This window comes from Sminthopsis crassicaudata, chromosome 1 (assembly GCF_048593235.1).
Source record: "Sminthopsis crassicaudata isolate SCR6 chromosome 1, ASM4859323v1, whole genome shotgun sequence".
In the NCBI taxonomy this organism is placed as follows: Eukaryota; Metazoa; Chordata; class Mammalia; order Dasyuromorphia; family Dasyuridae; genus Sminthopsis; species Sminthopsis crassicaudata.
In genome coordinates this window covers 191,273,405-191,561,762 of record NC_133617.1, presented here as the reverse complement: position 1 = coordinate 191,561,762, position 288,358 = coordinate 191,273,405, and the positions used below count along the sequence as shown (strand labels likewise).

General features: G+C 33.8%; 1 protein-coding gene and 1 pseudogene across 4 annotated transcripts; one reads left to right on the top strand and one right to left on the bottom strand.

Moving 5' to 3' along the window:
- The first annotated feature begins 131,474 nt into the window (after positions 1-131,474).
- CTDP1 (CTD phosphatase subunit 1) lies at positions 131,475-272,727 on the top strand. 4 transcript variants are annotated; one of them, XM_074273432.1, is made up of 13 exons: positions 131,478-132,486; positions 150,899-150,982; positions 153,266-153,359; positions 155,215-155,343; positions 157,732-157,882; positions 160,526-160,616; positions 164,276-164,442; positions 165,520-166,575; positions 177,069-177,210; positions 179,392-179,622; positions 206,687-206,852; positions 225,917-226,092; positions 271,661-272,727. In XM_074273432.1, the coding sequence occupies exons 1-13, from the start codon at positions 131,996-131,998 to the stop codon at positions 271,800-271,802; spliced, it is 3,120 nt and encodes a 1,039-aa protein (XP_074129533.1). In that variant the 5' UTR covers positions 131,478-131,995; the 3' UTR covers positions 271,803-272,727. The 4 variants fall into 4 exon arrangements, with proteins under 4 accessions (XP_074129542.1, XP_074129533.1, XP_074129525.1 ...); XM_074273424.1 differs by having other exon boundaries at positions 131,485-132,486; positions 165,499-166,575; XM_074273448.1 differs by lacking the exon at positions 131,478-132,486 and adding an exon at positions 132,834-132,956 and having other exon boundaries at positions 165,499-166,575.
- Positions 185,748-186,822, bottom strand: LOC141553512 (14-3-3 protein zeta/delta pseudogene; annotated as a pseudogene).
- Positions 272,728-288,358: the final 15,631 nt, after the last annotated feature.

Genomic DNA, 288,358 nt, shown 5'->3' with positions numbered 1-288,358 from the left:
CTTCTTATATCTCCTTTGTATCTTCCCTAGTATTTAGAGGACAATGTGGGTTAGTGGAAAATATGTTAACCTAGAAATCAGGAGACCTCAATTCTTATCCAAATTGTATTATTAACCAGCCATGAGAACCTGGGCAAGTCAACTCTGAGTTTCAATTTCCTCATTTATAAAATAGAGAAGTAAAGATTATTAGGGAATTCTAATCAATTGAGTCCCTCTTCCCTCCCCCCCCCCCAATTCATTTGATCAAATTTTTGGACTTTTGGACTTTGGAGTGATCAAGTTTGTAGGATGTCAGAAACAGGTAACAAACTTCAGATTGTTACTGACCCCATTTGCAATTGATAAAGGTGTTAACAAAAGACACACACATAAACTTTTAGATGTTGAACTGCCAATTTGCATATGAAAAGTTTAGAAAAGTGGCTGAGCATTTGACTGAGAACTTAGCTATATACATAACCAAATACCAGAGCCAGAGTGATATGACCAAAAGAGACTAGAAGAGAATCAGAAAGACATCTCAAGAAGATATTCAGGAGTATAGCACAGGAAGTAGAAGTCGTCCTTGTGTGTTCACTATATGTAAACTTATGTATATTGATATAATGATCATAACACTGTCTTTGAGTTTAAATTTCAGTTCTGATACCACCTGTATAACCTTGAAAAATCCACTTAATGTTTTTATTAATAATTATATAGTTTCCTCATCTGTAAAATAACACTAGATGTCTTTTCAGGTGCCTACAATTCTAGATCTTCAATCTCATAAATATTCCTTGATGATAGTGACTTTCTTGATTTTATATTTATACCCCCAGCACTTGACTCATGGTGCTTGACTCAGAATGAACAACTTAAAAATGAATTTACTAAAAGCATTAATAGATGTTTCTCATTCATTCATTGGTCCACTTATTCATTCATTCCTCTGAATGTCTGTTCAAAATAAACATATTTGTTGGAGAATATAAGCTATAGATATGAGTACAGATCCACTTAATTTCTTGAACCTGGGTAACAAACCCTTGAAGACTATAAGCTGAGAGAGAAAATGGAAGTAACCCAAAAGGATGACTAAATTCTGAGGGTTCCAGAAGAATCCCAGGTTTCACATTATGAGGTCTACGAGGCACTTTTCAGACATATCAAACTAGAAGTCCAGTAGATATTTTAATCTCAATATGTCTAAAACAGAACTATCTTTCCCCCTAAATCCTCCCCATCTCCTACCTTTCCTTTTATACTAGAGGGAAACACCATCTCCTAATCTCTCAGGCTTATAATGCAGGAGCAAGTCATCTTGGATTCATCATCTTGGATTCATCACTGTCTATCACCTTCCCCATGTCCTCACATATCAAAGTTGTTCCAAGGCCTGCTAATTTCAACTTTGCAACATCTTTCAAATATGTCCTTTTCTCTTCTCTGACATTGCCACCACTGTAAGTGAAGGCTCTTATGTTTTGATTGTAACAATAGTTAGTTGGTAGGTCTGTCTGCCTCAAGTCTCTTCCCACTACAGTCCACCCTTCATTCATTCACTAAAGTGATTTTCCTATAGCATAGCTCCAATCATGTCACCCTCTTACTTCAGTGGCCTCCTATTGCCTAAGAAATCAAATATAAAATACTCTGTTTGGCATTCTAAGCATTTTATAACAGTCCCTTCTCACCCTTCTGATCTTATTATATCTTATTCTCCACTATATTATACTCTTCAACCCAATGACACTAGGCTCCGGGCTGTCCCATGGACAAGACATTCCATCTCTCACTTCTAGGAATTTTGTCTGGTTGTCCCCTATACCAGACTTCCTTTAAATTCCAATTAAAATCCTATCATCTACAAGAAGCTTCTTAATTACACTGCTTTTCTGCCTTTTATTTCCCATGTATCCTATACATAGCTATATATTTGTATGTACTTATTTATATACTGTCTCACACATTAGACTATAAATTTCTCCCAGGTAGGAACTATATTTTGCCTCTTTTTATATCCATAGTGCTTAGTGCTATGCCTGGCACATAGTAGAGATTTGATAAACATTTGATTTTAATTGAATAAATGATCATTTATTACATAGAAAGCAAAGATAGCCTCTACAAGGAACTTATATACTAACAGAGAAGGGAACAAATATGGTATAATAATTTCCAAAGAAGGCCATTTTGGTTGGAAAAGTTATACAGATGGTGAGCGATTGGTTCTGATGGGCACAAACCCTTCCAATTTGGGGATTCTGTGGAATTCATGTTTATATTGCAATTACCTAATGCTGGCCTTGCAATGGATGGTAATAATGTAGAGGAGGGCTTGTTTATGTACAACAAACACTTCATCCAGAAGTCCAAGAATTCCATAGCCATTTTTGTCTTGTATCTTCAGCATTAATATACATAGGCATTTAGTGAGTGCTTTTTGAATTAAATTGAATTGAATAGGTTACATGTTCCTTTCATTATATTACCAGATGACTATGCGAGTTGCCTACTGAGTTCTCTAGTGCCTTAAGTCAGGTAGCATTGTCATTATTGATATCTTTTGATCCAAATAAGGAAGTCTGGGTAGGAAAAATAATGGAAAACACATACAATTTCAATATTAGGTACGATGGAAAAGTTGGGAAAGCAATTGCTATTTTGTTATTTAAAAAAAAAGGAAATAATCTAATGGCAAGCAAAGGTGTACATTACAATTTGGCTCTTTTTTTCTGCCCAGCATTTTCTCTTCCTAGTGCTTAGGGAGGCTCGAAAGCAAATCAAAGATACTTTCTCAGCACTAACGCCCTCCTTTTAAAGTGTGCCAATGGCTTCTTAATTGGCTGGAATGTTTGGCTCTCTTGCCACAATGTAATCATACTTCCTCCTGGTTAGAATCTGAATCAAGTTATAGAAACTTTCTGGAAATTTTGACAACTCATAATTTAGTTTTCTGTTACACCTCATTCATTGAGCCTAGGCAAGCTGGACATCACTCAATTTAGATTGGGACTTCTTTAAATGGTGTTTAAATGTGTCTTTATGAAAGGTACCTTTAAATTTTGACTTCAAGTATTTTACCCCTTCATTTGCCAAAATGTTAACATGTCCAATGACTATTGTTAAAGAAAAATAGGGGATAAGGAGAGAGAGGCAAAACAAGGAAAGAGTAGAGAAAGGGACAAGTAATAAAAAGAAGTGTCAAGAAATCTTACACCATTTATAGAACTCTTTTGAGCAACCTTCAATTTATAAGGAGCAAAAACTATGCTTATTATTAGGTTTAAGGTCTTTGAGGATTTACGTGAAATGTAAATGCAGGAGCCTCCATCAATATTATTAAACCGTTTTAGAGATTTTTCTTTCTTATCCAAGACATTATGAGGCCAATTGGGAAGAAGATGAACTTTGCAAACCAAGGACTGAAATAGAAAATGATAACTTACTTTATTGATTGATTGACTGATAGTAAACTTGCCTCATCATAGCAGCATGATTTCCAGGTGATCACATTGGTGTTTTTTGCTTTTTTTTTGTTTTTTGCAGGGTTGTTGTTTTTTCTGTAGACTTTTGAGGATTTAGGGAGTTCTTTAAAAGTATAAAAATAACCCCATAATCCACACACACATATATATATTTATACATATATGTAAATATGTGTGTATATATAATGAGGGAAAGGAAAGGGGGAACCCCATTTCTCGGCACATAGATAGTAAGATAATCCCATGAGGCGCAGTGTCCTGTGAATTTATAGGCCCGAAAACCTATATTGATAAATAAAAAGTTTATTGTAGAAATTTGGAAGTAAAGCTCAGTTAGAAAGACACCAAGGCCAGAGGTGGCCTCTGGGAGGGCAAGAACCCTTACATGGTCAGAAGAATACCATGTGTTGTTGGGAGGGCTCCTGCAAAGAGGGAGTTCTGGCTCACCTCTTTTATACCCAGAAGATGGGAGGTGACCCTAAGTTCTTGGCGGGCTTTTCAGTTAGCTCAGATCAGGTGAGGACTGGAGGAAGCTGAGCTGAGAGTGGGGGCTGGGCCCAGATATTCAAAGAGTGCCTTTGACCAGGATTTGTGAATCCAATCAAGGGAATATAAAGAAATTTAAATAGGTATGATCTCAGTTTCTTAAAAGATATAATATAGAATGACTTCAAAAGTGAATCAAAATAATACTAGTGACTTCTTGGTAAAGATCCTTTGTATGGTAAACAACATGTATTAAAGGGCTATTATTTCAATGACAAAGTTAGCATAACACAAGAACTCAATATATACTTTCATAGGATTTAGAATTAGAATAATTCTTTAAGATTATTTCTTCATATTCAGTTAATTTAACTAGCCCTTTCCTAAGACAACAAATTCATTCAGTTACCAAGGCTCTACCTGAAACCTTTCCAGCATGATAGGACCTGCCCACATCAGTATTCTTTTTTACTATTGTCTCTACAAATCAAGGGTAACCATCACCTCACAGTAAGATGTCACAGAAATTCTTTTGTGGAGAAAAAGACATTATTGTTGGGAAGAATTGGAAATATGTATCGTCAAATGGATACTGAAATTAACTAAATCTTGAACTTTGACTATAGATTAACTTCACCATCTGTCATGTTAAAGCCACCCTTAAAGTGAAGAGACAGATGGAAATATAGACAAAAACTATAACTAATACACTCTGACAACTCCATTAAATCTTAAAATATTTCATAATCTTCCTTATTAAAATAAAGCAAGTAAAACACTATAACCTAAATTTATTCATTATTATATTTATTTTTAAAAAGCATAGATGTCACTTTCAATAACTCCCAGTCTCATTTAATTATCCCCTCTAATGAAAAAATTACCAGGAGAACTAAGTATCAGAGACAAGTGCTATTGAGACAACCCAGAGTATCAAGGACCAACCACTACTGAAAATCTAATTGGTTGGTAAGATGGACAAGAAGACATCCTTCTCAGGCCATGACTGCCTTGCATTCTTTTGTGTAGTACCTGATCATAAATGGGGTCCCAGACACCCAATGCCTTCCATAATACATACCTCAACTTTCCAGAGTAAGTTGTTTGGGATTATTCCTCATGTACTAAGATCTGGGAGAATAAAGGGGAGACATTTCAGAAGCTGATTGAAGAAGGGCACTGTGGAATATATTCCATTTCATTTTTGCTATGTTCAATAAGTGAAATAGTCATGATATATTAAGTAGCTGAGTCTTGGGAACATCCTGAAAGAGAACTATAGTATTTACATTTTTAATACTTTAAACAATATTCCATAATATTCTCTCCCTAAAAATCCAAGCTCAACCATCATTGGTTTTAAACTACTCAATGTGTTTCCGTGAGAGGAGGAGTAACACATCATTCTTAGGCTGAGCATACTCTGGTGGCCAATAGTTACACTGCACTTACTGAGGAGGCTGAACCACATTCACATCAAATTGAGCTGTCTACTGAGCTCTTGGCTTAAGAAGTGAGCCACCCAGTGGACACCTCAGACATTGGCAAAATAATTTATACACAAACATTGCATTTCTGTAAACTTAAAAAAGGTACCAAATTAGCTACTTTGGACTACTGCCATTACTACAATGCTCCAAGTGTCTCAAATTGTACAAATAAAACATCATTGACAGCCTGCAAGTGTCAAAACAGTATACCACAGTTTCTCCTTATTAGGTGGCCAACATTCTAGACTCTATTCTGACCACCAAGGACAAACTAGTCAAATAGAAATTATGAGAACTTTAGGTGGAATTGGGCCTTCCATCTTAGACTTCATGTTAAAGATAGAAAGGAATACTGGGTCTAACAAGCAATTTAGATTTTAGGGAATTAGATTTCAAAGTGTTAAGAAAATTGATCTCATGCCCTAAAAAATCTTTTTAGAGAAGTCATCCCTGGTGGAATGGGAGATTACCAAGAATTAAATTCTAAAGAAATAAGCAATTTTGATGGGAAGAGGAGAGAAAAGGAGTTGTCAAAAGAGATATGTGGATGCATAGGTAATTCACTGAGCAACATTTTAAGCAGATGTATAGAGAAGATTCCATAGAGTCCTATTCTGATGACCCATCGTGACATGAAACTTCTTGAATATTACTCTACTAGTGCAAAGCTCTCTGAAGTTTTATTGTACTAGAAAGGCTATATACTGAGGATAGCCTATTTGAGACTAGAGATCACCAAGTGTCTGACCAACTGGAAATGAATTATTTGGTTATGATAATTAATAAAAAACAAAAAAAGAAAAAGAAAAAGACAAAGACAAAATGGTCCTTAGACGTGTGTAGCCTTCTTTTGCTTCTGTGGAATGGAGGGGAGGAGTACATGGAGTGGGGGGAGAGGTACACAGGGCTAATTTTATTCAATAATATTAAGTATTTACTCTCTGCTAGGCACTGGAATTCAAAGACAAAAATGAAACATTACCAGCCCTCACTGGCCTTACATTCTATTAGGGGAAGCATCAGGGGTATAGAAAATTAAAAACTAAATATATGCCTACTAAGTTCTAAGATGAGGGCAAAGGTTTTACTTTAAGGGCAGTTTATTATCAATATAATAAAAAGTCAAGGATAGACTGGGAGAACAACTGCGGGACAGAAATAATCTGTGTGGATATAAGTATGAAAGTAAAGATATAAATATATAAACAAATGAATAACAACCAAACCTTTCTCCCTCCCAAAATGTACACACAAACTTCTAAATTTAATTTACATTATTAACAAAGTTTCTTTGTACAATCTACAAAATAATAAATTGGATCGTGATTTTTAGTTATGCCAATTTTTTATGTATAAATAATCACACTGAAAATTTAGCAATCTTCTCTAACGAGGGATTTAGAGTTGCCTCCAGGGTATTAAAAAGAAGGAGAGCAGGCTAAGGAAGGAAATTTGAGAGAAATGTGAGTGAATCAATTAAGCACACTGAGGTAACATTATCTATTCCTGAGCAAAATCTCAAAAGCAGAAAGGAGAATGGAAGAAAATGACAAGTTCCTGGCTCTGTCTGGTGGTTAGAAGAGTGATGGGCATTAGTCATTATAGAATGATATGTTTGATGTATTCAACATCCGATCCTTAATAAGATCAGTTTTGTCCCAAGACTCAAACCAATATTGAGCAGGTTTATCTTCTCCAGGGTTGGGAAAAGAATAAGAAAGTTCTGAAGAGCTTTTGGATTCAACTGGTGGCTAAGAATTACACAATTCTTAAGTGTATCTATAAACACCTGTTTACCTGTTCTATTCTAAGTATGAAAACTTGATTGGATAACCAAGAGAAGATGCAGTTAGAAGAACTGAATCTTGTTTAATTTCACAGTCTTACTGTAAATGAAAGTGAAAGAAAAAAAGAAATTGCATCTGATTGGAAGCTAATTGATGTACAGTTCTCTTTGGAGATAAATGAAATGTCTGAGTTGCTTTTTCTCAGGAATCTGAGCACATAAAGAGAAAACCATTTCCTGAGATGTCATCTCATATTGCAATCAATCAATCAATAAACATTTATTAAGCGCTTTCTATGTATCAGGCACTGTGCTAAGCATTAGGGATATAAAGAAACAAAAGACATCAAAAGCTCCTTGCCCTCAAGGAATGTACAATCTAATGAGGAGAAAACATGCAGACAAATAAATCTGAAGTGAAAAGGGAATGATTAATAAAGGGAAAGCACCGGAATAAGGATTGGGAAAAGCTTCCTATAAAAGGTAAAATTTTGATTAGGACTTAAAGGAAGCTAATAATCACAATAGAGTAAGGATAGCACTCTTGGCATGAGGGATAGCCAGAGAGAATGTCTCAAGCTGAGAGATTGCAATGATGATTTTAAGTATTTATCATGAAAATAATTATAACTTACCCACTTCAGAGAGGGCAGAAAAATCCTATGAAGTCAATAAGTTTTTCCAAATTTAATCAACATATACTTTAATGTTCAGTGACTGCAATAAAAAGATTCAGAAATTCATAGAATTATCCACCTAAAGCTGAAAGGGAGTTCAGAGGTTATTTAGCCCAAAACAGATTTTATTTTACAGATAAGGAAATTAAATTTCACATAATTCAATTTATTTGTTTTAGGTCAAACAGGTAGTAAGAATCAGAAGTAAGATTTTAACTCAAGTATTTCAGCTCCAAAGACATTGCTGTTTCTACTGCCAACAAAGATAGAATGGTAAAATGTAATGACAAAAATACCTTAGGATTCCTAAGGATTATAGATGACACAAAATCTTGTACCTATAAATGATAAACACTCTGAGAAATTAGGAAGAATAAATACTATCACAAAAGATAAAGCTAATTATATTCTAAAAGACAAGAAATGATTGGTTATAGACATGAAATTTATTTTTGTTTCAACTCCCTGTACAATGAGACCATTGACTTGAGAGAGCAAAAGTAAAAATCAATTGTAGTATAATGGAAAACAAGATGAATTGGGAGTCAGAAGCACTGAATGCAAATCCATACAAGTTGTGATCTTAGGAAAATTACTAATTTCTCTTCTGTGGCTTTCAATTCTCTCATCTGCAATGAGAGAATAGCTTCAAAGATCTCTTCTACTTCTAAATCTGTGATCCTATAATTCTAAATGTATGGATTGCAATCTAAGAGAAAACTAGCCTACTCAAATCTACTTATCAGTATGTTTAAACTCTTAAGATTGGAAATCGATTTAAAAAAAAAAAAAGACACCATTATAAATCACAACCATTGCTTAAGCAAATTTAAGTGAAATAAATTAATCACTATGAAAAAAAGATTAAAAAACTAGTTCTAATCAAGGTAGTAGTAGTCAAGAGAACTATGTTCAATTCCTACTTCTTACTATCACTGTGATCTCGGCCAAATCACTTAATTTCTCTGGACTGTTTCCTCTTCTGTAAAAAGAAGGCTTTGGACTACACACCTCTCAATTTGGCTGAGATCACAGGAAAAGATAATGACAAATGTTGGAGGGAATATCAGAAAACTGGGACACCAATACATTCTTGGTGAAATTGTGAATGGATCCAACCATTCTGGAGAGCAATTTAGAATTATTCCCAAAGAGTTATCAAACTGCGCATACTCTTTGATCCAACATGTTTCTACTGGGCTTATATCCCAAAGAGATCTTAAAGGAGGGAAAGGGACCCACATATACAAAAATGTTTGCAGAAGCTCTTTTGTAGTAGCATGAAACTGGAAACTGAATAGATGGCCATCAGTTGGAGAATGGCTGAATAAGTTATGGTATATGGATATTATGGAATATTATTGTTCTGTAAAAAACGATCAGCAAGAGCAAATAAGAATAGGAGGGAGAGGAATAAGATCAATATTTTATTACAATTATAAGAGTGAAACAGAAAGAAATATAACACAACCAAAACTGTTAAAAGAACATTTCTTCTTATTTTCTTTCTTCTGAATATCCACCATCTATAAACTTGATCAATTTTGACTAAGTCTTTTAACTACAATTTTTCTATATTGATTGATGCCATCTATTATAATACTTAAATTGACTGTGGTTCCTTCATATAAGCTTCTGCATTTTTCAACTTCTCTCCACTTTATCAAGTTTTAAAAAACAAATATGCTTATGTATGTGAACTAAAGTTTCTATACTCTGAGCCCTGGGCTATGGTATCAATAGCTTCCCACAGTGAAAAAAGGAAATAGTTCCAAAGAAGTCAAATATCACTATGATTAAGCTGCCAATTATGTAGACTTTAGTTGCTATAATAAAAACCACTGCTATACAGATGGATTGAATCAATTTAAAGATTGCAAAAGCTGGTATAATATCTCCTGAAGAAAGAAAACCCAAAATGCTAATTAGTTGAGTGTTAGAACAGCTGTCTGTGAGACCCACTAGAAAAATACAAAATATGGCAAACTCTTTTCTAGAACTCACATAACCATTGCTATAAGTTATTTCAATAAGATTAATTTGCAAAATCTTACAAAGAAGGATAGTAGATGGTTTCAAGCTGTATAGCCTCATAAAATATCAAGAAACAGTAGAAGGAAAATCTAGTTTACAGAGAGTTTGGCTAGACATCCAACTAGCTAAATCAACCTGGGGGTATTTAAGGATGGAATTGGAAGGAGTTCAATGAACAGATAAAAATGGAAAAAATCTGTAAAATTTCTATAACAAATTCTTTTCTCCATTAATAATAGTGGAGCCAACATATTTGGACTCTAACGTCACAATTCCTAATGTATTGTACTAGGAAGCAGAAATAGCACCAAAGAAAACACAGATATGAAGAACAACTGGACTATTTTTTTTTAATTACAGAGGAGGTCTATTTTGAAAGTAGCACAATTTTGAGAGTACTGAAAGATTGGTTCTCAACATATCCAAAAGAAGAGAAGATAACAACTGCTTAGAAAAATCATAACTCTATTATTATTACTAGCCACAGAAGGCTATTGAGAGAATATTAATAATTTTCAACCACTAGTGCCTATTTTCTACTCTAAGATATTTAGTATAGTGTTTATATCTAAATCAGGAAGAGCAAAAAACAAAGAAAAATATAGACCAACTTCTCTTATGAATATTGATGTAAAAAAATAAATCTAGAAAGGAGATTATAGCAATATATCACAAAGGTCATATATTATGACCAGGTAGAATTTATGAATTCAAGACTTGTTCAATATTAGGAAAACTATCAGCATAATTGACCATATCAAAAACAAAACCAACAAAACTTATGTGATTATCTCAATAGATGCAGAAAAACTTTTTGAAAAGATATAATATCCATTCCTATTAAAAACACTAGAGAACAGAGAAGTTCTCTCTAAAGTTCTATCTTTAAAATAATAAGTAGTACCTGTCTAAAATCATCAGCAAGCATTTCTGTAATGGGGAAGACTTTAAACCCTTCCCAGTAAGATCAGGGATGAAGCAAGATGCCCATTATAATAACCACTAGAATTCAATATTGTACTAGAAATGTTAGCTATAGAAAGAAAAGAAGAAAAAAACATTAAAGGAATTAGAATAGGCAATGAGGAAGGAAAATGATTACTCTTTGCAGGTGATATGATAGTATGTGTAGAGAATCAGCTGAAAAACTGGTTGAAGTCATTAACAATTTCAGAAAAGTTGCAGGATATAAAATAAACCCACTTAAATGATCAATATGCCTATATATAACAACAAAAATCCAATAGGAAGAGATAGAAAGGAAAATTCCATTCAAAAATCATTGTGGACAATATAAACTACTTGAAAGTCTACCTGCCTAAAATGAGAGGTTATATGAACACAATTACAAAACATTTTTCATACAAATAAAGTCAGATTTAAACAATTGGAGAAACTAATTTCTCATAGGTAAGCCAAGCCAATGTAATAAAAATGACAATTCTACCTAAATTAATTTACTTTTGAATGCCATATCATTCAATTTATCAAAAAATTATAGAGATAGAAAAATAATAATAATTTATCTGAAAAAACAAAAGGTCAAGAATTACCAAGGGAATCAATGAAAAAATGTAAAGAAATATGGCTTAGCAGTATCAGATCTCAAATTGTATTATAAAGTAGTGATCATCAGAACAATCTGGTATTGGCTAAGAAACAGAAGGGTGGATAAGTAGAATGGATTAGATACATAATGCACAACAGAAAATGTTCATAATAATCTAGTGTTTGATAATAACAATTAATAATTTAGTGTTGACAAAAATCCAAGATTTAGGGAGAAGAAATTGCTGTTTCACAAAAATTGCTGAAAAAACTAGAAAGCAGTTTGGTAGAAATTAATTATAGACCAACATCTTACGTGGTTTATCTCAAAAATGTCAAAATAGGTACATGATTCAGACACAGATGATATCAAAAGAAAATTAAGGGAACATGGAATTAATAAATATTATAATAAAATTAATGGATAAAGAACATTACAAGATATAAAATGGATAAGTTTGATTACATTAAATTAAAAAGAGTTTGCATACACACACAGAGTGCAGACAAGACTAGAGGAAAAGCAGAAAACCCACTACTAGAGAAATATAAATTGAACAATTCTGAGGTACTATCTTATGCCTATCAGATCAACTATTATGACAGAAAAGGGAAATGATAAATATTGGAAGGGATGTAAAAAAATTAGGGCACTAAAATCAGGCGAAGTTGTGAAGTGATTCAAGATTCTGGAGAGTAATTTAGAACTGTTCTGGAGAGTAACTTAGAACTAAAGTGTAATAAAATTGTGTGATAACCCAGTAATACTACTGCTGGATCTGAGGGGATAAAAAAAAAAAAGGAAAAAGACCTATGTGTACAAAAATGTTTATGGCAACTTTTTTTATGGTGACAAAGGATTGGAAATTGAAGGGATGTCCATTAATTGGAGAATGGCTGAAGGAGGTATGGTATATGAACGTGATGGGATATTATTGTGCTTTAAAAAATGATGAGCAGCAAAAAGTTATCAAGATGTGCATATCCTTCGATCCAGCAGTCTTACTACTGGGCTTATATCCCAAAGAGATGATAAAGAAGGGAAAGGGACCTGTATGTGCAAGAATGTTTGTGGCAGCCCTTTTCACAGTGGATAGAAAATGGAAATTGAATGGATACCCATCAATTGGAGAATGATTGGATAAATTGTGGTATATGAATATTATAGAATATTATTGTTCTGTAAGAAATGACCAGCAGGATGAATACAGAGAGTCTTGGAGAGACTTACATAAACTGATGCTAAGTGAAATGAGCAGGTGAGCAGGACCAGGAGATCATTATACACTTCAACAATGACACTGTATGAGGATCAGTTCTGATGGAAGTGGCTATCTTTGGCAATGAGAAGATCCAATTCAGTTCCAATGGATCAGTGATGAACAGAACTAGCTACATCCAGAGAAAGAACACTGGGAAATGAATGTGGACTGTTTGCATTTTTGTTTTTCTTTCCAGGTTATTTTTACCTTTCTAAATCTGATTTTTCTTGTGCAACAAGAGAACTGTATAATTATGTATACATATATTGTATTAAGATATACTTTAACATGTTTAACATGTATGAGACTGCCTGCCATCTAGGGAAGAGGGTGGAGGGAAGGAAGGAAAAAGTTGGAACAGAAGTGATTGCAAGGGACAATATTGAAAAATTACCCATGCATATATTCTGTCATACTATTTTTATAATATAATATAAGTTTTATAAGCTATAATAAAAAAAGAAATGATGAGCAGGATATTTTCAGAAAAAGCTGAGAAGAATTACATGAAATGATGCAAAGCAAAGTGAACAGAATAAAGAAAACATTGAGCATAGTCATAGCAATGTTGTACAATGATCAACTGTGAATAACTTAGTTATTTTCAATAACATAATGATCCAAGAAAATTGCAAAAGGCTTATGATGAAAAATGCTATTTACCTCTAGAGAAGGAACTAACGGAAGCTGAATGCAAATTGAAGCATACATTTTTTTCTTTCTTTTTATTGTGGAGTGGGGGCTTTGGTCTGTGTTTTCTTCTGCAACATAAAATGCTTTGCATAACTGCACATATATAATTTATATTAAATTGCTCACTTTCTCAATGAGAGGAGAGGGGAAGGAGGGAGGGAGAGAATTTGTAACTCAAAATGTTTTAAAAATTTATTTACATGTAATTGAGAAAAATAAAATAAAAATTAATTGACTTTAAAAAGATATTTAAGAGAATTTTATATTTGTGCATATATAATGTGTATTATATATACACACACACATATATATATATACATGTTTATGTGTGTATATATACATTATATACTTGACAAAAATGTGAAGGGAAGAATCAGGGTTTCACAAATAATATTTTAGCAAATTACTTCTTTAAAATCATATAGTTTTTAGTCTTTACCTAACAATAATTTCTAAGGGAGCTCATATTCCATCATGATCATTTTTCATTGATTATTAAAAACACATTTAATCTAGTAGGGCAAAATTCCATTTTAAGTACTCTCCTTCAATAAGATATTTTGAAATGTTATATATGAGAATATTTTAAAACATATGTCAAAAATCACATAAGATTCCTTGAAAGTTGTAACAATGGAAAAATTATTTGATAGGCCTATAATTACTAATATCAAAAAAACACAAAACCAAGAAATATTACTTATCAAAAAATTTTACTGCTGTTATGGAGAATGTCCAATGCAAAGTTCAAATGAAAAGATTCCCTGTAAATTATGAGAGCCTGCTTATAAGTGAGAATGAACTGATTCTATCAAAAAGGCCAAAACATTACAGAGGCTCTTAAATAAATTCTATAATGCCCCACTATCCACTCAGGAAAAATGAAGTATAACAGAAATGTCTAATTTCAGGACCATAATGTATAGTTGAATGAGTAATTCATAGAACTGGGTGATCAGTACACATATCCAGAACAGAATAAATGTAAGGACATTTATTAAGTGATCGCTATATTAAAAACACTACAATCAAGTCCCAGAATACAAATAGAAAACCAAAACAGGCCCCTTTCTGCCATATACATTCTCTACGTTCCTTTACCTACTTCTGAAGCACATATGATCTATTACCTTATTACCCTTATCATGCCTCTCTCCATTACTCTTTGGATCATCCATAAAGGTTCACAGCTTTGCAACGTTTCCAGGAAAACATACATATCTATGTTGAAAAGACCAGTTTTCACAAAAGAAGGGCTTGGAATCAATAAAAGCATTGTGAAATTTCCCAAATACACTCTAATTTCTTTTCCCCCGGCTTCAACTCATCATCCATTTGCAATACTAGACTCAAATACATAGCCACTAAGTAACATTCTTTGGCCAAGGCAACCCATAAAGCAAAGAAAAACACAAAATGATCCTCAAGCCTGGACTTCCACCACAGGGAATAGAAAGAAATGTGAGGTGCTTAGACTAATGGGACTTTTTACAATGACTGGAATGACCCAGAGGCTGTGGTTTCATTGGTAAGGGGAATTCTTTGTTGGCCCTTTCTCTGCAACTTATAAGAGTTGCCTGGAGAGCTCAGTAAGTAAATTTCCAAGGGTGAGAAAGACAGAGTAGGTATCAGAAATAGAACTTAAATCCAAGTCTCCATAAATCTAATATAGATAACCAAATATATATCTGAGAACTAGGTTTGCATCCCAGCCCCAACATTTCTTGTATTTCATTAATCCCTCTCATACCATATTCATTTATCTGTTTACATGTTAAATTCTTTTAATAATGTAAACTCCCTGAGAGAAGGGTATTGGTTAGTTGGTGTTGCTTTTTGGCAATATCTTACATACATTAGGTGCTTAATAAATGCTTATGGAATTGAGATAGGAATTTCTACTTCCAAGCAACATTGTGAAGAAGGTGCTTTGTAAATCTTTAATTGCTATAAGCATGAGTTATCATTTAGGCAGAGCAGGATGCCAGGCAGGGAGGAAAGACAAACCAAGTAAGGTTAGTCCTAAGCCAGTAAGATGCAATTCCATTTAGAAAACATTTTTTAAATTGCTAACAGTGGGCAAACCACCATGTTGGCAGCAAAAGAGATATAATGCTTATTTATATAACTAGCCATCATCTTGAAATCATATTTTGTCTACATAACAGTTCCACTGATATTGACTGTGTTATCTATCTCAGATAACAAAAACAAAAATAATAAATAGCTAACAATCACATAATGCTATATTCCAGATATTATGCTAAACACTATAATTATTATCTCATTTGAGAAGTAGTTGTTATTATTATAATACCCATTTTACAGATGAAGAAACTAAGGCAAGCAACATTAAGTGACTAAGTGCGAGGATCATTTAGCTAGTAAGTGTTTCAGGTTAAATTTAATTCAAGTCTTCTTCTGGTCAGGACAGGGGTTCTATCCCCTGCAACATTTACCTACTCCAAAGCTTTGCATAAACAAAGAAGACATTTCAAGTCATCTTTAATGAATCCTTGCATAATCCCTGTTTTTCTTTAATCGACATTTTTGGTTTGTATGTCACTTTTTTTCTCCCAGTAATGACCTTCCCTCTGGACTTTATGCTGGGAAATCTATAGGAATTAGGGTTGGAAACAACCTTAAAGATCATCTAATACAACCTCAACATTTTGCAGATCAGGAAACTGAAGTTCAAGGAGTTTAAGCATTGTCTATTGATCCACAAAGTTGAAACTTGAACCCAAGTCTTCTGATGTCAAATCCAAATTTCACTCTACTGATTTGTTCCAAACTTAGCACACACAGAACTCATTATATATATTATTATCTATGATATCTATAGTTATCTATGCTAATTGTGTTATCCCTATTAAATTATAAATTTTTGAGGTCAGGAATGTTATTAATATAAACTAAGTATTTTAATAACTAACTTGTTTGTATAAAATTCAATTTTTTTGCTGCCTCTATTTTAATTAACAAATCTCATTCATTTTTATCTTTTAAAAGTATAGTGTTTCTACAAAGCACTGCAGTGTAGATCAGGCTTGCTAAAAATGCTATTGTGAGCAAATATAAATGCATTCTAGCTAGATTCCAAGAAGATGGCCTTTCTAATTTAAGACTCAATACCCTTCCATCTCTCATTTCAGGGATGCTATAATAACCTTCACCCACCTAGCATGCTTTAGGCTGCCTATTAAGCTTATTGATGAAAATCCCTAAAGCTCTTTTTGCTTTGCTTGGTTTAGGTAACAAAGTTCAGTGCCAGGTTTCATGTGCTAATTGCTAGTTGATGTTCTCCTTGGGTATATAATAAAACATGAGGCAAATGGAGTTTGTTCAGTATGCTCAGGAGCCATGGTCCTGAGTGCCTGAATGTACCTTACTTAAATGGTAAATGGAACCATTTAAGCGAGTGATGCTAGAATGTTTCTGAAATATTATGCCAAATAAAATATTTTGAATTACCAATAGAGACCATAAAAGGGATTTTTCCCTGTGTGTGCTATTGCATAACTAGCCAGGTGTTCTAGGGTGGGGGTGGATGGGATAACTTTTCAAATATCAAGAATGGGCTGAGGTTGGGACTGAGCCTGAAGACAGTGTATTAAACAACTAGGCAATAAGTTACTATAATAAAATTAAATACCTCTAAGTATGTGGACCAATTATTCATAGGAGGAACTCATTTTTTTTCATACTTGGTAGAAAATGCTTGTGTTAGAACTGAGCACTTTATTCTTTTGGGGTCCAGACACTCCTAAACACAAGAAAAAATAAACAAACATAAATGGAGTATATTAATAAAGCACACTTGTATGCATACAAGTGAATTGGACCTGGAATTTTCATCACATAAGGAATTCTATATGAGAAAAGTACCTCTACAAATGTATGTTGGCAATCATTCTTTAATTTACAGTCTCAGAGAATTGTCTGAGAATTGAAGGGTTAGGTAATTTGCCCCATGGTCTCAAAGTCAGTATATGTTAAATCTTCATGACTCAAAGGCTAATTTTTTTTATCAATGCTAATTAGTCTTTTTCTACCTGTATAATATATAATTTAACATAAATATAGTATCAGGACAATTTCTGGATGATAGACTACAAACAATATATAGAGAACCATCCTAGTACTAGAAGAAATATTTGAAAACAGTTTATTCAACACCAATCTATGAAGCACCTACTATGTGCAAGGTACTATGTTCTAGATTGTTTTAGATAATCAAGCCTTTCAACCCTGAGTCAGATGCTCATTCTATTACACTATGTTGCCTCATTTTTTTTCTTTTAGTTGTTAAACTTTTTTTAGGCTTTTAATTTTCAAAACATATGCACAGATAATTTTTCAACATTGATCCTTGTGTTTCAGATTTTCCCCTTCTTTCCCCCATTCCCTCCCCTAGATGGCAAGCAATGTTAAAAATATATGTTAAATCCGATATGTGTAAAAAATATTTATACAATTCTTTTGCTGCACAAGAAAAGTCAGATCAAAAAGGAAAGAAAATGAGTAAGAAAGAAAATTCAAGCAAACAATATCAAATAGAGTGAGGATATAATGTTGTGATCCACATTCAGTTCCCACAGTCCTCTCTCTGGGTGTAGATGGCTCTCTTCATCACAAAATCATTGGAACTGGTATCAATCATCTCATTGTTTTACCTCATTTTTTTTAACTCAGTCTCAGAGTCCTACTGTGTCTCTTCAATTTCATTTACTTCAATTCAGTTCATTAAAGTGCACTGTTATATGCAAACCACTTTCTCCCATCTCTAGCCCAAGCTCTCTTCCAAACTGCTATGGAAACTCCCAGATAGAGTGTAAAGGCTTCTTCTGGATCCAACAACAGGCTTAGTAAATCAATAAATCAACAAGTATTTGTTGAAGACCTATTATGTGCCAGGCACTGTGCTAAGGTTGGGGAAACAAAATATAAAATTGAAATAGTCCCTGCCCTATGCTATCAAAGGAGTCAAATTGGGATAGATAGATGGATCAATAGATAAAGAAATAAATAGAAAGATAGATAGATGTGTGTATAACAACTATATATATGCATGTGTATAGAAATATACATATATATTTTTGTTCAGTTTTTTTTTCAGTCATGTCTATTTGTGACCCCATTTGTGGTTTTCTTGGCAAAGATACCAGAATAATTTACCGTTTCTTTCTCCAATTCATTTTATAGATGAAGAAATTGAAATCAACAGAGTTAATTGACTTGACTAAGATCATACAGTTAGTAAGGGTCTGAGGCTAAATTTGAACTAGTCTTCCTGAATTCCAGACTCAGTGCTTTACTCACTGTCACCTAAATGATGTATGTATATGTGGATTTATATATATATATATATATATATATATATATATATATATATATATATGCACATATATGTATATATTTGTACATCTATTATAGGAACATTTATACAATACTTAACTACATGCCAGCACAATTCTTTTTTACCATTATTATCTCAACTGATCTCTGCAATTCTGAGAGGGAGGTGCTATTATTCTCTCCATTTTACAGATAAGAAAACTGAGGCAAATAGAGATTAAATGATTTGGCAACTTTCACCCAACTAGTAAATATATGAGGCTAGATCTAGACCAGACACTCCATTCACTGTACCATTTATTTGCTTTTATTTCCATATATTGTAGTAAAGATTTTAGAGGGTGACATCTCATATGTAGCTTAGGTGGGGTTGATCACCTTCTTACTATGTACTATTAACACATTTTTTTCTTATTCCTTATTATTCTAGGCTATAAGGCAAACAAGAAACATGTTTTGATATTTTCTTATTAATTGCTCAAATTACATCACCTCTCTCATTTAATTAACTAATTGGCTCTGAGCCCTTGCCCTAGATTATGTTTTCCCATAAGCTCACCCCTCTCTAAATCAAATTCTCTGATCTTGTAGATTTAAATAAGCATCAAGGTTACTAATTACATTATTAATTAACAGTTTTTCCTCTTCATTATATCCTGTACAAAGCTTGCTTGTGTGTGGGACAGCGACCTTTACCCAAATTAAAATCAGAGACCCTTAAGGTAAAAAACAAAAAGGATTTATTATGGTTTTGCAAGAAAAGGCAGCTCCCAACAGACAAGGTATCCTTAGTAGAAGAGTACAAAGTACAAGCTGCAAAAACTGGATTATATAGACCCTAATTCAGAAGCCCCCACCCCCTTCTGACCTTTTTTGCCCATTAGCTGAAATCCAGCTTTATATCCTAATGCTAGAGACTAAAAATGTACCCCACAAACAAAGAATACAAGTCAATGACACACTTTTTTTTTTACTATATTAGGAACTTAATGCTATTGAAAAGGTGAGGGGTAGGGGACACAGGAGGGGAATGTAAATTTATCTAAGATAATTGAATATCTGAAGCTTTTAGCTATAGCTTAACTTGTTATTGCAAAGTCTCAAGTCACAATTAGGATATGGGTTTATCCCATTCATTAAAAAAAAAAGATTATAGCTGTATTAACCTTTAAATATTACTAGCACTGTTAATTTCCAAATTCTATAAATAGAATTCCACTATTCATTTATCTTAAAATACAACAGTCTTTTCTCAAGAATTCTCTCATGTTTCTTCTCATGGTGCCAATTGAACCTAATTCTCTCAGTAAGTAAGTTTGTTTCATCCCTTTTCTCTGTCCTCTTTTCAGCCATCACAATTAACGGCCCCTCCAAAATTCTCAGTCTCCTCACAGATTCCTCAAAGAAACATAGTTACATGGTAAATCAAAGACTTGATCACCCCTTAAAGATATCCTAATAATGGCAATAGTCTGTGGCGGAGGTTATTGATGCTGGTGTTACATTATAAAAATAAATGCAAAGGTAATTTTGGCAGAGAAAAGGAATTGAGAATCAGTCAGGAAAGCCTTCATGTAGAAGGTAGGACTTGAGCTGAACTTCAAACAAAATTAGGGATTCCAAGAGATGTGAGGTAGAAATGCATTTCAGGCATGAGGGACAGACAGTGCAAAAGTCCGGATGTAGGAGAAAGAATGTAGTGTATGAAGAACACTAAACATGTGGCTAGTGTTGGTAAACAGAAATTCACTGTAGACTTCATGGTTATGACTGTTCTCTCTTTAGAGCAGGAAGTTTCATCTCACTGTAACATTCGGGAAGTTATACCCACTAAAGCTCAACCAATCAAATCCAAGGAGGGAAAGAATGAGCTAATTATATAATTACACTTAAATTTCTCTTTTTTCTTAACTAGTCTGAGTACATTGAAGGAAGGAGATTGTTTTCACTTTTTTTTAGGATCTCTAGTGCTTAGCACAATGTTTAATACATATTGTGTGGTTAAATGCCTTTTAAAAATTAGATTATCATTATAATGTTTTAGTTTTAATAAAAATTATACTTGAACCATTCTACAGCAGTAGATCCTTTATTTCAGAAGAAAAGTGACCTTTCAGATGGTCTTAAGGGATCTCCAAATGCTCTGGTTCAGTTTTACTCTGGAATATAACTTCTCATCATGGGACAAGAAAAAAAAAATGAGAGAAAGAAAGATTGTTCTAGCACTTGACTTCATATAACCTTGGGTATTTAATTTGTCAACCAAATTTAATGGGCAAACACCATCAGCCAAGTCTGGTACTAAGTCCAATTTATGGCAATTTCAAGGCTATAGAGAGACAATACTTCTAGTTTGGGTTTAGGCAAATCTTTATAGGTGGGGATTTACACACCTCCAAATAGCAGAATAATTGAGCCCTAGTGCTAATCTATAACCTAGAGAATCATGGGTGCACCTGCTACCCAAATTAATCACAGTAGTATTTAGGGACCCATGAAAGATATTATCCATAAATCCTCCCCTCCCTAAACAGTCTTTTAAAAAATAAATTGGGGGAAAGAATTCTAGGAAAATGGCAGAGTAGGTCAGAAAATTCCAAGCTCTCCAGATTTCCACCACAAAGAAAACAAAATAGCATTTCAGTGCAAACATAAGAGTGATTAAGAATAAATAAGAGTTGGGGGACAATTGTGGTCCTTCTGGCTCAACAGGAGAAGATCAGAAGAAAGATACCAGATTGTAAATTTGCCCGGAGTTAAGTGTAAACACCCCCAGGCTAGCTCCACTGAAACAGGAAGCAGTAAGTTTGGGGCTAGTTAAGCTGAAGATAGCCTCTGTCCCAGCCACAGGAATTTTCACCTCCTGGAACTGACATCTGAGTGAGGAAAAATTGAAGGGACCTCTGTTTGATAAGGGATGTTAAGCCCTGCCTTGCAACTGAGATGCAGCCCTGGGTGAGAAGGAACCAGCACATGCCTGGTGAGTGTAAAATCAGTGGGAGTTGGTATGCTGCTGGCTATGGGCACTTACAGGAAGGCAGAGTTCTTGGTTTTGGTTCTGATCTAGAAGGACGAAATGAAGGAGAACCTGAGGTCAGAGGTACCATCCCCCATATCTCAAGTCTAGGGGTGATTACAATAACTAGTTGCTATAATTTCTTTTTTTAAATGATCAGGCAAAGGAGAAAGAACCCAATCATAGAAAGTGACTTTGGGACTAGAAAAAAGTAAGGTTCTTCCTCAGAAGAGGGTCCTGAAAGAACAACAGCAAAAAAAGTCTCTCTTATACCAAAGGGTAATGTCAACTGGTCACCTGCCCAAAAAGAATTCAAAGAAAAACTTTTTAAAAAGACTTTAAAATTCAAATGAAAGAGATTGAGGAAATTTTTTAAAATAAAAAAACAATGCAAATAAAACAAGATTATGAAAAGAAAGTCAATTAATACAAAACGAGAGTCAGAATCTTAAGGAAGAAAATGCCTTCTTGAAAATTAGTTTTGGGAAGGGAAAGCCGGCAAAGTTAAAAGAGACCAAGAAACAATAAAACAAAATATAAAAATGAAAAAACAGAAGAGAATGGGAAACAGATCATAAGAAAAATAACTGATCTGGAGAACAGATCAAGAAGAGAAAACCTAAGATTTATTTAGATTACCTAAAAGCTATGATTAAAAAAAATAATCTTAATATAAGAATTCAAAAAATAATTAAAGAAAATTATCCTGAAGTGTTAGAATAAGGGGGAAATAGAAATAGATAAAAATCCACCTATCACCACCTGAAGGAGATCCTATAAAGAAAACAGGAATAACATAGTCAAATTAAGAACCCCTCCTCCCAGCTCAAGAAGAAAATGTTATGAACAACAAGAAAAAAGCAATTCAAATACAGTGACACCTCAATTAGAATTGCATAAGATCTAGCAGCAACTAAACTGAGAGAACATAAGTCTTGGAACACTATATATTGAAGAGCAGAAGACTGAGGTTTTGGCTTAAAAATATCATCAGTAAAGTGAAGCATAATTCTAAACAGAAAAAAAGGGATATTCAATGATTTTCAGGATTTTCTTGCAAAAAGACCTGAACTTAATAGAAAATTTGCATACAAGATTCAATAGAAATAAAAGGTAAACATCAAAGACTAATTACAAGATATTCTTATTAAATACCATTTTATACTTGGAAATGTAAACAGTAAGCTTATCATTAGCAATTAAGAAGTTTGAAAAAAAGAATGGGGTAAAATGAGTACAATGTGATTCTAAAAAAGTAAAACCATGTAGAAAAAAGTAAAGAGTAATTAACTTATACAAATGTGGTGTGAGATGAAGCACTGATCTAGAGGAATTAGATGGAGGAAGGAGGAGTAAGTAGTTCTAGAATCTTGCTTTCATTGAGAATGGGTTAACAGGGAACAATATACACACATATGTATATTTTTATATATATTTGTATATATATCTAGAAGGGTATAAAAGTTTTCTAAATTCAGAAAGAAATAAGAGGCTAAGGGGATAGGGAGGAGGAGAGAAAAAAAAAGGATTTTGAAAGAGGATACTACTCATATCAGATGCAGGTTAAAGAGAGTACAACATATATTTAGAAGGGAATAAAAGTCTTCTAAATTTATAAAGAAATAAGAAAGTGAGGGAATATAAAAGGTGGGGGTATAGTAAGGTGTAGATTAATGGGAATGGGATAAAGAGTGAACCCGACATATATTTGAAAATCTATAAAAGATTTATAAATTCAAATAGAAACAAGAGGGCAAGGGAAAGGATGGAGGAAAGGAAGGAGGGATCCTTTGTAGGGTGGTGGTGGTAGGCTAAGTAATAGGAGAACAAATTAGAGGGTAGAAGTAAAGCAGAGACTACTGTGCTTATATCCCAAAGAAATACTAAAGAAGGGAAAGGGACTTGTATGTGTCAAAATGTTTGTGGCAGTCCTTTTTGTGGTGGCTGGAAACTGGAAAATGAACGGATGCCCATCAGTTGGAGAATGGGTGGGTAAATTATGGCATATGAATGTTATGGAATATTATTGCTCTGTAAGAAATGACCAGCAGGATGAATGCAAAGAACTGATGGCTGAGTGAAATGAGCAGAACCAGGAGATTATTATACACTTCAACAACAATACTGTATGAGGATATATTCTGATAGAATTGGATATTTTCGACAAAGAGAAGATCTAATTCAGTTCCAATTGATCAATGATGGACAGAATCAGCTACACCCAGAAAAGGAACACTGGAAATGAGTGTAAACTCTTTGCATTTTTGTTTTTCTTCCCAAATTATTTTTACCTTCTGAATCCAATTCTTCCTGTGAAACAAAAAATTTGGTTCTGCACACATATATTGCATCTAGGATATACTACAACATATTTAACATGTATGGGATTGCCTGCCATCTAGGGGAGGGGGTGGAGGGAAGGAAGGGAAAATTTGGAACAGAAGTGAGTGCAAGGGATAATGTTGTAAAAAATTACCCATGCATATATACTGTCAAAAAAATGTTATAATTATAAAATTAATTTTTAAAATTTTTTAAAAAGAAGTAAAGCAGAGGAGTCAGGGGAGATAGGGAATAAGAGTTACACACAAACAAAATAAAGATTAGGAGTAGAATTTATTAGATTAAAAAAAGCAGGGGTGATAATCATGATTTCAAAGTTAAAGGTAAAATAGATTTAGTCAAAAGAGAAAAATAGTGAAACTACACTAAATGTCAGCCATATTAATTAATATTGTAACATAACTAAATAGTTTAAGATTGGAATATTGGTAGATTTAGAAAAACATGGAAAAAATTGGACTTATCCACTGTCAGAGAAGCAAAGGAAAAACAAGTATAGTATAGTCTTACACCGATGCATATGAATGCAAATGTGTATATATGTATGTGATTATAGATGCCTATGTATATGTATAGATGCCTATGTATTGTGTATGTTTGACAGAGAACAAAAGAAAACTTACAAGAAGACAAAAATGGACAGTTCTGAACAAAATGTATAGTATTTATTATATTGCCTTTCTTGAAATGAAAATCTATTGCTTTATATCTTGAATTCTCTCATGTTCTGCTATGTACATGGTAATTTTTTTTCTTTTGCTATTTTGTATTTAAGTTTAAAGGAAGAAATAAAAAAAAGAAAATGAAAGAAAGATTGTGACAATTTCTAAACAAAATTGTACAAAAGTACTAACGGGTTAGATTGCTCCCTTTCTTAAGACTTCCTCAAAGTGATAGGAGTGAGCACTATTCATAGGTCCCCCTTAAGCTATCAAAAAAATCCAGTTATCTAATGTTAAATTATTGTCATTCTAAATTACTCTCGACTTTGTTTCTTTAAATTATTTAATTCTTCAGAAGTATGTTGCCTGTTGAATTGAAAACAAAGATGATACCAAAAGAAGAAATCTATTATTATTATTGGGAGCATTATTAGAAATTATCTAATCTAAATTCCCTCATTTTATAGAGAAGGAAACGGGTATGGAGGGGTGGGAAATAAGTGGATTTCCTAAGATCTTATGTGTGGTGAAATTACAGAAATGTATTATTATTCATAGAATTAGAGAATCACAAAATTGGAAGGAAATTAAGTCTATTTCTTGTCTGAAACATAATTATCCTCCATAGAATCTCTAATAAATGGCCACTCTGCCTATATTTGACATAGGCAGCTCAACCCAATCTTTGACAATTCTGAAAAGAGGTTCATTCTTTTGTAGCTGAGACTGAATTGGCTTATAGAGGGGTCAAGATTTCAATCTTGCTCACATCTTCTCTACTTGCTTTCAGTTAGTCATATGGGAGTCTAGGGGCCAGCTTTCAGCCATATGTTACGTAGTATACTTTGAAATGATGTCCTAGTACCTGCTAATGAGGAAGAGTTAATGACTCAGGCGATCCACTTAAAAGAAAGTACCCCCACCTTAGACTCGCATCCTTGCCAAATTTCAATCTTTCATTATGCCTTATAACCCCTCATGCTGTTCTTTTTTTCCTTCATTACCACCATTTCCTCCATCTCTCATTTCTTTCTTAAGCCTAGTGAGCATGACATGGCCAAAAAAAATCAGCAGAGGAAACTGAGAAAAATGTAAGAGACCTGGGAGAGAGTTGTGTCATAAAAACCTAGAGAATAGAGAGAGCAGTGTCAAATGCTGCATAGAGATCAAAGAGGATTAGTATTGAGAAGGAGGAAAACAATAAAGCATTGATATAGTTATGTTCCAGGGAGATTATGAGGTGTGCAAGGAGGATTAGTACCTGTGATAGCCCTTTTCAGAGTTACTTATACACATTTGGTACTCCTAATTATCACCCAACTCTCACTTGTGGCACCAAGAAGCTGTAGCAGGAAGAGCTGCCATGTTCTTGGAGAAACCATCTCAGCAGTCATGCTAAACCAGGTTAAGGGTAAGCAACATACCTCAAACTGATTAGTGATTCAAGGGGATGTCTACTGAAAGCATTTGAAGATTTCTCTCAATGGAATGGGCAGATAAAACAATTTATTCCAACAGCCATTAAGTCAGTTGAAACAGGCATTATAAAGCGCTAAGAGCTTATGAAGGCATCAAAAATGCCAAGGTCATCTCTTGTACTCCCATTGCCATCTTGACATTTGTCCTTCCACTGGACTTCAAATGATTCTGGAAGCGCCAGTGAAATTGCTGGTTTTGCTCAATTCTGCTGTACTTAAATCCCATTCATGTGCAAGTCAAGACATTGCCCCATGTCATAGGTTCTCTTCAAAAACAAAGGACAAACAATAACTACCATGTATCAGGCACTACGTGCTAAGCATTTTATAAATATCTCATATGGTAAAAAGAACATTTGATTTGTCAGTTTAAAGATGATTAGTGATTTTGGAGAGAACAGTTTCAGTTGAATGAGGTCATAAACCAGATTGCAAAAGGTTTTGAAAGGAAAAGAGAGGAAGTAACATACCAATTATAATTGGCTTTCTCAAGGAATTCAGCCAAAAGGGGGGGGGGAGATGTTGATGGGAAGCAGGGGTGGTCAGATCAAATGAGGGGAGTTTTTGTTTGTTTTTTAATGGGGGAGAAATTAGACATGCATCAAGGAAGGAGTCAATAGATAAGAAGTTTATGATAAAAAAAGGGTAAGGATCATAGAGATGGCAAATTGCTGGATAAATTGGGAAGGAAGAAGATCAAAGATACACATAGAGAGGTTTGCTACTTCTTGATCTAAAATGTGAATAAAGGAAGAGAGAATGAAGGAGGAAATATGGGTGACAGGAGATCAGGATTTTGAAAAATGAGAGGGAACTCATCAAATAGTATCAATTGTTTTGATGCTATATAAAATGGGGTCCTCAACTGAGAAGGTTGTAGAGAGATGCTGGTATAAGGGAAAGCTTGAAGACAAGAATATTTAGCACAATCTTTATGGAAAATGGGATAATGAATCAATTAGAGAAGCATATGTTTGCTGTAATGTAGTAAAAAATGAGGTGAGATTAAAAAGCACATTTAGAGCAGGCCTTTATTCAGGATGATTTTTGAATAGGAGTAATCCAAGGTTGGATTTTGGCAGTCTTTGATTGTGAGTGGAGGTGAGGGTAGGTTTGAGTTAGTTAACAAAGGAATTAAAATTAGAAAGTAATGAAAGTATAACCAGTTCAAGCTTACTCTTTCTTTTTTTTCAAATACTCTATGATCCAGAGATACAGTCCTCCTTATTCTTCCTCATACAAGATACTTCATTTCCCAGTTCCATGCCTTATCACTGAGTATCCCCCCCATCTCTCTCATCTATATCTCCTGGATATCTTCCTTGCCTTCCTTGAAATCCCTGCTAAAATACCATTTTCTAAAAAAGACTTTTCGCAATTCTGATAGACTTGTGATGGAAAGTGCCATCCACATCCAGAGAGAGAACTATGGAAACTGCATAGGATTTTCACCTTTCTTGTTGTTTGTTTGCTTGGTTTTTTTTTTTCTTTATGTTTTTTTTTCCCCTCTTTTGTTTTGATTTTTCTTATGCAGTATGATGAAGATGGAAATATGTTTAGAAAAAATGCAGCTGTTGATGCTCTCAGGAAAAAAAAATACCTGGAAAGTCCTCCATGAACAAAGTGAAATGTACTATATATAAAACAATAGCAATGATCTGGGATGACTAGCTGTAAATGACGGTTATTTTCAGAATTATCCACAACTATTCTGAAAGAGTTATGATGAAAAACTCCTATCCATACCTAGAGAAGGAACTGATTTTCTGTGTGTGTGTGTGTGTGTGTGTGTGTGTGTGTGTGTATCTTTATTTTTAACTTAATTAATAAAAGAGTTTTTATTTTCATTAGGGTGGGGAAATCTATGTTTTCTGTCACAACTTGACTTTTATGGAAATGTTTTACATAACTTCACATGTAATTTCTTAATTGTGGATGGGGATAAGAAAGAGAAACTAGAACTCAAAAATCTTAAAAACAGATGTAAAAAAAAATGTGAATGTGACTGGGCAACAAATTAAATAAATAAATGATTTTAAAAATGTTTCATCATTTAACCTATTTCAGATTGCTTGCTGTCTTAGGGAAGGGGAAGGGGGGAGAAGAAAGATGTGGAACACAAGATTTTGCAAAGGTGAATGTTGAAAACTATTTTTGCATGTGTTTGGAAAAATAAAATACCATTAAAAATAAAAATAAATAAAAAGAAGCTTTTTAAATGTCCTTTGATTCTAGTGTCCTTCCTCTAGTGATAATTTCCAAATTATTCTGTTTGTAGCTAAAGCTTATACATAATGTTTGCATGTTGTCTTCCCCATTAGAGTGTGGATTCTTAGAGAGCATGAATGTTCTTTTCTCTTTCTTTTTATTTTGACCATTTAACACAATGTTTAATGAATACTTGTTGACTGACTAACTATAGGATCTTTGTTTTAGTGTTTCTTAGATCTCAGTATTAATTTCAAGTCTTTCTGCAGAGCTGCAGTTGTCTCTCAAATTGTATCTCCAACAAACTGGATGTCCACTAGACAATTCCAACATGCAACCAGAATAGAACTCATTTACATTTCCCTCTTGTCCCTTCCCCCCCCATCCTTTCACTCTTCTGAATTTTACTATTACTATTAAGAATTCCACTATCCTTCTAATCATCAAGGTTCATACCCTCAGTGTCACCCAGGCCCATAACTTTAATGTCATCCCTGATTCCTCAATCTCACTCTCCCCATATCAACAGCCAAATCTTATTTCTATGCCATCCACATCCACATTTCACCTTTTTTGTTTGCTTTTTTTTCCTGATGGTTTTATCCTTCTGTTCTGATTTTTTTCACAACATGATTAATATGGAAATATGATTAAAATGATTGTACATGTATAACCTATATCAGATTGCTTGCTATCTTGGGGAGGAGAGAGAAGGAGAAAAAAAATTTGGAATTCAAAATCTTACAAAAATAAATGTCAAAAATTATCATCACATGTAATTGAAAAAATAAAATGCTACTGAAATTTTTAAAATTAACAATTAAAATTAAAAAATAAATCTAATAAAATATGTAAAATAAAAATTTTAAATAAACCTTTATAATACCTCTCTTATATAGATTCCCTTCTTTCCATTCACAAGCCACAACCCTAATTCAGATATCATGACCTGTCACATGAATTATTGCAATGGTCTTCTGATTGGTCTCCTTGCCTCAAGTATATCCCCTCTCCAATATATCCCCCACTGAGCTGCTAAGGCCTTATCTCCCCTGCTCAGTAAGCTCCAGTGATTCCTTATAACTTCCAGGATCAAAGATAAAGTCCTCTGGCATTTAAAGCCTTTTATAACTGGGCCTCTTCTTATCTCTTCAGCTTTCTAATATCTTACTCTCCTGCTCTCATTACAATCCAGATACATCAACCTACTGGTAGTTCCTCAAATGTTACATCTTCTATATACATACTTTTACCCTCTTGTTTCTCTATCTGGAATTCTCAGCTCTCTCATCTCTGCCTCTTAGTTTTCCTGGTTTCCTTCAAGACTCAGTTCAAATTCCTTCTCCTGCAGAAGGCCTTTCCTAGTCTTCCCCTCCCCCTAATTGCTAAAAGACTTCCTCTTTCAGATTCCCTTTTGGAACTCTGTACATATCCTAAGAAAGGGGAGCCTAATGGGGGGAAGAGTGGGGAAGGGATCAGTGTGCAATAGTTGATGCAAATCCCTCCTATGGAAGAGTCCAGGAAACCTGTTTCTCAAAAGGTATGATGACATATAATGGAATTGCTTTGGAGAAAATATGAGCAAACATTCTGTAACTGGTTCCAATTTTTTGTCCATAACAGAGGAAACCCCTTTGAGGAACTGCCTTTGATTGACTATGGAGCTGGCTTTCAATAAGACATTAATCTCTTAGTGAGGGTTTTTCCCCAAACTTGCTGGCCTTGGAAAAGGAGAATGATCTGTTTTGAGCGGAGGGAACAGTATGAGAGGAAAGGTCACAGGTCTTCTATATTTTGAAGCAAGCATAAAACTGATCATTCATAGCCTTCCTGTTGCTTCTGTTGTCTGTTCTGTCCTTCTTCCCCCAAGTCTGCTTCTCCCCATGCTTCTTTCTCCTACAGAATCATGAAAGTCCAGAAACAAGTTAAAGTCAAATTGTTAATGGCCTAGAATGCCTCTAAAAGAGACACTGGAGAGAGGAATATGATCCTGGAAACTTTGATAGTTCAGTTCACTCTCTGGGAATATAGTCCATTACTGGTTTTCCAACTACTTAAGCCAATATTGAAGAAAATCTACAACCCAACCCAGCATTAGCTGAGACTCACATCAAGAAGCATTTAAGTTTGCTATTAAATGTTAGAGATATAAAGAAGGGAACAGAAATACCTTCTCTCAAATTCACTCTCTCAAGGACTAAGTGTGTCCCTAGTTGTTGGGGTAAATGTTCAATTCTTGCTATATCATCAAAATAACTTCTTTTGTAAATATAAATCAATGTTAATTGATTAAATGCAATTATGGAGTTAATCACCTCCAGTCAACCACACTGGAATGGAAGCTCAAACCAACCATATTAGAGAAAGATACCATAACCTCTAGGGAGAACCCCTAGAATCTTAAGAGGGAAATATGGCCAACCAGAATCATTCAATGTACTTTAATGTACCTAGTTACTTACTTAATACTTAGTTACAAATATTTAAAAGGAGAGAGTCTTGAGGGTGGGGTGACAGGAAAAAGTAAGTCTGAAGCTCTCACTTGGTCCACAGAAATACAGTCAATTCTGCTTTAATATTTATTCACCAAAAGCACTTGTGCAAAATTACACAATGAAAACCACAGAACTTTGAAGTTAGGAGTCAAAAACTTGATTAGACAGATGGAGATAGATAGAAACCTAATAAAAAAACTGTAGCACAATTCTTATACAAGTTAAATGCTTAAGAAATTTTAGTTTGCCACCTCAAGCTGCTTGACCTGTGTTCAGCTACAGGAGAAAGTTGGACAGGTCAGAAACCCCTGACTTCCTTAATAGAAAGAGAAGAGTTTCCTCTAGTCACAGCTCTTGATGCATAATTGTCTAAGATAACTCTTACTAAATAGCATCTCTAAGAATATATTCAGAAAGCATGATACTTTATAAAAGACCTGAAATTTCTGGTGAAAGTGAGCGTCAGATAAGTGAAATGAGCAAAATCAGATCATTGTACATGGCAACAACAAGATTATATGATGATCAATTCTGATGCATATGGCTCTTTTCAACAATGAAATGATTCATGGCAGTTCCAATGATCTACACCCAGAGAGCCATCTACACCCAGAGAGAGTACTGTAGGAACTGAGGGTGGATCACAACATAGTATTTTCACTTTTTTGTTGTTGTTTGTTTGCATTTTATTTTCTTTCTCATTTTTTTCCTTTTTTATTTGATTTTTTTTGGCAGCAAGATAATTGTATAAATATGTATGCATATATTAGATTTAACGTATCTTTTAACACATTTAGCATGTATTGGATTACTTGCCATCTAAGGGAGGGGGTGGGGAGAAGAAGGGGGAAATTGGGGACCCAAAGTTTTGCAAGGGTCAATGTTGAAAAATTGCATATATTTTGAAAATAAAAAGCTAAAGCTTTTAAAACAAAGTGAGCATCAGAACAGTTGCAACTTGTGAATTATTGCAAAGTAGCATAATTTTCTATATTCTTGGGGAAGGAATTTCACAGAAATAAACTCAAAGTTGTAGTTATGTTTTTTTAATGTCCCTAATATATTAATCACATTGAAACAAATACATACTTTTGAAAAACTTACTTTTTGAAAGAACTGACTGTAGGTAGAGAAATTCTGCACATCTTCTCTGATATTTCTCCTAAAGATCTCTTCTATCCTGCCCCAACTTCTGTTGAGCAGAAATCCTTCTCCCTTTATAATTTCTTTTAGTTGCTGTGCATTCGACTCTCTGTATCCACACACTTATTTTAACAGACTATAATTCAATCTTATCAGATAGGGAGTTAAATCAGCACAAAAAATGAGATGACTTCATTGTCTTCCATTCAATATCAATCTTATAACTTCTGGGGGGAAACTATGGGCCTAAAGGTCTCCAATACTATCTGGTAAAAAAAAAATTAATAATCTTAGGAAATGACCTTCTTTGGCACAAGTGTTTATTTTCATCAGGGCTTAGCTGCTTAAAAAGGAGCTTTTGACCATTTTAGCTGAGTACCAAGACATTCTTCTATTCTGTTGCTATATTACCTCTATGTTACTTTGAGGTATGTATCTTACAGGGTGTTTACTACCGACACTTATTTTGGATGTATAGATTGCCCTACCTGTCTCCTGTAATTTTAATGTTTTTCTGTATGGTAAAGCCTGTCCTTTGTTGTCAAGGAAATAGATCACTGACCAGATCTGCAAACAGTAAAGTTAAAAAAAAAAAAGAAAGAAAGAAAGAAAGAAAGAAAGAAAGAAAGAAAGAAAGAAAGAAAGAAAGAAAGAAAGAAAGAAAGAAAGAAAAAAGAAAAAGAAAAGAAAAGAAAGAAACTCAAAAAATAAAGAGGAAAAGGGTAGAAAAGGGGAGAGAGTTGATGAGTGAAGGCTTGTATTTTATGCAGAAAAGAGACTGCTTTTTTGCAATAAGTTAAGCATCTCTCTGTTGTCCTGCTTGTAAATTGGACTCCAGCTACAACAAATGATCACTTATCGGTTGGCACTAACTAAACTCAGCTAAAGTGCGAGCAGGGCCCCTAGTGGTCATTTGATGGAAATAGATTGGTCACAAAGTATTTTAGAGCAGATCCTGCTGAGAATGAACTTATATCTTAGAAATGCAAAGATATTTAGATAGTGTCTCAGGGCAGGGAGAAGTGGGAAGAAGGGGAGAGAAAGAGTGGAGGGTAGGGGGAAAGGAAGACATCTTGTCCATACACTTGCCTTCAGGAAATAACTGAAAAAACTTGTTTCTGGACCTGGACGTGTTTTTTAAAACATTTTAAACATATTGACATTTCTGTCCAAGATGATTTAAACACCTTCAAAGAACAGTACCAAAAAAAAAAATGTGTTACATATGGAATCTCAGTCTTCGGCCCTGGTTCCAAGGTCTTGTATGACCTCAGACAAGGCAATAAATCTAGGAACCTCAATTTCCTTCTATGTAAAATGGGGGAAGGAGGGTGAGATAATTTCTACTATTCCTTTTAGTTCTAAATCTATAATCCTGAAATTCTTTAATTTATAAGTTGTTTTTGGGTGGTTTTTCCCCCCAGTTATTCTTGCCTTTAAAGAAAAGTGACTAAAAAAAAACAACAGCAAATTATGATTTGCTATTTGGTTCTCTTTGGGCAGAACTCTTTAGCTCTACATTGTTAAAGAGAATGATCATATACGTATAGAATGGGTTGGTAATTTATGTTTTCTAGTATGCTGGCTGCTGGGTGATACAGTGAATAGAATGATGGGCCTGGAGTCAGGAAGGCTCCTCTTACTGAGTTAAAATCCCATCTCAGACATTTACTAGCTGTGTGAACTTGAGCAAATCACTTAACTCTGTTTGCCTCAGTTTCCTCCAAATTAAAGTAAGTTGAGAAGGAAATGACAAACCACTCCATTATCTGTCAAGAAAACCCCAAATAGGATCATGAAGAGACTGCATCAACTGAACAACAACATCAAAACAGATGAATAACAGAAAGAAGTCTGGAAAGTCAGAAAACTTACATTAGAATTTCAGCTATGGTACACTTTGAGCAAGGCACTTTCCTTCTCTGATTCTGTTTTCTCAGATCCTATAAATAAAGGGTTAAAAAAAAAAGTTTGCAAATCTTTTAGGGTGTTGGAAGCATAAGATCATAATGTGCCCAGAGTACAATGTCTGTCAGTCTAATATAAGCTTATATTTCTTTTATAATATCTAGCACATAATAGATACTTAATAAATGCTGATTATTACACAATTATTAAGTAGAACAGAAATTTCACAGTTTGATCTTTTTATAAACATACAAATAAATTCAAAAGCTTTGCTGAAATACATGTGTATTCTCATATATTTAATATTTAAATATATGTATATTCACATATACATGTTTTCTCATTTATTCATTTTATTTTCACATATATTCAAAGAAAAAGAAGAGATGGGCAATACTGTCAAGATCACCATGAAAAGTGACAAGTCTGAAGCTGAGAACTAAAGACCTTCACTTAGCATTTTTCTTAGAAATTCTTCATAATTACAGCGGAAGCACATCTTATATGGGGGTTAGGTTCTGGAGTCAATATCTATGGCAAAAATCCCATATAGTTAAAATTGAAAATCCCTTAAATTGTCCACAAAATACAATGTAATATTTTTGAGCAATTGTAGCTATAAAAGATCTAGGGTCTCTTTAAAGGAAGACTTTTTGTATTAGACACCATTTGGATCTGAGATTGTTATGATGAAACAATTGAATGTAAATTTTATTCTTAATTAAGAATGGCTAGTCAACATCTAAATGGAGGTCTTGAACCAAAGTTTTAAAAATCTCTTTCTCAGAAAAAAAATTTTCACCAATCTTTTTTACCTTTTGTCAAACCTGCTAGAGACATAGATGAAATATATCTGGTGCTTTTGTCATGGAAGGACTGAATGAAGGGAAATGAGTTTTCAGCAAAGCAAGAAAAAAGAAAGATTCAAAGAACATCCTGACTTGGGTAGTTATATCCTGTAATGAATGAGATAAGGGCAGCTAAGACTACAGTTCTAGATACAAACCACCCCTTTGGGGGCTTTGGGCTTAAAGAAAATCTGAAAGTTATTTATTCCATTAATTCATCTTGCAGAAGAGGATCTTAGAAGCCCAAAGAAATTAAGAAATTGTTGAAGTTAATAAAGCTAGTAAGTGAAGTAAGTGGGACTTGAACCTCGATCTTTTGGGTTCCAACAATAGTTTCTTTCCATTCTATCACATTGTGTCCCCACCCTTACTGAATGGCTAGAGCTTCATGACCCTGAATAAAGTCACGAGAGAGTTCTGAGAGGTCACAGGAAAGACCAGAGCTGGGTGTGGTTCTTAACATAACACTCTCCCTGTCCCCTACTGAGTCTATACTTATCAGTACTGTCCCCCTTCCTTCCTTCCTTCACTATGCCCAACCCTGTTATCATTCCATCCTACCTAGTCATATGGTTCCCTCCTAATATTGTAGGATTTCCCATGATTCCTCCTCTGATCTCCTGCCCAGTTTCTTATTCTGTCCTGCTTTAAAAAAGACTTGAAAAAAAAAAAAGCCAAAAGAATACTAAACAAAAACAAACCCCAAAACCTATCCCCAAGCACAAACAGAAAGAACCATAGAGAAAACTCTAAAAGAAATTTACTCATCTAAGTTGTCAACAACCAAATTATATGTTGGATACTGTCTTTACAAATGAACAATATTATGTACAATAGGAGCTCAATTTTTAAAAATGGAAATAAATTTTATTGTGTTAATGAAAGCTTGATTCCTTCCAGTACTCTGCCCTCACAATTCCTTGATCTCTAATGACCTTCATCTGCACTCTATTTCAGTTACCCACAAGGATGGCCACACCCTAGACCTCTCATTGCTCAGAATGATTTTATATCCAAGACTTATAACTCAGATTCCTACTAAAGTAGAAACCTCCTTCAGACTTTGACAGGAGAAGGTTGGGTTGAAAAAAGCAAGAGAATGATTCAAGTTGGAGAAGAAGGAATTGCACAGGAGTTTGGGGGATTATGAAAAAGACCAGAGGCTGAATTTGGGGAAGAAAAATTTGAGAGGAGTTGAAATAATTTGGGGGAAAATACCTAAGCAGAAGGATCAGAGAACTCAAGCTGAAGGAGACAAAGGAAGAAGAGGACTCAAGCCAGAGGAGGAAGAGAAAGCAGAAAAGGAGAAGGAAGTGGACTTCAAATAAAGAAAAAGAAATTAGTCATACAAACTAAGACAAGATAAAAAGTTTAGTGAAGCAAAGAAAAAAAAAAATGGTCAAGACTGTCAAGACCAACATGAAAAGTGACAAGTCTGAAACTGAGAACTAAAGACCTCCACTTAGCATTTTTCTTAGAAATTTTTCACAATGAATGTGTGGAGGCACATCTTATATAGGGGTTAGGTTTTAGAATCAATGCCTATGGCAAAAATCCCATATAGTTAAAATTACTTTTGAAAATCGCTAAAGTTGTCCATAAAACACAATGTAATGTTTTTGAGCAACTGTAGCTATAAAAGAGCTAGGGTCTCTTTAAAGAAAGACTTTTTATATTAGAAACCATATGGATCTGAGATGGTTGTTATGGAAATAATTGAATATAAATTTTATTCTTCATTAAACACAAGTAAATAATTTTTCAGAAGACATATTTGTAATTAAATAGAAGAAAATAAGGCTGGACAAGACAGGGGAAAATGGCAATTATAGGGAAAATATTCTTGAAATAATTAAGTGAATGAATGAATGAATCACAAGTAAATTTGATTATGTTGTAGGGTGATATCACCTCATAATTTTTTCTTAGTTCTATTTCATCATGATAAGAGAGAAGACAGTGCCTTCTAACTGACTAGAAATGCTAAAAATTTGAATTAAGAATCTCTCTCATTGTCTCTATCAATCTAAGCAGAAAGACTAGACTGTGAGTATAATGAAGAAGAGTGCCTAGAACCATATTTATTCACACTTGCCATGCAAAAAACAAACAGGAACTGAATTTTATTGAAGGAACAGCAGACTCATATCTCTCATCTCCTGCTCTGTGATATATGTGTAACATTCCATAACTGCCCTATCTATGCCTGTCTGTGTCTACTTTGATATTTATGTTTATGTGTTGTTGTTGTTGATCATCTGTAAGTTAAATTCAGGTGTGATATGACACCCTAGTACTAGGAAAAATGGCAAAAACAGATCATCTCACTTCCAGCAAAAATAAAGATTAGGGGTAATTTTGTAGAGATAGGAATAAAGTATTAATTGTTTGTATGTAGTCAGGTGACTTAACTATGCTCATCCTTTCTCTTCAAAAAGTACATAGGCTTTCATTGAGAAGGAAGAAGGAAAAAAAGAAGGGAAAGAGGAAGGAAGGAAAGAAAGAAGGAAGAGAGGGAGGGAGGGAAGGAAGGAAGAAGGGAGGAAGGGAAGAAAAAAGGAAGGGAGGGAAAGAAGAAGGAAAGAAAGGAGGGAAGGAGAGAGGAAGGAAGAAAGGAGAGATGAAGGAAGGAAGAAAAGGAAGGAGGGAGGGAGAGAGGAAAGAGGGGAAGGAGGGAAAGAAGAAGAAGAAAGGCATCAAACTGGCAAAGTTGATAGAGGGCAGAAACAGCCAGGAGTGTCCTTAAAGCTAGCTTACATTGACTCCCCAGAGTCAACATGAGTATTTATACCTTGGAAACTGGCAAATGCTGCAAACCAGAGATTTATTTATTGTTTTGTCTAGACTTGAGAAAGTGATAGAATAAATGTCAATAATGCAAATTAAATTTAAAAGTGTACTATGGGAACATTTTTTTTGGACATCCAGTTGTTAAATATTTACCATCATTTCACTGGAAAGAACCAAATTTGGAGGGACTATGGGAAATCAAATACAAAAATATGTTATTAGTGTGACTGTGAATTTATACATTTTGGAAACATTTAGCATTATGTGAAAAAAGTGAATGTAAATTGTTCACAGACTGACCTGACAACAGTATAACTTGGCCATTGTCCAAGGAGACAAATGACAAGAAGATGCCAAAATATTGAGCATTACTATCTTTATTAGAAAAACAAAAACAGAAAACTGGAAACAAAATGGGAGCCCATCAACTGTTGAACAAATTGTGATAGGTGAATATAGTGTGAAATTATTGTGGCTTAAGAAATAAAAAATAAGGAATTTAGACAAACATGGAAAGATTTTTATGAACTGATACATTTAATGAACAGATCCAAGAATACAATATACACAATTACTTCAATAAGATAAATTAAGATTACACTTAAATGCATTTTAATTCTGATTGTAATACAATGTTTAATCTTGATTCTAGAGAACTGATGTTGAAACACATTTGCTTCCCAGTAAAGAAGTGATGAATTATGGATAAGGATTGTCACATATACTATTAGTTATACCTTCTTTATGATTATTGGGTTTTGTTTAATGATTTTTGCTATAAAGGAATGTTTGATGGGGAGTAGTTATTGAGAAGTATTTTTAGAGCAGTGGTGGGAAACATCTGCTCCATGGGTCTTGTAAGGCCAGAGAAATCATTTGTTAAGGTGATGATGAACTGAAAGGTAGTACAACAAACTCCCATTGCTTGCGTTCTATAAGTTGATAATTTTGTATGGTTCTGCAAGTAATATTATAAACATCCAAATGATTGTTGGCAGGAAAAAAGGTTCCCCATTAACACCAACAAAAAAAACAACAAAAAACAATCTTTTTTAATGAAGATCATGGATCCTTCAATAAAAACTTAGAGGTATAAATGGTATTTTCATCATTGCAGAATATTAAAGGCATAAAAAACCATTAAAGGACTTCAGAAAAGAAAGGCATATTTAAAAAATAGTTTGTTTCTGAGAATGATATTTGGATTTGGGTACCACAATTTAATATATAGGAATGATAGGATCATGTCTCTGGCATCCAGGTGCTCAGTTGGTAAGAGTGTTCAAATCTGACCTAACATTGAAGAGAATGTTCAAGGCATTAAACCACTGTTTGCCTCAGTTTTCTCATTTGTCAAATGGTGATAATAATACCATCTACCTTCCAGGACTATTATGAGGATGATATCAGATATTTGCAAAGTGTTTAGAACAGTGACTGGCACATGGCAGGCATATATAAATACTATTATTGTTGTTGAATGGAATATAACAAGAACTAAAAATCTTTCAGGAGTCTTACAAATCTAATCAAAAGAGTTTTAAACTCAAACAGAAAGGAGGGGGAAGAAAATTTCTATATAGAGAGTAGCTATTGTGTAGAGAAGAAAATAAGTAGAGATGCCCAGAAATTCACAAAATCCAAGAAAGGAGCCAGCAGTATGGCCTCAGTGTAGAGAAAGAAGTCTTACAGATGCAAAGCCCTGGATATCACCTACATTATAAGGACAGAAGACAGACAATGAGTCAGCAAAAGAATCTGAAAGGAAATAATAAGACAAGATTGAGGGAAATTTGGAAAGAATCATGGAAGGAGAATGATATAGGAAGAAAGGGGATGGATGATATCCAAAGTTGCAGAGAAGTTAAGGAGAACAAGGACCAAGAAGAAACCATCAAATTTACCTTGTGAAGGGGGGAGGGGGAATAGTTTCAGTTGAGTGATAGTGTCAGAAGCCAAATTGTAAAATACAAAGTACATTTTTGAGGAAGACCAGGAATGAGAGAAAGAAGTAAATTAAGAGCATTTAAGTGAAGATTAACAGAAGAAACAGAAGTGATATTATCATCAGAGTATAATTCAGACCACCCAGACAGGAGAAAATAAAAAGAGAATCTAGAAAACAAATCATAAAACCTGGCATAAAGGTGATATGCTAGTGATGTGTGACTTCAATTTATCTGAACATATGCTGCCCCAAACAGAGAAGCTTATGTATTTTTTGGTTTGCAATAATTAATATTCTTTTTAAATGCAGAGCAACTAATAAGGAGAATATTTATATCTGATCTGTTTCTCACTAACAAGGAGAAACAAATTCCTGGGGGAATAAATTACAATTTTATCTTAGAAATTGATAATAAAGAAGAGAATATATTCTGATGTAAACCTTAGATTTTTAGAAAGCAGATTTCAAAGAGTTTTGACTATAAAAATATTTGTTGATTTAAAAAATCATTTCATTTATTAGAGCAAAATATCATCTTAAAGGTTCTATTATAAAATTTATCATCCATTCATATGTTAAAATCTTATGAGATTCCTCAAAATATATATAGCAAATAGAATTAAATTTATTCACCAACTCTCTGATTATTCATATAGAAGGAGGCATCTAATAAAGAGATGTACACATAACAAAAGCATTTGACCTTGCCATGGAGAATGTTCAAGACAGAGCCAACTGAAAGTGAGATTCCCCAGAAATGATACATTGAGATGCATGCATTATTCCTTAGAACACTTAAGTGCCTTCTAAAGAAATTCCAGTCACTCAAAAGAATGCAGCTTAAGGGTTCCCAACCACAAAGGAAAAAAAATAAGTGGGTGAAGAAAATTTGCTATCCAAAAGTATGATATTCTATTGAATGAAAAATGTATAGAGCTAGTCCATCAGAACACATGTCTTCTATTGACACTGTGGCTGGAAAATAAACTGGGCTCAGGATTGAAATGGAAGAGAACAGTAGGCTGGATTGCATTTTGCAAATTGCACAGTGCTTTTCATGGCCTAGATCTTCTCCCTGAATCAAAGGCCCATATTTTAAACATCAGTATTCTCTAAATGATGTTGTATGGCTGTGAACCATTAAATGGAGTCTATGAAATATTAGAGTGGCAATTCATCCAAAGGTCAATGGAAAAGCATATGGCAGACATGAGAAGGTTTTAAAGTATTACCATCAAAGCATTACTCAGAAGAATCCCTATACAATATATTATCAGAAATGAATAGACTAGGTACTAAGTGATATAGCAAGAGCAGGAGATAACTGATGGAGAGTCCACAGGCACCACTGGTAAGCAGTTCAATATCAAATGATTGAAAGGAAAGAAACTTTCCCTTCCCAACTCCTATCCCTCACTAGCATGATGATCAGGCTTTCTGCAAAGGATTTACAGAATGATATAGACAAGAAACACAAAGATAACCTGGCATGGAAACATTGCAATATACATCGTGAGAAATTGTATCCACACCAATAAGATTATATATCAATCAAAGTATCAGAGAAATTTCCACTTTCACTGCAACCATTTTACTTCAAGTTGCAAAAACAGTTTCTTCACACTGCTGCCAGATTAGTTTTCCGATCTTCAATCTTATAACTACTGAGAAGCCTCCAATTCATCCTGATTGCCTACAGAATGAAGTCAAAACCAATGAGTCTGCTATTTAAGACCATTATGATCTGGCTTTAATCTATCTTCAAAGTCTTATCCCATTATTCTCCTACTCTCTATCCAAATTAGAAAATATCCAGGTTATTTTCTGCCTCTGTTTCCTTTGTTCATTAATGCTACTCCAAAACTACATATTCTCCAAATACCTGTTCAAATGCTAACTTTTTCATTAAACTTTCCATAATTCTTCTGGAGAAGGGGGAGAAAGTTATCTCCTGCTTCTAAATTTCCATAAAGCCTGCTTTTCCTCTTATGGCACATCATATTTTACTTATAATCATTTGTGTTCCTATCTTAATTACTCACTTCTAGACCATAAGTTTTTTGAAGACAAGAGACTTTCTTATATTCATTCTTAAGTCAATACCTCCTACCGCCCTATAAGTACTTTCGCAAAAAAAGATTCCATAAATATTTATTGAATAAACTAATAAATGTTTTAAACAGGTCAAAAGAAGGAAAAAAATTACTTTTGAATCCCCTTCTTCAACCTAAGGAAATCTTATTAGGAGATGATTTTTGGTCTTGGAGGTCAAGGATAGTTTAGGAGAAAATGGGAGGTAAAAACCTACAAGGGACTCATTCATAAAATAAAAATGTATAAGATTCCTTGCGAATCAACCAAGTCCATAAGTGTGCAGGACTCAAAACTGAATAAATGAATATACAGATTATATGTACCTAATGGTTCACTTAGGGTTATTTATTGAGGCAAAGAATATATGAGCAGAACATTAATAATTGCTATTCTAAGGTCTGAGGACTTCTGAATTCTTGGATATGTGGCAGCCCAGGTAGAGATTTTATGAACAGAAAGATATCTAGAAATTGTATGAGATAGGGTTTTTTTTGTTTAATTCATTTATTTCACAAAAGCAGGGATAGTAGAAGGGGGGAACAGTTGACTTTGAAATCAGAGTTAAATCTGTCTCTTTGACATATGAGGTGCTTGATCATGGATAAGTCACCTTCCATCTCAGTTCCCCAGACACCTCAAAAATTCTTGTTGTTTGTTTTTCATTTCTGAAGAGGACCAATAATATTATAGGTGACGTATATCCTATGTGAATTGGATTTAAGTGAGACAGAGGTACACAAAGTTGTCAGCTTCACTTTCTCTTCCAGAGAAATGTCTATGTTATGGAGTGCTCCATAACACCTGCTTCAGTTGCCTTTATTATTGTTGAACAAATTCTTATCCATCCATTTTGCTGTGCTTGAGATAGACATCTCCCTGACTCACAGATAGGTTTGAGTCCTGTCTGCAACCTTCAACCTGGTTTAGCCCATCTTCCAGATGGTTTGGGGTATGATTGCTAGGTATGCTGCAGCTTCTTGGAAACACAGATGATAGTTGAGTGATAAGTAGACATCAAAGGTGGATAAGCAGCCCTGAAAAGGGCTCAGCAAGCCTTCACACAAGAGGTGTAAGTCCTCTTAAATACCTCCTATATCTCCCAAAAAATCTCTTAAGTCACAGATGAGGGATAAGTCTCAATCAGTGATGGGAGTTTCAAATGGGCAGTTTTCTATAATAAAAGCTAACATTAATATATGTTATTAATCCTTACAAAACACTTTACATTTACCTGTTCCTCAGATACTATCACATTTATTTTATAGATAAGGGGATGGAGGTAAATGGTTTTCCCAAGGTCACATTATTAGGAGGTATCTGGGGCAGGATTTGAATTAAAATTTTCCTAAGTTGGAGGGTAGTATTTTGTTTTCTATGGCTTCTAGCAGATCCAGATCACACTCCATCACACTTACCCCCCAAAAAAATCAGTTATCAAACCCAAAAATGTTCTCAACAGGAATCAAGTGGTTAAATATATTTAACCCCTATCTGACTATCTGTGACAAATTAATAAATGTTTATTAAGTACTTATTATGTGCCTAGAAGTATGTTAAGCACTGGAGTTACAAAGAAAATTTAAAAAAAAAATGCTGTCTTGAAGGAACATATATTTTAATGGAGGAGATAGCATGTAAATAACTAACTATATATAATATATAAACAGACTAAATGGAATATAATTTGATTAGTGAAGGCATTAGTAACTAGTGGACTAAGAAAGACCTCCTACTGAAAATATTATTTGAACTGAGTCTTTAAAAAGCTCAGCATTCTACCTACTATACCATAAGGAGAAATAGAAACATAGGCATCTCTCAAGGAGTTTAGCCACAAAAAGGGGGAAAAAGGTGGAGAATGATAACTAGCAAGGATGTGAGAATCAAGTAAGTGTTGTTTATTTGCTTGCTTTTAAGGATCATGTATTCTCTAGTTAATGTAATTATAAAGAAAACATATGGTAAGACAAGGCACATAATAATTCATAGCTACAAAATGACAACCACACCAGAAAAATGCATCTTCAAGATTTCTGGGGTCTGTACTATGCTCTCTAGACCACCACATGACGACTTAGATACAAGCTGTGCTATTTGGAAATAACAGGATGAACTTATCATATAACTCCTGAAGATGCCTTTGATTCCATGTAACTGCTGCCTTAAAGAAAGGGTCAAATGATGTAGTTTTGAGAAGACTGTCCTCTGTTAGTATGATAATTGTAAAAGACTTTGCATCAAAAAGTAAGGAATATAGTGAGGAAAGGCCAGTGATTAGCACTCTGCCTCCATAACCATCTGTAATGGACAGGAAGCTGGCTGCCTGACACGCATTTTGTATCGGTTGTACCTAATGTGGAAAATCTAATTTAGATCAATATTGCAAAGTATGATGGGCATCAACATTGGCTAAATAACTGCTGTCAAGATGTTTTTTTGATGGTATAGCAACTGACAGGACCTGTTTGGATGATGAGCCTACTTATTTTTAAAAATATGTCAGTGCTGTGCTCTAACCCTGAAAAATATATTAGGTTAAATTGTGCAGATGCCATCATATTTAGCAGTGATACATAAGGCAAAAAAAGAAGTTTGCTTTTTAATAAACTTGTCTGGGTATAATAAAAAAAATCCCCACATATAAAACTTAAGAATTTTCTTCATGCTAACCTGACAAATACTAGAAAATACAAAACTAATTTCAGGCCAGAAAAATTATGAACCTTAATCACTATTTAATTTTAATTTTATTATTTAGACATTGAAGATTAAATTACTATTTAGAATAATAATAATTATTATTAGACTTTTTTAAAAAGTCTCAAAAATCCACTTCATGCAAGATACAAATCAAAGGAAAATTTACTGCATTTCACAGGATCTTTACCCTTACAAGGAAATTCACCACAGGGCTACTCTTACCAGAAAGTTCCATGGCTTTAAAAAACAAGATTCATTTTCCAAAAATTAAATTTACATGCAATTTTTCCCAAAAAACAAAGCCATTATATAGAAACAAATACAATTATTTTAAACATTATTAGAGCACTCTTTTAAGCGTTCCTTTTTATTATATCCTCCTTTTATTTATTAAAATAGAAAACCACAGAATCTCTATTTCAATATCCAAAAAGTACACTAAAGAGAGACAATGATATCCAAGAATATAGTTCTTAAGGGAATGTTGAATTGTCTGAATTTTTATACACGTTTTTCAAGCCAGTGCCCAGTCAGGTTCTAAAGTGTCATTAAAAAATATGCATATGCTATGTCATGCCAAACTTTAGCTGGACGTCCAATTTCTTGTCTTTTTTTTCATGATCATTTTGTACTGATAGAAAATACCACTTTGTACTGGAAAAGATCAGCCTCTATTTTGTTTCATATTCTCTTTTTTATTTGTTTTAAGAACCAATCATTAAATGTACCTTGTTTAAGATTCCTTTGAAAAGTTTGGGATTTGGCAAACTCAGTAAGAAGGGAACATCCAGAGAAACAGCCAGTTGATGATAATATTTGACAGTTTGGGGAGGAACCTCTGAGACAGGAGAATAAAGAAGAGAAATAAACATGAAAAACAAAAGGAAGAACAATATTTTGGAGGGAAGAATAAAGTCAGAAAGACCCAGAGGAATGATACTTCCACATCTTTGAGTCATGAAAAATGAAAGGGACTACAATAGAAATCAGCTGCACTGCCTTATGCTATGGACAGTTTCCAATCCTTGTTCCATAGGACCTAAAAGATAGGTGTGGATTATTTGTGAGGAAACTTGCTGTAATTCAACTGTTGGATTTTGTTTGCCTGCCTAGAGTTTGGCGCTATCACTGTGGGAGACCTAGGGAGTTATTTGAGAACATTTAAATAAAAGTCAACAAAAAAATAGGGCTTCATTCTTATTCTTTTTATAGCCAAAAGAGCCTTGAAGCATTAATCTACCCCTGAGATTTTTTTTTTTACAACGAGATAGAGGACAACAAGGGGAAGGAAAAACAAACAAACAAGCATATTTCCACAATGAGGGACAAGGAGAGGGCAGGGGGAGTGATCCACAGTTGCCTGTTTTTATTTTCCCAAAAATCTTGAGCACTTTATCTGAATCTACCATGGGAGATTTGGAAATGCAATTCAATTCAATTCAATATACATTTACTCTGTGTTTTATATGTATAAGATACATTATAGCTTGATCCTTAGGATATAAGGATGACAAACAGTGCCTATTCTCAAAGATCTTAATAGTCTAATGGAGTGATATGAATGAATACAAATAATTGGGCAAGATACAATGTGAAATGTGAATGTGAAAGAGTAAAGAACCAAAGTGGTTAGAGAAAAGAATAAAGCAAGATCATTTTCTGCTATAAGGAGAAGAGAATAGGAATCAAAGATGTTCATGGAGGATATGACAACTGAATTAGACCTTCAAGAAGAAAAATTCCATCAGGAAGAAGTATGTTCCAGACACAAGATCATGGGATCATACATATATGGCTAATGGGATATTGGAGGCCAATGATATCATTTTTACAGTTGAGGAGAAAGGTTAAGTGACTTGACCAGGATGATAAATGGAGTAAATATTAAAAGAAATATTTGAAGCTTACTTTGCTGGCTGTGTATCCAACACTCTTTCCATTGTATTATAGTGGGAGGAGAATATCAAAGTCAGGAAATAGCAAATTAGTTCAGATTGAGTGGACGTTAGGGTAAACAATAGTTATTAATAATAGGTAGCATTTATATGGTACTTTTTTCTTTTGGTTGATTCTCATAATAGCTGATTTTTTTTTAATTTTTATTCTATTTTCCATTCCAAATTCTCTCCCTTTCTCAATCTCTTCCCACACACATTGGGAAAACGAGAAAAACAATACCCATTATACACATGAAGTCATGTAAAACACATTTCTGCATTAGCCAAGTTCCGAGCAGGTGAGGTTGGGAGGAGAGCAACAAGAAAAAAGAGAGGGGAAAAATATGCTTCAATCTGTACTCTTAAGTCCATCAGTTCTCTATCTAGTGGTGGATAGCATATTTAAAATCATGAATCCTTTGGAATTGACATGGATTATTGTATCAATCAAAACTACAAAATCTTTCACAGTAGATTATTTTTACAATATTACTGCTACTATGGAAATTGTTCCCCTAATTCTATAAGGTAAAAAAAAAGTCACTTTACTTTGCATCAGTTCACATAAATCTTCCCAGATTTTTTTGAAACTATTCTCTTCATTATTTCTCATAGAATGATAGTATTCTATTGTATCCAAATACCACATTTTGTTTAGTCATTCTTCAAATGTTCTCAACTTTCAGCTCTTTACCAAGATAAAAAAGCTGCCATAAATATTTTATTTATATATTTATATTCTATGTATTTAATATCTATATATACTTAAATATTTATATAATGGGTCCTTTTTTTAAAAAAAAATTGTCTTTTTCAGATATAGACCTAGTAGTGGTATTATAGAATCAATGGATGGGCACAATTTTATAGCTTTTGGGGTCATACTTCCAAATAGCTCTCCATAATGATTGGACTCTACCAACAGTACATTAGTGTCCCTATATCCCCACATACCCTCTAACATTTATCATTTTTATATACTACTTTAAGGTTTGCAATTACTTTATAAAGATCATCTCCTTTTATCCTGGGAGATAGGTGTTATTAGTATCCTCATTTTACAGATGAGGAAACTAAGGCAGAGAGCATTTAATTGAGTTGCCCAGGGTCACACATATACTAAGCTTCAGAGTCCAAATCTGAACTTTGGTCTTTCTGATTCTAGGTGTAGGGCTCTCTGCAAGGCACCACTTAGCTGCTGAGATATGTGTGGAAGGAAGTAGAGTGACACAGAAGTGAAGGGTATGTTGGATTTCAAAGATCTTTAAATGTTGCGGATAAAGCTTATATTTTACCCTCAAAATGATGGAAAACTACTTTTTTTAGTAGGGGTAGAAAAAGTTCATATTAGGAAGACTATTTTGGCAGCTATGTGAAGTATAGATTATAGAATGAAGACACTGAAGGAAGGAAGGACAGTTAGGAGACTGTAGCTAGGTAAAAAGTGGTATGGGTCTGAATTAGGATACTAGCAGTGTGAGTGGATAAAGGAGACAATTAATGGTCATATCTAATCTGGTCATGCCTGAAAGCTCCCAATTAGAGCATGTGTCAACAAGAAGGGAGCTTTTAGAGCATCTCCTGGCAGAAAATGTGATCCCAATTAACGCTATCAACTTCTTCCTTCCATAGGCACAAAAAATGACTAGGAAATATCCTGCCACTTACCAGACAGGATTCCCTTAGCCTAACCTGCACCAGTACATTTTCCATTACTGCCTGGCATGCTCAATTTCTAATTCCCAGCACCAAGCTGGGGTCAATTACACAATTCATTTACTGTACATGAGTCACACAGATGCTTGAGCATTTGGCCATTTCTAGTGCCCAAAAGAACACAATAAATTATTACTGGACTTAAGCATTCATTGGCTTTAACCTCCTTTTTTTTTCCACCAGTCTGTTCCAGAGCAGCTTCTCGATGAATGTTCCTCATATCCAGTTGATTCAATATAGTTATTAATCATCAATCATAGTTATCAGGTTTTCCTTTGACTGTTTTATTAGATAAACTGGCGGTATCTCCAATTATTGTTGGTTATTTCCAGTCTTTATCTTTAGCACATTTAATTTTGCCCCTCTCACCTTTATTAAGCCTTTAGCTTTTCAGGGTTTTTTGTTTAAACCTGTGGTTTCATCCATGAAGGGAGTTTGGGTAGAACTATCAACACAGACTGGCACATTATCTGCATTGGAGAATTGCCTGAATTACTGAAGAGTTTAGTGACTTATTGAGAGTCAGCCACATAGTTAATATATGCCAGAGTCAGGTTGCAAATCCAGGTCTACTTGGTTCTAAGCTTAGATCTTTACCCAATACACCATTTTGCCTCCTTACCTCCTATGTATTTTATATGATGTAATGGAATCACATAATTTAGAGTTTAAAAACTAGCTGGAAAATGATCTCTCATTTTATCAAAGAGGAAACTGAGAGCCAAATGAATAAAATTATTTGCTCAAAGTCATACAGTCTCAAAAAATCAATCTTTCAAAAAATATCACCTGGGAAATTAAGATTTGAGTGTAGTGGCATATTATTCTTCCATAAGAAATGTCAAGTAAAAAGAAAACAATAAAATATATGAAACTGATATGACATGTTACAGGCTGAGAAGAGTAGACAAAACAACAATATATATTTTTACAGCTATTATAGATAACAAACAACAAATCCAGAAAAATGAACAAAGAAAAAAGTATAAGCAGAAAAAATTCCTCTCAAAATAACTGTAAAATGCATAGAGCATATGAAATTTAATCTATCAAATCATGTTAAGGATTCACATCAATAATAACCACAAAATATTCTTTGCAGAAATGAATGAAGACAAATAATTAAAGAGAGATGAAGTGATAATGGTTGAGTAATGACAATATAATAAAAATGATAACACTAAATGAATTTTCTGATTAAGAGCTATACCAATGAATCTATGAAGTTTATATTTCCTAGTGCTACATGAAATAATAACAAAATTCATTTGAATGATGAAAGGTCTAAAATCTCAAAAGAAATAACAGAAAATAAGCCATTAAGGAAGCACAGCATTACCAGATTTCAAACTGTATTGTAAAGCAGTAATCATTTTTCGTTGTGGTTAAAAGAGAGAAAAGTAGCTCACGGAACAGATTAAATAAGCAAGAACCAGAAACAATAAAAAATGATAGACTAGCATTTGGTAAACCCAAGAACCTAAATTAAAAGGGGGAATACTTCCTATTAAATAAGAATTGCTGGGAAAACTGGAAAGCAGTTTTTAGTAGAAATTAAGTTCAGACCAGCATCTTAAACTATATACCATAGAAAGTTCCAAATGTATATGTAACTGAGTATAAAAAATTTCATTGCGAAATACATTTTAAAATATAAGTAATCAAGATGATTATTCTGAATTTTGTTTTTTATCTGTTTAAACCCATAACAATTTTATTTACTAAACTAAAAAATTAGAAGGCCATCCATTTTTATTTTAATTCCCTAAGTCTATCATGACTTGGGGTCAGTGGACATTTCCCTCCCATGGTGTATTCTTGCACAATTGTCTAGCTATCTGATGGAGGTTTAATGCCTGCCTCTAAAGCATCTGGAATTGGTCAGTGTCAGAGGCAGAAAGATATTGGAATAGATGGAGCATTGGGATATTCTGGCATGGTGCTTTCCATGGTCCTTGGGGTATCCTAAAGATAAAACACTTCTTTTTGATTTAATAGGCCCTGTGCTAAGTAATGGGTATGTTTGAGGGGCCAGTTGGACTAGAGATCTGTGTTTTTAAAATCATTTTTTATACATACCATGTATTTTAGCTATACTTCAGGAAGCTGCAGATTGTTAGGCCCCCAAGATAAATTGGTATTAAGTCATCTAAGAAACATAGCAAACAATATTTAGTATTTCCAAAGCTGGTTGCAATAATCCACCAATCCTGACCAGTATGGATACATAAGCCTTTCTCTTTGTATTAATTCAGTGACCAGTGAAGTGTACAATGATTTTGGTTGATTCATTCCATCCCCAAGTTGACTAGTAGGGTTATCATAAAGAGAAATTGTGTAAGCCCGCAGTTTCAACTCATCAAATCCAACATTTAAAAAAAGGTATTCACTTTTTTCCATTCCTTTTTTGGGGTCAGCTATATCCAGAGAGTTAGGGTGAAGAAAATGAAATATGTATCTTGCACAAATGTATATTCAAAACAACTGAATAGTGAAAGCACTTTAGTCTGAGTATGATATCATCACCATATGTATTGTTCCTCATGGCATCCAAAAGGCAATTTTCATTTTAATTGCAAAAGACAATTTGGTGCATCATATGAAAATCCATAACAAATTACCATGTCTACTGAGAGTAGAAAGGGGGTGGATATCTTTTGCTAGAATCTATAAATATGGAAAGATTTTCAATAAATTCTGTCTAAACTGTCTAAACTGGACTTGTGCCTCTTATTTGTGCAAATGGTGTTAAAATACTCATAGCATACAGGTCTCTAATAACCCTTATGTGCCCAGAATATATGATCTCCATCTCTGGATGGAGATCTCAGGATCACCTGTTAGAATCCAGAATAATAGTAGCCAAGAATTTCTGTCTCATCTATCCAGAGCTCCATAGGGTCTCTTAGGAATGTGATCTGTGGTCCCTCTGGGTCTCAGGGGCATCCTGTTCATAAATTTAAGGGCCAGAGCAACTCCATGGTAACCTATGGAGTTTATTAATAATATTTCTATTATTCTCCTGGATTTATATCCAGTCTTTTTTCCAAAGAATTCAAAATGCATTCATATATATTATCTCATGGATCCTCATGGATTTTTTTTTAAATAAAAATTTCCACAGCAGCTTCGTGAAACATCATAAATAATATATGCATATCTATGTATATATATTTATGTAATTTCAACATTACATTTCACAACTTTAATATACATTGCCTACCCACTCATTTTTTTAAATCATATCAATCAACAACTTTAAAAATCATATCAATCAACAACTTTTTTAAAGAGCTTACTATGTGTCAGTCATTCATCTAGATACTGGAAGAAAAAAAAGTAAAACAAAATCTACTATTAATAAGAAAACTAATAATAAGAAAAAAATTAGTGTTTTTTAACCAACAAATTTATTCCTTATTCATAGAATATTCCCCAAATCGAGTCATCTCATTTTTAAGAAGAGGAACATAAAAGTCAGATTAGGGTAGTGGTTTACTCAACAAATTAAGTGGTGACAAAGTCAGAATGGACAAGCTAGTGTTCTTAGGACAGCATATTTCCAGCAAAAGTGGTCTCTGTTCAACTTTTGCTCTTTTCTAATCTATTCTAGGACTCATAGCTATCATTTTTCACTATTACTACTTCTAGAATCAAAATTTAATCCAATCTCTGTTCACCAAAAATTTGCAGTCTCAAGCCACAGTCAACATAAATGACAAAAACAAGTCCCTGAGGGGGTGAAATGTAGACATATTACATTTATATTGAAATTATTCTTTCCTGAATTTTTGTCCACTGCTTCAGAACTATTCCGGGAATGCATATCTCTTACCTTTATTGGACAACTGCTATCATGGTAGTAGAACTGGCTCTTTTCTTTCTATTCTCTCTTCTTTATCATTCTCACTCAACCAAATCGATAAGTACTTATTAAGCACCTACTAAGTGTCACAAATTATGAGGAATATAGATACAAAAAAAATTAAACCATCCCTACCCCCAAGGAACTTTTAAAGCACATTCTGGGTCTCATTTTTCTCTTCTATAATATGAAGAGGTTAAAACTAGATCCCTAAGGTTCCTCCCTTCTTTAAATCCTTCTCCAAGGAACAAAACCTCATTGTATATGTCCCTCTGAGAGGGACACAGGTGCTTTTAAGGAATTAAGGATAATACATGTATTATCATTGCATATGCCCAAGATGCCAGGAAATGGTTCCTGTTTCTTAGCAGAAACAGATCACACTAGATAATCAATGTGCCATAGTGGATAGAGTACTGGCCCTGAAGTCAGAAAGAATCCTCTTCTTGAGTTCAAATCCTGCCTGAACCACTTATTAACTATATGACCCTGGGCAAGTCACTTAACTTTATTTACTTCAATTTCCTTATCTATAACATAAGCTACAGAAGGAAATGGCAAACCACTCCAGTATCTTTGCCAAGAAAACCTAGATGGGGTCATGGAGACTAGAACATAACTAAAAAGCAACAAAACCACACAAATGTTAAGCTATTATTGTTGTCAAACTAAGGCCTTCTGAATAAAGAAATAACTATAATGAAAGTTTCAAATGCTTTCTTAAGCAAATGGAAGATGAGGGTTTGTTTGGGGTTTTTTGTTTTGTTTTTTGGGAAGTTTGTGGGCTCTTCTCATATCTTTATTCAGAGAATAAAGGCCCTACATTTAGAATAGACAGAAAGGAAGGAAGAAAGGAAGGAAGGAAAGGAAGGAAGGAAGGAAGGAAGGAAGGAAGGAAGGAAGGAAGGAAGGAAGGAAGGAAGGAAGGAAGGAAGGAAGGAAGGAAGGGAAGAAGGAAGGATAGGAGAGGAGAGAGGGAAGAAAAAAAGAAAGAAAAACATAAAAACTGTATATATATTATAATTATATATGTAATATATTATAATATATAATATAATATAATGTGACACTAGGCAAAAAAATCTCTTTTGATTTTTTTTTAAAGCCAAAAAGTTATTCATGATTCTGATAAGCTACAAACTATCTGCCTTAGTACACTGAAGTCATCCTCTGAACAAATCTTCTGTGGACAGTTCTTTTTCACTGAACCTAATTTTATGGAAAATCCATCAGAAGTTCCATTCAGACTTTGAGTAATGATGAGCCAGAGGGTGAGCAAATACACACAACCTGAATACAGTGGAAAGAAGAGACTTCTTGGCCCCCTCCCAGATTCTGCCCCAAAACAAGTCTAATGTCTGTCTCCAGGGCAGAATTGCTGAACCACTTCTGGCCAACGATCAGAGAATTATAGCAGTTATAGATCTTTGAGACATCCATTTTGCTCTTTTATTTTAAAGTTGGGAAAATTGGGGTCCAGGGAGGGGAAGTGCTTAACCTTAATAATCCAAGTGACTGTCCAAAGAGTATATGTTTCAATCCTATCTGTAACCCACAGGTTGCAGCATGGATTAGCTATTGTGAAAATCTCCTTTAATATAATATAAACCTACATTTTGATAAAATGTTATCTCAGACCAGGATATGGCATGGCACAGTAAATAGAGAACATAAAATAGAGAACTACTCCAGAGACTGGAAGACATGTTCATTCAACTATCTCCTCTGCCATGCACTTTCTGGGTGATCCTGAGAAAGTCATTGAGTCTCCGTGTTCTGAACAAGTGCTTGAAATTATAAATTACAGAGTACCAATCTGTATAGGAGGAGGAAGTTTTCCCAAATGGGAGTTCCTGTATTAATTAAATTAATTAAATCACCAGAAACAGACTGGTTACCATAAACATAAACCATAAACAGGTAGCATAGTTCAGCTCCAAATCCAAACAATTATTAGCTATGTTACCTTATGTACGTCTCTTAACTTCTGTTTTGCCTTAATTTCTTTATCAGTAAAATAGAAATGATAATAGCATCTACCTCCCAGGGTTGTTGTGAGAATCAAATGAGATATTTGCAAAGTGCTTAGCGCAGTATTTGGCACAGAGTAGGCACTGTATAAATGCTAGCTGCTGCTGCGGCTGCTGCTACTACTACTACTACTTTAAATATGCTATAACTATGTGACACTAGGCAAGTCATTCAATCTCTGGCTCAATTTCCTCAACTATAAGATGAGAATAATAATAGCACCCTACAGGATTATTGTGAGGATAAAATGAAATAATATTTATAAAAAGAACTTAGCATAATATTGTGGCACATAGGAAGTATTGTATATGTGTTTATTCCCTTCCTTTCCCCTTCCATATATAAAATGGACTAATTAAGCTAGTTAGTTATACAACCATCTTTATAGCAGTAGAAAGTAAAAATTCCAAGGTTGAATCTAACTTTCTGGCAGACCCATTAAAAATTCTACCACGAAGCAATCACCTATGAACATTGTAAAGTTACTTGGTCAAATAGATTAGGACAAGCTCTGGGGCATTTAAGCTTTATAAACATATGTATGGAAATGCCATCCAGGTACAAACATTTCCATTCTCCTTCTTTAAGATCCAGCACAGTGTTACCAAGAAAAAAATGTTAAAAACCTTGCTGATGACAGAGTGCTCAGTTCTAGCTGCCACAGAGCTAGCCAGCCAAAGGAGATGTCTATTAAGTGTCTCAATATATTTGAATTCATTCCAGCTTCCATTGACCCATTTTCCAACAGCTTTGTCACTGTGCTCAGTGAGCCATCAGATTTTAAATTTTCACATTTGCTGAAGTCCTCTTTATCTTGGGGAGTTTCTATGATGGGATGTTTATGCCTTTCCTAATATTCTAGAATAATGGCATATCCCATGTTCTTAAACATGGACCGGAAAAGCCAGGAGTTAAGTCTAGTGATAAATGTAGTCAGAGTAGTGAGGGTTTTAAAAATGGATGTAAAGGCTTATTCTGGTCCTTAAGTTGCTCAACTGGAAACATCTTAAAATGTTTCTAGCCCAGCTTCTACAATGGGAGCTAAGTGCTAGGCATGGTAAAGTACCATGAGAACTCAGGATTACAGTCCTGAAAGAGAAATCACCAGATATCCAGATGAGTGGCTATCATTAAGGAAGCTAAGAGCTGAAAATCCAACATGCCATGACCATTGGTCTCCTTCACAAGAGGTCTTGATGCAAATGTACATTTAACAGGAATCCTGGAAATGTTTCCCCTGCTATATTCCATGATAAGGAACATCTAACTATATATTCCATGATAAGGAACATCTAACTAGGGTTTTTATCTGCTGAGGCCAGATTTAGATTTGATTCATCACTTCCTCCCAAAACTTAACTTCCCAAGAAAGATGATTATTTCTCTCATATTAATAACCAATTATTAATTGAGATTTTTTTAACTTTCTATTTTCTCATCCAGAAATAAGCCTCTGTAGGTTAATTCAGCTAGTCTCTGAAGAACAGTACTAATCTTGCCCAAAAGTTTACCCACCTAGAACATCTTATTTAATTGGAATTGTTACCCCATCTAGCTAAAAAAAAAAAACCTTATAAAAAAATCTAATCTAGATAAATTTCAGCACCTCCAAACAGAGCATAACTAAGGGAAGGGGGAGGAATTGGGACTTTGACTCGGGGTATTGAAATTAGAAGGGATGCTGATACATTTTTGAATGTGTTTGAAGGTATCAAATTATAATAGTGGTCTAATCACTAGGTACTCAGTTGAGACAATTTACCCCCTTGGTAATTTCAAAGCCTTTCCCTGAGGTTTCAGGGGGAAAAAAGGCCTTTTATTAATATTTTAGTCAATTAAATTTCTACCTCTAAGCTAAGAATTCTTAGCCTTTTTCATCTCCTAGAACTCTTTGAAAGGCTGTTCAAGTCTATAGACCCTTCTCAGAATAAGGTATTTAAATGAATTAATTAAAACATATAGGATTACAAAGGGAAAAATAACTGGTAAGAGGATATAAAGTATTGCCTCTTTCCTAGACAAATGATTTGGTGATAGAAAAGAATAGAAAAAGAATATTGATTTTAATAAAAACTACTATAAATTCATGTAGAAATAAGCATGAGATGGGAAAAGTTTGGGGTAGAAAATTAACTGTGGCATAAATATGTGTTTAAATCATTTTGTAAGGGATATAGGTAAAACTTCTTTTATATGTGAACAGATTAATGGTTTGAAGAAAAAACAAAAACTTATTTATTAAAAAAAAACACTGATATAATATTTATATAAAGAAACATAGTTAGGAGTAACTAGATTGTGCAATGGTTAGAGTACTGACCCTGAAGTCAGGAGGACCTAAGTTGAGATTTAGCTTTAGACATTACTTATTAGCTTAGACATTTCTAGGGACTCTGGGCAAGTCACTTAATTCCCAATAATCTGCAAAAAAAGAAAAATAGTTATCAGAAATACAGATAGAGTATAGATCCATTAGAGTAACTAGAGTGGCAAGAAAGCATCATTACCATTAGTTTTATGCATATTAACTCTTTTAAGACTTTGAAAGGATAAAAATCCACAAAATGAAACATTATATATCTGGAAACTAAAGGATAATTAAATAGGGACTGCTGACTTCAAAGAAAGAGTTTTGGAGATTTTTTGCTTCATAAGTCTGTTGGTGAGTCTCTTAATATTAGGAGATTCTGATTTATACCACTGAAAATAGTGAAGAGTTAATAATGGAGGTTGAAGAAGACTGGCTGGTCTGGAGCAGAAAAAAAAGAAAATATAGTAGAAGGTAGAAAACTCAACTCTCTCAGAGCTGCTAACTGAAGAAACCAGCAGCAGGAATAACCAGGCCATAGGAAGATTTTTAGGGGCTAGTTCCTGACTGTCTGAATAAAAACTTCAGCTCATTCTTCACCATCATGTACAATTTGATAGAGGGTGCTCTCTGTTGCCCTCCCTAGTTTGAGAGGGAAATAAATAAAAATGGATAATTTTTTTTAAGTTGCTTTCCTGTATAGAAGAAATTCTGAGATCCAATTTAATGTCATAAAATCCTTGTAATTAGTGGAGAGCTGGCTGTATTTCTCTGCATTGCCTAAATAGAGCCAACTTAATGAGCTCGGCAGTTTTTTGGCTTAAAGGCTTACTAATTAATTAGCATATTATATTGCCAGCCAATATAATAGAGTACCAGATTCCAGCACCTTCTTCACATGGTTACTACTTATATTCTTTAGTTGTTCTTTACAAGCAATGGAAAATAAAAATTCCATGGTCGGATCTAACTTTATGATGAATCCAATTAGGTATTTCAACAAAAAGTATAAGGAGTTGTTCAAAGTCATAAGATTTTTTCAAAGTTGTTATTCAGGAGAACTAGACTTATTCTGCTTGACCACCAAGATCTTTGGGAGTTCAGAATACACTAGAGCCAAAGAATATAAGTTATAGAGAGGCATATTTCACCTTGATATTGGTGGTGGTAGTGGTGATTTCTTAATAATTCAAACTGTTTAAAAGGCAAATAGCCAATCTCAAGAGGTAGTAAATACTGCATCAATGGAAAACTTCAAGTGAAATCTAAAACACCAGCTGTCAAGGACATCATACATAATTCAGGTGAGTCTAAGAGATGTTGCTTTCAACTCTAAGATTCCAAGATTCATATAAAGTTGGGTTGGTACAGATCATAAGTTAGAGCACCAGTGTCTTATCTTATTACTTATTACTAAGAAGCAGAGTCTATATGAAGGAAGGGATGAGGAAAGCAAGAAAGTATACTTTATGAGAAGATTTGCTTTGTTAATACTGGCTTATCTGTTAGCAGCCAATCCTATCTTTCATTCAGGTAGCATTTATTAAGTACCTCCTATATGCAAGGCAATGGACCAAGCTCTGGGGATTTGAGGATTTCAAATTCCTCAGTGGTTAAGTCTCTCATATGTAACCTAATTTTTAAGATTGACTTCTCCAACCATGCTTTCCTTTACTTCTTCACCATCTTTTCAATATTCACCTTGACACTTCATAAGTACTATCTCTCTACACCCCACTCTGCCTTATAGGGTTGGAATATGCTATGGTCCATTCTAAAGTTCTAAATTTTACGTTAAAATTGGTATTGCAAGATTGTTAATTACTTTAAATGTTTTCTTCCCATTGAATGAAGATACTCAATCTCTCCTAAGAAACTCACAAATAACATATTTTTATTAATATTTACTATGTCACATTAGACAACTGATTATTTCAAAATGTCTGAATATTGGAATGGTTGATGTCAAGAATGCCAATAAATCTCAATATATTCAAACATAGCTTTCTCCTTGGTATCTTTTGTTCAATATGGCTTATCTAGAGCTTAGCCCAGTACCTAGATATAGTAAGCATTTAATATGTGTTTGTTGACTAAATGACCTAGAGGACACAAAGTTATTTGTAGCTATAATTTTCCACCAGTTGTACTCCTTGTATTTGCTTCCACCATCACCATGCTCCCAGGAAACCTCTTTACCAATAAACTCATCATCCTTTGATGCTGCATCAGCTTTGGTACTCATACCTCTCAGTACTCTCAGTCTCCTATGCCTTTCTAATTACAGAGCAGAGTAAAGAACTCCTTCCAAAGCCTCCATTTAAAAAGGGCCTACAGACCAGCAACTCTTCAATTCCCCCCAGTTTCACAGCTGGGACTGGATTCCACAATGCCCAAGGAGTATCTTTTTTCCCAGCCTCATTCCCACTCCTTTTCAGTTTTCTTTTGTGTCCTGTTGTGTCCATCAGACTGTCTTCCTTTTCTTTATTTGTATCCCCAGCACTTAACATAGTACTTGACAAATAGTAGGTACTTAATAAATATTCATAGACTAATTATAAATAGATTGCATCATCTTCATCCATGAGTAGATATAAACTCAAAGCCTTATTTTTTATCTTTTCTTGGTATGATTTAAGACTTTTATATTTATCAAATGTAATGCATTATTATCTCACTATCTTATTTTTGGACAAAGTTCAGAGTGAAATTATCATTGTTATGTTATGTACTTACTGAGATGCTTATAAGAAAAAAAAACTGTAAGACTTCAAAAAAAAATTGTTTAGAATTGAAGAGGGACTTTCCTAGTCTGACTGTACAATATATATCACCATCATGTTTCATCAACACATAACTATTTCTGGGGAAAAGGAGAAACAATAAGCTTTGCTCTGACTTAAAATAACCACGATTGATCCAAACTTCCCCTTTTGAAAAAAATTCGGAAGTCTCTCCTTCCCATATTCTTATGGAAATGTTCACATGTGCATAGTACATGAGGTCCAAATGTCTCTGAATGGACACCTCACTCTTGAACCACTCAGCAGTGACCTATCCTTCCTGTTTATTCATCAAGACTGAACTCTTGCTAATAATTAGTTTTCCAGAATGAAATTTGTGCCACTTACATATTTATATAGTTCAAAGATCCTGAATACTTACAACTGATTTGTGGCCATTTGAAAATAAGTGCCTGTACGTGTTAAAAAGGTTGAAATAAACTGAGGAAAGAAAAAAATATGAAAAATAAATATTGCCTTAATAGAAAAACATGTTCATAGTGGGTACTATTTTAAAAATGAAAAATATTGAAAATATCATCAAATTCATAAATTTAAAGAAAGAATGTGCACATCATGAAGAATGAATTTTTGGTTTTAGTTGATGATTTCCATCTCTATGTTCTGTTCCTCTGATGAAAACCACAGCGGCAGGAAGTGTCATCTAATAATTATAACAATAAGACTGACACTTAGATTTTCTTTGGAACATGGTGTGCTGAAAGAGATTTGGTGTGTGACAATGGCCAGCACATAAATTATTTCTTTCTTTTTATCTCTCAGTTAAGGACATAACACTTTAAGGGTATTGTAGCCTTTTGGGCCTGCCTTGAAAATCCCACATGGAAGACACTAACTATACCTACACAACTCCAAAACATGAAGATGAATGGTGAAAAACTTGGTCATCAGAATATTTTAACTTGTGTAATTCCAACTACCCAGATGTTTTATAAATCCAGATGTGGATGAAATTAATTTTAAATGGTGTTTGCAAGTTCCTTAGAAAACTTTTTGTAGGTTTCTGGGAAACATATGAAACAAAAAGGAGGAATCAGCCACTTAAGTTATCTATTATGCTACAATGCACTCTTCACCTCTTCTCCAGCACTGAATTCCTAACTTCATTTGAGACTTGGCTAAAGGACTACTACAGCACTGACCTTAATAAATAATAGTTTATTGGCTAAAGATTTTCCTAAGGGATTATCCTTACCTTGTATGTATCTCTATCTATCTATCTATCTATCTATCTATCTATCTATCTATATCTGTTTTTCACAATAGAAAGTAAACTCTGACAACAGACTATTTCATGTTTTGATTTTATATCCAAATCTTAGCCCAATGTCTAGCATATAATAAGCAAACTCTTCATAAAAGTTTGTTGATTGATTGATTGACAAAATGACTTAAAGCTGATTACTATAATGATATCTTGAAATCAGGAAATAACAGCAACTTCACCAAGTTTTCAGTTGATCCCTAAAATAACACAATAAAATATAACTACCTCTATCCATTCTAACCTACTGGAATTTGATCCAAAGAAAATTGATTAAATGTTTATTATATGCAAAGCTCTGTACTAGGTTCTGGGGATATGAAATTGTCCCTTCCCCCAAGGAACTTGAGCTATCCTTCCACAGGGGAGAGCCGTTGAGGACTGCAGTCAATGTTTTCCCAAGAATATTCATAGCAAGAAGACACTTTATTTGTCTTTCTTTGTCACTTGACTTTCTATTAGATTGTTGTTACCTACAGAAACCACCTCAGGACTACTTATTATCTGCATTCATACGATAGATCACCACAAGTCAGATGGATTCCAGAATTGTTTAATTAAGAAATTGTTTCTGCAAGAGACAGTGCATTCTTCTTCCTAATCCTAGCTCCAATCAGAAGCAGTGATACCCTGTCTTCACTTTATTATCTCTATATGGAAGAACCTATCTTTAAATGGTTTGCCTCAAGAGTCAGTAATAATATGCTACATTTTAATTTCAGTTAATTGTCTGCATGATTACCCACAATCAATAGAGTATTTTACTTTGCAATGGTGCATATTGTTTTGTATTTTTTTATCCCTGATCAGAAATTTGAAGTATGGGATCATCCCAACTGCCTGAGGGCCATCATCTTAACCCTCTTTGATTGGACTCATTTTAGGAAGTGGAGAAAAGAATATTTGAAACATAAAAATCTCTTCCATAACAGCCAAACTGAATGAGAGGTTCCCAGGCAGGTTGCTGATAACCCAGGGTTAGGGAAAGTAGGGAGAATAATATCAAAAATTTATACATCATCATTTTAGGAATACTTGACACAATACTAGAACAGATTCAATTTCTTAAATATTTCTTGAGTTCTTATTATGTACCATTGCACATTGGACTGGGCTCTAGGGGACATCCAAATTGAGATGTCATAGTCCCTGTCCTCAAAGGACTTGGATATTTGGTACATATGTTTTATATATAAATTGAATTTTTGTGAGGCAGTATTTCACGGAGTCTTTGACCTCATGCTGTTTTCCAGAATCGTTGGTGTCCCATGGCAAAACAAATGTCAAAGCAATTGGTGATAGCCCAGGATGAAGTGGATGATCTTGGCATCTTCAATGTCTGACTAAGCTCTAAGCACTCCATAGTACCTACTTCAGCTGCTTTTATGGCCATTGGAACAAATTATTCTCATCTGTCCATTCCCCAGGGGAAGTCTTCACATGCTTGGTATAGACACTCCCACCCAACTCACCAATTAGTTTGAGACCCCTTGATAACCTTCAACCTTGTTTAGCTGTTCTGCTGAGAGCTGGGGTGTGGCCGTACACAAATACAGTTTATTGGAGTCACAGATACAAGTTGGGTAAATCAAGTAGATACAAAGGTGGAAAGCAGCCCTGAAAAAGGCTCAGCATCCCTCACACCAGAGATACTAGTGTTCCTTGAACACCCTACATCCCACAAAGGACTTAGAGTCTAGTGAAGACTGTGATAGTGTCACTGTAATACAAAATAATCCATGATAAACATATTGAAGAGGTTGAAAACACCAAACAATTTGCAGTTAAATAAGGAGATATAAGATATAAAATAATCAATTTTGTTTTGTGAATCACAAAATGTACAGACTAGACAATATGACATGGATTAGCAAGTGTAGGTGACCAATCCTGAATTTGGCAACAGACTTGTGTTCGAGCTCTGGCCTAGCAGTTTCCTATTTGTGTAATTAGGGGCAAGCCTCTCTGGACCAATTTCTACATCTGTAAAATAAACATAATAATGCCTGCACAAAGAAAATGCTTTTTAAACAATAAAAGGCTATATAAAATTGGTCTACTTTTTCATTGTATTAGAGAAGCAGCTCACTTAGATAAGACCAAAGCATAGATGTCATTGACCTTAATTTCAGAAAGCTTTTTGATTTCATTCTGCTTGACATTTCATTAACAGGAGGAACATGGTCTTTTAGATGGAATGAAGACCTAGGCTGAAGGGAATGGATCTGAGTTGAAGGCCTCAGTCTCCTGAATCTTCTTATGAGTATTTTCTTTTCCCATTTTCTCGGGCAACTTTCTCCACCTGGTTCACTTTACTCTCAGATCTCTCGATTTAGCTATATCCTCTAACCCCATTCATAAAGTATAACTGTCCTCTCCAAGAAGTCATCTGCCCTGACCTATTAGTTTTTCTTTATTCCGGAATGGAGAGGAATAGAGAACTAGAGAAAAGATTTATTTCCTCCCCTTACAGAATCACAGGACTTAGAGATGAGACCATTGAGTCCAGGGCCTTTTCATTTTAGGCACACAAAAATTATATGGCTTGCTCGGGATTACATAATTATCTAATGAGTGTTTGAGGCAGGCAGCATGTGCTGGGGAAAATTTAACCATCAACTATCTTAAAAACACTGTATTTATAACATATTTTAAACTTTAATTTACATTATCAATATTTTCTCCATCACTTTCTTAAGGCTAGAAATGCAATAAAAGAACAAATAAAAACCCTAAGTTTTATGAAGCCTTTACCATTTGGGGATTAAAGCACCACACCCATTGAAAATGTAACAATTGGAAGTAATCACAGCTGGCTATGACTTGCTGAAGACAGGTTTTTCAAATACAAATATAAAAAAGGAACACCTAGAATGTCTTATACCATCAACCACCTTAATTGTACAATATAACCCCATACCAAACCTGATTTAAACTCCAGGGATGAAGAAATAGAAGCAGGGTTGCATTGTCAGATGCAATTTTTAAGTTAAGGCAATGACAAATCATATTACTTATGAGAGACAGTGTAGTGTGATGGGGAAAATGCTCCTTCTTGAATCAGAGGTTTTGTGTTGGAATTTTGTTTCTGGCACTTGCTATCTTAGTGATCCTGAATGGGTCACTGACCTCCCCAACCCTCATTTTCCTCACTGGCAAAAGGAGCAGGCTGGATTAGATAATAAGTAAAGTCCTTTCCATTTTTAAATCTATTGTCCCATGATGAGAGTTGAACTTTGCTGAAATAATTCTTTGGCACAGAACCAAGGCCAAGGTCAGGTAATTGGAACTTTGCCTGTGGGTGCTTAATTTAGAGAATGCTGACCTTTAGCCACAGAGAAACACTAGATATTAGCATCTAGTTTGTAAAATGAATTGGTTAAAGTAGGAAGCTAGAAGGTGATGGGTAGAGGGTAAAACTCTGCTCAGATTGGCCTTCTTCCATCACCCACCAGCAAGCTATTCTGCTTGCTAAAAGAACAATTTGAATATTTGTACTTGCCTGAAATTATGAAACTTCCTTGTTCAAAGAATCAGAGATTTATAACTGAAAGGGACCTCAAATCATCTAATCCCACCTTATCTACTTGCAGATGAGGAAACTGTGGCTCAATAATATTGAATGATCCTAGCAAGGACAAAAGGAAAGGCAAAAAGGAATCTGAACCTTTTAAATACTTCTTATTTATTCTGTACATTGCTTAACTTTGAATGTATTTTTTACATGTTGTCTTTCCCATTAGATTAAAAGCACCTAGAAGACAGGGACAGTCTTTTGCATCTTTTTGTATTTCCATTCACTTAGCATAGTGCCTGATGGTAGTAGGCACTTAGTAAATGTTTATTGAATTGAATTGCTTCTTTCCTTCCTTCATTTGTTCTTTCCAGAGGAGTTTCCTTCCTTAGTTACTTATCAAAGCTAAGCATAGGACCAAAAGTATAGATCATTATTATCTAGGCCAATATACTTACTTTGGCAAGAACAGAAGTTTAGAGTCAACAGCTGGTACCTATCAATGCCCACGCTGGGTAGTACCCCCCTCTTTTAGGAGGGAGCTGTCATCTTAGTGCTAAGTATAACAGCATCACGTTCTGTGACCACAGTGATCAGGAAACCACTAGGGTACTCCACCCACGTTAAGAATCTGTCTTAGAGAGAACAACTGTGTTTAAAGAGCTTCTAACAGATAGATTGCAGCATAGATGACCACCATGGGCATTGGGAGCCTGCTTTGCCACTTTTAAATGTAAACAACTTGACACACTCAGTGGATCCACACATTAATCCATCCAGCTGTATAAAGACCCAAACTCTTGAGAATTAGTGAAGGCAGTCTATTTGCTAGGCAACCCATGAAGTGACAACCCAGTTAAGATGTCCCTTTGTAACGTACAAATAAGCAGATGTCATTTATTTCCTTTTTTTAATTCAAGTCTGAGACCAATAAGAGCTGGAGACACTTTTAGACTTCTTTTCGGGCTTTGAAAGGTAACAACCATGGAATGAATCAGTCTGGTGCTGAAAAAAGGAGGAAAGTGGGGGAGGTAGGCAAGGTGTGGACTGATTTACGCCTACTCCAAAGACAGATTATCCAATGAAAGGAAAGGGAATTAAACTATTAGTGAATTGTCAAAGAGAAGGGAATACTGGAGAAAATTTCAAGGAAGCAGAGGGACAATAAACACTAAAGTTGTGTTTACTGATAAGCCAGTGAGACACAGAAAAGTCCAAATCCGCAGATAGGAACCTTCTATCTCAAGGTCTCAAGTAATGTTAAGACTCCATAAGGTCATGTAAATTGCATTGTATCTTTAATGCTTTGTAAGAAATCTCAGAATTAAACACATGGATGAAAAATACCAATATCCAGTGTTGTTTATCATATGGGAGCTTCTCATTTAATATTAAAAAAGGATAATTGCATCTTCATAGAAAGCCCCAAATTCATGATTAGCTTGTTGGACACTATAGTTCTGCACATCTTTGTTGTGAGACCAGAAAAACTCAACAAATCAATCCATTAACAAGACAATTGCCATCCTGGGTCTCTGTCCTCTTCTTAACAAGGATCTCAATGAATAAAATGAAAGATTTTATTCCATTCCATTCCCTCCCCCATCTTTATATCTCTCCTTTTTCCATCTCTTTTCCTAGACCATGCTGTATTTTTTCTTTTTTTAAAATCATCTCTAACTACAAAGCATGAAGAGAAATATGTATAAAATAATGGAGTCCAGCCTCTCAGCTAAAGTTCATCCCATTTTAAAATGCCAGTGCCTTCTTTTTATTGATTATCTCCAGTTTATCCTGTATATACCTTATTTGTACATGTTGGTTTGCATATTTTCTCCTCCATTACACTGTGAACTCCTCTAGAATGGGGACTATCTTTCTATGTATCCCTAGTAGTTAGCACAGTGCTTGACATATAACAGGTACTTAATAATGCTTATTGATTGACTGACATGTACAAATCACTCAGAAGCATTACTTGAAGATTTCAAAAAGCTTCTATTTAATGAAAAGTAATATGGTATTATTTAGCAATTTTTATTGTGCTGGAGTGTTTTACATAGATTATGGCTGATATAAAAACTGTAGGAAACAAATCATTCCATATTTTAACTCTCCTGGGGCCAGGCATAGTTGAAGAGCTCAAACTGGAGACAACAAAGTGTGCTGTTTATGAAAGACAGGTAAAGAAAAAAAATTCTTCATTTAGACATTTTTATGTTAAGGTCTAATCTGATGGAACATCAGTGAACACCTTAGAAATAAAATTTGTCCATTATTTGAAATACCATCCCTAGAAGTGGTTAATCTATCCCATTGTTGTTATTCCTGAAGGAAAGAAAAGATGATGGATTAGTAGGAAATTAATTGTAGTGGGAATTGTTCAGATTATGTTATTCCTCTCAGTCAAACTGCAGATGCTGATACACACAAACTTTCTTGGACTACAGTTTTTACAGGTTCCTTTCAGTTTCTATGTCTCCTGTGAGCCATCTTTTCTATATGTTACTGAGTCTAGAGGCTTAGGGACAAGTGGGCTTTATGATAGCATAAAGCATTTAAAAACCATTTGTTAAATGAGGGAGTACTTTTTTATGGTCTTCTATTTCACATATTAAATCTCTACATGCAACACCAAATTAATGACTACTTACAACTTAATATAATATTGTATGTATTATAATAAATCCATGCAGGAAATATATGGTTAAAATTGAACTCTCTTTAATGGACTCTAGACCACCCTACCTTTGAGGAACAGTAAACACTAATAGAAAATCAACTAAGCCAAACTCATATACAACTAAAGTCACATTGATATATCATGGAATATAGAAGTGCCTGGACCCCATCTTTCCCACTAGCCTATTCTTATGTGACCCACTATTCTTTGGGATATCCTATTAGTATAAGATTCCTACATGGTATCTTAGAAGTAGAGATGTTGACTTCTAATCCCAAAGTCAAATGATTCAAAGAACATTTGATAATTTTAATTTTTAATGGCTCAGTTTTCCTACATGTAAAATGAAAACAAATGATTTAGTTTGACTAGAAGGAAAGTGCTATAGAAATATAAAATCATATTCTTAACGATATGATCAAAGCTTTAGCCAGTCTTAGTTATTTTATGGACATCGTAATATGAATTTACCTTGATTTTTATCAATCTGTTGCATAATAAAAATAGTTATTATTTACTATTAGAAATACTGTAGCCTCTACCAATAGTATAACATAACCAGGCAATGACAAAAAAATATCAGGCACAAGAACAAGACACATTTCTACTTTTGCAGTCTTCTTCTGCCTTACTCTAGACCAGGTACTCTGTGAGTACATGAATATTTTGTCTAATTGAATGTCATATTGTGATTTATTGGGAAGATTCTATTTAAAAAAAACCAGCTGGCAAAAAGGGGTAGTATTAGAGAGGACAAGTAGTATCCTTTTCAAGGGTAGGGGCAAGCCACTTCAGGTAGCTATACTCTGTGTGTTTTAAAACAACTCTTATCCACAGACAACAAAAGCAAAATTCAATTCATTTCCCTAGGCCATCAGTCCAAGACCAGGGCTAGAGTCACAGCTGCATGAGACAAAAAGAGTGCTCATTTGCTCTAATGACTATTATTCCCCACTATGGTTATTGAATAGACTGAGCATCCACTTGATATCTGTTATTTTGGGTTTGCTATTCAGCTGGGAATTGGGGTTAGTTGGGCGAGACCTGGCAAATGCCACTGACAGTACTGTCTACTGCAGAAGACATGTCTAATGAAGAGTAAAACAAGTGCTTTCTATGTTGGTGCCAGGTCAAGGGAAAATGGCCAACACCTTGGGATCATTTTATTCCAATTGGTTTGTTTATAGGACTTGATTTTTAAGTGTCCCAGAAATGATATCAGTGATTACCTAGTACATGTATACTTTCCCCTAAGATGGGTGAATTGAATGAGAAAAAAAGAATGGTTCTAAGTCTGAGAATTAACTGAGGGGAGAAAAAAAATCTATTGTGCCTTTACAATAGGTTTATTTCTTCTCCCTACCTCTTCCCTAACTTAAGAACTATGTTAATTTGTATCCTCTACTTACTAATGTAATAGGAATTAAATACAGCAAGTATGTATTAAACAACTACTATGTTTGAGGAACTGTATTAGGTACTAGGTTTACAAAGGCAAAACAAAACAAAACATATATAATATTATGATATATATGTATATAAAATATGATATGTATGCATATAGAGAAATGATAGATTAGATAGGTAGACAGACATATAGGTAGATGGATGGATAGATATATGTGAGAATTACTCAGTGTAGAGTGCTACCTCCTAATTGTGCCAGCAGAAGCCTAAACACTTGAGGGGGGGGAGGAGTTGGGGAGGGGGAAGAATATATATGTACAGATGGAGGATAGAAACCACCATTCCAATTCTTATAAAACCTAGAAGGCACAGACCATTAGAGTTGCTCAATCAATAAAAGGGGTAAATTGCATGTAAAGAAGTCCTTAATAAATGTGAGAGGAGTAAAGTACTTGGCTCATTAGATGAAATCAGATGACATCACAGAGGAAAGTATTAGGATTGCTTGAAATAAGCCGCATCTCTGAACTTATGATTATTATAGCAAGTCAATTTCAACTGGGAATTCCATCAAAAGTGAGTCAAGTGGGGGGGGGGGGCGGGGGGCAGAGCCAAGATGGCAGAGAAGATACACAGACATTCTAAGCTCCCTCCTATCTCGCTACTAATTACCAAATTCAGCCTCAGAAATAGTGCTTGACTGGTAAAATCCACAAATATTGGGAGCACAACAAATTACCAGCCGAAAATAACCTGGAAGATCACCAGAAAAGGTTTGTCCTGATTGGTGGGAGCAGGCTAGCACAAGCAGAGAGGTAGAACCAGAGGCTAGCACACCAGAGTGGACCTGAGGCAAGGGTTGGTTTCCACATGAGTGGAGAATTTGCAGGGAAGACTCTACCACAGGTTGGCTGTTCTGCTTTGGTTGCAAATCAGTAGATCAGCAGAGAAATTACATAAGCACTAAAGATAGAGTGTACTCCAAAAAATGCCAGAATCTAACAGGATCTGGCTACACCCACCCAGCATTGGAAGTGACTCAGCATGGACCACAGCACAGCTGTGTAGCCGCATTCTGCTGCATAGGGCTTTTGCCCAGGGCAGCCATCAATCTGCAGGGGGAGAGGGAGCAGCCACAAATCTGCACAGCAAGAGGGATTTGCCTGGGGCAATAGTACTTCCACAGCTTGGCTGCTTCCCAGGGCAAAAACACTTCAGGTGCAGCTCTTACTAGGGCAGCCACTGATCCACACAGCAGGGTTCTGTCTGGGGCAGTGACATTTTCGCTGCTCAGCTGCTAGTCCCAGGGCAGCTGCTAATCCTCACATTGGGGACCTTCCCAGGGCATTTCCGCAGCTCCACCACTCTTAGCAACCCATTTGCAGGACAGCTACTGTCCATAAACCTATCCCTGCTCTGCAGAGGAAGCTAACCTCCTTGCCCTGAAGGCAGATCCTAAGGGCTTTTTTAAAAAAAATGAGTAAAAAAAGCCAAGCCTACACTAACCATCAATTGCTTCTATACAGAAAGAAAGCAGGTTTTCAACCCCAGGAGAGTACTAGCAGACAGTCTCCAGACAAAACTACAAAGGGAGATGTAACCTGGTCCCCATCACACAAGACTCTCCTAGAAGAAATTATAAAAAATCTTAAAAGAGAGCTAGAAGAAAAATGAGGAAAGGAAAGAGAAGCTCTGCAAGAGAGTACAGAAAAGGACTGTAGCTCACTTAAAGAAAAATTTGATAAAGTGGAAAAAGAAAACAACTTCCTGAAATGTGAATTGGAAAAGGTAAAGAACTCCCAAGGAAACAGAATTTGTGAATTGGAAAAGCCAAATGTTATTATTTTTACCTTTGGACTGTCTCTTTCATATGTCCCCTTTTCTCCTCTGATATGGTTACAAAGTTTGTATAGGCTCTCATCACCTCACACTCCAATCCATCCTCCATTCATCTGTCAAACTGGCAGTCCTAAAGCACAAATCCAACCATTTTGCCCCCTATTCAATCAATTCTAATGATTCCCTTTTGCTTCCAGGATCAATCATAAAATTTTTTATTTGATCTATAAAACTCTCCTTTAGTTATCTGACTCCTACATTTCCAGTCTTCTTTACAACTTCTAATTATTACCACCATCCACACCCTCACGACCCCCATGAAATCTTTGATCTAGTTTCTTAATTATTTTTTTCTTATATAGCTTTTTATTTACAAGCTATATGCATAGGTAGTTTTTCAGCATTGACAGCTGCAAAAACTTTTGTTCCAATTTTTCTCTTCCTTCTCCCCCCCACCATGGCAAGTAGACCAATACATGTTAAATAGGTTAAAGTATATGTTAAATACTATATATATATATATATATACACATACATACATATATATACACAATTATTTTGCTGTACAAGAAGAATTGGACTTTGAAATAATGTACAATTAACCTGTGAAGGAAATAAAAAATGCAAGTGGACAAAAACAGAGGGATTGGAAATGCTATGTAGTGGTTCACACTCAATTCCCAGAATTCTTTCACTGGGTGTACCTGCTTCTATTCATTATTGAACAAATGGAACTGATTTGGTTCATTTCATTGTTGAAGAGAGCCACGTCCATCAGAATTGATCCTCATGTAGCATTGTTGCTGAAGTATATAATGATCTCTTTCACTCAGCATCAGTTCATGTAAGTCTCTCCAGGCCTTTCTGAAATCATCCTGCTGGTCATTTCTTACAGAACAATAATATTTTGATCTAGTTTCTTTTCTGGACCTTAAACAAAATTCCTAACCTCTGGATTTTTTAGTTTTATTTCATTGGCTAGCTTCCATATCTAGAATGTTCTCCCTCTTCAGGTCTACATCCTAATTTCCCTGATCTTCTTCAAATTTTAGCCAGAGTCTCACCTTATGCAAGAACTCTTTCCCAATTGTCATTAATTATAGTGCCTTCTTTTTATTAGTGTTCTCCAATTTATCATATATATTCTGCATATATGTGTGTATCATATATTCATATATATAAGTAAAATATGTGCATATATACATACACACATATATACTGATTTTTTTTACAGTTACAGTTTTACAGTTTTTTTACATGTTGTCTCCCTTATGAGACTTATAAGTTCCTTGAGAGCCTTCTGTCTTTCTTTGCATCCTCAGTGAAAACCAAAAGAGGGAAAGTCAGCTAACCACTTCCCAGCTAAAAGCCTGCTATAAGCCCATGGTAATCTAAGGGCCAGAGTGTGGGTGCACTAGGTGGGAGGAGGGGGTGTGTGAAACTTCAAGTGTTGATATAAATGCCTAGGACATGGATGATTTATAGCTGTTCTCAGGGCTAATGACTAGAACAAAAGGAAAGATGTTGAGACTTGAATAACCATGAAAGAGCAACATTGGAAAGAAGTGAAATAGGGGAAATTTGGGTGGTAATGGATGATGGGGTAAGCTGGAATTGTTTTGAAGATAAGACCAACTCACATTTGTCCATAATGGGAAGTATGGGATACAACTAATTTTTTCCCAATTAGTTATCCCCCCTGTTGTTATCCCTAGTCAAGGGCTTTCTCTTTTAAGACCCCTTCCTTAGGAGGAGATTTCTGAGTCCTTTCTGCACTTATTTATTAGTTAAACTGTATTTCATCTATGAACCTGAATGTTTTGTAAGAGAAGCTGGCAGCTACTCTTGTGTTAGGGGCAAGGAGGAAAAGGATGGTGTGATAGATATTGACATTCCTGAATTCTACTTGGATAAGGACAGTTTGCTAAAGAAGCAAAAGATGGCCAAAGTGTTCCTGAGCTGTACATAAGATTATGGAGTTGGAAGGAATCTAATAGACCATCCCTTTCCTTTTTACCAATAAGGTCATAAGAATTTCTGTGACTTGCACAATAACATACACGTAAATTCAGAATTCAAATTTCCATCCCATGATTCTCATATCAGGAGGAAACCTTTGCCACAAATCAGTGATGCCTCCAAAGCAATCTCCAAAGCATTCTTTATTCTGCTGAGAGGAAATGGATGCTGATATTTGGTTTAAGGAAAAAGTAAGAAAAGGTATTAATTCCTTTCTGTTTTCATCTGCCTAGTGAATGCTGATTATGGAAGTTCAGGTTCATATCAGTAATCTTAGAATGCTAGTTAGGTTGCTAAACAATAGCAGAGTTTCTCATAATAGTTAACTTCTACCTACAACCAGCATTCATTCTGTTTGCCAGTGAAGCAAATGAAGTGCTAATTAGTGCACTTAATGTTGAGAGATTGACCAAGCCCTTAAAAGCCTCATGAAAATTGGATATGGGAAAGACCTATTGGGTTATTTCATGCATTCCTGCCAATTTAGGATAGTTCTCCACAAAATAGCTACTAGTGCTTTGGTCAGTTTGGTTATAAATGTATTAATTGTATTTCTGCAGTCCTCCTGGGAAATTATTTTTCTGTCTAATTGGTCTCACAGTCAGGATGTTTTTCCGGATCAAATAAGTTTAATCTTTTTCCTTTTCTTGATTTCATTCCATTACTCTAGCTTACTTTGTCTTGTTCTCTGGTAAATAAGTTCCCTGCATCTTTTATATTAACATTCCTTGGATATTTGTTCTGCAAATAGTTATTACATGACCTCTCCTTCTAAGAATAGTCAAACCATACATATTTAATTTTTTTAACTTTCTCTCATAAATCAATGGCTCTAACACTTTAATCATTTATGCTGATCTTCCTTTCTTGTAATGGGTCTTAGGAAATAGAATATAGTATACTGAGATTTTGGTTAACTAGAATATGAGAACTGAGTATATCTTACCTCATTATGCAACACCTTGTAAGGACAGGTATTAATTATTTGTGATTAGAGATGTCTTAGGTGGAAAAACACCCTTATCCTATTTTTTATACTCATTTGCAAACAAGTAGCAGTCATCTCCGAATTCCATTTTATCCTATCATTTACAAAAAAGAATGCAAACCAAATAAAGGGTCTAAATTTTAATTTTGGATTTTTCAAGAGTTTAGAGATGAAAGAGAAAATGGGAGGCAAAAAGAGAACATAAGGAACTGGTATTAGAAAGAATGGTATAAGAAAACTTTCTGTCTTTGGCAAGGATTCAACAAGCAGCCATTAACAATTAATAAATGTGCTGGGCAAGAACTACTCCAATCTGATCCCATCCCACACTTGGGGCCTTTATCTCCCAATGCAGACATTGTGCTATAGACAATATGAGAATCAACCCAATGAAATAAAGTGAAAAGACTGCTAGAATGTGAATGACTCAAAGAAGAAATAGTTATGAGAAAAAATTTCCCATAAAAAATTCAGGTTTGTGCTGTATAGCCTGCCCACTATATATAAATGCAGAGACACACCTGTCCCATCACTCCCCTCACATATATGATCCCAACAAATGTTAAGACAGAAGTGCATCAATACCCATGTTTCTCTTACTTTAATACTAGACCAGAGTTACTGATAGTATTTTACATTTGTACTTTTCTTTTATTAATATAAATTAAGATAGTTTTATTACTATCAGTCAAGATATTTCCTTGTTTCTGATATGTGGGAGTATATTTCATTGAGCTGATGGATTTTGTATATAGAATAGACTATTAATGATATAGTAATGAAATCTACAGAAGAATCTGTAAAGTATTGCAAACATCAGGATACTCAGCCAAATAAAATAAATCATTTGTAAATTAATTAGAAGTATAGATAAGAGAGAGAAACTGAGAATTCACAGGGGAAAATATAAATTAATGAATATAAAAGAAAATAATTGAGAACCCAGATATAGGTTGAATCCCATTTCAATAGATACTATTAGAATTTCTATCTCTGTATAGCAAGGATATTTTCAATTTTGGTCAATAGAGACTGTTGTATAGACAACAAAATCTAGCAAATGAAAAATCCTGTATAATAAATGACTTTGCAGTCTATGAATTTCCCCATCAATCTATTTAATAAAGATTCCGGTCTCTAGTATAGTCTTTAAGTACTGTATTTGAATGGCTGTAAAATGCTATGTGAATTTGTCACAATTTGATTTTTAAAAATGTTGTACTGGCTTAGAAACAGCTTAATTACTTTTCTATCCCTGAATCTATCTTTATCTGTCCTTTCTCATTTTCTCTCAAATTATATTTGTGAACCAGAAAAACAATATGTATGGTGTACATGAAAATAATAAAAAAGAAGAGAAAAAGAAGAAATAGAAAGAAAAAAGAGAGAGAAAGGAAAAGAGGGAGGGAGGAAAGAAAAGGAAGGAAGAAGGGAGGGAGAAGGAAGAAAGAAAGAAGGAACCAAGGAACGAAGGAAGGAAGGAAGGAAAAAAGGAAGGAAGGAAGATTAAATTCTCAGTAACTATAGTAATAATTCTTGATCTTGAATAAGAGGTGAAAAGATGTACTTTACTTTCTTCCATGTAAAGGTGCAGACTATGGGTGTGGAAATTTGCATATATTGTCAGATTCAGTTGCAATATTGATTAGTTTTGCTAGACTGCTTTTACTGCCTTTTTTGTTGTTACAAAGGATAAGTATCTAGGTAAGGGAAGTATATATTTGGAAACAAAAGTTTTAAGAATAATTCTTGCAAGAATCAACTAGGCATAATATAAATAGTAGTTCTTAACCTGGAGTTTAAGAACTTGACTTTTAAAAATATTTTGATAGCTATATTTCAATATGATTGATTTACATTTTAGTCCTATATATTTTTATTTGATGCATTAAAAAAAATTCTGAGAAAGGATCCATAGGTTTTACCAAACTGCCAAAGCAATCCGTGATACAAAAAGATTAGAATGACTGATAAAGTGGCTGAATTGTAGCCCTCCAATTTGACTTCAGCTGTTCTGTGAATCCATTTATGTGAATAGTAAAATACTGAATATATGGGTGGGTTGAAGAGTTTAGTGAATGAGACCAGTGAGTTGGGACAGAGGAATTAGACAGTTTAAAAGTTGGATTTGTCTTAAATGTTTTCAGAGGACAAGCAATGAAGGAGCCGGCTTTGTGGGGGATGGGGGTGGGAGAAGGGAAGGAGTTGAGACAGATTGTAAGAATTGTTTCTTTCTTCTGTCTTGGATGCCTGACATTTATTCCATTTTAGCTGGATCTCTATCCCCTACCTTCTCTACCTGGACAGTTTTCAGTCTCTTACAGTACTTTGCTCTGCTATTCTACACTCTTATTTTTCATCCTGAGCTAAGTAGTATCCCTATTTGACCTGATCTTTCTGATTTCTCCAATATCTATCTAATCTCTAGGCATATATTTAGAATCTTTGATGAAATTTGGTCAATTGGCTCAAATTTTAGAGAAATATGGGCTCATTTGGAAAGTCCTTCATAGTTAACCTGCCATGAGGCCTCCAATTTTCCACAAAATATTTTTAAATGAACATATCCTGAATAATTTTCAAATGAAAAATTAAAATTATCTATAGTCATATGAAAAAATTCTCTAAATCACTATTGATTAGAGAAATCCAAATTAAAACAATTCTGAGGTACCACTTCACAGAGTTCAGATTGGCCATGATAACAGGAAAAAATGATAAGTTTTGGAAAGGATGTGGGAAAACTAATGAATTGTTAGTGGAATTGCAAACTTATCTAATTCTGGAGAGCAATTTAGAACTATGCTCAAAGAGCTATAAAACAGTATATACCCTTCGATCCAGTAGTGCCAATACTAGGTCTATATCCCGAAGAGATCACAAAGGAAGGAAAAGGACCCACATGTGCAAAAAATGTTTGTAGCAGCTCTTTTGTGGTGGCAAAGAATTGGAAAATGATTGGGTGTCCATCAATTAGAGAATGGTTGAATAAGTTATATTATATGAAAGTAATGAAACATTATTGTTCTATAAGAAAATGATGATTAGGTTGATTTCAGAAAAGCTTAGAAACTTACATGAACTGATGCTGAGGGAAGTGAGCAGAAACAGGGAAAACATTGTATACAGCAACGGTAAGATGATGATCAATTATGATAGAATTAGCTCTTCTCAGCAATTCAGTGATCCAAGACAATTCCAACAAACTTAGGCTAGAAAGTATCATGCAGATCCAGAGAGAAAACTGGAGACTGAACATGGATCACAATATACTCTTTTTACCTTTTTTTTTCTTTCAGTTTTTTTCTTGCACTTTTCCCCTTTTGTTCTGATTTTTCTCTCTCAGCATGACACATAAAGAAATATATGAAAAATAAATGTACACATATACCCTAAATTTTATTTAAAGAATTAAGAAAAAAATTAATATATCCCTCTTCTACACTGTCACCTTCCACCATGATATTTTGAAAAATATGCCAAGGTATCATAGGAGTCACATAAAGTGATATGGGGTAGGTAGATTGTTATTTGTCTTTCATTTTCAAAGAGGACCATGGCATCGGAGAGGTAATGCCATGACATGCAAGTAAATGGGATTTAAATGACAGAAGGCTGTGCAAGACCATCTGCCTCACTTTCCTCTCCAGGCCATCTGTGTCCAATAGCTTGAGATGAAGGTTTATAGTGTATAGAGTGCAGGGCTAGAGCTAGGAAGACCTGAGTTTAATTCTAACTTCAAATATTTACTACCTGTGTGACTCTGGATAATTTGTGTCACTCTTAGTTTCCTCATCTGTAAAATTTGCTGGAAAAGGCAATGACAAACTACTCCAATATGTTTGCCAAGATAACCCTAAATGGAATCACAAAGAGTCAGATATGACTGAAATTATGGAACAAGAAAAACACAATCCTAATAAGTCTACAAAAAATTTCTTCCCAAGTACAATTATATTTGGGGGCAGCTATGTGGTACAGTGAATAAAGCACTAGTCTGGGAAGACATCTTCCTCAGTTCAAACCCACCCTTAGACATTTACTATCTGTGAAAGTTGGCAAGTCACTTAACTTTTTTGGCCTCAGTTTCTCATCTATAAAATGAACTGAAAAAGGACATGAAAACTACTCCAGTACCTTTGTCAAGAAAATCCCAAATGAGTCAGATACAATTGACATGACCAAATAACAACACAATTAGAGTAACTATTCTTTACAGATGAGGCTCAGAAAGATAAAAGACTTGATTTTAGTCATACTGCTATTCCCAGGACTCAAATCTAGGTCTTGCAGTCTTAGTTATTTCCACTACTCCATGTTGCCTTAATACAGTTCTTCCAATACAATTATGAAAAAAGGAAAAAGAAAATACAGATAAAACAATATTGCATTTCCTAGGTTTTAGAAGACACAAAATATTCCTTTTTGAACATTATGGCATGTTCCTCATCCTTTCCCCAGTTAATGTTACTGCTTTCAAAAATATTGTTTTACATTTGTTTTATTTTAGCAAAGCAATCCCCTGAAACTACTGATGTAGCCCCTTCTCTCTTGATGTCTTATAGACATCTTATAGAATAGGTTTCTATTTTAATGAAATTTAAATACAAAGTAGCAGTTCAATGTCCCATCAAGTTGGTTAAAAATTGGATTTTACTTGCATTCAATAATAGGCAGGTTTAAAACAAACTGCAAAGTTCAAAGTAACCTTTGATTAATTAGGGATACAATATTACATTATTAATTTACAGTATGGTCTTATCTTCCCAATGGCTAAGTTAGCTCCTTATTCCTAATTAATGCATTAACTCAGGTCATTAAAGAAACTTGAGCAAATCGTGTAGCATTGGGTGGGGAAACTATAAAACTAATTGTGGCAGGAGGAAAAAGACCCTGTACAATTATGATTGTACTATTTCTTTTTCTCTTTGCCTTTGGAACACTAAGAGGAAACAAACATGGAATAATCCATTCCATTCTGGATTCTTTTGTGTCAGAAAGACATTAAAAATGTGTGAAGATTTCAGAAAAGATGGAAGAATTGCCAAAAAATTAATCAACAAATATTTATTGATTACCTACTATGTATAAGGAAAGTCCTATGCTAGCAAGGGGACTAACAAAGGGTAAGACACAGTATGTGCCCTTAAAAAGTATAAGGTTCTTTATATTAATCACTCATGAAACAAACATTTATTGAGCATTCTACTAAGGACTGAAAAATAAAAACAATAATTTGAATAGAACTTTTACTATTTCTCAAAATCCTTTCACACTGAACTTTTTCTATTTCTCAGTCTTTTTTTTTTTTTTTTTTTTTTTTTTTTTTTTTTTTTTACTATTTAACAAACTCCTTAAGAAACACTGAGATAAAGAGTTATTGGAGGTGAGCAAAATGGCCAAATCCACCACGAACAAGATAAAAACAACTCTTTTTCATTTGGGCTAAGGACCTTTCCTAGACAGGGTAAATCACACACAATTTTAATTTCTCTTTCCCAACATTTGAATACTGGTGAATTAAGGCTAATAGAAATATAAAGATCAGTCTTAAAGGGGGAGTGAATAAAAAGAAAAGTAAAGAGCTTACAGAATGTAGAAATATAGAGAATTGGTCCACCTTTTCCTGGTGATGGGTGAAGTGATAAGAGTGGGAACTATAAACTATAAAGTTACTCTTTGTGTGTCTGTGTGTATGTATATATATATATATATATATATATATATATATATATATATATATATATATATGTGTGTGTGTGTGTGTGTGTGTGTGTGTGTGTGTGTGTATACATATATGTATATGTATGTATGTATATAAGAGCTTCAGGTCTTTTTCTTTCTTTCTTTCCTTCTTCCTTCCTTCCTTCCTTCTTTTAGAAGAATATCATATCAAGAGAGAAAACTTTGGGTTACAGACCTAAGAACAAAACATGTTTGTGACCTAAAAACTGGCTTAAAGATTGTATGATGGCTCCAATTCATCAGTGATGGACAGAAACAGCTACACCCAGAGAAGGAACACTGGGAATTGAGTGTAAACTGTTTGCACTATTGTCTTTCTACCTAGGTTACTTATACCTTTGGAATCCAATTCTTAGTGTGCAACAAGAAATTTGGTTTTACACACATATATTGTATCTAGGATATACTGTAACACATTTAACATGTATGGGATTGCCTGTCATCTAGGGGAGGGAGTAGAGGGAGGGAGGGGAAAATTTGGAAAAGAAGTGAATACAAGGGATAATGTAAAAAAAAAATTATCCATGCATATGTACTGTCAAAAAATTATAATTATAAAATTAATTTTAAAAAATTTTTTAAAAAGATTGTATGATGATCAACTATGATAAACTTAGCTCTTCTCAGCAATACAAGCAATTAAACATAATTGCAATAGACTTGGAATAGAAAATGGATGGAACCCATCCTGAGGAAATACTCAAACTTTGAAGTAAGGAGAAATACTATCCACAGAAGGAACAGAAACAATTGTTGGAAATTATAGCAGTTGTAATTTTGATATGAAACAAATTTAATTTTCATTAAATTTTCAGTGAAGGCTACTTCTTGTAGATCAAGGGGAAAAAAAAAGATTTTTGAAGATTTAACCTTAAGCAGGACAAAGAAAGTTAAAGCATTTTACATTAGGAGAAGCATTGAAAATGAGTCTCTGCCTAGTGTGCAGCATTCTTTGGGAACTATCTTTGCCTGCTTTGTGGGCTGGACAGGAAGCCATTTCAGGCCCCTTTCATCTCTCATTCTGATGATTCTGTGTTCCTTTTCCCTAGTTGAACTGTATGACATTATGCTGTTTCTTTTTCATTTTTTAGATCCTCATTCACCACTTAATAAAGTTGGTTACTTAATTAGCCTGGCCAGAGCCTCCCACCCTACCCACGCCATGTGGAACAGTTGATGATAGCAACTTAATTTAAATTTTTGCTTTCGTGCTTTTCTCCTATCACTTGGAAGGAAGAGGCTTCTGGGTATATGAAAATTTAACGCTCAGGAGATCATTAAGAAGACAGGCTGATTATCATTGCTTTAATATGTTTACAACAGACTAGGAAGTGAACAGATCTGTGAAGTTGATGCTCCAACACTCCCTCCTCTCCCCCTTCCCTCAACTTCCAGGTTGGTTTGTCATCTGAACTAGCCTTGCCATGGAAGCAGCAACGGGGGCTGCACAGTATATGGTGATAGGCCTTTTCTAATGGTGGGGGCTGCCAGCTGCTCCACTAATTTCTTACACAGCTCCATCAGAAAAGCCATCTGGGCCTGATGCTTTCCCTGATGCTAATCTCTTAATAGCTTGTTTTCCCTCCTCTCTGGTGATGGGTTAGTCCAATCTTTCTTGAGTTTCCTGCGATAAATGGGAAATTCTTCTAATCTGTGACAAAAAATTCTTCTGCCGCCTTGCTGCTTTTTATTTGCCACAGTGAAGCTTTGTGGGTTGTTACTTGGGGAAACAGAGGGAGAAAAGGTGTTATCTGTCTCCTGCTAGAAAGAAAGCTTCTGCCTTGCTCCAATCCTCCAGTGACACCAGCTGATGGTGTTGCTATTTATTTTCCTTTTAATTGGAATGCAAGGATCTTATCTCTTTATTACCCCCTTATTGTGCCAATAACTGCTTTCACTGGTTCAGCCTCCACAAATGTTTGTTTTATGTTCTAAGACTTCAATGTGTGGCCCCTCCTTCTGAACCCCACCACCTTCCAAAATAAAAAATCAATTATTTGTCTTAACAAATGAATGGCACTAAAAGACAGAGCTTGGTGCCTCTTCCTAAGCTTCACTAAGCATATTCCTTGGCCTAACCAGTTTTCCAGGAAGTGGCCAGGCTGACTGGCTACTTTGGTTCATAACCACCTGAGGTGTCCTGCTGACCTAATTGTTGAAGATAAATTCAGAAAGGAATTAGTGTAACCACCAGTGTAACCTTAAGGTGGCCTTGGAATAGCTTTGCATTGTTTGGAGTGGGGGGAGGGGACAGGGCAGGAAACATGTGCCTCCACTTCCTCTTCTGGGGTTTGCCTGTTGCAGGCTTTTGCTGACTCTGCCCCTTCATAGAACAGAATACTTTCCTCAGTTGACCAACCCAAAAGATGGAAACCTTCATCTTTTGGTTAGCCAGTGCAAAACTTTCTCCCCAGAATGGTATTTAAAATAAGCAAGCTTAATGCCCCCTAAACAATGGGTCTTTAACCTGATATCCATGGATATCCAAGAGGTCCAGATATAAATTTCAGGAGATCCATGAACTTGAATAAGAAAAAAATTACATTTTTACTTTCACTAACCTCCCACTGAAATTGAGTATTTCCTTCAATTATTTAAAAATATTATTCTAAGAAGGGGTTCATAGGCTTCACCAGACTGACAAATATATCCATGCCACATAAAATTTAAGTATCTTAGCCTTAAAACAATGCATCAGAATTGAATGTTCATCAGCTATTGTCAGAAATAAAGCAAGACAGTTTATTCTGGGTTTAGGAAACTGATTCTATTTGCTGGCTTTTTATCCTTTCAGAAGGAAAAAAGATCTTTTACAATTAAACAACTACCCTTATCCTCTAAAGAAATGAAGAGTAAGGGCTGCAGGATTAAGTGTTGAAGCAACAAGAGACCAGATCTGGATTGCTATAAATAATAATAAAGCTCCTGAGTTAAAAACCCGGGAACATAATAGTTAATTTTCACAAGATTTTTCAAGTGGTATTATAGGAATTGTTCCTCAGCATCCTCTGTAACTAGTATTTCATATAACCAATATTTGGTGCATGACTGCATTACCTAAAAAAATGTAAGCATCTATTTGGATGGCTTTCACAGTAGTATTTTCTTTCTATTGGCTGTGTAGTTAAAACTATCTATGTCTTTAAATTTGCTGGACAGACACTGTTTTTCTTTTTCCCATAGTGTCCAGAAGAGAAGGTCTCATTCATCTACCTGGAAAAACATAACACACACATATGAGAAAGACTTTAGAGCAAACTATGAAGAAAAGGATAAGCAGAGCTGATTAGAATGCACTGGTGCACCGGATAAATGAAGGAGTTGGAGAAATTACAATGATGATAATAACAATAATAGAAAACATTACTATAGCATTTTGTGTCAGGCACTAGGTTAACTAAACATTTTGCAATTATGATCTCATTTGATCTTCATAACAACCCTGAGAGATAAATGCTATTATTATCCCCATTTTATATTTGTAGGGGCAGAGAGATAATACAATGGATATAACATAGGTCTGCAGCCAGGAAAACTCATTTTAAGTTAAAATCTGGCCTCAGACAGTTACTTGCTGGGTTTTCCTGGATAAGTCACTTAACCTTGTTTGCCTTGATGTCCTTTTCTGTCAAATAAGTTACAGAAGGAAATGGAAAGCCATTCCTTTGCCAAGAAAACCCCAAATATGGTCATGAAAAATCTGACATGACTACATGAAAATTACTCCATAACTACAGAGGAGGCAACTGAGGAAAATCGAAGTTAAGGGACTTGTCGAGGATCACACAGCTAGTAAATATTTAGATAGATAGGATTAAAACTAAGATCTTCCTCACTCCAGATTCATTGCTGTACCCAGTAGCTTTTGAAGGAGTGGAATTTGTAGTAAGAATCTTTAAAGAAGGTCATATAGGACTTTATATTTTTTAAACCAGACCTATGATTTCATCATATATAAAGCCCTCATGACAGATTAATTTTCCTAATTGACATCAAATTTGCTCAGCAATTTATCACTTTAAAAGCTGGGATTCTTAATCTCAAGTATTGAGAGATTGTTATAAAATATGCTATTTTTGTTTTTGTGGTTATCAGTCATGTACAACTCTTCCTTGACCCCATTTTGTGTTTTCTTGGCAAAGATACTGAACTGCTTCACCATTTTCTTCTTCAACTCATTTGACTGATAAAGAAACTAAGGCAAACTGAGTTAAGTGACTTGTCCAGGTTCACACAACTAGTGTCTAGTAAGATCAGATTTGAACTGCAAGCTTCACAATTTTCACTGGACCATCTAGCTGCCCAAGAATATGCTATAAGTTATATTATATATGCTGGGAGTGATTGACACTGAGTTCAAGCCTCTCATTTTATAGATGAAGAAATTGAGGGTAAGAAAGGTTAAGTGACAGTATAAGGTTATACAACTTGTATCTCATGTAGGGTTTGACCTCAGGTCTTTCTGACCTCAAGCTGATTTCAAACTCCAATATGTCACATGGCTGCCCAGAGTTATAGATGTCAAAGGTGATTCTTGAGCCTGGGTTTTTAAAATATCTTCATTTCACCAAACTGCTTCCCTGGATTCAAAAAATCAATTTGAAATGGTTTCATTATCTTAGAAAGTTAGGGCCTTGTCTCTTTGGCTGCCAGGTTGTCCCCAAAAATTGATTTTGGAAAAAATTCCAAGCAGCTCTTCATTCATTTAACAAATATTTATTGAGTTCCCACTAGTATATAGCACTGTTCTAAGCATCTGAGGCATCACCATATATAAGACATAACCATCATCAACAAATAGCATGTATTAATCATCATCACACATGGCATGTTTCTATATTTTGGCAATCTCAAAGACAAAACCCAAAAATAATAGATGGCTTTTTATCATCCTTCTCTTTAGGATAAGTGACAAGTCCATTTTGTCAATTCTTTGAGAAGCTAAAAAGAGACCAGGTAGAGTTGGAAAGTATAGCCTAGAAAAGAAATAAAAGTTGATACTAATGGAATTCCAACACTATCTTTGGAAAAGATTTAAGTTGGAAAATAAGTTTTTAATCAAATGTATTAATATTAGTAATAGTATAGGAAGATAGCCTTGGATGATCATTTCCTGATGTTTGTTTTCCTCATCAAATGCTTAATGTTGTCATAATAATAATGACATCCTTAAAAAAAAAAAAAAAAAAAAAAAAAACTTGAGGAAAAGGACTAATTAGAGTTTGAAATGCCACAAGCCAAATTCAGTGCTTCTAAGATAATAACCCTTTCCTATGAAGAACTTGAGTTCACAGGTATCAAGTAGCTCAAGAAGAAGTTTCCTCAGTTTTCTAAGAACTAAGTTAATCTGCTGCTACATTAGGTAAGGAGAGTTAATGGAAGGTTTTAAATGCACCAGGCCCTTCAAAAAAACGGATGGAAAGCACATTGTTGGAACTGAATGAATCTTAAATAATAATGAGTTACAGAGAAATAGTTATACATTTCACTTGTTCAGGGAATGCCAGTATAGCAGTCAAAGAAAATCAAAAGAAAGATGCCTATAAAACAGAAGGGAACAGATAAAAAGAGAAGGTGGGCAAATCATTTTGACACAAATCAAGTGAAGAAACTTGGAAGAGATATTTTCACATCAGATTGCTGTGGGAATGAGGGGAAAAGGTAGTTTCCATATGTGATCTAAAACAGTTACTCTTTAGCTTTCTTATATTCCTCCTGCTCTTTTACATACAATCCTGTCCAGCTAAGAGATAGAAACAATTTCCTTAAAATAGGGAAAATAAAATCACACTAACACATACATGCTAGAATTTTCTCCACTATACTTAAGACAGCTAAAGAAAAGTAAGCTTCAAGAAATGGCCTTCCAATGTAATCCTCCATCACACCCACTCTACTGTGGGTGAAAGTATTTGGGAAAATACAAGTGCATTTTCAGATATGGCCAATATACTGGTTTATTTTGCTTAACTATATTTGCTATAAGGAAGAGCTTCCATTTAGGAGCAGAATAAGTTAGTGAATAGTAGTAAAGATGTGATTTGTTTTTGAAGAAAGAAAACCATATCAAGAAAATATTTTGAAAATAGAAGAAAAAAGTTCAGAGGGGGACACAGATAGGGCTTCTTTCTTATTATCTTGTTAAATACTTTCCTCCCCAAAACAAACTGTAAATGAGTGTAGTTTCACACATTCACTCTTTTTGTTCTTCTTTGTATACAAAAATAATTGTTTTATGATTTTATTTGTGGATGATCATTATGCTAATAAGAAAATTTTAAAATACAACTGTTATCCAAATATAAGAATATATCATTACTCTGCTAGTATCAATACCTAGGAACTCCATCTTAATCTAATTAATTTGACATCACCAAAAGAGCATAGGATTCTTTTGTCTTTTATGCTAAAATCAAAGAAGCTATTTATAAATAAATATGTTTTGAATTTAAATGCCTCTTTTTTGTCAAAGAACTACAAGAAATTATTTCAGTACTTCTAAACAACATCAGCAATGAATTTTGATAATGCAGAGAGCAGGGATTATTATCCCCACTTTACAAAATAGAGAAAATGAAACAGTAAGGTCTGTGACTCACCCAAAATCAATGAATGAGTCACTGTCAGTCACAGCTGAACCCCAGATTCCCAAGTCTTGCTCTATTAGGATTCTAGGGGATTTTACTGAATAAGTAATGAAAAGAAGAGGAACTTCAATAATAGCATTTTTAATGGAATGTTAGAACTGAAATGACCTTAACTAATCTCACCTTTTCCTGTTTTTTTTAAATTTATTTTAAAAACTGATTAAATAAATATTTATTTGTGGTTTTTATTGCATCAATGCTACTTCCCAATGACCCCACCCACTCCCATAGAATACTTCCCAGTAATAAAGAAATATAATTAAGAAAAATCAACCAAAACATATATCTCTTATGACAACTGTTCCTCATTCTGCACCTAGAGGATATCACCTCTCTTGACTGCCAGTCCTCTAAAGTTGACTGATAATTGCATTGGTCAGGATTCTGAAATCTTTCAGTGTTGTTTTCCTTCACATCATAGGGAGCATTGTGTAAATTGTGATCTCTCCTCCTCCCCTCATTTTACTGGTGGAGAAATTGAAATCCTGGTAAGTTCAGATGACTTGCTTTAAGTCATGCATCTAGTAATAGAATCTACAATGGAAACCAAAAGACCTGAGTCCTCACCCAAGGCTTTTTCTACTGTGCTACTTCTTTAATTCTAATAGAATTATAGTCTAGGGTGCAGAGAAAGGACCAAAAGCTTCAAGAAAGTAATGGCCTTGACTGGAGCAGTTCTTATATCACACCTGGCAACTAAATAGAATTTTATGCATGTTTGCTGAACTGGATTGTGAGTAATGTTTGTGACCTTGAAAAGTGCAGGAAAGTTGGTCCTAAGCGGGTGGTAGAGAGAAAAGATAAATTTCACAGAGGAATGGAAGAAGCAAGAAGAGCATGATGGCAACACCCTAGAGGAGCATGACATTTCAAGCTCTGGGTAGCTTTAAGCTTTAAAAAAAAAAAAAAAAAAAAAAAAAAAAAAAGTAGCATAACAGGACTTATTAGGCAAGTAGTTGGCATAGTGCATAAAGTAGAATACTGGGAGTTAGGACAGATGAGTTCAAATCCTACCTCACACACTAGCTATGTGACTTAACCTCTAGCAAGATACTTAACCTCTCTTGCCTCAGTTTTCTAAGCTATAAAATGAGGAGAATAATAGCACCTACTTCCAGGTTGATTTGAGAAGCAAATGAATTAACATATGCATAGTGCTTTCTAAACCTCAAAGAACTATAAAAATGTTAGATTTGAAACACTTGAAACACAAGCTCTACCATTTTATTTAAAGCTAATCATACTGTTATACATTTTTGATAATCTAAAGAAATCAGTTAGATCACAGTTAAAATCTGTGATCATTTGCTATACAGTATATTTCATCAAAATATTTTGATTTGATTGATCAAAGGATTTTGATGAAAATACAACAGTTCCTTGAAGCAAATCATTTATAAATCAAAGTTTAAAAATGATCAGATAAATTGGGCAGACTTCGGTGGACTTTCAACATTTGGAGATAAAATCGCCAACAAAACTTGGGGTGTAAGCAGCAACCTTCTTGTTCTAATCTAAAATGATGAAAAGAAAGCTATTTCAAGAGACAAAGCTCAAACTTTTGTTTTCAACTTGGAAAAAAGTATTACTGTTTCTAATTTCTGGTGAAATTATACTAACACACGCACATAGCATACACTCAACCAGACTCATGGTACCCACTTAAGAGTAAAAGATAAAATCTTGGACTGCCATCCTGTGGTCAAAGAGAAGAAAATAATGAGTGAGAGAAAAATTTCCACTGGAAAAGATAGGATAATTAATTCTCTGAAAAAACTACAAAACAAGAGTTTACATGGACAACAAAGTAGCAAGTCTTTAGATATGAGAATAGATTTCAGGGTTTCTAATACCCCAAACCTAGAAGAATGGGAAGAGATAGAAAGGTAAAAGCACATAATCTCAGAAAAAAAAAAAAAAAGGTTACTTTTCTGATGTCCTGCCTTTGCTAAAATTGTCACTCTATCTATTCCTGAAGATATTTGAGAGTTAGTATGGAATAGTAATGGAAGGACCACTGAATTAACAGCAGACCTAAGTATTAGACCTCTTCTGCTTCCTGGCTTGATCTTGGTCAAGTCACTTACCATTCTGGAAAATTTTCTGAATTTCTGAAAATTTCTGAAAAATGATCCTTTTACCTCTTCAACTTTGTAATTCTGAAATGTCTGTTCTATGTATCCTCATCTTGATGTCCCTGAAGAACACAAAAACTATATGCCTGGCACTTAGCACAACATCTGGCACATAGTAATCACTTAATAAATGCTTTTTGATTTAACTTGACTTGATCTCTTACCAGATGACTAAAATTCCTTTTTCTAGATCTGGGGACATGCCAAGTCGACTCAACTTGAGGACATTCCAGGTTATCAGAGTGATAAGACAGAGTATACTGTGCTGAATTTACATTTAAAAAGCTTGGGAATGTGATTCAATAAATACCTTAAAGCTTGAACACTGGTCAGCACTTATCTGAACTATTCAAGACTTTAAAGACTAAAAAAATTTGGCTGTAACCAGATTCTCTCATGAGATTTCTGGTACTTCCTGCTACTGGCTGGCCAGTCATCTCCAAGAAACAGCTTTTCTCATGGTATTTTGGCAGTTGTACTTTCTTTGCCTTGCCAGAATAAGGAAATAAAAGCATGCGAAACAAAATAATTATTTATATATACACATTCGTACATACAAAGATACACACATATAGCATTGTACACCACAGAGATATATGTCATATGTATAAACATATATGTATATATTACACACATACACATTGTATGTATACATACATTTACATATATATCTGAAGAAGTGTAAATAAGTTCAAATTTTGATGAAAAAGTTTTGGACTGATTCTGGTTTTATTCAAATTATGACATCTGGATTCAAGCATATTCTGCTAACTTTGGAAATCTATAAATAGGAACTATGGAATGAAATTTTTTAAAATTCTAAACTTTTCTATGAACTACTTGGATTAGAATGAAAAAAGTAAGTCTTTTGCTTAAAAAACACTCTGCAGCTGTTGGGATAAGTGGCTTTAATATGGGTATAAAAAAAAAAACAACACAGATTCTAATATGGGTAAAGACAAATATTTGTCTGCTATTCCTTTAGTGTCTGACAAGTGTCTGGCTTGTCCTCTGATACGTCAGGCTTTAGAAGGTGGTTGTCACCAATCTAATCAAGCTTGAAAAGTTTGAACTACTCTTTCTCCTCAGCCTCATCAACTGGCTGTAATGGGAAATCTATAGATGAAATTAACCCAAACCAGAAAACTTTACAAATATTTGAAGCACAATTCATGAAACAAGACAATGTTTGCCACTCCTCTTTTGTCCAGGAGGAGGAAATGGACGATATTTTCTGACCAAAGATTCATTTGAGAAAGAAATTAGACTTCTGAAGACATAGGTATATATGGAGGCTATTGGCAGTGAGGAAACTTTTCCATTTGGCTGTCTGACTTAGAAAGAAAAAGGTTTGTGGACCAGTGGGGCAGTTTTTATTGGACCTGAAAAAAAAAAAAAAAAAAAGGAGTGACATCCACTTTAAATATGTAGTAAATTCCATTTAGGGAGATGAATGGAACATTGTCTACCACATTACCACAGGGTAACAAAAAAGAACAGGCCAAAAAAGGGGGCACAAAATGAGCCAAGGAGGAAAAAAAAAAAAGATGTCACATAGGTAATGTGTAAAATATGCAGCTAGGAAAAAAAGTAGGACACTCACCAAAATGTCTGGTGTGCAATTGAAAGCTGCCTAGGGACAGCTATGACTTGTAGTCTGCCACTAGAGGCAGAGATCCAGCCATGATTTACTTTTACAATGTGCCTGGGGGGGAAATGACCTTAGAATGGTAAGGCTGGTAGGTGCTTGTCTCATCTGCTGCTTTTTCAATTTAACTCTGAGATACAGATGCAATCTTCCACACACCCCCAAACTCCATACCTCCTCTCTCCCCCTTATAACTGCTAGCGCTTTCTGTTTGAGATTACCTCCCATTTGCTGTGTGTGTGTGTGTATGTGTGTAATACTTTCAGAGTTGTTTGTATATTTTCTCTTCTCCATTAGAAAGGGGGCTTCTTGAGGGCAAGTACTATACTTTCACTTTTATTTCTATCTCTAGACAGAACCTGGCACATAGTAAGTACTTAATAAATACTGTTGGGTGCTTGCTTTTAGAAAAGACTTCATATTTTCATACATCTGTCTACATAATCTAATTGTGGACAGTTTATGTGCTCCAGGACAAAAAGGAAACACTTTCAAACTTTTCACCTTTTGAAAATAAATAGCATCATTATATATGGTTATAGACTGGTCACTTCTCATTTTAGTCAAACTCAGTATGAGAAAAATACAGATTTATTCATAAGAAGTCAATTAGGATTATTCAATTATTTTATTTAAAACTCCTTTAAGGAGATCTTTTAGTAGCAAGCTCCAATAGTGCCCTTTTAAAACATGATTGTAGGATGAGAATTTGATTTATACAAAACTTTTCAGGAACATCACAAGTATTCCTGCTTTTAATAATTAACATCAGTGTCAGTTCTAAAAGTTATCTTCTATAGATAAATGCCTTCTTTCCTCATCTACAATTACTAGTAAATTACAGTACCTGGCCACACTCCTGGACATAAGCTTTCCTTTAATAGAGATCTATAAAGTAAGACATTTTCACCTGCATGAACTTTTTTTTTTTTTTTTGCCACATCACTTCCTAAAACACTTTTGAGTTACCATTAACCTTATCACAGCACTTTAGTTCTTTGACTATCAGATTACTTCCTTGCTTCAATTGTACAAGCTTCCCTTTTCTCAAACTAATTGAATATCATTTCTCCTTTTCAGACCCCTAGTTCTTATACTGTTATATGAGGGACTTGTGTTAGATAATCTCTAAAGTTCTCTCAATGAAAAATCTTATGTTCAGGGCAGCTAGGTGGTGCAGTGGTTAGAGCACCATCACTGAAGTTAGGAGGACCTGAGCTCAAATGTGATCTCAAACACTTAACACTTCCTAGCTGTGCGATCCTGAGCAAGTCACTTAATCCCAATTGCCTCAAAAAAAAAAAAAAGAAAGAAAGAAAGAAAGAAAAGAAAAGAAAAGAAAAATATTATATTCTAAAATAACTACCTTTACTTCATATTTTAATAAATCCTTTGTTTCAACCCTCTTGAGCCTTTTCTTATCCTTCTCCACTTCACTGTTTTCAATTATACCAGAAGCTTTCATCATTTTTCTTCTCCATCCCAATCTGCAGAGTTCCTAGGCATCATCCACCATGTTTCATTTTATTTTTTCCTCACCTCCCTTTGGTTTAGCAAACCATCATTTTGGCTATTCTCTTTCCAAGGATGACATCCAAAAACATAATTTCTGACTCTTCAGCTCAGGAGCCTTCTTGCTTGCCTTAGCAGATGGATAATTTCCCTCACCTCTTCTCTCCTCTTGAGGCATTCTTCCAAGTGATTATCATTTTTCAAAAATGAAAAAGAACATTTTTCTTCAGATGCTTGCAATTTGAGGGGGCTAACTTCAGCTCATTTTTATACCTCATTCATCTATTCCAGCTCCTTAAAAGTATGCTCACTTGCTCAATCTTTTTTCTGGTTTGAATTTTGTGATTTTAGTGTAAAAGATGCTGTAAATATAGAAAAATAAATTGTATCAAAGCCATACTTCCAAAAAAGACCAATTGTGCCACAGTGTGGCAAAAAATAGAAATGCAAAGTAAAGAAGGCAAATTTGCAATAGCAATTTATATATTTGTTCAATTCAGGACACATTTTAAAGTATCTGTAATAGGCATTGAGGATACAAAACCAAAAATCAAATAGGCCCTTGCCTTCAGGAACCTTACCTTCTACTAGAATGAACTGTTTCAGAAGTGAAAATGATATTTCAAGGTTGTAAAAAAAATCAAATGTCCCAATTGTTCTTTGAAAGGAGTTCTTCAATAAATTTTGTGGGGTTTTTTAAAAATAAAAATTGAAAGAATATTGTGTTTTCTTATAAGTTTCATTTTTATTATTCCTATCATACCTATACCCCACTACACACAGGTACTCACCCCATTATTATATAATGTGAATATAGAGTATAAATTCTTGCTGGATTAAAACATTGTAGAACCAAATAGTATGATGTCATTAATCATCAAAGAATTATTTGGTGCACTTATTCTCTGACCCTGATCCCCATTTTAATATTTCAGTAGGTGGTAAAGAAGTCCTTGGAGTATTATGATTCTACTTCCCTTGCTAATTTTTGACCAAGAGTTGGTGATAAGAATAGTGAAAAATAACAATAGTCTACAAATATTCAGGGCTTTATAGTTGCCAGGTCCATCTGAATCACAGGTCAAACCACGAGGGAGATAGTATGTTGTTACTTACCTCTTAAAGATGAAGAAACTGAAGCCCAGTTGAATGAAGCCATCTAATGAAAGAGCCAAATCTAGAGTTTTTTTTATTGTCCACTCCAGAATGTATTTCTGAATTCATGTGATACATACTTTATGTGTACATGCAATTATGATGAAGAGGGGATGGAGACACATGGAAGGAAAAAGGGTAGGATGCTGAACAAAAAATGGAGGGAATTAGGAAAAACAAGAGAATGAGAACACAACTCTTTTCCATGTATCCCTAGGAATTTACAGATTTTAGACTTTTAGGTCTAAACAAATAACTACCTATGAATTTCTGAAAACTGGTGTTTCAGTTTCCAAATATAATTGTATATACTATGTACACCTAACAAATTTCTCCCCTACTTTTCTCTATTAGGTGTACAGGTATCCCAAGAATTTTAGTTAAAGTTTAAGTTACTAAAGTTTGAAACTTCATGAAGACTTTGGGATACCCTGTATAATATAGGATAATAAAATATAACATAGTATATAATACAATATAGCATAATACACAAAGTAACACATAATTATATAAAATAATGTGATATAATATGTATATAATAATCATAGTATGTAAGACCACAAATCCATTAATGTGCATGTGAACATAAAATCCCTGTAAATCTGCTGAGGCTTTGGATTACTGATACTATGATACTTTCTCCTTTGGCTGTCATCTAAAATCCAATGAATCAAAAATATCTTAGATTCAAGGACTGGGAAAAAGCCAATAGTGATACCTCATAGTAATTAGAATTGTCCCCCTCCTCACCAATAAGGAGCAGTGTCTCATGGCTCTTTGTTAATGAAGGGAAGTTTTTATTCATTAAGTTTAGGGGACTTTTGGTAAATCTTCCCACATTTTTTTTTTAAAGGAAATTGAGGTTTGTCTTTCAAGAAATAAAGTGAACAACTATGCATGCATCATGAAGCTGATAAGCTCATTAGAAATTCTTAGGGAAGGTGCTGGCCACAGTGGTTTAATATCTTTATACTATCAAAAAACAAGGTCTCCCCTATCTTTTTCATTGAGTTATGGTCCACATAATTCCAGAAATATGCCCATGAAAGTTCCTATAAAGAAAAAGATTGCCATCTAGTGGATCTCTTTATTTATTACATAGTCAGGAAGCTATACAAGTTTCTTATTTATTTTACCAAGTTAATTAGATTAAGTATATATAAAAGGTATAGCAATAATGAAAAGAAAAAAATAAAGATCATAATCAATAGATTTTTCTTTAAAAAAAAGTTAAAGTATCTAAGTCATGTCCCTTTTGCCTGATTTGGAAAAAGGAAGCTTCTTAACAAGGCCCTACACTTAAAAAAAAAAAAAAAAAAAAAAAAAAAAAAAGAAATTCAGTCTTCTTTGCTTTCTTTTAAAGCACAGCTAAATCTTATACTTTTAAACAAATAGTAGTAGGTCTTCATTTTTCCTAAATGCCATTTCTTTTTTAAGCCCACTGCTACCAACCTAGTGCTTTCAAGCCACAATTATACAAATTTGATATGAGGAGCATATGCCTTCACTCCTGTGATGCAGTTAAGTTTGTGGGTGTGGCTAAATTATGAAGCCTTATTCTAAGGGAAGGCTGAGGAAAACATCTGTTTCTTAATGCAAACCATCTGCTATTACCAGACACTAAGTCAGGCATTTTAACACGATATATTCCTTACAATTACACTTACTAATCAGAATAGTATTACAGAATTCCTACTAATGTTCTCATCGCACACCAACTCAGGGATCTTCCCTTGCACCTCATGTGGGATTGATCAGTGCAATTATTTTGTAAAGGTCTTTGTCAGTGGATTCAAAATAACCAGAAATAGTAATTATTATTATTTAGCGTTCAAGTGTTAATTTTCCAGCTGAGATGTTGCCTCAGCTTTACACAGTTACAGGTGCGGAGAAAGTCAAAAATAAAGTCATTTGTGTGCAGCATTTTTTTTTTTTTTTTTTTTGGAGGAAGGGGGAGAGTTGGTAGTGATGTTTCTTCTTCTTTGGCAGGAAGTATTCTTATTGCTTACACGTAAGGCAAGCATGGCCTTGAAAGGCTTCACGGAGACCAAGTCTTATGAATCCATATTTCTCTAACAATATTGAGTAGATACACCAAGCTTTCCCCACATTTTTAAGCTATTTCTGGCTCTCTGTTATTAAACTCAATAAAGTAGTTACAACTTAGCACCTCTGAAATTCTGAGAGAACATATCCCTTTTGTGAAGTAGTGGTGTTTTGTTTTGGTGGTGTTTGGAAAAAATAAAAATATTATCTCATTTGAGCTTCACAACAACCCTAGGATATAAGTGCTATTATCATTCTCATTTCACAGGAGGCAGTGGTGACTTATCTAGGCTACAATAGTTAATAAGCATCTGATATCAGATTTGAACTCAGCTCTTCCTGACTCCAAACCATTGCTCTATGGATCACATAAACTAGCTGACAATCTGTTACATGGCTATCTAAATTCTGAATAAATATTTCCAGTGATGGAGACTCACTACTTCATGGGGCAGACTGCTATATTTTTAGGAGGTTAAAGTATTAATTAAATGTTAACACTTAAAGTGTTAAGTAGTTGCCTACTATTAATCATAGTTCTTTTTCTGGATTAACATAGAACAATTACTTTTAATAATCCTTTGCTAGTGATTCCACCCCCAAACCAAGTGTTACAACCCAAAACAGGCTTACAAAAATAATATTGCAAGTTTTTTTGGCACTACAAGTCAACTATTAGGCCACACTTGAGCAAGCCTTCCTAGATAAAGTCAGGAGCAGTACTGTGATCATGGTTTGATAATAGATTTGCTAAAATTCTCTCAATGGTTAGTATTGGCCCAGAAAATTTCATTATACCATAAGATAAACCCACTGCCTTTTGTATGAAGTAGTCAAGTCTCTTGAGTTTTGGCATGTTACTAGATAGGAAAAGATACTGAGTAGACATATAAAGATATCTCAGCAAATGTTGAAAAAAATAAAAAATCAGCACAGCTCCTAACACTAAATAAGTATTTTAAAAATTCATAAATTTTTAAAAATTCAAATAAATTTAATAAATTCAATTCATTAATAAGTATTTAATAAATTCAAATTGAAATAAATTAATAAATTTAATAAATAGTTTGACATGTAATCTTATCAGTCAACAAATATTTACTAAGCAAGTTCCAAGCATTTGCTAGGCCTTTGGGATATAAGTACAAAAAAGAGAAACAATTTCTACTCACAAGGAGCTTGTTTTCTAATAGAGGAGAGAACAAAAGGTAAAGATATAAGAATAACATATGATGAATAAAAACAAGCATATGCAAAGTAGTTAAGTGCTTAGTTTAGAAGGGAGGGCACTAGTAACTGAGGGGATCCAGAATGACTTTATGCAGAAATGATGTTTGTGTTGCCTCTTAAAGGAAGAGAGAGACTCCATAAGGGAAAAGGAAAGATATAGTGCATTTCAGGCATGTGAGGTGTGGGATATAGACATGGATCTTGGACCATTGTGTTTGTAGAAGAGAGAAAAGGCCATTTTTTTCTGGATCAAAGAGCATGGGAGGAAGAATGGTATCCAATAAAGCTGAAAAGAAAGTTGGGAGTTAAAATGAGTAGGACTTTAAAAAGTAGGATTATAGAATTTAGAGCTACAAGGGATCTTCCTTAATACTTGAGGAAACCAAAGTCCTGGAAATTAAGTGAAGTTGTCCTAGATCAAAGTGAAATTTCAGTTTGGGTTTCCTGACTCTGCAGCCAGTACTCTTTCCATTGTACCACAATATCTCTAAAAATTTGAAATTTGGAGAGGGCTTATATGGCATATACATGTAGCAGATCTGGGATTTGAATCCAGGTAATCTTATTCCAGGCAGCTAGGTGGTACAGTGCATAGAGCACTGGGCTTGGAATCAGGAAAGCTGATGAGTTTAAACATTGCCTTATCCACTTACTAGCTGTGTAACACTGGGCAAGTCACCTAACCCTATTTGCCTCAATTTCTTCATCTGTCAAATAAGATGGAAAAGGAAACAATAAAGTGTTCTGGAAGCTTTGCCATAAACACTGCAAATGGGATCAAAAAGAGTCAGACATGACTGAAATGACTGAACAACTACAAATCTAACTCTAAATTCAGTGTTTCTTTCACTTACACCACACAGGTTACTTCAATCTCAGGTTCTAAGTATTCTACTAAGATTGGTTTTTTTTTGTTTTTGTTTTTGTTTTTTTTTATCTTAATAGTTTTTATTTACCAGATATCTGCATGGGTAATTTTACAACACTGACAATCACCAAACCTTTTGTTCTCCCAGATGACAGGTTGACTGATACATGTTAAATATGTTAGAGTATAAATTAAATACAACGTATGTATACATATCCATACAGTTGTTTTGCTGTACAAAAAGAATCGGACTTTGAAATAGTGAACAATTAGCTTGTGAAAGAAATAAAAAATGCAGGCAGACAAAAATAGAGAGATTGGGAATTCTATGTAGTGGTTCATAGTCATCTCCCAGAGTTCTTTTGCTGGGTGTAGCTGGTTCAGTTCATTACTGCTCTATTGGAACTGATTTGGTTCATCTCCTTGTTGAAAACGGCCATGCCCATCAGAATTGATCATCATATAGTATTGTTGAAGTACAATGAAGTACAATGATCTCCTGGTTCTGCTCATTTCACTCAGCATCAGTTCATGTAAGTCTCTCCAGGCCTTTCTGAAATCATCCTGTTGGTCATTTCTTACAGAGCAATAATATTCCATAACATTCATATACCACAATTTATTCAGCCATTCTCCAATTGATGGGCATCCACTTAGTTTCTAGTTTCTGGCCACTACAAAGAGGGCTGCCACAAACATTCTTGCACATACAGTCCCTTTCCCTTCTTTAAGATCTCTTTGGGATATAAACTGCACAGTTTGACAGCTTTTTAAGCATAGTTCCAAATTGCTCTCCAGAATGGCTGGATGTATTCACAATTCCACCAACAATGTATCAGTGTCCCTGTTTTCCCACATCCCCTCCAACATTGTGCATTATCTTTCCCTATCATTCTAGCCAATCTGCTAAGATTGTTAACAAAAATGCCACTTATCTTCCTAATGATACCGGAAGTTTTAGGCACATGTAGAAATTCATCAAAATATATGATTTTTTCCCCCTAGATTAACTACAATTGATCAAGCAAATCTCTCTACTACAAAGAAGATGGAAATATGAATTATCACTTGCTATGCAAAAATTAAAGAATTAAAATTAAAAATTTCTTTTTTCTTCCCAAGACAATGGGGGTGGGGATGGGGAAGGGGAAGAGTTGATTGTTTTGTTTTTTGTCCTTAAGGCATTGTGGGAAGACAAATGGGTTTAGAGTCAGTGAATCTGGGTTTTAATGCTAGCTCTGCTTCTAACTTTGTAATTGAGTAAGTCACTTAACGTAATTTCTCTGGCCTTTAGTTTCCTCTTCTGTTAAATGAGGTGGTTTGACTTGAGTTGGAAGTACCCTTCTGCTTTTTAAATTTATAATCCTGTGGTCAGAATTCTTGGCATTTAATTACATAGCCTCTAGAGGGCACCCAAGCAACTACCTAGGACATGACACTAAAAAACGGGTGGCTGTTTTTTCATGGTCCAATAAATCATTATACTCTATTTCATTTACTCTACAATTGGGCTAGACTGATCATATGAATGATAAAGATCAAATATAGTAATTCTCTACAAGATCCAATGCAATTTCCTGTAGAAATTTTAAAATATAGTCAAAGCCACAATCAGGAATACTTGTGATGAGGATAAATCCAAATTATGGCAATGCAACAGAAGACAGACCACAGGTGCTATTGGACTTAAATGGAAGAGATTTAGTAATATCATCTGAGGAGTCATGGGAAAGATGAGTTGGAGAGGAGTGATGAGAAGGAGAATAATTAGGAGGCAATTACAATAGTACCAATGAGAAATGATGTGAGTCTGAATTAGGATGGTGGCCATGTGAGTAGAAAGAAAGGGATAAGATATTATTAAGATAGATTTGACCACTGATAACAGTGCTGGGAGAGTGGAAAGGGCTGGATGGTGGTGTCCTCAATAGAAAAGGCAAAGTTAGGAGGAAGGAAGAGTTTTTGGGGGAAAATTATTCAGAGACATTTTATGGGGGACCAGGAAAATCAGAAGTGAAGTTTTTTCCTCTCAGGAAAATCAAAATTGGAATTCATCCCTCTTACCAACTACCAGTCAAGACGTGCCATTTAGGGCATTAAAAGAAAGGAAGCAAAGTAAAGTAAAGGAATGGAGGGACAAGCCTAAGGAAGCCTTCTGCATACCAGGAGTGGAAATGAATATGCTTAAAGAGAAATTAGATGCAGCCTACCATTTCATATGTTCATCTAGATACATGCTTTATTAATAGAGATCTTCAATTGATTGTAACTTCTTCACCCACCAGGAAAAAAATTTATCAAAGGTAATTTTAGGGGATATTTTTTTCTGTTAGAGGGAACTTTAAAAAAGCCCTTTCATTGAAATATTAAAGGAAAGTCTTTAAGACTTCAAAGTAGCTGTTCCTGCTCAAGCATATATCAATGCATATAATAGTATTAGAAGGATTTATGTTACAGTTAGTTTATATGTTATATATTCTATATATGTTACTATATATATTCATATGTATATGTATGTATATAAATATGTAACTAGTGTCAGTGTGATTTCATCAATGGAAGCATTCCCTTCATGAATGAAAATTATAACCCATTTATCTATTTAACTAATGAGTAGGCATGACTAATGAAAGTTTCAGGTGTAACTCTTTTCAATGCCTTCCCATATGTCTGCCATAGAGGCTACCCAATGTGGTCCTCTTTAGGATAGATACTAGTGGAGTTATCTCTTGCTCTTTCCTTGTGACTGAACTATCTTTTTAAAAACATAGTGACCTTTAGTTTTTATGTTACCTTCATTTTTTAATATTTTCCTCTACCTTCTCATATCCAGTGGACCATCCTTTGTAATCAAGATCTTAAAGGAGGAAAAAAAAAGCAGTTTAGCAAAACTGCCATCAACATGTCATCCAAGTACAAAAATATAAAAAATATCCCACATCCATAGTCCCCCCTCTGTCCCCTTCTGTAAAGAAATAGAGACATATGCTTTCTCAATTCTGCTCCAGGGAAAGCTTGATTAATTATTGAGTTCAGTTTCATTGTACTGGTTTTTCCCCATTATATAACTCTCATCATTGTATTCTGTGTTTTCCTAGTTCTACTTATTTCATCCTACAACTCTCTATATTAGTACATTCAAATTTTTCCATACTGCTATGATTTTTTTGGGGGAGGATCATTTTATGACATAATAATATTATATTATATTTTTGTAACATAATTTGCTTTAGCATGACCAATTGATGTACATTTATTTTCTCTCCTGTCCTTTGCTACCAAAAAAAAGAACCATCTTTCCTCCCATTCATACGCTTCTTTCTTGACATTTATCATGTTTCTTCTTCTGTGTAATTCTGAATTTGTAATATGTTAGAGCTTTATCACACCCACAAAGGAGCCTTCTATTGGCCTTCCATGATTCTTAGATGTATGATATTACTGGAAGAATATTTTTGTTAAAATATGTTTAGTATTTCTATTGAATATCTAATACTTTTATTAAAATCTTTTGTTTAAGAGAAAAATTTGGGGTTACAAAAGAACTTGCAGCTTCCTAAAGGCAAGCCAAGTGACCTATTCATTTCTGGGTCTAGTTCATCCAACTGCTTTTCTTATCTTTACTGACATTTCCATTTATTCTAGAAGCCTTTCTAAGACTGTGATCTCCATGGAGGCAGAGATATTGCCTTGATTATCTTTGTATGTTTACCTCATTCATCAGAGAGTCTTATACTTAAGATGGACTTAAGAGATATTTGTTTTATGAATGAATTAGAAGGACCCAGTTAGCTCCATAAATCTTATGCAACCTTTTATTTAATAATACAAATATGATAGCTCTTCATTGTTCTTGATGATAAAAAGAATTTACTATAAAAATCTTTATAAATCTTTTTTATTTTTTATGTTTGTGGTCTTCCTCCCAGTTTCATCTTTAAATGTAAAGGATTGACTTTGCTTAATTGAGTCTCTCAGCAAGTTTTCTATAAACTTGTTTTTCCCTTCAGTGATTCTTCCTTTTTTATGAGAAAATACTGCTCAAAATCTTCCAGCATTCTTTGTAGCATTTTACAAACAAGTTTATATTATAAACTGGTGTTGCCTTTGGCTGTCATATCTCTCTCTTTGGGAAGGAGATCAAGTATTTACTAAACAGATTTTTTTAGTCTTATATAAAGCATGTGAAATCAATATTATGCCTATATACAATATATGCAATGTTTTAAACAGATAATAAACACCAATACCTTATTGTAGTGCAAACATAACCTTGATTGTGCCAGCACAAATTTAGGCAGGTCCTACTAAATTGGAATGGCATTAGATAAATGTACAATGACATACTGTATCTCTGCCATTTGAGGACCAGCCTACCTAAATTCAGAGAAATCCTTCATCAGAGTGATGAATGTTTCAGCTGCAAAAACTTCTAAAGAGCAAAGGGATTGCCCATACTAACAAAATCAACTCTCTGATTATTAAGTTAAAGAAAAATAAAGAACTTTAATTTATTCCATGTTCAATGAAATGCATAGCCAATAAAGATGTAAAAATAGAGCCGAGTTAAATGAAAGCTACCTAACAAGAAAAAGGGAAATAGCAATGAATATTTGGTTTGGGAGAGGAGAGTGATTTATATAGAAAAGTACTTAGTAATTTGGAAAAAAAAAAAAAAAAAAAGAAAAGAAAGCAGAGCAACTCTAGTAATAAATAGACCACATTAAGTATATAATATAACATATTTCCTTCTCATATTTATTTAGTACTGCATGGGGAAAGGAGAGCTAATTAGGATTTGTTGTAAATTTTCTCCATAGTAAATTATCCCAAAGCTACATTAAGTAAAAATACTAAAATAGATATGATTACTACATATTTTTAAAAGAACAAGAAAAAAATGGGGCTCATAGAATTTCAGATTGGAAGGTACGATAACAGTCATTTGGTCCAAACTGTGCTTTAAAAAAAGGAATCATTCTAGTAGATCCCCAAGGTTGTTCGGCCTATGTTTGAAGACCTCCAATGAAAAGGAACTTACTATCTTCTATGGTAGCCTTTTGGACAGCTCTCATCGTTAATAAATTTTTCCTCATAGCTAGCCCAAACTTGCCTCTATAATTTAAACACACTGACCACAGTTTTGTCCTCTTAGGCCAAGCATAACAAGTCCAATTCTTTTTCTCTACCATGAAACTTTCAGATACTTAATGATACCTGACATAAACCCCATAGATTTCTTAGAAAAGGAAAAAGGAAATCACAAAGTCCTTTCTCTAGGGATGGAAGTATTGGAGAGAAGTTGTGAAACTGAATTCTTTCACAGAAGATCTGGAAAGAGAGAGATCAAGGTTGGAAACAATAAACTATGATTGCAGAAAGAGAAGCAAATTGGTTATTTCCTAGTATGGGGGGAGGGGAGAAAAGAAGAGAAGAAAACTTTGTGGATAACTAGGAATTGGCTGGAAAAGAGATGTTAGAGGATTACAATGTCCCCAAAAGCTCTTCACTCAGTTCCCTGAAATCTCCATCCTTTTACTCCTTCTAAGACACCCCTGCCTGAATGTTGTTGGAATCATTGTTCCCAGGTCACTGTAACTACCATCATGGAGCTAAAAGAGTGCCTATTTCCACTGGCTAGAAGATGGCACAGAGATAGTCTCCAGTCTCACGATAGTGGAATAATATTGTGTTCTTAGAATCCCAATTTGGCATCCTGAATGTACTTTCCCAAAGAAATATTGTTCTCCATAGTGATTATTTTTGATGATGCAATTAGTATAGGCATAGCAAAGGCAATCTGTTCTTTGCCGACATCTAGAATAGGGCACTTCCTTTCTCTTTTTTCCTAATTCTCCTTACTTCTGCCTGAGTGCCAATCACTTGAGAGACCAAACTTTTTTTTTTAATCTCGCCTTGGGCTTCCTCCCTAGCCAGAACCCCATGGTTGTTGTTTTGCTCTCTTTAGCTGCATTCTCACTGGGATGAATTGTTCTTATCACACTGCCTGGTCTAGTAGACTACATGGGATGTCCAGGATTAGTGCAACATCCATCTTTGGTCTCACCAAACATCTTGGTAAACTCTTTTAGGGCAGAATCTTTGTCTGACAATATATTCCTTGGTCTCCCTATCTCCTTAGTATAGTGCTTTACACAAATACTCAATAAATACTTAACAGTAATTATTATACTAGTTTATTTCCTGTCAGAAAAATTATCTACACCCTCTCCCACACAACTGAAAGACCTTGCAGAGTCTGTAGAAGACTTCCAACACCATCCTAAGTGGAATCTTGGAGCTGATTTAGCTATTCAAAACTTGGTAGTAGCTGTATGTATGTTTAGCAAATTCCTCTAATTCATGATTCAAGATCACCTTCTGCATAGCTGAACTTCTCCTGCTACCTCGCCTCATGTGTTCATTTCAAGTAAATTTAGCTGCAGTCCTAGATTCCTATTCTCCTCTATCTTCTGCCATTCCTTTGTGTAAGCTACCTCTACTGTTAACAATGATCCTAAAGAATTTTTAAGGACTATTTAAGAATGCTTCCTTTCAAGTTCTTTTTATCTTCTGAAGTTCATTGAAACCTAGCTTTCTCCTGATTATATTAAATCCTTTTCATGTTGGGCGATCCCTAGTATAATGGGACAGGGAGAGTAGGCATACTTCCTGTTCTTCCTGGCATGGCAGACTTTCCTTCTGTAAAAATCTCAGCAACCATCTCTGCCTTCAAAGTTCTTTTCATTATCATTGTTGCTGTCATCCATGGATGCAATCCTGAGATTAGGCAGAATCTTGAGAATAAAATGACACTAAAGATTACCATCTATCTGACTCAAGAGATCACCATCATGTTTTTGATTCATTATATTCTCATTCTGAATTTATTCAGAAAAATTATCAAATATAGCTTGTATTCAGCTTGCATATAGATTTCCAGAGATATTGAGAATACGATTCCCAATGCTTCTATGAAAATTACTTTGTTACTAGATAAGAAACAATCTTTACTCCTCAAAAAAAAAAAAAAAAAAAAAAAAAAAAAAAAAAAAAAAAAAAAAGAGGTTCAAAGAACCTACAGGAATCTATTTGAAAAAAAGCACATAAAAGTGCTTAGAATAGTCCATAAACAATAAAATTATTCTCCAGTTCTATGAGTTTCACTTTCTAATGGGCTCTTATACTGCCTTCCTTTCCCAGACTTATACTACCACCTTATGGCTTTCATCAATGGAAACACAATTTGAGTTTAAAAGACAGGCAATCTCTTTACCTTTATATCTATACTGTCCAAATAATTCATGGCAATAATAAAATCCATGTTCTGGACATGGTGGGAAGTAGAAAATATCTTAAATGAAAGATAGAAAAAGTTCCTATAGTGGTCCCAGTGACTCCTTCCCCTAATCCACTTGACCTCCTACTCCTACTCCTACTCCCAGGTATTCTCCTATCTTTGGAAGCAACAGAACAAAACCCATTAGCTGAGATATGATTGTGCAAAAAAAGATTCATTAAGCTTTCCTTACTTCTAGCCACAAGTCTTCATCCAGCTCCATGAAACCTACTACTAACCCACCCAGTATAAAGAGACGCTCCCTAGAGCCACTCATTCCTAGTGTTTTTCCCAGAGTAACTCCACTGACTCTTTTGAGAGGGACATTCAAGTCCTCCAGAAAATTCTCCCCTCTTTTTTGTTTCCTCCATGCCTCTGATGACTAAGCCCCCTATTCAAAATAGCTACTTTTATTTTGGCTCAGAAAGCTTCTCCAACTTGCCCACCACACTGTACTCAATCAAAATAACAAAACAACAAACTATTATGATCACTGCTACAGATCACTGCTACACATGCTTCTTGCATGGTAGCAAAAGCCCTAAGTCAGACACAATGGGTTATATAGATTAATCTCTTCTCTTGAAAAGAGACATTGCTCAGGAACTCTCACATCTCTGGATAGAAGACTGATTCCATGAACATTCAAATTTAGGGTTCCTTTTTAGGCAACTCCTAAGGCTAATTCTGCCCAAGAATATTTTATTGTTATTTATTTAGGAATCAAAAGCTCATGAACTCCCCTCTTGGATCACATGGGAAAGTATATACAGTTTTTTAGGATACTCCATCATTGCGCCAAAAGGTACCATCTCTTGGGCCATGTCTCATGTCTTTAACTCAGAGGAAAAAGAAAGATCAAAGGTGACAAATAGTAAATTACTCTCCATTTGAACAACAATGAGGACAAGCAGTTTTCATCTGCCCATATATCAAAATGATCATGTGCCTCTCAAGGAAGAAAGAAAAAGTCTAAAAACGCCTAGAGTCTTTGATGAAATATTATTTTATAAGCCATGGCAAGAGATTACATTTCTAATAAGAATCCATTCTCCCAAGAGACCAAGACAACCAATTCATTTTAGGGACAACACTAATCATCGAAAATGATTTCTTAGGAGGCACCAAGAGGTACCTCCAAACCAATTATTAATCTTGAGGTTACCTTAGCCACTGATAACTAATCAGAAGTTATATTTTTGTCATCTGAACAATGCTAATGAACATGACCATCACTGAATCCTGTTTGCCTTAATCTTCTCATCTCTCAAATGAACTAGAGAAAGAAATAGCAAACCACTTCAGTATTCTTACAAATAAAACCCCAAATGGGGTCTCAAAGAATAGAGCACAACTGAACATCAACATAATATGAGTTATCTGTGCTTTTGAGGGATAATTTAGGGACCTAAGTATTATGCATAAACTATTTCTTTGAGAAATGAGTTCAGAGTTCCAAACATCTATGTAACTGAATGGGACTGATTGGATGAAGCTTTCTCAGTATTGAGACTAAGCCACATGATCCCTATACGCAAAGCAGGAAATGAGGTCTTGGGCCTCAGATTTTAGGAAGTCACATGATCCCTATTCCAAGTCTTGAACCCTGAGTTACAGGGAGTCGGGTGGTCTCTAAAGGCCATACCCTCAAGTGATGTGATCCACAGGAAGCAGACAATTTTGGTCAAGAATGGTTATGTCCTTTGAGTCTATCCAATGAAAAGGCTCAGGTCTTTTGCCTTTTAAATCCTGGACAAGGTGGAAGCTGGCTAGGTTCCAGGAGATGGCAGAAGTTGGGATGGCTCCCAGGTGTGGGTCTGGGCCTCTCTCTGCAAGGATTAAATAAATACTTTCTCTTTGTACCTGAAGTTGTTTCTGATTAGTTAATTTGGGAAAGAAGGTCTAGCACCCATCCCACACATAACTTATAGATGAACTTTTGGAATACATACAATCATACGATGAAATTCACTAATGCTGAGTAATTTTGAAGCAAAGTACTTAACAAGTCTTCTCAAAGGTCTAAGCATTTATATGTGTGTGGGAAGCATATAATACTCCTATATTAAATCCCATAATTGATATCATTGTCATTATATTCATGAGCATGACCAAACAGTATACATTCTTGGGCATTCTGAAGTGTATGACTCCAAGCTTGTCATTGAAAATAATAGCATTTTGGACAAATTGGAAATATTTAGAATAACTTAAACCTTACTCTCTCTCTCTGTCTCTCTCTGTATATGTATATATATATATATACATATGCATATGTATATATATATATATATTAGTAACTACTATTAAATCTAAATATACTACTAATCTTATGATGACCCCCCATTTCAAGTGTCAGGGACCCCAAGATCATTTGCAAATCAGATATAGATTGTTTTCACATTCTATTTAATGAAATGATCACCCTATAAATTCCACTTGAATGTCTTTTGCATTCTTTGCTTCCATCTCAAAAGTAAATGCAGAACAACATTGTAAAGAGTCACTGGAGAGATACTTCTTTCTATTAAACACCCTCTCAACTTAATAGTCTCTCCTTATGTCTGTTCAGTGCTACATATCAATGATTCAGATCCATCCTCTGTTTTGAATTACAATTAAGATGGTCACCTTGGGTGCAGGCTTTTTATAAAGCCTCTCTCCAGTGGCTATTGTGGAAACTTGGCAATGGTAGGATGAGAGGCAACCTTGATTGAGCTTTACACATGAATTCCAAGTGGAATTCATATGAGAAGCCTATTTCCTTTTAACATAAAAAAGCAACCAATAACTTACCATTTAGATACAGAGATGAACAAGCTGAAGAAAGAAAAACGGAAGGAAGGAAACAAACATTTATTAAGTACAGATCCAGGCATAGAGCAAAGTGCTTTACATGATCCTCATGATAATCCTAGAAAGTGGGTGATATTATTATTACTCATTTTACAGTTGAGGGGACTGAGCTTATGAGACTTCCCCAGAGTCAAACAGTTAGCAAATGTCTGAGGCCAGATTTTAATTCAGTACTTCCTGACTTTAGGCTTAGTGCTCTGTCCACTGCACTACCTAGCTACCTCCATGAATGAATCTCATGAGTTAATTATAAGATTGAATTCATCTCAATTCATTCTCAACCATCTTTTTGTATTTTCTTAAAAAAAAAGAGAAGAAGAAGAAAAAGTCATTTCAAAGGGATAACTTAGACATCAGTGGTAAAAACCATCCAATCCTATTAATGTAATGTGTAATGGACCTTCAGGATTCACTTCAAGTCAATAGCTAGCAAATTGTGAATTCAACAATAGCTCACACTTATGCAATACTTTAATGTTAACAATGCTTTCCTCACAACACTATTAAATAGATATTATAAGAATTATTCATGCTATTTTATCTGTGAGGAAACTCAGACTAAATGACTGACCCCTGGTCATGTATCTATAAATGTCTGAACTTGGCTATAAACCCAGATCTGACTACAATTATAGAGTGTCTGCCTCTGTGTCACACACATAAATAGGATATAACAAGTTCCTTGAAGTCAGGGACTTGTACCTTTTCCTTTTCGGCCCCCTACTATTCAGGCACAAAGCATTCATAGTAGATGTTTAATAAATGGTTATTGACTTCATTCTAAGAAGCTGGGTCTCAATGTCAGAGTACCATACGCTAGATTTAATCGTTGGGGAAACTGAAAAGGTGTCTGAAATTTTTTTAAAGAGAAAACTTTAAGCATGGTAGAAGTCCAAATTATGTTCCTTTCTTTTAGATTTCTCTGGCAAAAAAAAAAAAAAAAAAAAAAAGTTGCTCACATTACCCAAAGCATATAGGGAAAACTCAACTACTGAAACTTCTTACTGCTATCTCCATACTCTTCTGCTAATTAGCTGTATAATTGGTGAAGATTATAATATAAAATTGAGTCTTTCAAATTCTGGCTCTTTAAGGAGTCACTAAACATATATTCCCGCAGGTCTTTGCAGCAGGAGAACTATCTAAAGGTTTTATAGCTTTTCCCTTTAGTAGGAATGAAATGACAGTAAAAGTAGAAGGTAGGAAGAATTATTGTCTGCCTATATCTTCTCATGATTCTCCCATTGCTTCAGAGAGCTAGGAAATATTCCTGAAAAACAGCCACTGTTAGTATAAAATACATCCTAGACATCTCTATGGAATATGTACATGGCTTCCTCAGCATACCCTTTATTCTAGTCGATTTGTGGGATCATTTGAATGCCATGTTTCTGATTGATAGTTGGAAGCCAATGTGTTCTAGCCTCTCTGATTCAAATCCGTCATGTTCAGTGTGCCAGATGCTCTCACAGGGAACAAAATCACAGATGTTGTCTTCATTCCTTATGGCTCTTCTTTTTTTTCTCTATAGTATATGAACCTTTTCTAACTAATATATCGTTTTTGTAGAACTCTTTTTGGTTTTTTTTCAAGCGCACACATTTTTGTTTTTTGTTTTTTAAGATAGGCTGTTCCTTTTGGCCAAAATATATCTGCTTTCTCAATTTCTAGCTTTTCAGAGAGCCATCTTGCTGAAGATAAAGAATGTTAAAGCCCACAGGAGTGCTAAATAGAGCCAGTAAATGTGTGATTGAATAGGCCTAGTACTGACTTTTTCTTTATAAAATGGAGTTTTGCTTTGGGGACACTAGATAGTTGTCATGATTTAATGGATCTAACAAATTTGGATGTACTGTTAAAACTGAGTTCTCAAGCAAATCTCAGAAACTAATTTCATCTTATGTGGAGGCTTTCCCTTTTACAATTAAACTGTATCAGTTTTACAGCTATATTTAAAGCATTTTTTGGCCCCACTGACTCACCTTAAGATTGCTAGAATTCAGTTCCTCTGATAATATGTTTTCTTAGAGGTCCTTGAATGAGAGCCTCAAATTAAGAAGACACATCCAAGTTAAATTTATAAACTGTCTAAAAATTGAATTATTCTTAAAACTCTATGTCCATTTTTCTGTCACTATTTTTATAACTGCAGAAAATATAGTGGATCAAACAGGATTTAGGGCCACTTTGTATTTGTTTTTGGCTTGCTACAACTAAGGAATTCATACCAAGTGGGAAGTCTAATAGGGGTAATATTCTCAATAGTTAGACTGCTCTTCAGGAAAAGACAAAGTCTACTGTCAGGGTCATATTCAAAGAATATTCAACACAGTAGAATCTACACTCTCCTGAAGTATTCTTCAGGAATTTAACATCATTTTTATATCATGATAAGGCATTGGAATAGGTCCAATGTAACCTAATATATAATACAAACAGGGAATTAAGAGAAGTAATATAAAGGATATTATGAAGGAGATATATGAAAAAGAAAGCAGAGTTGTCATGAGAGCAAGGAACACTCATATGAACAGCTTGTGTATAACTTTGCTATGTCAAAAGAAAGAGAGGAAGGCTCTCACACTGAGACAATACCCTGTGGTAGACATGAACAGGAATCACACATGAAAAACAACTTTGTTGGAGAAAACTTCATGTTTAGGAGGTGACAAATCTATTTAAGTATTGGGTTGAATATTGATTATTCAAGATATTACAAGATATCCTGTTTTCCAGAATGAAGGCCCAGAAAGCAGGCTGTTCTTGAGCTTGGTCTAACAACAATCCTTTGTACTCACCTTCTGAATGATCTCAGCCATAGCAAAATCCCAGAATTGTTTACCAGCACCAAGTATTTTCTGAGCTTGGCCAAGCACTTACCACATACATGTTCTGGTCATGAAGCTTGTCATCTCATTGCTGTTACTCTTCATTGTTAAGCTCATTGCGGAACCATTAGTATTAAGTATATTGAGTACTGAGATTTGACCACACTACAGCAGGTCCCCACACTAGGGGCAGGCTTCCAGCACCTAAATCCTTACTTACAACCTATTTTTCTCACTTTGAAATTAAACTTTTGTTTGATTACTGATTCTTCTGTCCCTATTCTGATCTGTTCAGTTCTGGCTAGCCACAGGTTCAAGGCTGGCTCCAACCAGATGATGTTAATTAGTGGCAATTTGGGATTGGACATGGAACCAGGCCATTAGACTCTCCAATACCAGTGGGAATGGACTAGACACCACCAGAGATTTATTTATCCAGAGTCTGACCTCTCTTCGATAAGTCCTCTGACCTTGTTTCTGCTCCTAACTTGGTCAAACTTTCCAACACACTGAGGCCCTCCAGTGACCCATTTCCATGTCATCTCAGGTATCTCTGGTAGGGACATTCTTTATGCACACACTATTCCCCTAACCAACTGTTTCTGTATGCTATATTTGGCCCCAGTCTCTTCAGGCAGGCATCTCTTATCTGCTCTGTTCCAACTTTGCTCCCTGATCCCCATCTCACAGGCTAAGAGATGATTCTGTTAGCTCCATGATTCTGTTAAACCAGTAGATGTGTGCTGGGGTATAGACTGTAACCACATACTTTGTTCTGTTTATATCTCTCATCATTTTGACAGTGTATCTTTGTAAAATGCAAATATCTATATCATGTAAAATGTGTGTCAGCTTTGTATTATGATCAATATTCTGTTACCTTGAAAGATTTAAATGCAGCCAGGAAAAAAAAAAAAAAAAAGTCTAAGGGCAATGGCCAATAAGTTTAGAACACTGACAAAGGTTAATGAACTTTTATAGTTGAAGAAATTGTCCCAGTAAACAGAACTAACTCCTACTTTAGGTTTTCTATGGGAGAATAAATTATAAGAAAAGAGAAAAAGAAAACAACTGTTGGACGCTTAAAAAAAAAAAAAATCATTTCAGCATTGGCTATGTTGGAATTACAGAAATAAAAATCAGATAATCTAAATTTATCAAACTGCTAAAAAAAATCCTAGCATATTAAGGAATTTGAAGATTAATCATTTTAAAATTGCAAGGGAGAATGCCTGAATCTTTGAGGTAACTCCAGGAACTCATTGCTTTCTGAAATATCTTAATTTTTTGGGATACCATTCTGTAGAATTTGTTTTAAGGAAAAAATAAGGATCAAGTCTTATTAAATAAGTGGCAAGACTAATAATTTTATTGCCCAAGGGCAATGAAGTGAGGCAACTAAGATAGAAGTAATTCTAGGGTTAAAGAAAGTGTGTACGTGTGTGTATGCTGGGAGGGATAGGCAAATGGCTTGCACTTTATAGCAATATCTTGTAACCCTTCCTTGAATCATTGTTTAAACCAGAGATACCCTGTCAGAGATCTCCCAAATCAGAAACCCTCTCCCTCTCCCTGTTTACCCCTCTCATCTAAAAAAAAAAAAAAAAATGCTGGAAAAATGTAGAGAAACTTGAATTATGTTCTGGTTGTAGAAATGTATTAACTGTATAAAAATCTTAAACAAGTTTTTTTTTTTTTTTTTTTTTTTCTGTTTGCCCCAGTTTCCTGTATAAAGAGAAAAATAATAATGGTACTCACATCCCAGGGTTGTTATGAGGATCAAAATAACATGATTGAAAAGGGCTTTACATAGTTACTATGTTAAGCACTATGTTGTTGTTTCTTTAATTGAATGTAATTGTTTCACACATGATAACTTGGTAGTTCAAGCTTAGTTTCTATTATGGCAAACACACTAGACTCTAAGAGCTCTTCGTTTAATGATTCTGACATCAATTTTGATCTTGCATATGAGACACAGATGCTACTGATGGAATTGTCTCCAAAACTGAATAATTTCTGATAATTATCTTCCTAAGTGGTACTCTGAATCTTCAAATGGAATAGAAATGTTTCATTTTCAATAAAAATCATTTATGACTGCTAAGTATTAGTCCAGGGCATTTTAGCTCAGTTGATGAGACACTGGTTTTGATGAAGCTAAGATTGTAGGTTCAAATCCCATATGACTTTGTGTCCATCTAGGTCCACTGTCTTACAAATACATGCAAAATGCTCTCCATCTTCTGAAAGAGGAATTATAGACTTAGAGTTCAAATATAAATAAATAACACATGTATTGTGTGTATATATGTGTGTGTGTGTGTATGTATGTATACATATCTATAAAATAAATATATTATATGTGTGTGTGTATGAACATGATAAATTAACAAATTTATTTTACTAGACTACACATATTTGTTGCAAGGGTTTTGTTTTTCTTTCCTTTTCTTTTTCTTCCCAGTGGGAGTGGATGAGAATGAATGGGAGAGAAAATGGATTTTTGTTAATTGATAAATAGCTAAATATATGAATAAACAGGCAAACAAATAAGATCTTATTATAAGTTGTAAGATGGTCTGGCTAAGACAATAGTGATGGTGCAACACAAAATCATGACTGGAAAATTAAAGTGCCCTCCTTAATGATTTCTTCATTGGCATTCAAACAAAATACACATATATATAACTGTGGATACTACTGTGAAGGTATAGTATAAAATATGTATTCTTTTGATGATGAATATATGATTTTCAGCATAGAGACATAAGTTTTGCATTAGGTTTTAGTTTTCAGTATGCAAAGTGCTTAGGGAAATATATAACAAAATTCAATCTATTTCTGCTAAACTACAAATGTATATGAATCTTCTCTATTAGAATGGTCAGAGATAGATAACTGAATTAAAGTCCAAGCAATTTTTCTAGTGACATACTTTATAATTATTTGATGATGTTGCAGCCATTCAACTTATTCAGGGTGACTTAGACAAGAACACATTTTCACTAAAAACTGCTGATATGAAGTTTTCCCATAGTAATCACTGTCAATTCCTTCTCACTAGCTGCATGTATCTCTTACTTATATCATTTCCTACTAATAGAATTTATTTTTGTCTTTGTATTTCCAGAACTAAAATAGTGCCTGACTGACAGCATGCATATAATAAATGCACATTGATTAATTAAGTGATTACTAGCATTATTAAATATTGGTCAATATTTGGGGACAATTCCATCAGTAGCATCTGTGCCACATATGCAAGATTAAAATTCATATCAGAATCATTAAACAATGAGCTCTTAGAGTCTAGTGTGTTTGCCATAATAGAAACTAGGCTTGCATTACCAAGTGTGGCCAAAATTCAAATTTCTCTATATTTTTCCAGCATTTTTTTAGATGAGAGGAGTAAACAGAGAGAGGAAGAGAGTCTCTGTCCAGGAATAGTCACAGGGTATCTCTGGTTTAAACAATAATTCCAGGAAGGGTTAACAAGATATTGCTATAAAGTGTAAACTGTTATGGGCCAGAACTCTGAAACAAGGATTCTTACAAGATGTTAATTGAACGGAATTGAGACAATGGTTATCTAGTTTAACATGGTGATTAATAGGTCTCTAAATTCAGTATGATTGATTTAATCTTATAACAAATAATGGTTTCCTAAGTGATATAATGATTGGTTTATACTCAGTGTAGAGCATATAAGCTGGGACTCAGAGCCAGAGACCGACTCAAAGGGTTGAGAGAGACTCAGAAGGGTCAGACACTCATTGCATCTTCATCAGCCTCATGGTGGCTGGCCTCTCCTCCTGCTCCCCCACTGAAACCAAGGCCAGTCTGAAAGGCTCTCCAGAAAACTGGCCTGGGCCCCAGGCAAGGAAACTAGATTGTGATAATAAAGGATTTGGACTTTAACACCTGGCTATTCTTGTGGTGATTAATCTGCTAAAAGGAATGCTGGTCCAAGATCTCCAGAAAACCAAACAAAAATGTTATGGGTCAGAACTTGAAACAAGGTGCTAAGTCAGTGAAATTGATAGAGACAATGGTTGTTTAGCATAGTGTTTAACAGTTCTCTAGTTCAGTACATGTACTTAGTACTTACTATAGTTCCACAAGATTCACACCTATGATGAGAGAGGATATAAGCTCGGACAAACTCAGCCCGAATCAGAACCAAGGAAGATAGAGAAGTGGTGGCAGTCCTCCTGCCTCCCCCACAGAAACCAAGACACATTCAGGAGGACCTCAAAAAGCTGGCAGAAGCAGAAAAGACAAAGGACTGGAGGCAGAAGCTTAAACTCTCAACCAAGGAGAGAGATAGGCCTCTAAGAAAGCTAACCGGGCCCCAGGAAAGGAGACAAGACTTGGAAAAAGACAATAAAGGATTTGGACTTTAATCCCTGGCTGCATTTTTGATTACTGAACTGAAGCAAAGGCTGACTCCAGAGCCCCCAAGAAAACCCCAACAAGAGAACATTACATTTTAGAGAAGAATATTACACAAAAACACTACAGCAAACCATTTAGAGTATTAGACCTAGAGTCAGAAAGACCTGAATTGGAATCTGGCCTCAGATACTTAATGTGTAATTTTGGATAAGACATTCCTAGTCTTAGTTTCCTCATCTATAAAATGGGAATAATAATAAATAGCACCTAACTCACAGAGTTGTTGCAAGAACAAAAGGAGATAATATTTATAAAATATTTTATAAATAGTTGTAAAATGCTTTGTAAAATATTATGTATATGGTAGTTATTATAAATAACAATTTTGTTTTTGTGGTTGTTATCCTCTATGTCACCAGACTGAGTGAACATAAATTAATCCTTCTTAGATTTATCTACCTAAGTTAAACACAGGAGGGCAGTGTGGTAGAGTGGATTGAGTTCTCTTTTTGGAGTTAGTTAAAATAAGAATTATCTCAGACTTCCTACTTATTAGCCATTGATCATGGGCATGTTGATGAGGTTTAGATTTGGGGAACCCAAATGAAATTAGGGTTTCTGGTGGTCATGGAGTTAAATGAGGTCTAATGACAGGTTCGGGGTTCAGGGAATCAAATGGAGGGGTTTGGCTCCCCTGCAACACCTCAGGATTTAGTGCAAGGATAGGGAGTTTTGGGGACTCCCTTCTGGCAGCACAACAAGTTCTCTGTAAAGGAATTTACAGACCTGAAAACCTAGATTGATAAAAGAGGTTTATTATGGGGATTGGAAGTAAGGTTAAAGTCTGGTTAAGGAAATAGGTGAGAGTAAAGAGAATATGGCACTAGAAAGAGTATTCCAGTAGGCAGAGACCCTTGGCACGCCAAACATAGCATAGTATGGCACCTCTGCAAAGAGAGGATTTTAGTTTGGCTCTTTTTATAATGAGAGATTTAGTTATAGTTGGCTCTTCCCTGGGTTTCAGCTAGGAGTAGAATTTGAATTAAATTCAATAGGTTTCAGGATTGAGCGGATCCCACCCAGATAACAAAGATAAAACTGTTTGTCCTTGGGGTGGGGTCCATCACTGAGGCAGAGTTGAAGGAGATTTTCTCCTTTAAGGATTTTCAGAGTTTCAGGGTCCCCTCTTCAATGTCACTCAGCTTTTCAGTTTCTTATCTGTAAAATAAGAGGGTTAGACTAACTTATCTTCAAGATTCCTTCCAGTTTAAAACCTTTGATCCCCTTCAGGAATCAAAATTACTTCAATACTTTATACTTTAACATATTTAAAATGTATTGGTCAACCTGCTATCTGGGGGAAGGGATGGGGGGAAGGAGGGGAAAAGTTGGAATAAAAGGTTTTGCAATTGTCAATGCTGAAAAATTACCTAGCATAAAATTTTTGTAAAAATAAATAAATAAATAGATTTTAAAAAAACAAAACAAAATAACTTCAATACTTTGATAGAAAGGAGATGTAGAACTTATTTTGGACTTTCTGTCCATCTTCTTTTATACTTAGAATATATTGGGACTTATGGTGTTCAAGGAGGACTAGCACCTCTGGTATGAGGACTGCTCATTCATCTTTGGTGTTCACCAGTCACCCAACTCTTACCTGTGGATTCAAGAAACTGTGGTATCCATAGTGGCCACACCCCATAAAAACCTTAGCAGATGATCTTAAACCACACTGAGGATAGCTGGAAGGGCCTCATACCCATCAGTAAGTGTATTTGTGTGAAGGGGGAGGATAGCTATCCCAGTATATGAAGACTTGCCCAGATGGAATGGATGGATGAGAACAATCTGTTCCAATAACTATTAAGGTGGCTGACACTGAAGACATCAACTCACTTCATTCTGGGTCATTCTAGTCATTCTGACTTGTGTTTTGCCACTACACTTAGATGATTGGAAGAAAAGGGGGACTGATGACTTTGTGTAACTCTACCTCCCTTAAATCCAATTCACACATAAATAAAAATATCATAATATCTTCTTTCAAGTTAAAAGACAAGCAGCAATATCCCAATCTGCATATTTGAACTTCAGCTTTTTAAAAGATCTACATGTCTTAGCCAAAGAATTGACATCCTTCATGGACACAATGATCTCTCATTTTTCATTTGCTTTGTAATCATTATTTCCACAGTGGAAAAATGGACATAAATATTCAAGGTGATTTTTCCATCTTCTTTATCATACAGCATGGTATCCAGCCTAATCAAATGGAGGAAGAATTGAATTGGATTAAAGGAATAAAATTGGCTGTATTGCTTTTGGAAAATTACAGAGTACTTTTAGTGACTTCTCCCTAGGAGTGGGGGGAATCTCATCTTTTCAAAACCAATTCTTTCAATAATATTGTATGACTAAGAATAATGGAATATTATCTTCTAGAAAGTATTTATGTTTGAGAGTCACTCAAAAGACACTGGAGGGACACATGGCAGGTGTGAACAGGTTATAATACATTTTATTTTTTTATTTTTAATGATAGATTTTAATTTTCAAAATACATGCAAAGATAGTGTTTTCAACATTCACCCTTGCAAAACCCTATGTTCCAAATTTTTCTTCCTACTTCCCTCCTACCCCCTCCCTTAGATAGCAAGCAATCCAAGATATGTTAAACATGTACAATTCTTCTCTACATATTTCTGCATTTATTATGCTACACAAGAAAAATCAGATCAAAAGGGGGGGAAAGTGAGAAAGAAAGAAAAAAAGCAAGCAAACAACAACTAAAAAGGTGCAAAATACTGTTCTGTGGTCCACATTCAGTCCCTGCGGTCTTCTTTCTGGATGGAAAAGGCTCTCTCCATCATAAGTTCCTTGGAACTGGCCTGAATCACCTCATTGATGAAAAGAGTTAAACCCATCAGAGTTGATCTTCACATTTGTTACCACTGTGCACAATGTTCTCTTGATTTTGGTTATTTCATTTAATATCAGTTCATGTAAATTTGTCCAGTTCTTTCTAAAATCATTCTGTTAATCATTTCTTATAGAAGAATACTTATTCAATCATTCCCCAATTGATAGGCATCCACTCAGTTTCTAGTTCCTTGCCACTACAAAAAAGGGATGCTACAAATATTTTTTGTACATGTGGGTACTTTTCCCTTTTTTATGCTCTCTTTGGGGTACAGATCCAGTAGAGAAACTGTTAGATCAAAGGGTATGCACAGTATAATAGACCTTTAGGCATAGTTTCAAATTGTTCTCCAGAATGATTAGGTTATTCACAACTCCCCCAACAATGTACTAGTGTCCCAGTTTTCCCACATTCCCTCCAACATTTATCATTATCTTTTCCTCTCATCTTAGTCAATCTGAGAGGTATGTTCAATATATTTTAAATGAGGAACTATTCAATGGAAGTGATATGAAGAATGTCATCAGAAAAAATGAACCACATTATGTGTATACATATACATATACATATATGTACACACATATACATACATATATATGTATTTACAATATACATATATGCCAATCACTTGAGAGTATGTCTGTGAGAGAGAAAGAGAATCTATGAAGACCCATCAAACCTTGCTAAAATTTCTAAAATGTCAGGAGAAAAGGATGAAAGTCACATTAGCATTTTAGATAGATTTCCTGTGGTGAATCTAGGAGTAGATATAGACAAGAGTTACACAGGATGGGCAGGTATAGATAAGTTGCAAGCTATATTGAGGGAATGTCCACATCAATGACATCAGAGATCCATTGAAGCATAAAATGCTATAATTGGCATAAGTTATTTAATAAATACTTATTGATTAAAGTATTATATATGTCATGCATATCAAAAAAAAATTGTGAAAGTAGAGCAAGTACATGAAATTTCTCAATACACTTTAATTCAAAATATATCTCTGGAAAAAGTATACTATATTCTGACTAGAGAAAGGTATCAAATGCAAAATCTCAGTTAGAAACAGAAACTTTCCCAAAGGGACATGAATAACATTTCAGAATAGGATCTAGGATTTTTTTTTTTTTTTGGTGGGAAGGAAAAAGGGAACAAAAGAAATTGTTGTTCACTCTTCAATCCTAGACTACCGCCAGAAACCTGTAGGTGATTGTCTTCAGGTGTTGGCCTCCAGGAAGTCACTCAATATGAACAAACCAGGGCTGTATTCCCAGATGAAATAAATTTGTCACATATTTAAATATAGTGAAATTTGAAATAAACACTGACACTGATGCAGTGTCATGATTATTTTACCTATGTAATAAGAAGATAAATCTTTGTCCTTGTATTCAAATAATCAACAGTGGTTCCTGCCAAGTCTTGATACTTCTTTGTTCTGGGCTGGAATGATTCAAATCAATCTCTCTTTTTTTTTTTTTTTTTTTGAGGCAATCAGGGTTAAATGACTTAATCACACAGCTAAGAAGTGTTAAGCATCTGAGGTCAGATTTGAACTCAGGTCCTCCTGACTTCAGGGATGGTGCTCTATGCACTGCACACCTACAAATCAATCTCCAAATAGTTTATGTTGGAAGGTAATAAAAGACTTGTAGATCATTCAAAAGTTAACAAAAGAAGATTTCCTTAGCTCAAGTAGGCAATTAATATTAAAAAAGGATTTATGTATAAATTCAGTGGAGCAAAGTTCCCATGCTTCTGAGTTGCCTAGTGTAAAAGCATACTTCTGGTAGCTATTTTGTATTCAAGTGATCAGAAAGTAATGAATTCAATTATCAGCTTTATCCTGATGATTCTCAAATCTACACATTCAGCCTTAACCACTCTCATAACCTCCCATCTGACATCTCCAACTGCCTATTAGCCATCTTGAATTAGATATCCTCTAGATACCTTATGTCCAAAACATGCAGTATATTCACTATGTTCAAATCTGTACTCATTATCTTCCCCAAAAACCCTTTCCCTGCCTCTTTCAAACCTTACCCTTGCTTATTGAGGTTACCACCATTCTCCCAATCAGTCAAAGCTTGCAACTTTAGGTATCATCCTCAACTCCATACTCCTCACATCCTATATCTCAGCTGTTGCTAAGGCCTATTGACTGTCTTCACAACATGTCTTATGGATGTCCCCTTCTTTCTTCACCACCTTTAATACAAGCCCTTATCACCTTAAATCTTAAAACTACTGCAAGAGATGGTTGGTCCCTTCTAGAAGTCTCTCCCTACTTTAGTCTAACCTCCACTCAACTATCAAATTCACCTTCTTAAAGTACAGACCTGATTGTGTTACCCTATCACTAACAAATTCCAATGTCTTTCTATATTCTCCAGTTTAAAATCTTCTATTTGGCATTCAAAATTCTTCATAATCTTCCACCCACTCCCATCTTCCTAATCTCTTTACTTACACTTCTACATATATTCTATGATCCAGTCACACTGGCCTCCTTGCTGTTCCTTAAATAAGACACTGTATCTCCCAAATGTGACTATCTCCCTTTCCTGGAATGTTCTCCCTCCTCATCTCTGTTTCTTGGCATCTTTTATATCCCAGCTAAAATTTCATAGGTTTCATTTATATGAAACCTATCCCTATTCCCCTTAATATTAGTGATGTATACTTGTCTCTGATGATTATCTTTAATTTATCCTACATATAACTTATTTTTATAGTTGTTTCCCCTATTTGAATGTGAACTTGAGATCAGGAACTGCCTTCACTGATAAACTCAATGCTTAGCATAATTCCTGACACACTAAGTACATAACAAAATTTTAGTGACTTACTGACTGAGTTCCTGGAACAAATTAAGCCTTCAGTATGGTTTCAATACTCAGGAAAAGCTAGGCTGCTTTACATGAGGAGAGATGGTTCTTTCCACCACACCCTTCCAAGTTTCTGGGGTTTTCTCTTTATTTTTCCAAACAATACAATATTTTATATGACCAAGTGTTTTCCTTCAGCTTCAAAAAGATTCAGCTGAATAAGTTATAGTATATGAATATAATGGAATATTATTATTCTATACGAAAGGAGGACTACACTGATTTCAGAAAAGTTTGGAAAGACTTGCATTAACTGATGTTGAGTGAAGAAAGTAGAACCAGAAGAATATTGTATAGAATAACAACAAGATTATGAGGCAACCAACTGTGATGGACTTGCTTCTTCTCAGCACTGCAGTGATTCAAGACAATTCTAATAGACTTGAGATGGAAAATGTCACCTACATCTAGAGAGAGAATTATGGAGAACTATGGAATCCAACGTGGATTGAAACATAATATTTTCTTTTGTTTGTTTGTTTGCTTGCTTTTTCTTTCTCATGGTTTTTTTTTTCATCTGATTTTTCTTATACAACATGACAAGTATGAAATATGTTTAAAAGGACTGCATATATTTAACCAATATCAAAGTGCTTTGTTGTTTTGGGTAAAGGAGGGGAGGGGAAAAAGAGGGAAAAATTGAAACACAAAGTTTTACAAAAATGAATGTTGAAAACTATCTTTACATGAATTTGGAAAAATAAAATACTATTGAGCAAAAAAAAAAAAAAAAAACATACAGCAGAAAGTACTAATTATGTAGGTCTCAGGGGAGAGAAGAGGAGAACACTGCCTATACTCTGAGGTTATTGTTGTTCTTTGTTCTTGAAGAGGGCCCAAATACCATCACTATGTTAGTCAAGTTACAATATGTCTGGCTGCAGCTGATCAGACCAATATGAATAAAGAATGCTCTACCACAGGTCAGGCACAAATAGTCCATGTAAATCCTCAGGATGGATTCTCCAAGTCTGCACATCTCACATTTCTTTTGAACAACTTCAATTCTGCTTTTCTTATAGAGTATGGTACCTGTAGGCATCATTAAAATGTTTTGGATTGTTACACTAAATTTCATTTGCCTTCCTACTGAGCCAAGAATCGTGCATCTCTCTAAGCCTCACTTGTACTTTTTTTTTTTTTTAAATTAAATGTTGTCTTCTTAAGATATGGCTGAACTATCCTTGTTGGTAAATCCTGTGGAGTTCTCAGTTTTAACAGCTTCTGAACTCCTTATCATTTTTTTTTTTTTTTTTTGGCCAAACCAGTCTCAAAGTTTGTGAGTCTTCTGATCCGGATGAGCAAATGTGGTACTGTACACCAAACTTCTGAAAGGTGCTCACTCCTTTGCTGCTCCACTGTTGTCAACTTCGTGTTGGCTCAACTATTCCTCCAAGTTAACAACTGTTCCCTCATAGAGAAGTACTCTAATCTTTTAACATTAATTCTCCTGGTGGTCATTTTGCCTTGGAGTCACTGCTTTTGATGAAAATTGAAAAGGATAAATCTATAATCAGCCTAGCACTCTGCACCCCACAATACTTTCATCACTTTCACACCTCATCTGTCTCTTACAATCACATAGTTTATTAAATGTCAATGTTTGCTGAGAGGGTGTATGCATGAAGTTTCATTGCACTTAGCTAAATAGAAGACTGTTGGTGATGAAAAGATCATAAGATGTACAAGTCTTCAATAGTAGGTGACCATTAGCTATTGCTGTTTCCAACTCCGTTCTTCACAAGGACTCCCTGCCATGCCTTGGCAATCTGAATTTACTCTAGCATTAAAGTCACTCAGAATTATAATTCTGTCCTCTTCTGACACATTGATTTTAAGGGTCTTTAGATCTTCACAAAATTTTTCTTTGAGCTTATCAGGATTTTTTATGGTGGATTGTGACTATAGCTCCTATTATATCTATACCTGCTGCTTCATCGCTCACCTGTCACCACAGGACTTTGAGATAGGTAAAAATGTGTGATGGGCCAGGACTCTGGAGAAATATACTTAGGCAAGGATTCTTACAAACAAGGTGTTAACTCAGTGGAATTGATGATACAATGGTTATCTAATTTAGCATAGTGATTAATAGTTCTCTAGTTCAGTATGATTGAATTAATCTTACAACAAATAATGGTTCCCTAATGATATAATGATTGGCTTATACTCAGTATACTGCATATAAGCTGGGACAAACTCACCCAGAGACATTCATTCTGTTAACCACCTTTGTGTGGCTGGAGGCTAGAGCACAAGCCCTCAGACTCAGACATTCATTCCATCTCCTACCACCTTGAGGGACTAGAACAGACTCGGAGAAGACAGAGGACTGGAGGCTGGAGCACAGATTCAGAAAGACTTCAAGACAGAGACCATCATGATGGTACTCCTGTCTCTCACACAGAAACCAAGACACATTCTAGAGGACCTCCAGAAAGCTAGCCCGGGCCCCAAGCAAGGAGACAAGACTGTGAAGGAGACAATAAAGACTTTTGGACTTTAACCCCTGGCTTTTCTTGTTGTGATTACTCTGCTGAAATAAAGGCTGGTCCAAAGACCTCCAGAAAACTAACCAGAACACTACAGAAATAGTAAAGTGATATGGGTGAATTGAGTTTAAGTGAGGCAGAATGGCATGAAATTGCTGACCTCACTCTCTCTTCCAGTGTGATCACAGTCTAGTGGTAGGACAGAGTCAAGACAATTGGTGATGACTTAAGATGAATGATTGATTTTGTGTTGATGTCTATCAAGTTCTAAGTGGTCCACAGGATCTGCTTCAGCTGCCTTCATAGCTATTGGAATAAATTGTTCTCATCCAGTCATTACACTATGGAAAAATTTCACATGCTTGGAGAAGATGCCTCCCTAAATCATTGATGGCTTTGAAACCCTTTGGTTATGTTCAATCTAGTTTAACCTTTTGTTGAAATTGTTTACCAGGGTGTGGCTGCTGGGCATGCTATAGCTTCTTGCAGCCACAGATGAGAGGTGGATCAGGGATAGAAAAGATGAAAAGTAATTCTGTAAAGGGCTCAGTGATTCTCACACCTGAGGTACCAGTCTTTCCTCTACTTCCCTACTTCCCTCTACTTTGAGACAGAGAATAAATGAATGGAATTGAATCACCCTAATACAGGTAGGGATAATATTGGAGACCTTCTTTTAAGAGATTTGAGTCAGTAGTTATTAACAGGAGTCTGAGGGGTCTTTTCACATATTAACTGTGTGGAGTTGGATTAAATGGCCTCTGAGATCTCTTCTCTCTCTAATATTCTGTGATTATTTTGTGCTTTGAATGATGTGAGCAAGATTTTTAAAAGGAAAAAAATAGATGGAAATGTGTTAAGTAGATTAGGAGTAAGATGGTTGTCATCATCTCTCACTGTATGTTAACCTTTTCTTAAGGAAAAAGATACTGATGGCAGCAGCAGGAGGAAATAATAGATATCAAGGGAAAGTAACAGCAAAAAGCCAAGGAATTCCTGGACTGAAATCCAAGCTTCAGGATTCTGACCTGGTGACAGTGGCAGCAAGGTGGTCCAGTAGAGAGCATACCAAGCCTAGAGTCAGGAAACCTCTTTCTGAGAGCAATCCAGCTTTAGACATTTTTTAGCTTCATGACTGGGCTCAACCTGTCTGCCTCAGTTTCCTCATCTGTAAAATTAAAGCAAAAGGAAATGGTAAGTCACTCCAGTATCTTTGCCAAGAAAATCCTACCTAAAAAGAGTCATGAAATGACTGAACAACAAACAGCAGTGGCAAAAAGATGAAGTTCCTGTATCAAGCTAAGTTCTTGACTTAAACCTTAAAATTTAAAGTTTTGGCACAGAAGCCAAAACTAAGGAGCAACCAGTGCATAGAACTAGGATATAGAACAAAGTTAGATCTTGTCCATCATTGATCCTGTGATAATAATGGTATGATATATCACTGTGGTTTTTGCATTTCTGAAAAAGAGTAGATTAATGCTCTAAAAATTCCAAGTTCTTTCCTTACAGAGACCTCAACTCCCTTGAGAGTAGCATAAGTTTATGAGAAAAGGTTTGCTTGCTTAACTCTCTAACAACCATTAGTTTTTTACCCACAAAAGAAGCCTCAAACCCAAGAAGATAAGTCTAGAATGACTATAAAAATCCTTTGGGAAGGTAGTATGCAGTCTAAGGAGGTAGAGTAAAAGTATGCATTTTCTTCCTTTTAACATGTTTAGATCCATTATGGAATAATAAGCTTCCATTTCAGTATAAATGGATAGTCATATCGATCCCCTATGATTTTATTTTCTACACTCTAGAAAAGACAAATTCCACAATCTTTCAGAATCTGAAGAAAGTAATAGCCTAGTTGATCAGGAGTCCTGTCAACTCTTTCAGAACACAACAAAGGTTCCTCAAGATCAATGCCTGAACCATCTATTAACAAAGAATGACTATATGCTTTTCTATATTCTAGAAATTTGTTGTTTCTCAATTACTCAGTTGTGTCTGTTTCTCCATAGCCTTTTTTTTTTTTTTTTTTTTTTGAAGCTGGGGTTAAGTGACTTGCCCAGGGTCACACAGCTAGGAAGTGTTAAGTGTCTGAGGTCAGATTTGAACTCAGGTCCTCCTGAATTCAAGGCTGGTGCTTTATCCACTGTGCCACCTAGCTGCCCCTTCTTCATAGTCTTATGAAGCATACTATCCATGGAGTCTTTTTGGCAATAATAGTGGAGTGATTTGCTGTTTCTTCTCCAGTAGATAAAAGCAAACAATTTCCCTAGGGTCCCACAGTTAGTGTCTGAGGTTGGATTTGAACTCAGGTCTTCCTGACTCCAGGCCCAGTACTCCATCCACTAAGCTATCTAGCTACCTTCTATACAAGAAATATCTATAAGAAACTGTTCAACAACATAGCATTCTCACTCTCTATGTTGTTATTTGCTAGCATTTTGTTTTCTCAGTTTTTCTTCCTTCTTGATCTGATTTTTCTTGTGCAACAAGATAACTGCATAAATATGTATACATATATTGGATCTAACATGTATTTCAACATATTTAACATATATTGGACTATCTGCCACGAGGGGAAGAGGTGGGGGTAAGGAGGGAAAAATTTGGAACAAAAGGTTATGCAAGGGTCAATGTTGGAAAAATTACCCATGCATATGCGTTGTAAATAAAAAGCTTTAATTAAAAAAAGAAGCTGTTCAAATTTATAGTTTTCCCCATAGAGATTTGACTTCTTTATGAGACACTATAAAATAAAGTTTTATTTGACCTGTTCTTCAAAATGTAAGCAATGGATCTTTTTTTCTCACAAAGAGATAAGAGTGAGAGACTACTAAAGAAGAATATATTCTTGACTATTGGCTTGAGGATGAGTGCTTTCTCTATTCTTTATTATCTATAATGTATTCTGTAATCCATGCCTTGGCAGCCTCAGAAGTCCCAACGGAAACTGCAAATACCTAAATAAGAGCTAGAAATTGATACAGGAATTTCTTTAGCAGGGGTTATTACATTACATTACAAAGATGAAATCATTAGTCCAGTTTAAAAAGCTTTTTTCTTTAAAATTTTATATGATTTAAGAATGATCATTAAGGATCATTTTCAAAATGAGAATAGTCTAAAGGTGAAGACAAGATGCCAAATGAGTCATTCAGATATTTTCCTGTAAAAATGAAAAAATAGCATTTATCCAGATTAATGCTGTTATCGAGTTGAAATATAGGTAAGCCAAACTATTACAAGATTGTATGGGCATAATTTTGTGAGTTTTTACTTGGATTCTTATTCATGAATAAATAATAGACCATAAAGAAATATTGTAGCACAACTACATTTCACTTTAGTTCTGTGCTTAATCATTGTAGGTGAATGTTGAAACTTGGTTGAAAGTGAAAATAATAGATAATGTTTATAACAACTGTTTAGTAATATCAATTTCTCCCATATTGTAAATATATATGACCTGGGGCTCTTCATTAATGGAGCATGATTACTCCATGGACTTGTGTGAAGAGTAGAGTTGCTGAGAGTTTCAAGAGGTGATTCTTATTTCTTCTGATTTCAACATGGACATTAGAAAGAGGTCCTTAAAAGGAAGGAAAGTCACTAGAAAGAAGCCAACCATTATAACTATGTTTATTAGAACATAGTAATAGATTTAATTTGTATTGCTCCTTATGCAAAATTCTTTACTAATATCTTATTTGAACATGGATCGCAAGATTATAATTTTAGGACTGCAAAAGATTTAGAAACCACTTAGTCTAAATGCCTCATTTTACAGGAAAGAGAAATGAAGATTCTTGATTGTAAGCTCTTTGAGGGCAGGAACTATCTTTTGCCTCTTTTTGTATCCCCAGAACTTAGTATGGAACCTGGCATATAGTAGGGGCTTAATAAATGTATATTGGTTGATTGGAGTGCTTTAAGTTAAACTAAAACCGGGGCTTTTGACTCTAATTTATAAGAAATCAAGCCATTCTCCAATTGATAAAGAGTCAAAAGATATGAACAGACAATTCTCAGATGAAGAAATTGAAACTATTTCTAGCCATATGAAAAGATGCTCCAAGTCATTATTAATCAGAGAAATGCAAATCAAGACAACTCTGAGATACCACTATATACCTGTCAGATTGGCTAGAATGATAAGGAAAGATAATGCAGAATGTTGAAGGGGATGTGGGAAAACTGGGACACTGATACATTGTTGGTGGAATTGTGAATACATCCAGCCATTCTGGAGAACAATTTGGAACTATTCCCAAAAAGTTATCAAACTGTGCATACCCTTTGATCTAACAGTGTTACTACTGGGTTTATATCCCAAAGAAGGGAAAAGGACTTGTATGTGCAAGAATGTTTGTGGCAGCCCTCTTTGTAGTGACCAGAACCTGGAAACTGAGTGGATGCCCATCAATTGGAGAATGGCTGAATAAATTGTGGTATATAAATGTTATGGAATATTATTGTTCTGTAAGAAACGATCAGCAGGATGAGTTCAGAAAGGCCTGGAGAGATTTACATGAACTGATGCTGAGTGAAATGAGCATATCAGGAGATTGTTGTATATTTCAACAATAATACTATATGATGATCAATTCTGATGGATGTGGCCCTCTTCAACAATGAGATGAACCAAATCAATTCCAATAGAGCAGTAATGAATTGAACCAGCTACACCCAGTGAAAGAACTCTGGAAGATGACTATGAACCACTACATGGAATCCCCAATCTCTCTATTTTTGTCCACCTGGATTTTAGATTTCCTTCAATTGTACACTATTTCAAAGTCCAATTCTTTTTGTACAGCAAAATAACTGTTTGGACATGTATACATATATTGTATTTAACTTATACTTTGACATATTTAACATATATTGGTCAACCTGCCATCTGGGAAAAGGGGTGGGGAGAAGGAGGGGAAAAATTGGAACAAAAGATTTTGCAATTGTCAATACTGAAAAATTATCCATGCACATATCTTGTAAATAAAAAGCTATTAAAAAACAAAAACAAAAACAAAAAACAAATGCACCTCCTAAAAAAAAGAAAATCAGGACTTTTAGCCAACTACATTAATTAATATTTTAAAATCCCTTCTAGTCCTTGTCCAGGGGTTAATGGGAGATATTTTGAAATGCTCAGGAATTCAACTTGTGTAAATTAGAAATTTATATGTAAAATTATGCTTTTGAAATATAAGTCAAAGTATTTAAAATTTTTGTATAATAAATATCAGAATTTTGGTAGGATGTCACTCACATTGAAATATTGAAGCAAAGCCTATTAGAGAATTGAAATGCCAAATCTGTCTTTTGTTCTCCATTATTAATATTAAAGTCTGCTGGTATTGAAGCAGGCAAAGGAAAAGACTTCTATTCAGGTCATGAAAAGTTAGTAACATCATTTAAAAAAATTTTTTTTCAACTGTATTTTATTTTCCAAACACATGTAAAGATAGTTCTCTCTCTCTCTCTCTCTCTCTCTCTCTCTCTCTCTCTCTCTCTCTCTCTCTCTCTCTCTCTCTCTCTCTCTCTCTCTCTCTTTTTTTTTTTTTTGCTGAAGTAATTGGGGTTAAGTAACTTGCCCAGGCTCACTCAGTCAGAAAAGTGTTAAGTGTCTGAAGCCAGATTTGAATTCAGATCATCCTCACTTTAGGGCTGGTGCTCTATCCATTGTGCCACCTAGCTGCCCCTAAAGATAGTTTTCAACATTTATTTTTGAGACTTTGTGTTCTAAATGTTTCTCCTTCCTTTCCTTCCTCAAGACAGTAAGTAATCTGATATAGATCAAATATGTGCAATTCTTTTAAACATATTTCTATATTTGTCATGTTGTAGCAAGTCACTTTTTATCAGGCTAACCAGGTGAGCACAAAGATGAAAGTACCTTGTTGCTCCCAGGTCCTGAGCTTTGTCTGATATAATTAGAGTTTAATTTTCAGACAGATCTGTAGAAATAGGTATGAAAGATGGCAAAGAAGGGACTGAGGAAAAAAGTGAGATCAGATATTTGCAGGGAAGATTCTTATAATGAATAGAATTTACAGAATTGCAGAGAGCTGTGATTGCAAATGTCCTTTTGAGAATATGGTGAATGTCATAAAAAAATTTTTAATTTTTTAAATCTTAAAAGATATTTAAAATCACTCTCCATCTTCTGCCTTCATGTCCCATGCTTTCTTGTGGATGGGGTTTGGTAGCAATTTGTCTGAGGTAACAAGACATTACCAATCAATCAATCATTTTTTAGGCCCTAGTGGCACTAGGAAGGGGAAGGCACTAGTGGAAGGAGAACTAGGGTGATGGTTTTGATAAAGCCTGCTGCTTCAAAAGCTAAGGCTTGAACCAAATCTTGAAAGAAGCTTGATATTCTACAAGGTGGAAGTGAGGAAAAAGAACATTCCATGCATGGGGAGGCAGGAGATGAAACAATTTGTGTGAGGAATAACAAGTGGAACAGTATGGCTAGATGGTATAATGTATGGAGGAGGTAATGTTTAAGAAGACTGGAAATACAGGAAAGGACCAAGTTGTAGAGAGCTTTAGATGCCAAATAAGAGTTTATATTTGCTCATAAAAGTAATATGGAGCCACTAAAGTTTATTGAATAAGGAAGTGACAAGGTCAGAGTTGTGTTTTAGGAAAACAACTTTGGCAGTCCCATGAAAGACATGATAAAGTGGAGAAATCCTTGTCATGGGAGAATAAAACCTCACCAAAAGGTCATATCTTTGCTAGCTACTCAGTTTCTAGGAGGACCTTAGGGAGGGGCATTGACAAGATTATCTTGACCCCCATAGCTATTGTATACTGCCATTCTTAAGGAACAATCCCTTCAGGAACTTTTTTACTTACAATATTATTTATCACCTTCCCTCAGGAACAACAACAACAAAATCCAGTTTTTTATTCCAAAAATATAGATTCATAATTTGTTCTCAGTTGTAGGATTTTTACTGATGGATATTATTTCCCTATTTTAATTCCTTAAAATAAGCAGATGCACTAAATGGATTTCATTTTGCACTTGAAATGTACTTAAAATGAGTAATCTTTAGTATTAGACTTCCTTTCAGTAAGAAGATATATTCCTTTCAGCAATGATAAACTATACTATTCATCAAAAACATTGCAATGATGTTTTTGAATGTGTAACTTTTTTTTCCCCTTAGGGAAATCAACTACAAATATCAACTTAAAGAGAAACTACTCATTCATTTTTAGGAGAATCTCATCATCTCAAAACAAAAAAGAGAAAAACAGTATTAAATGTACTGACATTGTTTGACAGGATTGCTTTTATTTGTTCATTCTATGTCTAGTACAAACAAAAACTCTTATAATGTACATACTGATGAGGTCTAGATAAGGCATACCTAAATAAAATTAGGATTAATTGGGGTCTAGTGGCAGGTTCGGGGTACAGGGAGTCAAATAGAGCTCCCCTGCAATCCCTTTGGATTTGGCGCAAGGATACAGAGTTAAATGAGGTCTAGTGGTGGTGCAAGAGTCCTCTGTAAAGGAATTTACAGGCCCGAAGACCTCGATTGATTAAAAAAAAAAAAAAAAAAAGTTTATTGTAGGGTTTGGAAGTAAGGTTAAAGTCTGGTTAGTAAAAGGTATTAGATAGAGGAAGAAATACACCAAAAGTGGCTGCAGCTTAAAAACCCCTGATTGGGGGTGGAGGATGAAGCCAGAGCTGACAAGAAAAAATTTCAGAAGTGAATGAACAAAATAGTTTTTTAAATAAGTTTATCAATTTTATGGAACAAAAGTCTTTTGTTGTAAAAACTTTACTTACTAGGTAAAAATACATTGTCAATCTGTATAGTGCACAGTTGAGAAACAATGTCTCATTCTAAGGTATCATTAATACTTGTTGAAGATCCTCCCAGGCTCTCTCCTCATCTCTGTTCCACCTCACTTATTCCTTAACTACATACTATCAATTACTGTGTTAATTGTTCCTTGTGTTGCACCTGAATCTCACCTCGTGGATGAAGGCTACTTAGGGGCTGGGGCCAGGAACTGTTTGTGATGGATCTGGTCTGGCAGATGTGACACCTTTAGAACAATAGCAGGGACTGGAACATCAGGGCCAGAAGAACCCTAGAAGGTTCCACAGCCCTAGGCAGCCCAGGGGTGGCTGTTGTGGGTGGCAGTTGGCAGTCTAGGGTGCCTCCTTCATTCTGCGATGAGAAGAGCCTCTTGCAAGAGGGCCCTCTGGAGGTACTGAAAATTCACTTTTGTTTGGGTGTCCCAAGAATGGGGAGTTGCTAAATTGGCACGCCTGAATGCTAGATGCTAGGGGTTTCTTTTCTCAACTCTTCATGAAAGGTTGAGGGGAAAGTGAGGGCAGTGAAGGAGAACATTTAAAAAACTGTGCCTGACATCTGTGATGTCAAACTCAAATAAAAACGGATCCCTGCGGGGTTGCCTATTGATTTCCAAACTGCAAATTACCTACGTTGTATTTTTATTTTGTTAAACATTTCCTAATTACATTTTAATTTGGTTCGCTCTCTGCATTCGAGAGTTTTACTGAACACATGTGGCCAGCGAGTGTGCACTTCTGCCTTACATGAGCGAAAAAGAAGATGCATAAGGGAAAGAGCAGGGAAGGAAAATGTTTTGGATGGCAATTTGCCAGGTAAAACAGCAAAATGGGAAGTTTGCTTTGCAGCTCTCCACCTCTTTAAGTAATACCCCCTACTTCTAGACAAGAAATTCGCACAAAGGTGAGAGACCTCAAAGCATTTGATTTCGATTGAATGCTAAAAATGCATTCCCAACTAAAGTGTCCTGATTAGGCTTAGCATTAAAAAAATAATTTTTTAAAAAAGAATTTAACTCAAAGGAAAAAAAAAATCACTAAGCGTGAACTACCACACACTATCTTTCCCGTGTAAGTACGGCTAAATCATTACAAGATTTGCAAAAAAAATTCAGGCAATTGCCTAATTTGCTCAGTCCCGAGACTACAGTGGGGACTTTCCTTTTCAGGCTGATCAGCATGTACAAATGCAGGCTACCAAAAGGCAGACGGCGTCCTTTGTGTCTGTATCCTTAGCGCTCTCAGCGTAAGGCCTGGTACTTAGCAGTTTTAATTAATGTTTCTCCAGCTGCAACTGGATGCTCCGTTCCCTCTAGAAACCTCTTAGTGCTTCTGAATTTGATTGGAGGTTGAATATTTTGTGATAAAGATGGATTCATTAGCAGAATGAGTCACCAATATTATGTAAAACAGAAGGGAGAAGAATGTAAATATCTCCTGAAACGATGGTACAACTTTTTCATTGTGGAAGAAGTTTAACTATCTAAGAAATATCTCCATTAGTACTGGAGTCCTAACGTGGAAACAAGAGGAAAACTGGGACACGCATCACATTATTACTCCCGAATCAGAAAGTTTAAAGTCCATTTTTAAACTTCCAGACAGCTTTCAACAAGAGATCAAAGAGTAACAAGGGATCAAGGGATGCTTTTACAATTTCTCTCCGCAGGAGGGCTCTCCACGAAAGTCCCAGGGCATAGAATACGCAAGCGCAAAGAACTTCCTTTTGTAGGAAGTACCCGTTCTCCGAGACTACAAGTCCCAGCATCCAACCGCTACAGAAGAATCAACAAGGACCAGTAGTCGGTCAGGCCAGCTTCCAAAGACGCCGCTGGGAACAGTTGCATGCTGGGATTCGTAGTCCTCATGCGAGCGGACATTCAAGAGGGTAACCACGAGGGCTTCAGCATAACCGCTTCCGCTGTTTTGTGCTCCGATGTTTCCGGTACCAGTTGCTCTCGCGGCCGCTCTCCCCTAGCTCCCGGTACTCCGTAGCCCGCCCTCCCGCGTGCGTGTGCGCGTACGAGTGTTTACACGCAGGCCGCCCGCCCACAGACACACACGCGGTCTGGGGGAAGCACGTGAGAAGCCGCCCCCTTGGCCACGCCCTCTCCCCTCCGTGAGCTCATCACGCTCTCCAGGAAGTCGTCATGGACCTGGGGAACTGGCGCGAGGTGACTCGCTGAGCACAGGGCGGGAAGAGCTGAACTAACCACCTCCGCCCTGCCCTACACCCGAGACGCTGGGATTTCCGCGTTACTGTTGCTTTAAATGGAAGCCGGGCCCTGAATACGCAAGCGCGTACGGCTCTGCCTTCTCCCTCCGAGTTCCATCCTCCCTCCCCATCCTGACCCCCTCCTAAAGGAACAGTTACTACTTATTTTCTCACACCTTCTTTCTAATCTCTCCTTCCACTCCGCCTCCCTTTCCTTGAAGTCCCAGTTCCTCTCTCCCCCTTTGGGGGAGGGCTAACCCTCCATTTGCTTCCTGGTCGCGAGCCGGCGGCGAACTCGTTACCATAGCGACCCGACCCGCGCGCCCTGCTGCCCCCCAGCCCCCGGGAACTAGAGGCGGCGGCGCTGGAGCAGGGGAGCGGGCCCGGTGGACGCGCGGCCGGGAGGGTGATGGAGGCGCCGGCGGACTCCAGCGGCAGCGGCGGCGTCGGGGACTCTGCAGCTGCCACTACCGCCAAGGGGACAGCCCGGGCCGGCTCTGCTGAGGGCCCCGCGGCGCTGGCGGCTGCCGTGACCGAGATCCGCTGCCCGGGCCCCAGGCCGCTGAGGCTGCTGGAGTGGAAGGTGGCGGCCGGCACGGCGGTGCAGATCGGTACGGTGCTGGCTGTGTGTCTCCCCATCGTGCCTCCCGCTGGCGGGGAGGCGGGCGCACTGCCGCCTTGCAACGCGCGTCGGAGAGCCGGGGAAGGAGAGGGTGAAGGGGGAGGCGGCGGAGAGGGAAGCCCCCACCTGTGCGGGAACCAGCGCGGTGAGCCCTCGCCCTGCCCCGAGGCCGGCGGCTGTGGCCGGACTCAGCGGTTGGCGGAGCGCAGGGTGAAGTCGGAGCGGGCCGGAGTGGTGCTAGAGCTGTGTGTGCAGCGGGGACAGGTGGTCCCTCCAGGGTAAGCGGCTACAGGGGCTGGGGGGGAGGGAGTTCAGGTATCCCTTAGGGATAGTCATGCCCCCTCCCCCAGATCTTTCCACTATTCCCGTAGCGCGCCAGCCCAGTAACGCTCCCCTCCCCATCTGACGGCGCTGACACCTTTGGGCACAGACTTAATTCAGTTTCTCGAAGCAGTAAGACTGACCCGGGACGATTTAGAGAGGAGGAAGAAGACAGGGAGCTAGCTAGTGACTGTGCCCTCGCCCAAGTGTTTTCGTTCTTTTTCCTGAAGGGCGGAGGCGGAGAAACTATTGAAAACCAAGAACTTCCGCCGTGTTTCTAACTTTACCATCCCGGTACCCTCCTGCTCGCCTGGGGTCCTTCTGCTGCTCTTCGATCCCATCCCATCCCTGGCATTTGGGAGGACCACGGAGCTGGGTGGGTTCTGCACCTCTTACTGCCCAGAGAACGTGTGCGAGAAGGAGGCAGGTGCGGGTTCTGAGAGTTCTCCCTCCTCATTACTTTTCTGTGCCTCCCTCTTTTCCCGCCCCACCCGCTCCTCTGCAGGTGGGCTTAAAGGGAAAAAACATGATTAAAATAAGGCTCCTCCTCTCAGAATTGTGCTAGAGAATTCTATCTTGTCTGATCTGAGGTTCACCGTCCCGTCTGAGATGTCTTTCTATCAAATAATATTTAAGGGAATGAAAAACTTATTCGCCTTGAAATCTTTTTTATTTTTTTTTATTTTTTTATATTCCCACCTTACTCTCTGCAATTTTGGACTCCTCTCTTTTCAGTTAGTGCTTTTTAGTTGGACAGACAAAAGTGTTGGGATTTAAAAAAAATTAAATCTGATTTTATTTTATTTTTTTTTCCTTTTACAAATCTTTTTTATTCGATAGCCAGAAAGCGGTGGTTTTATTTCATTAATACCAAAAAAAAAAAAAAAAAAAAATTGAAGGGAGGCGGTGATGGAGTCAGTCTCTTAAAAAAAACCAAGTATATTTGTCCTTTAAAAATTTTTTATTTGTCTTTAAAATTAAAACAGAACATGGTAATACTGAAATACATATGCCTATATAGAGTATGTATTACATGACTATATGTATGCATACGTATATATACATACATACTAATATACATACATTTATGCATGTATTATGCATATATTCATACAACAGAAGGGTAACTGGGTATTATTTTGATACACTAACTTGTTCAAAGTGAGTTAGTATTTGGTGTTCTCTCTTTTAGCTCTCCCTCCCTTCAGCTCTAATCATGTGAAACTTAAGTTTCAAAAAATATGATACAATTGCACATCATAGAGGAATATATGAGACTGAGCTCTCTAGAGTATAAAATTATGTACCTCAAGCTTTTGAGTGTAGCCAGACTTCCTCCTGTCTCAGTTGTTTGTTTCAAATTCAAATTCTGTGACCATTTACTTGACCAAAATGAATAGTTAATAGATAATTAAAGCTGAAAAAAATAATCATTTCACTTGAGTGATAGAGTCTCCTGCTGAAATGTCTACTTAAAAAGAAATTGTATATTACTTTTGTCAAGTTCTTGAATTCATCGGTATCTTTATACTCCCATAGCTTTTAGGAAAATTGGCCTGTAATTAATTTCTTTTCCAGTTAAAAGTATTGATATTTATTTTGTGTAGGTGGGTGGGAGTTGTCAGGTTTTGTATAGCATGCTGCTTTGTATTTGATCAAAATATTATAAATAAACATTTTTATAAGACCCTAGAGGAAGCATGGTGTGATGGATAGACAGCTATCTTGAGTGTCATTCAAGAACTGTGTTCAAATTCCACCTCTGAAACAACTAGCTGTGTCCTTTCGAGCAAGAGTTCCTTTACTTTCAGTTTCCTCACCAATGAAATTACAGTTCACAAATGTAACAGGTTTAGTTTGCAGGTAAAAATAAATCAACCTTGTTGCCTACATAGCATTTGTTGGTATTGTTCTTTATATCTATGTAATAATATGGCATCATAGATCTAGAGCTGGAAGAGAACTCAAGAGTCTAGCCCCACCATTTTACAGAGGAAGAAACGTTTTACCCATAGAAGTTAAATAAGTTGTTGAAGAGCATACAGTTAAGAAAACATGTAAGAAAAGATCTGAAAATCAACATTAACTTCAGTGCCTTTTACATTATACCATGTTGTCTACATTGATACTATTTTTTTTTTTTTCCATTGGTAGAATTGTCAATTTTTTGGTTTATGTTTGCTCTTTCAATTCAAGGTAAAGCATTCCTAACCATTTTGGAATATAGAGTAATAGAGGATAAAACATGCCCAAATAAATATAATACCATTATAAGAACTGCAAAGCAATGGGAAAGTCCAAAGGTTTTTACTCTTTCCAGGGGCAGAAATCAGAGGATCCTTATATTAGTTGGGTTTTTAATCAGATGATAGAGGTAAAAGGAGGACTTTACAAGCTTAGGGAATACAAAAAAGGAAGGAATAGGATACATTTGAAGGATAGTCTGGTGTGGCTTAATCATAGAATATTTGAAGGAAAATAATAAGAAATAAGGTTGGACAAATTAGTTCCACTTGCAGCAGGAGTTGAGTTCACTACCAGCATAGAAACATCTATTTACAAACAAGATATAAACAGGATTAATTGGAGATAATCTAAGAGGAAAATCACTAACTTTAGGGAAGACAGGAAAAAGCTTCTTGTAGACAGTGGGATTTTAGGTGAGACTTAAAGAGAGCCAAGGAATCTTGGAGAGACCATTTCAGGCATGGGAGACAGCTCATGAATGTGTGAAGATACATGAGGTCTGGAGATAGAATGTCTCATATGACCAATAGCAAGGAGGCTAGAGCCAGAATAATTATAACACAGAGTAAACAGGGAGAGTAAGGTCTAAAAAAACTGGAAAGGTTTATGAATTAAGGTTAGGGTATTTTATGTTTATGCCCCTGAAGGCAATAGGGAACCAGTAAAGTTTATTGAATAGAGGAGCAACCTGGTCAGATTTAAACTTTACAAAGACTACTTTACAAAGGCAGCTCAGTGGTAGATGGTGCAAAGGTCCTGGGTTGCCAGAGGAGTTTGACATGTGTTTAGTGGGTAATAGGAAGAAGGATCTCCTGAAAGGTTAAGCACAAAATATTGACATGGCAAAATAGTCACATAAGGAAGTTTAGTCTGTCAACTGAAGGATATTTTGGAAAAGAGAGTGGTAAGGCCTATATTTGGAGGCTGTTGTAATAGTCCTGGCAGATGTTATTAGGGTGGTGGATATGGGATTAAGAGGAGGAAGGTGAAGATGAGAGAGTTTGTAGAGGTATAATTAACTGCACTTCACAGTGAGTTGTATATGTGAGGTAGAGAGAAAATAATCAGTTTTGAAAAAAGTTCAATAAGATTTGATAAGGAATCAGTGAAGGAAACAGTTGTAGTTATTGAGTTGGGGGGGGGGAAATTAGGAAAGTATATTCTCCAAAGCTAAGAAAGTACAAGGAGAGAGATGTAATGCTATCTGGAATGGTCAAAGGAAGAATTGGATTTTAGGATTTGACATACTAATTTATATAGCATCTAACTTGGGTGACATCTTTCTTCTGTGATTACAGTATATATTTTGTGTGTGTTAGGATTCCCCTTTCTACTATTGACTCCATGTGTCATGACCTTATGTGGCTCTTTACCTATAACATGAAGATTGATCTTGAAGTATTCCTCTTTAGCTTTTTAAAGTTCCATTATCAATAAAATGTACATATGTGTGTGTGTGTGTGTGTGTGTGTGTGTGTGTGTGTGTGTGTTTGTACCACACTAAGTTCTACCAAGAAATATTCATCAACAAGCCTACAATTAAATATCTTCACTAAACTAGGTCTTAGGGAGTAAGGACAAAATGACAGTACTTAAGGAAGTTTATATTTTCTTGGGGAAGATAATATACATATATAAGAACATACAGAATATATTAAAGGTAATTTGGGGGAAGGGGAAAGGAGAGGCTACTAGTCACTGGGGGATCAGAAAAGGCTTCATTTAGAATGTGACACTTAATCATAGTTTTGAAGGAAACAATGGATTATAAAAGACTGAGCATTCCAGGCATGGGCTTTCCTGCTTTGTTAAATCAGCTCCCTAGTGTTTGTGAGAACTCATCTTTGGTGAGGCTTAACTAGGGAAAGACCATTTAGCAAAGTCATTAGTTAGGGCCCTGTTTGCATTTCTTCTGGCAACTCTAATTATATTTGTTTGAACTAAGGTTTAATGCTTCATTATAATCATTAGTGTGTGCCAAGGAATGATGTATTTTAATTTCTACAAGCATGCTTGACTTTTTCAGTAGGAACAAAGACTGTTAATTTTCACATTCATGGACACGTGATTAAGAAATTAAAACTAGGATTGTTTTTTCTTCATTTTTCTCCATATGATATTTCTGTTTCATGTATATGTTTTATTGAGGCATTGTGGTATAGGGTTCACTTGAAATTCCTAGATGTAAATTATACCCTTAATACAAATACAAATTTATGCCATGATCTTGGGCAAGTCATTTATGCTTCTGTGACATCTTACATATTATGCTAAATATGACATAGCCCTTCATGTTTAAAATAGTTTTAAATTGTTTGAAATAATGTCAAGAAAAAGGAAGATCTCACGTAAGCACTTGTTACATACATATTATTTCATTATTGCTTACTAAAGCAATAGTGTTAAAGAAAAATGATACAGAAATTGTTAGCTTAAAAAATAATAAACCTAACAATAAATGCACATATACATATGTAAATATATATACATACACACATATATATATATACATATATATTCTTGACTTGAATTATTTGAACAGCACTCTTTGGGTACTTTTTCCCAAAGAAATTATATTCAGTTCTTCTATGATGTGCTTTTAAAATATTTTAGGGGTTACTTTGTACAAAAAAAATGTTAGCATATTCCCAAACTTAGTGATAGTTTACATATTTACATAGATTTACAAATACATACATAGATTTATAAATCACTTTCATTAAAAAAATTTATCTTTTTAACAATTGAACTGTTATTATTGCAAATATTTCTGCCTTCATTTTATTGATGAGGAAATCTTAAATTCTTTAAGTCTAAGAGTGGCAGAATTGGCTTGAGTTTGAACCCAGTTCTTTTGGTTCCAAAGTTGGTTATCTTTCCACTAAGGCTTAGTTACATATTTTTGTAGTTTTGTAGTTGTGCATGGCACAAAGGCCTCCAGTGTTTTACAAGAGTTGTGAAATTGTCTATAGCCCAAGTTCAAAAATATTATCATATGTTTGAACATTGAAGTGAAATTTAAACTTCATTTTAATTTGAGAATTTTTAGTATCTCTTGAGTCTTTTAGAACTGAAGATTCTTGTTATTTTGATTTTCTTTTTTTCTTACGACATTACTGTTATGGCATGAAATATCCTATTTGTATAGTATTTTAAAATTATGACCACAAAGACCCAACAGGGCAAAGTAAAATGTGAGAAGTCATTAGAAGTCATCTCTAAGTGTCTATAATAGTTAGTTTGGAGAATATTGCTATTGAAGCATGAAGCATTTACACTCCAAAAGAAGAATTTTTATGATGGTGTGACAGTGACTTTAAAATATTTCAAGGAGCTATAATTTCTTTGGTGTCGCAACATTGTGGTGTAATAGAGTTCTGTATTTTGAATTAGAGAATCTCAGTTCAAATCAAACTTGCATCATTGACTTATGTGACCTTCGACAAGTTACTTCAGTTCACTTCAAAACCTTATCTTTAAAATGGAATTGGGATTATTTAATTATTTGATATCTGAGGTACTTTCTAGATTGAAGTCTATAATAATCTGACACCTTCTGATAAAGTATTGCAGTTCCTCTGTGCCTCAGTTTTCATTAATTTCTTTGATTGTTACCAAAAACCTATGGCATGGTGGTCAACCTTGAACATCCTTCACTTAAGTACATTAGTTAACTATCTTGATATGTATGTATACCTGGAGTCTTTCTAATTTGGACCTGCTATAACTTGTTCTTTGCTAGCATACCATAAACTTCAAATACCCAGAATTATTTTTATGAGGCATCACAGTATTTTCGTAGGGAAGGAGGAGGACAACCTTTAGTTAAAAAGAAGACAAATTTATCTTTAAGACCAAATCTCATTGTTTTAATAATAGTTTATTTATTACATTGCTTTTTTGTGTTTTTTCATTTTCTAAAATTAGAAGACAAGGGGTAAGGAAATTTGGTTCAGACATTCTTAGAATACTATTGAAACATTCTAGAAGTCTGTAGGAAAGAATGTTTTTTGCAAACTCAACTTACCTGTTACATTAACATTAGATTAACACAAGTTTATTGGATGTTTTTTAAAATCTTCATTTCCTTTTTTTTTTCCCTTTCAAATTAGCATCAGTAATCTTGATTGATTTAGAAATTAATTTCAATTAAGCAATTTTTTCCTTCCCTTTTGACTATTCCTCAAAAGATCTCATTCAAGTCTGTAGGGTGTGAAGGTATCACATAATCTACTAGGTTCTATTAAATTGGCAGCTCATTGTGTTTCAAGTCTAGTTTAACAGGAAACAGTTAAAACTTTTTTACTTCCTCTGTCTTGTGGTGGCAAACTATATGTGTGTGTGTGTGTGTGTGTGTTTCTGCATGTATATATTAATTTCTATATGTGAATGCTTCAAAAGTAAACATATTTAAAGATTGTGAGTCTTAGTGTTTGGTATTTAAAGATGCTCTATGTTGAGATATCTTAGTCACTGCCCCTTGTCCTCAAGAAGCCAGAAAAACTGAATGAGGCCTAAACCTGATTAAAATATAATTGGAATATATTTAACAAAATAATGTTAATTTGTGTTTTTCTAAGTCAGTATCTTTTTTTTTTTTTTTTTTAATTTGACAATATTGCTCAATGGGATCCAAGAAAGTATAAAATATCTATTTTCAAACTTTGGTTTCTTAACATAAGCATGTAGCTTGGTTGCTGCCATTTTATTAAAAAAAAAAAAACTTTTTTTATGAGTTAACAAAAACTCAGAATAATTTCTGAATATATGATTTCCCATTAAAACTAATTCTTAAGCTGGGGTTGGTTATTGAATTTTAGTATAGTTTATTTTATAATAATTCTCTATATTTTATTTTATGCACTTAAAAACACAAGAGAGGGTGTTTATGGCTTTCATCAGATAAACTTAGGGGAAGGACTAAAAAATGGTGTGGAGAACCCATATTAAAAATGGTTTTGGGGATGAGAAACAACTAAGCTTCATCTTGGTTATTGTGCCTTTCTTAGTTTCTGATATTTTGGATTATGAGGCTTTGGGGCTGACTTAATTCTCTTTGAAATCATTTCTATGCCTTCCTATTTGGTTCTGTAAAAAGGACATTTGCAATGTAGTAGATGCCTTTCTCTTGTCTTTTTTGTCTTGCTAAAAGACAAATGCACATTTTCTGTATAAGATATATAAAGTCTATAAAGATAGACTTTAGCCTCACTTTCCTGATAAGGAAAGTGAGACTCTTATTACTCTAGCCTTGGGCAAGTTGTAAGTAGCAGAATCCCGATTCAAATAGTTCCTTCTCTAATTTTATATATATATATATATATATATATATATATATATATATATATATATATATATATATATATATATATATATATATATATATATATATTACTTTTTGTACCATTGAAATGTGTATGTATTCACCATTATTGATAACTGCTTGCTGTCTAATTATGTATACCATATATGTTTTAATTTTGCTTTTGTAGTTATTTTTATTCATCTAAATTGTTTCATTATTTACTTTGGAGAGATGTATTGATGTATTGGTGATAGAAATTTGAGTATTTAAGACATTAGAAAGAATTGTGTAGTTTCTAAAATGAAGCCCAACATGATCTTTCCCATTAGCCTTTTCCCATCTCATTGTTCATCTGCTACACTCATTCATGACATACATATTGATGAACTTACTTGATTGGTTATATGGCACTATTCAGGCAACATATACATATTTTTTAAAGGCAGAGGAAGAATATAGGTATCTTACTTTGAAAACTTGCATGGTCCCTATATATAGTAAAATATTTGTGGCAGCACTTTTTTGTGAAAGAAAAGAATTGGAAATAAAGTAGATATCTTTTGATCAGGAAATGGCTAAAGAAATATGATACATGGAGGTAATGAAATATTATTGTGATCTAAGAAATGATGTGTGTGGTAAACAGAAAATGGAAAGATCTCTTATGAACTGATAAAAATTGAAGGAAGTAGAGCCAAGAAAAACATACTAAAAAACTAAAACAATGTCATGGAAAGAACACTATATGGTACCAAAAAAAAAAAAAAAAAAGTAAATGTAACAATTGTAAAGATGAAGCAAGATTCAAATTAAGAGAGATGATGGGACATCCCCAAAACTACCCCTTCAGAAACTTGGGAAGTTCACAGGCATCGCATGTTGCATGGTTTCAGAATGTTTTCAGAGAGTATTTATTTATTCTTCAGTTAGATCTTCATTTTTTGAATATCCTTGAAGAACATAGTGAATATAGGAGTAATACAATTTTGCCAAAGTAATCCTGTCCCTGCTTTGTTAAATTTAAGATACAGGTAAATAAAAACTAGAGTAGAATTTCAGATGTTTTTCAATGAATATCAATTGTGCTGATTTTTTTTTCCCCCTCTCTAAAAATACTGTTTGTTATATAGGATGTTTTTGGAGAAAGGGGGGAATATTTGATAACTATGATGATGTTTAAAAAAAAAGACCCACGACATCAATAAAAATTTATTTTAAAAATTAAGATAAGCAAAAAGACTATATTGTGAATAAATTGGAGAGTGCAGTTTTAAAGAAATGCTGTAAAAGAATTATTAAATTTTCATAGCTTTGCATTTTTGTATTAGGATTTTCTTGAAGGGAGGCTAAGCATATTATTTAATCTTCCATTTAGTTTTGTTTTATTTTTAAGCTGAACTCTTTCAGAATCTGCTGGGTAGCTAAATTTCAGTTGTATTGTGTGTTTCTACTTCAACAACTCTCAGAAATTGTTGAATATTTGACATACTGGTTACCTCTGTGATTAGGCCCAGCTCTGCTTTTAATAGCTAGACTTATTGGCAAATGAGTAGGCAAACTAAAGTTTTTCTTTTGGTGGGCAATGGAAGAATAAAAGAATAAATAAGAAATAAGAATAAATAAGAATCTTAGTAATAAAGCTTCTTAGAAAACTCATAAAATTTTCATAATAATTACCAAAATTTGCATTAAAGATGCAATGTAATGTAAAATTTTAGAATTGGAAGGGTTTTAAGACATTGTTTGGTAAGGAGTTCTTATCCTAGAATCTATGCATAGATTTTAGGAAACCATAGGGAAAAAAAATGCATCGTTGTTTCTATATATTTCCTTTGTAACTATGCACTTTTGTTGTGTTGTTAAAAACATTCTGAGAAAGGTCCCATAATTTTCACTAGACTATTATTCAGTGATCTATAAGGAAAGCAGAAGGGAAGGGAATAATCATTTATATAGTGCCTACTGTTAGCCATGCACTGTGAGAAATATTTCACAATGTCATTTGATATGACACACAAAAAGTTAGCCTTTGTTTTGGTCCAACATGTGTTTAAAAAAAGGAGAAAATAGGTCCTTTTGAGAGCTAATACTTTTGGTCTTGGTTACATAGCTGAAAAGTGTGGCAGAACTTAACCAAGTAACTTGATTATTAGTCCAATGTTCTCTTTATATACTATCTTTCTTTTACATTTTGGTTAAGTAGAAAAAAATTGACTTATTTTACCTAATTTACTCATTAAAGATGAGTACCAGGATAGTAAGAATACTAAGGATAACTTTGGATATTCTTTTATTTAACTCAAAAGAAAGATTATTTTAGGATTTCTTCATGATTTTTGTATTTTTTATTTTTGAGGGCTAAACCAGGAGAAATTAAATCTTTCTGGTATTTAATAACATTTTTAATCATAGCTTCATTTCTCTTATAACATTGGTTTGGGTTTTTTTGTTGTTGTTGAGATGCAGAAATAGTATCTAACATGGTAGTTTAATGAAAAAACAATGTGATATCTTGTTATGCCCTGCTTTGTTTCCTGTTCTTTAACCACATACATCTTTTTTTTCTAAGAAGATACTCCCTGTTTGGCTGAATGAATTGTTTCTTTGGTATAAGCATAGGATACTTAAAAAAAAAAAAGTCTAATCTGGATTCATTGGCTCTTTTTTTTTTTTGTCAATGCCATCTTAAAATATCTTTGGATTGAATGATGGAAACCAAAAGTCTGTCTCCTTTTTCAAAATTCAGAAACTAAGGTACTTTGAAAGACAGTATTAGGTTCGAGTGATATAGGCTAGAAAAATTTACTGCTGTGACTTAATGTTACATGATCTTATATTTTGTTGTAGTCTGTATGGTAAATATACTGACACAGTGATATGAAACAGTTGGGGAGACATGATTAGATAGGCAGTTTTCTGAAAAGATGGAGAAGTTTCAGTGACCTGCAAACCCAATGTGAGTTAGCATTGTGATATGGCTGCCAGAAAAAAATAATGCAAACTCAAACTGCATTAAAAAGAGGCATAACTTTGGAAGAATAAGGAATCCCTCTATACTCTGCTCTTATTCAACCCTATTTTGAACTATTGTATTCAGTCTTACATATCATGACTTAAGAAGGAGCTTGATAAATTGGAAGGTATCCAGAGTAGGGCAGCCAGTCTGGTAAAAGACTTTGAGTCTGTGTCATATGAAGACTGGGGATGTTTTAAACAGAGAAATGTCTGAGGACGAGGTGGAATGTAGGGTGGTATGGGATTTGAAAGCATTCTTCAAGTTTTTTATGGGCCTGCCATGTGGAAGAATGATTTTACTTCTATTTTGCTCCACAGGGCTGAACTACTATGTAGAAAAAGCAAATTTAAGCTGATGTTAGGGAAAACTTCCTATCAATCAGCAAGTATTTATCATCTTCTTAATACTTTATCAGGTAAGCATTGAGGATATAATGAAAAAATGAAAACAGTCTCCTATCTTTAAGATTATATTCTAGGGCAGCTAGGTGGCCCAATGGATAGAGCACCAGCCCTGAAGTCAGGAGGACCTGAGTTCAAATCTGATCTCAGACACTTAACACTTTCTAGCTGTGTGACCCTGGGCAAGTCACTTAACCAATTGCCTCAGCCCCAAAATATATATATATATATATATATATATATATATATATATATATATATATATATATATATATATATATATATATATATATATATATATATATATTCTAACAAAAGAGACAACATATATATAAATAGATAGATATATATATGTACCTATAGATATATAATAAATACATATATACATGTAAGAAAACCCTAGAAAGGAAGATACTAGCAGCTAAAGAGACCAAGGTAAAGCCTTTTGCTTCAAATGTTGCTTCAGTTGAGTCTTGAAGAAAGCCAGGGATTCAAAGAAGTGGAGGTGAGTTATGAGACCATCCCATCTTTGAGGACCTCATACAAAGATGAGAGACAGATCTTTATATGGAAGGTAGTGTGAATTGTGTTTTATTATGAATGGAAGGTGATATATGGATTGCGAAGAATTTTATATGCCAAAAAGAGTTTGTGATCCGGGAATTACTGGATTTTACTAAATGAGGAATTACAAGAATAGACTGAAACTTAAGGAGATTGCTTTGGATGTTTGGTGAAGGATGGATTGGATGGGCAGACCAATTAAGGAGTTGATGTAATAGTCTAGATCAGAGATGATAGATTTGAACTAGAGTTAAGTGCTGTGGGAGTAGAGAGAAAAGGATAGATAGATACACACACATATAAGAGAATGAATATGAATATATAAACAGCTAGATAGTGCAGTAGATAGAATGTTGGACCTGGATTCAGAAAACATGAATTGAAATCTATACTCAGATACTTCTGACTATGCAATCCTGGTAAATCACTTGACCTCTGTGCCTCAGTGTCTTGCTTTCTAAAGCTGGGATAATAGCTTCTACTTCCCAGGATCAAATGAGATAATAATTGTAAAGTGATTAGCACAACATTTGGCAAATAGTAAGCACTATATAAATGCTTACTGTTACTATCATGGTTGTTAAAGCACCTGGAGTGAAGGGACAGTAAAAAAAGATAACACTGAAGTTGTGAATTAGGTTTGAGTACAAGTTGGCTTTAGTTTATTAACAAGTTGTCTTTCAAGTTTATTTGTCAGTCATTTTATTGGAAATTAGAATTCATTTTCCTTTAGACAGCTATAAGTAGTGGGTCATTCATTAAGAACTAGCTATAATTCTATATATAAATGTTTTATATATATATGTGTGTGTGTATAATATTTGATTGAAAAACAAAATAACATCACTGCAATATTAATCATTGGATAAAATGAAGTTTAATAAAAGTATTCTATGTTAAATTCATACTTGAGAAAAACAGGCTTAATTATCAAGTTGTTAGAGACTTTGGACTTTTGTAAAGGGCTTTAGAGGTTGACACTGGTTCTTTGTTTAATTCTGTTTCCAAACTTAGCATTCCATTGCTTTGATAAAATGGACATTCTCATACTTAACCCTTTGTGGAAGGACAACTTGGCAAACTGCTCCTGCAGGTAATACCACAGCTACCAAGAACCCCAAAAAACCAAGGTTTTTGTCCAAAAAAAAAAAAAAAAAAAACAACAAAAACATAGCATCAAAAACATATATGGTTTTGTCATTGAAAATGACTTTAAAGAGATTAACCTCAGCTTTGCACCTGTACCTTCAGGGCAGTGGAACTTCTCCATCTTAATTACAGCTGAAACTTTCCATATGTTTTATTTCCTTTATTGGAATGGTAACTCTGAGAGAAGAGACTGTCTTACCTTTCCATTTGTATCCGTAGTGCTTTTATATTTTCCCCTACTCATTGATGTCCATTTGTCAAAATTAGGCTTATATAAATACCATATCTTAAAGAGAAAGTACTGTGCTCTGAGCAAAGCAGAATTGAATTTGCCCAAAGGAAACATGAAATACACAAAATTAGAGAAGTCAGCCCAAATGTTCATATGGACTATTTGTGTTCAACCTGTGGCAGAGCATTCTGAACTCTTACTAGTCTGATCAGCCATAGTGGGACACATTGTAACTGGATTCTAGTATAGTGATGTCATTTTGGTTGTCTTCAAACAGAAGGATAACAACATTTAGTTACTTAACTTTTTAGAATTCTCTTTGTAGTTTTGCTTCCACTGAAGTTCTCTTAGGTTACTAGTAACTTAATTATGAAATTGAGTAACAACACCCCTTTTCCCTCCCCTCCCCCCTCCATTTCTTCTTCAGTGCCTGGCACTTAGTGTAGGTACTTAGCAAATGTTGATTGGATTCCTTTTTTTTTTTTTCTCAAGATTTTTATTGTTATCTTTTTGTCTTGATGGTGAAGCAATTCACCTCCCTCGTCCTCCTTTGGGACAAAGGAGACCATTTAAGAAAAAAAAATTGATAAAGAAAATCGGGCTGGTCACACATATATATATATATGTAAAATATTCTGTCCTATTACTATGCCTACCCCAACCTCTGCTGTGATAGAAGATTTGTTGGTATTTCTCATTGAAAATTCTCTGGAATTGCCCTTAATCTAGTGATCTTTTGCAGTTTTCATTGTCCTTATTCTCTTTAGAATATCATGCTCACCTTCCCTTCCTTCTGGAAATATATACTTTATTTTATTTATTTATTTATTTTCTCTTCTTTTGGCTATCTTGCTACTTTTTTCTGCCTCCTCTGTGTTCTTTGCTTGGAGCCCTGGGCTTTTAATTATTAAGGCTTTATCATTCTAATCATCCTCTTCTCTAACCTCTATCCTCATTTCTACTTTTTGTCTGGGGAATATTAATCAAATCACCATTCAGATTCTAAGAAAGGTTGTGTAAGCTGTTGAATGGCATTAATTTGATCCAGGATTGAAAAATGCCAACAACCACAAGTAGTATATTCTTTCTTTTCTTCCCTTCTCAGTTTATGTAAGTTTTATGTAAGTTCTCTACCTCTCATCCCTCCATTCTTCACCCCCATTACACAGCTCATTTTGCTCATGCCTCTTATGCATTTGTGGATTATTGTATGTTACAGTTGTCATCTCCATGAGGTAATGCAAGCAAGGACAACTAGTTTATTTAAACTTTGTTTCTTTTTCCACAGCCGCTTCAATATTTGAATGAGATTAAAAAAAAAATCCACAGGTAAAATGAAAAGGGGAAGAGGAAGCTTTTTAGTCAAAAGTTGGATTTTAGAAGGGAAAGAGGAGTGGTAACATGGGATGTGTCTACAGAAGATATTGATTGTAAGAGGTAAAATTTAACTGAATATCAGTAGTGGAGAAACTGAAAAGAGCCCTGGATTTGGGAACTTCATTTCAACTCCAACCTCCGCCATTTAATGCTCGTGTGACCATGGATGAGTCAACTTAAACTCCCTGGGCTTGAGTTTCCTTATTTGTAAAATGAGAAGATTGGGCTAGATGTCACCAAGGACCCTTGTAAGGCCAAATACCATTCTGAGAACATGATTCTTTTCCCTGAAGAAGAAAGATGATGGAAGTGTTTGGTTAGAGGGCTCCCTCTGCTGGCCAATAAGTGGGAAGTCAGCCCCAGAACCAGCTTTGTCTAGTGCTGTTTGGAGTTAGGGAAAGGAGACAAGTATAGAAAATCATTCCATAACTTTGGGTATGTTTGCTTCTAGAAGTGAGCATTGTAGTCTGTGACTTAGTTATAAAACTTTCTGGAAAACAACACAGATATGTAAACTTTAAAAGAAAAATATCATTGATTTATGAAACTTTGCTCTGTCTTTTCTATTTACCCCATTTTGCTGTGGTAGATTTCTTAGTGCTCTCAGTGCTCTCAACTCCTTTATCCTAACTCATCAGAATAAAGAAGCCTGACTGTAGCAGGCTTCTCTTTCCGAATAAATCCTTCCTTCTTTCACCTCAATCTAACCATACTTTATATATATATATACATATACACAAAGACAAGGAGAGAAAAGACAATTCATCAAAACCAACCAACAGTGTACAGTGTCTGATAGTATATGCAGTATTTACATCAATACTCCTATACATTTACAATGAAGTAATGAAGGAAATACATTTTATCAATTCTTCTCTGGGACTAGATTTTATCATTATAATTATATGGTATTCAGTTTTGGTATATATATATTATATATTAGTCATATGCATACTGTTTTCATAGTTCTTACTTTGTGCTGAAACAGTTAATTTACATCTTCATGGTATTTCTCTGAGTTCTTCACATTGACCATTTTTTAAAGCACAATAATGCTTCATTACCCTCACATATCACAATTTTAGTCATTTCCCAATCAGTAGTTTCCTATTGTTTCTAATAACTACTGTAAAACTGTTGGTATTAATATTTTTGTGTATATTGGACTTTTTTTTCCTATCTCTGACCTGTTTGAACTATATACCAAACAGCGGAATCTGTAGGTCAAAAATTGTAAACTTTTCAGTTAGTTTTAAAGCCTAATTTCCAAATGTTTGTTTTTAATAGTTTATATATATATATATATATATATATATATATATATATATATATATATATATATATATATATATATATATATATATATATAAATGGAAACACTTGATTTTGATCTTTTTTTGGTTTTTACTTGGGAGGGGATATTCCTTTTGGAAAATTATATTTAGCTCTTTGAATTCTGATTACAAGTCCGAATTTAGCTCTGTGAAATTGAATAATCATAAATGTAAACTCATTCATTTAAGTTTTTCCCATACATGGTGGTGTAAACATTGCAGATGTGGGAGAGGGAGACAAACTTTGGTCAGTGTCCAGCTGACCCTCAGCAGGCTTAAGAGTACTGTGACTGCCCCCCCCACCCCCCAAAAAAGGCTACTGTTATCTGTGTAGCATAAATTTGGTTGATAGAAACATACCACTCTCATCTAAAAATAGTTGGCAAGCTCAACTTTTGTATATTGTTACAATTATGTCTGTATACACATAGCTATATAAAATTACTGCTATTACAAGAGAAGTATAGCACAAGGGAAGTAATAGTCCTATTATAGCCTTGTTGGACCAACTACACATAGAGTAATGTGTTCAGTTATTTATTATATATATAATATAATATATATATATATAATGCCCATAATTAATTAATTTATTTATTTACTTAATTTTTGCTAAGGCAATTGGGATTAAGTGACTTGCCCAGGGTCACACAGCTAGGAAGTGTTAAATGAGGTCAAATTTGAACTCAGGTCCTCCTGACTTCAGGGGTGGTGCTCTATCCACTGTACCACCTAGCTGCCCCCTATGAATAGTATATCTTAAGGGAAATATCACCAAGTAAATAGGAGATTGAGCACAATGGTGATAGGAAAACATGTCATAAAAGAAGTAGCTAAATAAATCTGAAACTTTAAGCTTGGAGAAGTTAAAGAGCCCTCTTGTGGAAGAAGGCTTAATGCCATTCTGCAGTTTCAGATGACTGGACTGTCTTACGGAAGTTAGATTTTTATGTAAGAGTAAGGAGATAATTTAGAGTTGTCCATTGAAATGGGCTTCTTTGTGATATGGAAATCCTTGTCCTTAGACATATTGAGATTTAAGTTTAATTGTTAAACCAAGATTGCATAATTTAGTTCTTAGCTTTGTGTCAACTCCATCATTTTCAGAGATGTCAAAAAGTAGCCATAACTTTATGAAGAGTAATGTAATGTCTGGGCTAGCTCTCTGGTGGGCCTTGGGATCAGCCCAAAGCTTTGGGCTTAATGGGGGAGTGAAGTGATGGAAGCAGGAGAGCAGCCACCACATGGCTGGTCAAAGATGGAGTCTGGAGTCTAGAGCCTGAAGTATTCTCTGTGGCTAAGATTGATGTGGCCTGAGAGAGCCCTCTTGCACTGGGACTCCCTTAAGTACCCCATCACTAAATACTCCAGTACTACTACATTACATCACCACACTGGGCATGCTCAGCTGTAGAACATCAGTATACCCTTTCAGAGTTCCAGCCTGCAACACAGTAAAGTTTAAAAAAAGTTTATATGAAGCAAATAAAATATAATATTATAAATATTGTAGTTTAATTTTTGTTTTTTTATATAGCTAACAAACAAGTGTATGCACATAAAATATGGAGAAGTTATTAGATATGAGGAATATCATATCCTTTATAAAAGAGGCTTGGGATTAAGTGATAAAAGACAGTGGATTTCTCAAATAATGGTTATAGTCAATGACAAATTGTTCTTTTAAAGCAGTGGTTTTAAATTCACATGGAAATGGGGTCCACTAATCTGCAAGTATCTTCATAGGCTACTTTTAAACTTTTAAAAATGCAATGCCATTTGTATTTTATCATATTTTTATTTTGTCAAATATTTCCCAATTTCCATTTTAATCTGATTTGATTTGTCATGATTGACACTTCCATTTGACACTATAAACACTAGTATGGATTGTAATTAGTATAAATATCTTCTAAAAAGAACATTTTTTAAAAGTTCAATGCCAATTTAAATATTTAATTTTTAAAAATTGGTAACATCTTAAAATTGAGGTTTGCTAATTTTAGTAATTTTAGTAAGTAGCTTAAATTTAATGTTCTGAAACCTTTAGGCTTAAAATTAAAGTTGAACTTTACAAATGCACTACTATATTTGAAACATCTAAGTCTATAAATTACAGAAAAGTTGCTGATCTGTATTGGTAGTTTTTTCTCCAGAAGTTTTCTGTATGAGTAAAATCAAAGGTTTTGTCCAAAAGTCTTTTAAACAAACTGGAAGTAACAGTTATTCTTTTTTTTTTTTTAATTTCATAATTATAATTTTTTTTCACAGTATATATGCATGAGTAATTTTTTAAATAACATTATCCCTTGTATTCATTTTTCCAAATTTTCCCCTTCTTCCCTCTATTCCCTCCCCTAGATGACAGGCAATCCCAAACATATTTCATGTGTTGAAGTAACAGTTATTCTATAAAATTCTCCTCTGTAAACAGTTGAGGTATTTTGCCTTGCTTTCTATTGTTGATGTAGTATTATGTGGCATATCCTAAGAGTAGCTTAATGATATATAAGCTTATATTTTATAGAACTCTAAATGTTTTCCTTTACAATGTATAAATTAGGTAGCATAAATATTATCTCAATTATACAAATAGAAAAACTGAGATTAATGATTTACTCATAGCCAACTAGTTCACTAGAGGTAGGATTTAAAAAAATCTTCCACTCAAGGGTGCTTTACCCTTAATCTACGGTTTGTGTTCATTATATTGTTGTAATGTTTCATGCCATTTTCTTTTGCAGAGGTGTTCTGGTGAGATTAGAAGGATGTAGCCACCCAGTAGTTATGAAAGGTTTATGTGCTGAATGTGGTCAAGACTTAACACAGTAAGTATAATTGTAGATGAAAAATAAGCAACATTTGTTTGAAAATAAACAGATTAAATGGGGAAGAAGAAAATATATTTGTACTATTGTAATTACAGTGTAATAACGAAAATAAAGAAACCTAACTTGGATCTCTCTTGTACTCCTATTTAGCATTTGATATTTACCTGATATTACCTTCAAATTTAAGACTTTTCGTTTAATTATATTAAAATTGGCTCCTTTTATATTTTTAATTGTTAGCTTGAAGGCACATAAATCTAATTAAGAAAGTAAAGTACTTGACCTTATAGTTTCTCTAAAAGTGAACATGATGAGTGACAGATATAAAAAGCTTTGAATTGTGTATGCCAAAAGCTAAAAGCTCCAAGAGGAGCAAGCACAGATTAAATAGGTACATGTTTATCTGCCGTCTTCAGGTTCAGGACTGAATGATGAAGATTTAATTTTTCTTTAGATGAATAAAAAGCAAGCATAGCAAAAAATCTATAAAGCTACGGATATTTTACCAAGTCTGTTACATTGGTTTAAAAAAAAATCTTATTCCTTAGCTATTTTAATTTGATTTCCATGTAAACAATTTCAACTACAAAAACATCAAACATAAAGGAGAATTTTAATGCATATTCAAATGTGTATATTTATACTATTCCTAACTTGTTACCTTACAAACTAAGAAAAATATTTTGATTCTATATTTGAGGATCGAGCATATTGGGATTAATAAATACATTAGGCAGACACATGTCCTTTGTTAAAACATTTAGAAAATTTCTAATTCCTCATTCACATAGGTGAATAACTTCATCCAGAATATTGAGAATAATGAGAGAATGTCAGGAGCATTGTGTTTCTTATGCCTACTTTGTTTAGAGCATTGAACTAAATTTTATGTGACAAAATAGTTTGGACGAAATAGTACATAATAGAATAGTTGCTTGTAGTGGGAACAAATCTCTGAAGTTGGAAGAATATTAGCCTTTTTCTCCCAGTTTTTCAACACTAAAATTTTTCTAGAGAATTCGTAATGATAGGACAATATGACTTGCTCAGGTACAATTATACTGTAAAAGAGAGAAGAGAACAAAAGAACATAGAACATCCATTGTCTTTTATGTAATCAAAGCATTTTGAAGGGGATTAGTGAGGGAAATATTTGGAAAAATTAACACCTGTGGATTTTCTCCAGTGTTGCAGGCTGCTTAATTTTTATGTGCTGGATAGTCTAGATTGTTTTTTTCCTGATGTGACATGCAATGTAGTAATGCAGAAATGTATTAGATTTGTAGGTACTCTGAAGGAGAAGTTGAAGTGCTAAATTTTATTGAAAACTTAAAAGGGAATGTTTAAAATACTTAAACCTGGTAGTATAAAAATTAGGTAAGCATTATGATCCTTTAATATCTTTCATATACTGAGCAAATTAAGAACAAATACATTGTTTCCCATAAAGTGTTTCATCTGTTCCCATAAATTCTGTCATAATGAAATCTTTCTGACAAATGGACTTATCTTAGCCCAATAAAGTGAAAAAGTTAGATACATTTAGAAGTATAATAAAAAATTCTAATTTGTTTTCTCAGCACATAACACAATATGTCTATTCTTGTGTTATTAGGAAACATCTAAGGTGCAACAGATGCTTGTATTATAATGTACCTTTTTTTTTTTTTTTTTTTTTTTTTTTTTTTTTTGCTGAGGCAATTGAGGTTAAGTGACTCGCCCAGGGTCACACAGCTAGGAAGTATTAAGTGTCTGAGACCAGATTTGAACTCAAGTCCTTTTGACTTTAGAGCTGGTGCTATAACCATTATGTCACCCAGATGCCCCAATAATATACTTTTAAACAATTTGGAATAAAAAGAATCATTAAAATCAAATTGATTGTCCCATTTTATATATAAAATCAAAATGGTTTATCTGGTTAAAAGCTTTTTTTTTTTTTTTTTTTTTTTTTTTTTTTTTTAACTGCTTATAGTTTGAGTTATCTTAAGATCTAATTTTATGTTTTTCAGGTTTAATTTCCATAGTTTAATTTTCATAAAGAATTGTAGAAATAGTTAATTAGTTCATTATTTCCGCTTTTATTTTTCTAACTTTCAGTCCATTTTAGTAGTCCTATATTTAAAACAACTCTTCAAATATGATATGCAAAAGTAAATCCTAAAACTCTGTAGTGATTTTTATTGTGTGTAAGTTGCAGCTTTTCTGCATGTAGTTCAATAGTATTGAAATGTGTTTTATTGAAACTAGATTTTTTTCCCCCTCGATGTCTAACCAAAGGTTACAAAGTAAGAATGGAAAACAGCAAGTGCCATTATCCACAGCAACTGTCTCCATGGTGCACAGTGTGCCAGAATTGATGGTTAGCTCTGAGGTAAGTTTAGCCACTTGGGGGTAAAATAGAAGATTTTGGAGGATTTTTCTTTTTTTAAAAATGAGGGGAATTTATGTTTCATGTAACCCAGCCTACTTGGAGGGGAGTGTGGGAAGGGCCACAGATATAAAATTATCTTTCTTTTATTCAAAAATTTTCTATGTTAATGTTAACTGAAAATCTTTTTTTTTCCAACCAATTTATTAGATTCATACAAAGTCGGCTTACTGGGGTATAATTCTCTCACTTTTCTTTTTTCCAAAGAGCATTCTGTACTTAAACAACAAAATTTTACTGAAGTATTAATAAATGGCCAAGTTAATCATTGTAGGGATTAAAATGTTTTTTTCTGTATCGAGTAAGAAGCAGTATGTAATATTATTGTCACATTTGACTTTTGCTTTCTGTCATGATAAAAGAACCATTTCCTCTGCCTTCTTATTTTACTTTATTTAAAATCCACTATTGGTTCAATTATAACTCACAAATAGAATCTGCTTTAGAGATTTAAATGGCACAGAGTAAGTCTCATTTAGTTAATGTTTTTGATTTTTGGATTGTCTTAGCAATTTTTGGGGGGGTATTTTGATTACCATTTTGTTTTTTTCTGTCACTCTCCAATATTATTTGCCCTTCCTTTTAGTTTTAATTTAGGACATGTTCATTAACAGCCATCAAGCTCTTCAAAATTTTAAAAAGTGATATAGGACATGTTGGGAAAACAATTTTGTACCTTTTGAAATTTTCTCTCTTCAAGATACAGTTATTAAGGCAAAATATTAGAGTTTAATCATTAAAGTGACTATTCAAATAGGATATCCAAAAGAGATAAAATATTCTTTTGTACAGAAACTGTTTTCAATATCTATTTATTTTTTTTCCCCTACTACATCTTAAAGGCAGAAGATTTGAAGTGGGGTGTGTGTGTGTGTGTGTGTGTGTGTGTGTGTGTGTGTGTAAGAGAGAGAGAGAGAGAGAGAGAGAGAGAGAGAGAGAGAGAGAGAGAGAATGAATTCTAAGGCTAAGTTCAAATTTAGTATCTTCAAAAGGAAATGTTATATATTTCTGTCTTTTTCTAATGTTTTCCCATTATAAGATTAAGAAACAACTTTGTATTCCATTTTTATTCTCTACAAATTTTATAATGCCAAAAATTTCCTTATTGATTACTTTCCTCCATTTAGTAGTTTTTCTTGATATGCTCTTTCTCTTGAAAAACATGTAGTATAGTGAAGAAAATGAAAAAGGAATGGGGAAAAATAAATTCTAAGGAAGATTAAAGAAGGAAGAGGGAAAGTTTCATGTCATAAGAAATTATGACCTACTAACAGCAGTCAGTGTCAATATTTTGTCTATTTCAGTGTGGTATGGGTACTCATTCCACTGGTACAAATTACAACCCATTGACATCTTCTCCTTGTAGTGTTTAAACTACTCCTGAATTGTCTTTTCCAGTAAAAAAAAAAAGTAACTCACTTGTTATAGTACCTTATTTCTGAAGAGAACATTTGCTCAGGGATAGATTATACTGTCGTATGGTAGATATGACTTATTATACTTTAGTTACAGTATTTGAAGTTATAAGAAAACTATCATCATATTTAGTATAGATTTTGTACTTAATGCATTTACTAACACTTCTAAATACAAATTTTATTAGATGGGTTGTCCTACTTAAAATATATGCTCTTTGTTCTAAGTTCTTTTGTTCTAGGATTATTATTATTTAAAACTGAGGTCTGTTTTTAAAATATTAGTCAGCTTTCTGCTGCTGTCTGCTAGGTTTTTAAAAGGGTTGAATCTCTTTTTGAACTGAGGGCTTTTAGTTTGTGATTTATTTTGTTCTTTATTTCAGCAAGCTGAACAACTAGGCAGAGAAGATCAGCAACGACTACACCGAAACAGAAAGCTAGTCCTCATGGTCGATTTGGATCAAACGTTAATACATACTACAGAGCAACACTGTCAACAAATGTCAAACAAAGTAAATGATATGATATATGTAACAAGTAATTCAGCAATTATTCTTTGTTTTATTGAAATGTTTTCTAGCTCTCTCTGGATAGAATAAGTCTTTTATATTTTATCTTTTTTATTTTTTAATTTTTTTTTTCCATTTTTTTCCTTTGTCCTGTTTATAGAACTAACTAGATCCCTTAAAAATATGTATACTTTCAAGGCAAGGAACATGTCTGGTTGGATTATACTGGATATATTTTAAATGCATCCAGAATTATATATTTTGTCAAAATAGATTTATATTAGGGTTTTTTTTTTTTTTTTTTTTTACTACAATGACTTGACTACTAAAGATAAGGCAGTTCCTTTTGCATTTAAGTTTAGTCAAGTTTGACACTTGTTTTTCCTTGTCTACAACATGGAATGCATTCTTAGTGTTAATTTGGGATATCAAGAAGCATATGATAGTCTATCTTATATCTTAGTTGAAAAGACAAGATAAGATGCATTTAAGAATAATTAACATGGCATTATAACAGTAAGTGAAAAGAAGATTCAAAGGTAAAAGAAGTCATTATGAGCTAACATAGTCAATTAGTACACCAATCTGGCCAAAGCCAAGGATTGTAGCTAGTTAAGTAGAAGGAGTTTGTCTTGGAAAGATAATTTGGGGCTAGAAGATCTTTAAGGACATGCCTAATAAGGGCGGAAATGGTAGAAGTCGATTTTGGCTTGAGATCCAGAATGTGGCTTTTAGAGGGATAGGTGGTGTACAGTGTTACCCCTGGCGATAGTGGCTCCTTCCTCACCAAAAGTCTTCCAAGTAAAATGATGAAACACCACATTTAGTGAATATTGGAAGCTGTAGGTCACTTATAAAGTAGAATCTTTGGACAATACTGATTGTTATTCTAAATTTGGAATTTATTCTGTAGTCATTCGCATCTTAAAATGGCTTTCATATGGGGAGTGATATTTGAAAATGTGTTGGAAAAAAAGAAGCATGTTCTTATTCTGCAGCAAACAATGATGTTGTTTGCTGTATTGTGGAATTTTTAAGAATTAAAGCATTGAGAAGGATTGTAACATTTGTAGAACTGTATTTTAATCAAGACAAAGTTAGAAGTAGGTGGTTACAAGAATAATCATCAAGTTAATTATTGGCCAGGAATACTAAATAGTTCCCAGAAAAATAATGACATCTCTCAATAAATGGCCAACAATGAAACTTTGCTTTTAGTAGGCAGCATTTGTTTTAAAATAACAGAGCTATATTCCGATCACAAATTTGCACGCTTATATATTTAAGTATTTTACCTTTACAGGTGTGTTGTTTTTTTTTTTTGGGGGGGGGGACTACATATAGTAAAACTTGATTAATTTCACACTTACATTTTTATAGATTTTTAGTTTGTATTCATTTAAATAGATCTATGCTGAAATTTGCCCAGTTTCAATTACAATGAATAAGTTAATGTCCTAAACAGAATTGTAAAGAAAAATTCTATTTAACTTCGAAGAAATATTAACATATTGACAATTTACATAAAAGCACAATGATAATGCTAGTCACAAATGAGTCTTAATTACCTATTAAAACTGGTCTTATAAGACTTCTTTCTGTATGCTTACCTATTTTTTTTTAAAAGTTAAAACTGCATTTCTTTAAAAAAATTCTTTTTGCAATTCATCCTTTAATAACTTAAGCCTCTTCAATTAGTAAAATTATTGTACATATTATGTCCTTGGAACTTTTCAAGCAAAAAGAAAACAAGCATTTTATGTATGTGCAGTCATTACAACTAACACTCATTCTGTTTTTCAGTAGCTTGGTAATTACATTTATCAGTTTATTCAAGTATCATGTGAATCATGTCTTCTGTTTTCAAATAACTATAGTATGAAGAAAACAACTACCTTTACATAGAATTTTTTAAGAGAAATTTTAACTTTTAATTCAAAGTCATAAGGGATTAAAATTCTGTAACTTAAATAATCACATCATTGTATATCTGTAGATGGGAAGAGAACTCAAAAGAAGAGCAAATTGTTACATGAGATGCATACATAGCAGATATTTTGGCATGAATACCTGCTTATTATTCATAATGTTATTTCTGAAACCATTTATAAAGTCTTTTAAATCATAGCATGGGCAACTAGTAAATGGTAATAAGCCAATAACTTGGGTCATTGTAACCAATAATTTGGAGTTCTAATATTATGTACATTAAGAACAAATGGGTTCCAGATCAAGATTGGTGTTAAAGGTATTGTCTCTGAGACTAATGATGAGAAAATTTATTTTTATTTTTACTTTTTTAATGATTTGAGAATATAAGGATAAAAGTTGTTATTCTATCATTCCTTAAGATGATTTGTTCTTTCATACGTTTGTCTTCTTTCTTCTTAGGGTATATTTCATTTTCAGTTAGGTCGAGGTGAACCTATGCTACATACTCGTTTACGTCCTCATTGCAAGGAATTCCTAGAAAAGATTGCCAAACTATACGAATTGCATGTTTTCACCTTTGGTAGCAGGCTTTATGCACATACCATTGCAGGTAAGCAGTATGATTAAGAAGCTGTGAAACATTTTGCTTAATTTGACATAATGGGAACAACTATTTTTATTTTAATAACTTGATCTAGGATATGGGTCATGGAAATTAAGGCTTGTTAGGGATTTGAGTTCTACTTAGTCCAGCCCTCTTACTTTACATGCAGGCTCACTTAAGGTTTCCAGACTGGGTAATGCCTTATCCAAAGTGTCAGTGTCAGAGATGAGATTTGAACCTAGGTCTTTGCCAGCACATTCATTGTTCTTTGTTGTATTACATTATGGTATCTCCTGGTTTATTATCATTCTTCAAATACTGTTTAAGAATTTCCCTGGGTTTTGTAATGATCAAGTAAATAGATGAAAATTATAACATTTTTTTTACCTTTCTTAAAACTATGCTGATTAAATCCTTATGATAACCAGAATGACTAAGGACGCCAGCAAATCCCTTACTGTCTTATATTATGTGTTATTTTCTGTTTTAGTACTCAGCTTCAGTGAGATCCAGGGTATCCCAAAAGTGTTTGTGTAGTATTGAACACTTAAAGCTTAAAGATAAAGACTGCATGAAGATTTTTGGGACACCCTGTGTAACATAAGGATCAATCTCATGTTAGAGTAGCTACTTTGACAATTAACATAGTTGCCACTTGCTATATTTTTGACTTTGAGTTGCTTATTCCTAATCATTTTGGACTTTGGGACCATAATCAGATTTATTACAACAATACTGATGGAGTAGAAATCTTGAGTGTATAAATATATCTATTTTCCTTAGTTGGAAATATTTTTAGAACTACACTGAAGGATGTTTTGGCAGGATTATTATTATTATTTTTAATCACCCTAGTACTTCCTTCTGTGAATAAATCTGTTTTACCAGGCAGACCATTAGATGGTTCAGTGCTAACACTGAATATTTTATATTTTCTTGTGATTGCTTAGGCAAATATCCTTTCAGATTTTTTTTTTTGGTAGTCACTTTATGGAATATGTAAAATAGAAGTTACTTTTGCTGTAGCAATGCTGAACACTTGATGGCAGTGTTGGCCATAAAAATGATTTATGAGAAAATATTTTATATTTTGATTCATTTCATGAAATTGAGATCAAAATTAAAAGGCATTAATCTGTTGCAGAAAAATCATCAAATATGTCTATTTTAAAAGGTTTAAAAAAGAGATTACACAAAACTCTTGATATATACTTTTCTCTAATCCAATATATAGCATTCATCTGTTATGATCAAGGCAAACCATTAAAATTATTGTTTAATGTAGAACTATACTTAGAGCCTTGATTTTATGCTAAATACTTTGTATTATAAATTTTGTAAGCTGTCTAATGGTTTTGTAGAAAGCCTCTTAATTAAGTGTTTTGCTTAAAAAAATTTAAAATGTTAGTACTTTTAAAGAGTGTTTGAAGAGGGCAGCTAGATGGTACAGTGGTTAGAACACCAGCCCTGGAATCAGGAGCCCTTAACACTTCCTAGCTGTGTGACCCTGGGCAAGTCATTTAATCCTAGTTGCCTAACAAATGGGGGGAAAAAAAGTATTTCAATCCCTTTTATGCTTGAATTTATTTTAGTCCCTCTCTTAATATATTTATGGCTCTTATTTCTTAGTAGGTTTAAATTTAACTTAGCCACAAGAGTTTTTATCTTTGGAATTCAGTTCCGTTAAAGACCTCCTAAGCTTACCCAGACTAGACCCTAGTACTCACCTGGCTTCCTGGGATGGTCCAAACTATAATTCTTCTTTGGAATCACTTAAGAATTAACAGGTTTAATTTTAGTAGCTTTGCTGGAGTTGGAGTGAGAGGGATAGTTAGCCAAGATACTACTAGATGCATTCATTGGACTCTATCAGTTCATAACTTAGAAGAAATAGAGTTAACGTTACACTGATAGATAATATTTGCTTTTTGGAAGAAATTTTTTTTTATACTTGAATCAAGAAATTCTACTATAAGAACAAATGAGTTGCCCAGTGCCTAAACTTTTAAAAAGCTGTAAAAATGCGTATAAATTAAAGGACATTTGCTTAGACACTTAGATCAACATTTCTGGAATAAAATGAATATGGCTCTACATGAAATAGCACAGCTTTGAAGTGACCTATTGGGCCATCAAGTCCAATTATTACCTGAATAGCCTTTGAGGAGTAAGCTAAATTCTGGAGATAGTTCCTTTCTTCCTTCCTTCCTTCTTTCCTCCCTCCCTCTCTCCCTCCCTTCCTCCTTCCCTCCCTTCCCTCCTTCCCTCCCTCCCTCTCTCTCTCCCTCCCTCCCTCTCTCCCTCTTTTGGCTGAAGCAATTGGAGTTAATGACTTGCCCAGGGTCACACAGCTCAGAAGTATTAAGTATTTGAGGTCAGATTTGAACTCAGGTCCTCCTGACTCCAGGGCTGGTGCTCTATCTATTTACTGTGCCATCTAGCTGCTTCACCTCCCTTCATATTCTAATGGGGTATGCATTAAAACCTGAAAAGTGAGAAAACCTATTTAGTGACAGTTTTATCTGAAAGTACATATAAGTTATTTCTTTTCACCATAATGCTTTTTTTCTCTAGCAAAATTCTACATGAAATGAAATTTAGAAATATTTTAACTTGGCTTTTTTTTTTTTTTTCTCCTCCTTTCAAAAGGTTTTTTAGACCCCGAAAAGAAGCTATTTTCTCATCGAATATTATCAAGAGATGAGTGTATTGACCCATTTTCTAAAACAGGAAACCTTAGGTATGTATATGACTGTATGTATATACACTTTATAATCATTTTAGAGATTTTTTTTTCTCTTAAGAACAGAAGAATACTTGGTTGCAAAATCTGTATCATAAAATTTGCATTTTAAGAAGCATTGGGTTATGTTTTCATTTAATCTGTCCCCTCATTTATTACATTTGATTTAATTTTGAAAAACAATTAACAACTTTGTATTCTGATAGGGAAAAAAAAAATAATTATTCTTACTATTAATACTTAACCAGAAGTTAGTACTCATGGAACTCTAGTTGTAGTGGATTTTTTTTCTAAGTTCTCTTCCTGTCTTTGTACTTTCAATTTTATCATCTGTAAAATGGGCCTAATAATACTACATATCTCCTTTCAGAATTGCTAGTAAAGTACTTTGTAAACCTTAAAATATTACATAAATGAATTATTTCATATTTCACAATATCTTTAGATTTTGTCTTTTGCTTTTTCTCTTCTTTTTGGTCTCTTCCCAGAGGTCACTCTGCATTCAAAAATAGTGGTGATACTAGTAATAGTAGTGGTGGTCACAGATGAGAGTTCATTGCAATATTTCTGCAGTTCTGTGGAATTTTTTTTTTTTTTTTCTTAAAGGGCTTTGTGTTCTAATCTACATTCCTAATTCTAAGAATATTTATGTTCATTTTTTTTTTTTTCTGTAATGTGCCTAGCATAAAGTCCTGAGAACAGTGCAAGTGGATGGTATATGAAGACTAAAATGTGAAAGTCAGATGTGGGAAAATAGAGAACAGTGGAGGATGAAGGGAACATTAAAGCAGAGAAGGGGGATGTTAAATGATGAGAATAGGCACTAAAGAGTAGAAAAAGAAGAGTTACAGATTGCAGGGGAAGGAAAAGGACTGCAAGTCTGCACAAATATAAATCCTACAAATTTGACCCTAAATATATGAGCAAAGCTATTTTGTTAAGGCTCCGATTTTTAAATTTCCTATATTTATAGCTAAGCTCTATGATTTTCATTTTTCAAGGAACCAATATGTTAACTAGCAGTGGCATGAAAAAAAAATCATCACTTACCTTATCAATCTCTTCATTCCTCATATATCTTTTTATTTTTCTATTCTGTGCTTTGAGTTTACTCCTTGTTCTATTTGATCCTGTTTACTTACCTGTTTCATTCCAGAGTTCTTCTGTGTTTGCACAGAAGTTGTTGGTTTTTTGTTTTTGTTTTTATATTTTAAGTAATGCTATTTATTCCCTAAAAGTATTTGAGATTCTATCTCAAAAATTTATCTTTGAAAAACCCTCATCAGAAGTTTCTTGCTTTTTCCTTAAATATTGACATTAGGTAGAGTGTTATGGATAATGCCAATATTTATATTCTTGCCCTGTCCTGATTTACAATTAGACAGACCCATTTAAATCACCCTTGGGTAAGGTTCCGTATTTTATACTAAGAAAATAGATAAGGAGAAAAGTGTTTATTATTACTATATGCCAGGTGCCTTGCAAAATACTAGGAATACCCAATAGCCAAAGGGGCTTGCATTTTAGTGAAAGAAGACCACATACAAAAAGGAGCTGAAAAGCCAGAGGAGCAGTGTGGTAAGGGTAGAAGATAACCAACACAGGGACATGGTGTTGGTGTTTGGAAAATCAGAAGCAGAGCCAAGAGAAGAATGAAGGTTGGCCAGGCTGGGTCCTTCTAAAATGGAGGAGACAATTCCAGTATAAGAAGCATCTAGGTACTGAGGGGAGTTCCAAGGTGACCTTCATCTGAAGTCATTTGGAAACTCAGAAGCACAAGTTACATTTATAAAATAGATTTAAAATTTCTCCTAATTTGTTAACACAAATGATCTTAGAATAGATTCTATAGTTAGTGCCTATTTATTTAAAGGACATGCTTTCTTCTCAGTAGGAAGTTCTCTTGGCATTAGTTAATCAGTAAACATTAAGTGCCTACTATGTATTTGGCAGTATGCTAAATGCTGGAGCACTGTTCAAATTTGGCCTCAGATACTTACTAGCTATGTGACAGTGGATCAGTCACTTAGCTTCTATTCGCTTTAGTTTCCTCAACTGTAAAATGAGGATAATTATAGCATCTATCTGACAGGATTTTGATATAATATCACAATATTATTTTGATAAGGATAAGAAGATATTTATAATATGCTCAGCACAGTGTTTGGCACATAGGGGTACCACATAAAATCTTATTCCCTTCACTTCCCTGGTATGTAAATTGATATGGACATGAAAGAAGAACATTTTAGAGGTTGGCATAAGAAGGGAGCCACCCCACTCTATGCAAAAAAACTGAATAGTCTTCACCATTTTTCCTTAAATTCTCCAAGGTCAAGTACCTTTTTCTTCCTGCTTTATTCCCTCAAGAAAAATAGCAGCTGACTTCTATTCTTCATTCTGTCTCCCCTTGCCCCCATCCTTTACATGTTAATTACTTTAGGATCTTCACAGGATCTTTTTTCCTGGTTGTTGCTCTTAAAATTTGTCATACAGAATCAGAAAAGTAGGGCTTTAATCAACCTCGAGCTATTGGGATATGCTCATTCTTCATTTTGAAGAAGGAAATATGTGGGAAAGTTGGACAAATTAGAAAGGTTAATGTTGGCTTACTGGTCCCGTGTTGGAATTATATACCTTCTTAACAGCTTTCTTGCCAAATACTGCTTCACAACCATTTTTCTAAAACTTAGTTTACCTTGGGTTCAAAGCCTTATTGGAACTAGGGATATGAGAAGAGATATGTCTCATATCAAGGTATCTAAGTTAGTGCTACAGGTAAAAACTAAATTCTTTATTCATTAATATCTATTGTAAATGTATATTCTTATAATAGACACTTTCTGATTGATATTTGAATGATTGTTTTAAAAATTAATTTTTAAATAAATAATTTTCTTTCCCTCTCATTTTTCTCCCTCTTACCATTGAAAATGGGGAAAAAAAAAAGAAAAGAAAAGAAAAACGTTGTAACGAGTATACATAGTTGAACAAAGCTAATTCCTGCATTGAGTGTATCCAATAAATTTCTCTCTTTGTATCCCAAGTCTATTTATCTTTCTGTCAGATGAGTAGCATGTTTCATCATGGATCTTCTGGCATTGTGTTTGGTCATTGTACTTATCAGATTTGAATTCCTATTTTAAGACTGATAAAACTTCCCATAGAAACATGAATCCAATAAGAGAAAAGATGACCCATTACTTTTTTTATTTTTAAGGTACATTATGTCTTATATATTCTCTTTTAATTAGAATCTCTTAAGTCCAAAAACATTAGGAAAAAGTACAACATTTATATTTTCAAAAAATTTAAGGGAATGGGAAAATTTTGTACTGGGTCTTTTATAAAGAACTTGAAAAGAAGATTCTTTGGTGAGAGATTGGTAAATTATTCAGAGAATGACAGTTTATTGGTGGTGGTGTTTCTCAGCCATCTCAATAACATATATAAATCTCTGTGTGTGTGTGTGTGTGTGTGTGTGTGTGTGTGTGTGTGTGTGTGTGTGTGTGTGTGTGTGTGTGTGTGTTTATGGAGAGAAGCAGAGAATGAGAAATATCTCTGTTCACCAAAAATAAAAGTTTGGTCCAAATATCAACCCAATAGTTGTTTTTTAAAATTGTGCTAATAGTACTCAGACACATTTTTCCTTTTAGAAATCTTTTCCCGTGTGGAGATTCAATGGTTTGCATTATTGATGACCGAGAAGATGTCTGGAAGTTTGCGCCCAATTTGATAACTGTAAAGAAATATGTATACTTTCAGGGCATAGGAGATATTAATGCACCCCCTGGACCCAGGGAAACTCAAATGAAAAAGAAAGGTGGGTAACGTGACATTTCACAAAAAAGTTGCAAATTTACATTTTGATTTATAATTCTATATATTTATGGACTATATATCTACTTTAGGTGATAGAAAATACAAGGCTGCTTTTCTATAGTATTAGAGGAAATTTTTGTAATTAAATTAGTGGTGTCTAATTCTACTTTTGGTTTTCTATTAGTTCACATTTGGAAAAAGTTCTAATTCTAATTCTGGCGTGAAGATTTGTCCCCAGTATTTTTTAAAGAGAGAAACAGTATGGCAAGTGAGGAGAGCACTAGATTTGGAGTTAAATCTTGATTCCATTTCTAACATACTTGCATTTTGACTATAAACAAGTCATTTAACAGTCCTGAGTTTCAGGCTTAGCTAAGTCTTTTTTTGTATTAAGTTATAAATGGCTTGTAATCAATATCAGTCAGTGCACATCAGAGCCCTGATTTGTTAATATATTGCTACTCCTTAAGAGGCACTGTTTCTTCATATTCAAAATAGTCATATATATGCCTCTGTTTGGTTGTAGGATTAAGTTTGGGACAAGGAATGTGCATTTTGCAAATTTTTCTAAGAAGTTTGGGTAGTCAAAAGCCCTAGCCTAATAAGAACTAAAAAATTTGGACTATAAACTAAAATTTCTTTGGAAAAAATTCATTATTGAAAATCTGATTAATACATTCCTTATTCACTATCAGATGAATTTTGAATGCTTAAATTTTTTACTTTTACTCTGTTCACATAATATTTAGTGTACTGGAGCATAATTTATGAAGTTTTACACCTTAATACTATTTTTAAAAATAAATACAAATTTCAAAGTACAAAATTCAAAGTACTTAATATTATTTTAAAAAATAAATACAATTTTCAATGGAACAAGTTGGGTGACTATAACAGTTTAATAAGGGAACATTACCCAATTCTTTTATTAAGTATATAGTATATGAATGAGCAGATTGGGATGGGAAGGGAAGTTACTTTAAATAAATTAATTTATTATGGCCTTTTTAAATTGTGGGAACTTTTTTTCCCCCCCTTCTTTTATATACATATACAGTAAATCATTCTTCTAAAACAGCTGAAATCTCAGAACAGACCACATCCCTGAAAGATGCTGAAGATGGAAAGAATGTTTCTTGTGTAGAAGAACAGAGTAATGGCCTTGGGAAATCCATAAAGGAATTGAATGGTAGTAAGGTTGTACACAGTGAATCCTCCAAATGGTGTTTAAGTTCTAGTGATAAAACAAATGAAAGACAGTCCTTCCATGGTACCACTGATCACATTACAGATGCAAGTAGTACTAATGATCTGATAACTGCTAAGGAATCCCAGATTTCTTCAGAAAGGGATGATAGAACATTATCAGAAAAAAATCTTGGCCAAAGCAATGCAGGTAATGATTTGGACTTTGAACTCTCTAGTGACAGTGAAAGTAACAGTGAATTAGATGGTCGCAAATCTGCTTCTTCTTCTGCATCTGATAGTGAAAATGAGGAGAAGAGAAGCTGGAAGAAGTCAAAAGCTGCCCAAGAAGAGACTTCTCAAGAACAGGATGGCAGAGTCACAAGTGGGGAGAAAACAGTTGGAGTCAATCATTCTACAGAGTCTGGATCTAGCATAAATCTTCATGGCAAAGTCAATGACCTTGAGGTACCAGAAGAAAATGAACAAGATGGCCTTTGTGATCTGGGAAATGGCTGTGCAGACAAGAAAGAAGCAGAGACTGAGTCACAGAATAGTGAACAATCTGGGATTACAGTGGGTGAGTCTTTAGATCAGAGCATGGAAGAAGAGGAGGAGGAAGAAGAAGATAATGATGAAGATGATCATCTCATATATCTTGAAGAGATCCTTGTTCGTGTACATAATGATTATTATACAAAGTATGATAAATACCTGAATAAGGAGATCCAAGAAGCACCTGATATACGGAAAATAGTACCAGAACTGAAAAGTAAGGTGTTGGCAGATGTTACCATCATATTTAGTGGGGTATGTCCAACTAATTATCCAATAGAAAGGACACGAGAACATTACCATGCAACAGCACTTGGAGCTAAGATCAATAAGAATTTGATATTGAATGCAGATGATCCCAACAAGGCAACTCACCTTATTGCAGCGAGGGCTGGTAAGTAGTTGAAATTTGTTGGACTGATAAAATCGGGCTTTTCTGGACTTTGCAGCCATATTTTCTTTTGGATCTAGGATTTTCAGAACACTTAAGGTGTTCTTAATATTTCTATGTTGACTCCTCTCCTTATTGTCATGATGACAGTATTCATTTTAAGGCTAATATGTATTTCTTTGACACTGGAATGCCAAATAAATTTCCTAGGTCATTTATTTCAATAGAAAATAAATTGATCCTTTATAAATAAATCCAAACCTGTTTACTTAAAATCCTTTTCCTAATCCACACTTCCATAAATATTTATTAAGTAGTTATGATGTGTGAGGCCCTAGAAATATAAAAATTAAAATGTCTTCTCTGCCCTCAGCATGTATTTTAATATAAGATAAAGCTAATCTCCTTCAAATAGATGAGTCAACAAAAGAATGTGAAGCTGGATATAAATTTTGAAAATTTCCTTTTGTGTATATGAAGCTGAGTACCTCCAGCATCTAATGAAGATAGGGCCATTAATTAAAATGCTTCTTAAAGTCAGATGCAAAAATTTTGACAAGACTGAACCCATATGTAATGTCCTGATACTATTGAGGGGAAGACTGATGTTTCTTTTCTTCCTTTACTCCCCATTTCCCCATCCCATACCTTAAGACTAAATTGAGAAGTTTGATCTAATTAGTATGTATGCTTTTTGAGGGTTTGCTTACAACTTATTTTTATCATATTTTTTAATGCTCAAGGCATATGTAGAATGGAGCAGATTAATAACAGGTCAAAAGTACATTTACATGTATTATTTCATTCCTGTTTCTCATTATATTACATTGTTTAAAACCTTGGTTTTAGATGTAGCATATTTTTAAATACCAAAGTAGAACTTGAAGTCTTTGTACTTAATCAAAAAGAGAGGAAGATTCTTAATTGTTGTTGTCTTGTTGAAATGCTCAGCATGCTTTAAAAGGAGCAACCTATGTGATGAAGGAGCATTAAATACTCATTAAATATTATTAAATATTTATTAAATGTTAAATATTTGTATTAAATAAATACCACATACTCTATTACATATAAGGTTTATTTATTTATTTATTTGTTGCCTAAAGGAGCTTATATTCTTATTGGAGAAAGGGGACTATTAATACTTGTGAAACAGAAACCAATATAGAATTATATATAACTTAAGTGCTAAATGTGGATTTCACAGGAAAGTGTTGTGTTAGACTTTCATGAAGAATTGAAATGTGAACTAGGATTTTTGAAGGATCTATAGTTATGATTATGATATAGGTAGGATAAAGAAGGTAGGGATTTCCAGATGATGAAAATGTGGGGACAAAAAGAAGTTTGTTTCAAAATTTGTATGCCATAAAAATTTTTTTTTTGGTCATCATACTCTGGGTTGGCCAACTGCTGCTACCTTGAAGGGACTAGACTAACCATGATGATATTTATTTTTGCTTCAATAAAACTTAAAGGCCTAAGGCACAAGAATACCTCAATTTCAGTCAATCAGAAAGTATTTATTAAGTGTGCCAGGCACTATTTTAAGTATAGAAGATACAAAGGCAGAACATTCTGCCTAAAGAGCTCATGTTCTAAGGAGGCATACAACATGCAAATAACTATGCACATCCAAGATTATAGGTTTGAATGGAAGGCAATTCTGAAGAAATTCACTAGTAATGGGAGGAATTGAGAATGGCCTCTTTCAGAAGATGAGATTTTTGAAGGAAATCAAGGAAAACCGAAGGCTAAGAGGACAAGGGGAAAGCATTCTAGACATGAAGAACAGCCACTCTTGCCTTGCTGTTAGGCTGGGAGACTTAACAAGAATACTACTGTAATAACTTTGAAGTATATCATGGTGACAGCTATGCAACTGGGGAGAGGGGGGACAAATACAATACATGTGAAGGTCATAAACAAAAGATTACATCAGATTGAGTATGTGCAATAAATGTAAATGAAGAATCAAGTATAACAACAAGGCTGAGACTGAGATGACAGAAAGGATGGTGGTATCCTCAACAGTAATAGGAAAGTTAGGAAGAAAGGAGAACTTGAGGGGAAAGAAATTGAATTCTGGTTTAGTATATTAAGTTTGAGATTTCCACAAGATAGTAATGCAGACTACAAGGCAAGAGAGAAAGGTGAGGGTGGGATACATAGATTTGGGAATTTTGTACATAGATGATGATTAAATCCATGGCAGCTAATGAGATCACTAAACAATATAGTATAGATGGTGAAAAAGAAAAAAAGAGATCCTAGAATATAATCTTCAGAGATACCCATAGTTAATAGGCATGACTTGGATGTGAGCCAACAAGGGGGAGACTAAAGAGTTACACAAGTAGGAGGAGAACCAGGAGAAGAATAGTAACTTGGAAACCTAGAGAGAAGAGAGTAACTATTCAGGGAAAGAAGGCATTTGACATTGTCAAAAACAGAAGAGTGGTCCAGAAGGAGGGGATTGAGAAAAGGTTTGGCAAGTAAGAGATCATTAGCATCAGTATTTGCTTGTGCACTAATTCAGCTTTTTCTAGGACACCTAAATGTTTTCTCACTCACAGTTGCCTAAACTATTTCTCTGAATTCTATATTTAATGCCTATTGTGCCTCTGATATTTTCCTAACCTATCAAGCTTGCTTTTTTATGATTTTAATCCTACTTGAGCCCAAGTTTTAACACTTGACATATTCCTCCATGTTGAATTTATGATCTGATTTTAGTCATCCTGTCTCTGCTTTGCTATCGACTCCTTTGTTTATCCAGACTTCTGTTGCTGAATCTTTTTCTCTTTGGGTACTTGGCCTTGACTTAGTTCCTCAGGTCTCGGATCCTTTTATTGTATCCTTTACTCATTCTTTCATTCTGTACTCTGACTATTGGATTCATTGTACAATAAGGGAGCTTGGCTTGACTATAAAACTAAAGCGTAAATAGAAAGTTTAGATAGAACAAGACTTGAGGGAGTGATAGTCAGAAAAATAGAGTATCATTGAGGACTTTTGAGAACATTAATGGAATGAAAGAAATGATTTTAAAAGAAGATTAATCTTCAAGTAATACATAGGACAAGTTGGATATAGGAGAGCCTAGAATTGGACTAGGAGACTAATCCATCTGTGATTAAAAACTATATTAATATTAACAATACCTCTTTCTTCTTTCCTTCCTTTTTTCTTCCTTCCTGAGAAGAGCAAATGCAAGTTGGAGGTAGTTAAAAAAAAAAAAAAAAAAAAAGCCATTTAATTGTGACAGTAAAGTTGCTAGTAACTTTTAAGATTTTTTAAGTAACTTTTAAGATTATCCTGTCAGAATGCTCAGAGCAGTAAAAGAGAAAAATAGGATCATGACTAGAACCAGTAAGGGGGATGAAGCTAGGATGGAATGATTAAAAAGCACCTAGTAAAGGAGTAGTGAATGAAGGGAGAGGAAAAAAAAGTGTTGGCATCTAGTTCCCTTAGTGATTAGAAAAAGATAAAAGACACAGGTAATAAAGGTCAATTTTAGAGAACAGGGAAAAACCACTCTTCTGATAAAATTGAAATATACAGCATATATATATATATATATTTATTTATTTATATCTAACATACTGGATTAATCAAAAGTTACTATTGCTTTAGTTAAATACTCTTGGAATTGAGCATTCTTTGAGAATATATTTTATTTTCCTGATTACTAATCTTTTCTTTCATCTGTCTTAAGTTTATTCTTCTTTTCCTCTGATCCCTGAGCCTCTTAATCTCTAGAACCTGCAAAGCTTCACTATTTAAATCAAGCTAGTAGAATTCACTATAAAAATGGAATCTGTGAAAACCCAGTAAACACTACTATTTATTTAGAGCCTGAGGGCACATTTATTCTGAAAGCTTTCCTTGCCCCTCTCTCCACCTTCTTACTATTAATTCCTGTCATTCTTGACTATTTTTTATTTAGATCAAAATCCCTTTGCCCTATTATTGTACCCACTTTGTTTTCTATTATCTCTCATGGAATAAATATGCTCCTTTTCTTTCCTCTTCTTCTAAAGCCTTTTTCTCCCACTATCACCCAACAAACTTTAAAGAAGTTCCTGCTATTTAATTATATCACCCAGTTGAAGTGTTTGTTGTGCCCATCTAGTCAACTCCTAGGATACTCTTCCCTGCTTGCTCTGTTTGCTTAAGTATCTGACTTAGAACCATCCTTTTTTATACCTTTGGTGACTCCAGGGGGAAAAAAGTTCCATTATAGTCTTGCTTTTTTTTTTTTTTTTTTTTTTTAAAGCATTGCTTTGTGATATTTTTTCTGTTCTTTCTGAGTCTTTTTAGAAATTGAGTCTGAGTAGCTTTAAAATGTACCACATCCAAATAAAGATTTCTTCCATCTGTACTTGATCAGTCAGGCATTGTTTTCTACTACATCTTGAGTATAGTATATACATATAGTAGTGGAAGAGCACAAATGTGGTCCTTTTGCTATTAATGCCAGTGCCAGAAAATTATAAAAATGCTTCCATGAAGTCTGTTCCATTTATCCTAGTTGCCCTGCTTTTATTTACAAATAGTCTTAGAATAATGTGACCTGGCTTCACAGTAAATTTTTTGCAGGTTTATTTTCCCTTTAATTCTCATTATTTTGAGGCTATACCTCATTTTAAATTTTCCTCTTTATATTTTTCTATACTTCTTTATTAAAATCCTAGCTGTACTGGTCTGTTCAGCATTGTCCTTGGCTGAAAGCCCAGTTTTGTTGTCTGTCAAGGACTAGAAGTAGCCATGGTAATTGGTGCTGATTAAACTTTCTCTTGCTTGGGGACAAAGGAATAACATACCAGGAGTCCCAATACAGGTGGCAATTGGGTCTGAAAAGTCAAACTCAAGAATTAGGAGAACAGGGAGTGAGCTAGAAGGAGTCAGAGGCACAAGGAAATGTTAAAAGAAGATTTAGTCTCAAAACTTGATGTGGATAGTGAACAGACAACTTGTCAGAAGGAATGATCATGATTTAAACCTTCTACCTGTTAGGAATTAATGTAGGAAAGGGGGGGGGGAAGAAACTTTGTTCCACTTAAATCTCCATCAAGATCTCTGTTATTTGATGTTTAACCTCTTAATCCTTCCCATTGGAAGTCTGAGTAGATTTCATGGAAACCTAGAACCTTTGGTAGAAGAGAAATTATAACTTTGGCCCTTCCCATTGGAAGTCTGAATAGATTTCAAGGAAACCTGTAAACTTTGGAAGAAAAATTACAACTTTTTCAGTATAATTGGTTTTCTTTATAATCCTGTATTTTATTTTATATTTTAAAATATTATTCTAAGCAGTTCTTAGACTTTATTCTAGACTGTCATAGGAGTCCTTGCTCTAAATTTACCTGACATCCTTCCTGTCAGAAGAACTTCTAGTACTGCCAAAAGTTTTACTAATCTTTCTGGTATTTGTTGAGGGAAAGATATTGTTCTCTTCCTCGGGGATGTTCTGGAGAGCTTCACCTTGGGGTTGATGTTCGTGACACAGCAAATTTTGAAAACAACTTAGAGTGAAAATTATTGTTTAAGTGTAATGAGGAGTTAATTATGCAGTAATTGTTATAAAAGACCTATTTTCCTGAGAGCCTTTTCTACCATTAATTGTAATACTAATACTAATAAGTTCACTACTGTTGCTGCTAGTTGTCATTGAAGGGTGGTAATGGAGGCAATTGGGTGGTGCAGTTGCTGGACCTAGAATTAGGAAGATCTGGTTCATATTTAGCCTGGGGCCTTTATTTGTACTTCAAGTTCCTTCATTTGCAAAAATGGAGATGGCAATAGCACTTACTTCCTAGTGTTGGGATATGGATCAAATAAAATAGTATTTGTAAAGTACTTTGAAAACCTTAAAACACAATATAAATGCTAGCTATTGTTATCAATGCTAGCTAATAATAGTGATGATGATGACAAGCTACATAGTTTTCTTGTGGGTTTTACAGGTATCTAGCCCATAAAATTAAACTTGCTTCCTGACAAGATGATTGAAATTAGAGCCACCCACCAAATTTCTTATGTGATACTGTAAAAGTTCTTGAACTGTTCTATATGATCTTTGTTACTAGGTTATTGGGTCATAATCAATCATAAAGCTCTTAGTATGTGACAGGAACTGTCCCAAATGCTGGGGATACAAAGAAAAGCAAAATATGCTCCTATATACAAACAACTGTATACCTACAAGATTTATATAGTATAAATGGATTATAATTTGAGGACTAAGTTATAAAGAGCTTTAAAAGCCAAACGAGAATTTTATATTTGATCCTGGAGGAAATAATAGGAAGCCCCTGGAGTTTGAGTAGAAAATGATATGGTCAGACCTGTGTTATAGGAATATCACTTTGGCAATTAAGTGGAAAATAGACTTGAATGATGTGAGACTTGATGTAGAAGTTTTTTGAAATAATTTAGGCATAAAGTCATTAAAAGCCTGTACAGATGGCCAAGTAAGTGGAGGGAAGGGGACAAATATGAGAAATGTTGGGAAGATAAAAGTGATAACACTTACAGTTTGAATAGTTAGAATTGAGGGTAAGAGAGGAATCAAAGATGATCTCTGGGTTGCAAGCCTTGGGTGACAGGAAAAATAGTGGTTCCCTTGGAAAATTGGAAAATTGAGGAAAACTTCACTATATCTTGTGCCTCCAAAAACTCCGCTATCTCCTTGACTGCCAGTGGAACAATCCATTAGCCAGCTTTCTCTTTTTAAATGCCCTAAGAATTTTCTCAGTACCATTGTTGGTACCACACATTTGTGAGGGTATGTGATCAGAGTGGAAATGCATGTGGATTAAGTAGCAGTAGCACTAGTCCATAAATTGCTTCAATCCTCTGCTCTCTTGAAGTATCAGCCTCCTAAATTTCCTTGACTTATAGGTGACAGATAATATGGTATAAGTGAAGCTTCTACATCTGGAGTCTAGAAGATTTTGCTGAAGTCAGATTCAAATCCTGACTCTTATAGCCATGAATATTATAGCAGTGGTCCTCAAACTTTTTAAATAGGGGCCAGTTGACTGTCCCTCAGACTGTTGGCGGGCTGGACTAAAGTAAAAACAAAAACTCACACTCTGTCTCCACCCCTCAGCCCATTTGCCATAAGGGGGGGGGCACATAAATGTCCTCAGCAGGCCCCATTTGGCCCGAGGGCAGTAGTTTGAGAACCCCTGATCTATAGTGTGTGTCTCACAAGGTTGTTAAATTTAAATAAGATAATGCTTTGCAAACCTTAATGAGCTATGTCTTTGTCAAATATTGTATTAACACCTTTGTTCCACTTCAACCATCCAAAAGGGATAGTTGTAGTGTAGATTTTGCCATTACCTGTAACTATTACAGTAATGATTCTAAATTCTGAAATCCCCTTTTTATCTCTCCTTCACTTGTACTCCCCATAAATCTGTTATCCTCACTGTGATCTCTACAACATCCATCTTTTTTTTGCTCCATCAGTGTACCTTTTCCCTTGGCTTCCGCTGCTTTTTTTTTTTTTTTTCAATTTGTCTTTAAACTACATACTATCCTTTCTTTTGAATTTTTACTCCCTTCTGTTGTCACTATTCATTGTTTGACAAACCTTAACACTAACCTACTTCATCTTCCTATTCTCTTTTTACCATGCTTTTAAATACTCCTGAAAATAGTCTTTGAAACCTGTTGGTTAGGAGGTTTGACTGAGAAAGAAAGAGTCAGAGTAAATGGCTTTTGAGATATACCTTACTCTAAAATTTTCTTAATTGTAACTGTAATTTGAACTGTATCTTTGTAGTTGTATACTTCTGTTTCCCAAAAAGAGTGTTCCTTATTTTTCTAGCAGTGGCTATTCTTTTTTTTTTTTTTACATGTACATTCATTTTTTAATATACATATTTCTTTATGAATCATGTTGGGAGAGAAAAATCAGAACAAAAAGGAAAAACCATGAGAGAGAAAAAAAAGCAAAAGAAAAAAAGTTGGTTTACATTCAATCTTTATAGTTCTCTTTCTGGATGCAGATGGAGTATTCTATCCAAAGCTTATTGGGATTGCCTTAGATTACTAAACTGCTGAGAGTAACCAAGTCTTTAACAGTTGATCATAGCAAAATCTTGCTGTTATTATGTACAATGTATTTCTGATTCTGCTTATTTCCTTCAGCATAAGTTCATGTAAATCTTTCTGGACTTTGAAAAATCACCTTATTCATAATTTTTTTAATAGAGCAATAATATTCCATCACTTTTACATTCCATAATTTACTTAGCCATTCTCCAGTTGATGTGCATCTACTCATTTTCCAATTTTTTGCCACTACAAGAGCTGCTGCAAACATTTTTGCACATTTTCCCTTTATGATTTCCTTAGGATACAGACTCAGTAATGGTAGACAATGGCTATTTCTAACCTTTTCTGTTGTCTTCCAGTCTTTTTTAATATCCCCTTCTTCTTGGCAGAGGATTTTTCCTATTTGTCTAAGAAAACTGAGATCACTCATCTTGAACTTCTTTCCTCCTTTTTTTAAATTCTCTTCAAACTCCTCTACGTTGTCCTCTCTCCTTTCCTATATTATGGTTTCTGAAGGAGAGGAGAACCTCCTAGCCAAGGCTAATATTTTTCCTTGTACCCTGGTCTCATTCTTTATTATTTCCTCCAAGAGCTTGCCTCTTTAATCAATGCTCTCCACCCCATCCTCATTTATTTATCTGTTGCCTTCTTCTCCATAGCCATAGTCACACTTCTTCATTTCCTGCACCTCCGATTCTTTGAGTTTCTTCCCTTTTGTTATGTCCTCAAGCTAGCATCTTGTATATTTTCTCTTTATTTTATAAAGTCTATAATGCATCATATCAAAGCTTTCCATTTACGTCTCAACCTTCTGTAGTTTGCCTTCTGACTCTCCTACTTAGGCAACTGTTCCCCAAGATTATCAGTCATCTCCCAAATATGGAATGTAAGGACCTTCTTTCAGTCCTCACCATTTTTGATTTCTATGAAAGTGGTGCTCACCCTCTCTTACTAAATACTTTTTCTCCCCCTTGTCTTTGTCTTGTTTTTTCACCTATCCACCTGACTACCCTTTGGTCTTTTTTGGTGATATCATCTGCTCCCATGGGTTAAATTCTCTTATTTATTCTGATGGCTTCCAGATCTCTATTTCTAATCTCAATTTCTTTCCTGAATTCCATTTTTACCTTGTCAGTTGTCTGCAGGCCTTCTTTGTCTATAATCTCACATGTTTAAAATGGAATTTTAATTATTTGGCCTCCTAAATCCATTCCTCCTCCAAATTTTTTTCTTTCTATTATTATCTAGTATTTATTTAGTATTTTAGGGTTTGCAAAACACAATACAAATGTTACCTCATTTGATGTGCACAACAGTCCTGGGAGGTATTTATATGTATTATTCTCATTTTACAGACAGGAAACTGAGACAAGCAGAGTTTAAGTGGTTTGTTAAGGGTCACATAATTAGTAATGTCAGCGCTTCTTAGCTCCAGATCTGGAGCTCTATTCACTACACCACTTAGTTGTCTGTCCTTCTAATACTCAGCTTTGTGTTTTTTGCTCAGTTGTTTTAGATGTCTCCAACTGTGTGTGATTTTATTTAGGGTTTTCTTGGCAGAGAAATTAGAGTAGTTTGCCATTTCCTTCTGCAGCCTATTTTACAGATGATGAACTGAAGCAAATAGTGATTTGCTTAGGCTCACACAGATAATAAGTTTCTGAGGCTAGATTTGAACTCAGCTTTTCCTGACTCCAAGCCTATTGCATCATGTAGGTGCCTATCAGGTTTGTGACCTCAGAGTTATATTTTGATTCTCTATACTCACATCCAAATAGTTTCTCTAGTTCTGTTGATTCTTCCTCTCCAGTATCTCACTTTCATCCCGTTTTTCTACCTATAAGCCCATCAACCTGGTGTAGGCCTTTATTAATTGATTAACTAGACTATTGTGGTAGCCTCATTATTCTCCCATATTATATTGTCATTTTTTTCCTCCTATAGATCCTCTATACAGCTATTTTAAAAAATCTTCCTATAAAGAATATAACTATGCCCGTCTCCCAAGAAATCTTGAAAGACTTCCTATTTCTTCTTGGATAAGATGTAAACTCTTAGGTATTACTTTTATAGCCTTGTACAAGATTTGGGAGTAAAATTTGAAAAAAAGGTGGTGAAGCATGATCAGGTCTGGTTCTTGACAATCAGGGTAGCAGGGATCTACTCTGTGAATTTCAAGGATGAATGACTTAATTCTTCCATGATGTGGTTTCTGGAGGGTTTGGTAATGGCAAGAAAGATCTTTGGGATGATATAGCTAGTAGACAAAAAAACACAATTGTGCCAAATTGTGTTACATCTGAGTAGATTTTTTTAAAGTGTTAATTTAATTAAATTTTTCTTTGGTGGGGGAAGTTATGGGGTTGATTTAAATAGATCACTTACTTAAACATTAATTTTTAGAATGATTATTTTAACACTAGGCACAGAGAAAGTAAGACAAGCTCAAGAGTGTAAACATCTCCATGTTGTAAACCCTGATTGGTTGTGGAGCTGCTTGGAAAGGTGGGACAAAGTAGAAGAACAACTCTTCCCTCTAAAGGAGGATTACATCAAAACACAAAGGTAAAAATGCTTAAATTTTCCAGTTTTTCTCATGAATCATCAATTCATACGTAGGTTAAAAAAAATTAAGTCTAGACTAAATGTTTTAGGTTTCTTCCATCTCTAAAAATCCTATGGCTTTCTAGCTTGCTTCATTTAGTTCATTGCTTTTGAAAGGCAGTGTGGAATTGTTGAAAGATCAGAATATAGCCTTACTTGCCTCCTGCTTTTACAAGTGTTTTATTATTACTTATTTAGCCACAAGAAAAAGTCTAGGGACACAGTAGTTTTTCGAATTCAGAATAAAACTTCAGATTCTTTCATTTGAATAAACAAAGATCAAAAGCTTCAGAAGTAGTAGGGCAAATAACTCATTAATTTAGTAGATTTTATATCTTCATATTTAGTAATTTATCTTCACCGAACTCCCTTTTCTCATTGTGTAAACTTTTGTTTCTTCAACATGTCACTTCATTCCAACCTGAGCTTTGTTCTTCTTAATATAACTAATCAATCTATAGGTAATTTTAAATTATTCTAGTTTTACAATTTACAAGTCTGTCCCTTCCTAATTGTTCAGAGTGTACCATGATCTTTCTTTCTTTCTTTTTTTTTTTTTAAATAACTTCAACATTCTAATTAATAACACTTTTTATTTGTCCAAATCCATATATGTTTCATTTGACATTTTGCATTGTCCCTATCATGGCTCTTTTCTATTAAAGTGGTTAATCAAGATTAACTAATCAGAAACAGCAACATCATGAAGTAAATAGAGAGTCAGTATCTGAGTTAAGGAGACCTGGTTCATATACCTGTGGTGTACTGGCAAATCATGTGATTTCTCAGTGTCCCAGATAAAATTGTTTAAGACTAAATTGCACATGGCTAATATGAAAATATATTTTGCGTCACTTAACTTATAGAATGACCATTAGATTGCTTTTCTTTATGGGTTGAGGAGGAGCTAGAGGAAGCAAGAGAACTTGAACAAAAAAAAATTTTAAATGAATATTTAAAAAACCCTGACTAAATTGCATAGCAATTGATTTTCATTAGTAGATTCCTCATGATTCCAATGAGATCACAGGTTTGATTTCCTCCTAACCCCCCCCCCCGCAAAAAAAAAAAAAAAAGAAAAGAAAAAATCTAGTTATTTGAATTAGTATCTCTTATGTCTGAGCTAAAAGATGAATTTTTACTTATATAGTACCTGGTATTTAAAAATAATAAAGTGGAGGCCTTCAAAATGTAGATAATCTCCTTCTATACTAGAAACTGAAACAGTATCTTACTTAGAATGAAATCATATTGATACTGTAATATAAAAACAAAAACTACTACATAGCTTTTTTGGATGAAGTTTAGATATTATTTTACATGTCACATATCCTTAGCAGTTCTTTCACAAGAATATTGTGAATTTTTTTTTTTGAAGGTGGAATTGGAAAGTATCTATTAATTGTTAAAAGGGATCTGTCCGGGGCGGGGGGGGGCAGTTTGGTGGCGCAATGGATAGAGTACCAGCCCTGAATTCAGAAGGACCCGAGTTCAAATGTGGTCTCAGACACTTAACACTTCCTACCTGTGTGACCCTGGGCAAGTCACTTAACCCCAGCCTCAGGAAAAAAAAAAAAAAAAAAGATCTGTCAAAACAGCAAAATTTTAAATTGTTTTATCAAGGCCATCTTCAGTATATTGTGGAGAAATCAAAAGCAACATGTTTTGTTTAGCCTTACTCACTTTGAAAGAGTGTTGAAAAATTTTCAAACCAGAAGGCTGAATGTCATAGCTAGATCAACAGAAGAAATTTATTACAGGAAATCTGTGGAATATGTACCCTATAATGGTTCTCAATACTTTTTGGCCTCCAGATTCCTAAATAACACATCTTTTTCTAGCAATAATGGTCAATGCTGTATAATTATTTTTCATACCATAGCAATTGATTATTCACTTACAATTCTGAATATTTCATGAACCCCAAATCATACAACTTTATATCTTCAGAATGTTGAAAGTACCTAACCTGAATAATTTTCTAATAATTAATTAACCAAATGCCTACAACATTTTTCTGGAATTGACATGAAGAAGGATAATTTTTTGTTTTTAATAGAAAATCATAATTCTTGGTTTCCATTAAACACTAATATTAAAATTTTTTTTCTAATTTAAAATTGTTCACTCTTTATCCAACAGGGAAAACAGTCCAGCAACATTTCCTGATATACAGAGTGCTTTTCCAACAGCCTTGTTCCATCCAACACCTATCCATCCAAAGTGTCAACCTGGTCCAGAAGTTCGAATTTATGATTCTAACACTGGGAAGCTAATCAGAAAAGGGACTCAGAATACTGGACAGTCTCTATATATCCAGTCACCAGCTTCTCCTGTCACATTACCAGTCCACGGGGAGCATTCTTCTTTCAGGTACATTGGTTAGGAGTTCTGGTTTATTAGATTTAGATTTATTAGAATCAAAGATTTTCCTAAGCTTAATTCAGTTTGTTATCAAAATGGTTATATTTAAATAATTTTAAAGTCTTATTTGCAAATGAGGTTAAGAAATTTGCTACTTTTCTTTTGTTGGCCAGGGAATTTGGACTGTCTTTGCTTCAAACTTTAATATTAGAGGGCTGAACCACAATCAAATCCATTAGTTTATTTACCATTAGTATTCAGGCACTGAACAACCACTACTTCATGATCACAGAATTACAACAATGAAAATTGTGGAGTTTAGACTCAAAAATCCTTTTGAAACATGATTCTGTAATACAATATTTGTATATAACTAGATACAAAACACCCTCAGATCACATATCATTTCTACACAATATAAACTGTAAAATTACATTAGGAAGAGTAAAGCTGAATGGTTCTGTCATACCTGGAATCTTTTTTACACTAAAAAAAGAATCCTTTGATCTTTCATAGAAAGTTTCAAGCCAGTGTAGAAACTCACCACCAACACATATTCATAGAACTTATCTAAAATTACATTACCCCAAATAACCTTTATTCTCAATAAGCAAATCAAAAAGAGGTGAGACATTAGGAAAAACTTAGATGAAACCAGATAAATAATTTATAAAGTATCCTTATTTTTTCCAGCAAGGTATAACAGAATACTAATGTGTGCTTGTAAAGACTTAGGGAAATACAAGTAAAATATTTCCTTTAGACTCCTGTTGTGTAGAAGATGGTTTAGAAGCCAACTGAGAGCATTGGGTGGAATTACTGAGACAGAGATTTGGACTTGATATACTGAAAACTTCATAGAAATTGAGAATTTCCCAACTGCTTTAGGAATAAATTCCCATCACTAAAAATCTTCAGGAGTCAGCTTATAATAAGATGGGGGATATGGAAAATAGAATTCTTTTCCAGATACAGTTGGACTAGACAAACTCAAATATACTTTTTAACTCTGGAAGTCATTATTCTGTGCTAACTTCTTTCCTTAGTATCAGGAAAGATGGTTTGACCAGTTTTGAGGTGGAACATTGAAATAATGTACTGCTTCTTGGAGTAGCTTCAAGTAATTCTACTTCTTGAATCACAAATATATGTATACAGCTGTAAGGTTCCTTCTCCTTTCTCCTTTTCATTGCCTTCCCTGTTTAAGATGGCTTTGTATGATATGAGTTAGAGGGAAGTTAACTCTACTGGTTCCTCTTTGCTCAAAGCGTCTTAGGCCCTTTATATTTGAGCCTCCATAAACAAGTAGAGTGAACATGATATCCTTCACATATGAATACTTTATTTCCATCCCCATGAAAGACCTAGTCACTGCCATTTCTAGGAAGGCAACACAAGTATCAAAAATTGTAGACTTCTCTGCCAGGCACTCAATTATTTTCTTGTATTAATGAACTTTACAGTGTACTTCAGTTAGATAGGCACTATTTCCAAATGTTCTAAAGGAGAGTGATAGTGATACCATCAGTGGAGCTTTCTGAAGATCAGGAGAAAGCACCTATTGCCACATGGAAAAGGCAGTAGCTGCTGAAAGAAAATTATTAAACCAAGGAGATCCTCTCAACCTTTTCTCAAAAAAAAAAAAAAAAAAAAACCAAACCAACAACAAGTAAAAACTAAAAAACAGAAAAAAACAAAGGCACTACCTTATAATAGTGCTGAGCAAAAGTTGATGAGAGTATGGCCATGACCATTTTTGTTACTTCCAAGCCAGACCATTGTCCAAATAGAACTTAAAAGCCAGCCTTTGTAGAGCCGTATTCTAACATCTAAAATGTTCATGTTCTTCTGACTTCAGCGAAATCTCATTGGAAGTTTTTTTGTTTTACAAAATTGTTTAAATTTGACTTTCTTACCAATAATTTAATATTTACTTACTTTTTACATACCTAGATTTTGCTCTGTTATTTTTTCTGATGTAAGTGGTATTGTCTTTTTCCCCTTTTCCTTGTCTTTCCTTCCCAACCTCCTCCTCTCTTTAAACATTTACTACTTCCTTTATGTTATAGGACCATCTTTCTTTTCTGCCTCTCTTCTTCTTGCCTTTATTTTAAAAATATATTTATTTTGTCCCTTTTCTTGTTCCCTTTTCTTTATAAGAAATTGTACCTTCTCAAGCTAGTGTAGGTCTTGTTTTAATCTTTCTAGTTTCTTTTCTGCATCATTGCTATAATAGAATGAGACTGATGCCTGCTGCTCTATATAAATGATAACCTTATAAAGAATTTTGAAATAATCAACACAGCAGCTATTCAGTGACAAGAGCTGAAAAGAAAAGATTGTTTCAGGCATTTTTCAGATTTTTGAAGGATAAAAATTTTCTTGTGCTACATTTGGCTAAGTATATTATACCAATCTTTTAAAAAATTTTTTAAAAGAATTTCATAGATTCTTAAAAACTGAACTAGATCCAGAGATTCTTGTGGTTGTTCATTTTAAAATATAACCATTATTTGGATAGAATTAATATATTGCTGAATTTTGCTAAAGTTGTTGTAATGGGATGCTACCTTAATATGGGCCATTTGTTCCTTTATTGGTATTTGCAATTCCTACTTATCAAATGTGTAATAAAAATGCTAGTTAATTAAACTTATTCATTAAAAGTTCAATGTATAGAAGAGATTTAATGTATTACAAAAATATTTTTTGCACTGTTTCATGATTGCTAGAAATTCAGAATTGCTTTAAGAAAAATTAAATGCTGATTGTAGAATTTAGTAGAATTCATAGAATTTATATTCTATTTTGAACATATAAGAATTACATTATTAAGCAACTTGAAATCTTAATGCTTGTGGCTTTTTAATTTCTTCAATGAGCCTTCTGATACTATTAGAAAGGATAAAGTACTTATTCCAGATTCCACTTATTGTGTAAAGTTTGAATAATTGTCCAAATTAGTGGATTTTTCACATAACATCAATTTCATCATACACTTGAAGGGAAAAAGTAGCCATGGATAAAAATAGGAGCAGCTATCATTAAATTACTTTGTTGAGTGCCAAGTAATTAACATAATGAAAAGTTAGAAGTAAGAGAAGTAAAACTACAACAAGATAAAACAATGAATTGAAGCTAAAAAGATTAAATTTAGTAAGGGTAAGTAGAAATTGTTCATTGTGTACTTTGTTCTAAAAGTTATCTCAGAGACCATCTAGTCCAGTCCCTTCATTTTATAGATGAGGAAACAGGATGAGGGAGGTCAAAGACTGACTGAAGGTCATTTAGCAAAAGACAGAACTAGAATTCAAACTCAGTTCTTCTGACTCACTATAGCATGGGTTCTTACACTTATAAATTCCATTTTTCATTTAGAGGATAGATGGGTGCTCTGGATAGCAAATACTCACAAAACAGGCATAAACTATTAAGAGAGATTTTTCAGCTCAACAAGTCAACAATATGTCATTGGAACTCAAAAAGCCAATTATAATAATAAACTTCAATATGTCCAAAATGAGTACTCTGAACATTCTGCTATGTTCTTTCTACATCTAGAGAATTATATTCTGTTTTATGATTAGTTAAGAAGCCATTAAAAAAAAAAATTATTTTCCAGTCTGAATTCTCTCTTCCACTTTCCTCTTCCTCACCCATTGAGAAATCAAGAAAAACTAAACTCATTGCAATTATATATAGTCAAGAAAGAAAATTCCCATGTTAGCCATCATCCTCCTTCTCTTATCACCAAAAGAAAAGATGGCTCTGAACTCTTAGTTTATCACTTCTTTATCTGGAGCTGGATAATACTTTTCATCATGAGCCTCTGGAATTATAGCTGATCATTATATTGATCAGTGTTCATAAATTTTTCACATCTTTACAACATTATTTTCATTATATAAATTATTATGCTAGTTCTCTCCACTTTGAATTATCTCATATAAATCTTTCTAGATTTCTTTGAATCAACTCTTTTTTAACTTGTAAGAGCAGAATAGTATTTCAGGACATTAATATATACTATAACTCATTTAACTATTCCCCTGTTGATGGGCCCTCCCCCAGTTTCCAATTCATTGCTATCACGAAAAGAGCTAATATAAATATTTTTAACCTATAGTACTTTTTCCTCTTAATCTCTATAGGGACATAGAGCTAGTGATGGTATTGCAGGGACAAAAAGTATCTGCAACTTAATGGTTTGGGGATCATAGTGTTGAGTTGCTTTCCAGAATAATTAGACAAGTTCATAGCTTCACCAATAGTGTATTAATGTACTACTTTTTCCACATCTTTTACAGCACTTCTCATTTTTCTTTTGTGTCACCTTGACCAATCTAATGACTATGAGGTGATAGTTCAGAGTTGTATTTCCTTTAATTTTAAAATTTCTCTTAATTTTTAGTATTTTAGAGCATTTTTTCATATGGCTATTGATAGCTGAATTTCTTCTTCAGAAAACTGTCAATCTATATCCTGTGATTAATCAGTTATATATAACCTAGAAATGAGACCTTTATTAGAGATGCTTGCTGCAAATATTTTCTGCCAATATTCTACTCTAATTTTAGTTGTATTGGTTTTATTTGTGTGAAAATTTACATAAACATAAAATTTTAAAGTTTATGTAATTAAAAGTTCCATTTTACTTCCTATGAGTCTTTTTCTCTTTTCTTAAAATCCTGAATTCTTTCTCTAGATATACAAGTAATTTCTTCTATGCTTCATTGATTTACTTAAGATGTCACCTTTTACATCTAAATCACATATCTATTTGGAGTTTGTCTTGGTAATGTAGAATGAAATGCTTATCAGTATCTAATTTCTGCCAGACTGCTTTCCATTTTCCCCGCTAGTTTTAGCTAGGATCTTTGGATTTATCAAAAACTAGGACACTAAGTTTTGCTGCTTTTGTATGTTATTTACTGGATATGTTCTATAAAGTAACCTTTCTATTTCTTACCCAATATTTTAATGATTATGGCATTATTATATAGTTTGAGATATGATACTCATAGGCTTCCTTATCTTCTCTCCCCTTCCCCCCGCCTTTTTTTTTTTTTTTTTTTTTTTCCATTGATGTTCTTGATCTTTTATTCATTAGGATAAATTTTTGTTACTATTTTTTCTAGTTCACCAAAGTAATCTTTTGGTTGTTTGATCAAAATGACATTGAGTAAGAAAGTTGATTTGGTAGTGTTATGTCTTTTATTTTATTGGCTTAACCTATTCATGAGCAATTATTATTTTTACATCTGTTTTTATTTATATCAAGAGTGTTTTGTAATTGTGCTCATAGAGTTACTGTGTGCATCTTGGCAGGTAGACTTACAAGTATTTTATGTTCTTGGTTTTTTTTAATGTAATTTCTCTATCTCTTCCTGCTGCATTTTTCCCTGAATTATAGAAATATGAAAGATTTATATAGGTTTGTTTATATTCTGCAGTTTTGCTGAAGTTGTTAATTGTTTAAAATAGTTTCTTTAACTTTTTAGAGCTCTCAAAGGATATCATCTACAAAAAAAAAGCTGCAATTTTTTTCCCTCTTTGATTACTGTTATTTATTTCTTCAACTTTTTCTTATTACTGTGTTTAGTATTTATAGTACAATAATGGAAAATAATAGTGATAATGTCTTTGCCTGTGGTTTTATTGGGAAGACTTCTAATTTATCCCCACTACAGTTATTGCTTGCTCTTAGTTTTGAATAGATATTTCTTATTACTTAATTGGGAATCGCCCTTATCCAGAGTAAATTAACTGGGTTAAAATTTTTGTCTTAAGGAACACTTTTGCAACTGCAATCATAAAGGTGTACATGTTGAGATTGTGTATTCTACAGATACACATGGAATCACATGTAATATGTATGGGACATCTGTTTCTACCACAGCCATGAGTGCTCCAGCCCTAAAGTACCCACAATAACTACACCTGTGTCTGGAACCAATTATCCCTTTACACCCCCCACCCCCCCCCCAACACACACACCATGACAGGCCAATATGTAGGCAGTTTTCTTTGCTTAGACATGGAAGCTGTTTTAACGTTGGCCTTGTGAAATCACAATGTACCAAAAGTACTATGCCAAACATGTAAAATGTTATAAAAATTCCATATCCCCATATTGGCTACCTCAGATGAAAACAGATAATTCCCCAAATGTTAACTGGCTCTACTCCCCTAATATTAAACATAAAAACCACCTGGGAAATATAGAAATCCAAATAGAAGGAACATAAACCTGTCATAAATCGAAAACAAAAACTATTTGTGGGACATCATGGATGAAAAATGGTCTACTTTGTAAATTTTAGAATGAGGCAGACAAAAGTTGGAAGGCTGGTTAATTCTCCCCTCCTTCTCCTGCTTCAACTTCATCTCCTTGAGTGTCCAATGTCCACAAATATCAAGTTGTCTCTTAGTAATTGCATTATTAGTGTGCTGTCTTTGTATGATTCTTCATTTAATGTATCAAGTTCGGCAATGGCTTCATCAAAAGCTGTCTGCAAGAGAACAGGCTTTCTCTGGAGAGTTCAGGATCTCATAATAGAACACAGAGCAATTCAAGGACAGACCCAATCTTATGGGATGCATTGGTTGCATCTTCTTTTTGCTGATTATAAATGTTTCTTGATATGCTTGTTGTGACTGATCTACTATTCCTTTCTTACCATCATCAGCAACAACCTCAGCCAAATAACGGTAGTAGTCTCCTTTCATTTTCAAATAGAAAACTTTGCTTTCTGCTTGTGAAGCATTAGGAATCAAGAACTTTTCCAGTAGAGCCAGTACATTGTTGCAGATATCTCTTAGTTCTGTTTCAATTTCTCTCTGTATTCTCAGGCCATCTGCCGGTTTTTCTCAGCATCTTCCGTCTTTTGTTCAATATTTGAAACAACCCTCCAAGATGACTTTCGAGCCCCTACGACATTTTTATAAGCAACAGAGAGAAGATTCCTCTCCTCATTGGATAATTCAGCTCCTTGCTCAGTTACAAACTTCATGCAGGCTGCCATGCCAGCATATCTCTCAGCCTGCTCAGCCAATTTGGCCTTCTGCACCAGCTCATTTTTATCCATGACTGAATGTTCTGCCGGATACCTCAGAGCAGGGGTGTAGGTGCAGATCTGCCCCAGTGGTTTCCTCCCTAGAATCCAGTGGGGCCAGTGGTCCCTTCGGGAATGGGGGGAGGGCAGGCTGGGTCCCCCTCCTGCCACTGCAGCGCCCTCCCATGAATCTATCTACTGGTTTTAAGGGATCTGTGAAGTTGTGTAATTTCCTGTTATATATTGCCTAAAGTGGTGGTGGGTTTTTTTTGTTTGTTTGTTTGTTTTTTTTTTTAGCCTTCAAGTAGTTGATGATTCTTAAATTGTCTCTTTCTGTCAATTTTCTATGTTAGTTTTTTGCTATTAAAAAAACTTCACATTTTTTATTTTTCAGTCTTTTTACTTTTAATGTTTCTCTTGGAATCCTTAGATTTTATTTATCAGTTCTAATTTTTAGGGTGTTGTTTTCTTGGGCAGGATTTTGGATCTTTTTTTTTTTTTTTTTTTTGAGCTATTAATTCCATTTCCTAGTCTTTCTTCTGTACCTCTCATTTCTTATCTAATTTTTCCTTAACACTTACATATATTTTCATTTGCACATTTTTTTTCATTTCACTTTTAATAGTATTTTATTTTTCCAAATACATATATAGTTTTCAGCATTCACCTTGGCAAAAACTTGTATTCTTAATTTTTCTCCTTCTCTCTCCCTTTCTGCTTCCCCAAAACAGCAATCTGATATAGATTAAATATTTAAACATTCTTTTTTTTTTTTTTTTTTTTTTAAATTTTGAGTTCTAAATTGTCTTCCTCTAGTGTTTTCCCCATCCATTGAAAAGGTATGTATATTAATAATACATGTTAAGTCATACAAAATACATTTTTGTATTAGGAATATTGCAAAAAAAAAATAAATAAAAGAAAAAGCAAGAAATAAAAAGAAAGTGAAAAGAATGTTTTGGTTTGTATTCAAGAGTTTATTGTTTTTTTCTCTTGAGGTAGGTAGCGTTTTTCTTCAAGAGTCCTTTGAAATTGTCCTAGATCATTGTTTTGGTCAGAATAGCTAAATCTTTCATTGTTGGTCATTGTTAGAAGATTGCTGTAACTGTATAAAATGTTCAAATAGTTCTGCTCATTTGCTTTGCATTGATTCATATAAGACTTCCAAGGTTTTCTTAAACCATCCTGCTTATCATTTCTTATTCCATCACAATCATGCACCACAATTTGTTCAGCCATCCCCAGTTCATGGGCAGTCCCTCAATTTCCAATTCTTTGCCACCATAGAAAGGAGTATATTAATATTTTTGTACATTGAGATCCTTTTTCTCTTTGATTTCTTTGGTATTGCTGGGTCAAAGGGTTTTATAACCTTTTGGGCCTAGTTCAAATTGTTCTTCAAAATGGTTGTATCATTTACAGCTCTACCAAAAAATTCATTAGTGTACTTATTTTTCTACAACTTCTAGCGTTTGTCATTTTCCTTTTCTGTCATGTTAAGCAGTCTGATGATGTGAGGTAGTACTTCAGTAGTTTTAATTTGCATTTCTCTATTAATAATGGGGCAACTGGGTGGCAGGAGCTAGAATGCCAAGCCTGAAGTCAGGAAAACTCATCTTCCTGAATTCAAATCTGGCTTCAGACAGTAAAATGTGTGAATCCTGAAAAATTTGAGATGGAAAAGGAAATGGCAAACTGCTACTCCAGAATCTTTGTCCCCCAAAAAACCCCAGTGTGGTCACAAAAAATCAGACACAGATGAAAACAACAGAACAACAAAAGTTTAAATTTAGATTTAGAGCATTTTTTTCACATGATTATTAATAGCTTTGCTTTCTTCTTTTAGAAACTACCTGTTTATATTCTTTGACTGTATATCAGTTGGGGAATGGCCCTTAATTTTACAAATTTGGCTCAATTCCCTATATATTTGAAAAATGAGTCCTTTATCAAAGAAACTTGCTGTCAAATTTTTTCCTCAGTTTCCTTCTTTCCTTCTAATTTTGGCTGAATTTGTTTTGTTTTGCAAAACCTTTTTCTTTACGTGTAATCAGAATTTTCCAGTTTGCTTCCTGTGATCCTCTCTGTATCTTCTTTATTCATCTCATTTCATTTATGAAAACATTTAAAAATTTTTGCTTTGATACTTCTAAGAATTCTTGTTGGACTTGTGTCCAAGATGCATTTTTCTTTAAGATACTGCTTATATCTGTTTTTGAGTCATTCTTCTGAATTTTGTATCTTTGCCTTTCCTGTCATCATAATATTTCTCTATAATATGATTCTTTTTTGTTACCATATTCTTTCAGCCTGTTTTATTTTGAACTATAGTGTTGTGATTTGCACACTTTTAGGGAAACTGTCCTGGGTTTCTAACCTCTTATGTCTTGTTGCTGCTATCACAGTACCTTTCAGTGCCCCCAGAATGATGTGATCTGGATCAAAATCTGCTTAATGTCCACCTGATCTGAGCTCTGCAACTTCATGACCCAGGCTTATGTCTGTTGGGTTATTCCAATAGATTGCTACTAGACTCAGCCACTCTTAGTCTGCTGGCCCAGTGTTACTAAACTCTTGGCTCTCTCTGGTCTGGGACTTTTACTCTGGTCATTCAGCCTATACTTAGGAATAGAAGTCAGAACCAAGTCTTCACTCTGGTTTTGGCATCAGAGCCACATATTGACTATTTCTGGACATGTTCTTTGCTTGTTGTAGGTCCAGTGATCACTTCTCCACTCCTTTTTCATATCTCTCCCTCAGTCTGAAATGGAACTGGATGCATTGTACATGGCACCCTCTTGGGCAGACTTAGCCTCAGTGTTCTCACATCTCTAGGTCATGGGCTAGAAAAGTGACTCTGTCAGACTTTTTTTTGGACTTCTCTAGCAGAATTCTGTCTGGTGTAGTTTCTAGATATTCGTGGAAAAGCTTTGAGGCTCTATATCTTCATGCTATTCTATTATCTTGACTTTGCCTTCTCTCATTTTAATAAACTGCATTTCAAGAAGGGTATTAATAACACAAAAAAATGGCCTTTTGGATAGAATGCTAAACTTTGATTCTGTTATCTCTAGAGTGATGATGATATCTATTTAGTGAGCCCTAGTCTCTTTTGAACTTTAATAATTACTTAGTCATTTTTTGATATCTTGAACATTATTTCCTATAGGTTTTAAATTTAACATATCCAAATCCAAATTCATCATCTTTATTTCTGAGCCTCCCATTTTCTGAACTTAAAAAGTACTATTGATGGTATTACCATCCTTCCAGGCTTGCAATTTTGGTATCACATTTGATTCTTTGCTGTCACTCTCCTTACTTGATCAATATATATCAATATATCAATATATTTCCAAACCTACCTTTACTAAACATCTTTCTGTAATGTCTGGGCTAGCTTTCTGCAGAACCTCCAGATGGGCCTTGGTCTCAGCAGGATAGTCACCATGAGGATAGTCGGGAATAGTGTCTTAAAGTCTTTACTTATCTTTTTCACAGTCTGTTCATTCTGTGCCCATTTCTCTCAGCCTTAAATACCCTATTACAATTACATCATTACAGCATACTGAGTATGTGTGAACTAGAGAACCATTATATCACCATAGTAAGTATTAAGTATATGTAAACTTCTGACTTGGTTGCTCTGTTTTCACTTGACCTTGGAATTATCGATATATCGGCTATAATATTATCCCTGGATATAATATAATATAATATAATAATAATATAATATATATAAAATAATATTATATATAATATAATATAATGGGATTTAATATAATATAATCCCTGGGATTTTCAGATCTATTTCATGAAATAATCGATAGATTCTTTCAGTTTCTACTTCGCCCTCTAATTCTGTGATATCTGGACAGTTTTTCTTTTTAATTTCTTGAAATATTTAATTCTTGTCTTTTTTTTTTTTATCAGTGCTTCCCCCCCACCCCCCTCCAATAATTCTTAATCTATATAATCCTTTATCTATTTTCAGGTTGGTTTGTTTTCCTTATACATTCACATTTTCTTTGTTTTTTTTTTTTTTTTTTTTTTTTTTTTTTTTTTTTTTTTTTTTGTTATCTCATGAACAATTAATTTCAATTTCAGCAATTCTATTTTTTTGCTGTTTTTAATAGTATTTTATATTTCCATTGTTGCCATATTGTACAAGAAAAATCAGACCAAAAGGTAAAAAAATGGGAAAGAAAAAAAACAAACAAGCAAACAGAAGGTGAACATTCTATACTTTGATCCATATTTAAAGTCTGTATAATTCTCTTTTTCATTGAATGCATATGACATTTTCCATTCCAAGTCTATTAGAAAGCAATTCTGTTTTTTATTGAGGTTTTTGTACTTTTCCACCAAGATGTTAATTTTCTTTTCATAATTTTCTTTCATTACTCTTATTTTTACTATTATTTCTCTTCCAGCACTCATATTTGACTTATTTTTTTCCTCTCTTTTTAAGTTCTTCTAGAAATTCATATTGAGTTTGTGTACAATTTACATTTTTCTTTGAGGTTTTACTTTTAAGTGTTTTTAAATTATTGTCTTCTTTTTTTAAAATTAATTTTATAATAACTTTTTTTTTGACAGTACATATGCATAGGTAATTTTTTTTTTTTAAACAAACATTATCCCTTGTACTCCCTTCTGTTCCAAATTTTTCCCCTCCTTCCCTCCACCCCCTCCCCTAGATGGCAGGCATTCCCATACATATTAAATATCTTATAGTATATCCTAGGTACAAGATATATGTGCAGAACCGAATTTTGTTGTTGCTGTTGCAAAGGAAGAATTATATTTGCAAGGCAAAAATAATCTGGGAAGAAAAACAAAAAACAAAAAATGCTCACAGTTTACACTCATTTCCCAGTGTTGCTTTTCTGGGTGTAGCTGATTCTGTCCATCATTGATCAATTGGAATTGGATTAGATCTTCTCTATGTTGAAGATATCCACTTCCATCAGAATACATCCTCGTACAGTATCATTGTTAAAGTGTATAATGATCTCCTAGTTCTGCTCGTTTCACTCAGCATCAGTTGATGTAAGTGTCTCCAAGCCTCTCTGTATTCCTCCTGTTGGTCATTTCTTACAGAACAATAATATTCCATAACATTCATATACCATAATTTACCCAACCATTCTCCAATGGATGGACATCCATTCATTTTCCAGTTTCTAACCACTACAAAAAGATCTGCCACAAACATTTTGGCACATACAGGTCCCTTTCCCTTCTTTAGTATTTCCTTGGAATATAAGCCCAGTAGTAGCACTGCTGGGTCAAAGGCACATTTTGATAACTTTTTGGGCATAATTCCAGATTGCTCTCCAGAATGTTTGGATCCATTCACAACTCTACCAACAATGCATCAGTGTCCCAGTTTTCCCACAGCCCCTCCAACCTTCATCATTATTCCTGTCATCTTAGCCAATCTGAAAGGTGTGTAGTGGTATCTCAGAGTTGTCTTAATTTACATTTCTCTGATCAATAGTTATTTGGAACACTCATTCATATGAGTGGAAATAGTTTTAATTTCATCATCTGAAAGTTGTCTGTTCATATCTTTTGACCATTTATCAATTGGAGAATGGCTTGATTTCTTATAAATTAAAGTCAATTCTCTGTATATTTTGGAGATGAGGCCTTTATCAGAACCTTTAACTGTACAAATGTTTTCCCAATTTGTCACTTCCCTTCTAATCTTGTTTGCATAAGTTTTGTTTGTGCAAAAACTTTTTAATTTGATGTAATCAAAAATTTTTTATTTTGTGATCAATAATGATCTCTAGTTTTCCTTTGGACACAAATTCCTTCCTCCTCCACAAGTCTGAGAAGTAAACTATCCTATGTTCCTCTAATTTATTTATGATCTTGTTCTTTATGTCTAAATCTTGGACCCATTTTGATCTTATCTTAGTATGTGGTGTTAAATGTGGGTCCATGCCTAGTTTCTGCCATACATCTTCAGTTTTCCCTAAATTGTTGTCTTCTTGTAGACTTATATCTTCAGCTGCCCTGTCATCCTAGATACTTTATGGGGACTGGTTCTTTTTTTGTTGTTTGCTCCTTTCCCAACTAGTTTCTTGACTTTGATCTTCATATTAGAGTTGTACTCCATTCCTTCTGTGAGGAAGATGGCTTCTATACCTCAGTCCTGAGGGCCTATAGATTTTAAATGCTTCCAAGATAATGTAATCTGAGAAGAAGTTTACTCACTTTCCTCTTGTTCGAAACTCTATTCCTCATTCAAGTAAGGCCATTCCTCTGTAACCACTCCTCTCCTTTGGAATTTTCTCCCAAAACTGGGTAACAGGTTACAAAGCTATCAAATGGCATCAGATCCTACCTATGCTCAGTGTTAGCATAGGTGCCCTGTGGAATCTTTCTGACCATCTGTTAAATTGGGCATGTCCAGTACTTCCACTGCTGCAGCCTCTAATAACATTAGTAGATGCCACTTCTGCTACAATCAGATCACTATACTTTCAGCCAGCTTCTATATCAATATCTGCAGTATATTCTATCAGTGGTTGTTTTGTAGGAGGGGTTTTAAGAGATGTAAGGCAGTCATGACTCTAGTCCATCATCTTGAATCCATCCTCCAATGACCCCATTTCTGTTTGAGTTTTACACTATTATTATAGAAGACCTATAAGAAAGTTTTTGTTTTTTTAAACAGGAGAAATACATGAACAGAGCCCATGCCTTAGGAAGGTTCCTCTAGCAATGGTGTGTAGATTATATTAGAAGGGGTAGTTATTTGAGTATAGGGAGAGGATTTAGAAGTCATTAAATCAGAAAAAGAAAATAGCAAGTCTAAATTGAACAGCATAAAGTCTTCCAAATGACAATGTTTCATATATTTGAATTTCTAGTACTTATTTCTCTCTTCTCAGACATATTTTGTAGAGATCATAGTGTAATAGTAACCATTAGATTTAGGGTGAGGATGTAAGCAGTCATGAACAAGTCAATCTTTTGAGTTTGTTTCCTCATCCTCATCTATGAAATGAGAATGTTAGACTAGATCACAAAATTCCTTTACCAGTCTAAATTCTGTGTTCTGATTTGTCAATGTCTGTGGGCTCCAAAACATAATACAATGTGATTTGATGAACACAGATTACAGTGTAAGAATGACTTTTCAGTCTTAAGATTTTGTGGTCTTTTCAACAGCAATCACATTGTTGGCTCATTGAGTGCTGAGTCTAAAGCAAGTGTACGATATTAGAACTGAAAAATAAGTTTTGCATTTAGATTCAGAATATCATTTGTACAAGTACAGGACAGAAAGAAATGTGTTCCTGTTAAAAATGTTCCCTGATAAGGTTGATGATGATAAAGTCAATATCATTGTGATGTTGTAGGGAACACAGAAACAATATTATCTCTCTTCTCAGAGATTCTACCATCTAGGAGTACATGAGGAAATGGAAAATAAAGTAAGATAATATTATAAGTAATTGCCAAATTGTGAGAAAGGCAAAAACTACAGCTCAGAGGAGAGGCAAATTCTTGAGGATTGAAGTAATTAGGGAAGATTTTATATTGGAGGTGAGCCCTGGAGGAATTGGTCATAACAAGTAGTAAGAAAAGGGATCTCTTCATAAGAGAATGAGATTAGGTGATTGAATTAGAGTGGAGGCTAGCTACATGGTTCATGATAGAATATAAAATCTATTAGATTGGGGTCATATGGAAGATCATGAAAATACGTCTCATATGTATTATGAGAGTAGTCCAATTTTCTTGGAGCAAAACGAAATAGTATACATCATGCTTTACTTAGTTTGCACAGCACTTTATAAAGATCCTTTGAGGAAGATAGTGAAAGAATAATCCTCATTTTAACTGTCTCTGAGAAAAATTAAATGATTTATCCATTAGTAAATATCTTGAGGTGGAATTTGATAGGTGGTTTCCCAATTCCAAATCTGATGCCATTCACTATGTCATGCCACTTCTGAGTTAATGCTGGAAAGCTGGGGAGGACATACCACAATTCAGAATTTATGTAATATGATGCAGTAGCCACTAAAGGATTTTTAAAATAAAGTAATGACATCAGAGCAGTGCATTAAGAAGATGACTTAGGCAGCAAAACGAAGAGTGGATTGGAAAGGTGACAGAATTATTCATGTCAGAGGATATTAGTATAGATATTATCACATTATAAACGTTACTACTACAAAAAAAAAACCAAAACAAAACATTCCCAGAACATTTGGGAGATCCTTACAGACTCTTAAAAGACCACATTTATGGTATTTCCTAGCCAGTATATTGCTAGAACCATGGTAAATATGTGATTTCTTAAAAGTAGAATTTGGAAGGTCAAGTATCATTTATTTGTTTATTGACAAAGGAACACAAAGGGGACTCAATAATATATGTGTGTTTTTAGAAACAGAAAGATTACTCTCACTTTATATTGCAAAGATAAAATATTTTTAGATATGATCATGAGCAGATGTAATTTGTATATGTAGTAGGTTATAAGTTTCTAAGAAGAAAATGAAAATTTTGTTGACTAGTCTTATTATTGTTTCTAGATTTTAAAATCACACTAGTGATATGTTTTTTATTTTTTTCTTGTCAATTTATGTCCTGCTGTGCCTCATCCTAGCATGTGACATTGTGTCCTCAAAGGATATGCCAGTGGAGCTCAAGTCTATTAAAAAGTGGAATGGATTTGACTATAGCCTTAGAAATGGACTTCATTATCACCTTCCAAACATCACCCTAGCTTAGTTTGGAGAAGTTTGTTTACAGAAGGTTGATTACCTGGAGATAAATTCTTTCAGCTGTAGCAGTTCATGAAAAATAGGCTTAAGGCTTTCACATCTGATCAGTGCAGTGACCATCCCTGACTTGAGAAGACTGATGATGAAGCATGCTTTGGCACTCTTGCCAGTGAGGATGCAGATCAAAGGTGCTGAATGAGACATGCTTTCAAACATGGCTACTGAATCAATGCATTTTTCTAGGTGACACAGGATAAAATGCTGGGCTTGGCGTCAGAAAGACTCATCTTTCTAAGTTCAAATCAGGCCTCAGAAACTTACCTTAAGTCAGTAATCCCATTTGCCTCAGTTTCTTCATCTGTCAAATGAGCAGGAGAAGGAAATGACAGTCCATTCCAATGTCTTTGACAAGAAAGCATAAAATGTATTCACAAAGAGTCAAACACAATTGAAAAATGACTGAACAGCAGAACAGGTAATTACGGAAATGAAAAGAAAAAGAATGCTTCTATCAGTGAAACATTTAAATATGAAGTAAAGTAGTATTATGAAGTAAAAATTTCAAAAGGGAACAGATTGCAATTTCATTGTTACTTGGTTAAATTTTATACATACATACGTAAACATAAATTTGTTATATTTTTAAAGATTATATAAGAAATTATAAATGTCTGTTTTATGTTTAATCTTTTTCTTTATACATTGAAATGTTTTTGGTTAAGTTCATAATAAAGAATTTTTAAGAAAATTTTAAAAGTCTAAAGCTTAGGTGGTAAGCTATGTTATTAGAGGGAACAACGACTTGTGGATCTTTGAGAATTTTCCCTGATAATTGATTTTTTTTTTTTTTTTTAAGTTTAGATCTTGAGCTTTATTCTATATTTTATATTTTGAGTAATAGGAACTTAGTAGCCATTTTAGACCATTACATATCTGTTAAATGGAAGATTTGTGAAATTTAGTTTCTGATTTGTTATTCTTATAGTACTATATTTTGTCATTTTAAAGCATTTGGAAGATCTGGATGATATGTATGGTTTAGATGAATTTTTAAAAATAAATCTTATTATTTATACTATTTTGAATATAAAGCTACAAGTTTTTTAATTTATTCTTTTTTCTTTAGTCAAAATCAAGTGCAAAACCCAGTCATTGTCAGAAAACTTATGGAAAACATACAGTTTTAATTTTTAAAAAAAGCATTTGAATCACTCAGCTGTACTTGGAAATAACTGGCATTAAACTATAGAATTACAAAGATACGTGAGAGAAAGTAATTAAATGTTGTCTGAAAACAGACTTGCAGATGGTATGCTGAACTTGAATAAAGTAAAAAATAAGACACTATATTCAACTTGGATAGCACTAATAATACAGCAGCAGATAACAGCAGATTTGTTCCAAAATGTGTATAATTTACATGTGAAAAACAGTATAGTTCCAAGTGGTATGCTATAAAGAGACAAATGTTTCAGTTTATTGGAAGTTTCTTGTTAGAAAAATTTGTACAATTACAGCTGAAATTCACATGAGGAGTTTGACATTTGCTATAAATTTCATCTTTTTAATTTGCAAGTTTAATTTACATCAAAGTGCATCATTTACTGGTTTTAAAATTATTACTGTTTTTAGTGATATGTTCACTTGAATTATTACTCTACTGTGGTGGAGAATAGTCAAACAGTCAAACAACAAGCCATTTATTAAGTGCTCCCTCTAGACCAGGAATTGTGCTATTTTCACATTAATGTGGTTCATTGTTTGCAACATGACAGAATAGAATAGAAAGAGTTGAGGATCAGACTCAGAAGTCCCTACGCTCTCTTATCTGTCTCATGGAAATACTACTATTTTCAGCCCATAGGACTGAAGGAAAAGAGGTGGTGTTCTGTTCTATATGTTTTAATTCCTACAACTGAAGGAAAAGAAGTAGTGTTTTGTTCTACATGTTTTAATTCCTACTACTGGCAAAACTAAATACAAGAGTAGCATGACCTTAATTTCCAATTATTTGACAAGTTACCTTTACAACATTTTTTTTTTAATGTTTCTCTCAGATTATAGACTTTTATGATATAATAGTGGTCATTTTTGTGCAGGTTTTGAATTCATTCTGATTTCATTCTTGACGTATAAGGACAAAAAATATTTTATGTGTAGTTGGTGTTTTCTGATGTATGTTTCAGTGGAGCATGATCATATCAAGTTTGGAAATTTTATTTACCATAGTTTCCATCTGCTCTTTCTTGTCCTTTGCTTTATGCACTCAAGTTATAATGATAAGCCCCATTTTAATGACTAAAATTACCTTTGAACAATAATAAAGTTGGTTCTTGCTTATGATTGTTATCAATTTGTCTGTATTTTTCTTTATGATAATCCAAAGTTCCTAATTTAACTCATGACAAATGGTAAGAGAATTCTACCTGCTAGAAAATTATATTGGATAGAAATGTTAAATAAATGTAGAGAAGTGTTTGAAACAAGTGGATTTAGGAGGAATTTGAAGAAAAATAATTCATTGTAATACCCAGATTACTTGTTTCTCTATAGTTTGAGTAGTTTCCATTTATTTTTTCTCTTTGATGATGGAAATGCTCTGTAAGTTTCTATTATAATATTGTTACTTTTAGTGAAGTACAGGGGATTAAAGCTAATGCAGTAAAATTGTTGCTTGATCACATTCCATCTTGCTTTCACTTCATCCAAGGTGGTTTTATATATAAACCGATCAAATTGGTGATGCACTTTATTTTTAAAAAATTATTTATTTCATTAAATATTTTCCAATTACATGGCAAAACATTTTAACAATCATTTTAAATATTTTTGAGTTCCAATTTACAAAATAGCCTTCTAGCCTTCCCCCCAACCCTTTTACCCTACCCTATTAAGAAGGCAAGCATTTTGATTTCTGTTATACATTTATGAGCATAGGAAACATTTCCTTATTAGTCATATTGTTTAAAAAAAATACACAAACGAAATAAAACAATACAAAGAAAGAAAAAAAAAAAAGATGCTTCAGTCTGCATTCATAGTTCATCAGTTCTCTCCTTAGAGATGGATAGCATTTTTCATCCGGGGTCCTTTGGAACGGTCTTGGATCATTGTCTTGAGTGATAGCTAATTCTTTTGCAGTTTATCATTCTTACAATAGTATTATTACTGCATATAATATTCTCCTAGTTCTGATCACTTCACTTTGCATCAGTTTGTAATAAGTCTTCCTGGGTTTCTCTGAAATTATCATGCTTGTCATTTCTTATAGCACAATAGTAATCAATAGCAATCATATAATTTGTTCAGTCATTCCTCAGTTGATGGATAGCCCCTAATTTTCAATTTCTTTGCTACCATAAAAATAGCTGGTGTCAATATTTTTGTACAAATGAGTTCTTTTCTCTTTTCTTTGATTTCTTTGAGATACAAAACCAATAGTGGTATTTCTGACTATGCATAGTTTCATAGCCCTTTGTGTATCGTTCTAAATTGTTCTACAGAATGGGTAGATTGTACCCAATTCCACCAACAGTGCATTATTTCCTCATATCTCTGCCAGCATTTGTCATTTTCTTTTTCTGTCAAATCAGCCAATTTACTAAGTGTGGAATGCTACCTCAGAATTGTTTTAATTTGCATTTCTTTAATCAGTGCTTTTTAAAGGAATGAAAATTGTTTGTTTATTTTGTTTTCCACCAATAGAGTTATTCTATGAGTTAGGTATTAATGTATTCGTTACTTATGACAAATAGCAGTTAAAGTTGTTAAAGTAAATTAAAATAAAAAACTGAAGTAATTAGATTTTATATTAAATGTAGAACTTCCTTTCACTAGTAAACATGTCTTCTATTTTCAGAAAGGAGAAGATGATTTCTAACAGCTAGGAATTGATGTTTATTGCTCCAAAGAATTCAGATCATGCTTAACAAAATATTGTTTCTTGGATTTCTTGAAGGGTGCTTTGAGATCCTATTATTTTTTATTCTTTTGTAGCTGACCACATCTAAATAAACATAAAATGTTTTATTTCTAAAGATTTTGTAGTTCAGAAAGCAAAAGTGAATGTTTCTTAGAAAAATTATTTTATAAAATGATAACTGGAAGGTTATGATGGCTTTTCAAGCAAAGCTCCTGACTAAATTCCATGTTATAGTTATTCTCAAGGCTAAAGTTTTTTTTATTTGTTTGTTTGTTTGTTTTTTAATACTTAAGTGTTTGTATTCTATTCAAGTGGACTTGTGTCACATTAAATTACCAAAATATCTAACTAGCCCATCACATACCTCACTCTAATAATTCTCTTCCTTGCCATACCATTATTGATTATTACAAATACCATTGGACAAAAATCTGGCTTGTTATGCAAAGTTAGAAATATGATCAATTTCATGATTATTTAGAAAATGATTATTTACCAAATAGCATTTGTTGAAGATTCTGATTTAAAATATTTGACTTTGTCAGAAGACTACACAGAAGTGATGGATCTAATCAAGCTTCAAAAATCTTTATGCTATGTGAAATTTTTCTTTATTCATTGTGCAAGTTTTATTTTGAATTTGTGTTAACTGACTCTAATCTAAAGTTTACTTTAATACTCTTGTTGAGGGGGGGAAAAGTGGTTGCTAATCAGAGGAACAAACTGGACAGAATTTTAAGGGAAATGTTTAGCTTCTTAAAGGTACAAACTACTTTATTTTCAAGCAGTTTACATTTTGAAGTATGAAGACAGACCTGTATTCACATTAGTACATTGCATTAAGGTAGAAATTATATTCTGTATACTTAGTTTAGCAGTATGTGTATGGAAAGCAATAAAAACTACTCCTCTTTAATTCTTCAATTTCAACTTTATTTAGAAAGTTCTCTGGTAATTAAAGTTTTGTGTATGATCATGTCTCTCTGATTCAGTTTTCCTATGTGCATGTTTACGCAGTGATTTGTAATTACAAGTAGAAATATAGTACAAAAAAAATTAATACTGCAGGACACTCGGGAGTATTCTAATTAGGCAGCTAATATCTTGACCAAATTCCATGGTTTAATTTTTCTCAAGGCTAAAAGTTTTCCCAATTTAAATATGTTACACATGTAATGGTTTGTATTCTAGAGAGCAACTTAAAAGTAAAAACAAACCTCATTTAGAGGAAAGGAGTTATCAGAAAAATTCTGAAGCAGCAAAATGTGTAGAAAATATTACTTCATATTGTTATTATATTATACAATTATATATTATTAATGTATCATTTTAGAGAGTGGCTTTCAAGAAACTTTTTGTTTTCTTTTTCTGAGGCTGGGGTTAAGTGACTTGCCCAGGGTCACACAGCTAGGAAGTGTTAAGTGTCTGAGACCAGATTTGAACTTAGGTCCTCCTGAATTCAGGGCTGGTGCTCTATCCACTGCACTACAAAGCTGCCTTTCAAAAAACTATTTTTAACAAAAACTGTGACAGTTTCCAGCATATTGTAAAATTGGTGTCTATAAATCATGTAAAGATATGGGTATTTTGAATATATCTTTTGAGTACAAAATTGGTTGGAATGGGCCTAATCAAACTTGTATCTCTAATATCATTTAATTATTAGAAAATGAGCTTAGACCAACTTTAGAGATTTTTGGAACTTGTATCAGTAATTTCTAAAATGTTAGTATGAATGTTAGTTCATATGGAAGCATATGACTCTTAAATATTGCAATTAATTATAGGCTAATTTTTAAATGAGGTAATAGGAAAAACAACACAGGAGGAAGAAAACGAAGCCTTTCAGGTTTTTCTGCTTGTTGGCTACATAGGATGAGTACATAGTTGGCAAAGACTTTAGCTTTTCTGAGAAATAATAATTATTATTATAAATTTATCAACAAAAATGTTTTGATATACAAAGAAAAAAATAAAGCTTTAAATGAAACCTTGAATTTCTATTACATACAATTTTTTTCCTAGTAAATTTATTTTCATACACATTGCTTTATGAATCGGGTTGGGAGAGATCAAAAAAAAAAAAAAGTGTGAACTTAGCATGTGTTGTTTTACATTCAATCTCTTTAGTTCTTTTTCTGAACGCAGATGGCATTTTCTATCCAAAGTCTACTGGGATTGCTTCAGATCTCTGAACCACTGAGAAAAACCAAGTTTTTCATATTGATTATCATACATTCTTGCTATTATTGTGTACAATGTATTCCTGGTTCTACTTGCTTCACTCTGCATCAGTTCATGTAAATCTTTCTAGGCCTTTCTAAAATCAGCTTGTTTATTGTTTTTTATAGAACAATAATATTTCATTATTTTTATATACCACAACTTGTTCAGCCATTCCCCAATTTATGGGCATCTACTCATTTTCCAATTCTTTGCTACCACAAAAAGAACTGCTATAAATATTTTTACACATGTGGGTCCTTTTCCCTCCTTTATGACTTTCTTAGATACAGATCCAGTAATGGCACTGCTGAGCAAAGGTTATACACCCTTTGATAGTCCTTTGGGCATAGTTCCAGATTGTTCTCCAGAATGGTTGGATCATTTCACAACTCCAATGCATTAGTGTCCCAGTTTCCCCACAACCCCTGCAACATTTATCATTATCTTTTCCTGTCATCTTAGCCAATCTGAGAGGTGTGAGATGTTATCTCAGAATTGCTTTAGTTTGCATTTTTCTAATCAGTAGTGATTTAGAGCATTTTTTCATATGCCTTAGGTTGGTTTTTATTTCATCATCTGAAAATTGTCTGTTCGTATCCTTTGACCATTTATCAATTGGGGAATGATTGTGTTCTTATAAATTTGACACAGTTCTTTATATACCTTAGAAATGAGACCTTTATCAGAAACACCAGCTGTAAAGATTTTTTCCCAGCTTTGTGCTTCTCTTTTAATCTTGTTTCTGTTGATTTTGTTTGCGCAAAACCTTTTTAATTTAAAGTTGTCCATTTTGCCTTTCATAATTTTCTTTAGTTCTTCTTCATAAATTCATCCCTTCTCCAAAGATCTGATAGGTAATTATCCCCTGTTCTCCTTATTTTTTATGTTAACATCCTTTATGCTGAAATCATGTACCCATTTTGACCTTATTTTAGTATGGGATGTGAGATGTAGGTATATGCTAAGTTCCTAACATTATTTAACAGTTTGAGGGTTTATCAAATTCTAGATTACTTCAGACCTTGATTATGTTGTGTCTATCTAATCTATTCCACTGATCCTCCACTCCTGTTACATACATTTTAAAAGAATTCAATAATTTAGCATTGAAACAAAATTGCTATTTTTTTTTTCATTCTTCCCTTCCTACCTTTTCTCCTTTTTGTGAACCCTCTACTGTAACAGATAAGTAAAGTCAATCAAAACAAATCATGCCTTGAGCCAGTGGTTTCTAGATTATCCAAATAGGGATGCCTAACTCAAAGGGTTGTTGTAAAAATCAAGAGTTGTGAAAGTGTTTTGGACAAGATTATTTTCAGTGCCTCACAAGTTTTTTGTTTTTGTTTTTCCAATTTGTTTATGTAATTTTCTTTGTATTTTTACTTCTTCTGTTGGTCCTGAACCATCCTAGAACTCATCTAGGTTGGCTTATCCTTCACTTTTTATTATTATAAGAGCAGAAGTATCCTATACTTCCCCCAGGATTTCTTGATTGCTTTCACGGTTTTGATGAAGTGGTAGTCAATAACTTCATTCCTTTCAGTGAGATAAAGGACTGACTCCCAAGTCTTATCAATTACTCTAACACTACCTTCTAAGACTTTGTAGTTTTTACCGTCTGCCATGCCTCTGTGCCCTATAGTGCTTTGTGTGTATTTCTTTCACACTCTCACTCTCTCTCTCCTGACCTATTTATGTAACTTTAGAATTTCTTAGCTTTTAATAATTAATGTGCAACAAGAAAATGGTATTTACACACATATATTGTATCTAGGTTATATTGTAACACATGTAAAATGTATGGGATTACCTGTCATCGGGGGGAGGGAGTGGAGGGAAGGAGGGGATAATTTGGAAAAATGAATTAAAAAAAAAAAAAAGAATTTCTTAGCTTTGCCATCTGCCCCATCATTGAACTCCTAGGACTTTCATGCTTCTCTATATGACCTTATATGCTGTCTCCCCCAATTAAGAATATGAGTTCATTGAGAGCAGTCTCATTTTTTCTATTTGTATCCAGGGCTTGGAACATAAAAGTGCTTAATAACTGCTTGTGTTTCCATTCAATTCCCTTGATTGTTACTATAGAGCAATGGTGTCAAACTCCAGTAAAAGAAGGGATACTAATCCATTCATAAGGATGCCTCCCTATAGGTGCACATTAATTTAAAATTTTAATATTATTTGTATTTTTGTATTTGTATATTTATTGTTATTTTCCAATTGCATTTTAATCTACTTGGACTTTTTCTAGTCACAGTCAACTCCTTTTAAACTAAGTTTTTACATTAGCCTGGGTATAGAGCTATTTAAAATAGGCATACAAATCAAACATTTACTGATAATAAATCTTAATTTCACAACTAAGACCCTAGATGGGGTAGCAACCCATAGTTAGGAAGCTTTGGTCTATGTGATAATCATATCTAAAAGTTTCCCTCCTCTATTTGGCTTGTCAGGTAGCTAAACACTAGACTTGTTTCTAGAGCTCAGCAGCTTTGTGATTTTGGACAAGACTTTTCACCTCCCAAAGCTTCTGTTTTCTCATCTCTGAGACAGGACTTAATTATTACCGGGGCTATCTTCTTTATAAAGTTGTCTTGGGGCTCAATTGAGACAGTTTATATGAGCACAAAACTCCTTGTATCTTGTGATAGTAGAAAGCTTTTGTAGAATATGATTCAATTATATAGGAGATTTCCAAAGCCTTAGAGCTTGATCCTTTTTTTTTTTTTTTTAATCACCCATCACTTTATTTGCTGTTATTTTCATTAGTCAAAAATCAAGTTTTACATTTTATTCATGAAGAAAGTAATTTTAATAATAGTCATATGATTAGAACTTACATTTTAAATATAAATTCTACTAATTACAGATTCTAGGAAAAGATCATCTTTCTATACATTTCCCTTTTATCTAAGACAGCAGAAGAGAAATGTATAAGCTGTCTATAGAATGATTGCATGTAAATAGAAAAAATACTTCCATACTTGCAGCCCAGATGGCTTCAATATTGCTTCCAAATCCCTACCAATACCCACAACATAACACACACACACACACACACACACACACACACACACAATCACAATGTAGAAACAGGGATGACAAGTATTTTCTTCAGGAATTATGAAATTGGAGATATAGAAAGAAATGAAATTTCTTACAGACTCAAATAAGTGGAGAATCAAGAGTGTACTATATAGAGTGTAGTATTGTGAAAACCCCAAATGAAGACAAGTCTTTAGAATGCATTCATTCTGTGTTTATTTGAACTTAGTAGAAGAAACCCCAGTAAAAGGACTCCTTAAACCAAATTCCACTTTCATGGCTGAAGAGAGAAGGATCAAGGGTTACTGACTGGAGGACACAAAGAACTTAGGTAGAACTAAAAAGTGGTTTATTTTATAAAGAGAAATATTGATTAGCCAGATCATTTTTTGAAGTTTATACAAGACAAAGAATAAATTTTTTAAATGTTTCATAAACAGGTTGTTAAGAGTAGAGAAGAGAAATAAAAGAGCAGAAGAACTTGAAAAAAATCTATAGATTCTTGGTGAATTATCAGTGCTCAGTATAATATCTGGCACATAGTAGGTGCTTGATGTTTTATTCGTTGATCACCTAGTTCTACTTCCATCTTCAGAGTTCTTGTTTCTTCAGCAGTTAACTACTAGTCATAGTTCTTTAATTGTTTTCATCCAAATATTCAGTTTGCTCTAGATGGGAAGTTATTCCCTTGTCAAGAAAACTGTCAACTGAATGGTATCTTTTAAATTGTGTACTTTCCACAGACTGGGTTGGAGAACAACTTCTTATCCCATAATTCTGGGCAAATATAAATATGGTACATCATAAACCCATTTGACTTAAGCTAGTGTTAGAGAAATTCTGCTAGTTAAGATAATTAAGATTCTTTACTGATTCCTGCTACTGTGAGTGGTATTTTATTAACTGTTTGAAAGGTAGTAGATCAAGGGAACAGCTAGGTGGCCCAATGGATAGAGTATGATGGTGAAGTCAGGAAGATTCATCTTTCTATGTTCATATCTGGCCACAGACCTTGAATAGCTGTGGGGGACTGGGCAAGTCACCTAATCCTATTTGCCTCATTTTTCTCATCTGTAAAATGAGCTGCAAAAGGAAATGGCAAATCCAGTTTCTATCAAAAAAAACTCCCAATGGGGTCATAGAGTCAGACAAGACTGAAAAATAACTGAACAACAATTAAGTAGATCATACATATGCTCATTTTTCTGTATCAACTTATGTTTAGTTTCCTGTCATGAATTACTTGGACTTCAGAGTGATTTCTTTTCCTTTTTTTTTTTTTTAAAGCCATTATTGGCATTACAAATAAGAATGAATATTACTTAATTCTATGCCACATCCATCAAGTAGCATTTTGATGGTTTAACATCCCTAGAATAGCCAGGAAGCAAATAGATTACTAAACTGAAAATAGAAGTGTTCCCCCCTGATATTACTGGTTAATAGTGGGTGGCTGCTAAAAATTCGGGATTTTCTATTTTAAGGTAGATCACCTAACATTTATTATTTTCAAACTGAGTTGACTTGCTGCTGCTTCTTTAAACTCGTGATGTAGGGGAAAAACAATGTAAAATAAATGCCCTTTGACTTAAACAAAAGCAAACATCAAAAAAAATTATTTTGTTGGATCATTTATTCTATAGGGATTTGGGGGTAATCTAGTACAGTTTTATTTTACAGAGGAAACCTGGAGAGGTTAAGTGATTTGCCCAAAGTCATACAAATGATGAGTGGCAGAGATAGAATTTAAATATTGATCCTAGCCTTCATCACTGTTTTGTGTTTTTTTTTTTTAATTGTGTGATTTTTTAAAAATAAGATTTGTTTTAGTAGGATTTCTTGAATCCTTCTGAGTACATATGATTGCAAATAAATAATAAAGGGAAAGTAATCAAAGGGCAGAGTATTTTGAAACCTTATGGATTTTTTGTTACACTAAATTATTTCACTATGTTGGTATTTCTCTTATTTGTGAATTCCCAAGAGTCAAAAATCTGATTCATTGCTGAAATGATGCACTTCAAACTATTTTTCCTCATATGGGACCTGTGAAATTTTTTCAGAGTTGTTCAACCACATCAACCACAGATGTTTGGTGAAGAATTGCCAACAAGTCAAGATGAAGATGAGCAGCCTGGTCCATCCAGAAGAAAGCGACAGCCAAGTATGTCTGAGACAATGCCGCTATACACACTTTGTAAAGAGGATTTAGAAAGTATGGATAAAGAGGTGAGCCATGACCAAATGCCAGGAATCTAAAGAGATGGTTTTAGGAATATAAATCCAGAAGTGCTGGCTGTTGATGACAGTGGTCATAATTGATAACCACTTTTATTTCTTTGTATTTATTGTCTTTTTCCAGCTGACTTTTATTTCTCTATATTTTGGTAATTGCATATCAGTAGCAAAATTGAAATACTACTGTATTTATATTATTAGTGTTATATTTGCATGTTTCTTTACATTAGAACTTCTGGCATCATGAAATGCTTGAAATTAGATACATGAAACTTCGGTGATATTGGCATATGATATCATGTATACATTTTGTGATAGGTATTATTTCCCATTATGTTCTATTTTTAACTGCATTGTACATATGCAATATAATATATATACATATATATTAGATTAATATATATATATTAGATTAATTAATAGATTAAATTTTATCAGTTTGAATTCTGGAATGCTTTTAACTGAATTTAGATTTTATTAATTGGAGTAATACCTGAATATTTTTGAAAAAAATTATAATATGCATATTTACAAGACATGTATTTTTCAAGTAGACAAGTTTTGTTTATTTAGGGATTTATGGATCTCTTGCAGTAATTTCCCAGACCAAGTTGGCAAACTCTTAATATAATATAAGAGCTCTTTTATTTCTATCATTATGTGCTTCTGTATAATAACAATATGTAGATTTATAACACCTATTTAAGGTTAATAAGCAATTCTGGTTAAAGAGAAACTTCTTTGATTCCTTAATTCATGAATGTCCTTCAGAAACTCTTAATTTAACCAACGAAATTAATTAAGTTCTTTGTATATTGAGGAAAAAATTATGTAAAAATTAGATTGAGAATAATAGGCCATGCTAATGAAAAATAACATTTTTATTTTTAACCCTACCAGAAACTGCATATTCTTTTGTCTTATATATACTAAAATTTATAAAATAATTTTAGAATCAACCTACTTTCAGAATTGTTATATTTACTGTTATGTCTCCTCTAATTTAATTACTCTTGATTTATAAAATCAAATATTTATTTAGAACATACTGTATATTTGAGGATATAACGAAAAAATAAAGAATACAATGCAAACACAAAAGTGAAACAATCCCTCTCTCTATTCTATATTCTGTTGGGAGTAACACGTATCCATGTAAGTAAATAGAAAATCATTTTGGAGGAAGGGCATTGATAATTGGCATCAGGAGGGACTTCATGCAGAAACTAGTGCAAGAGCATTCTGGGTGGTGGAGGAGAGAGAAAGGAGTCCATTTCAGAAAAGGGAGATGGCAGTGCAAGGACATGGAGATAGAAGATAATGACATGTGTAGGGATAAAACCAGTGTGGCTAGCCCATAAGATATGAAAAGTAAGACTAATGTATGATGAGGTTTGAAAGATTCATTGAGGTCATATTATGAAGTCAAATGGTGGAGCTTTTATTTTATCTTAGAGGAAATAGGGAGCTATTAGAGTTTATTGAATAGAATTAAATAAACTAAAGGCTAACATCTTACTTAGATATCTGAGTAAAGCTTTTATGATGATTAATATTTTTCTTGCTTTCTCAATGTTATTTTTTCTTTGAATAATTTTCCTTTATTAATTTTGTACTTTGTAATGTCATGGAACAATATGGCCTGATTGCAGTTTACAAGTCAGTAAATAGCTAGCTTACATTGGCTGTATGTTTTAGGCCAAAGCAGAAGAGAAATATTCTTTGACATAGAGAAAAGGATATCTTCCTGAGGCAAGTGGACTTTTGAATAAGTGTCATTTCCTATACTTTATATACAGAAAACACATGGTCATGATGGCTTCACAATTATGAAATCACTGGGCAATTTGGGAAGCAGACATTTTATTATGTTTTTAGGGAAGGGACAACAGAAATCTTCTAATTTGGTAGATTTATTCTTGTTTCTCAAGGGAAATGCCTCACTTCTGATATAGTTTATCAACATAATTTATATTTTATAATTATTTTCATTATATTCAAATTTGCAAAATAATGCCGGTAACAGACTACTTTGAAGATGGCCATATTTACTGTTGTGCCCATTCTTAATTACTATTAATTACTGTGTATACACATAATCAACAAATATTCAGTATTTATGTTTTGGAGAATGCATTGCAAAAATTCAGTACAAATGAAAAAATGAAACAAACTTTGCTCTGCAGTTTTGTTTTGTTATCCTTTACTTTAGTAGTACTAATTAGCATATAGTTGATTGAATTTATGAACAGTCTTTCTAAACTCATAAATCTAGGGAACAGTTCACTTTTGAGAATATACTCAGTATCCATGGAAAGCAGTTCTTACCATCGGGCAGGCAGCCTGCTTATTGAAGTTAATCTTGACTGTTTCAAAAACAACTTTTAAAGAAGCTACTGTACCTTAGAAAGAAACATCAAAGCATTTTTTGTAAGGCTTATTAAGAAATATTACAAAGGATATTAAAAGGCTTGAACTTGTCAGAAGCAAGCTAAGAAGCTAAATGTAGTTCTGATAGATTATTAAAGAAATATATTAAACAAGCAGAACTTTACCCAAAAGTTGGGTTTCATAACAATTTCCATACTAATAAGCAAAAAATTAATTCAATTCCGAAAAGGGCTTGGTCTTTCACTAACTCTTAATTTACTGGGCAAAAATTCCTACTTGAATGACACCTGAAATTGTGAGACAGATTTTTACAACCTGTATCAGAACCAGCAAAGCTTATGCATAATACTTCCTCAAATTACATTTGGAGTATTGTGTTTAGTCAGGGCCCCACTTTTTATGAAAGATATTGACAAGCTTGGATACATACAGATAAAAGGCGAATAAGATGACATGGAGACTTGAAGGCATACCTCTCACATTAGGAAGTTTAATTTGGCAGGTTGTTAAGTTATAAGGCCAGTACTTCATTTGAAGCCAGAATTTATAGTGAGATCAGTGGGTATATATATGTTTAAAGGAGGTTGACTTCAGCTCAATAATTTAACAAAGTGGACCAGTCATAAAATTTTTCATTATATTCAAATTTGCAAAATAATGGTAGTAACAGACTACTTTGAAGATGACTACATTTACTGTTGTGCCCATTCTTAATTACTATTAATGCGCAAAAGTGAGATAGATCTAAGTTCTAGATCAAATGTAATGAAATAAGAAATGGGCATTCTAAATAATTTTTATTTTAGGTAATATTAGTTGATTATTATCATTCATGTGTCATTCACAAACATTTGTCTCAAACAGCTAAGAAAACATCTTCCTGAATGCCACATTCTTTCACTTAGGCCTGAGAAGAATGAGATGTTACTAAAATTAATGACCCAATTCTTCCTACTATTGGAATAAATGCGCATGTTTGTTGGCTTATGAAATAAATGTTTGAAGATGACAAACTCATCTATTCTAGAGATGTGACATTAAATATAACTTTACTGCCCATTCAAATAATTGAGTTCATTATAATTAGTGCTTTTGAAAGGAAGAATACTAGTTGTGTTCAGTACAGGGATGACTGGATTTTTTTTAGAGAATGTTATAGATATCTATCAACAATGTGCTGGGCTTGGAAAAATAGGTTAGATTATGAAGACTTTTTGAATATTGAAATTGTGGAGCATGTTTTCAGTTTGCTGTGACCTAGCATACCATCTAGATCAGCTCATGTCATTTTATCAACAGCAGAAATATACAATTTCTCATTTAAATACTAATGTTTTGCTTAGTTATTTTTGATTCTTTAGTGAAGTCTTTCTTCATTTTTCTGAAACTAGTTTCATCAAAATCATTTAAAAGTTAGTAGTTTTACTACATGTGTAGCCCATTCAGTTCAACATATTTTTAAAAGTCTATCAATAAACATTTATTTATGTGATGAATAAAAAGTCTGAGAGACAGAATTTGGGGGTTATTAATCATCATTTCATTAATTAGGTTAGCAAATAATCATTAAGTTGATGGTCAGTGATCTTTCCCCATAACCAAAGATTAAACCATGGAGATCCCAGAATACGTTGGAAAAGGAGGTGCCCCTGACAGGTGAAAATCTACCTTCTTTGATGAATGAGTTGATGGGCTTGGAGCTCCTCTTACTGAGAATGTAATTTGATGATGAGATTCAGCTGCTTCTAAGCTATCAGGCTTTTAAAATCCATCTCCTCCCAGCTTATTTAAATTGAACTGTGAGGTTGACTCTAATGCTAATATATCAACACTTCATTTAGATTCTATTTTCTTTACACTTTGATCCAGACTTAAACTCTCCTAGTCCTGGAGGATTAGGTCTAATTCATGGTTAGCCCTATCCTTCAGAAACTGACTGTTCTTATTATCCCTTTATATATCCCTAAATGAGGAAATAGAAAAGAAAAAACATCAACCCTAATTTGGTTATCAATAATAGAAAAACAATCATTTGAGGGATTGGGTAAGGCTTCTTGCAGAAGCTGGAATTTTAGTTGAGATTTTAAGAAAGCCAGAGGGAAATCAGTAATCAGAGTGAAGGAAGGGAAGGTATAGAAAACAGAGAAAATGCCCAGAGCCAAGAAATGAAGTGTCTTGTTCCTGAAACAGCTGGAAAGACCAGTGTCACTGGATCAAAGAGTATATATTGAGGAATTAGGTTTAAAAAGACTGGAAAGCTAGGAGGGAGCTAGATTATGCAAGACTTTGGATGCTGGCATAATTTGTATTTACTCTTAGAAGTAAGTAGTAGGAAGATATTGGAGTTTGAGTAAAAGAGGAAGAAGGATCTGCATTTTAGGAAAATCTTTTTAGTGACTGGATAGAGGATGAATTGGAGTAAGGAGAGATTTAAGGCAGGCAGACTCACTAGCAGAAGAGTGTTACAGTAATTCAGGTAAATATTAATGGTGGCAGTGTCAGAGAAGGGGACATACTGGAGAAGTGTAACAAAGATGAAATCTTGGCTATGATAACAGATTGGATATGGGAGTTCAGTGGGAAAGGACGTTCAATAAGTAAGAATTACCAGGAGACTGGACTTCTCTTGTCATAAAAGCAGATGAAATCAAAATAGTATCAGGGAACTTTGTTGGTCTAAGAATTTATAAAACAAGGATTTTCTCCTCTCAGGGGAGGTAACCTTTCAGCCATTGTGATTGGCACTAACAAGGCTTTGCTGAAGTCTTGATACTTTAGAACTTTGAAACATTTAGCACCCAAACTTCCTACACCTGTCTGAGTGGGCAACAGCATCTTGTTTTTCTGCCCCCTGCAAATAGTTGCCCACGCAGGAACTTACTTAAAAAGGTCCTGCTGGGATCTATTCCAAAGAAATGAGAGATCGTGAAGAATCCTAGATATCTCCTAGGAAAGACTAGAAGGATGATGTTGCCCTCTACAGCAATAAAGAAGGTAAAAAGCAGGGAGGGTTTAGGGAAGAAATAATAATGAGTTCTGTTTTAAATATTGAGTTTAGGATGTCTAAGGGACATTTAGTTCATCATGTCTGAAAGGTAATTTGAGATGTAAAATTGGAGGTCAGCAGAGAGGCTAGGGTCCTGATAGATTTGAGAATCATCTTCATAGACATGGTAATTAAGTCTATGGGAACTGATGAAATCGCCAAGTAGTGTACTATAGAATATATATAGAAGTAATCTCATTGGTTCATAAGGTCAAAGACTGAAGTCAAAACCCTAGAGACATATGATATAAACCTTTATTTTATAGATGAGGAAAGAGAGATTATAGCTAAAATTTTGACTTTAAGTGACAGAGACATGGGTCTCAGATCCCATTATACCAATATAAGTTCTTTGTCTTAAGCTGTGCAATACTTCTCTTTGTCCTTCCATAAATCCTCTGTAGAGTATCCTCCCATCATGCTTGGAGACCTTCCTCTAGGTATTTTGTTGTTGTTTGTCTTTCGATTTTAAAGAGGACCATGACATCAGGAAGGTGATATCATCACATGCAGGTGATTTGGATTTAAATGAGGGAGGGATGTACAAAGTTATCTCCCTCACTTTCTCCTCCAGAGCCATCTGGGTCCAATGGCTCAATATTAATCAGAATAACTGGAAATGGCTCTGGATGCTATGCTATAATTTGAAGTGAGGTTTAGGTTTAGGGTTGGGGAGGTTAGCAATGGGAGGTATGAAATAAAATAACATTCCTCAACTTGCTAATGAGGTACAGAAGCTGAGGCAGCAGCCATAAAACCCTGTAGGATGGAGGAGAGAAATGATCAGAAATCTCAAGTTGCTTCCCTCCTACTAGTAAGAAAATTTCAGCTATTTGTATTAGATTGACATAATAACATTGAAGGAAATTTTAATCAACAGATTAGTTGTCTATTTTGTTCTTTCTCTAGTAGCCTTTTGACAGTTAAGTAATTTGTTCAAGCACCACTATTTTTTTCTGTAATTTCTATACTTAGTATCTTTGCTTTCATCAGTATAAAATGCTCAGTGGGATAGTTTTCTTCTATTTCCCAAGCATTTATCAAACATATGCAGAGTCCTAATAGGTATGGATTATGTAAGAAATGTAAAAGTAGAGCCCCCACTGTTACTCATAACTTTTGTCCCAAAATAAGCTATTCAAGACATTCGCTATTCAATTTACAACTATTGATCTATGTTGTGTTGCTTCTTGTTCTTATGTTATACCTAAAATGAAAGAATTTTGTGCATAATACTACTATCTGATAGTCCTGTTGCCGTGTCAAATGTTTAAGGTGATTCTTTTAAGTATTGAGGATTTAGCTGGCTTTAGAGGTTTATAACATAACATAACATATAACATAACATACAACATAACATAACATACAACATAAACATAACATATCATACAACATAAACATAACCATAACATAACATAACAACATAAACATAACCTCATAAACATAACCTCATAAACATAACGTTATGTGTGTGTATAAACATATATGTGTGTGTGTATAAACATATGTGTGTGTGTGTGTATATATATATATATATTTATATACCTATGAATGTGTATATAAACCTATGAATAAACATATGTATATGTGAGAAATCCAAGATCTCACTTATGGCAAATGACTGACATCAATATGTAGAGTGGACTAGAGTGGTGAGAGCCTTGAGCCAGGAGGCCAGTTAGGAAGCTTTTGCAGTAATCTAGATGAGAGATAAGAGTCAGCATGGAACAGGATGGTGTTTAAATAAGTGGAAAGAGGGAAACATAAAAATGATTTTGTGGATATAGAAATGACAAGAATTAATCTCCTAGTTGATAAAGACCAGAAAGCTGATGGTACCTTGAACAGAAATATGGAAATTTGGATGAAGGGAGGGTGACCACTTACAATTGGGGAGAGCTTTTATGGATAATAAGAAGTAGAAGAACCAGGAGAGAGTAATGTCATAAACCCAAACCACAGAAGATATGTGTGCAGGAGGAAGATGTGATCACCAGTGTCAGATGCAGTCAGATGCAGATGTAGATCAAGAAGAAAATATCTACATACATATGCACCAACCAATTGAAAATCTGTTTGTTGCTTGAGTTGATCTCTTCATTTTGTATATGTCCTACTATGGGGATATAAATATTTTACAATCTTATTGTTCCAGCTAATAAAAATATAGCATTAATTACCTTGTACTTGGTAACTAATCAGTTTTAAGGGAATAGATCATAATTTTTTAAAAGGTACTTTTTCAGATAATTTCTAGTTTTGGATAAGTTAGTTGAGTTAGTTTACATTGGTAGCATAAATATTTATCATGACAAATAGAATGTTTTCCTTTCCTTAGTTTTAAAAATTCCAATTATGTCTTATCTATAAAGTAAAAAAAAAAAAACATTCAGCGTGTCTCACAAATGGTTTTCTGTTGGTGCAATGAAAATTTGCATTCACTGCAGTTTTCAAAACTAGGAAAAATAGCTAAATTTCTTTTTTGCAGCCTGGCTTTTTTTTTTTTTTTTTTTTTAAATCCCTCTAAACAAGGTAGTTATGTTTGGTCACATGGCATATCATCTAATATGACCATTTCCACCCAGAGAAAGTTGTTGTGTTGTTCTTAGTTTTTTGAAAAAAAGTTAATAGGTTATATACTTCTCACTGCTTTATAAAATAAGATAATATTTTCCCTTTCAAGCATTTGTCCTATATTTATCTTCCTTTTCTCAAACTCCTTTAAAAAACAAAAATAAAAACTATCTATCCTGTCTGCCTCTATTTCCTTTCTTCATATCTTTGCAATTTAGCTTCTAACTTCATCACTTAGCTGAAATTTGATATGAAACTTGAATGATCTTAAAATGGCTAAATCTAATGGGCTTTCTCAGTCCTTATTCTTTCTTTTCCAAAAAGACCTGATTACTTTTTTGTTTGTAAGTACTAAGAACTGTATTTATTTTCATTATTCTGTCTCCAAAGAGATTTCATCTCAAGTAAAGATATAGATTGACCCGATGCTATGTCATTCTTTAAAATATTTAAAAGTATCGATACAAAGACAATTCATTTTCCCTTTAGCTCACTTCTCTTTATTTGTTTAATGTCACATAAAAATCTTTTTCACCTAAAAATCTTCTTTCACTCACATATAGTCATTCTGGGAGACTTATAATAATATTATATATCTGGCATCTATATTATGCTTTAAGTAGTTTAAACTAGTCTTTTTTGGAGCTAGGCTGATGAATGAGACAATTTTTTTAAAAAGCATCTATTCATTTTCTCATAGATTAGCAATTTGATTTCTGCCTTCATTACTAAATTGATTCTACTGTCTCCAAGGTTATCAACTCATCCTTAATTGCCAAATTGCCCTTTCTCAGTTTTCAGGCTTCTTGACCTCTCTACAGCATTTTGATGATGCTGAGCACTTCCTATTTCTGGATACAAGATTCACTCAGGTTTTAATAACTAGGCTTTTTCTTTCCTGTTTCTCCTCTCTGAATGGCTGTTTCTTCCCAGAATGTACTGCTTAGATCACTTATTCATCCCAGGTGTAATTGTGCACCAAAGCTCTATCCTTGAACTTTTCCCCTTTTCTCTGTATACTCTATTGGTGATTTCATTAGTGCCCATGGTTTTAGCTGTCATTTCAGTATCAGTCTCCTGGAAATCAAGATGTATAGCAGTTGAAAAAAAGGTTGTAGGATTTGTTAGCAAAGACATCATTGGTTATGGCAGAGAGGATAAATTCCTCTAGCGTAGAATGGGGGGAATAAGCTACAAAGACAAAGTGATTACAGTGAAAATGAACTTTATATGTGGAATACAATTAGCTAACCAGAATGGTTAGAATAGAGGGTTTGTATTAGAGAATAGTGGACAGTAAAGCTGGGCCTGTTAGTGTGAATATTACAGTTATGAATGTCAATACAGAGATTCTTTTGTCTGGAAGTGATAGATTGATAGTACGCATAATAGTTTGGGTTGAAAGCAGATTCACCATGATCAGTTATTATTGCTATTATTATCATTGTCCGGGTATGAAGTAATGAGAGCCTGGGAATTTAGAGAAAGTTATGAATCTCAGGGATTGCTAGGTCCGTAATCACAAATGAATGAAAAATTAAAAGTTTGGTGTGAGCTAATTATAGTTCATAGCTAATTTGTTTTTCAAGTTCAAACACATCATTCCCTGGAGGAACAGTTTTAAATGATAATGATATTAACTACTGCTATAGGTTAAACTGTTCTATGTATTTTATGAGCTTCTTTGACCCCGACATGATTCCTGATGGAAAAATCTTGATAATAACTGCTATGATATTTTTACATTGCTACATTTCCCTCATTTGAGTATAGCAGCTGTTCTCAGTGTGGCGCCAGTATGATTTGATGAAAAATCTCTTTTCATATAATTGCCTCTTCCTCCCCCTGAAGTATTAACCACAGTGCATACTCACATGTGAATTGCAATAAAATATTATTTTCCTAAGAGCAAAGTATGTGATTTTAATGAAATGCTGATTTGCTCATCCTAATTCTTTTAAGTTGTTGAAGTATGAATGAAGCAAGTTTATATAATGCCAAAAACATCCTCTTCTCCTTAGAACATTGCATTGCTTCATCTACAAGTATCTGTTTTAACTTTTGTTGCGAAAATTTTAACACTAGTTTTAGGAGAATCTTAGATTTGATTCTTGCATCTGAAAACTTGAGCTTTGTGACCTTAGACAAATTAATTACCCGTTTACTCTGAGTCTCATTTTTTTAATTTAAAAAATATTGTTTTATTTACCTCATAAGCTTGTTTATATGTTGAAATGAGATCATGTATATAAATTTGGTGCTAAACAATTGAGGGCAGTTATTATGGTTGGTAAACATTAATAAATATTTCTGATACATTGTGTAAACATTTTCTTATATTCAAGTCTTTCTGGGATGTTTTTAGATTTTATTTAGTAAAAAGTTTATATGCATTGAAAACAACAAATCTTCATTTCTGTATTTTCAGTGGCATGATCAGATTTTTGAACGACTAGACATTACTTTTACATTGACAGATTATTTCTTTTGTTGCTTTTTTGTCTGCATCATTAACACTTGTTATTAAAAAATGTAGTTAAAATATTCAGAACCTGTAGTTAATTTAGAAAAGACAAGATTGTCTTTTCTAAATTAACTACAGGTTCTGAATATTTTAACTACATTTTTTTTAATTGTACTTATCTGGTATCTCTAATAACAGAGTAAATAATCTTTCCTTTTCTTATGGATTTAATCTACTGTTGAAGCCCAGCAGACAGGAAATACATGCTGAGTCTTTGCTGACTTCTTCGTTTTATTTTTATCCATATAAAGGTTTGTGGGGAAGAGAAAGTTATGCACTTATAGCAAAAATTGGATTCCAAGCTTTGCGTTTATTACTTAAAAGTGTTATGAAAAAAAGCACATAACCTGTATTACTGCCTCTTCTCCCAACAACTTAATAATGTTTTATTCTAAGGCCAAATCGATTTGAAAATTATTAGCTCTGTGAAAGTTTAATATTATTCACAGATTCCCCTATTTTCTCTTTTGATAGTCAGTCTTTGACATGGACTACAATAAGCTAAATGTCAAGTTTGTCCCAGGCTTATTATTTTCTGACCTTGTAATAGAGTACTTCAGATTTGTCTTGACAAATTTTTTCTTACTCATTTTGGGAAGTATGTGATTTCAGCATAGAAGTCATAGGAGACATTGTGGAGACCACATTTCATTTTACCATGAAACCCCACCCACTTACTTGCATGTCTGTTGAACAATTGGCTGAAAATAGATGAAGCAGATCATAGGTCAATCTACTGAAAGAAAATGAGACCAATTCATCATACCTTATGTAGATTAAATCCCTCCTCCACCTGCAACATGTGATAGGAATGGGGTGAGAGAGAAGCTCGGGAATGTTATTTTCTTGACAGGGGCTGTATTCCAACCAATTTGTCTTTTATCATTTTCAGTTCAGTAACTTTTATTTATTTACTATTTGCCATTTGAAGTTGCTAAAAACTCATAGACTTAAAAGGAAAACTCATATGTTTTTGAGAACCTGATTTGATTTAACATTGTATCTTCATATAAGAGAACACTTCCATACCCACAAGATCACCTTAATTCCTTGTATATACACTACTATGCTTTTTTTCTTCATCCTTCTCCTTTTTCTTACTATCTCTTGTCCCCATAGGCCAATTTTAAGCTCCTTTATGTCATGGCAGCAGGGACAACACTATGTGAACAATGCTGCTGTAGTGTTCTTCACTCTTGCAATGTTATTTTTGGGGAAGAACACCAAGACTAGGGAAAGTGGAAGTGGTCCTGGGAGAAAAAAGTTCCTCTCCTTCAGCCAGAAGAATAATTGACCTTCATTTTGTGGGAATGGTTTATAGAAAAGTAGTAGAAATGATGTTGTATATTGTCCTTTAAGATCCCTTATATGCAATATGCTTGAGGAAGTTTGACTTTAAGATATTGTTTTGTTATATGACCATTTCTGTATTTATCTTACTTTTCCTTTCTGCCTTTTCTCTCTCTCTCTCTCTCTCTCTCTCTCTCTCTCTCTCTCTCTCTCTCTTTCTCTCTCTCTCTCTTTTTTGTGCTGGGGCAATTGGGATTAAATGACTTACTCAGAGTCACACAGCTAGGAAGTGTCAAGTGTCAGAGACCAGATTTGAATTCAGATTCTCTTGACTTCAGGGCTGATGCCTTATCCAGTACGCCACTTAGTTGTCCCTCTGCCTTCTCTTGATCATAAATCTAACAATCTGTTCTATCTCCTTACTACTACCACACCTCGACCAGTTTTGTTTTGTTTTTTAACACTTATTTCAGTAAATATGTTAAATGGAACACTTGACTCTAGTTAACTGCTCAAAGTAAAGAGTTGTTATCCCATTTCAAAATTATACCAAGGTTTTAGTTTAGAATATTTTATAATTAACTTTATATTTGAAATTTTTGTTTGTTTGTTTTGAACAACTATGTTAATCTGTCACAAAGTATTCCCTGTCAAAGGCTTTTTGAACAGTGTCAAATATGTCATGTGAACAAAGCCAAAACCACTAGGTTAGAACATTTTCTCCTCATTGTTGCTTCCTTATGCCATGTTGAAACAAGCTACATGAGAAGAGTATTTTTTTGCATAATTTACTTTATATTTTAATAGCTAGATAAATTTATAGTGTCCCAAATGGGAATTTAATCGGTTTTCTGCCTGCATTTTTATTTTACTTTGTTTCACCTTAAAACACACACACACACACACACACACACACACACCTCTAAAGGAGGTAGAGATCTAAAATATGAATTTACTTTGGTTCTAAATGCTTATTAAATATTACCAGAATTTATATAGTTTTTATTTGAAATTTTTAATAAAAATTAATAAGTCAAAATGAGAATTTAGAATATAAGATACTTGGCTGCTACCATTTTTATTGCCACTTTGGAATTTATGTTATAGGCTGTTTAAAATAGTTTACTTATGATACATATTACTGAGTTACTGATGAGATATGGATTATTTTTCTCTTCTGTTACTTGAATTTGAACTATTTTTATTAATATCTGTTAGACAAGCAGAAGAAACTCAAATTTGTCATATGACATACATATCTTTAAGAAATTTAATAGAAGGGTTAAAGAAAGGAGGAGGTTAAAGTTCATTTATTCAGATTCTCATATAAACAAAAACATTTAAGGTACCATAGAAATATAACAAAGATCGAAAACTGAGTTATTTTGCTTTTTCTATATCCTCGTCCCTTTATTTTCCTTGTCTCCCTCTCCCCTCTTTCATTTCCATTTTCTAATCTTCCTTTTCCTGGCTAAATTTTTTATTTTATCCTTGCTTATCCCCCTTTATTGTGCTTTTGTTGGCCTTCCCCCTACTTTTTTTTTTTTTTTTCCAAAATATTAAACGTTTAATTTAAAACCTAAGTTTTTATACAGGAATCTCTGCCAGTTTGATTTATATCCTATTGCCTAAAATTTAATTAGAACTGAATCTTGATGATAATAGCTAATGGATCATACTTTTGAGGTTTTCAAAGAAAATTGTATATATTATTTTATTTGTTCTTCAATAATTCTGTTGTAATAAAAGACCAAATATTATTCCCACTTTACCATCTATAAATATCTAGCATTGCTAGTTTAAAAAAACCTCAACAGAATCTGTTCATGTGGAGCAGAAGTGACATGACATTATTTTAAACAAGCAGGCATACAAACATTTCTATTCCTTAAAAAAATTTCATTTTGCATTTAAATGCTATCTGGTCCTTTCTTGACAGTTAAATTTATCTAAGTTGAAGACTTTTTTTTTTTTAACCTTTGCCCATAGAGAGTAGAAATTGTGTAATAATTTTGGATTACTATATTGAATATTTTCCAGACTTAAGCTATGTGAACAGATGATTTTATTGGTTTGAATGTTTTTTACCAATAAAATCTATTGTGGTGTTATTATGTAAAATGTTGTGGTATCTTGGTTCTTGAGCAATTTGTTGATCATCTTAACATAATGATGGTGACTACCTAATAAGACAGTAAATTATTCAGCAGGCTTGAATATTTTAATAGTAAAGATCATTTAAACTTGAGGTTCTGCCATATTTTTCTCTGTAGGGGAAATATCCTTGGAACAACAAAATCCTGAAAAAACTTATATAAATACAAGATAGTGACATGAGATTATCATCATCTTCAATTGGTCTCCTTGCCTCAAGTCTCTTCTCCCTGCATTCCACCTAAAAGGTGGAACAGCAACTTAAGTGATTTTCCTAAAGCTTAAGTCTGACCCTGTTCTCCTCTTGCAGTAAACTCTGGTGGCTCCCTATTAACTTCTTAGATAGAATTATGCATAGAATGTTCCAGAAAAACTGTCCTTTTATTGTTTTTTTTTTATACTTGATATTTCATCTCCTCTCTGTGTGCTGACTACTCATGGTGCAAGAAGTGAACTTTCTGGCTCCTACTTTCAGAATATCCAAGCATCACCATTTATGCAAAACCATTTCCTAATTCTCCCAGCAATTTGTGTTGTCTCTTAAGTTATTTACATGTTGTTTTCCATGGCTAGAAGGCAAGAACTGTTTTACTTTTATTTTTGTAGCTCTAAAACTTTGTACTTTGTTGGTACTTTAATCTGATCAGCACCTATCCCAAGAATTTTCTTCAGTTTATACCTTCCATTGACTTAGTTCTCAATTTGTCTTTGACTTTGTAAATGGTCTTTGGCAATTTCTGTGCCTAAAAAACAATTCATCTTCTGTGCTTAGCTCTGTAGTGAACCTCTCCAAACCTAAGTTCAGTTGTGGGTCAGTTTGAGTACCAAAGAACAATTTGAATATTTCTCTTTGATAGTAACAATCTAGTGATACAAGATTTCTCATTTCACGTGTTTTGTACTTGAACAAGACTCAGTAATACAAAATGTCAGGACAATTTGATACTTGTGTATATAATTCAATTATATAAAAAGTATGTCATGCAGTTAACCAATGGATAAGTTCAGTCAAGTAAATTCCCACAAGATATTTTGGAATGAATTTGATTTTCCTTATTAAACACTTTGTATAGACTTCAGGAAGACCTTTTGATCTTATACTTGGCTTTTTTTTTTTTTTTTTTTAATCACATAAATAATAAAATCTAAACACAGCCACGGTAACATTGAAGCAAAATTTGTCTAGTCAGCATAAAATGTTTTAAATTTTCTGATAACAGAAAAATATGGCTATGTTAAGGGTAAACTAATACTATTTTATTTCTAATATAACATAAGCTTAAAACCACCCCTTTAAGTTGAGATTTTGACAGGATTTTTCATAATTTGCCATGTAGACCATGGGTCATGCATGATTCCTGCCTTCTGGGAAATATTGAAATCCACAAATGTGTAAAATAATCTTGTTGGAGTGAATCCCTTGTCATGCCTGTTTTTTAAAATTGTAATAAGCTTTGGATTACAACTGTTATGGGTTTTCATTTTCCACTTTTCATTCAAATATCTTCTCTATAACTGACCTTAAGTTACTTACTTTCTTTGGGCCTTAGTTTTCTCAGCTCTAAAGTAATGATAGGATTGTAAATTAGAGTGTATCAATGTGTCAAACTCAAATAGATATGGGCTATAAACCATCTCTGCAGACCACATATTGAAAAGCCCATATTATCTAGGTTTTGTTGTATTTTTATTTACTTTGTTAAATATTTCCAATTTTACTTTTAATCTGATCTAGGAGGCACTAGAGTATTGATGGCTGCATTGGGCCCAAAGGCCATGTGTTTGATACCTCTAGAGTAGATGATCACTTGTAGTTCTAAATACTGTGACTTGACTTAAAGATGGGAAAATGAAAGGTTCAAATGGACCCAGTTATCCCATGAGAATCTCGGCAAGAACTAAATAGAATAGTGATCCAGAAGAAAAAAGAGAAAAATTAGTAAGCTGATTCTCCATCTAATTCAGAATTATTCAAGAAGATTCAGAAGCCTGTGGGCTCACAAAGAGGGACCATGGCAAGATAGATGAAGACAGCATCTGCTCCAGGAAATAGAGCCCTGAAGCCTATGGGTGCTCAGAGCAGCAGTCATTACAAGGAAAGTGCTCTATAAGCAAATTGGAGATATCTATACAGGAGAAATTGGGGGGAAGACGTCAGCACACTCTTGTAAATAGGGACTGGCACCTTCAGGATCTGGACCTTACAGGTCAAGGCTTGTAAGAGTATCAGTTACAGAAGAAGCCACTTTCATCATTTCACCTCACCCCCATAGTTCATTACACAGAAAAAAGGTCTTACCAGTGCATACTTCAGAGCATTTGGAGGTACAGGAAGAGACATGTCCAACTCAACAAATAGTAATATATTTAAATATATTCACAAATAATGAACAGTTCCTGAGATTTAGCTTAATCTGTCTTGTCTGAGTGGGACCTAGCATAGTCACAGCAGGTGAGCAGAATGAAATTCTGGTTAAGAATTGTGGAAAGAGGGAAAAAAATGGAGACTAGTAGAAGCTAATACCTACATTGGGTTAACTACAGAGGAAGTTAGAAATCAAGGATTACAGGAGGTGGAGGCTCATAAAAACCATCCTTTGTAATAGTATTCAAATTACAGTAAGAACAAGCACAAATAGGCCTTCACTTCCCATCCAAGATTAAGAAAGGATGCACAGTGTGATCTTTGTATAAAATAGTAGTCTTAACAACTAAGACTGAAGATAAAAATTAGCAGAACAGTACATGCAACACAATAAAGAAATACTGTGAGTTCAGAAGCTAAAGAGAAATCCCATAGAGAGAATAATTTCACAAGTATGAGTATGGTTGCAAGGTGGGGAAATGGTTTGCCCACAAGCATTCCAAAAATAGCTAGAATAATAAAAGAACAAGTTAAAAATGAAAATTGAGGTCTTGAAGAAAAAGTTGGAAGAATAAATCACTGAAAATAGTATAAATAGCAGATTGCTTTTTAAAAAAAATAATATAATAGAGCAACAAAAACTGATTCCTGAGACATCAAGAAATATTAAAACAAAGAAAAAAGCTTTAAAAATCATCAGATGCCATGAAAAAGGTGACCAGAGAACTTGGATATCATATTTCTAGAACACAAGAAAAGAATATTTTCCAGATCTATTAATACCAAAAGACAAGTGAAAATAGAAAGAACCATCACTCATTTCCTGCAAGAAATCACAAATAGAAAACAAAGAATATCTTAGCCAAAATAAGAACTTCTCAATCAAAAAAAATATTTCAGGCAGCCAAAAAGATTAAGGCGACATACAAGATCAAGCAAGACTATGTTGCAATTACTACAAAGAAGAGAAACTCTTTGGATATGATCTTTAAAAAGACTTTAACAAGTTGAATTGAGTGTAAGCCTACGGGGAGCAAATTGACTTTTCAATCAGTAAATGAGAACTTTCAAGTACTACTTATGTTTAAAGAAAATCAGAGTGGGGTAAAATCTCTAAAGTATAAATAATAGAAAATCAGAGAAATCTAGAAAAGTAAAATAAACACCTTTGAGAAATTGGAAGAGGCTAAATGACAATGAAATACATACGCTCTAATGAGGGGAAGGAGGTATATCCCTTCAAAATCCACTGTCTTGAAAAATCACAGAGAAATTTGAATACAACAGAACAACCAACCAAGACGATTTTGAAGTAAGCACAATTTATTATAAAAGCAGGAGACATTGAGTAGACATTGACAGTTTTGTAGCAAAATCCTCTTTTTGTACTACACTACACATATAGAATTATGATCTTTTCTTTGTTAATGTATTCAAATATAAGAAAAAATTTAAGATAAATATGTAACTTTAGTTTTTAGTGTAGTTTAGTTCCACCTTGTTTTAGAGAAAGGGGAAAAAAGTGGAACAGAGTATATATTAAGTGAAGAAATTAGGAAGAGTGAGGATAGTTTGTGAGATGACTATCTGAAACAAGAATTCATTATCAATGCACATAATTTGACTTAAAAAGACATTGAATTTAATATGGACCAGGTAGAGACAAGGAAATAAAAGCTATATTTAAGATGAAGAGGTAGAGTTAGAGAAGGAAAATACCAATTAAACAAATCTCAACTTTAGAGGTTGAATCATAAAGGGAATATTAAAAGGAAAGAATTTTTAGAAACTCTTCCTTACCAGCTTTTCAGGAAAGACCACCTTTAGTGGACTGACAGATCTGAAATTGTCTAGAAATGAAAAATGATACAAGAGGGCAGAATCTGGAGGAGGCCCCCACAGAGTAGAAGGAGAATGCTAGATTGAACATTCGCATTCTGCTGCTAGTGAAAGGATATTTCAGTCACTCTTGTAATGAACTTCCACAGCTTTTAAGAAGCTACAACACATTTTTTAATATAATTATTGTGATTGGTATTCTGACTCCAAATCTGGTACTCTTCTGTTCTTTCATAGTTATTCTTCATATTATAATGACTAATTTTAAAGTTACTGGTTATTTTAAAATCTTAGCATGCAATTATAGCATAGGAATATGTATTTAGTTAATTTTGCTAAATTCTTAATATTTTGAAATTTCTATCTTTTATACGGCTATTTCATAGGTTTTTCAAAAGAGGTATATGTGAATTACTGCCCTGTTTTCTTTGTGTGGATAAATTAACTTTTAAAATTTGATTTAGTAATTACATAAGAAAATCTTGGAAGAACACATTAACTTTATTTAAAAAATTGATTTTTGTTTTCCAGAATTTCTGTCACTCTTTTCTTTCCTCTCCCAGAGAGCTAATTATCATAACAAAGAATTTTTAAAAGAGGAATAAAGGGGGGGAAATTCAGCAAAATCAATTGGCACATTCCCACTTCAAAAAAAAAATCAGATCTTATATGCAATATTATATGCTCATCAAACCTAAGGCCTTGTAAACAAGCAGAGAAAGAGGGGTGTGTATGCACGCACATGTATGTGTATGAGTGTTTTGTGGTTGATCTTTCCATTTACATTGTTGTAATAATAGTGTATATTGTTTTCCTGACTCTGTTTATTTCACATCAGTTCATGTACATATTGACTATTGATCAATTGATAGGTTGATGACATCTTAGGAGAAGGGAGTGATGACAGTGATACTGAAAAAAAGAAGTTAGAAGAAGAGGGAGAGCAACCCCAGAAGGGTACAACGGAGAATCTTGGAACAAAAATTGAACAAAGACCTGGATCATCATCATCATCGAGTGAAAGAAGCCTGACAGGCAGTATACCCAGGTAAGAATTCTACATGAAGGCAGAATTACTAAACTTTAAGGTTGTTGAGTTTTGCTTTATTTTTTATTTTTTAGTTTTTAGCATTTAAATCTGAAAATCTTTTAATCTCTTAAGATTTTTTTACCTATTTGGTTGTATAACTACTAATTAACTTGAATTTCATCAAAATTATCTCATTATCTTAACTTTCAAAAATAGAAGCTGGTTATAATTTCACATAAAAGGAATATGTGGTAGTGTGTTGTTTACTTATAGCAGATGTTCACTGCACACTATATTTACAAACAATAACAGATTGACAGAGATAGTACAAAAAGGAATGTTTTACATTTAACAGTATTTATCCAAGAGATTTACTGCTGTTACTCCTTCTGAGTCTATAATGTGATAGTCTTATAAATCTTCTAAAAACTGTAATTATTAGCTCCATCTCTTGCTGTTTTTTTTTTTTTTTCTCCTATAAATGAAGCTAGAAGATAAAGAATTGCAATTAAATGGAAGATTAGTTCACAGGTCCACCTTACACAGATGAATAATGGAAGTGAGAGATTGGTTTTTTCTGGGTAACAAGGACAACATCAAAAATCATTCTGTTATTTAGTGTCTATGTCTCTGCAATACTGGAATTTAGGCAAGGTGACGACCGTGAAGCTATTTATACTTCATTTACTAATATGCTAAAGATAAAGTAGAAATATTATTTTTAAGATTCTCAAAATCAAATTAACCTTTACTTAATGGAAAGCACAAGGAATCAAATTCAGTATAAGAAATGAGAACTGTCCAAAAAACAGAATGGTCTGTTTTACAAAGGAAGGAAGAAAAGAAGACAGCCAGGTGGAATTGTACATAGACTTGATGGACTTAGTCAGGAAGACCTGACTTCAGATGCTGTTTAGTTGTTTGACATGGACAAGTCACTTATGGCCTCTCACCTCAGTTTCCTCATCTGTTAAATGAGAATGATAGTAGCACTTATCTCACAAGATTGTTGGGGGGATCAAATGAGATAACATCTGTAAAATACTTGGCAAAACCTAAAATCCTATATAAGTATTATAATAATGCTTATTTTTATAATTGCCATCATCCTTACCCAGAAAGTCATAAACTCCTCCTCTCTTCTGCTCCACAATAAATTATTGGAAGAAATTATAGAATACCTAATTGGATCTTTGGAAGTCACCGAGTCCAATCCCTATTTAAAGCATTTATGCCTTTTGCTATATCTCAAACAAGTCATTTAGCCCCAGTTTGTTAAGTTCACATGTTGGGAAATTTTGTCTCCCATGAGAACTGATTCTGATACCTCTTCTCATTAGGAATTTTTGTCCTGACAAATGAAGTCCGTGATCACAAACAGTGACTTGATACATACAATGAATGGACTACATTACAACAATGGAATAATTCAGTCTAAAAGGCTGACTAATATCATTAATACTAAAATTTTAGTATTTATCTTCATCTTTCCTGAAAATATTTGTTTCTTTTGGATATTTTATTATGTAATTATCTTTATATTCCTGTTCCCTTTAGTCCATTGGATAAAGTGGGCATTTTTCATCTAGAGGCAATTTTATTAATACTTTAAAATAATTATATTCTTTGAGTGGTATTTCAATAAAACTTCAATTAATTGTTCTGGCAAAAACTACAGTATGGCATTGCTTGTTCTTAGTGCCCTGCTACTCTATAATGCCATGCAAGAGAAAGAATTTCATTAACTTTGGTGAAATCTAAGGAAGTGCCAGCTAAAATTTTTCAATTACATATAACTGTTTTTGCTTGTTCTTTGTAAATTCGTATGGAATTCAGCACTTAAGGAAAGCTGCTCGATCTGAGTCTTAATGCTAACTTTATTAATTCTATAGTTAATAATGGATCTCAGACTTCTCTTAAAGCATTTACCCTTTTATCAAGACTTCATACTGAGTGAATTATGTCACATTATTTTCAGAGAAGAAATTGCTAACCAAAAAGGAAAAAAAGTCATAGAAGAAATCCTCTTCTAAAATTCCAAGTTGATAATTCCTTTCCTTTGTTTCCTAACTTAATTTTAAAAAATGTTAGTTTCATGTTTATGTAATTACTAAATATAAAAGACTATCAGCTCTAGAGTTAATTGTATCAGTCGGCAAGCATTTAATAAGCACTTAGAAAATAAGACAGATACTCTGTTAAGTGCTAAGAATCCAGAAGAAGATATAATCAGGGTCTTTGTCTTCAAGGAGCTTACTTAGTAATATAGGATGTAAACCAATATATACTAAGTAAAAACAAGAGGAAAATGATTAAATATATAGGGAAGGAAAGGAAGAGGCATGGAGAAAGGCTTTCTGTATAAGGTATCATTTGAGTTGAGTTTAGAAAGAAATCAGGGATGTCAGAAATAGCTCTAATAATTTCATTTACCTTTTCTTATTTGCCTTGCCTTTTCAATTAAGTTGTCTCTTCAGGTTTTATTCCCTAATCTACAAGAGTATAAGATCTTATCTTTTACTTAGACTATAGCAGTAACCTTCAAGATTTCCCAACTTCGGTTCTCTTCCCACTCCAATCCATTCTACATTCAACTGCCAAAGGGATTTTCCTAAAGTCATCATGTATCTCCTACATACGCTTCATTTGCTCCCTTTTACCTCTAGGATCAAACAAAAGAAAAAAAAATCATCCTTTTGGTACTTTGAGCCTTTCAGAACCTGATGCTTTCCTACCTTGTCAGTCGTTTCTTCCATCTTCCAACTTAATACTATTTTCCATACCTGGAGTATTCTGCCATCTCATTTCTGTCCCTGGATTCCTTTAAGACTCAAGTTTAAATCCCACCTCTAAAGAAGACCTGTCCAGTTTCTCCCATTCCCCTTCATTCTTGCTGCTAGTGCTTTCCCACCAAAATTATCTTTCATCTATTTTGCTTATATTGTGTATGACATAGTTATTTGCATCTTAACTTTTTTAAGGAAAGAGGCCTTATTTTGGTCTTTATAACACTGTAACTTAGAATATCTAACACATAATAAGCACTTCATAAAGGGTTTATTAACTGAATGACAAGTAATTTTGGTTTTTTTTTTGGTTTTTTTTTTTAAATAATTCTCTTGGCCAATCCACTGAGTGTAATGTGGCATCTCAGAATTGTTATAGTTTTCACTTCTCTGATAGTCATTTGGAGAAGTTTTTCTTTAGGCCATCAATGATGTGAACATCTTTAAGAATAGACTATTCCTCTACTTTGACCATTATCTACTGGGGAATGGTTCTTGTATGTGAATCACTCCTTGTGTGTCTTGAATAGCAAAGGCTAGAGAAACAGTGTACAAAGATTTTTTTCCTAGTTAACTCTAATTCCAATTTTAAACAGCTAAACTTGTGGTTTTAATTTTTTGTTTGTGTATAACTTTTTCACTTTAGAGATTTTTTTCCCCCTTTACTCCTCGATTGGTATATTATATTACCTTTTATTACCCGGGGTGTATCTATGACTTGTGTAACTTAAATAATAAATTTATAGATGACCCTCATAACAAGTTGGGATTAGAATAACATGGGATAGGGTGGTATGGGAGTGATTCAGAGGTTTATCAATTAAGCTAATCCCTTGTGTCATTACGACACTCAAGATTCCAAAGCAAAAATGATGTTCTAGAATCTAAAACAGAAAGGAGCAAAGGAAGAATGGTTCTTAGAAGACTTGAGATAGGGGAGAGTAATTGAAGGATAAGAAGTTGTGATCAAAGAAATTGATATCAAAATCAAGAAGTGATGGACCCAAGTGTGGGTAATTAGAGTAAAGATATACCATGAAAGAAAGGATATAATTGTGTAACTTACTGTGTACTACCATATGGATCTCTGAAAATTTTTCTATTTAGCATTCTATTGGCAATAAGTATAATTTTTTTTTTTTTTTTTTTTTTTTTAAAGCATGGTCCCACAAATATTTAGTCTTAGTTTTTTATTTAGCACTATACGAATCGGACTCCCAAAAAACTATTTGTGGGGTTTAATTATTTTTGTCAATTTTCTGGATTTGAGGTAGTATCTCAAAAATTATATTAATTTGTATCTCTATATTAGTGGACCTTTTAAAAATTTCAGATAAATAGAACAAGCTATTAATCAACTCCTTAAGAAAAAATCCCTAGGACCAGATGGATTTACATGTGAATTCTACCAAACATTTAAAGAACAATTAACTCCAAAACTATATAAACTATTTGAAACAAATTCTTTTTATGACACAGACATGGTACTGATAACTAAACCAGGTAGGACGAAAACAGAGAAAATTATAGACCAATCTCCCCAATGAATATTGATGCAAAAATCTTTTTTTTTTTTTTTTTTTTTTTTAATTTTAATTTTATTTTATAATTATAACATTTTTTTGACAGTACATATGCATGGGTAATTTTTTACAACATTATCCCTTGCACTTATTTCTATTCAGATTTTTTCCCTTCCTCCCCCAACCCCCTTCCCCAGATGGCAAGCAGTCTTATATATGTTAAATATATTACAGTATATTCTAGATACAATATATGTGTGTAGAACCGAATTTTTTTGTTGCACAAGAAGAATTGGATTCAGAAGGTAAAAATAACAGTTTACAGTCATTTCCCAGTGTTCCTTTTCTGGATGTAGCTGGTTCTGTCCATCATTAATCAATTGGAATTGGATTAGCTCTTCTCTATGTTGAAGAAATCCACTTCCATCAGCATACATCCTCATACAGTATCATTGTTGAAGTGTATAATGATCTTCTGGTTCTGCTCGTTTCACTCAGCATCAGTTGATGTAAGTCTCTCCAAGCCTCTCTGTATTCCTCCTGTTGGTCATTTCTTATAGAACAATAATATTCCATAACATTCATATACCATAGTTTACCCAACCATTCTCCAATTGATGGACATCCATTCATCTTCCAGCTTCTAGCCACTATGAAAAGGGCTGCCACAAACATTTTGGCACATACAGGACCCTTTCCCTTCTTTAGTAGTTCCTTGGGGTATAAGCCCAGTAGTAGTATGGCTGGGTCAAAGGGTATGCACATTTTGATAACTTTTTGGGCATAATTCCAGATTGCTCTCCAAAATGGTTGGATTCTTTCACAACTCCACCAACAATGCATCAGTGTCCCACTTTTCCCACAGCCCCTCCAACATTCATCGTTATTTGTTCCTGTCATCTTAGCCAATCTGACAGGTGTGTAATGATACCTCAGAGTTGTCTTAATTTGCATTTCTCTGATCAATAGTGATTTGGAACACTCTTTCATATGAGTGGAAATAGTTTTAATTTCATCATCTGAAAATTGTCTGTTCATATCCTTTGACCATTTATCAATTGGAGAATGGCTTGATTTCTTATAAATTAAAGTCAATTCTCTGTATATTTTGGAGATGAGGCCTTTATCAGAACCTTTAACTGTAAAAATTTTTTCCCAATTTGTTACTTCCCTTCTCATCTTGTTTGCATTAGTTTTGTTTGTGCAGAAACTTTTTAATTTGGTGTAATCAAAATGTTCTATTTTGTGATCAATAATGGTCTCTAGTTCTCCCTTGGACACAAACTCCTTCCTCCTCCACAAGTCTGAGAGGTAAACCATCCCATGTTCCTCCAATTTATTTATGATTTCGTTCTTTATGCCTAAATCTTGGACCCATTTTGATCTAATCTTAGTATGTGGTGTTAAATGTGGGTCTATGCCTAGTTTCTGCCATACTAATTTCCAGTTTTCCCAGCAGTTTTTGTCAAATAATGAATTCTTATCCCAAAATTTGGGATCTTTGGGTTTGTCAAAGATTAGATTGCTATTTTTATTCACTATCTTGCCCTGTGAACCTAACCTATGCCACTGATCAACTAGTCTATTTCTTAGCCAATACCAAATGGTTTTGGTGACTGTTGCTTTATAATATAGCTTTAAATCAGGTACACTTAGACCACCTTCCTCTGACTTTTTTTTCATTAGTTCCCTTGCAATTCTCGACCTTTTATTCTTCCATATGAATTTTGTTGTTATTTTTTCTAGGTCATTAAAATAGTTTCTTGGGAGTCTGATTGGTATAGCACTAAATAAATAGATTAGTTTGGAGAGTATTGTCATCTTTATTATATTCGCTCGGCCTATCCAAGAACACTGAATGTCTTTCCAATTATTTAAATCTGACTTTATTTTTGTGGCAAGTGTTTTGTAATTTTGCTCATATAATTCCTGACTCTCCTTTGGTAGATATATTCCCAAATATTTTATACTATCGACTGTTATTTTGAATGGAATTTCTCTTTGTATCTCTTGCTGTTGGATTGTGTTGGTAATGTATAAAAATCCTGAGGATTTATGTGGATTTATTTTGTATCCTGCGACTTTGCTAAAATTCTGAATTATTTCTAATAGCTTTTTAGCAGAGTCTTTGGGGTTCTCTAAGTATACCATCATGTCATCTGCGAAAAGTGACAATTTAATTTCTTCATTTCCTACTCTAATTCCTTGGATCTCTTTCTCGGCTCTTATTGCCAAGGCTAGAGTTTCTAGTACTATATTGAATAGTAATGGTGATAGTGGGCAACCTTGTTTCACTCCTGATCTTACAGGGAAAGGTTCTAGTTTATCACCATTACATATGATATTTACTGAAGGTTTTAAATATATACTCCTTATTATTTTAAGGAATAGTCCATTTATTCCTATACTCTCAAGCGTTTTTAGTAGGAATGGATGTTGGATTTTATCAAATGCCTTTTCTGCATCTATTGAGATGATCATATGGTTTTTATTAATTTGATTATTAATATGGTCAATTATACTAATAGTTTTCCTAATATTAAACCAGCCCTGCATTCCTGGTATAAATCCCACTTGGTCATAGTGTATTATCCTGGGGATGATTTTCTGAAGTCTATTTGCTAATATCTTATTTAAGATTTTAGCATCAATATTCATTAAGGAAATTGGTCTATAGTTTTCTTTCTCAGTTTTCGATCTACCTGGTTTAGGTATCAGTACCATGTCTGTGTCATAGAAGGAATTTGGTAGGACTCCTTCAATCCCTATTTTTTCAAATAGTTTACATAGCATTGGAGTTAGTTGTTCTTTAAATGTTTGGTAGAATTCACCTGTAAATCCATCTGGTCCTGGGGACTTTTTCTTAGGAAGTTGGTTAATAGCTTGGTCTATTTCTTTTTCTGAGATGGGACTATTTAGACTACTTACTTCTTCCTCTGTTAATCTGGGCAAGCTATATTTTTGAAGGTATTCTTCCATTTCATTTAAGTTATCGAATTTATCGGCATAAAGTTGAGCAAAGTAGCTCCTATTGTTCTAATTTCCTCTTCATTAGTGGTGAGTTCACCCTTTTCATTTTCAAGACTATCAATTTGCTTTTTCTCTTTCCTTTTTTTAATCAGGTTTACTAAGGGTTTGTCTATTTTGTTGGTTTTTTCATAAAACCAACTCTTAGTTTTATTAATTAATTCAATATTTTTTTTTTACTTTCAATTTTATTAATCTCACCTTTTATTTTTTGAATTTCAAGTTTTGTGTTTGTCTGGGGGTTTTTAATTTGTTCCTTTTCTAGCAATTTTAGTTGTAAGCCCAATTCGTTGGCCCTCTCTTTCTCTATTTTATGCAAGTAGGCCTGTAGAGATATAAAACTTCCCCTTATTACTGCTTTGGCTGTATCCCACACATTTTGGTATGATGTCTCATTATTGTCATTTTCTTGGGTGAAGTTATTAATTATGTCTATGATTTGCTGTTTTACCCAATCATTCTTTAGTATAAGATTATTTAGTTTCCAATTATTTTTTGGTCTATTTTCCCCTGGCTTTTTATTAAATGTTATTTTGATTGCATTATGGTCTGAAAAGGATGCATTTACTATTTCTGCCTTACTGCATTTGATTTTGAGGTTTTTATGCCCTAGTATATGATCAATTTTTGTATAGGTTCCATGAACTGCTGAGAAGAAAGTATATTCCTTTCTGTCTCCATTTAGCTTTCGCCAAAGATCTATCATATCAAGCTTTTCTAGTATTCTATTTACCTCTTTGACTTCTTTCTTATTTATTTTGTGGTTTGATTTATCTAATTCTGAGAGTGCAAGGTTGAGATCTCCCGCTATTATAGTTTTGCTATCTATTTCCTCTTGCAGCTCTCTTAATTTCTCTTTTAAGAATTTAGATGCTGCACTACTTGGTGCATACATGTTTAATATTGATACTGCTTCACTATTGATGCTTCCCTTTAGCAGGATATAATGCCCTTCCTTATCTCTTTTAATTAGATCAATTTTTGTTTTTGCTTGATCTGAGATGAGGATGGCTACTCCTGCTTTTTTGGTTTTGCCTGAAGCATAATAGATTCTGCTCCACCCTTTTACTTTTAGTTTGAATGTCTCATCCTGTTTCAGGTGTGTTTCCTGTAAACAACATATAGTAGGATTCTGACTTTTAATCCAGTCTGCTAACTGCTTCCTCTTTATGAGGCAGTTTGCCCCATTCACATTTATGGTTAGAAGGACTAATTCTATATTGCTTGCCATCCTATTAACTCCTGCTTATGCTTTTCCCCTTTCCTTCCCTTTTACCCTCCTATCCAGTATTAAACTGGTGAACACCACTTGCTTTTCACAGCCCTCCCTTTTTAGGATCCCTTCCCCACCTTAAAGATCCTCCCCTTATTTTACCCCTTTTCCTCGAAATTACTGTATTCCCTTCCCCTTAGCTTACTCCTTCCCTTTCACTTTTCAATGAAGTGGAAGAAGTTTCACCATAAATCGAATATGTCTATTGATACACGCTATGTTCATCTCCCTCCTTTCTTTCTCTCAGATATAATAGGTTACCTTTGCCTCTTCATGAGATGTAGTACCACCACTTTACACTTTTTTATGATATAATCTCCTTTCCACCTCTAGTTTCTAAGACAAATTGTACATATGTTCTTTACATATTTTTTTGACAGAAGTATAGTTCTCAAGATTTCTTTTTACCTTTTTAGAAATCTCTTGAGTTCTGTATTTGAAGATCAAACCTTTTATGTAGGTCTGGTTTTTTCATCAAAAATAGATGGAATTCATTTATTTCGTTAAATGTCCATCTTCTTCCCTGGAAAACGATGCTCATTCTTGCTGGGTAAGTTATTCTTGGCTGCATACCAAGTTCCTTAGCCTTTCGGAATATCATGTTCCAGGCCCTGCGTTCTTTTAATGTGGACGCTGCTAGATCCTGTGTTATCCTTATTGTGGATCCCCCATATCTGAATTGTTTTTTTCTAGCAGCTTCCAATATCTTTTCCTTTGTCTGATGGTTCTTGAACTTGGCCACTATATTTCTTGGCGTTTTGATTTTAGGGTCCCTTTCAGTAGGTGATTGATGAATTTTTTCAATGTCTATTTTACCCTCTGTTTCCAAAACGTCTGGGCAGTTCTCTTTGATAATTTCCTCAAGTGGTGTCCAAGCTCTTTTTTTCCTCCCATTTTTCAGGGAGTCTGATTATTCTCAAATTGTCTCTCCTAGATCTATTTTCCAGGTCTGTTGTCTTTCTGGTAAGGTACTTGACAGTCTTTTCAATTGTTTCATTTCTCTGGTTTTGCTTGACTCCCTCTTGGTTTCTCCTTGAGTCATTCATTTCTACTTGCTCCAGTCTAATTTTCAATGATGTATTTTCTTCACTCACTTTTTTTATATCTCTTTGTAATTGTCCAATTGAGTTTTTATCTTCTATGGAATTTTTTTCCATTTTATCCATTTTATTTTTTAGAGAGCTGATTTCTTTTTCCAGCTCACTAATCCTGTTTTCCTTGGAGTTGTTTACCTTTTCCAGCTCACTAATCCTATTTTCCTTGGAGTTGTTTACCTTTTCCAGCTCACTAATCTTGTTTCTCAATGATTTGATTTCTTTATCTACTCTGTCTTTGAATGCATGGGATGACTTCTCCAGGCTCTCTTGCCAAGCTTCCCTTTCCTTTTCCCATTTCTCTTCCAGTTCTCTTGTGAGAGCCTTTTTGATTTCCTCTATGAGGTTCTTTTGTATTGAGGAGCAGCTTATATCCCTCCCAGGGGATACATCTGGGGACATTCTGTTCCTAGTCTCCTCAGCATTTGAAGTCTGCTCCCTCTCCACACAGAAGCTGTCAATGGTTAGAGCCCTTTTGAATTTTTTGTTCATTTTGTCAGAGTAGGAATCAAAGAAAACAAACTGACAAGAGAAACAATTGGTCTGTTTTGTGGGGGATGGGGCTGGATGGTATTAATGGGCTTCCTCTACAGACTGGGGGTAGGGCAGCAGAGAGGCACTAACAGAACAGCAATGACTGTACTGAGTCTGCACTCTGAGGCTCTGAGAACGCACGGAGTCAGTCCAGGTGGGGGTTGGAGGTGGCCGGGCTCCGAGAGACGCTGGCTTTCTGGGGTTTTAATCTTCACCTCCGGTGTTTACACCCTCTCCACCGCTCCTGGCTTGCTGCCAAGACGGAGCATCCACACTGGGGCAAAAGCCCTTTCACAGAAATGGCAGAGATCACACCCCTCCCCCTCCGGTCTGAGCTGCGTTAGCTGCCTGTCTTGCTCTGGCTGTCTGCCCTCAGTCTGCGCCCAGTCTGATTGACCCTCCCCCGAGCAAACACAGACCTTTTCTGGCGACTTTCAAGGATGTCTTCTCTTGGTGATAATTTGTGGATTTCTTTCTGGTTCGAGCATTAAGTCAGAGTCTTGTCATGAAGTAAGTTCTGAGAGAAAATGAGGAGCTCAAGCAGCTGTCTGCCTCCACGCCGCCATCTTCGATGCAAAAATCTTAAATAAAATATTAGCAAAGAGATTTACAAAAAAAATCCCCAGGATAGTACACCATAACCAAGTAGGATTTATACCAGGAATGCAGGGCTGGTTCAATATTAGGAAAACTATTAGCATAATTGACTATATCAATAATCAAATTAACAAAAACCATATGATCATCTCAGTAGATGCAAAAAAAGTATTCGATAAAATCCAACACCCATTCCTATTAAAAACACTAGAAAGTATAGAAATAAATGGACTTTTCCTTCAAATGGTCAGTAGCATCTATTTAAAACCATCAGCAAACATCATATGTAATGGGAATAAACTGGAGCCATTCCCTATAAGATCAGGGGTGAAAACAAGTTTGCACTATCACCATTACTATTCAGTATTGTATTAAAATGCTAGCTTTTTAACTATTTTAATGATCTAGAAAAAATAACAATAGAATTTATCTGGAAGAGCAACAGGTCAACAATTTCAAGGGAATTAATAAAAGGAAATTTAAAGAAGTTGGCTAGACAAATTCTATTATACTTGGGCTCAAAATCTCCCTGCTTCTTAAACATAGGTATATAGAAGCTTTAGGATTACCAGATTGTTTTAAGTTACTAACAATGCTTTCATTCAAAATGAAAACAAATTCTTTATATATAGATTATTTAACAAATTAGTGAAGTTTTTAGCACTTAAAAGTGATTTTTCTTTTTTTAAGAGCTGTGGCATACTCCACGCTGAAATTCATTTTCACTTTTGAGCCATAAGTAAATGTTCTAGCTGCCTGCACATCTTGCTAATTTCACATTGGCAAGCTGTTTTGTAGAATTTTAATTTCACTTGAATTTGATAATGATTTTCTGAATGATGGATTAAAGGACATGTGGATCTTTGTTTGCATAGGTATAATTTTCTTAGCCAAATCAGCAAATATTTAATTGCCCACTATATTCAAGATACTGTGTGGGAGGGACACTTTGTGGTGTGCTCTTAACAGAAAATTGCTTAGGCAAAAATTATTTTTAGTTTTTGAGAAGCACTTGTCCATTTTATTCTACTTGAAAGTTGTTATATTATAGAATTATAAAAACCTGTTTCCTGCTAAGTTTTGAATATTTAATTCATTATTTAAATATCTACCTTTTACCTATTGCAATTTTAGATGGAGTTGGGTAATATGAAATTATCTTAAAATACAGAGATTGCCCCTAAGATGTTGTAAAAGTTTTGAAAGTTAGATATAATAACATAATGGAAAAATTGGATGACCATATCCATATGTGTGCATTGAGTGTTGAGTGGCAACATGACAATCTTTAGACTAATGTCAAGGGTGGGATTCAAACCTTGTTATTTATTAGCTGTATAACTAAACTATTTGGCCAAGTCAGTTTGCCTTTAAAAATTGGGTAATGACACTGTAATGCTTATACTGGACAATGATAGTAAGACTCCATTGATGTAATGTATATAATATAGAAAGTACTTTGTAAACTCCACAGTGATGCAGAAATGTCAGCTTTTTATTTTGAGTAATTCTATTGACCAGAGAAAAGACAAATAATATTAACTTACAAATAATTGTTCAGATACATCCCCAAAATCTTCAATCTCAAAGAATTAGAAAATTATAGCTTGGGCATTGTGTGTCTATCTGGTATAATGAAAAACAAGCCAGCAAAATTATAGTAATGACAAAAAGGCTCCATTACCTGGCTTTAGCTTCATAATAACTTTTCTCACATTCAATACTTCTAAAGGAACACTCAGTTGACTTGAATAATTTATATAATAAAAAAAATTATAAAGACAAACAACTTTGGTATCCTTAAGAATTCTGACCTACCATGTGTACAGAAAAAACAGTGCTGAGGCAGTGCTACTCACTTCCTGGCACTCAAAGCAATCAAAATGCCTAATGAAATATGGCCACTATTTAAAAAAAAAATATATATATATATATATATATATATATATTTCAAATATAACCTTTCCACAGAGGAAGAAACAAGCATTTATTAAAGTGTTTTTTATATGCCAGATCCTGCATAAGTGCTTTATGAATATTATCTCATTTAATTAAGTTTTTAATTGAGGAATCTGAGGCAAATAGATATTAAGTGACTTGCCCAGTATCATAAAGCTTGTAAATATACAAGGCCACATTTGAATTCAGGTCTTCTGATTGATCCTTCATATCACCTAGCTGTGGTGCAAATAGAAAAAGGTGAGGCCTAATAATAACTTACAGGAAACTCTAAACTAATAGCATCCTTTTTGGAGTATAATAGGCAAATTATATTTCAGTATTACTATGTTCTTCCTTATTTATATCTTAACAATAAAGTGGGATTCATCTATTCAATAAACATTTAGCTCCTGTTCTATACAAAGCACTGTGTTGGGAAGGAATATAGCAAAGTGTGCATGCCCTTCACTTTACTTTCTTTATATTTTTTTTTTTTTCCTGAGGCTGGGGTTAAATGACTTGCCCAGGGTCACACAGCTAGGAAGTGTTAAGTATCTGAGACCAGATTTGAACTCCAGGACTCCTGAATTCAGGGCTGGTGCTCTATCCACTATGCCACCTAGCTGCCCCCTTTAATCATATTTTTAAATTTTGTTATTGTTGTTGTTCTGAACTTGACAGACACCTCCAAAAGTAAACATTTTCATTTATAAGATAGAGCATATAAAAAATTCAGTATGTTGTTTTAAAAGCTTTTGTGTTTGTTTCCTTTAAAATTTCCCTTATATGTATATTTTTAATTTTTTTTTCCAGTTATCAAGCTTTTATTTTTTTCTCTCTCACTTCTTTCACCATCCTGGGGACAAAAAAACAAAAGCAAAAACCCTCTTGTAAAAATAAGCATAGGCAGGCAAAATAAATTGCTATATTGGTCATATCCAGAAGTATACCTCTCATTTTGCATGTTAATCCATAGTTCTATATCAGGGGCTAGGTACCAATCTTTCAAGGTCCCTGAATTGTTGTTGATTAGCATTCTGGAGTTTTTCAAAATTGTTCGTTTTCTAATGTTACTGTGAATTGTGTTCTTGGTTCTGCTCTATTCACTCTTCACTTTTTTTTTTTTTTTTTTTTTATCAACTTTATCAATCTTCTAGATGTGAGGTAGAACCTCAGATTTGCTTCACTTCGCCTTTCTGTAGTAGTGTGATTTGGAGCTTTTTTTCATATGAGTACAGCAGCTTGGATTTCCTCCTTGGAGAACTGTTCATATTCTTTGACCATTTAAAATTAGAATTAGTTGTTTTAAGTATCTTAGAAAGGAGGCATTTATCAGAACTTTCTGCAAAGATTTTTTTTCTTTATTTTATTTTATTTATTTTTTAAAATTTTTAAAATTAATTTTTATAATTATAACATTTTCTTTGACAGTACATATTCATAGGTAATTTTTTTTTTTTTTTTTACAATATTATCCGTTGTACTCCCTTCTGTTCCAAATTTTTCCCCTCCTTCCCTCCACCCCCTCTCCTAGATGGCAGGCATTCCCATACATAGTAAATATTTTATAGTATATCCTAGGTGTACAATATATATGTGCAGAACCGAATTTTGTTGTTGTGGTTGCAAAGGAAGAATTGTATTCGGAAGCTAAAAATAATCTGGGAAGAAAAACAAAACAATGCTCACAGTTTATACTCATTTCCCAGTGTTCCTTTTCTGGATGTAGCTAATTCTGTCCATCATTGATCAATTGGAATTGGATTAGCTCTTCTCTATGTTGAAGATATCCACTTCCATCAGAATACATCCTCATACAGTATCATTGTTGAAGTGTATAATGATCTTCTGGTTCTGCTCGTTTCACTTAGCATCAGTTGATATAAGTCTCTCCAAGCCTCCCTGTATTCCTCCTGTTGGTCATTTCTTACAGAACAATAATATTCCATAACATTCATATACCATAATTTACCCAACCATTCTCCAATTGATGGACATCCATTCATTTTCCAGTTTCTAGCCACTATGAAAAGGGCTGCCACAAACATTTTGGCACATACAGGTCCCTTTCCCTTCTTTAGTATTTCCTTGGGATATAAGCCCAGGAGTAGCATTGCTGGGTCAAAGGGCATGCACATTTTGATAACTTTTTGGGCATAATTCCAGATTGCTCTCCAGAATGGTTGGATTCTTTCACAACTCCACCAACAATGCATCAGTGTCCCAGTTTTCCCACAGCCCCTCCAACATTTATCGTTATTTATTCCTGTCATCTTAGCCAATCTGACAGGTGTGTAATGATACCTCAGAGTTGTCTTAATTTCTGCAAAGATTTTTTACTAGTTCTTTCCTTTCCAACTTCATTGGGTTTATTTATGCAAAAACATTTTATTTCCCTTCACATTATTCTCTTAAATGTTTTCCTTTTTTGTATCCCTCTCCCCCATATCTAGAAGAAGAGAGAAAGAGAACAAGACTATACTTCAGCATTGATGCTCTATGCTGGAGGTAAATAAATTCCACTCCCTATTCTCTCTTCCATTCCTCTCACCGAGACCCAAACATAAGAATTATAGTCAATTCAATGATCAACTCAGATTCCAGAGGAAGAGTACTGAAGGATGCTATATACTTCTAACAGAGAGGTGCTTATTAAGATGAAGAATCAATCATACATTTTTTGGACATGACCAAATGTGAAAATTTTTCACTTGATTAGTTTGCAGAGATAGGAGTGAAGTAGGGAAGTATTTTTTTGATTTATAAAAGAAAAATCAGTTGAATGAGAGGGGAAAGAAGGTAGATTGGATTTGCTGGAAGAAAAGGGTATTTGAAACATTTTTTAACACAGAAAAAAGAACAGAAGGCCAGAAGAAAACAGCAAAGAGCAAGACAGATTTAAAAGGAAAAATGTTGAATATGTTATATACTTAAAATGAAAAAGCAAGCTATACATAATAAAGATTCACATTTTCACGTACAATCAATTCTTTTTCTTTTCTATTTTGTGTATGAATAGTTGTTTTAGTTATATTTTAGAATAAAAATTTTCAAAAGTTCATGCTTTATTCAGAAGTATACATAGCCTTTTCAAAAACATTTTAGCATTTATTAAGCTTCTACTATGTGAGTCAAATTAATCTTATTTTATTTGTGTTGTTACCATAGTAATCTTACTCCTTATGAGACCAGCATAGGAGTTCAATGTGAATGAACAAGGGAAAAACAAAAACGGCTTTTTTTTTTTTTTTTTTTCATATTTTATTTGGCAATATTTTGCATTTTTGGAAATACCTATGTCAGCAAAGAGAATGTATAAGTACATTTAGTTTATTAAAACTTTTTAGTAATGCTTTAATTAAAATTATAACAATATTTTATAGTTAATTGCTTTGTTGATTAACCTTCTCTTAGTTTAAAACAGTTTTGCCATATCAACTTTCCCAAGAATGAATCTTGTGGCCTCCAGATATTTAATGCTTGAGAAAACTTTAATAGTTTTTAACATTAACCAATTTAATGCTCATTCCAAGGTTTTCTTTTTTATTAGCCTATAAGACTTGTTCAATTTTATTTCAGTCATACCAAACAACATTTTGTGGGAAATTAATAGGACATAGGACATCAACCTCAAAATTTTGGATGTTTCATCCTCTCATCATGCTATCTTATTTATTTATTTATTTGTTTGTTTTTGGTGCACATTGCTTTATGAATCATATTGGGAGAGAAAAATCAGAATAAAAGGAAAAAAAAACAGTAAAAAGGAGTGAACATAGCATATGTTGATTTATATTCTGTCCAAAGTGTATTTACTGAGCTAGGTGTATTCTACCTTTTATTTGTATCTGTATGTTGTTTCCCCCTAATTGCATGTTAAAATAAATTTTTAAACTTTTTTTTTTTTTTTTTAAAGCTTTGAGTTCCAAGTTCTATCCCTCTCTCCTTTCTCCCCTTCCTCCTTTCTAAAATTCAATCAGGTAAAATCTTTTCATATTAGTAATTTTTGTACAAGAAGACTCAAAAGAAAAAGAATGAAAGTGAAAATAAGCATGCTTCAGGCTGTATTCAAACACTATTAGTTGTTTCTCTGGGTAGTATGCTTCATCCTTAGTCCTTTGGAATTATCTTGCTATTACTATTGTATACAATGTTCTCCTGGTTCTATTTGCTTCACTTTGTATCAGTTCAGGTATGTCTTTCTAAGGTTTTCTTATTATAATACGGTAATAGTTTGTCACAAATTATCTTCTACCATGTTGGGAAGATAGTTAAAATGTGATCAAGATTTAAATGCTTAATATGCTTATAATTGATAACTAAAACTTTGTAAAATGGTTCAGTGGCTTGCCTCTATTTTATGCCAGAGACTTCAAGATAGAGAATAGTTTTCTTTTTATAGGTTTTGCATAATTTTTAAAAAGAAGAAAAAGTAAACTGCATAGATACCATAGGATTGGGGATATGACTGGTTACAAAGCTGAAGTACAGGGAACAACTTGATTGATTGGAAATTTGGTTAATTGTTTGCTTGGCTGGTTGTCCTTTATTCTTGAAAAGGACCAAAATGGCATTACTATATCAGTCAAGTTACAGTGTGTCCTACTGTGGCTAATCAACCAGCTCAGAAAGCTCCACCACAAATTGGCACATATAGTCCATGTGAATATTTTGGTTGGACTATCTAAATTTGCACATCTCACATTTCTTTTGAACTACCTCATTTATTTCTGCTTTTTGCTCATAGAACACAAAACCTTTTTTGTTGGCATGGCATCATGTACAGTCCTGTGCCAGTGTCTTCTATGTCACATAATCAATTTCATAATTCTTCAAAGAAACCTTTAGTGTCCTTGTAATGTAAACTGTGTCCCCCTGATCTTTTGGGGGGGGCTGGACCTGGGTTGGAAAAACCCTAAAATCTCCACCCTTCTCAACCTTTGGGAGCAACCCCACCCTCCAATTCATAGGGGAAACTCCCATAATAATCTCCTCTTGCAATTCAATGGAAGATCTTGGCATGGGGCATAATAACCTTTATTGAATTGAAAATTACTCCTTAATAACTCCCGAATAATCCAAAATCTTTGCTAAATTCCTATTTGGAACTAGCTCTCTAGGAAACTATTTCTCAGCGTAATAAATCCACTTTTTGCCACAAATCTTAGATTTTCCAGATTCTTTAGCATCCTGTCCTCTCAGGCTAACCTGAGAGGGAGAGAGGTGACACAAATTCCCTGATTAAGAGTATTTCTTCTAAAAGACACAGAAATTCCCAGTTGAGGTGTTACTAGTAAAAGAAGTCTACTGAGTGTAAAGCTCCCAATAGTCCAAACCTTCCCGGGTATTTGCATGTCTCGGCTATAGAATAAACAACAGAGACAGGAAGAGACTTCCCTCAATCAAAATTTTGGGGATTCCCCTCTGGGCCATCAGATGTTGAAGTGTAAGAAATGAGGGGTTAGAGATACCCTAACAGCAATAGGGTCCCCCTGGTGTCGCAGGTTTTTGTAAAAAAAATTACCAGTCCTGATTACAGGAAAAGATAGTGATGAATGTTGGAGGGGATGTTGGAAAACTGGGACACTGATGCATTGTTGGTGGAGTTGTGAATGGATCCAACCATTCTGGAGCACAATTTGGAACTATAATCAAAAAGTTATTAAACTGTGCATGTGCTTTGGTCCAGAAGTGTTACTACTGGACTTATATCCCAAAGAGATATTAAAGAAGGGAAAGGGACCTATATGTGCAAAAATGTTTGTGGCAGTCTTTTTTGTAGTGGCTAGAAACTGGAAATTGAATGCCCATCAATAGGAGAATGGCTGAGTAAATTGTGGCATATGAATATTATGGAATATTATTTTTCTGTAAGTAATGACTAGCAGGATGATTTCAGAAAGGCTAGGAGAGACTTACATGAGCTGATGCTAAGTGAAATGAGCTGAACCAAGAGATCATTATATATTTGATGAGAGGATCCAATTCAGTTCCAATTGATCAGTGATGAACACAACCATCTACACTCAACAAAAGAACACTGGGAAATGAATAAATGCTACAACATAGCATTGTTGTTGTTTGTTTGCATTTTTGTTTTTCTTCCCAGGTTATTTTTACCTTCTTTCTAAATCCAATTTTTCTTGTGCAACAATTTTAATTGTATAAATATGTATACATATATTTAACATACATTTTAACATATTTAACATATATGGGACTGCCTGCCATTTAAGGGAGGGAGTGGAGGGAAGGAGGGGAAAAGTTGGAACAGAAGTTTTTGCAAGGGTCAATATTGAAAAATTTCCCATGCATATGTTTTGTCAATAAAAAGCTATTTTAAAAAAGAAGAAGAAGAATTAGCAGTCCTGATCTGCAGGTGAAGTTTTGGCAAAAAATTCTTTTAGGCAAACATATGTTTGGCATTCAGACAATGTGGCCAGTCCATTGGGAGCTGGCAACAATCCCTCCTCTTCTGAAAGTCTAGGTGCAAGATAACAAAACTAGACATCCTTGAAAGATAAGCTTGCTGGTATAAGGCTATTAGACTACATTCCCCAAAGCTAGTTAAATTCCTTGAGGCAAGAATAGGTCATTGATTTGAAGGAAAGCTGGATTTTGAACTCAACCTATTCATTACAGAATTGTATCTAAACTAGTATTTTTAAAGCTTTGAGAGACTGTTCGTTTCCATATATTTTCATTTTTAGTATATGAAACAGTAATCAGGTTCAAAAATCCTTTATTGGATTTCCAGCTGTAAAGTGACAGCTCCCATTGTGAAACATCTGAACCATGAACAGTTAAGAAGACACAAGAACAATGTTAGGTTGTTCTCTAAAAAGAAAACTTTGGAAATGTACATATATACATACTCAAGTTATAAGAGTTTTATCAATTTTTTGTTATCTAAGCATCTATCATTTAATTTTTCCTACATGTGCTTCTCAGTACATCTAGTTCTATAAAGAAGTCTATTTAAAAAATAAAAACAACCCCCTCACCCCCCCCCCCCCCATTGCTCTATTTAGCTTTCAAAGATAAGCAAGGGCTTATTCTTAAAATACCCATTACCCTTCATTGATTTCAATCTGAATCCATTGAAGCCTCCTTTGATTCATTATGTGATAAAAGGAAGAGCCACACTCATAAGAATTGCTTCTTTGGGGTAGTAGAATTTGTATTATGAAAACAATTTTTTATGAGGCAGCCAAGTGGACCAGGAGTCCAGAAGACCAGAGTTAAAATACAGCTCTACACACTTCTTAGTTGTCTGAGCAAGTCATTTAACTTTTATCTGCCTTAGTTTCCTTTTCTATTAAATAAGTATATTAACATTTAATCTGTAAAGCACTCAATACTGTGCCTGGGACATACTAAGCAAGTAACAAATGCTTATTCCCGTGCCTTCCCCACCTTACCTGACTGGGACGATTTTACTTTTAAAAGATCAGTCTGTGTAGATAATAAGACTTATTAAAAAAAAAAATACTGCAGAAAAGTTTCTGTTAATAATGGTTGTTTTAGTTCTTAAATTGTTCAAATTGAAAATACAAGGAATAAGTACATTTTCATACAGTGGAAATCTTTCATTGTAGAATAATTATATATCTTGTTTTTCTATATGAGCTGTTAGAGAATAGCATCCATCTAAAATGAATCAGAAAAATTATAATTCTTCATGACCCTATTTGGATGGAATGTTCTTGGCAAGATACTGAAATGGTTTGCTATTTCTTTCTCCAGCTCATTTTATAAATGAGGAAACCTGAAGGAAACAAGGTTAAGTGATTTATCCAGGGTCACAAGTAAGTGAACCTAAATTTGAATCCATCTCCCTAACTTGAGGCCTAGAACTCTATCTACTATGACATATTTCTTGATAGATTAAAGAGCTTAGATACCTTCCATATCTAAATCTTAGGATCCTAGGAATTTTGATTAAAAACTATGTTCTCTTATGTTTAATCTCATCAGCAGTAAGATTATCTAATATTCCTCCCAAAGGCAGTTATCTCTAGTAAATTATATTTGAGTAGATATGTGTCTCCCCATTCTTCGCAATAGTCTAGAAAAAAATTGTTATCTTTATATTAAGGTATCTAGGAAATAACCAAAATTTATTTATAATTCACTTTGGTTCATTCTTTTTTAAATAGAATGGCATTAGTTCTTAGTAGAATCAGGTAAGATTTAAACTTTATGGGGTTTTTTTTTTGGTTTGTTTTTTTGTTTTTTTACAAAGTGGAATTTTAATTAATCTTTCATGAATCTATTTTGAAGAAAATGCTTTGGCAAATAAGAGTAATTCTTAGACCAAGGATCATGAGAAGTAGATAAAATAAAATTATCCCATTCACATTTATTTGTGATCATTAATTGTACATTTCCTTTAATCCTATTCTTTTATTCCAGATGGCTAGAAGATAGAGCATCAAAATTAGTCTGGAATCAGAAAGATTCATCTTCTTTTCAGATCTGGCCTCAGACATTTAATAGGTGTGTGACCCTGAGCAATTCACTTAATCCCGTTTGTCTCAGTTTCTTCATCTGTAAAAATGAGCTAAGAAAGAAGTGGCAAGCTACTCTAGTATCTTTGCCAAGAAAACCCCAAATGGGATCACTAAGAGTTGGATAAGACTGAAAAGCACTTTCATGCAGCTACCTTCTTTTCTGTCTTTTCCTTTGTTTTCTTCCCTATCCTTTGTTAATCATGGATTTTTACTCTTTACTAATTATTCACTTTCATTTATCTTTTTGAATTTCTTTTGGATTTTTGTATTTGTAACATATTTTCTATTCACCTTTGGTCTTTCAGTCAGTACTGCATGGAAGTTTTCTGTTTGATGGGAAGTCTATTTTTTCTCCTTAGGATTATAATTATTATGAGAAGCAATAAGTTAGTTGTGATTGTAAATCTACATTTCTTTATAGTGTTAGTTGCTAGCTCTTGTTTGGTCTTTACTGTGGTTCTAAAATATTTTCTTCCTGGCTATATTTTTGGGCAGCATTTTTGTAGTTTTTTTTTTTTTTTTTTTTTTCCCTTTTGACCAGAAAACTGTATATTAGTTGTATATTCCTTGAAATTTTTATTTTGAGGTTTTTTTCAGGAACAGTTTGGATTCTCTTGTTCTAATATAGCTGCACGATTTTCTTTTATGAATTTCTTGAATGAGTTCTTGTGATAACCAGCTTTCCTACCCCCCAGCCCCTGGCATATTCAGATAATGCAATAATTCTTTAACATATCTCTCCTTATTCTTTTTTTCCAAGTAAGTAGTTTTGATATGAGATAACTTTAAAAAAATTTTTTGTATCTTTGTATTTTTTTAATAGTTTTTATTTCATGAAATCATTAATTCCTGCTAATCTAATTAGCTAGTCTAATTTCAAGGGATGCTGTTATGTGAATAATGTTAATTTGTTAAGTCTTTTTTCTATTCTCTACTCAATAACTCATTTCCTTTTCAATTCATTCTTTTGTTGACCTCATTTCATTTCCTAAGTCCCTATCCTCCTTGATTTAAGTACATTTACTCAATGTAAAGGAAATCCCGGTGATACAGCCACTAGCCTCTAACTTCTTAGGGATGTTACAAGGAGTGTCAAGGTAGAAAGGAAGGGTCTGGGAATTATAGTAATAGATCTAGGGTTTGGCCAGGGAGCAGAAGTGGGTACTTTGGGAGCCAGAAGAGGAAATGCTTACTCATTCTCAGATATTTGTACCCAGGAACAAAGCCTTCCTAATTACAGTTCTTCCTTTTCCTGCCTCTTCCCTCTCTCCCCCCCCCCCCAAATAATAATTTAGAGAAGTTCATTTATCAGTAGTTCAAGAATGTTACTGACTTCATTTAATTGTAGTCTAATAATAAACATACTCTAAAACTGCCAAATAAGAAAAAACAAACTTACAAAAAGAAGTTCAAAAACAATATTTACCAGAAAAGAATAGGTACTAGCCCATAAAGCTTTCACATAGCAGTGCAGTGTACATATCTGACTATTTTATTTAAATATTTTTCTTATAAGAATTAACTGGCTGTGTATTTTAGTTTGCACACAAAGATGATGTGAATTGTTCATTTGGCTAATCCTTCTGGGGATGTATGGTAAAATTAAAAAACATAGATTTTGCATTAAGAGAAAGAAAAGTATGTACTTTGAAGTGTAAATGTTTGAATTATTTTATTACATCTTTAGAGTAAGGTTGTTGTTTTTTTTGTTTTTTTTTTTCCATAGACACATAACTGAAATTACTAGGAAGTAAAGTGAGCTTAGTTAGACTGCCTAATTAATTTTTTATATTGAACAGATACTTGTATATGAAGGTTATTAGCTCACAAAAAGTTATCCCATTTGAATTGATTTACCTCATTTGATTATTAGTGATGTAAGAAAACATTATGTAACTTATATGCTTTATACAGTATATCGCAAAAGTCTTAGGGAAATTTTAAATATTAATAATTTGAAACTTTACTAGGTTTAAAACAGGAATTTTAAGAAAATCTTGGCATGAAGAAATTTTAATAAATATCAGGATTATAATAGAGAATACTGTAGCAACAATGTGTCCAAAAGACCGAATATAAAGCTTTCTTGGAGTATGAATACTTTCCAAAATTGAATTCCACTTAGTATTTCTCCCTAGAGTTATGCAGTTGGTTGTAAAAAGAAAATGTAAATATTATGCATTAAACAAAAAGAATGTAATGTCAGTTTCAATTAAGCATTTATTAGTCCATATGGCTGTTTCTAATTTTTTTATATAATTAATTACTAGAACATAATCATGTATATTTAAAATATTCAGAATATCATTTAGTCATAATTTGATTCTTGCAAAGAGGAAACATCACTATATTTTTATTAAATTAGAATAATACATATTGAAGAAAAAACAGGATTTTATTCATTATTTTTTTCTTTTTAGAAATAGGTCCCTGAAACATTAATTACCCTCTTTGACTGTTGAACTTTTCTACAAAGACTAAATTAAGTGTTACTCTATAGGATCTTTCTTCATTTCTGAAGCTCCTCTGGGAATTTTAGTGGGCTACAAGCCCATTGTAAATTAATACATTACAACTTTGCAGCCAAAAGAACCAGTATGATTTTTAGCTTATATTTATAGATACATCATCTCCAAAATGTTAGAAGTAATAAGTACACTGAATTATCCAGATCAGAAATATCTTAGCATGATCAATTCTAGATACCATTTTTAGGAAGGACATTGACAATCCACAGAAGTTTTTTTGGTTTTGTTTTTTAATCTAAGATTGGAAGGAATATCAGGGGTCATATATTCTAGCATCTACCTAAACAGAAGTTAATTTATGTAGCAGTCTACATAAAAACTCTATAAAGAAGCTATTCATTTGTCTCTTTTCTATCCTTTTGTTCTCTGTGACTTTCTATAGTTTGTTTATAATTCAATAATCATATCCACAAAGCTGGGGATGTAGGTGTTAGTTTTTGAGTACACCAACATGTAGTTCATTCAAGGCAAATATCTTGAATTCTTTGAGGGGGCAGCAAGATACTCTTCAACCATCAACTTTGATTTTGTTCACTTTCCAACTCCAATTTTGTTTACTTTCCTGGTTTGAAGCTTTTAAAAAAAACTATATCTCATAGCTTTGTGTTCATGCTCATTTTCTTTCTGGGTTTCCCTTTTTAATACACATTTTTCTAAAGTGTTAAGTTAGAGACTATCTTATGAGATCAGAAAATTTCTAACCTTTCCATTTGTACACTTTAGCACTTGGCACAGAATTTTGTACATAAGTGCTTTCTTCTTCCATTCTCTTCCTGATCAGAATTACTTATATCAATTGTCAAAAAATTTTTCTAAAGAGCTTACCATTTAATCTGGAGAAAGGCTGCCAGAATTGCAAAGGCCTTTGATACTTTACCATATAAATATCAATGTAATAAATTGAGTGTTTTAGTTAGAAAAGAACATTTAGAATACACCATAGCTGTCCTCAGATGTTTTGTCTACCTTTTGGGAAAATGTCTTAGTTTATTCTGCTTGACCCCAAAGAAGAAAACAGTGAAAACACATTTGAAATTGTAGGAAGGGTTTAAATTAGGCCAGCAATTGTGTCATTGAACTCTTTGATAATTTAATAAGTTGTATAGGTCCCTTTTTGGAATAATATTTATTGCCAACATTATTTTAAGGAAATGCTAAAGTTCAGTTAGAGGTTACTGAAAATAAAGATTTTGTCATTCAAGTTTATAGACTCCTTGAAATGTTTCCATTGTCCCCCAAGAGTTAATGTTATTTGTCATCTTCAAAGTAGTTGCTAAACTAAGGCTCTCCCACAATTTGAGCACAGGTACATAATAATTTTAAATGATCCATAAAATAAAATGACTTTTAGGTGACTGTACCTTCACAGTAGCCAGTGCTGTAACCCCAACTGCTGTTGCATAGTAGAAGAAAGCTAGTCTTTTATTTTAAAAAGTTTGTCTTATCTCGTAGTATATTCATTTTGGAGGAGAAAGGTAGATTGTAAAATGTTTGAAGATTATGAATAGTCTTTGTGAAAAGGCTATCATTAAAAAGAAGAAGAAGAATGGTGTAGGTATTCACCATTTATTATTACCAGCATCATGTTATATATATTCCTATTTTCATGGTTTAATGAAATTGTTTCTAATAAAAAAAAAAAAAGTTGCAACATATTCTTTGTGGCAATAAAGTTCAAAAGTAGCAATCTAGCCATGAGATTTTATTAATGCCATTTGAATTTTAGAAAATTGTTTGTTCATTTCAGAGAATTGTCAATATTTGACAGCAGCCAATTATACTGTCACATAATAGACCCAAGTTCATACATAAATGGTAGTTACCACAGAGAGACATATTTTTGGTTTCTCTTTTCCTTTTCCTTTCTTTCTCACACACCATAATCACTTTCAAGTATTTTGGATGTGTCAGAGCTACAAAGGGCAACTTTAGTCTTGACTTCCTCATGTCACGTTTTGGCTTAAACTCGGCCAGTGACTTGTAGAATTTAAAAAAAAAAAAATTACAGAATTAAAATAAGTAGTTAGTCATAAAATATTATCAGCTAAATTGTATTTTGAATATATGGGGTATTTTTCCCCCACTATCCCTTTGGGAAAATTTTAGTAATAGCTCTTGGTTTCATTTTGCCTAGAAATTATGGTATTCAATACCTAACCTTAAAAGTAATTTATATTCAGAGTTCATTATCATCATAGAATTGTTAAATATGTTTTAAGTGAATACATTTTAGCAGAATGACTTACCTTTTAACACTGTTATTATACATATTGGACTTGAGTTTTCTCTGAGAGCTAAGAATTTACTTAGGAAAAAAGACCATGTCAGAACTAATTTTTTGAAAATTCAGTAGTAAGAGAACTCATTTCTTGTATGGTCTGCAGGACAATATAATCTAATGTAGCATGCTTCAAATTATGATTCATAGAATTTATTTACCCAATGAAGGTTACTGGTAGATCTTGTTATTTTTCCTCTCTTCCTAGTTAAAAATGATCTTACATAATTGATGCATAGTTATCACTTCATGAAGTTGACGTCAAAAAGAAGATAATTCACTTAGACATTAAAACCAGACTTCCTATTCAGGAGGCCTAAGATCTGATTGTACCTTCACTTCTAACTGACCATATAACTTGAATTTTATATTTAAAAAAACAAAACAAAACAAAAGTTTGCCACTTCCTAATTTTCTATAAAATATTCTCAAATCGTGACCCAAAGATATATCTGGGTTAAAGACAAATTATATTTCACATGTTGTAGTCAACATAAAATCATTTAGGCAAATAATTTTAGAGTATTATTTAGCTAAATTTCCATCATCACAGTTATTCTGATTTTTTTTTTTTTTCTGAAACTACTCTGATGTTAATAGGCATTAACATTATGTGAAACTTCTTATGGGAAAGAAAAAAAGACTATGGCATAAATTCTAAAAATAAAAAAAAGCTCTTTTTTTAGTCAAGGTTTTTAATTCTTTTGTGCTTATTAATTTCTCATCCTTGGTAAAAATGTCATGTTCCATATATAACAAATGCCATGGTAAGATATTTTTAGTGCTTATTTTTAAGTTTGAAAGAAAAAATTAAATTATTTCATAGTTTGAAACTAGACATTCGGAATTGTTTTTCTTAAAGTTGATCCAGAAATAATATCATAAGATTTTCAAATGATTTCCTTATTTATTTCCTTTTTTCTTTCTGGTGGCTTTTCTGTTATTTATATAGGATTCACAGTTTACTTAATATTAGCTAAAAATGAGATTATAGTTAGCCAAAGCTTAATTTGTTAAACCCTGAGAATATGTATACAAATATAGTAATTATACTGTATTATTTTAATCTCTATGTAGGAGGATAACTGCCAGCTAAGACAATTTTTTTCCATCATAACATGAAACTATATGAATTAATATACACTCACAATACGCAATAATTTCCACTCACAAACTATTGATATTTTAAGCTCCAAATGTTATTTTCAACAGGATAGAAATAGCCACCTAGCACTTTATGTGTGGGTAATATTGATGATTCCAAGAAATTGAAGCTATAACTGTCATTGGATTCAATTGTTGGTTATATCACTGTGGAACCAATTTAATCATTATAATTTCACAACATTCAGTTTTTGTTCTGTTCTTTAAGAACTTACTATTTACATTTTATAGTTATCGTATGTGTTCTTTTCCTGGATGTGCTTCAGTTTTCATCAATTCACATGTCCTTTTTTATTGTTGAATTCATCATTTTTTTTTATTCATGATATTCATAGTTTTATACATAATATTATTACCCCATGCTTTCTGACCTATTGAGCCATTTCCTCATCAGTGAACATGTATTTGATTTCCTCTGCTCAGTGAATATCTGTTTGGTTACTTTTCTGCTACTAAAGAACATACTGCCATAAATATTTTGCTGCATATAGAACCTTTTTCAGATAAAATAATTTGCCTCATTTGACTAGTGGTTGAATTTATCAATAAAAAATAAAGATGTTTTTGTCATTTTCTTAGCATAATTTCAAATTGCTTACCAGAATGGTCCAATTCACACCTTCAGCAACAGTGTGTATTGATTTGTATTTCTTTCCATTATTACTATATTCCCATCTTCTGTCATTTTCACCCATTTGCCATGTGTGCACTGCAGCTTTAGAGTTGTTTTGGTTTGCATTTCATTTGTTAGTGATTTAGAGCATTCTTTTTTCTAGTTAAATTTTTCCTTTTTTTCTTTTTAGAACTTTGTGTTCAAATAGACAGATTTTACCTCTTTTAGGTATTTCTGAAGTTTGCTGAATTAGTTATCTCTGATTAGAACATGGTTCTTAAAAGGTATAGGATCACAATGGATGAGTAGTCAGGCTCAAAAATGGAAACAAATTTATACCTAATAGAAAAAGTATACTTATGAAGAAATCTAGGAATCTGGGAAGAAAATAAGGACAGGGATGTTTGAGTAAATATCAGTAGAAGTATACACAGAAATGATATTGTCATCAGATTATATACTATTGACACCTGGACAAAATCAATAGAAGAAGAGTCTGAAGATCATAAACCTGGTGCAGAAGCCTGATACTGTAGTGATAGATATCTTTGATTATCTGGATCTTTTCTGGAGTTCTATATCAAAAGAAAAACAACTAGTTATTTCTTGACTTGCCTTAATGATACTTTTATCTTTGTATAAGAGGAGGAACTAACAGTGGAAACTGTTGTTCTAAACTCAGTTCTGACCAAGGAAAAACTGTATGCTAAAGTAGAAGTGCTGGGAACCTTAGGGGGAGGGCTGGAGTGTCTAATCCATCTTAGAATTTGAGATGTAAGAACAGAGGAAAGACTAGTATGACATGCACCTAGACTTAGGTAAAACAAATTTCAAATAAAGGATGGATAGACTTCCATGACTTTATACTCTGTAGAGCAAGCCAGTGCATTGGAAATTAAGAATAAAATTCTGAAGAATCAAAGATGCTTTTCCAACAAGATTGATGCTGTATGTGGAGGTTATTAACTGACATGTTTTTGAAATGCATTTATAGAACATGGAAGCAAGGGAAGGTAACAACATAGTTCATCAATAGTCTTCTGAGAATAGTTAAGAAATGTTAGAGGTCAGAATGAGTAGAAGCTAACAATGCTAACTACCAAAAAATTGCAGGGAAAAATGAGTGTTAAGACTTTAGCTAGATGGGGAAATAGAGGAAATTGATGCTTTACTTTGGATTGAATGAGTATTATGATGAAAAGAAGACCTAAGAATTCAACTTGTATTTTGCTTTCATTTTTAGGAAAATGAGCTTTTAGATCAGAAACAAGTAGGACAGAAATGAATAATAGGGAGTTGATGCCCAAACTAAGTTTGGAAGATAGTAAGAGAACAACCTGCTAATCTTTACTCTGTCCAGATCTACTGGACCCATGCAAACTATGTATCAGCACAAAGAACTAGCAGATTGCTAAGCCATCCAGAGAAGGAAGCAGTGGTCACATAGACTCAAGTTCAGCTTCATCAAATATAGGTCATGCCTACCAGCCTCCAATCTGGAGAACTGATGATTCAACATATCTCACTCCTTTTAATAAAGAGGTGAAAGGCGGGGAGAGGAGTGTTAATATTTATATTAAATGTTATCCATTCACATCAGATTTAGCAAGAGCCACCAGCTAGTCCTCCTTCTGTGTTCTTCATGCTTAGCTGGACTAGAAAAATGACCCTTTGTATTTTCTCCTTGAATTTTTTGATCTCTACTCACTGTGGTGTTCTTTGATCATTGTTGTTCCAGTTAAAGAACAAATGTCACTGACCAATCCATCAGGCCTTACTGAGAACTCAGGCTCAGGTCACTCTAAGAGTATAGTTGGAAAAGGTCCTTTGGGGGCCCTTAGGATCAATCCAGAGTTCTCCAATAATGGGGATAAAGGTTAGAGTTCCCTCTTTTTATTTTATTTTTTTATTATTATTTTTGCTGAGGCAATTGGGATTAAGTGACTTGCCCAGGGTCACACAGCTAGCAAGTGTGAAGTGTTTTGAGACCTGAACTCAGGTTCTCCTGAATACAGGTCTGGTGCTCTATCCACTGTACAAACTAACTACCCCTGAATTCCCTATTTAAAAAAGAGAAAAAAAAATTTGTGAGTAGTTATCCAAGGTATATGATCATTTGAGTGTTACCATAAAATTAAAATTAATCTGACACATTGCATAATTCATATAATTATTTCATGGCAATTGTGCATGCATGAAATAGCATACATAAATGACACTTATCGTTTTTAAATATGTTCTACATTTGATTTATCAACATCTGGGAATTTTTTTAAGGTGGAAGAAGGGAAAAAGGAATAAGCCTTTTAACTGTGCTAGCTGTGTCTTATAAATATTCTTATTTGATCCCCCCAATAACCTCTTCTTTATCCTTTTTTATCCCTGTTTTACAATTAAGGAAACTGAGACAACCAGAACTTAGGTCATTTACCCAAGGTCACACAGCTTCTAAGTATCCAAATCTGTATTGTCTCAGCTGTCCACTACTAGTACTCCTTTTCTTACAGGATAAAATACAAACTCAGCTTAGAACTTAAGGCTTCTGATAATATAGCTAGCCAGCTTTATATCACATTTGCCATCTGTCTTCAGTGAACATTACATAGTATACAACTATTTCTCCCTCCCTCCCAAAATCAACACTATTTCATATTCTTTTCATTTGTATAGGCCATTCCTTTTTGCCTAGAATGCATTCTCTAACCTTTATAAACCTTTGTTTTCATTCAAGGCTTTAATATTAATTCTTCCAACTCTCAATTCTCTTAGTATTGTACTCATTTACATACATTCATGTTAATTAGCTTCTCAAAGTTAGGGATTGCTTTCAGTTTTGCCTTTATATCTCCAGTGACTTGCAAATAGTAAATGTTTAATAAGTATTCTTAAATTGAAGTTGGGAAAATAACCATCTTGGCATGTTAATGGAAATGTTGTCTGAGATAGATACTCTCAAATTATGGGAAAAGGCTTCACATTTGGAGTCTATTTCTTCTATTTGGCATTTTATTACTTTGGGCAAGTCTTATTTCCCCTTATCTATGAAATATGATTAGACTTGGGTGACTTTCAGTGACACTTTTGCCTCTTTAAAGATGGCATAAGATGGAATTTTAATCTAGGCATCTTCTTTATACATAAAGTACAAATGATGACACTGTCCAGTCTCATATGATTCTGTTGATTCCATTTGTGCCACTCTCTTTTCTACTTCTTGATTCCTTTTGATCATTGACTCTTATGCATCTGCTTATTTCTCTCTTTCCTCCCTATTAAACTAGAAGGTCTTTGAGAGCAAAACTTATGTCATTTGTCTTTATCTCCAATATCTGGTATTTGGGCTTTGCCCATAATAAGTACTTGCTAAATTCATGGGATCCAAAGAGAGAGCACTGATCCTGAAATCAGGAGTACCTGAGTTCAAATCCAGCCTCAAATGCTTTTTACTTACTGGCTGTGTGACCCCGGGCAAGTCACTTACCCCCAATTGTCTCACCAAAAATAAATTAATAAGTAATATCCATAGAATCATCAATCCAGAGGTGGAAGGAATTTTAGACATTGAGTCCAACCTCTTCAGTTTCCAGATGGAGAAACTGAGACACCTCCCACACCCAGAAAAATAATAATATTTACATAGTTAAATGAGTTGGGGGGAGAATATATGCACACATATATAATTATTGCTTCTGTTCTTCATGGACAACCCTGTGAGATGCTATTACTAATTCTACTTATGCCAAAGAAACTGAAACTTAAAATATGTGACTTGCTCATTGTCATGTAGTTAATAATTTTTCTTGACTCCAAGTCCAGCAGTCAGTCTACTTCGGTCGCCTCTTGGGTTAAATGATTTGGTTAAGATTTCAGAGCTCATAACTGTCAGTATTTCAAAACTGATTTTTGAACTACAAATCACTATCCATTCTGCCTTATAATTAAATTTAATTATACATCTCAAATATAAGAAATGCTATATATGTGTGTATATACAGATTTATCTATAAATACATATAAGTATGTACATACCTTTTCTTCAGCAGATTTTCTTTATTTAAATTATAGCTTTTTATTTTCAAAATGTATACATGGATAATTTTTTTAATTCTGATTTTTAAATTTTTTTATTATAGCTTTTCATTTACAAGATATATGCACGGGTAATTTTTCAGCATTGACAATTGCAAAACCTTTTGTTCCTATTTTTCCCCTCCTTCCCCCCCACCAGATGGCAGGTTGACCAATACATTGTTAAATATGTTAAAGTGTTAAATACAATATATGTATACATGTCCAAACTGTTATTTTGCCATACAAAAAGAATCAAGCTTTAAAATAGTGTATAATTAGTCTGTGAAGGAAATCCAAAATGCAGGCGGACAAAAATAAAAGGATTGGGAATTCTATGTAGTGGTTCATAGTCATCTCCCAGAGTTCTTTTGCTGGGTGTAGCTTGTTCAATTCATTACTGCTCTATTGGAGCTGATTTGGTTCATTTCATTGTTGAAGAGGGCCATATCCATCAGAGTTGATCATCATATAGTATTGTTGTTGAAGTATTTAATGATCTCCTGGTCCTGCTCATTTCACTCGGCATCTAGATGTTCATGTAAGTCTCTCGAGGCCTTTCTGAAATCATCCTGCTGGTCATTTCTTACAGAACAATAATATTCCATAATATTCATATATCACAATTTATTCACCCATTCTCCAATTGATGGGCATTCACTCAGTTTTACATGGAATTTTCAACCTTCATCCCTACAAAACTCTATGTTCTAATTTTTTTCCCTTCCTTCCTATCTCCCCCCAAGTTGGCAGGTGATCCAATATATATTAAATATGTGCATTTCCTCTGTACTATTTCTTCAAATATCATGCTTCACAAGAAAAATCAGATCAAAAAGAGAAAAAAAATGAGAGAACAAAATGCAAGGAAACAAAAACAGTGAAAATACTATGTTTTGGTCCACATTTAGTTCCTACTGTCCTCTCTCTGGGTGCAGATGACTCTCTTCATCACAAGGCCATTGGAACTGGCTTGAATTATCTTGTTGACGAGAGTCACGTCCATCAGAAATGATCATGGTTTAATTTTGCTGTTGCTGTATATGATGACTTGGTTTTGTTCATTTCACTTAGCATCAGTTCATATGGTCTCTCCAGGCCTCTCTGAAATCATCCTGCTGATTGTTTCTTACAGAAAAATAATATTCCATTACATTCATATACCACAACTTGTTGAGCCATTCTCTAATTGATGGGCATCCACTCAGTTTCCAGTTTCTTGCCACCATAAAAACGGCTGCCACAAACATTTTGCCCATGTGGGTGTGTAGTGTTCTGAATGTCTCTGTTTCAACAGAGTAATCACCACGAGAATAATCAGTTGTTAAAGTCCAAATTCTTTATTGTCTTCAAAGTCTTGTCTCCTTGCCTAGGGTTCAGCTAGCTTTCTTGAGGTTCTCCGGAATGTGTCTTGGTTTCTGTGGGAGAGGCAGGAGGACCACCATGACAATCTCTGATTTGAAATCTGTCTCAGTCTGAAAGCTTGTGTTCCAGCTTTGAGTCTCTGTCTTCCCCCAGTCTGTTCCAGTCCCCTTCTGAGTCTGTCTCTGAGCCCCTGCCTTCCCCAAAACTGACTCTGGCTGAGTTTGTGTCAGTTTATATGTAGTATACTGAGTATAAACCAATCATTATCACTAGGGAGCCATTATTTATTGTAAGAAGAAATCAGTCATACTGAACTAGAGAATTATTAATCACCATGCTAAACTAGATAGCCATTGTATTATCAATTCCACTGACTTAACACCTTATAAGAATTCTTGTTTCAAGTACAGAGTTCTGGCCCATAACATGGGCCCCTTTCCCTCCTTTATGATCTATCTAGGATACAAGCCCAGGAGAAAAAATTTTCAGCAGATTTTCTTTTCCAATTTTGCTTTGGGTAGATATCACAGAATTTTAAGAGATCATCTAAGCCAGTCCTCCCCATGTTATGGATGAAAAAACAGATCCACAGAGATTGTTTGTCAAAAGTTGTATAACTAATTAGGAGCAAAGCTGAGATTAGTCCAGGTAATATGAAGTAGAGAAAAACCTAGGTTCTAAACCCAGTCCTACCATGAACTCAGTAATTTTAGGATCTAATCATAGATCTCAAAATCTTATCTAATAGATTTCTAAACAAAGTTATTTCTAAAGCTTTCCATTTATTTTCTAGGGGTCTCTTTCAAAGAGAGGACCTTAAATAATAAAAGCACATTGATTCTGTCCTCCTTCTTGGGGAATTAGTTTGTTTTTGTTTTTGTTTTTTCCCACTTCATATAATTCTACTCAGTAGTATAGGGATCCCTGCCATGTAACACTGCTTATGACAACATTGACTCAGGATTTTTAAAATTATCATCTTCTGATCTATAGGTATTTTGTGAATGTAGTCATTAAAAATCTGAAAACACAAGCAAATGTTTTTCCCTTTCAATATTTGGGTGGGTTGTTAAAGGTGCTATAAATTAATTTCTTTCCATTACACTAATATTAAACACAAATGAAAGATATTTTATCTTGGCAGTGGAGAAATACACCTGTTGGCTTTTTGTTTAATTCTATTAAGTCAGATAACATAAAAAGACCTGCGTTTGGGCTGTTGTCTTTCTAGTTTTTAGCCAAACAATAATTGTTTACCTAATTAATGAGATTTTTCTTCCAAAAAGCTGACAGCTTTCTAACACATGACTTCATTGTTTTTCTTAGTATTTCTATAAAGTAAACAATGAATATTCCATTTTAAAACTTGAGACCCTGCAGCCTCCCAAAATAAATTTTTAAAAAAAGTATTGCTCAAGGTCATACAGTGACTAAAATAATAATGAATTTCATTTGTAATGAAACTCAAATCAAGTGGGTCTTTTTTTTTTTTCCCATATTAAATCAGCTAATCTCATACTTAGAATTGGGGCTACTGGGACTAGAGGAGATTTCAGAAAACCATCTAAACCAGTGATATCAAACTCAAATAGAAACGGAGGGCATTAAATTATATGTAAGGATCTCTTAATAACTTAGAACATAGATAATGTTAATATATGGTTTTCTAATACCAAAATGTTTCAGAGTAGCTCAACATCAGGGCAAATGCTCTCTTTTATGTCTGGCAGTACTGTTTGCATTTAACAGTTACAAGTTGTTACAATATTGCACAGTGGTAGGCATAGCAAGCACTTGGCGAATATTTAGGGATTCAAGAAAGGATTTTATAGAAAATGTCAACTTACAGAGAAATAGCAGCATTGAGTTGTCATTGACCTTGGGCTGGATGGATGACATAAGGGTGAATGGCTTGCAGCTTTTAAATCATAAGTAATGCATTCCAAAGACATGGCAAAGATCTCTAGAGACATTTAAATTATTCAGGTCAATATCAAGCAAGTGATAAAGACCTTAATCAGACTATTAATTTTCCAATGTGTTGAAATAAAGTGATTCCTATCATAGGTACTGTATGCTAGAAGGAGTTAATAATGAATCTGACCTTGAGCATACAATTCATTTAGACAAATATTTGAGTACCACATGCAGAATAATGTGCCAGATACCATGGCATCCCAAAGACCAATCCCTTCCCAAAGGGATATTACTAAGAGAAAAAGCAGGTACCCAAATTAAGTTATTAATTTGAAGATAACAACATACTCTCGTTTCCATAACATGAGAAGCAACTATCATTCTTGACTAAGTGAATGAGCAGAGTTAGACATAGATGTTAATGTGATATTGAAAAATATCTAATTGGGACTATTTTCTGCCAAATTACAAGGGGAGGGAGACACTGTTGTTGCATATGAAAGATTCTATAAACAACACAGGGGGACTGATCATTTCCAGAGCCAAAAGAATGTGATAGGGTAGGGCAATGCTTATGTGTCATGTGGGTGAGCGAAAGGCTTATTAATGATTTAATTTGGTTTGACCTATGGGGGGGGGAAGAATTTGGTTACATTTGGCCCCCCCAAAAAAAAATTGATCCTCAGAAGGTGTGTGAGCCATTAAATCCTTCAAGTGTGCTTGGCATCTATATGGATCACCACAAGATGACAGGTGAAGAATGTGCAAGAATAAGCTATCAAATTATAAAGATTTAAGTAAGATTGCGGATTACAGTGCAGTGTTTTTTGTATCTGTTCAGTATCAAAGATCTCTAGAGATGGGAATTTCATAATTCCCTTTAGATATTGTTTTATCATTTTTACACAAGATATTTTTTATTTCCTTCCCACTTTGGTTTAAACCTGTTTCTTCTTGGTCATTTATAGAGGAAGCAATTAATCAGTATCTCTGATTTTAATTAAATTTATATGATTTAAAGCACTATTGAGTTATCCCTTTCTTGTAAGGTAAATAACTCTAATCCCTTTATAAGTCCGCTCATAGAACTTATACTTTTTTTTTGCTGGTTTGTTCTTTTTTCCCTTACTCTCCTTCTGGTTCCCTCATAATCATCTTAAAAGTCATCAGCAGACCTGGATTAAGTGGTGTTATAGGATCTGACTAATTCAGGATGCATTCAAAGCCTACATATATACGTTTTTACTAAAGCGAGCTGATTTGTCATTTTGTAACTTTTTAAAATATTATTTCATTGATGATTCGTATCAGTTTTTGGTTAATAAAAACTATTGACCTTTTTGCTTTACTTTTATGTCTGTCTAATTCTTCTGTCTCCCATATGCTTGTACAGTTGAATTTTGATTCCTATAGTACTCGCTTATACTTGTCAGTATTGTATTTCATTGTTTTTGTAAATTACCTAATTTCTTAGGAAGACTGTGAATTTGATGTCTCTCTTTAGGAATATTAACAAATCTCCCAAATTCTCAATATCTAGGACATCAACATGAAGTTAAAAAGGATATACTTGAGAATTTATTGCTGTCCTTACCAATCCCCAGACTGACACTCATTCTGCCCTGCACACACCCCTTTGGGTTTGTCCTTAAAGGTAATTTCTCATATACCTTTGCTTGCCAAAAAGAATGCCTGGATGAATTGAATTAAAATCTTTTAGCAGATATTTAATAGCTATATCACCCTGGATAAGTCTGCCTGAGTTTCCTCATAATAGCACTTATTTACAGGGTTGTAGTGAGAATAAAACAAGGTAATATTGGTATAATACTCTACAAATCTTAAAAACATCTTTTTCACTGAAATAAGGAAAAAGCATTATTCTTGACCTTGATATCAAAATTATAATGAATACTTAATGTTGGTAAATCATTTTAAACAATATACTATTTTATTTATATTTATATTATTATAAACATTAGCTGTTAGGATGATGATGTAGAATGATAATTTAGTAAAACATACTTGGAATGCTCAATATTGAAATGTCATCATGAAAGCTGGCAAGCACTTTTTTTTTTTTAAAGTTTCTAAAGATATAATCAAAAAAGATCCTAGAAAATAAATATTTCACTAACACTATGAGGAGTATTAGCTGGAGTATTAAAAACCATTTTGTTATTCAAAATAATATAAATATAAATAAAATAGTATGTTGTTTAAAATGATTTACCAACATTAAGTATTCATTATAATTTTGATATCAAGGTCAAGAATAATGCTTTTTCCTTATTTCAGTGAAAAAGATAATTGGGAACATAATTTGACCAGTATTATGATACATTGATCCTATGACAGTGAATTCTATTATTAACATTTTACTATATAAAGTATAATTTCTTCTAAGACAATAAGTAGTAACAATAATTGTAAGTATATTTGTTTGGGGTTTTTAAGGGATTTGGGAGGGGTTGATGTATTGCAAGGCAATCAAAGTTAAGTGACTTGCCCAGGGTCATTCAACAAGTGAGTGTGAAAGATCTGAGGCCAAATTTGAACTCAGGTCTATTTGACAGGGTAGGTGCTTTATCCACTGTACTGCTGAAAAGTATATTAATTTTAAAAATAAAATTATAAATTCTACTGAATCATTTAAGAGAAAAACAGGCCTTTTATAGAATGTGTGAAAATAGAATTTAGTTTATTATTGTCATTTTCAAATAGCTCACACTTTTTTTTAAAAAAACTTACAATTTATCTAGTTCAACTTTTTTTTTTTTGTCAGATGAAAAAAGTCAGTAACTTGCCCAAGATCACATAAGTACTAAATCACAGCATTAGATTTCCATTCATTTATTTATTTATTTCTTCATTTTTAGGAGCATTTATTATCTTTCCTCAAAGAATAATTTTCAAATGAAAAACAAAATTTCATAACATATGGTTAACCCAGATGAACATTCTTATGTTAGCCATTTCTAAAAATATTTGTCTTACTGTGCATTTTAATTAAGTACATAATTTTTCTGTCAGGAAGTAGATATTGTGATTCATCATCAGACCTCTGGACTCATGGTTTACCATTTTAGTGATCAGAGATTTGAAGTTTGTAAAATTTGGTTTTCCTCTGTAATGTCATTACATAAATCTGTCCCCAAGTTCTGTTTGCCTTTATTATGTATGAGATCATAGAAGTCTTCCCAGTTTCCCTTGAAACTACCTATTTTCTCATTTCTTATAGTGATATCCCCTGAGGTTTATATACCATGTTATATTTAGCCATTTTTTTAATAGTAGGGTATCACTTTAGTTTCTAGATTTTAGCTATTTGTTTAACAAAAAGAAAGGTGCTATAAATATTTTGTACACATAGGTTCTTTTTCTCTTTTTGATCCCTTTAGAGTATGGGCCTTGTAATCAGTCAAAGGGTACTTGTGAGCCAGTGAAACCAGACCCCAGAATGTATGTATGCTAAAACTTAATTGACAGGGCCATGCCCCTGCCCCTCATGCTTGTTGGCTTTGGCACCATTACAGTTAAGTTTCTCCGGTCCTTGCCTCTCACTCCTTATTCAGCAATTCAAAGAACAATCTGATTTCACTGATCTAAGCTGGCTTTACTGCCTTTCTTCACAGGTGACAAGGCAGTGTTTTCAGAATAGCCATTTTTGTCTGCTCTAATTGAATCATTATTGACTTAGAAGTCTTGAATCAGAGTTCAGATCTAGCTGCATGTCCAAGCCACCAACCTGTTTGTGGAACTAGGAACAGTGAAGATTACATCGTTATGCTATTCCCCACTAGCATCTGTTCTCCTGCAAATGCCATTTCTGTGCAACAGTGTTGTTCTTTGAGAACAGTTCCTTCTCCTTTGGCTTGCTTATATATACTATTTGATAACTTTGAAGGCTTGCTTTCTAGAATGTCTAAACCAATTCATAGCATCCACAATCCCTCTAACATTTGTCATTTTCCTTTTTTGTCATCTTTGCCAGTCTGATAGGTATGATAGAACCTCAGAGTTGTTTTAACATACATTTCTATAATTATTAGCTATTGAAAGCATTTTTCTTATGTTTATATCTTGAATTTTTCCTTTGAAAATTGACTGCTCATATCCTTTGAATTAATGATTGAGGATAGCTCTTACTCTTGAGACCTTTATCAGAGAAACTTTCTATGAAAACTTCTCCCCTTTATAGCCTGTTTTCCTTTTAATTTTAACTGCATTCGACTTTTTTGTACAAAAACTTTTAAATTTCATATAATCAAAATTGTTCTGGTTTATCATCTGGGATCCTCTATTATTTGTTTAGTCATAAACTTTCATAAATTTGAACAGTAATTTCATCCTTTCTCCTCTAATTTGCTCATGTTGTCATCTTATTAGTCTTATGTTATGTATCCATTTTGGGTTTATTTTGGTATACATTGTGAATAGTTTGAAGTAATTTCTTTAAGTATTTATTCATTTGACTTCCTTACTGTCCATGGAACTTTCAAAAGTCTTTTCTAGTACAACAATTCAAAAGCATTGATTCTGCAGTTCTCAGCTTTCCTTATAGTGTTAAGTCTCACTGCTATATATTGCTTCTGGAAAAACTATTACTTTGACTATATGAACATTTATCAGCCAGGTGATGTCTCTGCTTTTTAGTATGCTATCCAGATTTATCATAGCTTTCCTTCCACGCAACAAACATATTTTAATTTCATGACTGCAGTTGGCATGAGCAGTGATCTTTAAACCCAGGAATAGAAAATCTGACACTGCTTCCATTTTTTTTCTCCCTCTGTTTGCCAAGAAATTATGGGACCAGTTGCCAGCATCTTAATTTTTTTGATGTTAAGTTTTAAGCTAGCTTTTATTCTCTCTTCTTTCATCAAGAAACTTCTTAATTCTTCTTCACTTTCTGCCATCATAGTGGTATCTGCCTATCTGAGATTGTTGATGTTTCTTTCAGCAATCTTAAAAGCTATCAGCTTTTGTTTTGCATTTCACATGATGTACTCTGCATATAAATGAAACAACAATATACATCACATCCTACTCCTTTCCAATCTTAAATCAGTCAATAGTTCCATGTTCAGATCTAAGTGTTGCTTCTTAGCTTGCATACAAGTTCCTCAGAAGACAAGATGATCTGGTATTCTTATCTCTTTGAAAACTTGCCATATTTTGTCATGATCCACACAGACAAAAAGCTTTCGTATAATCAATGAATCAAAAGTAGATACAGGAAGACTGATGCAGGCTATTCACTGAAGGTCAAATACTGAAGCTGAAATTTAAATACTTTGATCACATAGTGAGAAGGCAGGACTCTCTTTTCCAAAGACTAATGTTGGGAAAAGGAGACAAAGAGAAAGAGGCTAGAAGAGCCACAGAGAGTCAGACATGACTGAATATCTGCAACAATATACAATGTAAGATGTTGGTCTATGTTTTATTTCTGCCAAACTGTTCTCTAGCAGATGTGAATTTCAAGTGCAACTCTGGTGACTCTGGTAAACATGGTCTTCCTCACAAGATCAGAGGTGTTACAGATCATCTTATAACTTGGCTCTTTCATTTTATAGTGAAAAAGCTGAAATGAAATGTGTGGCGAAGTGGTTTACCCAAAGCAACATAGTACCTAGACATAAGGACATCAAAAAAACGGTATTCAAATTCAGTTATTCTGACTCTAAACCCAGTGTTCTTTACGCTATACCACATTGTCTTCCTAATCTACATACAAGAATATGTTTGTGAACAAGTGATTAGGAATAAAAACATTTTGTGAACAAGTGATTAGGAATAAAAACATTTAACCAGAATTGTTCTTCCTTATAGGGGGAAAAAAGTTTTAAATAGGAAATTGTTTTTTTATCATCATTATTATTCAGTACTGCCATTTTTAGAAATATTTGGTAGGAAAATGAATAATCTCATTTGTTCTAGTATTAATAACTTCTTTACCTTTTTTGTATCGTAGACCCTCTAGCAAACCTGGCAAAGCTCTTCTCACAGTAGCATTTTAAAATATATAAAATATGTAGAATTACAAAAGACACTAACAATATTGAAAAGTAGTTATCAAAATAGTTTAAGTAAGTTCACAGATCCTGTCCCTCTAGATCAAGTTTCTTGTTTTGCTCAAATGATATGTGTATATATAAAACTTGGTCACAAAATATTCTGGATTCTCTCTGTAATAAATTATGATATAATTGCCTTATCGGTGAACAAAAATCATTGCCAAAAGGTAAAAGCTTAGTAGGGGGCAGGGGAAGAGGAGGAGAGAGAAGGGAAGGAAAAGAAATGAAAAAACCTATGGTGGAAAATGGAACAACCTATTTTTAAACCCTATTTTGACCTATTTTTACTATAAAACAGAAAAATAGTAAAAACCATCACTTTTAAATGACCTTATTTTTAGACTAGAATTATTTCTCACATTTGTGGATAAACTGGTACTGAAAATGTTGTACTTTACTCTTATACATTAACTAATGTTATTCAGTTAGTTGACATATTGCTGAAGGAATTGAGCTATATCCATAGTGATATTCTCAATATAAACATAAACAGAATACATAAGAAGTAGTAGCTCAAATGGAAAAACAACTCACATGTGAATAAAAAATTTAGTGTTAAGCTTTGTGTCCAAAAACAACAGGAAATTTTATTTCATGGGATACCTGATTAACTTAACCTTCTATACTTTCACTGTTCATGTAAGCAATTGAGACTTGCTATTATCAAGATAATTAGAACTCAAACATCAACATTCTTTGCAACGAAGCTAAAGAAATCCTGGGGTGGGGGAGGGAGGGAGGAGGGAACCAAACAGTAAAATCATAGGGTCATAGATTTGGAACTGAACAGGCTCTCAGAAACCTATCTAGCCTCACCATTTTATAGATAAAGAAACTAAGGCCCAGGAAATTTCAATGACTTGCTCTCAAAGCAAGGTCCTGGAACAATGTGTAGAAATTCTTTCTTACCTTATGACTTTAATGCAAAAGTTTGCAAAGAGTAGCATAGTGAAAATCATGTTGGAAAATAAATAATAAAAAAAATCCAATGATCACTCACAAGCTGTATACTTGAATGTTATCTTATTCCCAAGAACAATTAACATGGAGATGATTTAGCACCATGCAAATCTCCAAAAACCAAAAATGGACAATTTCTTGACTAACAAGTAAACGAGTGTCTTTGTATATATCTGTGTAAAATGTTCATTTCAAAAGAAACTATGAGCATTCCAATTATAGCTGGTTAGAACAAGTCAAGGTAAATGCCAGATTTGAAAAAATTCAAAAAATGAGAGTGCATCATATACTGTTTCAGCAGCTCTAATCCAGACTCAACATTAAAAGATACAAAAAGAGGTGGACTAACCTACTGATTAAATTCAGGTTCCATCAAAGCAATTATTCTTCTATCCCAGCTAATAATCACATCAATCATATACATGTCCAGGATCAAATATAAAATCCTGTTTCACTTTTAAAACTCTTGCCACCTGATCCCTTTCTACCTTTCCAATCTACTAGGTAATAGGGATACAAAAATCAAAATTCCTGCCTTTTTGGAGTTAGCATTCTACTAGAATGAAACCATATGCTCATTTGATAAGTCAGTACAAAATATTGCCAAGTCAATACAGAGAAATTTCATATATATATACTTAAATAGTTTTTATTTACCCGATATATACATGGGTAATTTTACAACATTGACAATTGCCAAACCTTTTGATCTAATTTTTCCTCTCCTTTCCCTCCCCCCAGATGGCAGGTTGACTAATACATGTTAAATATGTTAGAGTACAAATTAAATACAATATATGTATACATGTCCAAACAGTTGTTTTGCTGTACAAAAAGAATCTGACTTTGAAATAGTGTACAATTAGCCTGTGAAGGAAATCCAAAATGCAGGCGGATAAAAATAGAGGGATTGGGAATTCTATGTAGTGATTCATAATCATTTCCTAGAGTTCTTTTTCTGGGTGTAGCTGGTTCAGTTCATTACTGCTCTATTGGAACTGATTTGGTTCATCTCATTGTTGAAAATGGCTACATCCATCAGAATTGATCATCATATAGTATTATTGTTGAAGTATACAACGATCTCCTGGTCCTGCTCATTTCACTCAGCATCAGTTCATGTAAGTCTCTCCAGGCCTTTCTGAAATCATCCTGTGGGTCATTTCTTACAGAACAATAATATTCCATAATATTCATATACCACAATTTATTCAGCCAATCTCCAATTGATGGGCATCCACTCAGTTTCCAGTTTCTGGCCACTACAAAGAAGGCTGCCACAAACATTCTTGCACATACAGATCCCTTTCCCTCCTTAAAGATCTCTTTGGGATACAAACACAGTTGCAACAATGCTGGGTCAAAGAATATGCACAGTTTGATAACTTTTTGAGCATAGTTCCAAATTGCTCTCCAGAATGGCTGGATGTGTTCACAATTCTACCAACAATGCAATATAGAGAACTTTCAAGAGAGAGCACATTATCACAAGCAAGTAGGTGTGTGCAGGTTAAGGGAAAGAATCAGATAAGACATTGTATAGAAGGTGGCCCCTTAAGCTGTGCTTGGAGGAAGCTTGAAATGCTATCTGTCAGAGATGAGGAGAGTATGTTTTGTGGGCATATCAGTTCCTTGGCCAAGCACAAGAGATAGGAAATAATGTTAAGTATAGTTAATAGGCACTGGGTCTGTTTGACTCCCCCCCCCCAAAAAAAAAAAAAAAGGTCTTTGAAGGGGGTTTTTGGTTACTTTTTGAAAATTTTAATAGATTTTTGTTAACTTTGTTTTTTTTTATATTGCTTGTATTTCTCCTTGAATTTTCCTCCTCTACCTTTCAGAGAACCAACCCTTTGTAACAATTTTTTTCTAGAAATGGAGTTGAAGAAAAAGCTCAGCAAAACCAATCAGAACTATAAAAATATATTTCCAAATGTATATACTAATAGGTAGAGTATTCTATACCAGTGGGTCCCCCACCTCTATAAAGGAGAAAGAAAGAAGATGCTTTCTCATATCCCTGTTTAGAACCAAGCTTGTTCTTTGTAATGTTGAAATATTCCATTTTTATTGTTTGGGGGTTGTTTTAGTCAAACATTTGTAGCTGTTTTAGTATTATTTTCTTAAGTCTAAATTCATTTTGCATCATATAATTGGAATTCAGAGACATGCCCATCATTTGGGGAATAGCTAAATAAGCTGTAGTATGTGGTTGTAATGGAATATTATTGTGCTATAAAAAATGACAAGCAAGATGATTTCAAAAAAACCTGGAAAGACTTACAAGAACTGATGCTGAATGAAGTGAACAGAAACAAGAGAATATTGTATATAGTAACCATATTATTTTTCAATAAAGAAATTACAATAAAGAACTTTGAATGACAGCTATTCTCAGTAATTTATTCTCTCTATATATACATAATATATATACATATAAAATGTTTATTTTCATATATAAGTATGTGTGTATAATATATATATATTTTTTATTCAAGTCTTCCTGTACAAAATGACTAATATAGAAATTTTTTACATAATTGCACATGTATAACTTATATCTGATTGCTTATTCTCTCAGAGAGAGTGGGGAAGAAGGAATGATAGCATTTGGAACACAAAACTTTAAATTAAAATATTTTTTAAATTGGAAGAGAAAAAAAAGAAACAAAAAAGGAAAGAAAGCTTTATCCCTAAGTTGCCTGAAGAATGACAAGGCTGCATTTTTTATTTCCTTCACAGGCTAATTGTATACTATTTAAAAGCCGATTCTTTTTGTACAGCAAAATAACTGGACATGTATACATATATTGTATTTAATTTATTTTAACATATGTAACATGTATTGGTCAACCTGCCATCTGGGGGAGAGAGTAGAGAGAAGGAAGGGAAAAATTGGAACAAAAGGCTTGGCAATTGTCAATGCTGTAAAATTACCCATGCATATATCTTGTAAATAAAAAGTCATAATAAAAATAAATAAATAGATATATATATATATATATATATATATATATATAAATAAATAAACAAACAAACAAACAATAGTTATGTTAAAAAAATGACAAGGCTTTCAAGCACAGAAATTCTTCAGGAAAGATCATCTGCTAGATGGTTTGTGATCAGCAAAGAGGAAGGAAAATATTTCACTGTTTAAAAATCACAGATTTTGGAGTATTATTAGGACTAGTACAATATTTTTCCTTCTTGATTCACAGATTTTTTTTTTTTTTTTTTTTAGTAATTTTACATTTAAAAGTACAGGTTTTGTGATGCAATACTAGTGCACACCTGTAGTCTCACTTATCCTTCTTAAATGTATTTACAGAGGCCACAAGCGGAAGCTGAATGAGGATGATGCTGCCAGTGAATCTAGTAAAGAGTCCAGTAATGAAGATGAGGAGGGAAGCAGCTCAGAGGCAGATGAAATGGCAGCTGCACTTGAAGCCGAGTTGAATGACTTCATGTGACGTCTGGAAGGGAGGAGGATTTGTAATTATGTTTTATTTCTTATAACAGATCACAGACTTCAAATGAGCCCCATATGATAGCACTCGGTTTTTGTTTTTTGTTTTTTTTTTTCCCTTCCCTCAAAGCCAGTATGTATATTTTGTAAATCAACACAAAAAGGCGACACATTATTTTACACAATCAGAAATAGGTGTTTTTAAGGCGTTTTACTACAGTCAAAGTATACTTTTTTAAATAGCAAAAGTGTTAAAAGGGGAAAAGGGGAATTAGTGTGCAATGCCAAAGAAGTGTTGAATTTTACAGAATATATAGTAGTAGGAGGGTTTGTGATTTATTGATACATTGCAGGATTATTATTTTTTTTCTTCAAATACCACAGCACATGATTTGGGGTAAAGAATTTCAGGGGAACAGACAAGAAAAGAGGAATGATGTAGTTAGAATCTGATGACCTAGTCATGCTTTTTCACAGCTAAAGCTATCAAAAATATAAAAGAGATTTTAAAATGCAAAACAATTTATATTTGTATAGAAACTGAAAATGTGACATGCAGGCTTCATGAACTCTGCACTTGACATCCATGTCACTTGCTTCTGAAAGAATACATAATGATCAAATTTCCTATTTTTAAGTTACTTTCTGAAATATTTGGGCTCTTTAGAAGACTATTGTTTAGATTTTAAACTTTGCTTCTGTGTAACCTGGAATTTTAGCACAGTGTATGTGCTCTGCCATCCTGTACTGCCATAAGGAACTTATTCACGCATTTGTTTTCTTCATAAAAGGAATGAGTGCTAGTTTATCTTAGATAGGATTTTATTTCTTTGGCTGAGAGATCTGATGTAAAGTTTTTGTATATTCTATTTCATATTTGACCCACCAAACAGATTTTTCTTTCATTTAATAAAGATTCATTTTGTAAATTTCCTTCTCTTTTGTGAATTGAAGTAAATAGTGTGTGCATTTTATAAAGTTTCTTTGATTAGATGCAATTCATCTATCTATTACTTCAGAACTAACTTTATTTAGAATGGTCTGCTTTTCTGCAGAGTAGCAAATCATTCTTGCTAAAAACTTGTCTTACTCTGTGTAGATGTTTTATTTTGGTCACAAAGCCTAATATAAACAATTAATGATTCATTGGGGAAAAAAAAGGTTTTTAAGTTATCAAAAATTATTTTTTAAAGATTTCAGTCTTTCCACTTACTTTTTAATGGGACAGCTTACTTCAAGATACCAAAAAATTTCAGAGAGTGATAGTTGGATTTCTGACAATATCTAAAGATGTCAGCAGCAGAACAAAATTCATCAACTTTAAAGAGTTTAATAGGTCTTCTGAACTTTAGAGAGAAAAGTATGCTACAAGTATTGCCTGAATTACAAGACACCTTTTTTTTTTCCAGTCTAAAAAAACAGTCTTGCACATATTACATTTTTATTACTAGTTTTAGCCAAAAAAAAAAAAAAAAAAAAAAAAACTTCAAATTTGTTTGTTGTTTATTCCATATAGTTTTCTTGATGGTCACTATTATCCTTATCTAGCATGAGACAAAATTTGCTAATAAGTTCCAAATGAGACTAAAAATCCTACTACACAGCTTTTCAAGCCTGTGACACATTTCTTAACCTATTGAGTGACCCTGAATTGTTAAGGAAGTCTTGAATATCTTTTCCAATTTTTTAGATCCATTACAAATTTTCAAAGACTTGAATTACTAAGAGTCATTTTTGAGTAGTACTTTCCTCAAATTTGAAGCAGTGTTACATTTCATATTTACTCAAAAATGTATAAGAGTATTTTACCTGTTGTTGTCAGTCTAAATTTTCAGTAAGCTTGCATGAGAGAAGATTTGGTGAGAGCTGGTAAGGGGCCAGAGTTTGAACAGGTGCTCTGACTCCAGATCTAGACTGCTCCTCACTAATATAGGAGTATCCATCTGTATGATAAGGTCAAAAACCCATTAAAGTCTAAAGTGAGTTGTTTTTGGAGAGGTTCCCCCCAATTTATTTAATGGAACTTTTGTTTAGATTGTTTATACAATCAATGGACGTAATTGAATGATGAACAACTCTAGTACTTGTTGCTTTTATTTGCCTAAGAACATCAATGTTAATGTCTCTTTTCCAACTATATTTGAAGCATGGAAGACCAACTTAGTAAATTAGCCTTGAAATAGTATTTTGAATTGGAGGTGATAAGAGTTTTTAAAATGTTTTGAAAATATAGCAGTTCAATTTCATAGAGATTTCTCTATGACTGTTCTGTCCACCATGTCACAGAAAGCATTGATTCAGCATCACTTTCAAAACGGATTTCTTTTCTGTTTTTCCAGGTAATTGTCTTCTTCAGGATAGGAGAGATATTTAGAATAAAATGAAAGGCTTCTTTAAGATAACTTTAAAAAACAAAACACAAGATCATCAAAAGACAATCACAGATAGACTTTCATACTTTTCATTAAACAGTGATTAAGACTCTCTCAGTGATACCAAAACATTTATAGTGAAAGTTTTAATTTCTTCATTAAATGCATTTTTCCTTTTCTTGTATGTACTTTTTACTACAGCAGCAATGGAATCTACATCTGGTTTTCAAAACACATTAAAGATTTTCCATTCAAATAAGTAGGAACAAAGGGAAAAGAAAATCACTTAAGCTTAAATGACTCTGTGATCAAAGCAAGAGAAATGTTCTCTGGTATTAGTGGGGAAATAGCCAAGTCTGGATTTGCAGTCAGAAAACCAGGGTTCAAATGCTGGGCTGACAATTCAATCTCTTTGTGGTCTCAGTCAGATACTTATTTCTAGGCCAGAATTTCCTTACCTGTAAAGTGAGATCAGATCTCTAAAGAAAAGAGTTTGTTACAGTAGAAAATGTCACCTTCTGACTTGAAAGGTGATGGACTTAGGAGAGAGACAGATAAAGTCAGAGAGAGAGGTGGGGGAGAAGAAGGAAGGAAAAGGGAAGGACAGGAGAAAGAGGAGAGAGGTTTGGAAATATCCACACAGGAATTTGTTTTGCTTGGCTATGCATGTTTGTTACAAAAGTTTCAATGAGGGAGGAAGGGTTTTTAATTAAGTGAGAGGAGATGGGGAGGGATTAAGTTTGAAAAATGCTGGGAGTCATAGAACCTGAGGTGGTGGTCCGCCATGAGGTGAGCCACCACCGGTCCCAGCCCCACATTGGGCGCCAAATTCTAGAACTCTGTCTTCCCAGAAATCAGCCGGAGTCAGGATAATCAAAAGTCTTTATTCTTGGTCTTTTGAGGTCTTGGTCAGGGGATTAGATCTAGCAATCTCCACACCTCCTCCCTCTCTCTCCACTGCCAGGAGAATGCCTCAATTTCCTCCTACTACTCCCCCCACTCATGCTACTTCCCCTCCTTTGTCCGCACCCAACGATCCAGCCAGCACGGAATAGTTGGGAAGGGTCATCCTTCAAACATGTTAATAGAGACTTGTCCAATTGGCAATTAGTCTCACGTGCTCCATTATCCAAGTGCATTTGCTCAGTTTTAGCCATTTACACTGAGGTCAAGGTCCAGCTCTGCCATTCCACTACTTGTATGACCATGGATTAAATTCCCTAACCTTTAATTTTCTTGTTTGAAAATAAGAAGATAGATCTAACTCTAAATCTTTGATTCCATTACAAGTCCCTTATTGTTCTATATGTGTGGTCTGTAAATTCCAGTGTACTATCATCCCGAGCCTTTAAGTCTTCTTCAGAAAATCCACATTGCATACTGGAAGTATTCTGTTGTTTTTTTAAACATTTTATGGATATTGCAGTATAACCTATCTTTTTCTAACTTGTTACATAATATACTCATCTTCTTTTCCAGTCATACATGTTTTAAGGAGTTCTTATGGTAATTTTCAACCATGAATCGTCATTGGTAATATGTCATAGTCTACTTCTGCCCTTTGAATCACCTGCAATTATGACTCTACTGAGATTGTGATATTTCATAATTCACAAATACATGACGACAACAACAAGAATAACATTGCTGCAAAATAGCCATCTTTTCAACAAAGAGAATTTAAGGTCATCTGACAGTGGAACATCCCCCAGTAGAATGCAGCCAAATTCCATCTGTTCAATTTTGGGTCTGGCCTCTCTATCTACATAGAACCTAGGACAGGGAACGAGTACCAGTAAATAAGCCGGGGCAATATGTGTTTTTAGTCTATTATTTGGACATGAATGGTTAGATCAGTCTCTTGAATGATTGCATTTCAATGAGAAATCCCTGTAATGTTTCAGAGTTTGATGCAATCAGAGTAATGGTATCAACAGACAATCCTGAATAAGATGAAAAAGACAAGACAAAAATAGAATCTTTCACAGAACAGGAGCTCTTAACCAGTGGTTTGTGAATAGATTTCAGGAAATTTATGAAGTTAGATGGAGAAAAAAGTCTTCATTTTCATTAACTTCTACATCAAATTTAGCATTTTCTTTACTTGTTTATAGGGAGGAAACATTCTACGGGCTCAGAGGTATCACCATATTGACAATCAGGGGTATGTGTGTCTTTGAGACACACACATACACACATCTTCTGACATAGAGGAAGTATTCTTAAACTAACGAGATGAGCTGTTAACCCTAACTTTGGTTGCCAATTCATTCATGACAGTTGATTTTTAAATGCATATAAATGATAAAAAATTAACTTTGCATACATTACAATAATTATAAAACAATATTGGAATGCCACAAGAAATTGCTGATAATTCAGATCTTGAGTTGTAGTTTGCTGTCATTAAGTATATTGAAGACATTTAGCCTTGACACAAGAACACATTTAAATTTTAAGTAGGCATTCTGAATTTCATTTGAACATATGCAATTTCAATTTCCTATAATAAATTAACTATCATAAGTTTGTTTCATACTTGTAGATAATTTATTTTCATGTTGGCTTAATTCTGTACAGAATAATTTCTGTACAGAAAAAGCTAATAGAAAAAAATTTTAAAACCAGAAACATTTTTAGGAAAAATAAAGAGCAGAATGGTGGCCAAAATAAAATTTAAAATGTAGGCAAAACAAAATTTGGCAGAATCCAAGCCTTTTTTCTGAAAAGATCATTTCTAGAAGTTCTGTTCTAACTTTGATTATTACCTTTAATCCATTTCCCCATGATCTTACTTTTTTTTTTTTTTTTTTTTTTTTTCTTGGTTTCTACATATATTCCTAAAGGGAAAAGCCCAGAAAGGACTTTAGGCTGAAAAAATATTTATTTCTTAATATTTTCAATTTAATTAGACAATTTTTAATGTTTCCACACCCATTTCAAGGTAAGGGTTTTTTTTTTTTTTTAATATCAAGTATCTCATTTATTAAAAATGAATAAAGGTAAATATTTGGGAAATATTAAGGATGTGGGTGAATTTAATAAATTTACCAGGCTAATGTCAGTGCTGATATAGGTAAATGCAAGGAATCCATACATGAATAAGGTCTCAGACTCATTGTTCTTTCATGTGATGAATCTAAGGCTGTTTCCTAATTTAAAACGACAGGGATTTTTTTTAACCACTAGAGGGCATTAGTTAATATTCACTGTGATCTAAGAGGAATCTGATGAAAATACATTTTCAAAGATTCAATCTCTCATTTATTTTTAGGAGTCTTAAAAAATATCTTTCCTTCCCACTCCCTTCTCTACCTGAGAAACCAAGTAATATATCAGTTATACACGGAAAATATTTCCCTACTAGCCATATTGTAAAAAATAATAATATAAAGTGAGAAAATTATACTTCAATTCACACTCAGATCTGAATCAGGTCTCTGGAGATAGATAGCATTTTGATTATGAATCCTTTGGAATTGGCTTGGATCAGAGTAGCCACATCTTTCACAGTTTATTAGAATATCGTTTTATTTGCATAACAATCTGGTAGTTTTTACTAGCTTCCTTTGTATTAATTCATATAGGTCTTGCCATCATGTTCTTCTGAAACACTCCATTTATCATTTCTTATGGCACAATAGTATTCCACTGTTACATTCATATACCACAATTTGTTCAGCCATTCTCAAATTGATGAGCACCTTCTTAATTTCCAATTCTTTGCCACCACAAAAAGAGCTATTATAATTACATTTGCACATTTACATAATAAATCCTTTTACTTTTTCTTTGAACAAAGAATTATCCCCCCCAAAAAAGGTATTTGGTTTTTTTTGTTTTTGTTTTTGTTTTTTTGTTTTACTGTTTATGAAAGTTGAGTTGCATTGATGCTCCATGATTTAAGAATATATGTCTGGGAAATGAGATTTTAATTTATTTAAAAATTATCAAAAAGGACTATTAAAGTATACTTTAGATTTGTTTTTTTGTTGTTTTTTTTTCATTCTGTTTCTGAAATAAGTTTATCCTTTAAGAAAAATTTGCCTTTGTTTCCCCTACTCCTGGGAATATTAGTTGCTCCTTAGTCAGCTGGATCTTTTCTGTCTATCATAGATAGATATCATTACCAATTTTTTTCTCAGTGAAAAGAGAAATTCAAATTTATCCTAGAAGCTTTGATGTGGTTACTAAACTCAGAATTCCCCTCTCACTTTGTGGAGTGGTTAAATTATTATTCTATACCTTTGCCCAAAATAGAGTTTAAATACAAATGTGGGAGTGTTTCTTTAATGGAGCAGGAGAAAGCAAGGAGTCCAGCATATTGTGTTCTCTTGCCAGCTCTGCTGCATAGTTTAGGCCTCTATCAGCTTTATTTTTTATTTGGAGAAATAAAATACCCATGTCATCAGGTGAAATGGCAGACCATGAAAGAAAGTAATAAATTGTTTTGATGAGTAGCCAAAAACAAAATTTTAAAAAAATTAAATGAGAAGGATAACCTTAGAAACTTGTCTTTAAAAATTATTTGGACAAGGGGCAGCTAGGTGGTGCAGTGGATGGAGCACCAGCCCTGAAGTCAGGAGGACCCGAGTTCAAATGTGGCCTCAGACACTTAACAGTTCCTAACTGTGTAACCTTGGGCAAGTCACTTAACCCCAATTGCCTCAGCAAAAAAAAAAAAAAAAAAAAAATGGACAAGTGACTGATACCTTGGTTCAATTTTTCATTCTTTATTGTACTGATTTATCTCAAGTAAAATTACAGAAGCATGTTTGTCTATTCTCAATTATCTGTAGTAAAATGTATATATCATAATCATTATTATCATTGTATTTTCAGCCTAGTTTATACATCATCTGTTTACTTAGGTACTGTGTTGATGTCATTTTGTTTACACTTAATTCTATACAGGCTATGGCACAGAAAAAGCTAATAGAAAAAATTTTTTAAAACCAGAAATTCTTAACTTTTTTTTGTGTCATGGGTCCTATGACAACTTGGCGAGGGTTACGAACTCCTCCTTTGACTACTCTTTTTAAATGAATAAAATTTATAGGGTCACAGAAGAAACTAATTATTTTGAAATTTAATTGTCCCAAATCTTGTCTCATCTTGAGGAAATCTGTTTCAAATAAAACTAATCACTGAGGAAGATGTGATCCAGAAAGATAACTTTAGGAAAAGAAAAGTTCTACTTAACACAATTCACAATATGGTGTGTAGAAGAAGAGAGTATATATACAGTAACCACACTGGCTACTTTTCTTCCTAAGACAGGTCTTTGTAAAAATTGTAGATGACATTTGTAAATGATAAGATATAGGGAGGCCATTTTTCCACATCATTTTAGGAAACTGAAATCCGTATTTAAATGATTGTTAAAATTACAGATTTGAATCTAATTATTCTAATTATAAATCCAATGTTATCTCTACTATACCATTCTGTATTCTTACATCATTTCTTTTCTACAAGAAGATAACAGGTCAGTTGTGTACAAGAGTTGTTTTTTTCTTGAAGATGAAAGGGGATGTATGTTATACATATGTATATACATATGCATATGTTATACATATACATACCTATTAATTTCCCAAATCTGTTAAGTCATGATTAAGAATTCTGCTATTAACTTTTGGTTAGGTTTTTTTTCCCCCCTTTATAAAACTAAAACAGGAATTCATAACCTTTTTTGTGTATTTTTAATCCCTTTGATCTGGTGAAGCCTATAGATCCTTTATCTGAATAATATTTTTAAATGCATAAAATATGTGTAATTACAAAGGAAAGCAATTATATTAAAATACAATTATCTAACTTTTGAAACTAGTTCACCAACCTCAAGTTAAGAATCCCTGAATTAGTTTTCTAATTCAAACTAATCTCTGAGGTCCATTCCAGCACATTTTCTACAATTCTTTTTGTGCAAGTTAATATTAATTGTCCTCAAAAAGGAGTGAATTCATATTTTTGTTTTATAAAGTTCTGTGCTGCATGAATGTGCTATCCCCCTTTCTTTCGTATTCTAATATGGCTCATTGATTTGGAAGCAGCTTCCAATGATGGAAATTACAACCCATCCATGTCTGTCCTGTAAAAATTTTATTACTACACGAGATCATCTCTACAAGGGATCCACTAATATGCTGGATGCCTTTCTTGCTTTTTCCCAATGTTTCGAGGACTCCACTGGAGCACTCCCAAGTGCATATCTATCATCCTTCACTCTTGTCACAAGACCAGTCCATCTTCCTATTATACCTTTATTTTGTTATACCATTTAGCCCTGTTTATACTACCAGTAGTTACTTTAAATGAAATTTCTCTTTGTAACTCTAACTGTTGGATTTTGTTAGTGACATATAAGAATGATGATGATTTATGGGGGTTTATTTTATATCCTGCAACTTTGCTAAAGGTGTGGATTACTTCTAATAGCTTTTTAGTAGAATCTCTGGGGTTCTCCAAGTATACCATCATATCATCTGCAAAGAGTGATAATTTGGTTTCCTCATTACCTGGTTTAAAGAGGAAGTGTGTGTGTGTGTGTGTGTGTGTGTGTGTGTGTGTGTGTGTGTGTGTGTGTGTGTGTGTTGGTAATAGAAATCTATCTGACCCAAAAGGGAAGGGGACTAGGTAAAAGAGAAGAATAAATAACAAAATGGAGGGAAATAAATAAACAATTGATGATAACTGAATGTGAATGGGATAAATTCTCCCCCCAAAAAACAGAACTGGATAGTAAAATAGATTAGAAACTAGAATCCAACAATTTGTTATTTAAGAAATACACTATGCACAGAGAATTAAACAAAGAGGCTGGAGAAGAATCTAATATACTTCAGCTGAGCTTTTAAAAAGGCAGGGTTAGCAATCGGACAAAGCAATAAACCTAATTAAAAATGATTAAGCAAGAAAATTATATCTTGCTAAAAAGCATTATAAATAGTGAACTAATATCAAAACCATACATATATGTGTCAAATGGCAGAGCATGTGAATTCTTAAAAGAAAGTTTATAGGGGCAGCTAGGTGGTGCAAGAGCACCACCAGCCCTAAAGTCAGAACGACTTGAGTTCAAATTTGGCCCCAGATAGCTGTATGACCCAGGGCAAGTTACTTAACCCCAATTGCCTCAGGGGGAAAAAAAGTTAATTATAAGAGAAAACAGATAGTAAAACTATACTAATTGAGAGCCTCAATTTTCCCCTTTCAAAGCTAGAAAAGCTTAATCATGAGATAAATAAGAAAGAAATTAGATTAATAGAATCTTAGAAAAGATATGATAGACCTCTGGAGAAAACTGAATGGGAACAAAAAGGAACATCCCTTTTTCTCTGCTGTATATGGTACCCTTTTCCTCCACTCTATATGGAATCTCTGTGTGTGAGAGTGTCACTTTACAGAAATCAATCATGTTTTAGGGCATTAAAATGCAGAAATAAATGCATCTCTTTTCAGACCATAATACAATGCAAATTACATTCAGTAAAGGGCCATAGCAGCATAGATTTATAATTGGAAACTAATTAACTAGGTGATACAGTGGATAGAATGCCAGGCTTAGTGTTAGAAAGATTCATTTCCTGAGTTCAAATCTGGCCTCAGATACTTACCAGCTGTGTGAACTTGGACAAGACACTTAACACTGTTTGCCTCATTTCCTCATCTGTAAAATTAAGGAAAGGGCAAAACATTCTAGTATTTTTACTAAGAAAACCCCAAATGAGGTCACAAAGAGTAGGACACAACTGAAAAATGACTAAACATAATCCTTACAAATGAGGTTAAAGAACAAATCATAAAAGAAACTAACAAGACAGTATTCCAAAATTTGTGGGATACATGTACAGCATCACGTAGGAGAAAATGTATATCTTTCTAAATACATACAGAGAGCAAAACAAAAATAGAAAAAACAAATTTAAAATCAATTAAACATCAAAGTGAAAATCTTGAAAATAAAATGAAATAATAAAAACTAAGAGATAAAAATAATAATAAATTAGGAACTGATTTTATAAAAACAATAAATCAGATAAACCACTAATTTGATTTAAAAATCAAAGTATTAATATCACATGAAAAGGATAAATGTTTTGCAAATAAAGATGAAATTAATTTGAAAACTGATTTTGCCAAAGTATATCCAGTAAAAATAATAAAAATAATAATAACAATAAAGTGAAAGGGCTGAATATTTATAAAAAATGTAAACTACCCAGATTAACTGAAATAGAATATTTAAATAGTCTTCTTATTTTTTTCTTAATGAATATTCATACAAAAAATTTAAATAATACTAGTAACGAGATTACAGATATATATCATGAAAATCATACACTGTTATCAGGTGAGATTTATACCAGGAATGCAAAGCTGGTTCATTGTTAGAAAAATGATCAGCACAATTAACAAAGCAACAAAAATTATACGATTATCTCAATAGATGCTGAAAAAGCTTTTGACATAATACAGCAACATTCCTGTTAATACTAGAAAGTATAGGAATAAAGGGAACATTTTTTAACATGATGAGCAGTATCTATCTAAAACCATCAGCAAGCATTATTTATAGAGAAGATAAGCTAGAAGACTTCCCAAAAGGATCAGAGGTGAAGCAAGGATGTCCATTATCATCACTATTATTCAATATAGTACTAAACAAATAGTAATAAAAGAAAACAAAGAAATTGAAGGAATTAGAATAGGTAATAAGGAAACAAACTATCACTCTTTGTAAATGATATGATGGTATATTTAAAGAACCTTAGACAATCCACTAAAAATGTATTTTATTTCAAATTAACAACTTCAGTAAAGTTTCAGAACATAGAGAATAAACCCACATAAATCATGAGTATTTCTATATGATAGCAACAAAACCCAGCTGGAAGAGATAAAAAGAAAATTTACATTTAAAATAATTGCAGACAATATAAAATATTTGAAAGTATCAGCCAAAACAAACCCAGGGATTCTATAAACATAATTACAAAGCACTTTTCACACACACACACACACACACACACACACACACACACACACACACACACACACATACACACAAATCTAAACAACTAGAGGAGAAAACTATGAAGGCTGAATGTGAATCAGTATAGTATTTTCACCACCTTTGTTGCTGTTTGCTTGTTGGGGTTTTTTCCTTATTTTTTCCCTTTTGTTCTGACAGAATGATAAATCTGGAAGTATATTTAGAAGAATTGCAAATGTTTAACGTATATTGGATTACTTGCTATTTAGGGGAGGGAGGCAGAAAAATTTGGAACACAGGGTTTTTGCAAGGGTGAATGCTGAAAATTATTTTTGCATATATTTTGAAAAATAAAAAAGCTGTTATAAAAACAATTTGAGAAATATTAATTTCTCATAGGTAAGCTGAACAAATATGATAAAAATAATTCTAAGTAAATTTATTCAATCAAATTGATTAACCATATAAATAACCAATCAAATTACCAAATCATTTTATAAAGCTGGAAAAAAAAATAACAAAATTCATCCAGAAGAACAAAAAATCAAGAATATTAAGGGAATATATATTTTTTTTAATGTTGTGGGAGGCAGCCTAATAGTTCCACATTTAAAACTATATTATAAATTGGTTGTCATTGAAACAGTCTAATATTAGCTAAGAAATAGAATGGTGAATCAGTAGAATAAGCTAGACACAGGAAAACACTGTAGCAAATGACCATGGTAATCCAAAACTCAAGACTCAAGCTTTGAGAATAAGAACTCACCATGTCAGAAAAATGACAAATCACAAAAACTAAAAAGTAGTTTGGCAGAAATTACACATAGATTAACATCTCACATCATATACCAAAATAAGATCAAAATGGATAAATGATTTAGACATAAAGGGCATTCTCATAAGCAAATTAGGAGAGCATAGAAAAAAAATTACCCATTGGATCTATGGATAAAGAAAGATTTTATTACCACAGATAAAAAAAAAAAAAAAAAAAGGATCATAGAAAGTAAAATCATTAGTTTTGATTACATGACATCAAAAGGCTTTTGCACAAACAAAATTAATATAGTCAAAATAAAAAGGAAAGTGAGGGGCTAGGAATGGGATTTTACTACAAGTTTCTCTGAAAAAGGCCTTATTTCTCAAGTAAATAGGGAACTAAGCCAAATTTATAAAAATAAGAGTTATTTCCCAGTTGGTAAATGAACAAAAGAGTATGATTCAATAATTTTCAGAAGAAAACTAACCAGGAAGGAAAAAAATGCTCTAAATCACTAATGTTTAGAGAAAAATGAAAATTAAAGAAACTCTGATGTACCTCTTTATAATCATCAGATTAACATGACAGAAAAGGAAAAATTACAAAAACTGTATTGGAAAATAGATACATTGATACATTTTTTTAGTGGAGTTAACTGGGCCAATCATTTCAGAGAACAATTTGAAACTATGTCTAAGAGGTTATAAAATTATGTTTGACCCAGAAATACCCCTACCAGGGTTATATCCTGAAAGATCAAAGAAGAAAAGAAAGGACCTCTTTGTATAAAATTAGTTTGGAAATTGAGGAGATGTCCATCAATTGAATTTTGGTGTTAACTTTTAAAAATAATTTTCATTAGTTACTATCCTAACTAAAGATGATTTTCCTTTATTAAAAAAAGAAGCAATTAAGAATTGAAAAGGGATACCATTTCTACATTTTCAAGTTAGTGCCATCATCCCTTCCCTCCCCACCCCCTTCTCTTTCTCTCTTTCTCTGTCTCTGGCTATATGTTTTTTTCCCTCTCTGGTTAAGAATTAGTTCCATATTTGCCCCATCAAAGGAGGTAGGTAGAGTGTTCTCTTTTGAAATATTTCAAACTACTCAGTGTAGGTCCTCTTCAAAAACTAAAGACAAACAACAACAATTGCTCTTTAAATGTTTGGTACAATTCACTGGGGCAGAGTTTTGTCCTTTGGCAGTTTCTGTATGGCTTGTTAAACTTCTCAGTTGAGTTAATATCACTATTTCATTCATTTTCACGTGTTTTATAGATTTTTTAAAAAATCTTAGTCTTGCTAGAATATGATTGTGAATAGTTTATTCTTATAATGTGTTTTCTGTTTGTTAGAATTTCACACATTCTCTTAACAATTGGTAAATCACAAACATGGAAAATGATATTTGTTATCAGCAAAAATAGTGCCATTAACTGGTTTGGATGGAAAACAGACTTTTTTTTTTTTTTTCTCTGAGGCAGGGGTTAAGTGGCTTGCCCAGGGTCACACAGCTAGGAAGTGTTAAGTGTCTGAGATCACATCTGAACTCCCGTCCTCCTGAATTCAGGGCTGGTGCTTTATCCACTGCGCCATCTAGCTGCCCCCTGGAAAACAGAATCTTGATATAATTATATTAAAAAATAAATTGTCTTGAAATATTAGAACAAGAGAGGAAAGTAGAAATAGACAAAAATCCAGTGATTGCCTCCTGAACGAAATCCTACAAGGAAAACCAATGAGAATATCATAGCCAAATCCTGAAACCCCTGGCTCCAAAAAAAAAAAAAAAAAATTATCATCAACAAGAAAAACAACAACAACAACAACAATTTAGACATGTGGAACTACAATTAAAATCACCAAAATCTAGCAGTGTTTACACTAAAAGATGGTAGGTCTTGAAACATTATTTATTGAAGAGAGCAAAAAAACTGGGGTGTGGCCAAAAATATCATGCCCAGCAAAGTTAAGTGTAATCCTGAATGAAAAAAAAAAATGATATTCAATAAATTGCTAGACTTTCAGAATTTTGTTGCAAAAAGATCTGAATTTAATAGAAATTATGATATAGAAGATCCAAGAGAAATATAAGGTAAAAATCAAAGACTAATTAGAAGGGGCTGAATAAGGGCAAACTGTTTATTTTCTTACATGGAAATGTAAATCATATGTGTAAGGTTGTCTTTAGTAATTGGATAGTTTAAAAGAAAATTTACAGTAGAATTGAATATGATGTGATTCTAAAAAGCAAAACCATGTATAAAATGGTAAAAAAAAAAAAAAAAGAATAATACAAATAAAATTTGAGAAGAACTGACATAAAAGAATTAGATAAGGGAAGAGGACTGGTAGTTCTGGAACCCTACTTTCATTGGGAATGAGTTAAAGAACTAACACTACATTTTTACCTAGAAGGACATAAAATCTTCTAAATTCAGAAAGAAGAAGGTAAGGGAGGAGATAGAGGATATGGGAGGAATCCTTGGGGGGAGGTGAAATAGGCATTGTACTGGGTAGAAATAAAACAAAGGAGTCAGGAGCAATAGGAAATAAGATTTACACACAAACATAAACTAAAGATTGAGAATAGAATTTATTATGTAAAAAAAAGATAAGAGTACTAATCATGATCTCAGAGAAAGTTAAAGCTAAAGTAGATTTACTCAAATGAGAAATATAGGGAAACTATAATATATGTCATCCATATTAATATTATTTCAGACTGTTTAAAATAACTAGACAGTATAAAGTTAGAATATTGCTGTGGTATAGAAAGTGATTAATTGGTGGGGTAACAAAAATATGAAAATATTTAGACTTATGATGGAAGATGTTATCCATCTTCAAAGAAATAGAAGCATAGTAACATCTTACACAGATGCATATGAATATGTATGTGTGTATATGTATTGATTATAGATATCTATGTATGAGTATATATGTATATATTTGTGTGTATACATATATTATACATCTATGTATATGTGTGTGTGTGTTTCCATACTTAATTTTAACCTCTTTGGGGAGAGGTTGGGAAGAAGGGAAGAAAAAAAAATTAAATAAAAATGTATAATAGAGTAAAGAGAACCTACACAGAAGCAAAAAGAAAAAATATATGGGCAGCTCTGAATTATAATAATAAAAATCTTGTGAGGTAATAGAACAAGTTTTTGTAGGTTTTTATTTTGTTTTGGCGATCAAACTAAATTTTCCCATGGTTACATATCTAGTTAGTATTGAAGCTAAGATATAAGCACTATGGAAGGAAGGAAGGAAAGAAGGAAGGAAGGAAGGAAGGAAGGAAGGAAGGAAGGAAGGAAGGAAGGAAGGAAGGAAGGAAGGAAGGAAGGAAGGAAGGAAGGAAGGAAGGAAGGAAGGAAGGAAGGAAGGAAGGAAGGAAGGAAGGAAGGAAGGAAGGAAGGAAGGAAGGAAAAGGAAAGGAAGGAAAAGGAAAGGGAAGGAAGGAAGGAAGGAAGGAAGGAAGGAAGGAAGGAAGGAAGGAAGGAAGGAAGGAAGGAAGGAAGGAAGGAAGGAAGGAAGGAAGGAAGGAAGGAAGGAAGGAAGGAAGGAAGGGAGGGAGGAAGGGAAAGGAAAGGAAGGAGGAGGGGAAGAAAGGAAATGCTAATTTGCAAAGCTTACTTATATTAAGTGCTTACTATGTGCAAAGCACTGTGCTAAGATCCTGAAGATACATATAGAAAAGAGGACAGCCTTTCCCTTCAAGGAGCTCATATTCTAATTTTGCATGCATGAAAATACAGTGATCTAAAAAGTATAAAGGGGAAGTTTGAAGTGCAATGCAAAATTTACAGCATTCTCTGGTAGCAATATTTTCTTTTTTTTTTTTTTTTTAAAGTTTTTATTTACCAGATATATGCATGGGTAATTTTACAACATTGACAATTGCCAAACCTTTTGTTCTAATTTTTCCCCTCCTCCCCCCTCCCTAGATGCCAGGTTGACCAATGTTAAATATGTTAAAGTATAAATTAAATACATGTCTACATGGCCAAACAGTTGTTTTGCCATACAAAAAGAATCGGACTTTGAAATAGTGTACAGTTAACCTTTGAAGGAAATCCAAAATGCAGGCGGACAAAAATAGAGGGATTGGGAATTCTATGTAGTGGTTCATAGTCATCCCCTAGAATTCTTTCATGGATGTAGCTGGTTCAGTTCATTACTGCTCTTTTGGAGCTGATATAGTTCATCTCTTTGTTGAAAATGGCCACATCCATCAGAATTGATCCTCATATAGTATTGTTGTTGAAGTATATAATGATCTCCTGGTCCACTCATTTCACTCAGCATCAGTTCATGTAAGTCTTTAAGCAATATTTTCCATAGCAAAGGATACACCCATTTGTTATGCTGCAGTGTGCAAGGTGGATAGAGGATTGTCTCTCAAAATTCTGTCATAAGTCT

Bases quoted from the DNA above. Each gene is read 5' to 3' on its own strand.
- CTDP1 (XM_074273424.1), top strand. From the start codon at position 131,996: ATGGAGGCGCCGGCGGACTCCAGCGGCAGCGGCGGCGTCGGGGACTCT. The intron at 153,360-155,214 runs GTAAGTTTAGCC...TCTTTATTTCAG, and splicing joins AATTGATGGTTAGCTCTGAG to CAAGCTGAACAACTAGGCAG. The intron at 160,617-164,275 runs GTATGTATATGA...TTTTCCTTTTAG, and splicing joins TCTAAAACAGGAAACCTTAG to AAATCTTTTCCCGTGTGGAG.